The 207,329-nt window shown below is 42.6% G+C and overlaps 7 protein-coding genes and 1 long non-coding RNA gene across 13 annotated transcripts in view; 2 read left to right on the forward strand and 6 right to left on the reverse strand.

Annotated features, from left to right (window-relative positions):
• The window catches only part of LOC131466234 (insulin-like growth factor-binding protein 3), a 22,467-nt gene extending 3,515 nt beyond the window's left edge, over positions 1 to 18,952 (forward strand). Inside the window, exons 2-4 of the mRNA XM_058639436.1 lie at positions 919 to 1,160; positions 4,663 to 4,782; positions 18,785 to 18,952. Of these exons, the coding sequence (XP_058495419.1) occupies positions 919 to 1,160; positions 4,663 to 4,782; positions 18,785 to 18,910 (488 nt within the window). The 3' untranslated portion in view covers positions 18,911 to 18,952. The remainder of the gene's footprint in view (positions 1 to 918; positions 1,161 to 4,662; positions 4,783 to 18,784) is intronic.
• Positions 18,953 to 23,521: 4,569 nt separating this feature from the next.
• Positions 23,522 to 26,388, reverse strand: igfbp1a (insulin-like growth factor binding protein 1a). Its single transcript, XM_058639401.1, has 4 exons — positions 25,858 to 26,388; positions 25,567 to 25,736; positions 25,123 to 25,251; positions 23,522 to 24,805 (listed from the first exon to the last, which is right to left on the reverse strand). Exons 1-4 carry the CDS (start codon positions 26,237 to 26,239, stop codon positions 24,695 to 24,697), a joined length of 792 nt encoding a protein of 263 aa, XP_058495384.1. The 5' UTR covers positions 26,240 to 26,388; the 3' UTR covers positions 23,522 to 24,694.
• Positions 26,389 to 46,437: 20,049 nt separating this feature from the next.
• LOC131465998 (adenylate cyclase type 1-like) lies at positions 46,438 to 96,168 on the reverse strand. Its single transcript, XM_058639026.1, has 20 exons — positions 95,279 to 96,168; positions 92,027 to 92,176; positions 87,482 to 87,600; positions 79,547 to 79,658; positions 73,243 to 73,370; positions 71,045 to 71,203; positions 69,016 to 69,157; positions 67,196 to 67,351; positions 63,555 to 63,749; positions 60,472 to 60,569; positions 59,817 to 59,901; positions 59,250 to 59,339; positions 57,810 to 58,081; positions 57,533 to 57,659; positions 56,238 to 56,354; positions 53,794 to 53,940; positions 52,091 to 52,189; positions 51,705 to 51,819; positions 49,643 to 49,767; positions 46,438 to 48,946 (listed from the first exon to the last, which is right to left on the reverse strand). The coding sequence occupies exons 1-20, from the start codon at positions 95,891 to 95,893 to the stop codon at positions 48,617 to 48,619; spliced, it is 3,381 nt and encodes a 1,126-aa protein (XP_058495009.1). The 5' UTR covers positions 95,894 to 96,168; the 3' UTR covers positions 46,438 to 48,616.
• Positions 96,169 to 116,467: 20,299 nt separating this feature from the next.
• sirt5 (sirtuin 5) lies at positions 116,468 to 123,432 on the reverse strand. 2 transcript variants are annotated; one of them, XM_058639029.1, is made up of 9 exons: positions 123,245 to 123,432; positions 121,415 to 121,518; positions 120,997 to 121,130; positions 119,969 to 120,194; positions 119,664 to 119,751; positions 119,230 to 119,283; positions 118,972 to 119,095; positions 117,597 to 117,712; positions 116,468 to 117,518 (listed from the first exon to the last, which is right to left on the reverse strand). In XM_058639029.1, exons 2-9 carry the CDS (start codon positions 121,503 to 121,505, stop codon positions 117,446 to 117,448), a joined length of 906 nt encoding a protein of 301 aa, XP_058495012.1. In that variant the 5' UTR covers positions 121,506 to 121,518; positions 123,245 to 123,432; the 3' UTR covers positions 116,468 to 117,445. The 2 variants fall into 2 exon arrangements, with proteins under 2 accessions (XP_058495012.1, XP_058495013.1); XM_058639030.1 differs by having other exon boundaries at positions 123,288 to 123,429.
• Positions 123,433 to 124,036: 604 nt separating this feature from the next.
• On the forward strand, positions 124,037 to 151,694 carry phactr1 (phosphatase and actin regulator 1). Of its 2 annotated transcripts, none has more exons than XM_058639028.1 (13): positions 124,037 to 124,281; positions 139,940 to 140,104; positions 141,912 to 141,992; positions 142,788 to 142,898; positions 142,986 to 143,189; positions 143,268 to 143,529; positions 143,867 to 144,078; positions 145,626 to 145,782; positions 147,121 to 147,176; positions 147,296 to 147,357; positions 148,267 to 148,407; positions 148,908 to 148,984; positions 149,602 to 151,694. In XM_058639028.1, exons 1-13 carry the CDS (start codon positions 124,158 to 124,160, stop codon positions 149,615 to 149,617), a joined length of 1,668 nt encoding a protein of 555 aa, XP_058495011.1. In that variant the 5' UTR covers positions 124,037 to 124,157; the 3' UTR covers positions 149,618 to 151,694. The 2 variants fall into 2 exon arrangements, with proteins under 2 accessions (XP_058495011.1, XP_058495010.1); XM_058639027.1 differs by lacking the exon at positions 124,037 to 124,281 and adding an exon at positions 137,231 to 137,624.
• Positions 124,810 to 128,254, reverse strand: LOC131466003 (uncharacterized). Its single transcript, XR_009241368.1, has 3 exons — positions 127,603 to 128,254; positions 126,317 to 126,483; positions 124,810 to 125,030 (listed from the first exon to the last, which is right to left on the reverse strand). It is a non-coding gene; the product is annotated as an uncharacterized LOC131466003 (long non-coding RNA).
• On the reverse strand, positions 151,303 to 161,614 carry tbc1d7 (TBC1 domain family, member 7). Of its 3 annotated transcripts, XM_058639032.1 has the most exons (9): positions 161,345 to 161,614; positions 161,083 to 161,202; positions 160,307 to 160,387; positions 159,291 to 159,481; positions 155,916 to 156,053; positions 154,563 to 154,708; positions 152,173 to 152,302; positions 151,972 to 152,079; positions 151,303 to 151,871 (listed from the first exon to the last, which is right to left on the reverse strand). In XM_058639032.1, exons 2-8 carry the CDS (start codon positions 161,192 to 161,194, stop codon positions 151,993 to 151,995), a joined length of 885 nt encoding a protein of 294 aa, XP_058495015.1. In that variant the 5' UTR covers positions 161,195 to 161,202; positions 161,345 to 161,614; the 3' UTR covers positions 151,303 to 151,871; positions 151,972 to 151,992. The 3 variants fall into 3 exon arrangements, with proteins under 3 accessions (XP_058495015.1, XP_058495016.1, XP_058495014.1); XM_058639033.1 differs by having other exon boundaries at positions 151,303 to 152,079; positions 161,147 to 161,202; positions 161,345 to 161,613; XM_058639031.1 differs by having other exon boundaries at positions 151,303 to 152,079; positions 161,345 to 161,613.
• Positions 161,615 to 162,575: 961 nt separating this feature from the next.
• LOC131466260 (desmoplakin-A-like) lies at positions 162,576 to 189,004 on the reverse strand. 2 transcript variants are annotated; one of them, XM_058639466.1, is made up of 24 exons: positions 188,391 to 189,004; positions 185,546 to 185,642; positions 184,660 to 184,781; positions 184,389 to 184,539; positions 182,225 to 182,350; positions 181,280 to 181,339; positions 181,016 to 181,183; positions 180,231 to 180,335; positions 180,047 to 180,142; positions 178,951 to 179,076; positions 178,682 to 178,834; positions 178,403 to 178,557; positions 178,201 to 178,327; positions 177,440 to 177,626; positions 176,719 to 177,113; positions 176,444 to 176,622; positions 175,546 to 175,684; positions 175,121 to 175,314; positions 174,517 to 174,679; positions 174,348 to 174,431; positions 173,597 to 173,704; positions 173,358 to 173,456; positions 172,162 to 172,659; positions 162,576 to 169,490 (listed from the first exon to the last, which is right to left on the reverse strand). In XM_058639466.1, exons 1-24 carry the CDS (start codon positions 188,816 to 188,818, stop codon positions 163,131 to 163,133), a joined length of 10,320 nt encoding a protein of 3,439 aa, XP_058495449.1. In that variant the 5' UTR covers positions 188,819 to 189,004; the 3' UTR covers positions 162,576 to 163,130. The 2 variants fall into 2 exon arrangements, with proteins under 2 accessions (XP_058495449.1, XP_058495448.1); XM_058639465.1 differs by having other exon boundaries at positions 170,833 to 172,659.
• Between the last annotated feature and the right edge of the window lie 18,325 nt (positions 189,005 to 207,329).

Consider the following 207,329-nt stretch of genomic DNA (forward strand, 5'->3'; position numbering starts at 1 on the left):
CATGTGTGGAGGTTTCTGGAGCTCATGTTCTTGGTTGAATGTTAAGTTTGGCTCAGCAGTGAGTGATCACTTGGAAGAGTCCTGGTACCCCTCAGGTCCTTCTTTGGTTTAAGAATCATGCAGACCAATTTAGCTCTTGGGAAACTTAAAAGCTGCAGATTTTTTTTGTATCCTTCCCCCAGATCTGTGCCTCAAAACAATCCTTTCTCTGAGCTCTGCGGAAAACTCCATTGACCTCACGGATTAGTTTTCGCTCTGATGTGATTTTTGTTTTGTTTTGTGGTGGTGGGGCATCAACAACTAGATTAACAAGAAATCTCCAGAGACTGTGTAGAAAATAATGATTTCACTGCTTTTCTCTGCATCGAGGCGACATAAAACGTTTAGAAAATTGCAACAATTCGCTGCCGTCTATTTCTTTCCTGTCACTTTATATTCATGCACTGTATATCATACATACACGCTCACTGATTGCATAATATGTAAACAGGAACAATCAAAAAAACCCAAACACAATGAAACTGAACTTTAAAAGAACAAACCAACATACAAAACAGGAAAAAACACAGCAACAACAAAATAACCAGAGTTCCACAGGCATTCTGAAACATGAAAGCCCATAACCAGTATCATGAATCTCCGACTAATCATCCCCAAAAAGATCCTTCAACAATGGCTGTCATGAGTCTTGAAAAATATGTCCACGACCATATTTCCCATGAGTCAATTCTTCTAAAAGGCAATAATTCTGCTACATGAGCTAAAAACATCTTACAGTTAGGATACAATTCATTTATCCAAAGAAAAAGTTGTTGCTATATTGTGTTATCTGTGTGGCAGTGAGGTTGAAGTGGTATCAGTCTTTAAAGTGTCAACAAGCATGGCGTGTTCTAAACTCGCTTACCTTTGTCCACACAGAGAACGGTGGTGGAAATCAGGTCGACAGCAGTGCCAATGTGACCCAGACGATGACGCTGTTGCCCGGCGCGTCGACCGTGAAGGGCCGCGGGTCCATGGACACCAGACCGACGCTGCAGAACAAGCTGATCCAGAAAGATCAGAACAAGAAGTCGCAGAGCTACAAGGTGGAGTCCGTGTCGGGAGGGGCCATCATGGACATGCACAACTTCTCCCTGGAGACCAAGAGGGAGATGGAGTATGTAAGTCACATGCAGAGGTTCATTCATATAGACATTGATCCTACTATGACTGCAGAAGGTACAACACATCAAATGCTAACATTTGTATTGCCTTAGAATAAGGCAAAGGCCTTGCTTTATGGAGGTTGCTATCTTGTGACACTGTGTGTCTACAGCAGCCAGAATAGAAGCAAACAAATGTGTGTGTTTCACTTTTAGAAGTGAAAGCTTACTACGCAAATGAAGGATGACACCATAGCTCTCTATAGCAGGCTGAACAGAGGATGTCTCACCATTTAAATGTTATGTCAATTCTTACACACAGGACCTTTAACCCTTAGTGCTCATGCAACCCGGATCTGTGACGCAGGTGCACCCATGGTACTTTGCAGAGGGAATAATACACAGCTTCTTATATGGACAGTGCAGAAGTATCAAAATAGAGCGTTTTTCTTTAATTTTTGTTCATAAAAATGAGCCAAGAGAACTTTGGACTGTGTCGTATTACCAAATTTCACAAAATCAATCCAATTTTAAACAATTTGAGTACTTTTTGCTCAGGTGTGTTTATATAGTTAGTGAAAATGATTTTTTTTTTCATCATATTGCCTAGGTTGTGCTGAAAAAAAAAGGATATAAGACACATTCTTATGGCCTCTGTATATACTGTACGTTTAAACATAGTCATGGACAAAAGCAGCTAAAATGCTCTGTGTTCTAAGGGTTAAATAAAAACCTTGCCAGGTAGTTAGCTCTGCAGTCTGGGTGTTATGGCTCAAAAAAAGGTTATGTTGATAAAAATGCTCAGATTAGTCAATATCGTGTCATATAATGTTGGACTGGTTGAATTAACTATTTAATTGTGCTTTTAAACTTATTTATGGGCAGAAAACAACAACAAACCAGTGCATTAATGCAACATGTAAACAGTATAATCAACGTATTGTGATCATTATTGAAATAATGCCCAGCCGAACTAAACAGTAACATGAACTGCATTATCTTTGCCTTTAAAAAAAATATTGAACATCTTGAATATCACAAAAATGTAGAGGCTGAATCCTCGTAGTGTCATCGTGTTAGCTTTGTAACCTTTTCCTTGCTCGCTAGCTAGCTACCTTGCTAACTTGTTTGCTAATATTGTTTACAGCACTTGTTACACAGAGGTAAATACAGGAGATGAAGCTAGTGTTAGCTTACAAACAAGAGCACAAACAGGTGAGCAGTCAAACTAAGAAAACATATCCAGAAAAACACTCAGTCAAAAACACAAAATGCTGGAAAACACTTACCGATATCAGAAAAGACAGCAAAGTGAAGCAGTGAGAACACAGTCGACGAGGAAAGTAACACCAGATAACAACAGGTGTGGGAAACGAGTGAAAACACAAGAGCAGGAAGCTAAACTAAACACATATACAGGGGAAGTAATGCTTCAAAGTAAAACAGGAAGTAGCCAAGAGACAATACATAAGGGAGGAACTACAAAGTAAAACAAGTGAAATCCAGCTTTGATTAGAAAACTAACAAAACAAAGTAGAATGAAATGTGAATGACTTAAAATGTTGGAATGGTCACTGCAGCACTGTGATGTTGTACTTCAAGATTCTAGCTAATAAGGCACCATATGGAGTTTTTATTGGTTTTATATTCAGTGATTTGCACCAAAATAACATAGTATGTTTAAATGACATTTAAAAAAAAAAAGAAGGAATTATCAGGAATACAGGAAAACATGTGTTGGACCAACACACCCAGATAATGTGATTGGGAGTCACAGTTTCCACCCAGAAACAATACGAGTAGCTGGTACACAGAAGAACGAGACAACAGCTGACACAACTATGGCGAAATTCAGGCTGGTACATCTTTTGGACTAGAGTAAACAAAGTGAGTCACATGACATCCAGAGCAATAAGAGCAATAAGAGAAAACCAGAGACAGAGAAACGCAACAAAAGGGAATGTTTCCCTTTCAGGGTGAGCGCGATGAAGTTGTTGGGCACCATTTATCTTATTTATTTTTTTACTTCATCTCAAGGCCACCCACTGATTAGCACTCCTAATGGAGGTGGAGCTCATCATCTCCTGCTGAGCTAATTTGTTGGAATGAACACTGCAGACTGCTGGCTCTCCATAGTAGCTACAGTGTATGGCTGGCCACCCTGGTCCTGTGCTGTGAGCAGAAAAATGCACACTGCTGTCAACCCATGGTAGGTGGTAGGCATGTGCACATGCAGGAAAAACACAAGATACAAACAGTGTGGGGAATCTCTCCTCAAAACATTGTGCTCCAGAGCAATTTGTGGTCTAAAGCTCCACCAGGACCCTTCAGGCTATCTGCTGTCATTTAAACATCATTATTATATAAATTACATGCTCTCCTACAGTTTGTTAGAGAAGGTACCACTTGACATCTCATTTTGGGAGTTAACCTCTTCAATCTGGACCTAACAGTGGAGGCATCACTGCAGCTCTGTGCAGATTTAACAAATATAATTTGATCACGTTTAATCACAGTTTTCTACAAACACCAATTATGTCAGCCAAAGATTTTGGGTCATTTCGAATATTTCAGTTTTCGGTGTGATGTTGTGGCTGTAAAAGTTATGACCGTAGCAACGTTGACAACCTGCAGGGGGCGTTAAAAACAAGCACAGTTTGACGACACACTCACCACCAGCCACTTTTCAACTGCTTGTTACCTTGAATATCAGGTCAGCCAATCACATGGCAGCAACTGAAATAACTTTGACCTGTTGACAGATAGCATCGGAATGAAGAAGAAAGGTGATTTAAGTGACTTTGAATGTGGCTGGTCTGATTATGTCTAAAACTCACGCTGAACATCTCCAGCATTTACCGAGAATGGTCTGAAAAAGTGAAAATATCCAGTGTGAGTGGCAGTTCTCTGGGCACCAGAAGACACCAGCAGAGCTGAGATTCACCACCTGTCGTGAGGTTTCTTATCATGCTCTTCAGTAGAGTGTCACACTTTTACAAAGAGCAGATTTTGTGGTGTATAAAAAAAAAAGCTGGAACACTAAAGCAATTTAAGGAAAAAAGACCAAGAGGATCAGTCACATAATTAGAACGTGAGCCGAAGCCCGTGATCCAACGCTGGTCTTACATAGACACAGTCACGACGTTCGTGTTAGGAAAGGTTGTCTGAATATTTCAGGAATGGACTGAAAAGGATAAAATATCCAGTGAGCAGTCGTTCTCACAGGGTGAAAATACCTCGCTGATACTAGAAGTAAGAGGAAACTAAGATTTGAAGAGGACCATCTCTGGAAAGACCACACTTCATTAGGAACAGGGGACACTTAATTAAGTATACAAACATACAGGGTGGAAAAATAATTTCCCTAATTACTTAGATGCAACATTAATGGGGCACATGGTGCAGGAGGTTCATGTTTATGGTCTCTGATGTGGAGCAGCATGAACACTGTTCCGCGTCTGTGTGTAAATGTGAGAGTGTAATTGCTTCTATCGTTTTGGTGTGTTTGCCATGTTGCTAGGGGCCGTGTCGGCGGGAGATGGAGAGCATCCTGAACAGTCTGAAGATCAGCAACGTGCTCAACCCGAGAGGCTTCCGCATTCCCAACTGTGACAGAAAGGGCTTCTACAAGAAAAAACAGGTGAATGGCTCTCCCTGCTGTTTCTTTATGTCACACACCGTCTCTCTCTCTCTTCTTCTCTTCCTCACCTGAGGACATGCGGACAGAGCCGCCGCATGCCTCAACAACTTCCAAAGAATCCTCCGCGACTCATCTCACCCTCCCACACGCACACACAATCCCCCTTTTTTTGTGCAGCTCAGGTTGCCTTGACAGCCACATCAACACTATATTATCAGAATGGCTAATAACCATGTATTACCCCAGTAAATGCACTGCAGCCGTCTGACTCATGCCTCACAGGAAATGAAGTCGGTCAGGTGTGTTTGTGGGCGTGTGTGGTGTGGGAGAGTGTGGGGGGTAGGGATGTAAGAATGTGGTCTGGGAGTGTGTGTGGCACAGTAGATGTGGCAGCAGGGGAGTGTATGTATGGCGCTTGTTTGATGATGGTCGTTTTGGTGAGGGTGTGTAGGTGTGGGGGTGCTGTTGGTGAGGTAAAAAACACAAACAGGCTGTCACTGGTTTAGTTTTTCTTGTCCGTGGTGCAGCAGACTCGGGCCACCCATGGCCTGCTCATTTGCGAGACGGGCTGAAGAAAAGGGAAAAAAAAGAAGAGGAGGAAGCTGAAATTGGGGTGGGTGACATGTGTTGACAAGAGGGGAGGAAGGGCGAGGCGGGAAGGTGGTGAATGGGAGGGTGGGAGGGCTGTGGTGGTGGGCATGAGGAGGGAAGGGGGCGCTGCTGAGACGTACAGCTGTCAAATAAATGGCCAAGGTCGGAGCCTTATCAGCGCTGCTCGAGTTCTGTTCTGACAAACTCATGAGTCATCGAAAAAAATTCCCCACCGTGCAGCACCGTGACTCAGAGACCAACTCGATCCATAACTCATGAACACACACACACACACAAACACACAATAAAATCATCCCATAATCCCCCTTCCCACACTCTTTTTTTCCCAAAAATGTCCAAGTCTGGTTTCATTGTTACCGTTTCATTAAAATCAGACTCTTCCTTGTTCTGTTCCTGGATTTTATCTTCGTCTAAACCTACCAGTAAAGTGTTTAATCATGTGTGTGTGTGTGTGTGTGTGTGTGTGAGTACAGCAGTGTACCAGCCCTTGTCGCCCTTTATTTAGAGGGCCAATGGGGGGCACGGGGTGTTGTGTTAAGACCATCCAAGGGGAAGTGGCTTCATGGTGCGTTGCAGAGATTTATGACCGGAAACACGGCGAAGAGGATACCGTGTGAACCGTCTAGGGTGACAATATTGTGAAAAGAAGGCAGCGAAAGGGGGGGAGGACGGGGTGGGGAGAGATGGATGGGTGAGGGACTGAGTGCAGGGAAAAAAAGAGACTTAACCATATACATGATACACAAGGTGTCTCAGTATCTCCTACCAAAATCTGCCGGTGTCATGTATTCAGGGACTCGCTGAAATGTGGACGTTTAAGTGGCGAGTGTCATCTTTCATATGGATGTTGTATTCTGAAGAGCACCAGGAACAAAGGAACGGGAGCAAAAGAAAAGAACCGTACATGAGTCTTTTTGTGCGTGACTGTTTGGGTGTTCACTAAAGATCTAAAGAACTGTAAATATACAGACACTGTGGAGACGTACAGAGGTCAGAGAGGAAGAGTGAATGTTTGTTGTGGTTATTTCACCTGTGTTCCTGTTTGCTCGCTGACCATAGTCAGTAATCCAGATAGATTACATTGGTAACACTAAAGGTAATAATGAGTGTAACTTGCGCTTGAATGTTAAGTGATGACGAAGTCCGATATAATCTTTATCAATAGTTCCATTGTCAACCGAGAGTCTTGTTTACTGAGTGCGGTAATTTTTTGGCAGCTGGGCGACTGAAACTGGAAAGAGGTTAATCTGGTTGAAATAAAGGAAAAGGTTCAAAGTTCTTTAAAGATTTTCAGAGTTCCTGGAAAAGTCTCTGCGACTGAGAAGGGCTAATAGAGGGCTCAATGACGTGGCTGCAGGACAAACAAAGAAAAGCTGTGCTTGACCAAGCTGAGGCTAAAAATACACACAATTTCCAACAAGATTGGTGCTCTGATATATCGCCTGTTTGCACTGATCTAAAATACGAACCCTAACCCATTCCTGTGAGCTGTTGACTTCCATAAATGAAAGCAATACCAAGCACCCACATTAACAAACCTGAAAAACTTTTATCTCATGACCACTTACATGCAATTTCATGCTAAATTTGAGGAGATACTACAAATTACAAATAGCCTTGTTAAAAAAAAAAAACCCACTCGGTCACATGTACACAACTGCAGTTGAAGGGTCAGTTGAGCAGAGCATGTGCACTTGGACGCAGAAACTATGAATTGTCATGTTATAGTTTTCATTTAATAACAAGCAGAAGCATTTTCATACGTCTCCACTTTAGAGGCCTGGAAACTTCAGATGAATGTGTTGATGGGACTTTTCAAAGTGATGATCTCAAGTTTGGGAAAATCTTATTCCATGATTGCAGACAAACTGATTAGAGTGGAATGGCCAAAGGTCAACGTCACTGTGACTTTACACAGACAATAATCCAGACAGGTGAAGACGTCCGAGCAGAGTGTGACAAGGAGACGCAGGAGAGAGTCCGTCAACAAAGAAATGGCAGAGAATCCAAAATCGTGTTTTAAGTTGAAGACTTTAGGGTGAGACCGGTCACCAATTAGAGCTTTTTTATGACCAAAGAGAAAGGACAAAAATGAGCGTATAACTTGCTCGCTGCAGCATAATTTGCTTCTTCTGTGTCCAGAAATACATTGACAGAGTGTGTCAGAGTGAGGTTGTTTGTTTGTTGTGAAGGTAAAAGTGTAATTATAGCTGTGTATAGAACCATGGGGGCAAAGTGTCTGCTGTTGTAGAGAGAAAAAGACAAACCTCTCCTCCTGAAGTGCACAGGAAAGTTGAACCCTGAAAGTTACTAACCCCTCCCCCTTCCCCCGGCATATAAACCGATTCCAAGGAAATGAATGTCACCATCATAAAGCTAAGTTGGTTAACAAGTTGTGTAGCTATGCTAACCACAACAAAGCTTGTTTGCAGTCTCATACCAAAACATGTCCACTTGTATTTCCAGGCGTTGGAGACGCTGTCTGACTCGTCTCTGCTCTGCTGGAGACAATAATGACTGTTGTCCACAGTAGCGATAGAACAACAGCTTTGGTTGTTTGTCTTTGGTTTGTTTTTGGTTGTTTTTTTTTTTTGCATGATTGAAAAAACACCACATTCTTGAAGGGGTGTCCCAGCTATCCTTTGTGATTCAGTTCCAAGGAAAAAAAAAGGGCGAAAGTGGTTGGGGTAGAAATGACAGATGGATTTCATGGCTGTGCTTTTTACTGCAGGTGTTGATGATCAATGCAGTGCTGTGATGACAACTTGGTTACACTGTCTTTGAAACTGACCTGGAACTCTTTGATCCGATTCATTTCACTTAATAACACATTTTGTGTTCCCACTAGCCATGACGCAGGCTTCCGCCCTGTCTCTGTTCCTTTTCATCTTCTCTTTTATGGCTAATTGGTCCATGATGATAACGTGCAAAGCCACTCATTGCGCCACCTACTGGCAACAGGAAGTACGCCTTCAGAAACAGACATAGTTTTCATTGACATGAAACTTTCAGGGTGTGGTCTGACCGTTCTCCATGCAGTGACCAAAGTTACTGACACGAGAAAGATGCAGGGATATCGACTGCATGTGTGCACACGTGTTGCTGCTCCTGCAGGAGACGTTTAGCAGCGTTAGCTACAGAGAAGCCTATTTTTAGCAGCAGTTATATGAATTGGCTCCGTATCCCAGGTCAGGCCCAACAATGATCCACTCGTTACATCCCTCAAACTCTCTGTCCCTCTGACTCTCGTGCTCTGTCTCTTTTATTCTTCGCCCACCCATCATTACCCCCATTATGCCCTGCCTGGAGTCGTCCACCCACCTTTTGTTCTGTCTGCCCGCTCCATCATTCTGTCCATCCTGCTCTTCCGCCCACCTTGCTTTTCCTTCCTTGTTTGGCCAGGAATCACCCCGCAAACGGTTGTGAATGGGACAACAGTGTGTCTGCGCTTCTCTGTGTACTTTTTTCAGACTTTGGTGTGTGTAGAGGAGGAGTGAGAGGAAGAGGCAGTGGGTTAAGGATGTGAGCCAGGTGCCTGGGTACTCTCTTATCCCCCCCTCCCCCCCTTCACTGGGTCCTGACAGTGCCAGGCCCATAAGGACTGACTTATTGAGCGTGACTCAGAAGGATCTGTGGAAACGTACACACTGACCACAATGGCTTTATAATAACTGGCCAACCTTAGGGGACCCAGACAGCTATTTTCACTCTGTCTCTCTCCCTCGTTCTGTTCCCTCCCTGAATCTCTGTTCCACCAAATCCTCTTCATTGGAGGATGTGGAGCCGTGTCTTTGCCATGACTGCTGCACGACGCCAACGCCAGGACGCTCATTGAATTTGGGCATTTATAACAAAAACCTTTGAACTTTTTCAATACTTAAGTTTGATTATACAAAGAATCCTGTTTTGCATTTTGCTGCAGAAAGACGATCAATCCCAAATTTCCATACAATTCCATATAATTTCTTTCTAGGTTTTCTACACGATGTATAAATAATATGTCATCACGTGATGTAAAGTTGTGGTTAAATAATCCTGTATGTTGTAAGTAAAGGGGAACAGCTACTGTCTTTGTAATAACCCTTTAGCACCGAGCGTAACGCTGACGACACGTTGTCACAAGCGCACTTTGCCAAATTCCAACGGTTTTCTGAAATCTGAGAAGTTATTACGGTAATTTCACGCGTGCTGTTTCAGGAAGCCGGAGAAAGTTTTTGGAAATTGTAAATATACCGTCAGACATTGGAAACTCAGGGAAAAATGGACAAAAGCACTTAGTTACGGGACATTGTCTGGTCCTTTTATGGTTAAACAATATGAGTTTTCCTCTGACCAACGCTGATGCTGATATTTAGACTCTCAGATCTACATGAGTCACAAGTGTTATTTTAACCTCACCACTATTCAAATATACATCCTAAAGTTAAACTGGTTCCTCAGAAATGAGGTTCTGCCTCATTAGGACCAGGTTTTGGTCTCCGTGAGGACGACTGGTTCTGACAAGGTCAGTGTTTATGACAGAAAAAAAAGGTCCTAAAGAGGTAACAAATACAAGCGCACACACACACACACACAGCATTTTAAGAGCTTGTGTTTATCCTGTGGTCAGCGCAGGCTCTTTTTAATACCCGTGAAGCCCAGCCGTGCTGCTATTAGCTATAAAGACCAGCATCACAAGAGCATGCATTCATACGCACAACACACAACGCATACACACCCCATAAAGGTAGCATTATGAACGCATGGTGTGGATGAAATGTGCTTTTTCAGTGAGAGCCATGTGGACCACGCAGGCTCTCAGCTGATCCGGGTTCCAGACGCTGAATCTATTCACGCTTTTCACTTCAATTTGTGGCTCGTTCTGTCGCGGAGAATTCCGATTCCAATTTAGATTGGTAGAGAATTCCTTCTTCACGAAGTCTCAGGTCACTCTTACAGAACACACTGAGGGTCTTCATCTTCACAGCAGGTACAGAAGTTGTCATATTTCTGGTGGACTTAATACTAATGTCATGTTAAGATATATAAAGCACAGTCAAAGTATAAATCAGCGTTTAACCGCTGTACAAAATACACAACCTCAACATGTAACTCACTATCAGTGTGAGTGACAGGCGCAGTGTGTTTTTAACCTCGTTTGAACCTTGTTTTTTTTGGTTTGGTACTTTTACATTAAAATAAATTCCATATTGTGATATGTAATTAAAAAAGTTTGACATTTCCAGGAAAGATTTTCAAACACAGCACAGGTTTTTAGTTTTTTTATGGGTTTTTAGCTTTGGACGGATGTACAACAGTTCTCTTCTCCTCTGTTCAGCTGTGTATGATAAAAGTTATAATGTGAAATAGTATATTTACGTGACATCAGGAAAACAAACTTAATATTCTGTCTGTCCGGCTAAAACCAGACTTTTAAAATAAATGTAAACATGGTCGTCGGTGACTAAAATGGTGCTAAATTAAATTTTTCCAAGTTGGAATAAAACAACCGGATAATGTCCTCTTCAGTAGTTTGCTGTAGGTCACCAGAGCTGCTTGACTCCAGTATGAAACGTTTGGTCTCTAGTTTAAGAGGCTTCTTCAGCTCAGTTCAGGACAAATCCTCGGCCGAGGCTGAAGAACCTGGCAGCATCGAGCTTCTCCCTCGTCATTCATTTTCTTTTCCATGCACATGCACATGCACTCGCTCTTAGTCCTTCAACAAAAGTGCATTTTGTATCACAACTGTACTGTTTTTTTCTCTCCCCCATTATTGTTCAGCTCTGCTATTGTCACAACAGTTCAAACTCACTGATTCCTTGTGATCATTGTTACTTGAGGCCCCTAAGGCTTCATTAGGAAGTTATGAAACAAAGTGGCTGTTGCTACAATGTGTGTGTGTGTGTGTGTGTGTGTGTGTGTGTGTTTGTGGATTGAAGTAATAAAGAAAGGATTGCTTGAGATGACTGCTAATAGTTCACAGATGAAAGAGAGACTGAACGGAAATTCAAAGGTAGCCAAGCAACCGGGGGAATGCACACATGCACATTTTGCTCTTACTCTCCCTTCCGCCTCTCCTTTGGCTTTTCAACTCTCTCTCTCCCTCTCTCCCTCTCTCCCTCTCTCCCTCTCTCTCTCAGACACACACGCACTCACAGACAGAGTGCATTCCCTCGGCCCCCTGAGCCTAACCGAACACAACTAAATGAATAACCATAACCTGAACCCCTACACAGGCCTTTTGAGGTGTGACAGACCGCAAGCACCAGCCAAATTGACCTCACTTTCACAAAATGTCCTCACTTCCTGTGCTTTAAAAGTTATTTGGTCCTTGCGAGATGCAAGTTCAAATCTGAGCCCCGATCTTAAGCAGTTCCTCAAAAACAAGGTCTGTGTTTATACCAGAAAAAGGTCCTAAAAAAGTTATCATTAACTGGAGCAGGGGAACACACTTTTAAGCTTGACGGCGGAAAATAGAACCCGGCAGCAGACTCAGATCATGGCACCGTGAGAGGAATGAAGGGAGCAGAGGAGAGACAGAGAGAGAGAAAACACAGGGATACAGAAGAGGAGGAAGAGGAGGATTCATCCAAAAGAGTCCCCTGATGATGTTAGTGTGTGTGTGTGTGTGGGGGGGGGGGGGGGGGGGGGCGTGTCAGGCTCCGTACTCGCCCCCAGACGGCTGCAGTAGTTGTTGGCGAGGCATTTTAAGAGGCCGCTGTCTCTAAAGCTGCCTTTGATCATTCATGTACTCGGGCTGCGCGTGGATGTTCTCAGATTGAAGCCTGTCTGTCTGTCTGTCTGTCTGTCGTGTGTAGGCATCAACAGAGTTTTGTTTCATCTCTGCACACCTGGGCGTCGGAATTCAAATGAAACAACAATGACTTTAACATCAGAATGCTGATGTCAGCATTCACATCCACATCAGCTGTGCTTAAATGAAATTGTTCTTTTTCCAGCAATGATTTTTACACTGCTCGTTCAAGTTGAGCACCGAAGCCTCAAAATGTCAATCTGGACTTGAAAAAAGGTTAAAATAGGAAGGAAATATCCTGTGATTAAGTTACTTTTGCCCATTTTTCCAGAATAACTTTTAATATCTGGCAGTTATTAACAATTCACTGCAAGTATAAAACATTTAAAAATAACATTTGGTTGAGTTTTTGCCTCAATGTCCAAAAACAGGCAAAAAAATAGAAACTATGTACAGGTGTTTTTCCAACTCTCTCCTCTGGTGACAAAGATGCTGCAACAGTGCAGGTGAAATTACCGTAATAACCACATGTTGGCTTTGATGTGAAATTTCTCAGCTTTTCACAAACTGTTGCGTGATTACGGTGATGCAAAGGGACATGCTTGGTGTTAAAGGGTTAATGGCGCCCCGTACTGTTCCCTTTAAACTCAGGAAATGTTTTATTATGAGATGGAGGTGGAAAAGAAATCAGCATCAATATATTGGCCTAAGAGAAACAGGAAAACTCTAATCTACAATCATACAGAAAGGAATGAAAATCAGTGGATGTTCGAAGAGTTTGCAGACAATTGAGTCAAAGTGTCGTCTGTGGTTGTTGGTAAGAACACGTTATCCTGACATGTCGTTCTAAGCTTGTCTTATTATCACAGAATGGTTCTCGGCTGTTCCCTCCCCCACAGACTCCATGTACCGTATACAGTATGCTGTCCCCTATACATAGACAGGTGTTGTCTCACCTTGCCGATCTGTCTCCACTCCCCATGAAGAGAAGGATTACTGTGAGCCGGATAAAGCTCCAACAGTCTCTATGTATTGTTTCATGTGTTCCCAAACTGGTGCTCATAAAGTTGCCGTCTGATACAAGCACCAGCCTACATGCATGTGAGCACTTGTGTGTGTAAGCAGGTGGTGGTGATGGGCGGGGGGGGGCTGTGTAATGTACATACAGTACATACAGCTCATTTATGTGTGACTGCATGTGCGCGAGCAGGCCATAATCAGCTCCAGATGATTTTGAGTGTGTGCCAGCTTCCCAGAATAGCCTCCCTGGTCTCCCTGCAGCCCCCTCCAACTGGCCTTAGCAAATATTTTAGCAACTCCATGTTTACCTTCACACTCAGTACCTCTCACTCACTCAGAGCACTCCTCATTCCCTGCCCCCCCCACTCTATCAAAACTGATCTGCTTTTCCATCATTTGCCGCCCGTTGGCCAGCAGCACATGATGCTAATGTGTGAAGTCTTCACAGACCCTAACAGTGTGGACGGCTCTGATCGTGAGACAGTTAGTAATGACTCTCAGATGCAGGGATCGGGATTGATCTCCAGTTGCTGATGTCACGCAACCAAGGCCGTGTCCTCTGTCAGGCAAGAGTGACACCGTTCACCTGTTCTAACGCATAAATGAGTGGTGCAACGGATCATCATTGATCCGTGATCCGGTCGGATCGATATCTTCGGTTTGGCACACAGTGGAAACACATCAAGCATGGCCACGCATCACCCCAGGGTTTCACTGACAGGAGTGAAAACGAAGGCTGCTCCACAACTGCTTATCACCGCGGCATTTAAGCAGCCCCTTGTTGCACAATCAGACCGTTGCTAAAGCCATCACAAACACTATCGGTGTGTTTATAGGTGCAGACATGAGGCCATATTCGGTTGTGCAAAACGAGAGTTTTAAACACATGCTGAAAGTGCTTGAGCCACGTTACGACGGTGCGCCACCGCACACCCACTTCAGCGAAAAGATTGTAACAGACTTTTTTTACTGATCCGAAAATTGATCTGTTCCATGACCCTGATCCGAGAAACGATCCGATCCGTAAGTTTTTTGATCCGTTGCACCCCTAGCATAAATCAAGCAAAATGTGAGAAAACGTGTCTCTTCACTGGCTGTGTTCATCATAAACGTGAAGATGGTGATGGAAACAGGCTCACTGGAGATCATTTTACTGGATCACCCAAAAATCCCAACACGCTCAAAGCGAGCACAAAGAAGACGGTAGCCACGGGAACCCGGAAACGACAGATAAATCATGGCAATTATTGACAACAATGCTACACCATATGGACAAAAGTGTTTCAATCAGACTTTGTATGTCCAATAAAGGACAATCTTAACACTTCAGCACACCAAGACATTTTTGGACAATGCTATGCTTTCAAGGACTATAAAGACATGGTTTGACTGGAAGAACTTGACCAGTCCTACACAGAGACCTGACCTTTTACCCTATGATCCAGCACCTTTGGAATGAACTGGAACAGAGATTGTGTCAAACCTTAGACCTTCTCGTCTCTATCAGCTGTTATAGCTGCACTTTTAAAAGAAGTATTTGAATGCGTCATGACAGTCCATAGAGTTTATCTTTAACCAGCAGAAAAGGCCAGTTTGCATCCGTTAGTTTCCCTCCAGGCTCTTGTAACCTTTCAGTGACTCTGGAGTAAGATGAAGGAAAGTTAATCAGAAAGTTTCTGGAATAATATTCTCTCCGGTTCTCTCGGGGACATTATAAAGATAAGGTGGCTGGTGGGAATCCAGCACCTGCCGTGCTCTGTACTTATCAACACACGTATTGATCATTTTCTATTATTTGTTGGCGAGGACAAGTGAACGCTGAGCGTGTCAGGGAGAGTGTACTCCTGACCTCATTTACAGACTCAGCTGAAGTTAAGGGCTTTAACGCTTTTACATAAGCTTTGGCAACAGCCAAGTCAAGTCCCCTTGTTTGGACTGACGTCTTTAAACGGCTGCGTCACTGATGTTGTTCAACTCACTTTTTAGCACATGCTGTACATTTGAATTCAAGACATGACCTTGGCTAAAGCAAGTCAAACATTAGACCCTCTGTCCTTAGATCCAATCCAATCCAACTTTATTTGTTAAGCACTTTAAACAAACCACAATGGACCAAAGTGCTGTACAGAATAAATAAAAGGCATAATAAGTAAAAGGTTCAAAATTAGATAAAACAGCTTAAAATAAATTAGAATCATAAAAACACAATAAGAAATAGCAGCCATACAATAAAGAGCAATAAATTCTATTCAAATTAAAATAAGTAAAATAAATAAAAACCAAACGTCTCATGAAGTGTCAAAGGCCAAAGAGAAAAGGTGGGTTTTAAGAAGGGATTTAAAAAGGACGAGGCCTGTCTTATGTGCAGAGGCAGATCATTCCGAAGTTTTGGAGCTGCGACAGCGAAGGCACGATCCCCTCTGAGCTTCTGCTTGGTTTTAGGGGGGGTTTTGGGGGGTCCCAGTGCTGCCACCAAACACCATCACTTCTGTCTTTTTGTCATTGAAATTTAGAAAGTTCAGAGCCATCCAGGCCTTTATGTCATCAAGACACTCAAGTAGAATTTTAAAAGAGTATGCATCGTTCTTTTCAATAGGCATGTGGATTTGACTGTCATCTGCATAGCAGTGGAACGAGATGCCATACTTTCTAAGAATGGAGTCAAGTGAGAGCAGCTATAGAGAGAAAAGAAGGGGGCCCAGAACTGAGCTCTGTGGGACCCCGCAGGTGAGAGGAGCCGAGGAGGATGTCGAGTCACCGAGGCTGACACAGAAAGTTCGATCAGCCAAGTATGACCTGAACCACTCCAAAGCTGTGCCCCTGATGCCCACCTGCTCCTCCAGACGTGAGATCAGGATCTCATGGTCCACTGTATCAAATGCAGCAGTTAAAAGCACAAGAACTACACAGTCACCGGAGTCAGTAGCTAAAAAGATATCATTAAAAACTCTTAAAAGTGCTGATTCAGTGCTGTGCAGTGATTTAAAACCGGACTGGAAAACCTCAAGGATATTACTTTCCTCTAAAAAGTTATTACTTGACCATGGACTAGCTTCTCAAGGATTTTTGAGATAAAAGGCAGTTTGGAGATGGGCCTGAAATTTGCAGGGTCTAGACCAGGTTTTTTGATAAGAGGTTGCACTACTGCATGTTTAACATTTTTGGGGACCACACCTGTGGACAGACTGCTATTTAAAACCAGAATAATAGATGGCCCTATAGTGTGGAAAACCTCTTTAAATATTCGAGGAGGGACAGCATCATTTGGAGAACCTGAGTGCTTCAGCCGACCAACAACCTCCTGTAAAAAACTGGTTAAAAACAGCAGTGCAGGGAACAGAGACAGAGGGGTCATATGCAGGAGGTGAGATAAGAGCCCTAACAGAAGCCGCCAGATTTAACTGTGTTACAGGCAAGAGCAACCTCGAAGAACACAGGCATGTGATCAGAAAACACTGCATCCCAAATCTCAAGGTTAAAAACAGGCAAACCATATGACAAAACAAGATCAAGTGTGTGTCCACGTTCCTGTGTGGGTCCAGACACTGACTGCACAAGATTAAAAGAGTCGATGAGGTGCAGGAATTCCTTAGCCATTGGCTTTTCAGGACAACACACATGAACATTAAAATCTCCGACAATAAGGACATGGTCATATTTAGGCATTATTTCAGCCAAGAAATCAGCGAAGTCATTTAAAAAGTCCTTATTGTATCTGGGAGGCCGATAGACCACAGCGCACAGCACTGTGTGAAAGCGACCCAGCTCAAATAAACTCAGTTCAAAGCTGGTAAGCATGGCTGATGGTGAAATCTGGTCACTTTGCCTCCTCCTCTGCCCGACATCCACGGGGAGTTAAAATAGCCGCAATCGTGGGGTAAAAGATCCGCGAAAGCACTGGACTCACCAACACTCATCCACGCCTCAGTCACACAGAGAAAATCGAAACTTCAGGATGAGAAGAAATCCTTTAAGATAAAAGCATTTGCCAATCCTGGTAGGAACCGGCGGGTCAACGACGTCAGCTGTCCGGGGAGCCCGATACAGAGGCCGCAGGTTTGCGGAGATTCACCCCGCGCCAGCAGGGACGAGGAGCGCAGCGACCACGGAGCTGAGACACCCGATCGGGCCGATGACAGGAATCACACTGGCGTCCGTAGGCAAGTGGAGCCGGGGAGAGAGCCGGGAAAAGTTGATCCTACAAGCTGACTAAAGACGCAGACAGGCCTTCAGCCTTACCAGACGACTGCTGCGTTTTCCCCGGCGGCGAGTGCGCTTACGCCGCGGAGGTGAAGCCGGGGCGCGGCAGAGGTAAGTTGGGATCCCCGATAGGAGCGGAGGCAAGGTTTTATGACCATGATGATCGAAATTTACTAAATCTTTCGTTTGTAGTCGAACATTTAGTAGAGTTTGGCGATCGTACACCAGCAGAGAGTTGACATTCAGAGCTAAAAGTGACACAAACAGCACAAACACACACAGCATTGGGAGCGACAGACGGCAGGCCACACACACGGGCGCCATCTTTTTTTGGTTTCTGATGTCTGTCCTTACACCCTCTGTCCTTAGACCATCTGTCCTTAGACCGTCTGTCCTTAGATGTCTATCCTTAGATGTCTATCCTTACACCCTCTGTCCTTAGACCGTCTGTCCTTAGACCCTCTGTCCTTACACTCTCTGTCCTTACACCCTCTGTCCTAAGACCGTCTGTCCTTACACACTCTGTCCTTACACGTCTGTCCTTAGACCCTCTGTCCTTAGACCCTCTGTCCTTAGACCGTCTGTCCTTACACCCTCTGTCCTTAGACTGTCTGTCCTTACACCCTTTGTCCTTACACCCTCTGTCCTTAGACCGTCTGTCATTACACCCTCTGTCCTTAGACCCTCTGTCTTTAGACCCTCTGTCCTTAGACCCTCAAATCGAGTGAGGAAAAACTCAGGACGGTGTCACATGTACAGAAACAAGTTCAGCAGATTATGAACTTTTTTCATGGAGTTGCTAGTTTTACCTTGTTTACTCAAAACTACATTGATACACAAGTAGGTTTGTCTTTGATGAATTTAGAAACAAACCGGCCAACATAATGGGAGGTGGAAGATGCTAAGGAATCATCAGGTTCCCCAGAAGGCGAGCAGCTGCTTCTTCTCCAGTGTTTATTATGTGTAATCGTTGCTGCACATTAAAAACATTCCAGTCCATGATCAATGCGATGCTTGTGTTATTAGAGTTCTGCTGAGGCATGACTCGGCCTCCTGACAAGCATCAGAAATCCCCAAAGCCGGAGACGCAGAAGACTCCGTGTTATTGAAATAAACAGACGCACGTTGAAGGTGGTGTTGATAAAGCTGCGTCAGGATCATAATTCGTCGCCCCGGAGACGCTAATCTGTTTTCACAGCGTGTCTCTAAGTGATAACCTCCGTCATACACGCACAGGCATATAAACACACACACACACACACACACACACACAACTTTCCTCTCTTCTCCTCCCTGACTTTGAACCAGAGCTGGAAGTCACAGCTGAGTGATGTTGGAGCCACCGTTTGTCTGCGTCACCCTTGTTTTTCAAGGGATGCAGCAAACGACTTCCCAAAAAAACAGAAAAATAACCCTCTTTTCTTCTTCTCTTTGCAGTGCCGTCCATCCAAAGGCAGGAGGCGGGGCTACTGCTGGTGTGTGGACAAATACGGGCAGCCTCTGCCGGGCTTGGACGGCAGGGAGCGGGGCGGGACGCAGTGCTACAACCTGGAGAGCAAATGAGAGGACGGACGTCGAGTGGACGGAGAGAGAAGGACAGCAAATGAGGGGGTGGGAGTGAAGGGGAGGGTGGGGGAGAAAGAAAGAAAGAAATAGAGCCTACTTTGCTCTTGCATGTTTGTTGGATGTAAACATTTGAAGGAGCTCTGGACCCATTTCTGTCGTAGAGGGAGGGAGAGGAGAACAATGGGGGGAGGGAGAGAGGGAGGGAGAAGAGAGGAGCACGGCCTCGGCTGCGATCGTCCAAAGTCTCCTGTCCATCACAGCTACCTGTCCTTTCTTTAAAACTTGTAAAAAGCAATTAAGCTAAAAGCTGACAGAAGGGGAGGAGCGAGAGAGGGAGAGAGAGAGAGAGAATCTGATCATCTGCACTATTCTTTTAGAGAGAGAGGAAGGAGGGACTTTTCCACTCACTTTAAAGACGACTTGTTTGTGACTGTGACCCCAAGAAACCACACCACCACCACGTCTACGTGTCTGTCTGTGTGTGTCTGTCCGTGTGTCTATCTGTGTGTGTGTGTGTTTTCTTGACATGTGAGCACCTGCGTTAGCACACGACTCAGCCAGTGAGCCGGTGCTTTTTTACTTTACTTGTGTAAATAGTGTATGTTGCCCCCCCCCCCCCCCTGCTCCAGTGAACAATGCAGGAACATGAAAACAAACACACACTCTCTGGCTCAGGGTCCATTTTCAAGTGAAGGATTATGGGACGGCAGGGATCTTTATGTTGACTTATTCCTTCGCCCCTCCCCCCCCCCCCCCCCTCGAGGTGGCAGTCAAGGTGCCTTGGCAAAGCCACCTCTCTGAGCCTCCTCTCTCCTTCGCCCTCTCTCCCGCTGAAAATCCTCCCTCTGAGTATCAAATCGGAATCAACTCGAAAAGCATCTCACTGACAAACGTGTCGCCACAGCCGCTGTGGTTGGCTCAAGTTCACAGCAGGGATTTCTGTCATATTATGTACAATGAGGTGAAAGTGAAGTATGGAAGAAAGTTCTTGGACCGATCGGGAAGTTCAAGGGTCTTTTAGTTAGTTTTAGTTTAGTGTGGACAGATATTAGCCTGGTGTTGGACTTGAACTCCACTCACAGCTGATAGCTGCTCCCAACCCATCGTAACGTTGAATTAAAACATAGAAAACCAGTGGAATAGAATACCAAAACATCCATGTATCCAAACACAGAGGAGACGCTTTAAACCCTGACTGTTAGATTCACGAGAAACAAAGGTTTCATGAATCCAACATGAAGCTGTTTACATTTGAATCCAATCGAATTCAGGTGTCCAGCCTCTCTGTTCTGTGTGGTCCTGTGAGTGAGGGTCAAAGATGGCCGTCATCATGGTCTCACAATCACAATCTAACAGCCTGTGAACATAGTATCAGAAACTGCTTCTCATCTTCTACACTGACTTACTGTCATCGTACGTTTATTTATGATGATTTGTAAAGATGACACGAAAAGTCACGTTTTGTCCTTGGTGAATCAAAACTTGGGCGAGGATTTGAGACTCAAAAGACGGATCTTTGGCGGATTATTCTTCTTATTATTATTATTATTAGTATCATTATTATTATTATTATTTTACTGAGGTGCTCACATTCTGGTCTTAGGTCAGATTTGTCTGTCTTCCGTCTCTTTCCTGCCGCCATGCTCTCAAGTGTCCTCAACTCCTTCACGAAGCTCCGGTGTTGAGGTCCCGCATGTCTTTATGTCTGCCCATGTCTTATGTGCCTAATCCCGTCCTCCTGTCCTCCCGTCCACTCCAGCACCCTGCGCACAAACTCTGGTCCTCTTCCTGTCAGTGGTGCAACCCTGGTGTAGACTTGTTTAAATGGGGTGAGCCCGGTGTGACCGTCTCGCCTCGCCGCAGGTGCCAGCTGCCCTTATGCTTCAAGCACACGCACTTAAAGCACTTTAGCTGTGCCGTTACTCGTCAGTGCATGCAGTTAAAGACTATTGGACCTATCTGAATCTGCAAACCTTTCCATGGAGGTCATGTGAGATGAAACAGTGTGATACTGTAAGAAAACAATAATAACGTAGGAGGGAGAGAGAGAGGGAGAGAGAGAGAGAGGGGAGTAGAAGCTACACCAGGACTTCTGACAGCAAACTTTGCAAAAACATCCCTCAGAAAGTTTCCATTCAATGCAACTATTTTCTTTTTGTTGTTGTTGTTTTTGTTTCTTTTGACAAAAAAAAAAAAAGAATTGCTTGTATGATCGTATGCCAACAAATCTCCACAAGGTGGACACAGCACCAAATATGCATTCACACGAGTGGTAGGGGGCCGGAGGGAGGAGGCGTGGTCCTCCCCCGAGGAGCTTCCTGCCCCACGCTCTCTCACATCCTGTGTAAAGACTTGAAAAGCGGAGGGAGACGGAGACTGAGAGAGAGTGAGAGCCGACACAGAATGCTTGCCCAGTAGCTTGGTAGCATGAAATCGGCCGTACGCTTCCTTCAATAGACAGCAGCAACTTTACACACAGCCTGTTGGTGCTACATCACATCTATTCAAAGACTTGATGTACGGGGAGGAACATACATACAAATATGTTTAAGCTATTCCCTCCCTGATATTTGTAAGTGTGTCTTCATATATATATATATATATATATATATATATATATATATATATATATATATATATATATATATATATATGTATATGTATATATATATGTATATGTATATATATATATATATATATATGTATACTATTATTATTATGATGATGATTTGTCATGTTTTTTCCTGGCCAGCTCCACGTCTCTGATGAGACATCATGTACAGTACTTAAAAATAAAAAAATATTTATCTAAGAAAGAATTATAAGCTGATCCGAAACTAGGTTTTTTTTTCTTATGAACAATTTAGTGACTTTTCACCGATTGCACAGCAAAGTCTATTATTATTATTATTATTATTATTATTATTATTGTTATTGTTATTATTATTATGATTCAGTGTATTTCATTATTTTTTTGGGAATATAATCACTAATGAATGTTATATTTTTTTAAATTAACCTTTTGTTGTTTTGCGACCCCTTTTTTTTAATGTTGGGTATTTAAAAGAAAACAACTGTGTCAGCTTCACACCTGGCGTTAGAGCGAGTTTCCTGTGATCAGATAGCGCTTCACCACCTGGTATTACAATTAGGGCTGAAACAATGAATCGATTATTAATCGATGACTAAATGAATCGGTTTTGGAATTCTAACAAGTTTACTGATGTTCTGGTTTCTTTGCTCCATAAAATAAAGAAATCATTTAAACATTGATTAACATTTTATGAACCAAACGATGACTCGATTAATCTTGACAATAATCGACAGATCAATCGTTAGTCGCTAATTGACGCACGTCTCCAGCGTCCACATCAAGATCCGATTGCTATCCGATCACGGATTTTCTTCTCTCGTTGCTCGTCGTTATTGTTCGGACTCGTCTTTGGGTTCTGACGCAGGGGAAGAAGTCGCCTTCGACAAACGGAAAAACCGACCAAAGCAGAGGAGACTTTGCAGTTTTGTGGCCGTGCGTCTCTGAGGCGGCACGATCCGATCGTGATCCGATCACAGCAAATTTAATGCCAGGTGTGAAAGGCGGGGCCTCAGTTCACGGCTGCTACAGGTCAGTGAACGTCTCACCCCCAAAATTAGCTTTGTATGAAATCGGCTTCTCATCCACACCGAAATGGAAAACAACTCCTCAGAGTGAGAAGCTCGCTCCTGTGTTTGGAGTTTGTACACAGCGTGTATTTCTGTGGCAGCGGGACAGCGCCCCACACAGGTCTGGCATAGACACTGCAGCATCTGGAGACGTCATTGTCGTTAACTGATAACAGAGAGACGCTCTGTGTCTGTTCCTCTCCATGCACACCCAGCCATCCCGCCTCAGAGTCAGCGTCACTCTCCTGTTGTCACTTTTTATTTTATTACTCTTTTCTCTCTTGTTTTTTTTTGGTCATATTAAGAAGCTAAATGTGTTTTTCATTTCTCTTTGTTCCTCCTTCAGAGAGGTATTTTTAACTCACGATACTTCACTCGAAATCACACAGAGGATGGAAATGACTTTGATTCTGAATATAATTTGTATTTAATGTCTTTTTTTTTAAATAAAAATAATAATAAAAAAACCAAACAAACAGTGAACACATCCCAGGATGCCGTGTCTGAGGTTTTGTCATTAACCGCTGGTGTTTGTCATCAGCCGCTCATAATTCATCTGCAGACTTCTTTCAAAACACACACAACATTTGCTCCTGTTGAAGTCCTTGAACTCCAATCAGGCTCCCCTCAGTCTCGGAATGTGTCAACGGTGGGGACAAAGTGCAGGTTCAATATGTGAAGAATAAAAATAAATGTGGTGGTGCCAGGCAGGCTGGCAGCGGTGAATTCCTGTGCCCGACCCAAAGGCAAACAGAGAGCGGGTCAAAAGGCAGCGCGGGGCAGAACTGAGCCAAACTTAGACGAGGACGTCCACTTTGGGTCACCGTGATAACACTGCGCACAAACACGCTGCAAATAGAGAGGTGTGGTGCGGGGACTTTCACAATCGCGACCCGATGGAAGTGGGAAGGGTTTGTGCACAAAAATGAAACCACGAGAGCACACGGCTGAGGTTAACGTTTTTATTAAATATATCACCTTTCTCTCTTCTTCTTCTTCTTTTACATCTCAAATTACAAAAAAAAAGTGTACATATACACGTGTGAGTGAGCAGTTCATCACTTTGGCGCCGACTCACATTCAAACAAACAATAAAATTCTCTCTTTCCCGCCAAAACAGCAGCATGTGGATACAGAGCGGAGCGCGCCGCCGCTCACCGAGGGCGACGCGCTCTTTGTGGTCGTGTGAGTTCTTGGTCAGCGAGAAGAAGAACCACGACATGTAAAGTTAAACACAACCACGGCAAGACAACACACACACACACACAACAATCGGAGGTAGGTAAGAAATGTAGAAATACCCGTGTGAGATGCAGCGCTGGGAGGCACCTCCTGTCACGCTATCTGTAGTCCCATGGAATTATGGGAAATGTATTCTGAGACTGTTTCCTGACTGAGTTTTGCATTCGTGGACAAAAGAGTGTGTGACATCGGAAATGTTCTAAAACAAAAAGGCGACAAAACAATGACAACAATATGAAAATGAGTCATTTAGAAAATTCTTCTAAATGACATTTGGTCACTCAGTGCTTTTTCCTTCTCTTGTTTTCTTTCTTTGTTCAGTTTCACACGAACCAAACGTCGACAACTCCTTTAAGGTTTAGAGCGAGCTCAAATCAGCAGTGGAGTTTTCCTCAGGGCCAAGATACATATGTACACTTTATACAGAAAAAACAACCATAAAAAATATTATTATAATAATAATAATAACAACACATTTATATAAATATGCACCAAATAATTACAAACGATAACAAAAATGAAATGTAGTAGCATTGAAATAAATAAGGCTGAAGAGTAAATGCAACTTTAAAATCTCCTTTTTAGAAGAAACATATACATATATATATAAATATATATATACACATACATATATATTTGTTTATACACAGATATATATGTATATGTATGTACTTTTTCTCTTTGGGACGGGTGTCTGAAGAGAACGGGGACCCACAGTTCCCAAATGACAGTGTACCTGAATTAAACACCACCATGGACGAGATAAAAAATAAATAAACAACTATGAAAAAGGAAAAATCAGTGGCTTGTTTCTGCTCCTCTTCCTCCTCCTCCTCCTCCTCCTCCTCCTCCTCCTCCCTGCATCAGTGGTCAACTCCTTCAAGGACACTCGGCGTCTGCGGGCAGGTCAGTCGACCCCAAAATCCTCTTGCCGTTCCAGGAGTTCACGCACCAGCATCGACCTCTCTGTCCGTCCAGAGACGACTCGCACTGCGGAGGTGAGAAAACAACAGTTTCATTTTCACTCACTCACTCACTCACACACACACACACGTGTACGGTCATGCTGAACACTGACTGACTGACGTCTCACTCACTCACACTAAACACACGCTGTGGTTGACATAATCTCAGCTCCACACACACCTGCTTTCACACTGAGTGAATACTGACAATGTTTTCACTGTTTGTCTTTGAACTTTTCTGTCTTTACTGTCATAAACATGGATATAGAATTTAAAAAGTGGGTGTTTTTTGTCTGTTTTTCACCTGTTGGTCAAGTATTCAGTGACTGTGAGGACACTAACCTGTTTGGGTTTGTAGAGCCCGTGTTTGTCACAGTTTGGGAGGTAGAATCTGGTTAACTTGTCGCCCAGTTTCTGATGGGATTTGGCGATTTTCTCCAGCGCTCTCTGCAGCTCAATGTGACAAGGAGCCTGCACAAGGAAGGAAGGAAGGAAGGAAGGAAAGGAAAGGGTTAACATCTGCTCTGCAGCATACAAAATAATAACAACGTGGCTTTATTGTCAGCAAACAAGTGCTCTGACATCAAACTGCTTATAAAACTTGTAATGACAAGCATCTCTGTCACTGTCTTCTCCCCCTGTATGGATTTAAACAGCACACGAGCTCCCCCTTGCGGCGCACACTGGTGCCTCCCCCTCTCTCTCCATCCAAACTTTTTACAACATATTTTGCGCACATGGATTTGGTCGCTGAGTGAGTGAGTGAGTGCTGAGTCCGCGTCTCACCTGCTCCACCAGCTTCTTGCGGATACAGACGAGTTTGGCTTTCATGCTCTCCTGAGCGTCAGCAGCGGCTCTCGGGTCGTAGGGCTTCGTGTGGCCGGGGAGGTAGTGGTTGGAGCCGGGGTCAGAGACGATGGCAGCGTTGTCCATCTCGGCCTCTGGCTCTTCCTGATCTGGAGGACGGAAGGAAGGACAGTGTTGGATGACAGCTGAGGCAGAGGTGACTGAAGGTGACAGGTGACACCAGGCATGTGGAGGTGGTGGAACACATGGATAAATGTGGGCCTCACTCACCTTGCGTCTGGGGCTCGGGGCTCGCCTCGGGCTCGGTGCTCTGCGTGCACACGGCTTGTCCTCGGGTGAGGGAGTGCAGCGGCCGCGGGTCGCCGGGTCTCGGGGTGCACCTCAGTCCGGAGCCGCACGGCGCCGTGTACATCCCGCACAGCTCGCCGGTCTTCAGGGCGCAGGCGGGGCAGCATCCACAGCCGGGCTCCCGCATCACCTCGGCGCACCCGGGCGCCACCGCCGGACACTGGCTCAGCTTCTCCGGGGTGCACGGCGCGCATCGAATCGGCTCTGGCGCCACCACCGGGGAACCCAGCGTCCCTGTGGGCAGCACGGCGCACAGCACCGCCACTGCTGCCGCGGCACGCGCCAAACATAATCCGCCCAACATAGTGAGATAAATATAGAAATGGAGAAGATCAAAATATGTGGAGCAGGATTCAAGGAGAGGATGTTGGGAAAATCAAACGCCGGTTTCTCCCACGGTTCTCGCGCTGCTGTGTCCTCTCTTGGATTTTTGGGGAAATGTCTGAACTGTGGCTCGCGCGCAGCCGTATTTATAGCCGGCTCCTCAGTGAGAGTTTGACGCATGGACGTTATGAATGATTTCTGAAAAGAAGGTGTAATGAGACCACGCGCTGTGATTGGCTGTGGTCACTCGGCTCATTTGAGTACAACGAGCGCGGCGGTGTTTGTTTTGGAACAGGCAGTGCTCTGCACGTATCGCCGGAAAATGACGACACCGGCGTTTGAAGTTGCAACCAAGGGACCCCCCAACCACCCCCCAACCCCTCGTTTCTCACCCGGGTGCTACACCAAACACTTCCCCCCCTCGTCACTCACACACACACACACACACACACGGTGCAGGTTGAGCTCATTTTCTCCTCTTTAATCAAACAAGCTCCTCCTCCTGTGTCTCTGTGATCTCGCAAACTTTCATTAATTGCCCCTCACCAGAACTTCTTAAACTATTTTTTTTATTTTATTTTAATTTTTTTTGGGGGCGTGGGGGGCGAACCACGCGGGCCCTGTGGGAGCCACGCATTGATGCATCGCGGAGGAATGATGAGTCCTGCACTTACAAACCGCTAAATGAGGGTTCGGGTGGTGAGTCAGTGGAATGAGATGTGCAGTGGAATGCACATGGACCCCCCCCCCCCTCTCTCTCACTCTGTGTGTGTGTGTCTCCGTCTCCATCCGCGCGCACTGGAGCCGCGGCGCACGAGATGTCCCGCTGTAATTACCATTTTCCTGCGTGGGACAATAATAGCGCAGGCCTCTGAATGGGGGCTGCAGTGCTGACATGGCCGCAGACACGTTCCCTCTGTCTGTGGGGACTCTCGGGGTCCCACGTTATCACGGCTCGCTGCTGCAGGGCATTTTTGGCGTCCTGACACCGCACACCACCATATTAACATGCACGTGACACTGTTCTCTCCATTTCATTAGGGTGTTTTTTTTATTACATTAACTTTATTTGTTGATTTCTGTTTTCAGAACAAATAAAATGCACAAAGAGCTTCTTTTTAATCCGGTTTTTACTTTGCTTTAGTTTGAGTTCGACACATTTCTGTCAGATCCACTCTTGCACAGTGAGATGTTTACTCCAGGATGAGTTGGATGAATATGGGATGCTTTGTTTGTGGTGGAGGTGAAGATGAAGATGAAGATGATGCAATATTCTGATTTCAACGAATGAACAGTGAAATGTTTTAATTCATTCAGAAAAACTTAAATAAAAAAGAAAATCCAGGCAAAAATATCAGGAAAAAACGCCAAAATACAGATTTATAGTAAAATTATTAAAACATATGGAAAAAAAACATGTTATAAATTCAAGGAAAATTGATTTGCTATCTCAAATAAATGCTTCTGTAGTCTCTCTCTTTTCCTTAATTGCCTCCTCATCGCTGGGTTATTGCGTCAGCTCCTCGCAATTGTTTATAGTCTTGCATCATCTGTCAAGTGGCGCAAACGGTGTCACTGTCACGCGCTGGCCGGAAGTGCAGCAGCAGCAGGAGCAGGAGGAGGAGGAGGAGCAGCAGGAGCAGCCTCAGGCTAAATAAAGCTCCTGGTGTCATTAGCCCCCAAACATCACCTCACTATGACGCACTGACGTCTTCATACTCATGTCTAGGCAAATTCACCCCAATTACTCACCTCTGGTTGTGCAGGTTAACCAACTGAACAGTGGAAAAGTACCGGTCTGACCTGATATCACTTTATTGTCCTCGGGAGCGATGAGGAACAAGAAATCATTATTTTTGATGAAGAGCAACTGAAACGATGCACTCGCCACAAAAGAATATGGTGATGTTGCGGCAGAATGTGCCAAACACTGAGTACTGTAGATATGATGCATTATTCTTTGCTGTTATACCACAGTTTTTGGATTTCAAATGGAAAATGGAAATTTGGACAATCCACATTCTCCATGAAGGGTTTTGCCAAACTGAAATCAAATCAATCATAAATAAAAGTGTGAAAGAAAAGCAGAGGTATATTATGTTTATTTGAAGTTGTGTATTAGTAGTGTAGTTTTATCACACACTATTGTGCTGATTATGTTTTATATGTAGCATTTGACAATTTATATTGTGTGTGTGTTCTGTGTTTTAGTGCATGATCAGACAACACATTAGAATTTAGATGCATGCAATAACATACAATAACAGACATATAAAACTTAATCAGTACAATAAAGTAGAGCAAAACTACACTTGATTGTTCACGAAAACACAACTTACAAGTCAAATAAACCTAATGTGTTTTTCTTCACCTTCATTGTGAACACGTTCATGTGGGTCTTATGATAAATGTATATAGTAGAGCTGTGTTTGGCACATTTTTATAAAAAGATTTACTGTTTACTTCCACGTGGAACGTCACCATATTTATATTCTTTCCATATATCCTTTCGTGGTGAGTGTGATATCAGGTCAGACTGGTACTTTTCCACCTTACAGTTGGTTAACCTGCACAACCACAGGTGAGTAATTGGGGGTGAATTTGCCTCGACAAAAACAATTATTGTCAAGTGAGAAATATAAAACATAATCAGTACAATAAAGTACATTAAAACTACACTTGATAGTGCACTGAAAACAACAACTAACAGTTATTATACTGTTCATGTAAAAGGCATGAAGTTGCTCCTCAACAGTAACACAAACAGCCAGGACAGGGAACGCAAGAGCAGCCTTCTTCATCACGCTTTTGGGACCCCAGAGAGATGACACGGACAAAAACCCAGAGGCACGACAGATCCTCAAGAGGGAAATGGTCCTGGACAGGGCGCACACTTAGGAAGCTGCACCATCCAGCGTTTACACGAAAGAGAAGGAGGCCTAAAAACAGCTGCAGTTAAAAACAGCTACGAAAGAAGACCCAGACACGAGAACCACGGAGGAATGTCATCGGTGACCATGCTCCGACAGTAAGTAAGGAACACATATACTGATATTTACACATCTTAACAAGAGAGACCTTGAGATAAGAATATAGTCCTATGAACATTAAGTATATCAGCATTTGTGTTTGTTATGCATATATGTACGGATGTGTATCTGCGAGCATGAGCATGCTTCTCTGGATGAGTCCCAATAAAGTGATTGAGAAATAAGTAGAGTACATCATTGTAGCCACAGAGCTGTATACATATATATGTATATATACACATATATATATATATATGTATATATATATATATATATTATTCTTGGATTCCTGTCGTCACAGCGTAACAACAAACACAGCCCTCGGATACATTTGCTTGAATCCAAACACAATATTTCCGGCCTTAATTTTGCCAGAGCTGAAGAGTAAATCAGCTGAGGGTGGATTTAATGAAATGGTTCACGTGTATATGTATAAACACAGAGGTTATTTCTCACCACTGCTCTCTGTAATAACGCATTATGATGAGGTTTTACATCTTATCTCCAGGGTACAAGGTTATGTAAAGTGTTTCCAACCCAAACATAGACAGCATACGATCGTGACCCAAATCCCCCAAAAAAGTCTCCTGTGACCCTTCCGTGGGTCCCAACCCAGTCTTTGGTCATCACTGATTTAGAAGCATTACAGGGAAACAGGTGTGAGGAAGTGAGATAAATCTACACGTCATGAAAATGAGCAGATATCCTACTTTTTAAATGCTGATAATATACAGTTTTACTGCTTTTTCCACCATGTCAGTATTCTTAACTCTAATAGTTAAAGATGTGTTCACATCAAGGATTAGAAGCTTTAAGATGAGAGTTCAGTGTCAAACTTGACAAGAGGATATGTTAAGAATATAGGCAACTCTTTTATTTTGGCATTACACATCCTTACACATCATTACACATATCAGGTGCAAAGTGAAGTTTTGTAAACTGCTCTTCCCACAGGAGCTGCTGCTGCTGCCTCGTCTGCCAAGTTTGTGTCACTGAGTTGTTTGTGACAGCAGGAGTTCAAACACTCACAAGTCACAAAACAACACACTGGAAGTAAGTGATCGAGGCAGCAGTGGATCAGCATCTCCTGTGATCTGTGGTTTTCCACAGTCAGACTAACATCCCTAACAAAAGTCCCATTTTAGTCAGACTATTTTGTTAAAGTCACGTAAACGCGTTAGTGCAACTAAAATTGGACCAGTCTTAGTCAGACTAACATACCTGGATAATGTGGTTCATAGTCTGATTACTACTGCATGCGTACACTTAGTCGGACTGGAGTCAGACTTGTTGAGATCCAGCACCACCTACAGAGGCGGAGTCAGACACACGTGGCCAATAAATAATTTTTGTATACTCGGACTCTGCAAGTTGTCCAATTACCCGTCTTAGTCGGACTACGGCCTTTAGCCGGATTAAAGTGTGCGTGCAAACACACTGACTGACATCAGCAGTGATTGTTTTTCCCCTTTGCAGCTCTTATAAAAACCTGATAATATTACTATAAAATATTTTCCCACACATTTCAGATCGCGAGTACGATGTAAGGCAAAGGTCTGTGGGTTTGTAACGACCGCCGGTCGCCGAGAGGAACGGGGGTGCGTTCAGTTGGTGACGTGTGCTCATGTGAAGCTTGTACAGGATGTGCAGATGTTTGTTTTGCTCTCACTCTCACTGAACAGGAAGTCCCTTAATGCGCAACCAAACGACCCCATTTTAATCGTAAAAATGTTTTTTGGTTTTTTTCACTGGGGCAAAGTTTCACAATCTTGAGTGCATTTCCGAGGTAAAGTCATGTTCAGTCAAAACACTCAAGTGTACAATCCACTGCACTTACTGCACCGCAGAAACTCGTCACAACAGTTTACACGACATCATCGGTTTAAAGAATCAGCTTTACTTTACTTTAACTGGCCACTTTATTAAGTACACCCCCGATCAACTGCTGAACCCACACGTCTAATCAGTGAGTCACACGGCAGCGACTCCACACATTTAGGCACATAGACGTCGTCTAGACCAGTGTTTCCCAAACTTTACATATGGGGGGACCCACTTTTTTAAAAGACGTCAAACGATTGTGACCAAAATCCCAACATCAATATATCGGTAATTTGTTTGAGGACCCAAAAAACTCTCCTGCGACCCATTTGTGGGTCTCGAACTAGTGTTTTGGGGATTTTCGGTCTAGACGACCCACTGAAATTAAAAACTAAGTTCCCACCTTTACACCTGACTGCAATCACATGACCACCTGTAAGTACATACAAGTAAATGCACCGAAACTCACTGAAGACGGAACGTTGTTTTCAGGAGGTGGTCGGAGACGCTTTGTGACGAGTCCCTGACGCGTCGAGAGGAAAAACCTGACGGTGGCTCCAAGCAAAGCTAACATGACAGTTGGCGACTACACTGTAGTTTCAGTCTCCTCTGTTTGTCGTTTGTCTGTTTGTCTGTTTGACTTCTTCTTCCCCTGCTTCCAAAAGCAAAGAGGAGTCCGTGCAACAGCTGCTGGAAACCTTTGCAGGAGACGAGCGTGATCAGATGTGGGCGGGGTCACAAACACTCAAACAACCATTCTCTCTCACACCTACGGTCAATCTAGAGTGTCCATTTGACCTAATCCCCATGTTGGATTATTTTTGGACTGTGGGAGGAAGCCGGAGAACCCGGAGAAAAGCCACGCACACACGGGGAGAACATGTGAACTCCATGCAGAAAGACCGAGGCGCACTCCAATCACAGAAAAAATGCATTCTGATGCCAGGGCCTCACAAACTGTTGGCCGACATGAGATTTTCACACACAACCATCACAAGAGTTTTACAGAGAATGATCAGAAACAGTGAACGGTGCCAAACATCAGAGGAGAATGATGCTGCAGAGCGGTCAGAGATGATAGAAAGGCAACAGTCTCTCCAACGACCGCTCCTTAGGTTACAACCAAGACCACGTCTGAAAGACGAGGAAGTGTCGAGTGCTGAGAAAATACTTTCAATTCAAGTTCTTTTGGTCGATACACGTACATTTAGCTCAGTGTTTCCACAGGAGGATCGTGACGCGAGGATGACGCCTACAGGCTGCGTCCTTCAGAGGGGAATGTGGACGTGCTGGGAACTGATTTTGGGCTTTATTGTCATTTCACCCATTCATGTCTGCTTTTTATAGCCTACGCTCTTATCCCAGAGAATCAAGACCCACTCTGGTGTGTGTGTGAGTGTGTGTGTGTGTGTGTGTGTGTGTGTGTGTGTGTGCGTGCAGCCTGACATATTATGGTATGACCTCGCATGGCCGACTGGCTGCTGAGCTGAAGTGAAAGCAGTGGGGTCAACCCTGAAATGAGCAGGTTGATGTAAAGGCGGGGAGACATGAGGGATTAAAACATGTAAAGTCATCTCATGAGGAGCCGTGACAGGCTGAGGGATTTGTTGTTGGGGGGGTTTCTCCCCCCCCGATCAGAGACAGAGGAATGGAAGTAAGTGAGCAGAGTTATCTCAGGTCAGGGACAGACCTACTTTTTCAAAAAAACACATGTACACAGTGGGACGCATGAGAGCGCCGAGACAAGCCTGCAGCTCACCCATACACTCACTGTGGGGCTTGTGTTTGGGAGAGTGATGATAAGGGTGTGTGTGTGTGTGGGGGGGGGGGGGTTTCCCACCTCTTTCAGATGTCACATGACGGAGATCAAACGGCACTTGGCATTGAACGTCCCAAGACTGGAATGTTTACCTTTGACAAGAGAACCGGGAAAAACAGTCATGTTGTTTCAGAAGCAGTGCATGCACGCACACACACACACACGCACACACGCACGCAAGCAAGCACACACACACGCACACACACACACACACACACACACACACACACACACACATTTGCACAGTTATTCTTCATAGGACCCTTGCATTGACTTCCATTCATTTGCGCAGCAACTTAAGCATAACCAGTTAGTGCGTAACCCAAGCCTTAACCAAACCGCTGTTCAAATATTAGAAATAAACTTAACCAGCTCCTCAGAAATGAAGTTCTGCCTCATTAGGACCAGGTTTTGGTCTCCATAAGGACTACTGATCCTGACAAGTCAGTGTTTATGCCGGGAAAGGTTCTACACAGGTAACAGATACAAGTTCACACACAAACACACACGAAAACAGCTTGTTTTTATGTCTTTGTGAGGACACACCATTGACATGGCCCCTTACCCTAACCCTAAAATCAGGTCTTAACCCTGAAAAATCCCCTTGAAGCTCTGCAAATGTCCCCACAATGATAGGTTTTTAAATTTTTTTGGACCTCTCAAAAATATACATGCAAGTACACACACACACACACACACAGGCTAGTGATTTAAACCTTGCCCCTCAGAGGGCGCGTCAGGAGGAGGGGTGTGTGTGTGTGTGTGTGTGTGGGGGGGGGGCTGTATCTACGACAGATGAGCTCAGAAAAACACGGTTGTTTGAAATCACACCCACAGAAAGAATGCACACCTGCATGAATACGACACGGGCCGACACCCCGAGGTGCTCGCAGTTAAACACATGTGTATCGTCACAGGGTGGAACGTTTAATACCATGTATACGTTGCTTGTTATCGGCCTCTCAGAATACTGCACAGTTCCACACTGATGGAGCTTTTTGAACACGTTACACCATCTTCTGCTCAGTTCTCATGGGATATTTTTCTTCACAATTCTACTGTGACTTTACTTACAGTCACAACTCTGGACGCAGTGGCTTCTTATCAAGTGAGAAACTCATGACTCATACTTGTTGACTCAGAAGTGAGTCAGAAGTGTGAACACGTCGGGTGATGTGACACTTGGAGCAGAGTTCGCTGCGGGATCGTCCAGGTCGAGAGTTTGCACTCAGAGAAATTAGTGTTAAAGTGGTGAAAATAGATGGAAGCCGCTGTGTCGTGCTCCTAAATGAACTTTAACGGGGGAGAATAAAAGAGCTAGGAGTCAAATCAGATTACGCGAGCACGGTTTAACCAAGCTAAAGCCGTAGTCTGACTACGTCAGGCAATCGGACAACTTAGTAAACGTGCGAGAGAGAACTGGCCGTGTATGTCTGACTGTATCTCTCTGTGAGCTAGCGCTTCCTGTCGACTTCAGTCCAACTAAACGTACACATGCTCGAGTAATCAGACTATGAATGTTAGTCCGACTAAGACAAGCTTGATTTTAGTCAGACTAACGAGTTTACATCACATTAAGGAAATGAATCCATTGTGAATCATTTAAAGTATTCTTATTCTAGCCTTGTTTATTCAAACAAATATGCAGTACATCATCTATTGATGATTGTCAACATAATCTTGACATGAAATGTCCCACCCTCGTGTTAATGTACGTCGAATCCACTCAAATGATGCCTCCAGGTCTTTAAACTCCCTGTTTTTCTGCTATGTTGTGATTGTGGCTTTAATGTTTGTTCCTGTTGTGGACAAACATTAAAGATGTCTGAATGTCAATGTCTGTGGACTCCTGTGCTGCACATACTGTATTTATTTGCGTCTCCTGGAGGCAATAAAGATGAAGGTGAAAGCAAAGTGGACTACAAAGAGTGGCGACTGAACGCAGCGCTGCCTCACCGTATATGATCTTTCCGTCTTTATTTACTGCTGTGACATTGTTTGATCTGGATGTTGTGGACAGACCGTTCTATTGTGATTGAAAGGAAGGACCTACAGGCACAGATTTGATGGGAGGAAAGGGGAGGAGGGTGAGGAACGTCACTGTGAATTTGAATGGAAAACTCTATTGTCTTGCACGGGGACATAATAATAATCATAATAATGGTAAATCTGACCGACTTAGCTCCTCTGACCCATTCATGAGAGCGTTTCCACCTAACTTTGCCAACGACTGTCCTCTGGCTCGGACTTCCTTCTACATCTCATTAGAGCCACAGTGAGCACAGGGAAGGATTGAAGCAACAGTCACTCACAGAACGTGAGACAGAGAGAGAGAGAGAGAGAGGAGGAAACTAAAAACAATGGATGTTGGCGCATGGGAGCCATAGTTTCCTGGGTTTCCCACACATAAGTGTAAAAAATCACAATTTCACAAACTAACTCAGGAACACACACACACACACACACACACACACACACACACACACACACATGAAGCATCCCACGACATGCCAACACGAATACGTCCATTTCCCCGACTCACAGCGCAGCGAGAAGATGAGTGGACGTGAAGTTTTTCTCACAAATCTCAATCCTTAATTTGGACTGTTAATAAGACATGGTTTATCAGATTAAGGGAAACCTTGTGAGAAGAAAACAAGAACACACTTTGATGGGAGGGATTAGTGTCATCACATTCCTGGCAGCTGATTCTCAGACACCGGTCATCCGGACCACGCCACCTACAGTCTGTATGAGTCAGTGTTTACACGCCCTCCTGCACCAGCAACAGCCGCTTTAAATATTTATCATCACCATCGATAAACATACACATGTTTCTGGGAAACGTAAACACTCAAGTGTTTTCTATGTCTGACCCAAAAGAAGTGGAGCTGAAAATTCAGGTTTTCTTATGGAAGATTTGGTGCTTTTTCTTGGGGTCACCTATGGCCTAGTGGAAAGGGAACTTGGCTTGTAACTGGTGGGCTGCCAGTTCAAATCCCAATAAAACAAGGGCCCAACCCCCATTGCTCCTCCACACGATGGACATGAACAACGACACTTGAAAAAGTCGACTTGCAAACCCAGTGTACGACATATGAGTGTGTTCGTCGTGGGCCAATAATGAAACATGGAAGCAAGAAGCTTCATGTTCATACTATGGCTGAGTGAGTCGCTGAAAACTGCGTCCAAAAAAGCTTTGGACAGAGAGAAATCAACCAAAAAAGCATCTGGAGACACATCTTACGAGCTCTCTGATGCCAGCCAATAACATCACAGGTGAATATTAAATGTCCACTGCATTGAACGTGTGTAAAATTAAAAATAGCAACAACAATGTCTTGGACAAATCCACAGGACGTCCTGTTCTATTCCTCTAAACAAAGATCAAGTCTTTGTTATGGACGTCAGCAGCTTCAAGACGAAACACTCCAAAACCAGAGCAAATCAAGGCAAAGTGTCTGCACGAGGAGACCATTGGAAGAATGTGTTTTTGTAATTCTGGGATGTCCACGGTTGTGACCTAACAGAGTGATGCAGTGGTGTTTTTCCACAGTGATCCACGGTTACGTGAGGTTATTATGACATTTGCTGCGTGTTTTACGGTGTTTTTGCTCGTCGCATTCCATCTGTGTGGACATTCAGAAGAGAGCCAACACGCAGGAGAGTTAGTGTGGGTCAAAACATGGAGTTCACTGACCCTGTGTGTGTGTGTGTGTGTGTGTGTGCTGATGAGCTTCAGGAAAACATCAAGTACAAAACAGAATAACACCCAGAAACAATCCCACGGGAGGATGTTTTTCCCCTTTTCTACTAATCAGAAAAGAAGAAAACCGTCCCTGGCTCTTGTTAGAGACCTCGAGGAAATGTTTTTCTTTCACAGCCTTGCAGAAGCTCTGTTGTGAAATAACTGAAGCTAAGTTAAGTGTCTCTGAGGAACATTTTTCTTTTTTTTGTTCTCTTCAGGTTTTGTACATCGAGAGCTTTCCACAGCTCTGCTCGTGCATATGGATTTGATCAAATCCTAAACAAAAACAATCCTTTAAGATGATTCATGTGCTTCCACTCTAACGTGTGCTACAGTATGTGTCTGGCAATATGAAGAACCCTGGGAGAGATAATGTGAAGCAATGAGAGATAATGTGGCCTCAGTTGGCTTGAACTACAGTAGCCGCGATGTGTCCCAACTTGTAAAAAAACATCTACGTCCAGAGTTACAGTACATGCTGCAGCAGCAGCGGCGGCGACTTCAGAAGACAGTTGGTCCATGAAGGCCAGAAAAAGACTTTTCATTTACACATGAACGCAGCAGCAGGAACATGTCCCAGACAAGACGAGGGCATGAGCACTAAGTGGCCACCTGTCACCTGTAAGAAGCTTTGAGCTCTCCATCCATGTGCAGTCCTGCACAACTGACAAACCACCCAGATTATTATTTACAGCCATCATTCATTCATTCATTAGCGACGGAGGAGAGTCTGAAGAACGTCCTTCCATCAAACACTCTGATGTGAGGTTTCAAACAAAGAAACAGATACACACAGTTGACCAACCACCGCACCACTGATCAACCCTGTAATGGGTGACCTCCAGTTTAACACCACATTCACACCACGTTTGTTCTCATGAACCAGCTGCAGATGTGATGCCTGTTTGACGATGGACTCCGAGTTCAAGCACTTGTTTGACTTGTGACCCTCACTCACTCACTCACAGAAATCTGCTCCCTTTGAAGCACAGACACAGATCAGTGACAGACACACAAGTGCAAAGAAGACCTGTGTGTACACAAAGCTCCGGCTGCTGTTACACAACAAAACTCTGGGATGGTGCTCCCACTCTGTCCGCTGTCCAGATTCCACCAGGATTTACAGTAAGGGATGTTATGACACACGCGGTGTAGTGCAGAGGGAGGAGGGGGGAGGAGGGGGGAGGAGGGGGGAGGAGGGGGCGGCGGGCGGTGGAGCATTAACCCCGCAGATTGTTCCGGTCCTCTGCAGCACAGCTGTAACCCAGGCCTGAAACAGGCCCATTTCCACTGGCTTATCTCTGAGTGTGTGAGTGTTTGCGTTGGCACTCCTGCGCCGGGTGTATTTGATCATATCATGAGGGTCCAGCAGGTGGGAGACCCCCCCCACACACACACACACACACACACACACACACGAGATCAGTGTTTACACCAGAAACACAAGGACACACATTCACACAACTAAACACACACGTTGTTGGTTATTGACGACCTCTTTAGTGATTGCACACAATCATCATGAACCACAACGCCTCACACACACACACACAGATTTCACTGATGAATGTTTGGAAGTCAGTTCTTCCTGCTACAGCACTCGAAACATCCTTTCTCACACAAACAGACTCACAACGACACGAGGGCTCTCGTTTATTTTGCTTTTCTTTTTCCTCTCACACAAGTCACACAAGTGATTGTCCTTGGGTCAAAGTCAGTCTTTGTACATTTTCTATGGTGAGACAGATCTTGGAATCACGAGGTGGCGCCGTAACAAACAAGGGAGACACAAACGCGTAGACACACAGCTGACGTCTGTGGACACACAGCAGACGCGTGGACACACAGCAGACGTCTGTGGACACACAGCAGACGTCTGTGGACACACAGCAGACGCGTGGACACACAGCTGACGTCTGTGGACACACAGCTGACGTCTGTGGACACACAGCAGACGCGTGGACACACAGCAGACGCGTGGACACCCAGCTGACGTCTGTGGACACACAGCAGACGCGTGGACACACAGCAGACGCGTGGACACACAGCTGACGTTGGTGGACACACAGCAGACGCGTGGACACACAGCAGACGCGTGGACACACAGCTGACGTCTGTGGACACACAGCAGACGCGTGGACTCCTGAAAGCTCTGTCAGCTCATTTCTTCTCACCAAATTATCACTGGTCAAAACCACCTTGAGGGAAATGTACTGTTGCTCCCAACAGGAAGTCCTCCACTGGTCACCGACCAACACTCAACTCTAATTAAGTGAACTTCTCCGGCAGCTGCAAAGACACCATGTGAAGACGTGGAGAACTGTGCGGGGTCAGCGCAGCCTTCTCCTCTACACTGCCACACGTTTGAAGTGAAAGTTGCCGGCGGTGTTGGAGCTGTGCAAGATTAAAAAAATATTAAAATATGTCGTGGTGTTGATGCTCATGTGAAGGACACAGTGTTGTGAAGGTCGACAGAATCCAAAGCAGATCTTTGAGTTACTCTGTGTGGCAAGAAGAAAACCAGAGAGACGAAAGAGACACAACAGACTTTCAGCCCGACTTGGACCACTTTTCTGTCCTTAACCAAGAACTTAACCAAACCTGAACCAGATCAGCAACGTTTCTCACGTAGAAGACTTACTGCTCACAGTGGACAGGACGTTGTTGTTTTATTGTTTTCCATCATGGTGATTGTTGACTTTCCCATTCACACACGGCCATCAGGGTCAATCACTGTGTCGCCAAAGCAGATCTGAAGAACCAGGAATTGAACCACCCAACTTCCAATAGCGTCTGCACAAATCTAAAACAGCACTTTTTAAGAAGCAAATCAAATATGGATTTAATCATTCAAAAATATTGTATTTTATTGTTATTTTGATTTTCCCCGTCGACATCTGACAAAATAATTGTAAGTATCTAACTTTGATAATCTGACAAATGTCAGAAGTTTACTGTTATTATAAGTTCCAGACAGACAGCGACTCCAAGTCAGTCGCTCCAAAACTCAGCAGCCAATCAGCAGGCAGCTTAATGAGGCCACGCCCACACAAAAAACCATGACGCAAAGAACAAGTGTAGTTTCAAACAATAAAATACAATATTTTTGAATGAATAAATCAATATTTGATTTGCAAAACTAATTCCACAGAAATCAGCTGTCGTGTTCATGGTTTCGCATTTTAAATTCCACATTTCTTTTGTCATTTCTCAAACGGTCCAGCCAAGAAGTCGGGATATATACACGTATATTTAATACTATCATTTCGAAGATGACACATTTCTGTCTTTTCTCCTGGACCGAAAACCTTTTAACAGCTGAGCCTCAAAATATGCGTCTGCACTTTTTTTTGCTTATTTTAACCATAAAAGCCAGAAAACGTCCTTTAACGTAAGTTGCCTTTGTCCATTTTTCCAGAATAACTTTCAATATCTGGCAGTTATTGACAATTTACTGTTTGTTAAAATAGTGTATGGACTTCCGGTGGAGAGGGGAATGGAGTAGACGCATGCATCGTGCTCTCCCGCGCTGACCTGTAAAAACACACCTTTTTGCAACCCAAACCCGACTCGACTTCTAAGTAAGAAGAAGTAATATTTTACACATGCTTCATGGCCTCCGGAACCAGGTTGGCTAAGGAAAGAGAAACCGCGAGAGACGACTCGACCGCCATGGATAGCCAGATTAGCATGCCCGCTCTGACTAGCTTGCTAGAAGATCACCGTCACTCCATATCAGCGGCGCTGTCCGCCGAGCTCAGAGCGGCGTTTATCTCGCTCAAAGCTAAACTTGACACGGTGCAGGTTACTGTGACTGACTTTGGTGAACGAATTGTAAGTCTGGAGTCCAACGCCAACTTAACTGAAGAACGCATCCAAGCTCTTGAAGCATCATGCTCCATTTTATCAGAGACTTGTGCTAAGCTCAGAACCAAAAACATCGATCTAGAGGGAAGAAGCCGGCGTAACAACGTCAGGATTATTGGCCTGCCTGAGTCCATTGAAGGCCCACGACCTACGACCTTCTTCTCGGATGTCCTGAAGGAGATATTCGGGGACCAGGTGCTACAAACTTCGCCAGAGCTAGACCGGGCCCACCGATCACTAGCTGCTAAACCGCGACAGGGAGACAGACCCAGACCCGTGATCGTCTGCTTTCACCGGCACCAGACCAAGGAGCTCGTTGTCCGGGAGGCCCGCAAACGGAGGAATGACCTGAAGTACCGTGATTCGCCGGTTCGCATCTACGAGGATTTCTGCCCCGACGTGTTAGAGCAACGAGCGGCATACCGCGATGTCATGGCTAAGCTGTACAATCTGGGCCTCCGACCGGCTTTGCTCTACCCAGCTAAACTCCAAATCACCAAGAAAGATGGCAACAAGAAACGCTTCTCCTCAGTCGAGGAGGCCACTGCCTTCGTGGGCTCCTGGCCCGCTCCATGAGGCTACTTTTATTGTTTCTTCTCATCGGCGGATGTATGGGCTAATCCACTAGCGGCTAACGCTAGCAGCACTACTGGCACGGGCCTCGGGATGACTCGCTCAGCTGGTAAGAGCGCCTCGACAGGATAATGTTTAACACACATTGATTGTGAACTCTTACTAGTGTCGTATGATGCTCTTCGAACACTGGGACTCTGTTATCATTTGTAAATCTCATCTGGGCTTGTTGAACCGATGCTAAGTATGGTGTTTACCCCTGGTTGTTTTGGTTAGCTTTGCCACTTGGCTCATTTGATCATTGACCATGCCTTTAACATTTTATTAGGGGTAATATCAGTTAAATGTTTAATACGAAAATGTCCGCTGCATCACAGTGTGAGTCCGGATAAATGTGTTGACTGTTTTGCTGCAATGTTCAATTGGTTTCAGGCCATAATGTGGGAGGTGTTTAAACTTCCCTTGGTTAGCTATTGCTTGATTTTTTCCTGTACTGTATGGGTTATACTTATTCCTGCGGGAGTGTTGAAGGCATGGGGATCCGTAAGTATAAAGAAACTGGAAGCTATACAGGGGTGTTGAATGTGTTAACAGGGAATTTAGTTATAGGTTGTTTGTTCTCTGTTGTTGTGTTTTTTTTTTTTTTTTTTTTTTTTTTTTTTGTTTTGTTTTGTTTCCCCCCCCCCTCCTCCAAGGGCTTCGCCACTGTACATCTTCACTTGACAAGGGGTGAATAATGCACAGCACAGCTACACCTCAAAGTCAGGGCTGCAGGTTGGTATCATGGAACGTTAGGGGAGTCAATGGAGCAATCAAAAGGGGCAAAGTGATTTCACATTTGAGGCAACTTAAAGGGGATATTTATTTCCTTCAAGAAACTCACCTTAAGACCTCTGAGATTTCACGTATGAAAAGACCTTGGATGAGTCATGTATTTCATTCCAGATTTTCTGCAAGGGCGAGAGGGGCGGCCATCATTGTAACTAAAAACATAACATTTGAACTAACCAAATCTATTGAGGATCCCAATGGGCGTTTTGTGGCTGTTTCAGGCAAGCTGTTTGACATCCCAGTCATTTTGGTGAGTGTCTATGCCCCTGTGTGGGACGATGACAAATTCATTACTCATCTTCTCTCCTCCCTTCCAGACATAGATAACCATTACCCGATTATAGGTGGCGATTTCAACCTTATCCAGGATCCTATTCTAGATAGGTCCTCGTCTAAACCCTTTACTCTCTCAAACTCTGCCACAACACTGAGATCGTTTGTAGATCAGCTTAGTCTATGCGATCCTTGGAGATCTCTCAATCCTTCCACCAAAGCCTTTTCTTTTTTTTCTCACGTCCACCGTACATATTCTAGAATTGATTTTTTTCTAGTGGATACTAGGCTGCTGCACTGGGTCAACTCTAGCGAGTATCACAGTATAGTGATCTCAGACCATGCTCCTACATCAGTTGTCATAAATTTCCCAAACCACAGACCCACACACATACAGTGGAAACTTTCCCACTTCTTACTGAACAATCCACATTTTAAAAAATTCTTTCAGGAGGAAATAGTCAATTTCTTTCATGCAAACGACACCCCAGACGTTACTAGAAGCACTCTTTGGGAGGCATGTAAAGCATATTTGAGGGGTCAGGCGATTTCATTTGCTTCTCGGCAGAAAAAAGTGGACACGGAGAGGATGGTATGGCTCTCAGATCAAATAGTTAGTATTGACACACAATATGCCGCCGCACCTACTCTCTCTCTTTATGACCAACGTCTCAAATTGCAGGCGGAGTTTGATCTTTTGTCAACATCCAAGATTGAAACAAAATTGTTAAAAACAAAGCAACGGTTTTTTGAAATGGGAGATAAGGCTGGCAAACTCCTTGCCCATCAGGCTAGAACTGCAGCTCTCTCGAGATTAATCCCCAGGATAAAATTGCCATCGGGAACAGTGGTCACTGACCCCAAATTGGTAAATGATGCGTTTTTGAATTTTTACTCCGACTTGTACACGTCTGAGTACTCACCTGAGGTTTGGAAGAGCCATAACCCCCTGGAGATGTTCTCATATCCTAAAGTTGATAGTAGTCTGTCTGACAAATTAGGCGCGCCAATCACTACGGCTGAGGTACAGGAGGCAATTGGACAGCTACAAAATGGAAAATCCCCGGGCCCTGACGGGTTTGTGGTAGAATTCTACAAAGCATATTCAATCCTAATAACCCCACATTTGGTTAACGTCTATAATGAATCCTTTAATAGCGGCAGATTACCACCAACCCTATCGGAAGCTAACATTTCTCTTTTATTAAAAAAAGACAAAGACCCCCTTGAATGTAGCAACTATAGGCCCATTTCACTTCTAAACGTGGACCAAAAGATTCTTGCCAAGGTCCTGGCCTCTCGCTTGCAACAAGCCCTACCAGCCCTAATTTCCACAGACCAGACGGGGTTCATGGCTGGAAGGAACTCCTCATCTAATACTAGGAGACTTCTCAACATCATTGGCTCCCCCAACCCTGTCTCGCCTGAGGTAGTAATTTCTTTAGACGCTGAGAAAGCGTTCGACAGGGTTGAGTGGGAGTATTTGTACTATGTCCTGTCTAAATTTGGTTTTAGCTCTGACTTTATCACATGGATTAGACTGCTTTATGAATCTCCAACCGCCCATATCCTTACAAATGGAGCAAGGTCGCCCCCTTTTGCCCTCCGTCGGGGTACCAGACAGGGATGCCCCCTTTCCCCCCTCCTGTTTGCTCTAGTTATCGAACCACTGGCCATCTGGCTCCGGGAGGAGGGGAGAGTCGAGGGCATCACCAGGAATGAAGTCACCCACAAGCTGTCCCTGTACGCGGATGATTTGTTATTATATGTGTCAAACCCTGCGTCATCCATCCCTGTTATTACAGACATTCTAACACAATTCGGCAAATATTCTGGTTACAAATTGAATTTTAATAAAAGTGAACTTCTCCCTATCAATCCCCTGTCTAAGAAGATGCCACAGTCTTCTTTTCCATTCAGAGTTGTTACAGAGGGGTTTCGATGTTTAGGCATATTCATCACTGCTTCTTTTAATGACCTTTTCAACAAAAATTTTCGCCCTCTCATTGATAAGTGCAAGCTTGACCTGGCTCGCTGGTCTTCCCTCCCTCTCTCCCTATTTGGTAGAGTTAATCTGGTAAAGATGGTGATTCTACCTAAATTTCTCTACCTGTTCCAACATATTCCGATTTTCATCAGACGATCCTTTTTTCAGCAGCTAGATCAGACAATATCATCCTTTCTGTGGTTGAATAAGCCCCCCCGTATTAGAAAAGCTGTATTACAACTCCCCAAAAAGCTGGGCGGTCTTGCACTACCCAATCCTATCCAATACTATTGGGCATGCAATATTAACAAACTCATTAATTGGATTGACAGAGGAGCTGATACAGGCCCCTCTTGGGTTCAGTTAGAGCTACGGTCCTCAAAGTTTTCTTTACAGTCCCTCCTTACTGCGCGACTTCCCCTTAAGGTGCATAATATCTCACAGAACCCTGTTGTAACCAACTCACTAAAAATTTGGATCCAATTTCGCAAACACTATGGCTTGAATGATCCCTCAACTTTAGCACCGGTTGTTAAAAACCATTTATTCCCGCCCTCCCTGTCGGACGCCACCTTCACTATGTGGCGTAGCAAAGGGTTATTATATGTCAAGCACCTTTACAAAGATAACATATTTACTAATTTTACGGAGCTTGCAGCCAGGTTTGAATTACCTCAATCTCATTTTTTCCGGTTTCTTCAGGCCAGGCACTTTGTTAAAACCAACTACCCTCACTTCCCTAACCATCCACCCGGGTCTCGGATTGACTCCTTGCTCACCCTCGATCCTGCACAAAAGCGTTCCATTTCCGTGATCTACAATGCCATTGACTCCCTTAACCCTGACCTAATGACTCGTCTGAAACAGACCTGGGAGGAGGAGCTGGGAGTTCCAATTTCAGATATACAATGGGACCAAATCCTTAAGCTAGTTCATACATCCTCTATATGTGCCAGGCTCGGTTTATTACAATGTAAAGTTCTTTTTAGAGTGCATTACACAAATGTCCGACTGGCGAAGATTTATCCAGACACCAGTGACAGTTGTAATAGATGTAAACAGTCACCTGCTAATCACACACATATGTTTTGGTCCTGCCCGAAACTCACCGGTTTCTGGCGCCAAATTTTTGATACACTCTCAACGGTGCTCGATATGGACCTTAACCCTGATCCTTGCACGGTCCTGTTTGGCTCCCCTCCACTCGCTACACCTCAACTCCCTGCGTCAAAGCGCCGAGTACTGGCCTTTACAACGCTATTGGCCAGACGCCTTATTTTGTTTAAATGGAAGCATGTTCTTCCACCTTCACACAATAGCTGGCTTAGAGAGGTCTTAACTCATATCAAGCTTGAGAAGGTTAGATTTTCATTGGCGGGTTCTGATAATGCCTTCAACAAAACCTGGCAGCCCTTCTTGGAGTACTTAGATAGAACTATTATTCACCCAGACAGTGACTAGATGCCCCCCCCCCCCCCCAACCTCTTTTATTTTTTATTCTGAATTTTATTCATTTTAACATGTGATTTTAATATTTATTTATTTTTATTTTATCTTATTAATTTTTTTTTTTTTTTGTTCTTGTTTCGTATGTGTTCGTCTTTTTTTTTTTTTTTTTTTTTTGTTCTCTTTATCTAACAGTGGGTGGGTAGGGGAAAGGGATAATAACGGCTCATGGAGCAGTTCAGACTTTAAGTTAAGTTGTTGTTGATTTCAGCATATATTGTGTAGGACTACCAACTGCTAATTTTACTGCAAGTCTTACTGTATACACTGTATGTGTGAACTACTGTTATGTAAACGAAAAACCAAATAAAAAGATTTATAAAAAAAAAAAAAAAAAAAAAAAAATAGTGTATGAACAATTTAAAATGAAGAAAAACAAAAAGTTGTACACAAACACCAGTATAAAAGATATTTAAGATGAGTTTTTGTCTCAGTGTCTAAAAACAGGCCAAAAAACCCTATGTACAGGCGTTTTTCCAACTCTCTCCTCTGTGGCGACTCAGATTCACCAGCTTCCTGCGATGACGGGAATAACCACACGTTGGTTTAACGTGCATCTTCTCAGCTTTCACAAACCGTCGCGTAATTACAGCAACGCAAAGTGTGTTTGGTGTTAAAGGGTTAAACCATGTTTTGAAAATGTCTCTCTCTACACATGAAGATTATTAACTGTATTTCACCACATCTATCATATTTATTGATACTTTTTTATGAAAAAAAACAATTAATATCACAACATTTGACAAACTGTGGCGTCATGTTTTTCTGGCATGGTTCAGTTCCATCAAAACAACGCCGCTGGACTCCGCTGACATTGACCCTGATGTTGCTCCTGACTTCTTACATCAGCTACTCTTGTTTTTCTACAGTTACGTAACTCTGGGACCAGGTTTGACGGACGCTCTCTCTCCGTGTTTACTGTTTAAAAAAAAGAGCACAGGAAGGAGGGGCGCACTCTCCCCAGGAGACACATCATCCTCGCTGGCTTTATTTTCATAACACGTCGATATCATGGCAGTGCAAACACTTATAGTATAAAATATCGTCTTTAACAAAATGTACATTCACATAAAACATCTCCATAAATACATCTTCAACAAACAAAAAAAATCAGTGTACAATAGCTATTACATGTGACAATTCAAACCCGTATCATACAGTATGAAAATATCCAATTTACACCAAAAAAATATTGTACACAACTCGGTCCCATCCACGTTTAATTAAATGTTTAGAGTATAATATATATAAAAAACAAAAATCTTAAAGCTCCCGTAAGACTTCAAATCTATTTCAAATGACGATAAGAAGAAGAACAACATCGTTTCACTTGTCCAAAACAAATCTCTCGCCGCTGCTTTGAAATTCTTACAAAACGGTTAAAGAACACAGTAAAAACGCAGGCATTCGACAGAAACATCAGGAAATCCACACATTCAGCCGTGCTACAGCGCTTTGACACCAACACTTTGATATGTTTATGAAAATAGGTTGGCACATTTTTAATAAACTGGCTACCTGTTGGGGCAGGAGGAGGAGGAGGAGGGGCAGGAGGAGGAGGAGGAGGAGGAGGAGTCTCCAGCCTGATGTCAAACGATCCTGAAGATACCAAGCTCAAGAAGAAGAAGACAAAGTTCCATAAAGAAATAATAATAATAAAAAAGAGAAGGACCTTACATTCAAGTTGACTGCTACCTTCAGCGCATGCATTAGAACGACTATTAAGACCTGTGCTAATGTCTCATCACAGCATGCATGGAACAGCCACAGGCTCGCAGGCAGTGCATGCTACAACAGATTAGAGGAGAGTTAATGGCTGCGGTGCGAGCCACGCTGTCATCGTAGTAACATGCTATACCATAAAAGAAAATCATCGGGAGTTTAGTTCCTTCTCCTCACCAGCTGACTCTTCTCTATGAAAGCAGCTGGAAGTAAAGTTCAGAAAAATAGTGGAAACAGGATATTTCAACAATAATAATAAAATATCTCAATAAATAAAATATTCTTTTTTTAAATAGAACTCCATGAGGAAGAAATCACACTCGCACAATACAGAAAATCAGGGGTCATGCTTCCACTTCACACAGATACAGACCATAATAATAGTGTGGCGAGCTCTGCACACTCTATTGGCTACAGACACTATCAGGTCAAAAAAGGAGCCAGATGGCTACAGCATGCAGGGGAGAGGGGGCGGGGTTAGGAGAGGCTGAGATAAGAGACAAAACCGCTTTATTGCTACACTCTGACGAGGAAGAATCTGGAAGTCAAGCATCACAGGGAAACAGACGGACGGACGGACAGCAGTGGCATCGGCGAGAGCTCAGGGAGTTGTGCCATTAACAGTTGTGTGGTGGACAGCAGCGCCCCCTGGAGTCAGTGACTCTGAAATGTTGTCCAGTGAATCAATAAAGGTTTTTTAAAAAAAAGGCAACGGAAACAATGGCAAGAGAAACTCGTGCTGTGAGGAGCGGTCGCTAAGGCAACAGCTCTGATTTGGTCGGAGGAGTTTCCGCGTGTGTTTTGAGGCTTACGTGAGAATTTGTTTTTATTTTGATGCTGATCAAGATGCTGTTTTTAAGTTTTCTTTTTGGGGGGGGGGGGGCAGGTGGGGACAGTGCCTCTGAAATCCTGAAGACTTCCTTGGCCTTTGATTGATTACAGAGCAACCTGGCTAAAGAGCATCCTGTATCCTGTTCATGACAGCCCATGCTGCAAAGCCACAAACAGTGCTGGAGTGTGTGTGTGTGTGTGTGCGGGGGGGGACCTCCTGTGGTCAGTCCTAAACGTGGTCCAGACACGAGTTCAGGCCTTTGATTGGACGAGCAGAGTCTGAACATCGCCTCCGCCGCCACTGTCGTTTTTTTCCTTGTTTTCCACGGTTACCATGGAGACAGCGTCCGTCACATGATTGCCGTAGGGACAGAGGGCAGGTACCTGGTGCTGGTGCTGGTGGAGGCCGTGGGTTTGGACAGACTCGGCGTCCTGACGGTGGAGTACGCGGCGACGGTGGGGGCGGGGCTCAGCTTGGTGCACACGCTGCCGTGGCCAAACGCGCTCGCACGCCGCTCGCCGTTGCTCGGCCGCTGCTGGGCGTGAGACAGCCATCCGCCCCCCTGTCTGCGTCCCTGCAGGAAGTATGTGAGCATCTGACCTTTGCCCTTCACGCTGACCTGCCCGCGGCAGACAAAATCATAGTAGTCTGTGATGAGACGATAAACGTCTTCTGTCACCTGGATGGGAAAGAAACGATGGATCATGTTCATGACGGTGGTTTTCTTACTAACTTTAAGAAACTTTAAGACACTTTTCTGCTCATACTTCACGTTCCAGCTGTAGTCGGCGGTCAGAACTTTAGTGAACTGATTCTAATGACTCAGTTACACTGAAAACAACTGCTTTACAACTCACTCCTTTGTATGTGTGTGTGCGTGCGTGCGTGCATGCGTAAAACTAAGTCACCGCAGTTTCATGCCGTCATGCAGTGATGACTCCGCCCACACTGAGTACAGGTACTATTTTGTCGTAGAGATGCAACCTAAACTGAGGCGAGGCGAGCTAGGACCACAGAGGAAAAGAGCCATAAAGTGAGTGTGTGAGTGGATGGTTGTTTGTCTCTATGTGTGGCCCCGCCTCTCGCCCTATGTCACATGTCGCCCGGTACAGTCTGACCATTTACCGCTCTTTGACCTTACACCGCTGTTGTGCCTGCAACAGTCTGACGTAAACAAACACAACAGTGAGTCTGAGTCATGTGGAGGTGACTGCATGAATCAGCAGCATCAAGTGAACTCAGCTGACATCTGTTCATATTTAAAAGTTACTTTACCAAACTAAACGGGTCATTTTGTTTCATTTTGAAATGAAATACAAACAGAAATATAGAGTATGGTGTAATATTAGTATTGGTTGTCACTAAAGTACTGCACCTGTATCTTTCCTGGCACTCCTGTGCTGTCCATCCTGCTGGCGACGTTCACCGTGTTTCCCCAGATGTCGTACTGAGGCCTCCTGGCTCCGATCACTCCTGCGACCACCGGGCCCACATTGATACCTGTGACGTTCAAAAAACCACACCTGGATTAAATCAACTCCACAGACCTCATTTTTAGCAGGTCACAGTCGAAAAAGCACGTTATTTGAACGATGGTTTATTTAGAGTTCCGTTTAGATGCCTTGGTTTCAGGATTCATGGATTGGATTAACCCGTATTTTCATCCATACAAATTCTGCTGTATATTCTCATTAAGTCTTTTATTTGATACATGAAATATTACCAGTTAAAAGCAACTATATTATATTAACTACATTAACTATCTTTTAACTACATTAACTACATTTTAACTATATCAACTATCTTTTAACACCTGCAGTAGATTTTTCAGCTTCTATGACGTCACACTAACCTCTCACTTCGTTGGTGAAGAAATCTGACGATATATGATGATGATGAAGATGATGATGAAAATGAGGATGATGATAATGATCATGGTGATGATGAAAATGAAAATGATGAGGATGATGATGAAAATGAGGACGATGAAAATGATGATGATAATGAGGACAATGATGAAAATGAGGACGATGGTGAAAATGAGGATGATTAAAATGAGGATGATGATGAAAATGAGGACGATGATGATGAAAATGAGGACAATGATGATGAAAATGATGACGATGATGATGAAAATGATGATAGAACTTGCTTCCTCACACACAGGTTTTTACTGTCGCCTCCGTCTCTTTAAACACTAAACACTAAACGTGTTCCATGATGGTTACAGAGTGAGGTTTTTCATCTTCTTATCTATTTTTGCCCCCTCACTCACGGTCACTGCCATAAAACACTGTGACAGAACGGATCTTGGGGAAAAGCTGCTCATTGGGAAAACTTTGCCTCTGCCAAACAAAGCGAGTTTTCTCAGCCAAGATCGTTTGTCATTGTAACGTGGAACAGCTGCGTGTTTCACGCTGCTCTGATGACTGCGCTGATTCATCACTGAGCTCCTGCACACCTGCAAACCTGACACTGGCTTTTAGTTCAGCAGAAGATAAACGTCCAAGCTCGAACTTTTCCTTTGTTTAATTTACCTTGAATGTTTCCTGAGAGGCGAAATGTTTGGACACATTTACTTTATGTTACATGTTTGTTTGTTTCTTTGGTATATTTATGTCAAAAAAGGTCCCAAAGAGATAACAAATACTGAAAACAAACATACATTTTGTAATGAAAATCTGAAAAAGCAAAAAGTTCATGTAAAGTTTAATGTGAACGCAGAGCTGGTGTTCATTCATAGATTTGCCCTACGTTCATTTTGAGTTCACTCGATTAGCTCTAAAACCTCAGTATGTTTTTTTTTACTCAAATTCAGGTTCTGAGAAAGATCATCAGTGAGACAGTCGCTACGTTTGCACGTGGAAAAAATTTCTTTCTTCTCAATGGAATCTATAGTTCCATCATTTACATCAGCGTTGACCAAACTGCTGTACATCGCATAAATACATGAAGCGATGTACAGCAGTTTGGTCAACTTGGTAAACTAAAAGCAACATCAACAAAAACAATAAAACACAAAAAGTAATTATTGCTAATTATTATACTAAACACGTCTTATTCCTGCTTTTGTTATGTTGTTATTGAAGCAAGTAAAAGTTATTTCATTGATAAAAAGTTGTATTTCTGCAAACGCGGGTGCAGCTGATCACACAGAACATATAGATGCATTATTTGTCTTGCACATGGAGGCCCCCACAGTCTGAGACAGGATGGCAGTGTGTACACCAGGCTACGCTGGGATTAAACAAGGGCTCCCCACAGGATACCCAACACAATGGAACCCAGAAGTCCAGGTCTCGCTGTGACGCGCTTCCTGGAGGGGGAACGCTCTTTCTGTGATGCATTTCCTGCCAAACTTACCGGCAGTGAGCATCGACAGTGTCCAGTGCGTGTAGGTCATACGCTGTGACACCAGCGTTCATATAAACACTCACCTACTCTGAGGACAAAGTCGTTATAAGACTGGTAGTTGATGGCGTCCAGGATGTCAAACATGTCGATGGCGAAATCGGACACGGTGCATAAATGTGTGGTGATGGACTTCTTTGCCTGTAGGAAAACACAAGGATGCTTGATGACATGTGAAAAACCCTCTGCAGGAGTTTCTGCAGAAAGGACTCTTTTGTTCGTCAGCTTTGCGGGGATTTAAAGAATCTTTATGAATGTGAAATATGCTGACGCCACAGGGCCCTGCTAATCCCTCACAGAGGATTTGAGATGTGAAACGTGACAGTGCTCCGAGTGTCGACACCTAGAACACAACTATGCAGCAAACACACACACACCGTGAGGCATCTAAATATAGTGAGTGCATGGTTACCTTGGAGGCAGTCGTAGGAACCAGCCCTACTGCAGCCATGTACGTGCTGCCGATCGTCTTGATCTTCTCGATGTCCCTGTAACACTCTTTATCCATCAGCTGCAAGAGAGGAGAAGGAAACATTCCTTATTTAATGTACAATATGTGCAAATGCAATCCAACGTGGACTTTGGCACGACTGAGAGCAGTATTCTGCGTCCATGCGTGCACAGGTAGACTGTTCTCTTCTCTGTGAACGACTAAACACGAGTCAACAAAGGTGAAAAGGAAGAATAAATATTTCAGTGATGAAAGTGAAGCAGTCGTTTTGTGGACGTCCAGACTAAAATGTTTTCCAACAAAAACCTCTTTGTTGGGTCGTTGGTGCTTTTCTCAGATCAGAATGAAAACTCTCATAACTATTATATTGTATAACAACCTCCACAACATTTAGTCATGTGTGCACATCATAGTAGCGATCTCTCCTTCCACTGATGTATCAGTTGCTTTCATACAATTCTCTGCTGTTTTTAACATTATCATTTGCTTATGTCATGTCAGTCAAAATGAACTATACTTATGGATGCTGAATAGTCGTTCCCAATAAAACTAATAGTCTTCATTTCATTGCTTGAGTCATTACATGTCTCCTAAACTAAACAATTGCTCTCAGGTGAACTTCAGCTTTCACTCACGAGGAGGTGTAAATGACAAGCCACCTGTTCACAGTCACTCAGGGATGAATCCCATGAACCCTCACTGGGCAAGCATATATGAACCCAGCAGGACATAGTGTCTATCACTTCTACAGTACTGTGACACAGAAATGGAAGGTCAGCATCGTGGAAGAGGGGTGAGGATGCGGGGAGGAAGGGGAAGGGGACAAAACAGGGGAAGAGTGAGAAGAAGTGAGAGAAAAGGCCACATACATAGGCAGATTCCTCATGAAATTAGGGCTACAGTTATGGACCATGTTGTCAATCACGGCCTCACAATGGCTGAGGCTGGTCGGAGGGTGAAACCAAATGGTGGAAGAACCACTGTGAATTCAATCATTCAAACCTTTCATAGGGAGAACAGGTGTATGTATAGTAATGGACAGTAATCAAACATCTCATGTTTACTGTACATTACTGTGCACCACATCCTCACATCTGTGCACAGCTCTACCAAAAGGGTGTTTCTTATGTTTGTTGTAAATAAGTGACTGTAGTGTATTTTTCTTTTGCACAATGCTGGAGAATTGCAAAAATGCAAAAACAGTAAAAATGTGAAACGTACGTATTCAGTGTCTTGTACTCACTAACTACAGCAATGTGTAACCTTACTGTAGTTTTCAAATGGCTGTACACGTAGTGTAAAGTGCTGTCTTGAGCATTTTCAGGTAGTGTCACTGAGTTCTGACCTTTTTTTTGCATTGGAAAACACAAAAGAGAGAATAAAGTGTCATAATGAAAACTTGACAAAGCCATTTGACTATCTTGTTCAAAACGATGTCAAGACTTCTCGTTTTGATGACACTGGCAGTTTCATTGACATGAATACTTGCTTTTGTAGGGTAATAGTGATGTGAGAAAAACTTTTCCATCATTCCACAACACTTTATCCAGTCTTCCACAAGGTGGCAGTGTTCTACGCTCATGAAGTCAGGCTGTTTGTCAGGAAGATGAATGACGTCCCTGATCATTAATCACTGATTTAACGCCATGGTCTGTTTAACTCACCTCGTCAAAGTCTGCGATGATCTCATTGAGGAGCCGCAGACACTCCACGCCCATGTTGTTTCCGTCCAGCTCGATGTAGAAGTCGTTGAAGTTTGCGATGGAGGCGAACAGAACTCCCACCTGAGTGTAGGACTGGTAATACAGGTCCTGCAGGGGGAACACGTTCAGATTCAGTCTCACATTTGATCTGATCCAAGGTGTGTGAAGGACAATTTACCACAAGTTGTTAAAGAGGAACTCCAACGACCTGCAGGCTCAGTCTGGTCAGGAGGAAAAAAAGCCTCTATCACAACGTTCCATCATGTAATGTCAATAATGACAATATTACAGAAAATTCACAATTCACAATAAAAGAACTAAATTCATTTATAAATAACAAAAAAAAAAAAGGACAGATAACTGAGTGACGGGCCATGTGTGGTCCACCGGCCACAAGTTTGACACATCTGCATTAAAGGGTAATTTCACTCAAACTGCAAAACTGAGCGTGATAGTGTGGATCAAATTCCATGAAATAATAAAAAAGACTAAGAGGAAGTGAGTGAGTAAAGTCTTTTAGTTTGGATTATTTTAACATTCATTTCTTCTTCCAACTCAAAAAGGGACATATACGGGATTATTTGTACTAAAAAGCATTTGTGTTGACACAAACCTCTGCGTCTGTCACACTAACTGAGACTGAAAAGATGTTTTTTATACCTTTATCCTTTTATTATTTTAGGTGGTATTATTAGGTATTATTTAACTTTGCTCATTTGAGGCTCCACAAGTCGTGGGAAGTCGTGCTTGTATGTACAGTTTATTGTGATATTTCAAAAGGATGGATAATGTTTTGTATTTTATTATTTTATACAGAAATATGGTTTCTGTCGCGTAGCATCGTTGTGCATCAGCGCAAACGATGGAACAGCAGTAAAAACAAAAAATGGAGCGAAAAGTTGAGATAAAATCCTTGCAGGACGGAGCGGAGCGGGGCGGAGCACCTGCAGGTGAGCGGCGTGGCTGCAGATTTGTCTGAGTCGGCTTTGTGTCGTGAATTCAGTGTCAATCGGTGAACTTTGGCCCACAGGAAAGAGAGGAAGCTTTTCTATACACCGTCACTCTATGGGGTCACCAGTGTGCCGGGAACACACTTCCTGTTCCCAGTGTTTTCACGAGGTCTGGGCCTCAGCTGATCCCTGCATCGTCTGCTGCACGGACCACTGACTGTTGACGTTTATGAAACCACTTTATCTTATTATAATTATCATCAGCATTATTATTATTATTATTATTATTATTCTCACCGTGTCAGTTTGGGTCTGGGAAATATACAAAACTAACAATGAATTTAAATCTAATGACACACTCCACTGTTTTATGAAAATACTATATTTTCATAAAACATTTTTGTTCACTGTCGTGGAACATAATCTATTTACTGGTTATTGGTCATCAGGTCAGTGGAGTATATTCGTGTCCACTCACAATAAATGACACTAAAACATGGATAATATCCTCACTGTTTACAAACCCACACATCCTCATGAAGGGCTGTGCATTTCCTCATTCACAGGCCAAAGGATGTAAGTTTTCATCACTTCCTGAGGAGGAGGAGGAGAGTGGAGGGATGGGAGGAAGGAACAGAGATCGGGGGGGGAGGGGGGGGGGGCGAGTGCTCATCAATCAGCTCACACATCCATTTAAACACCACGGCACACATGTGTTCATGTGAGCAGCACCATCGTGCCCAAAAGAAGACGCAACATTTTACCACGCGGAGAAATTTCAAAACGCCGCAAACGTAAACCAAACATGAAGAAAAGCCTCGATGGTCCCAGAGTAACCAGGAGTGAGGTGAATCCTAACTGTAAAATACCTCTATCTCTATATTTGGACAATCCGGGCTCTTCATTTAAGAGCTGTTAACTCTGGAACACACACAATCGAATGAATATCAGAAGTAAAAGTCTTTAAAGTGCTGACTTAAAGAAAAACAGACATATATTAAGTTTATTTGATGTGCAAGTCGTGCTTTAGGGTACGATCAAGTGAAGTTTTATCATACTTTATTGTGCAGATTATGTTTTATATTCGTCTTTTGTTGATCAACAGTTACTGTGAGTAACGTAGTTATTACGTATGGATTTACATTTTAATGCGTTATGCAATTTTAGCGTGTCGTGTAGTTTTAACATGTAAAAGCCAAACTAGGGGCAAGAGCTGCAAACCAACAATAGCTATAAAATCCATGAACAGCACATCAGCTGCATTATTTGTATTGGAATACAGTCCAATTATTTCAACCTGAGAGTCTAGACATTCTTTGACCTGTGTGTGTGTGTGTGTCTGTGTGTGTGCGTGTGTGTGTGTCAGGAAGCTGTGGAAATGTTTAGGAGTGGAGTTTGGCGGTGTGACGATCCCTGTCGGGGGGAACGAGCCCGGACACGACTGTGGATTCTCACCATGTTCCTGGGGTTGGACATGAGGAAGTGCTGAGCCACATGAGCCGGCAGCAGGTTAAACAGGATCCTCTTATTGTCCAACTTCACCTTCTCCATGTCGTCTCTCTCCTCCTCGGCCTGTGCACGAGATGAGAGATCACACGAGGGAGGACGTGAGGAGACAGTTATTTATAGATGAAAGCACAGAGAGACAACGATGCTCTATTGTCTCGACACAATCAAGCTCAAAGCCACCGTGTAATTGCTCATTCTTAACACTAGAGGGAGGTAATGGTTTGCAAACAACACAGACAACAACTCTTAGCTGCTCTTAAAATAGAAACACATTTCATGATCCTCTGAGAGTGTGCACACAAGCCTGTGCACGTAAACACACACACACACACACACACCTCAATAGAACAAAAACAGCATCACATCGAGTTATTTCTGCCTCATAATTAATCCTCGTGTTTAAAGGAAAACAGAATCCTGTGTCAACCTCCTCCTAACATTTACTTTCATTTTTCTTTTCTATTTAAATTAACACAATCAAAATGAAAAATTTGACATAATCTGCACATAAACTAATACAATTCTCATTTATATTCACATAGAAATTCATACTGTACATATTTATTGTGACTGTGTTGATGCTGTAATGGCCAAAATATCTAAATGAATACTGACTTAATACTCACTTGGACTGATACTGTCTATGTCACGGTGAGCCAAACAAATCTGAACGAGGAGGGGGAAGAAAAAAGAAAAACACCCGAGACGAACAGGAAACCAGACCACAAGCAAACAAGAAAAGAGCAGGAAGAGACGGAACAGGATGTAAACAGTGAGGACAACAGAGACTAATCACACTGGGGAGACGCAGGTGACACTAATGAGACACCAGGTGAAACACATGAGGGCGGAGCAGACGATCAACAGGGAGGACAGGACAGGAAGTCAAGTTTGACGAGGTAGACACAAGGAAAACAAACTACAAAATAAAACAAAAAGAACTAAAAACCAAAGGTTATAGGTTATTGCGTTGCCTTCTAGCTAATGCAACATTTTCTTTGATTTTTACCTTTTCTTTATTTTCTAACAGGTTAATTCTCCTGCTCACAAATAAAAAATATGTGAACGCATGTTTGAATGAAGATTTCTGATTTCTAAAGTAGAATTAATTTCTCCTCAGTCAAATCTGAACACTGTCTGATTCTATTTGAAAATGTACAATCTCTGGTCCAGGGTAAGACGTCTCTGTCACAACAAACACACACACACACACACACACACACACACACACATGCACGCACCTGAGTTGCCCAGAGATAATCCAGCCTCAGTTTCAGGTCCAGTTGTCTGGAATGAAGCGCCAAAGCTCCAGAAAACAACAAGACGGCCAACACGGGGTCATAACCTCGCACATGGAGGAACCCACCACTGAAAGACACACACACACACACACAGTGTTAATCTGTCTCCATGGGATGTGGGAAATTATGGATATATGGATGATACTGTAAAAAAAACAAAACAATAAAAAAGCAATAATACTAATTGAATGAAGCGCCACATGCAGCTGAGTCTCACCCCACAGCCTGGCGATAGCCGCTGGACTCCATGACAACGGTGTAGGTGACAGAGAGGAGGAGGAGCAGCAGGATCTTGGGAAGCGAGGACACTCTGAGGTAGGGGACAATGGTGAGTGTGCCGGCCACACAGGACAGCAGCGCGTACGCCATGTTGGGACAAGCTCTGTCCACCATCGTGACGTTGTTAGTGTCCGCGAAGATGTCGTCGTCGTCGTCGTCTGCTGAGCAGTTAAAGTTTGTCCCCACTTTTCCCCAAGGGACGCATCCCACCTGGAGAGGGAAATAAAAGTATTTGAATCCATTTCACAAGAAGTGAAGTCTGTCCACACTTAAATAACATTATAACGAAGATGTTTAATTGTTGGTTTTTGTCATGGAAGAGCGCATGAAGTCACAGTGACCTCGTGAAAGTGAAAACTGAATCCAAGGGAACCTTTCTGACAATTGTTTTTAGAAGAGACGCTCACAAGGACGCTCATGCTGAAACAGCACATTTTGCGGGGGTCAAAAAACAAGTTTAGTTTCCTCTCAGCACGACAGTCTAATCAGTCGCATTCTGCAGTCCAAGGAAATCACTGCCAAGTTTGAAAAAAGGCCTCCCTCACAGTTTGTCCAGAGGACGTTGCTTTCATGACGCTGTGAGGGACAGACGGACGGACAGCCTGGCAACAACATAATTACAACAAGAATAATAATAATAATAACATTAATAATAATGCCTCCGCCAATGCTGCTGCTGCTGCTGCTGCTGAGGCATAAATATGTGTTTTAAGTGAAGGAGCAAGGGCAACGAGTTGAGTTCTCTCTGAGTCTGTGCACAAATGAGGAGAATTGATGACTTTTTGGACATTTTTTCCGCCTCATCTACATGTTCAGCTAAGCTACAGTAATTCATTTGTCACATTTTTAAGACAAATAATCTGTGATGGTGGTGTTGAGATATGAATGGATTTACTCTACTGGACATCGTGATTACAGCCTGAAATCTTAATCCCACTTTTTACTTTGATTTATAAGATTAAGAAAACATTTTCTAACAATCTTTTTGTTGTCTTATGTTATAATATAGTATAATATATAATGTTACTATGGACTAAATATTTAAATCTGCTATCTTTTATTCGCAGCTTGTTACTGGCAGACATACACTGTAAAATGTGCAGTGTAACAAAAGTCAGATTAGGACCAGACATTTAACTCTTTTAGTGTTAACATAACACTTGAAGAAATTGTTTTAAAATGAAGTATTTTAGTGTTAAATTCACACTTTTCCAGGGTGGATTTGGTCCTAACTGGCACTGATGTTACTTTTACACCACCCCCCCCCCCCCAACATGTCACACACTGACGTGTGTATAATACATATAATATGTACTATGTTAGTTACAGCACATTTAGTTTTACAGTTGCAGAAGTGTAATATTTGTCACACACTCACCACACAGGCCTGAGTGACAGAGTAGGTGAGCAGGACGAGGAACACACACAGAACTGTTCGGATCTGGATGGTGAGGCAGCCCGGCTGGCACTGAAACCACAGGACAGAGGTGAAGGTGGGGGGGGGATGCACACAGTGACACACACAGTGACACACACACATGTCACAACTATGTGAACAGTCACTTACAGCATTAAAGAAATAAATAAATAAAATTAAATAGTAATAATGAATATAAACAGACAGCACCAGACATTTTGAATAAAAATCTAATTGAGATTATTTTGACAGGAAATGCGACTGTGATTCACAATATCAGAGGGAATTTGGGGAGATTATTCTCATTTGAAAAACAGGTTTAAAATGATTACTGTGTGATAATTTTACTCAACTGTGATAAACAAAGATGTTAATTCATCTAAAATTATATTTTGACACATTTTGGCTTCAAAAAAAAATACTGCTCCTCATGCGATTTGAAAATTGCATTTGCGAATATTTGGATTAATATTTCACCGCTGACCAGAACTGTACACGTGTAAGTGTCGTAGTCAGTGATCGTCTTACCTGAACACTGGTGAGATGCAGGTACATGACACAGGACACGTGGAAACACACGCACAGCACCAGCAGCAGCAGCACCAGCATCCCCCTACAGCACAGGAGAAGAGGGGAGGGGAGGGGAGGGGAGGGGAGCACAGGAGAGGATAGGAAACAAAAGAAAAATAAGTAAGAGAAGAGGAGACAAGGGAAGAGGAAACGAGAGAATAAACAAGAGGAGAGAAAACGAGAGGACAGGAGACAAGGGAAGAGGAAACAAAAACAGAGTAGGAGACAAGGAGAGGTCAGAGTAAGACGGGCTTTCCCCATTTTCCACTGACTGCAGTGAAATCACCTTCCTCTCTAATTGTCTCACACACTGGCAACATCAATCCAATTATACTACACTAGTGTGTGTGTGTGTGTGTGTGTGTGTGTGTGTGCGTGCGTGCGTGTGTGTGACCTTGTCAGAACTAGTTGTCCAAAAACCTGGTCCTAATGAGGCAGAAGCTCATTTTTGAAGGAACAGGTTAAGTTTATAGGACAAAGATTTGAATTGTGGTTTTTATGTTAAGGTTGGGGTTATAAAGGCATTAACTAGTGATGGTTTAGGTATAACGCAAGGTTTATGCGTGTGTGTGTGTGCGTGCGTGAGTGAGTGTGTGTGTGCATGCACACTCACTGCGGGATCATTAGCAGGTAGATGAGACCAAACAGAGCAGCCAGGATCAGAGACAGAATGACAGCACTGATGAAATAGTCGTCGAACACCTGGTGATACTAAAAAAAGAACAAAGCAGAGAAAATGTCATCTCTAACATCCATTGTTTCACATGTTTCACATGTTTTCAGCTCTGGTTCTACACTGTATACATCCAGTTATCCACTCATCAAAAGGTCAGTGGTTCAATGGCCACCTGTCTCCTCCGTCCTCGACCCGTCCTTGGGGCCAAGCCACTGAACTCTGAACTTCAATTAGACCACAGAATCACGATGTGCAGTCATGTAGTGAAGGTTAATGTGTTTGTTCTCCCTCTCACTTTAAGATGGTACATTCTTTTGTAGGTGTTTGAACAAGTCACACACTTTTTTCTTTTCAAACCCAGCTGTCGTCAGAAGTGGGATCAAACTTCCTCGGGCCGGTGTGACGCACGTTTGGCATCACAGACCATAATACCCACCCATACCATCCTTTACTGTGCAGACCTGCCAAGACATGAATCCTGACAGTCAGATTACATTTTGATTTAAAGCAATTTCAACCTTCAAATAACGTCCAAGTTTATTTCCGATGCTTTGATACTTTAGCTGCAGCAGAGGATTACACTGTAAAAAATAACGTTTGAGTGTTTGCTCAGAAACACTTCATCCAATCAGAAGCCAGATCTCTACAAGGAGGCAGTCCTCTGTGCTTGTGAGGTCACGCTGCCTTCCATTTACAAGAACTGGGAAATCAAAACTGGGAAGTCGGAAATGGGAAGTCGGAACTGGGAAGTCAGAACTGGAAAGTCAGAACTGGGAAATCAGAACAGGGAAGTCCGAAATGGGAAGTCGGAAATAAGAAATCAGAACTTGGACATCAGAACTGGGAAATCGGAACTGGGAAGTCAGAAATAGGAAGTCAGAACTGGGAAATCAGAACAGGGAAGTCAGGATTGGGAAGTCGGAAATGGGAAGTTGGAAATAGTAACTCAGAATTGGGATGTCGGAAATGGGAGGTCAGAACTGGGAAGTCAGAACTTGGAAGTCGGAACTGGGAAGTCGGAAATGGGAACTCAGAACTCGAAAGTCAGAATTGGGAAGTTGGAACTGGGAAATCAGAACTAGCAAGTCGGAAATTGGAATCTTTGTTGATGGGATGACAGTAGAACAGTATTTCTGATTTTCCTCCAAGTACCAGAGGAAGCTCGCGTACCACTGGTGGGACACGTGCCACAGTTTCATAACCATGGGCCTAGATGATAATCCAAGTGTTGACCACAGGCTTTAAAAGATGTTCTGTACGTGTGGAGGAGTTTAAGAGATTTATGCTCATATTTTACTGCTGAAAGGTTTTTCTCCTCCTGCTTGAATAAAGATGACGTCCTGAACTCGACCACCACTGTGTAAAAGGAATCTTTCCACTGTCGTCGTGTGGGAGGAAATACACTTGTTACACAAATTTACTTTCATCTCGATGCTGATTTCTACAAGTGGAATTTCCACAAAGATCAGACCAATCTGAGATGTAAAAAAATTAGACCCAATTATTTTGACACATTTTTCTATAAAGATTTTAAATCTTCTGCTGCCAGTTTAAACATCTCGACGACACACACACACACACACACACACACATCCCTGTTCTGTGTGTCCTTTATGACTCTTCTGCCCACGCACACACAGGAGAAAGATATCACGTGTGCCACTCAGACGTTCCCGAATCATTATCTGCACCCCCTCCTGAGAGAGTGGGTGGAGTACACACACACACACACACACACACGCACACGCACACATGCACACGCACACACATCAGAGACAACAGGCGTGGGAGAGAGGGAAAAGGGGAGCAGGAGAATCAGAGGCTGTGTGGGGTGTGAGTATGTGTGATAATAAGATGGGGAAGCACGAAGCATGTTACCGTGTGTGTAATGAGGAAAGTAGCAACTGTATCTGTTGTGTTTTTATGTCCTCCTGCAAATAGAAATACAAGTTCTCTCTACAGATGTTCAGCCTGTGTGTGTGTGTGTGTGCTCCTGGTATTTCACTCATGTCGTGGGGACCTAAATCTGATAAAACAGCCATATCATGGCGACTTTTCCTCCTCAAAAAATCAAGTAATTTATATTAAGAAAATTATTGTTGCATGGTTAGGATGAGGTTAGGGCTTAGGGTTATAGTTATGGTTAAGGTTAGAGTAAATCCTAATAAGGCAGAACCTCAACTGCTCTGTTATTTGGCATGTGTAATTCTCATGACCGTAACTCCTCGACCGTTTGTGATATAAAGAAAATTCAAAAAACTACGGACTGGAGATCTGTCCAGGGTGTGACTCCGCCTTTCACCCTATGTCAGCTGAGATTGGCACCACACCCCCGTGCGACCCTCATGTGGGGGATAAAGTGGTAGAAGATGGATGGATGGAGACTGGAAAGCAGAGAAATAAGAGCTTTGTAGAACCTCAGGACTTAGGCGGAAACGACCGTGCAATCACAGACAAGACATTAAACCAGTGCATCACAAACGTCAGCCTCTCAGTACCGTAATTCCTAAACGGTTCAATAACTGTCAGATATGGAAAGTGAAAGTTATCTTGGAAAAAGAGGACATAAAATCTGAATAGATCCAGGTGGACTGATTATCATGATGGTTATGGCTCACCTCACCTTTCTCTCCCAAGTGTGCTGTTGAACCCATGTAGCCTTCAGTTATCATCAGAACTCATCAAAACAGTTAGTTTGTCCATTGTGGGCTACTGTAGAAACATAATGGTCCAAAATGGCTGCCTCAGTCGAGCTGACCCTGCTCCAAATACTGCATTAATATAAAAAGCTCATTGTGGAGCAATGGAAAACAAACCATTTACAATAATTAGGTTTATCTTCTATTTCTGCCAAAGGCAGAGGGTTAGGAATTAACTGGTTATGATTAAAGTTAGGGTTTAGTGAATAAAGGTCAGAGTAGAAATGTAGATGTGAATGCACTCTTTTAATTTTATTGAGCTCAACTTTGTTAACTCTCTCCTCTGTGAGTGAGTGAGTGTGTGTGTGTGTCCGTCCTCACCCTGCGCTCCTTGTCTCTGCTCCTGTAGAACAGGGTGATGTAGTTGAGGTCTGATGTTCCCGACTCAGTCTGCCGCGCTTCGATGAGCCGCCCGATGAAGCGGTTGACTCGCGTTCCCGGGGAAAGCTGTGGGGCGGTGGCTGAGATAGACGTCCGATTCCTCAGCTTCTCCGACGCGGTCCGCAGGGCCCTCCGCTGTCGAGACGCCCGGGAAGGAGACACACAATTAGTCTTCCTGACAGAGGTCATGTGGAAGCCACGTGGAGTACGAGTGCAGGGGCTTTGTAAGCTGAGTGTTCAAGAGTGTAGAAATTTCATATCATTGTTGTACGTGAGAAGTATGTTGCTAAATTTGAACCTGACTGAAATCTGATTGGGGACACATGGTGGAATAGTGGCTACCACTGTTGTCTCACAGGAGAGGGTCACCAGTTTGAATCCCACACTCCAAAAACATGCAGAGGTTAATTGAACAATGACCGTAGGTGTGAATGTGAGAGTTAACGGTTGTTCGTTAATTCAATTCAATTCAATTCAATTTTATTTGTTTAGCGCAGAATCACAACATACGTTATCTCAGGTCTCTATACATATGCAACATCATGGAGAGCAGAGAAACATAACGAGCTAACACTAGGCATCAGTGGAGAGAAAAAACTCTGACAGAGCCAGACTCAAAGATGTGCAGCAATGTGCCAAGACAGGTTGGGGTGAAAGGAAAAATGGTGGACAGAAAGGGGGGAGAGAAAGGACAAGAGGGAGATGAGGTAGAGACAGAAGAGAGAGAACAGGAGCAGAAATACAACAATTATATCAAGTTTAGACAAAGACAGTTCTGAGTCAGTGATGCCGTGTTTATAGAACTCCAATGTCGTCTCTGTATGTTTGCCCTGCGATGGACTGATGTACCCGTACTTTCGCCCTATGTCAGCTGGAATTGGCACCAGCAACCCTCATGTGGAGGGTAAATGCGGTAGACAATGAGGGAGTGAGGGAGTAAAAGCTCTTTTTTTTTTTTAACTCAGTGACTGTTTTAATCTTTAAGATTTGGCAAGGTGCTCACTAACACATTTTATTTAAAGATATTTTTATCACTTTACACTTTCCCACTCCTTACAAATGCTAGGTTGAAAGTGAAAATAAAGTGTTGTGATTTCCGCCTAATCAAAGAGAAAACAAAAAAATAAATAAATAAGCACAATACTAAACTAGAGACTAAAAATATATTTGAAATGACTCGAATGTCTCGAGGCAAACTGTTGCACAGTGTGGGTGCTGCCGCCCAAAAAAAAAAACTCTGGGTTAGTTAAAATCCTGGCTTGATGAGCCATTAAAATGTTGATGAGCCATAAGAAATAATGAGGTTTTGAGTTTGTTTCGACACTGCGGGCTGACAGCTGGACAGCTGCTGAGCAGCAGCAGCAGCAGCAGCATCCTGCACAGATTCTGCATGATATTCTGAAGAGGTAAACTGCTACATAGACGCTGGAGCAGCAGAGACACATTTCTGCAGCTCAAAAAAGTGATAAGATGAACTGAGCTGTGGCTAAATTTAGGAGAGAGTCTCTGGACAGGACTCTCAGGCTCAGCTCTACATGCGCTCTATTACAGACTCTTGTTTTTCACAAAAGACATTTGAGAGCCGTCTCAATGTGTAATTAATAACCTTAACGGTGGTTCTGTTGTGTTTAAGTGTCCCCGGAAAGCCAATGAGCATTCACATGACCCGACACCCGAGACTGAATGTAATGTAGTCTTGATTAATGTTTTTAATTACACCTGCGCTCATGGTTCTTTAACTGTGCTGTCAAAATGTCTGCGGTGAAAAAGGCCTGTAGCTCAGCCACAGTCAGTCACAGGCTGCTGCTGCTGCTGCTGCTGCTGCTGCCGCCGCCGACACTTCACCTCACTTTAACTTTCACAAATGATTGCTTTTTCTAAAATCTGCGCGTCACTGTGCAGGGAGTTCATGGACAGAACAGGTCGCTTAAAGGTGCGGTGTGTTGTTTCCATCAGCCTGTTTTTATGTTCTTTTAAGCTCTGTCAGGACTGGATGCAAAAGAAATCTCTCAAATCAATATCAAGTCATTTTACGTTGACGTGGTGACCCCTAGTGGGGGGAGGAGCCAAAAAAAATCTCTCCTAACAATTTTTCGGTGTCATAATTCCATTATTAAAATTCCTCTGGTGTCACAATGTGAGGATTTTGGTTGATAATCGTGTAACAATGTGGCTAATGCTATTAGAGGAGATGATACCACGCGGTGGGTGAGGAGTCGTGATGCAACCTCATCACACTCACACACACACACACACACACACACGCAAACAGAGTCGGGGGTGATTACAGCGACTACACCGTTTGTGACAGCTCAACCCTGTGATGCCAAAACAGCGACCGTGCAGCCGCGCCGCCACTGACTCACGCTCTGCTGCGTCATCGTCGTGGTGTTCCAGTGAACACGCCCCCTCAGAGGCCAGCACAAATCAGTGCTCATGTTTACTTTCAAACGTGTACACAAAAGGAAACACACACACACACACACACACAGGGAGATTAAGAGCAGCGAGTTCACATGAAAGAATCGCACATAATATCTATTCCTCTGGCTTAGTTTTCAAAATGTAGTTGTAATGCAGGCATACTGTCGTGCTTATGATGCTGCCAAATCCAGATTACTGTGTGTGTCTGTGTGTGTGTGTGTGTGTGTGTGCGTGTGGCAGCAGATTAAGAATCCAAGCAGGATTTCACTCCCGTCACAAATGAAATGACCAGGATTTTTTTCTCTCTCTTTACGACATAACCCAGAATAATTCATGTGGACTTTGTACAGACACACGGAAACATGAGCAGAGCCTGACAGAGAAGAGCCGGGGTTCAAACAGAGAACCAAGATCATCGCCAGGATCTGATCAGGCTCGGTCGACGCGGTCGTTTCAAGTCCTTATAGTGAAACAGAGCAAAATAAAGTGACTTCAAAGGGTGTGGGGGGGTTTTATTGCTTAATTGAAAATATGGTATAATTATTTAACCCAGAGTGTCTTTTATCGCTAAGTCTGAAGATGTGACCTATAAACACACTGTCATTTACCATGGCTGATCATGTGACACTGATCTGTGACGTGTGAGCACTAAGGGTTAATAAATAAATGGTACATTGAACATTGCATCAGCTCCTCAAAGTGGATGATGTCATAAAAAGGAGACAGGACTGAATCAAACTGTCTGTTACCCTCAACCGTGGAAATACGTGGAAATACGTGGAAACATTTTATACACCACATTAATCTTGTTGTTTGAAGATTATTTTAATGCAGAAATGTTTGGTGCTTTTTATGAATACATGTTAGGGACATTATTTATTTAACCATTTAACCCATCCTCTGTTAAGAATCTTCCTGGAATTAGAAGCAGTGTGCAGCGTTGGGTGTTGGGTGCATTGCTCGGGGGATTTGAACCAGCAACCATCCAGTTACAAGCCCAGCTCCCAATGCACTTGACCGGTATTAAAGATTTGAATCAATGTATTTTAAATGAGCAGTTGAGCAGGTGTATCTAATAAAGTGTCAGGTGAGTGCGCTCACAAGGGAAACACAAGTGTCATTTACACACACACACACACACACACACACACACACACCTTGTCGTCGTCCTCACAGGTCATGACGTTGGAGAAGGGGATCTCGGCCTTGAACATCTTCCTGCAGTGCATGAGCTGCACCAGCAGGTAACACACCGTCTTAAACTTCATCCTCTTCGCTGGTTTGATGTCTGACAGGATGAGACCGGGGAAAATCTGAGGACAGAAGGAAAACAGAGATAAAACAATGAGAAGGAAAGAGGAAACGAGAGGCTGCTGAGACGAGCAGAAAACTCTCAAACACCCCGTAAATGTGATAAATGATCACTTAAGTCCGTGGATCTTTTTCATTCCACACACAGATTTGATTAATGTTCCTCTCCAGTGTCTGAATCATCGTTACAATGAGTGCACTTCCCTCCTAATTAAACATGCAGATGTTTCCCAAATCCCCCTTTAAAAAATTCACACATCTTTCTCCTGATATAAACGTTGACAGAAGGAACCGAGATCCAGCGTCTTAATGGAAATGAAGTCCGTTTGCCCCTTAAATCCTCGAGTTCAGGGCTAATGAGATTAAAATTCCATGGGTCCAAAAAAAAAATGTCCTCATGCAAATGACGTCCAGAACATCGTCATGTATAAAAAGCCTCCATTAAATCTATTTTAAAATGAAAGAAATCACAATAAAATAATACCAGATATAATGTTTTAACAACATTATTAGTTAAGTTACAAATATTCTATAAATCAAGCGTTGTTCAACCTTTTCATTTTGACCGTGAAAAGTCCATGTGACCGTTTACAGCACGTGTAATTGTATTTACTGATTGATTATTGATTATTGTATTGATGTCTCTAAACCTCTGGTGCCGCAGAGATTAGAAAAGCCGCACCGCTAAAAAGACTGAGTGTCAATACCAGGCATTTATCCGTTGCTTACTTTAGTTTAAATAAGTTTAATTAAATCACCAATTAAGGTCATTTTGCTTTCATGTTCTTTTCTTAGTTTGGGTCCAGAAATCCAGAAATGATTGCTGGGCCTTATTTAAGTTATTTTAGTGAAACATAAGAGTAATGTTGTTGTTTTTTTGTTTGTTTAATTGAAAATATAGAATAAAAACTTCTGTGATGCAAAACGTATGAAAATAAATGACAACATGCAGAAACTGATAAGTGTCTGACTTAGTTTTAAATCCATCCACAGTAGATGTCCTCGTCCTCAAAATAAAATGAACAAAATGAACACAGATGAACTGTGTCTCAGCTTTGGCACAAAAAACCTTGCATATTAAAAAATATGACCTGAGTCACATTCCAGTCTGAATCTGGACCACGGAACCATCACTTGACCACCTTTTCATTGCTTATTTTAACCAGAAAGGGGCCAGAAAAATGTCCTGTGTGTAAGTTGCTTTTGCATTTGCCAAATCTTTCCAGAATAGCTTTCAATATCTGGCAATGTACTGCAACACTGGGTGTACATGAACGCCTGAGTTTGCGTGTTAAATTTGAACTTTCAATGTGAAAAAAAAAAATGGAAACCATGTACTGTACAGTCGTGGAAAACGATGTCAATCTCTGATGACAAAGACGCTGATTCGCCGACTTCCTGTAACAGCACGAGTGAAATTACCGTAATAACCAACTGGGCAACTTTCTCAGCTTTTCAGAAACCATTGGAATTTTTCCAAATAGCACAAACTGCCGTGCAATTACAGCGATGCAAAGTGTCATCTACGATACGCTCGGTGTAAAGGTTTAAGAGGAGAAGTTTGGTGAAACTCAGACGTTATCGTTGGAGAGAAAAGGTGAAGGTAATGAAGTGTTTGACAGTACTGTTAGAAAACCTCCTCCCTCTCTGCGTCAGAAAGACGTACTTTGCGTCTGTGCGACGGCACGATGAAGAAGGTCTCGATGTGATGCTTCTGCAGGAAGGCGTGTCTCTCGTGTCCGAAGCCCGGCTCCACCTCGTAGTCTCCGTTCAAACACTCCAGTGTCGTCCGTGTGATGTGCACCTTACTGAGCGCGCGACAACAGAGCAGAGGAAACAAAAGGGGGTGATTGATAAAAGTCAGGCACCGAGGTCTCAAATCATTAGGCCCCTTCATTATATCGGCCTCACAACCTCAAAAGATTCGTCACTCGTGTTTTGTGAAAAACAGGAGTCTGTAATAGAGCGCATGTAGAGCTGAGCCTGAGAGTCCTGTCCAGAGATTCTCTCCTAAATTTAGCCACAGCTCAGTTCATCTTATCACTTTTTTGAGCGTCTATGTACGGAATGAGGAAACTTCCATCCCAGCGATTCATTTAATCTCTTAACAAGCCCTAAAATCTTATCACTTCACTTGAAACAAGACCAAACTGAGCCAGCGAGGCGACCTCATTTCATTGCTTTTTAAAATGCACACCAGCTGGAGATGGAGGGTTGTTTTCTTTTAAATGCATTCATTTAATATTAGAGTCATTTTGTAGTTAAAACTCATCTAGGAGCAACTGAACATGACTTGACGTGTTAAAGTTGCAGCATCTTTTTTATTTTTACATTATTTACTCACACCTTGATAAATTTGGGACCTGTTCTTGGCATTTTTCTAAATCAATCATTGAGGGCGGAGTTAGCCTGTGAACAGGACGTTTAGTTATCCTTTAAAATCTAGATGAACAGCAGAATAAACGGTGACATTATATGATTCCATTTTCAGCTTACTGCAATGTTGGTTATTTTTAGTAACAAGAAACCAACAGGGTCAAAATGAATTAACTATTATTTAATTAGGCCCCGAGCACGCATGGCAGGGGCTGAAACGGCTCCTGTTCTTAGCCCCAGGGCTCTATAGCGCCCCCAGAAGTTTCTTTTGGTGTCTAAGTCGCACATAGTTGTTCCGATTTTAACCAAACTTGGTACACGTGTTGCTCTCATGATTCCAAACAAATTTCTCAATACTTCCATTAGCTCCGTAAGCCGTATTGGAAGAAAAAAATGGCTTGTCTATGCATTTGAACAAACGTTTAGCTAGCCGTGTCAAACTTGGTCCATGTGTTCCAGACGAGTTAATGATTAAAAGTTATCAGAGGATTTTCTCTACATCAAAAGGCGTGGCCTCAGTGCTCCGACAAAGTTGGCGTTAAAGTTCCACTTTTTGAATGCTTTAACGTTAACAGAACTCGTTATTATTATTCCATGTCATCGTGGTCATTTTTGATGAGGTTAACGTGCATAAAAACACTTGAAACTTTGCACAGAGGTCAGGTCTGGTGAAAAAGTGCTCGGACCTGTGCGTTGCACAAGGGCTCTATAGCATGGATGGAGCAAACCAAGATTAAGTTGCACCGAATTTCACGAAACTTGGTGGGAACTTGTAATCGCCCAAGACGAACAAAAAAGTCGCACTCGTCTGAGGGCGTTTATACAAGTTCAAATACAGTTTTTAAGTAATAGTAGTTCAAAATGACTTTGTCATGGAGACCAAAACCTGGTCCTAATAAGACAGAACCTAATTTCTGAGAAACTGGTTCAGTTTAAAACTTTTAATTGTTGTTAGGTTAATGTAACCACTAGTTGTGGTAAAGGTTGGGAATTCTTTTTTTCTGTCCAAATGAATGTGGTGTCCTAAGAAGAATAGATGCATGTCTGTCGTTGGCTGTGGGGGCAGATTTTGCAGAATAAACCATATTCCATTGAAGCGAACTGCAAGTGTTGGTTAATATTAGTAACAAGAAACCAGCAGGGTGAAAAATATTGACTCAAAAGTAGTAGTAGTTCAAACAAGCCTCAGGCACTCATATGAATCCTGGAGCAGTTGTTCATCATGCTGGACATTAACACATACTTTAAGTAGTTTTACTAAATCTACAGTCACAAAAAGCAACTTGAGTGTGTGTGCGACACTGACTCTCAGTACTGACCCAGGCAGCCCTCCGGCCTCCATCACATTTGCGAGTGTGACATCGTTTGACCACACGTCATACTGCCACTTCCTGAGGCCCAGCACGCCACACAGCACACGTCCTGTGTGCAGGCCCACGCGCATGTTCAGATCCACCTCCGTCGCCTCCACCACCGACCTGCAGCGACGACACAGTCACACACATGACTGACCAGTGATGATGTCACGTTTAATCTGTCGCTGAAACAGCTCAGTAACTGTGTGTGTGTGCTTTTCTGTCATAAACACTGACCTTGTCAGGACCAGTCGTCCTCTTGGAGACCAAAACCTGGTCCTCATAAGGCCAGGTACCTTATTTCTGAGGAACCAGCTCAGTTTAGGTTAGTTAAGATGTGTGGTTAGGTATTAACTAGTGTTGTACTTGTAATCTGTGCTTTTATTTGTTATTATTCATATTTCTGCACTACATTTCCTCTAACTCTCTTTGTTACTACCAAAATAAATCAGAGGAGGAAGAGTTGGTATTATGGTCTGTATTCATATAGAGCTTTTCTAGTCTTGATGAACTGCTTTACACTACAGTTTTCACACATTCACAAGCTTCAACATGGGCTTCAGTGTCTTTGCTCAAGCACACACACACACACACACACACACACACACACACACACACACACGAGCAGAGCCAGGAACTGAACCCACAATCTTCCAGTCGAAAGACAACTGGCCCTACCACTGAACCACCATGGCGCAATCCTCACTTTTACTTCTAAAACCTAAATAGATTTTATATCAGAAAATGACTTTTGATACTTAAGTATAGTAAATGTCGTATTACCTAATTACTCAATTACTTTTACAGGTAATAATATTATAAAAAAAGTGACTTCAACTTCTACCAAAGTCATTTTCTGGTGAGATACTTGTACTTTTACTCCAGTATCAGCTTTGATAAGGTACTTTATACAAAGACTGGTTGTGGTTAAGGTTTTTTTAAGGCTGTTTAGGACATTTAGCCTCATGAGGACATTTTGTCAACAACTTTAACCCTTAGTGCTCACGCCGCACAGATCACCCTTGGTAAATTACAGCGGGAATAATACACAATGATATGTATTATATCCTTATATGGAAATGTGTTTATATGTCTTTATATCTTCAGGCTTTACAATATGCATTTTTCCGTCCTCGTATGTGTTGTTGAGTCAAAGTTAGGATTATTCTAATGCCACTAAAGTTTCTTTTAAAAAGAGAAGTAGGGATAATTGTGCAGAAGTCACAAAATAGACAATTCAATCCAATAAAAAAAAAAATGTGAGTACTTTTTGCTCAGGTGTGTTTATATAATTGACAAAAATGAAAAATCGAATTTTGTTTTCCATCAGATTGCCTATAGGTTGCGCTAAAAAAGGATATAAGACACTCTATATAGCACATTCTTACAGTATAGCCTATGTATTTAATATAGTAATGTGAAAAAGCAGCCTAAATGCTCTGTGTTCTAAGGGTTAAAGTTTTTTGTTTTTTTTTAAAAGGGGTTAAGAATTGGTTTTTGAGCTAATGTTAGGAGTTAGATATGGAGTTGCCAGAAAAGAAAAGAAAATGTAGTCTGCAGGCCAAGGTATGATGCAAACACACACACAGACACACACACACACACACACATACACAATGAGTGAATATGGCAGCACCTGTCCTCTGAGATAAAGGACTCCTGCAGCGGCATCCATCCTCTCAGACAGAGCAGCAGGGAAAGAACATGACAGACAAGTGCTCACACATGCAGGGACACAACGAACGACGTGTGTGTGCGTGTGTGTGTGTGTGTAATAAGCAGTCTTTGTATAAAGTACCTTAAAGTGATACGTGAGTAAAAGTACAAGTATGTGACCAGAAAATGACTTGAAGTTGAATTCAAAAGTCTTAAAGTTTATGATGTTTACTGTACTGTGAGTTGTCTTTAAACTGGAAGACTGTGGGTTCAATTCCTGGCTCCACCACTGATCCACCATGGCTCAATCCTAACTCCTCACTTTGTTACTTTTACTTCTAAAACTTGAGTACATTTTATATCAGAAAATGACTTTTCATACTTAAGTACAGTAAATGTCATAAACTTTAAGACTTTTTACTTTAGTAATATTATTAAACATGTATATGTGACATAACGTGTATATACAGAACATAGAGGTAGTGGAACGTGTACAGTGCACTCACGCAATGGTGTCAATCATGTCCAGTCCCATCTCCACGCAGCAGTGGGCGTGGTCAGCCTTAGGTTGAGTCAGTCCTGACACACAGTAGTAACAGTCGCCCAAGATCTTGATTCTCCTGCAGTGATTCTCCTGCACACACACACACACACACACACACACACACAGACACACACCAGCTCCATATTATTGTTTATTTTTACATTTATGAACGTATGAAGCTGTTAACAACACATTTATGCCAAGTCATTTCAAAGACATCATTCTCCAAATGTGTTTTACTTTTATTTCTTAAACTTAAGTACATTTTATAACAGAAAATTGATTTTGAAACTTAAGTACAGTAAATGACATAGACTTTAAGACTTTTTCTTAAGTAATATTATATATGAGATGAGATGAGATCGTCCTTTATTAATCCCACAGTGGGGGAATTTACATCGTCACAGCAGCAAAGACAGTAAGGATAAAGACAATAAATAATAAACATGCATTTCCAAAAAAGCACGTTATAGAAAGATATTATAAGGTACTTTATACCGGACTAGTTGTGGTTAAGGTAAGAGATTGAGCTTTTATTAGAACAGCTGCATGTCTGTGGTTGTATTTTGTTTAGGACATTTTTTCTGGTCCTCACAACAACTTTAACTCTCAGTTGTAATAAACAGCCCAAACATGACTCAGCTAAAATGCTTATGCTGATTTTTATCCATTCATAATGACTTTGTAATATGTGTTATTAGGTATAAATCCAAGTGGAACTTTTGTTTCCCTATCGTGTGTGTTTTTGCGGGGCGCTCCTGTTACACACTCTGATACGCCAGGAGGAAAGAGCTGCAGCTCCTCGTGAGTCTGGCAGTCAGTTCGTTTAATGCACTTCCTGGTAGAAATCAAAGGGAGACTGTCTCTAAAAGAGCGTGTGCTTGTTTTACTCGACACAGAGAGTGTCTGACACCGAGTGATTGATAAATTGAGACTTTCTTTTATTCAACCAAAAATAATAATAATAAGGTATAATTGAAACTAAAATTGGTTACTGGTGTGACGTTCATTCAGCTGTAACCATTAGAACACAAGCTGTGGCACATGTACGTGCAGTCTCTGGGTCAGTCTGTGAAACTTCACGACAGACAGTCTGAGCCAATATTCTGTGGGTGCAACAGCTCCAACAGTGCATGTGATGTTATGACACTGTTTTAATGTCCTCATCATTCTTTAATCATTCTGTTTTTTTTCTCCCCACCGAAGACGAAGTTTCCTCTGCTGATCAAAGCAAAAACTGTTTCTGCAAGGGAAAGATTTCACTGAAAAATCCCAGCGTTCGTCTGTCGACCAACTGGGTTTAACCACAGTTCACACTTTAGAGAGAACATACGAGCTCTGTGTGTGTGTGTGTGTGTGTGTGTGTGTGTGTGCAAGTGTGTTAAATCTGTTGTGGTAAAGTGGGGAAATTTGGCTTTGAAAAAGGGCTTTTCAGGGGTTAAGACCCAGTTTTAGGGTTTTAGGGTTAGGAAAACACTTATATCAATAACTGTCTTTACTAAGAATACTGTACAAGAATGTGTGTGTGTGTGTGTGTGTGTGTGTGTGTGTGTGTGTGTGTGTGTGTGTGCGTGTGTGTGTGTGTGGGTGTGGGTATTTCTAGTTCAGGCCAACTCTAATTGCTCTGACATACTCTTGAAGTAGAATCCCACCCACACATTCCCAGACAGATTTGTCACATTGCACATTGTGCACAAACTCAACAGTGATGACACACACACACGCACACACACACACGCACACACACACACACACACACACACACACACACAGTTTCCATGACTTCAGAGGACATTGCATTGACTTACTCTTGGTTTAATCCTGACCATAGCCCTTGAAACTAACTTTAAAACTATGTCTTTACATTAAATTATAGTGATATAATTGACTGTGTTAACAGATTTAGGTCCCCACAACATAAGGAATACCAGGTACACACACACACACACACACGCACATCTTCAAAACATGGGGATACACCCTCAAATACTGACACCTGCTGCAGTTACATGCAAACATACTGTACAGGTACCTAGATGGACACACACACACACACACACACAAACACACAGACACACAAATGGGTTTCCTAGTGGCATTGTATTACACACAGTCATCAGCAAATCATAAATGTAGTCCCTACAAAGCTTCGCCTGCAGGCAGCATCTGAGTGACAAACACACACATACACACGTGCACACACGCGCACACACTGGTTTCATGACAACTGCAGGGTAAAGAGGAGGCAGAGATGAGAGGAGACGGTGTGCTCTGGTTTTCTGCTCACGGGAGCAGAAAGATTCTGTCGTGGGAGGATATGAGAATTCAGAACGTGGATGATTATCCCGGCACTGGGAACAGAAATGTGTGTGCGCGTGCGTGTGTGTGTGTGTGTGTGTGTGTGTGTCAGAGAGAGGGAGGAGAGGGAGAAATGAGAGAGAGGAGTTATCAGCTGACAGTGAGCCATGTCTCGAGAGGACGATATCACTGTTTGCTTTTCGGAGACAAATGAAAAAAGAAACCAGAAGCAGCTGACTGAGGACAATTGTCTCGCACAGTGGGTGTGTGGGTGTGGGTGTGTGCTTGTGTGTGTGTGTGTGCAGCGTTACAGTCGTGTGAGACGGCCGGGGTTAAGTCAGGTGTGTGTCTGTTATGGTTAAGTTCAGGTTGAGCCTCTGGGGAGTGCACATGTTGTGTAGCATATACAGCAGCAGTCAGACAGGCTCAGCAGCTGTGACAGAGCTATGAAAGTGAATTCTTTTTTCCTTTTCCTTTCCTCCCTCCTTGCTAACACGACAGGGTATAAATCTCAATTAGGCTGCAGCTGCAGCAGCAACACACACACACATACACACACACTATGTAGATATATATATCCTCATTGCAGGATTTCCATATAATGTCTTACTAAACACCGGAGCATTGACAACAGGTCACATGTCACCTCGTATCTCCCTCTGTCTCTCTCTCCACGTTAAGCCATGACTGATTGCTGAGATGCAGAATGAACGCATGAGGGATAATCCTGGTGATCACGTGATTGTGTGTGTGTGTGTGGGTGTGTGTGTGTGTGTGTGAAGAGATGACTGAGGCTGGGGGAGGATGAGGTCAGGCAGGTGAGTGTCGTGTAACAGACATTTTGGGCCAGATAGAACATTTTTTATCGAATGTTAAAATGTGAAGTAATTTAAAGTTTAACATGTGGAGAAGTCCTGAGGATCATATTTGCACAACCACTGCTGCTACTTTCATGTTTTTAAACATCTCATCTATCCCTGGAAAAGCCAGAACTCCATCCTCTGTGTGTGTGTGCTGAGGTGAGTTCCTTCTCCTTCTTGACCTTCAACATCATCAACTCCTCTTCCTCCTCTTCCTCCTCCTCCTCGTCCAGCCTCAGCCTCTCCACGTTTACTTTTCACTCTTGGATCAATATGTGACGTGACATAATAGATGAGTTCCAGCCAGGACTGAATAATACATTCAGTTGTCTTGGAGGCATTTTAGGTGTTTGTGCAGGAGTGACAGGCTGAAACAGGAGCTCACCAACTGTTCACCAGACTGCCTCCCTCACTGTTGGCCCGCTGTCACCACTCAATGACATTATGTCATAGCAGAAGCAGCGAGAATTTATTTTCTTTGCAAATCTTAATATGCAAGCCCTGATCAGCGCGGCCACATTTATATGGCCTTTTATAACTTTATTATATATCAGTAGCAGATATATATCAGCTCTGTTCAAAATAATATTAAATATCATGAAGTTCCCTCTTGTTTTTGCAGTTAAGCTATACACCAGGTTTAAAATGGAGCTGCAGCAAAAAATAAATGTGATTAAAGTGAAACTAAACGCCTGATTTTGAGAAATGCCACGAAGCGGACTGAGAGCTAGAGGAGGTGTGGCCTGCTAACGAAGCTGACTTCATGTGACGCCATCTTCACAAGTTTATAACAGGAAGCAAACACTCAGTGCAGGAGAGTGTTTCCATGTTCCAATATAGTAGCTTTTGAAGTATTGAACAGCATCGTCTGTCTGGAGATGAAATGTCACGTGATGCATTCTGCAATCGACTGTTACGGCGTCACAGGAGGACTTTCGGGTAAAGTCCTGGCTTCATAAACAGTCTTCTGTAGAATCTGTCTGTGCACTCGCAAAGTTATGGACGCTTTGGTTTGTCTGTAGGAACCCTGTCCTCACGACCACTGAGGTGAAGTGTTGTTTTGAGCCTTATCATTTGTTTTATGATAATAAAATACACCTAGAATGTCTGTAACTCCAGATGTTATTATTTCTCACAGGGTCTGCAGAGAAACACAAACACGCCGCACAGTCAGGTACCGGTGATAGTGATGGCGTTATTTTAGACGTTCTTCCTGGCAGAGCAAAACCGTTGTTAGAGGAAGAGGAAACTGTCACTGTGGCAAACAGGAAAAACATGGTGAACACCTAACCGAGGAGGAGGTGTAAATGCAGATGCTATGATTTTTTTACACCAAAGTTTTTTTAAATAACAACCTGTGTGATTGCTACACTGACACTATGGGAACCCTGCTCGTCCTCTCACCTCACTCACAGTGGTTTTTTGTCAGTCACAGCTGTTTTCAGAGAAAAAGTTGTGATAAAACTGTAAACTGCCAACTCAGCACCAAACAGCGCACACACACACACACACACACACACACACACACACACAGTCAAAGAGCAGCTGGTGGAGCCCAAACTCAGAGTGTGAAGACTTGAATATCAGCAGAAACACTTTAAAAGCTGCTGTTTTCCCCTGAAAAATGTGTTTGTTTGTTTTTATATTATTTTATATCAACTTCATTGGCCGCGGGACCTCTTCCCTCATCTGTTTTTAAATCTCTTTTTTAAAATTCACCACTTTTCATTGGCTTTTGACACTATTTAAGTTATTGGGGATATTTTATTTTATTTTAATGTGTTTTTGAGGCCTTCCCCATGCCCCAAAGCTCACAGATTTCTGTAACCTCATCAGACCTGGTGAAAATTGAATGTGGTTCAGGAATATGTGTCAAAAATTGGATGAGGGAGGGGCCAATAAGTGCGCCGCCCCACGTCCAAATGCACCCTGAACAACACATTTATCGTACAATCCACCATCTTGGATTGAACGGCCATTTTTTAGGGAATTTTGGCACCAATGGTATTTGAACGAACTTCATTTGATTTGTTTTTATTGTGTTTTACCGTATGGCTGCTACTTTTACTCATGTTTTATGACTTCATTTATTGTCATTTTTTGTAATTATGTGTATTTTATTGCCTGCAAAAAAAAATTATTTCCACATACACACAAATGGGGGGCCACACGGTGGTGTAGTGGTTAGCACTCTCGCCTTGCAGCGAGAAGACCCGGGTTCGAGCCCCGGTTGGGACAAGGGCCTTTCTGCATGGAGTTTGCATGTTCTCCCCGTGTGTGCGTGGGTTCTCTCCGGGTACTCCGGCTTCCTCCCACAGTCCAAAAACATGCAGTGTGGGGATAGGTAAATTGGACACTCCAAATTGACCATAGGAGTGAGTGTGAGAGTGAATGGTTGTTTGTCTCTATCTGTGTGTGGCCCTGCGATGGACTGGCGAACTGTCCAGGGTGTACCCCGCCTATCGCCCGATGCAGCTGAGATTGGCACAGCACCCCCCGCGACCCTCTGGTGGAGGATAAAGCGGTAGATGATGACTGACTGACTGACACACAAATGGAAAACGGTCTAAAAATGATCAAAACCGAGTCCACTATGGAGCCTCACAGCGTTGTTACACTTTTCTTGCCTGAATGAAAGTTTTGATACCTATTACGGTTTTTAAACAATCGCAGTTTAAGTTTTGTACTTTTCTTTGGACAATTACAGATTTTATAATAAGTGTGTATTGTGCCATTAGTGTGGCACAAAGTAATAACCACAAAAATCTCTAAACAAACTCTTCTCCTACCAACAATTTCCAACCTACACAGACAATTTTGACATTGAAACGTTGCTTTGGTTGTCGTCTAACCCTGTGTGTTGTTTTCATTTTCATATGACTTGCACACTTGCACTGCTCAAACCTCCCATTGACTCCCATGTTAAAACTCAGTTTTGGAGATTTTAAAAAAATGTCTAAGTTAAGTTAAAAAGGCTAAGTTTTAACGGTTCGCCCAAATGTTACTCCACTGATACTCCATTCTCAGCTCAAGTCCTAGCACCCAACGACATTGGTACCAAGACACAGGCAAGATGTATTTATTCTGTACAAGGGTGACTTCACTTACTGTTGCCAGTTCGTCAAACTTTCCAAAGAGTTCGTTGAGCAGTTTGACCAGTTCCTGAGCTGTGCACTGAGAGGCCAGGCTGGTGAAGCCCACGATGTCTGCAAACAGGATGCTGTCAGGGAGAGAGAGGAAAGATAATAATGATAATAATAATAATAATGATCATAATAATAATAATAATAATAATAACACATTGTATTTGTTGGCGCCTTTCTGACACTCAAGGTCACCTTACACAAAACACACAAATACAACATAAAAATAGAATAAAATACAGTAAAATGTAATAATAAAAGACAATAAAATTTGACACTGCTGTGTGGTCAGTGAGGGTATGTTTTTCTAAAAAGGTGCGTTTTTAGTTGTAATTTGAAATGTGGGAGGGAGTCTGTGTTTCGGAGGTCAGGAGGGAGGGAATTCCAGAGCTGGCGGGCAGAGTGGCTGAATGCTCTGCTCCCCATGGTGACGAGACGGGCAGGAGTGGATATTATGTGGAGGAAATCTGAGAGGTACGGAGGTGCAAGGTTGTGTATGGCTTTGAACGCATCAGTTAATAAAATAAAATGCTGTATTTTATTAACTGATGCGTTGTGTGATGGGGAGCCAGTGGAGCTGCTGTAGGACAGGTGTGATGTGATGGATGGAGGGGGTGTGCGAGATGATACGGGCAGCAGAGTTCTGAACCAGTTGCTGTTGCAGAAGATGAAGCTATTTAAAGCTCAGCTCATCATCTCGACAGCTGAGTTCCGACATTTCTCCAGAAAGGAAACACTCTGCAGTTCCCTGTTGATAAATCAACAGAAACAAACTGAGCTGTCTGACACAGAACAGCCACAGGTAAGTTTGCTAATAAATGAAGATCAAAAGCAAAGCAAAGCCGCTCGTGCCATAATTCAATCTCTGATAAGTAAACAGCATCATTTACACCGACCACTAAATCCATTACAGAGCTAAATTGCCTGCTGCTGGCTAGCTGCTGTGGTGGAGTTGATGAAGGTGTTGAAAGCTACTTAGCCCCTCGTTACTTTGCTGAGAGGCAGGCAGGCCAGCTGGCAGCAAAACAAGGTGTTATGGATCTTATTGACTCAGTCAAAAGAAGGAAAAAAAATGACTCTTCCCTGTGAAGTAAAGGCATCTGAGCTCGTTTAACAAAAAACAAATCTGTGGATTTTCCACTCCGATGCTTTTGTCTGGAGGACGACAAGCATTAAAAATTAAAAACACAACACAGTCGCTTACACGTCAACTTCTTCTCAGCAAATTGAATTCACTGGACTGTTTCAGAGAGAGCAACAGAATAGAATAGAACTTCTTTTAGCAACAGGATCTGGCATGCGTGCGTCTCATGACTGTAACTCCTTTGTGAAATCTCGAAAATCCAAAAAACTACAGACTGGTGATCTGTCCAGGGTGTGACTCCGCCTTTCACCCTTGTCAGGTGAGATTGGCACAGCAGATAAAGCGGTAGAAGATGGATAAATGGATACAGGAAAGCAGAGAAATAGAGCTTTGCACTCATATACTTGTCATTACGGTAGAACCTCAGGACTTCCTGAAGAATAAGTGTCCAATCACAGACAAAGATTCACCCGTTTGTGACGTCAGCTTCTACAGTAATTCCTAAACGGTTGAAGAAATAACTGCCAGATATGGAAATTGAACGTTATCTTGGAAAAAAGGGAGCAGAAGAACTCACTCACTGACAATTCTACAGCCATAAAATCTAAATAAATCCAGATGACCTGATTATCATGACGGTCATAAGAGGGTTAACCCACTTCCTGTCCACTGCTGCAGAACTGTAACTTTTCCACGTATGTGCAAGACTTTGTTCCACGTTCTCATGTAAAAATATGTACATATTTATTCATAGAGCAGAACTGGGTGAGGTTGTCAATGAGGGTGAACGATGTACTGCCTTAAAAAGGTTGGACAATAACATGACAATAAGATATAAGAAGCCCAAATGGAGTGAATGAAGTTATTTTACTACTCTCTGCCTCCACAGCACACAAAACTGATGGCTGTCAGGTCAGAAGTGAGTAAACGTAGCAGCAAAAACAGAGGAAAATTAGAAGAATAGGTCTAATTAAAAAAGAAAAGAAACTTATCAGTAACAGAAAGACGATTAATCCTCAGAACACAGAGCATTTAGGCTGCTTTGTTCCATTACCATGTTAAAATGTATATACAGAGGCTATAAGATAAGAATATATGACCTATAAACACACACCCATTAATCCCACAGCAGTTTACCACGGGTGTACCTGCGGCACAGACCTGTGCTGTGTGAGCACTAAAGGGTTAAAAGAATTTCAGCGCTAAAACAGGCATTTAAATGTACTTTTTCACTGGGCCGTTTGCGATGAATGTGTGAACAACTGATAAAGAACCCAAAGCTCACCAGTATAGAGAAGAGGAAACTGGACTCATGTCACTGAAGCTGAAGTTAGATTTAGCAAGTTACACAACAACATATTGACAAAGGGGCACCGGATTTGTCAGTGGACAGAGCTGTCGTCTCATGGCCTAAAGCTCCCTGCAGCTCCCTGCAGCTCCCTGCAGGGCTCAATTCCCTCTCCCCTCTCACACTATGCCGTCTTGTCCAATAAAGGCAATAAAATATCTGGTGTCAACAGAGAGCTGCCTCGGCCTCTCACTGGATGTTCTCTCTGTAAATCCTCAGAAAATCCCACCAGATCAACAGTTTCTAAAGTAACTCTCTTAAAATCACCGTTTCTCCTCAGTCTGAAGTCCATCATGGGGTCGTCTTGACTGCGTCTCCGTGCCTACATGCACTGAGCTGCTGCTGCTGCTGCTGCTGCTGCTGCTGCTGCTGCCGTGAGATTGGCTGATTACACATTTGAAGGAAACACCATGTATCTGAGCCTGTGGCAGTTAACAGTTAAGTGTCGAGTGCTGATCCTCGTTGCACGGAGGAGCAGAAGAAGAAGAAGAACCCTTCCTCTGCGTCGTGACTAAGTTGTTGTGTCTCTTTTTTGGCAGCACAGTGGAGCTATTCGGGAGCCTGATGTATGCAAAGCTGGGATCACGACTGGCGTTCAACAGAAGGGCTCTGTTGTGTGAACTGTCTTTGAACGCCGCTGCTGCGCTGCAGGTCGTGCTGATGTGTGGTGGGTGAGGAGGAGGAAGGAGGAGGAGAGGAGAGAGGGAGGCGGGGGGAGAGGGGAATAGGGTGTGTGATCAAACGTTCAATGTCCAGCATCAAAGTGAGGGGAGCAGACTGGGGAGAAGTCACGCCCCTGCTTGGCAACATGCTTTTTTAATGTCTACACCCCCGTATGTTTAAAGCTATAACCTGTCATTTGTTTCCTAAAAACTTTTGATCTTATTTGTTGGAGTTCAGAGTCTGAAACGTCACACAACAAAAGACACCGCAGAAAAGAGCAGTGAAACATTCCACACGTGTGGCCGAGTACACAACATACATACATACAAACATACATACATATTGCTGAGTTGGTCACTGTTATGTGCGGTTGCGTGCAGCCTCTCTCTCTACCTCTCCCTCCCCTCTTTTCCTCTCCACCACCTGTGTTTCATTTCAATGATTACAATCCCTGCGATGTGAGTGGAGAGGGAGAAAGCGTCATAGCGGGGAGGGACGTTCAAAAGGAGGAGGAGGAGAGAGGAAGGAGAGAGAGAGAGAGAGAGAGAGAGAATGCGCAGCCAGCAGCTGGAGGACCATCAGTTTTCCCGTCCTCCCCCTGTAGATGATTCAGACTAAGTTGCCAATGAAGTTTTATTTCGTTGGAGGTTACCGGCAGTCCTGTTTTCGGGTTTTGATTTCAAGGCATCTGTTTTTCTTTTAGGGACGCACTGGGTCCTGTGGCCCATTGCTGGGTAGTCCCAGACGCTACCTGCCTTTTATTATTTTTGCTGGGACCTCCTTCGTTCCTATTTTGTCTCAAATGACAACAGTCGTTAAATTAAATCAACATTATTTGGTGAAATGCCTCATGTTCAGTCTCCTGCGAGCCATGCTTCTTCCTTAAAAGGAGGCTGTAACAGTCACCAAGGAGAAGGCCTCCACATGCTCTCTTGACCCTATGCCCACAGCTTTGGTCAAAGCCTGCCTTCCCTCCGTCTGCTGCCACATTCGAGACATGGTTAATTAATCTCTCCAACTCAGTACTGTACCCATCAGCCTGAAAACTGCCTCTGTCACCCCCATCCTGAAAAGGGCAGGTTTGGACCCTGCCGACCTAGTTCCACTCCTACCTCTATGACAGGAAACAGTTTGTCTCCATTCATGGTTCATGCTCCCATCCTACCACAGTCAACCACTGTGTTCCACAAGGTTCTGTCCTTGGCCCTCTTCTCTTCTCCATATACATGCTCCCACTTGGACAGATTATTCGCCATCATGGTCTTAACTTCCACTTCTATGCTGATGATACTCAACTCTATCTCAGCACATCTCCATCCACTCAGCTCCCTCCACAATCACCTATCAACTGTTTACAGGAAAAAAAATGTGGTTGACCTCTAACCCATTATGGACTCTACTCTATCATTCAACACACACATCAAATCTGTCACAAAATCTGCATTTTTCCACCTCAAAAATATCTCCCGACTACGGCCATCACTCACTGACTCCATCGCTGAGACCCTCATCCATTCCTTCCTTACATCACGCCTGGACTACTGTAATGCTGTCCTGTTTGGGGTCCCGAAGAAAACTCCAACACGTCCAGAACTCTGCTGCTAGGGTTCTCACTCGGTGACAGTTGGGCTGTGAAGTCTAGACGGATTCGCTTACACTTCAGCGATCTGTCTTCCCACAAAGATTATTACAAAAACCTTTCCATAAAAAAAATGACTCTAAACGCTGAAGAATATATATGTTATTATTATGCCAAGCCTGTATGTGGCTCTGTGACGCTGCCAAAGAAATACACAAAACACAGAGAAGAAGACGTGAGGCATGAGCATGAAGCTTTGTGAACAAACTCTAAACACAAGAAGAAGAGAACGGCGATGAAGAGCGGAAATTTCACAAAAATATCATTGTCAGGCTCCTAAAACTTCAGTTCCCTGCAAATAAAAAGCTGATATGATTAAAAACTATTTCAGTTTTCACGTGTCGGACACTTATTTATTTATTCTTTTACTAACTTCGCTTTATTATCTGGAAGGTTTCAAAAAATAATTTAAGAAAGTGTTTCAGACTCTGCCTCTGATTGGCCTCCGTGATCTTTTCTTTCATCTGAAAACAGCCTCTGTCAAGCAAAACTATCAGATATGACTGAGGGAGCATTTGTGTGTATACAGCAGCATTGCAGGGGCGGAAGGTGACGATATGTAGTGATAGCTGTCAATCAAATACAAGAGGTTCCTTGTCCCAGTCTCCACCGCCAAACTGTCAAAAGTGTGGTCGACTCGCACGAGCAGATTTCAACTTCAACAGCAGATTTTGTGACGGCAGTGTGAGTAAAACAGAGTCGCAGCTTTCTGAACGGCGGCAGCAGCAGCAGCAGCGTGGTGATGTTTGGCTGATTGCCAGTGCAGCAGAGAAGCTGAAGAACAGGAGGTGATGTCCCTGAGCCGTGGGTGAGTGTGGGAGCTCATCAGACAGAGAGAGGAGAGGATGGTCTCTTGACAGGAGTGCTGTTGACACGCTTCCTCACCCTCCACTCCCACACTCAGCAGCACTGATACAGCTCTCACTTTCTCTTTACTGCCTCGTTAGAGTGAAATCCGCTCAAAGTCAGGCCAGGTTCTCACGCTCCCGCAAACGTTCCCCTCATTACGAGTGCAGCAGAAGTGGCTCCTGAATGAGCTGTTAAGCAGATCACTTATTACACTTCATCTAATCACTTAATGTCATTATTCTTTTGTTGTTTTTTTTGTTTTGAATGCCAAACTATGCCTAATTGTAGAAGTCACACACTCCAAGAAGGAGAAGATCTCCAGTTTCCATAGTTTGACGTAGTGACTAAGAGAATATCTGCTCTCCCGTGGATGGAATCCATCTCAGAGTTTTTATTAAACACTCAGCAGAGAGGCTGTAGCTACAAGTTTTATGTCTTGGGTAAAATTATTCCGCCACATATTCAATTTTCAACGAGGTAAAACCAAGGAAATGTCTCATTTGACGTAAATCTAAATTTAGATTCTCTTACTTTAATAATTATGTTGTGGTTGCACCGTCAATTCCTGAGTGTCAACAAGATATATCTTTTATACTGACACACCAGTAAGTATCCAGAAAGGCCCTTGTTCTCTGCATGGAGTTTGCATGTTCTCTCACGTGTGTGAGGGTTTTCTCAGGGTTCTCCGGCTTCCTCCCACAGTCCAAAAACATGCAATATGGGGATTAGGTAAATTGGACACTGTGAATGTGAGAGAGAATAGTTGTTTGTCTCTATGTGTGTGGCCCTGCGATGGACTGATGAACTGTCCAGGGTGTACGCCGCCTATCGCCCTATGTCAGCTGAGATTGGCACAGCACCCCCCGGAGGAGGGTAACCGGAGGAGGGTCACTGGTTCAAATCCCAGGAACAGGTCAAAGGCTGGGTTGGGATTTGCAGGGAATTATGATTATCAATCAAAATGGCACATTTTATGTGCCCACTAGATATGTAACAGTTATATTATAATATTTATCAAATAATGATAAAGTTAAAATGGTAGAATAAATAAACGTGGAGCCACTTGTGTGAGCTCGTGTATGGCAGGGGCCGAAACAGCGAGGAACCTATTGTTAATCCTTCAATTATTGTTATAATCCTTCTGATTATTGTTATTATCCTTCATATTATTGTTATTATCCTTCAGATTAATGTTGTTATCTTTCATATTATTGTTTTTATACTTCAGAATATTGTTGTTATCCTTCATATTATTGTTTTTATACTTCAGAATATTGTTATTATCCTTCATATTATTATTATTATTCTTCAGGTTGTTGTTCAGATTATTATTATTGTTATCCTTCAGATTATTGTTATTATACTTCAGATTAATATTATATCCATGACTTTGAGGTCTTTTTTAAGGAGATTAACGTGCATAAAACTAGAAACTTGGCACAGAGGTCAGGTCTGGTGAAAATGTGATATTGGCATACAGTAGCTCCCAGACCCGTGTGTTGCTCAAGGGCTCTATAGCGCCCCCTAAGGAAAGGCAAAATTGAGTTCCACCAAATTTCCCAAAACTTGGTGGGAAGATGTTATAGACCAAGACGAACAAAAAATTCAACCATAACCACGGCCTCAACTCAACAGGAAGTCGACCATTTTTAATTTTGGCGTCCATTTTGGCAATCTACGTAAATGAGCGAAACATCAAAGGCGGAAAGTTGTGGAACGGTTTTGCAGATTCAAAAGTGAGGTCAGGGAACTACTGCACTCCCTGACTTGTGAGACACTTGTTCTAAACTATAGCAGTGGTGATTGAATCACGTGGTGACGATGCCGCCTTCAAACATTATTGACGCATGATAAAAAAAAGAGCTGCTTTTTTTCCGATATTATTTCACAGTTTTGAATGTGAGGAAATGATGATGAAAAGATGGCAAACACATTAGCAGCACATTATTATTGAGCGCGCTGGTTCAGTCCCAGTATGCTTTGGAGACGCACTAAAGTTACTCCAATTTGTGGATTTGCTGCTGAGCCTCTAATAAGTCGGCATTCTCAGTGGCTTAATATTAGGAAATTGAATAAAAACAATTCAGACACAGAAACAAAAACAGCACCAAAGTGTTTGTAGCAACAGTTCTGCATCTCCTCTCCTCCCTCTAACCTTTCCATGGTTTGATTGCATCGGCGTCGTGAATGGCTAATCTTAATTGCTCCCCTTCTATTCTTGACCTTGACGTCACAGCAGGTGACACCTGGATCAAAACACACCGTGGCCCCACCACGCGGCCACTGCGGCTCCACAGTTGTCATGACACCCCCGTACCTGACATTGTCATGACGCTGGATGTAGATCTTGTGAAAGATCCTCTCAGGCGGCTTCAGAAAGTCCTCCTTCATCTCCATGGCAACATTCCTCGGCAGTAGACTCATTAGCAGACGCTCCTGAGGAGGTGGGGGGGGGAGAGGGGGTTTAAACAGAGGAGACAGCAGTGTTAGAAGTTTATTCTGGGAGGACATGGACATGAACGTGATTTTATTGCTGCAGCCACGAGGAAACCTAAGGACCTAAGAGCACAAACACAGGAACGAGACGCTGTTCAAGCTATATGCGATATGGTTTGTATTTAGCCAAAGAAACATGTTTTACTGACAACAAAGGAAAAGCCAGTTTAAATTTTAAATTAAGACTGCGGCTTGCAGCACTCTGACTCCCAGGTTGCCAGATTATTTAACCCAACATAGCTTTGAAGTGTTAGAAATGTTCATGTTCTCTTAAAGCACCCGACCAGTGCAAAATGAGCTGCACTGGAAAAATGTGTTTGCAAAACAAAGTCGTTTTTATTCCTGCAGCCACGAGGAAACAGAGGAACAAGACAATTGTTTAGCAACTAAGTTCTGGTTCACGCAGGGGAAAGATTCTCTCTGTGATCAGAATTAGACAACCACAAGCACTGTGAGCTGCTATGGTTCAATGAAAACAACCCTTTTTATTTACTTGAATTAAAAAAAAAATAAAATAAAATGTGTTAAATGAATTCAAATTAGTCAGCACGTTCTTTCTGTGCGAGCCTCAAAGTACCGCGGCCTCATCGATCAGCATTTCCAGCAGCACAGGAGTGCTCTTGAAACTCCAGCAGGAAGTCAAATGGTCTGTGAATGCACAATGAATCATCGGGCGGCTCTGCTGAATAACTGCTGAGAGGCAGCCTTCTGAAAGCTGCTGGGGCTTCTCCTGCGTCTCCCTGCAACAATCTCTGTCCACACTGAACAGCCATTCCCACAACTGCCCATAACACACACACACACACACACACACTGACGCAAGGGATGTGTGTGTGTCCAAGTGGGTGTGCTTGTATTTGCTGGCACTTTTCTGAGGAACTTGTCTGGCATAAATACTGACTTTTTCTGGTCCTCATGAGGCAGAACCTTGTTTCTGAGGAACTGGTTCAGCTTAGGGCTAAAATGTGTGTGTGTGGTTAAGGTAAGGGTTTTTGTCTATGTCCTTACTGAGGATGCTGTGCAAGAATGTGTGTGTGTGTTCCAGAAATCCTGATAACCAGAGTGTGAAGGTGTGGTTGTTGTGTTACAGATGAACTTTCCTCTCGTTACATAATCGCACATTAATGATTCCCACTGCTCTGTATGACTGCGGTTCTTCTTACGCTGCTTTATCATCACCCGCTCATTTTCCCCCACATCAACACACTGACACACACACACACAAATTCCACACCCTCCATTTTAACAAGAAAACACTTAAACTCCAACAATAACTTGTTGTTAATCTTTGCAAAAAAAAAACTATTTTAAGAGAATCGAACTTGTGGAGACTCAGTCCGAGAGAAGGAAGATGTTTTTAATTAAACACTTTAAACCAAAAAACTGTTCATTTAACATGTAACACCTTTTCTTTCTTTTTAAATCAATCCAAAAATAGAAAGAGGAGAAGACTGCATCATGACATGTAATGTGACTTCTTTCTATGGATACAATCTTCCATCTATTCCATCTGTCATGGAATAATGTGATACAGTGGCTGGTATTGTTGCCTCACAGCAAGAAGGTCACCAGTTCAGATCCCTGTTCGACCAAGGGTCTCCAGGTTCTACAGCTTTTTCCCACAGTCCAAAAACATACAGATTAGGGATTAGGTTAGTTAGACACTCTGACAGTAGGTTTGAATGTGAGAGTGAACAGTTGATTTCTTGGTAACCTTTTTCGTCCTCTTTCAGCTGGGATTAGCTCCAGTTTCCCCAAGCCTTACTTTGACTACAGTTAAATGTTGCCACATCTTCCTCCTGGATCCTGTCTTTAAATGTTGATTTAAATGATGTTCTGTAAGCTAAAAACACCAAACACTATAATGACTACAGTTTCAGTCACTCTTTGTGAGGGACAGGGACATGAAATGCCCATATTCAAGCGCAGAGATTTCCAAAATGTGGGCCACAGTCATGAAAGGTCAATAAATAACAATAAATGTGTTTTGTAATTAATTTTTTTTTACTGCTGTAAAAATATGATACGATAGATTTTAAGAAAATGCCTAGAATGGAGGAATAAAACAAAGCCATGGCATTTAAATGATGTGTTATATATTATCTGACCTAGAATAGCAGATAATATTTAACAAAACTGAGACATTTTATGTGCACGGTTCAGTGTTTGCGCTCAATGTTCATTTGTTCATTTTAATTTGTTAATTATGTACTTTGCCTCAAAATGTCCGTCTAGACTTTTTTTTGCTTATTTAAACCATAAAAGAGCCAGAACATTTTTCCAGAATAACTTTCAATATCTGGCAGTTATTTACAATTTACTGCATGTTAAAATAATGTATTAACAATTTAAAATTTAGAAAAACATAAAGTTGTAAACAAACACCAGATTGTGTTTATGAAACATATCTAAAATAAAATTTTTGTCTCAATGTCCAAAAACAGTTTTTTCCAACTCTCTCCTCTCTGGTGACAAGGACACTGATTCGTCGGCCTTCTGAAACAGTGCGAGTGAAATTACCGTAATAACCACACGGTGGCTTTGACAGCTTTCAGAAACCGTTAGCACAAATCGCTGCGTAATTATGGTAAATTGCAAAGCACACTTGCGCAAATGTGTCATCTCTGTGTTAAAAGGGTTTTAAGTTTGGGAATGGTTGATCCAGTGCATGAGAGTGAGTGAAAGTACTGCAGGGCTCATAGTTTAGAGGAGCAGCTAATGAGATGCATTCAAAGACCCACGTAAATTTCATACATTTTTGCGGGGGAAGACAGCGGGTTGCGCTTCGAGGAGCAGCTTTCTTTTAATGTCCACTGATTTCATGGTAATCAATGCACCAAAAATAAGGTTGTCACTGGAGTAATATTCAGACTCCATATTAAATTGAAAAATAATAAACGGATGTTGTCATTGTTTTTGCCTGTCGTGTTATTTACATTTGAGGACTTCCATGTCCATGTAGCCGTCACAATATTTAGTTTTAGAATTAGGAACAAAGGCTTTGCCTTTGTATCCACAAGTGGAGAGGAAACCACGCATTGGACACTGTGTGTTCTGAGATTGCTATTTAACTGCAGAGTCAATTTTCCCACCCAGACGCACAGAGCAGAGCCTGTACATGTTCAGGAATCAATACAACGTATGGATCCAGAGCTGAAAAAAAAACACTAAAGCAAACACCCGAGTGATAACCAGCGAGCTGCTTGATGTGTGAAAGTCAAATCGGAGACTTTTGCAGAAGCAGGTTTGCGTGGTCACAGATCAGAATCAGGGGGTCTGTGTGTGTGAGTGTGTGTGTGTCTGTGTGTGTGTGTTTCTCTCACCCAGATAAACTGTGACCTTTACTGGAGTGGGGAGGCCATGAAAGCAATCTGCTTGTGTAATTACCTGTCAGAAGGGAGCCTGTTACTGCTGAGGAAAACACAGCATATCACCATCTAATCTACAAAAGCACAGGTCATACAGTCTAACGTGCCCGCGTGCGCATGTGCACACGGGCACGTTAGACTGTATGACATACATACAACACATAATTAATTACACGGCAGGTGCAGGTGGGTTTCTCGACGCGGGAGCTGCGCACGACGGCGACGCCTGTTTCACGCGTGTTAAAAAACCTCCCTGAGTTACAAGGCTCCGTGTGCTGTAGGTGCGCGCGAAGGGGGTGGAACGTGAGGCGCTGGTGCATGTGCTACAGTAATTGTTCTTTCCTTAAATAGCTGCTGTCATAGTTACTCTGTGCCTGTGGGCAGGTTGTTGGAACACACTGGCACCTGAAACCTTCAAAAAAAACCACAAAATTCTCCAGAGACTGCAAGATTTTCATGAGCACAGGAAGTGGAAATGTGTCGTCATCTCACACACCCCTCTGTGTCTGTGTGTACTCCTGTATTTGTTACCTCTGTAGGACATGTCTGTGAGGGTCAATTTCGTTTCAAATGGGATATTATACTGTACATGTATATAGAGGGTTAATAGCCAGTTAGGGTTGGGTTAAGGGTTAGGCATTTAGTTGTGATGGTTAAGGTAATGTAAGGGGCAAGGGGTGTGTTTTGTGTACTTGTATTCATATGTTTGTGAGGTCCAAAAAACTTACAAAGCTATCTTTGTGGGGATATTTTAGTTGGTCCTCACAACTTTAAAGGGTTTTTTCAGGGTTAATACTTGATTTTAAAGTTAGAGAATTGGGTTTAGATTAAGGCTGGAAATCATGGAAACCAGACTCTGTGTGTGTGCATATGTTATTACTGTATATCTTTGTGGGGACCAAAGGGGGGATTTTTCAGGGTCATGACCTGGTTTGTCTATGGTGTGTCCTCACTCTGATATAAAAACAGGTTTGTGTGTGTGCACATTCACACCTCACCTGTTTCTCATTCTCGTCTTCGAGCCTCAGCCTCTCCTCGATGCAGTTGCGGGCTTGCAGGAAGACTTTCCTCTGGGCGCGCTCAGTAATAATCCTCACAAACACCCCCGACAAGTTGACACTGGTGAACAGCACGGCGTTGGCCACCAGCTGCGCACAAACAAACACACAAACACACACACAAACAAGAGCAGACATGTCAAACACAAGCCGCCAAACATCCACATATGACCGCTAATGGTTTTCTAAAGGCTCATTGAATATTCATGACAATATTAAACCTAATTTAGCAGACTGCAAAAATGACGACATTTTCAAGGTTCCTTGAACTCATCAGCAGCACTGATGGGGCTGCAGGATGTGAACAAAACAAATGTTTCAAATCAGTCGCTATAGATAATTATTGTGATAAAATATCAGATAATTAAAGATTACGTTTTTTTCCTCAGGGAAAGTTCAAGAAAACTTGAGGTTTTAATGGACAGAAACCATCAACACTCGCTCAAGAGAGGAATATTTCAAAATTCAGTTGCTAAATATTTGCTATTCAGGGGAAAAATCATGTATACACACAGCAGAAGTGGCTTTTTTAACGAGTAGCTTGTAAAATGTCTTATCAGAAACAATTAATCACTTAAAACAACCTCTACTACAAATAATGTTGTGCATAATGTAAGTCTAAAGAAACCGTTGTAATCGTATACATCCCGGCAAGATTTCACTTTCTAATCCTTGATTAGAAAGGATGGATTGAATGCTGGATTGATATTGAATAAAACTGTAGTGGACTGTGTATGTGTGTGTTTTTCCAGGAGTAATGACATTTACAAGGTTCACTGAATGCACCTCTAAGCTCAACACACTTCGGGCTCCACCTGACTGTCATTATTGGATACAGCAGCAATTCAGTCATGGAGTTTGAAGAGAAATTTACGCGATTCACTGAATGCACCTCTAAACTCAACACACTGTGGCCTCTGTATGATTGTCCCTCACTCACACACTGGATAAAGCAGTGGCCTGCGTTTCTTGGAGACTTTAAAGGCTTGTTTTTGTGATCAATCAGTGGGAGGAAATCAAGTATACGTTGTCTCCTACAAATACTGTAATGTCCAATGTGAGCCTAAATAAACACTTGAATCCATATTAAAGGAAGTGGAAGCAATCGTACATCCTGACAAGATTTCGTAATCCTGAATTCAGTTATTTAAGTATTTAAATACATTTTAATTAAAATTTTAAATATTTGTTTTTGTTATTTAGCGGTGAAAAATGTACGTATACACATAGCTGAAGTGGCTTTTTTTTATGTAAAAATGTCTCATAGGAGGCAATTAATTACCTAAAACGATTTCTAATAGCATAACAAAATAATTGTGTCCATATGTGAGGTAATCATACATGCTCGCAAGATTAGATTTTCGAATCCTTGATTAATCCACAGGATGGATGAAGAAAATGATACTGTGATTGCACTGCAGGATTAATGACATTTACAAGGTTCATTGAATGCACCTCAGAGCAAAGCTCAAAACACTGCAGGAAAAAAATCACATATACACGCAGCTAATGTGTTGTTGTTTTTTTTACTAATTGCTTGTTAAAAAAAATTATTTGTTGGAGCAAATGAATCACTTAAAAACGTCCTCTATAACAAATAGTGTAAAGTGCAACGTGAGCCTAAAGCAACACTTGTGTCCGTATATGTGCTTGTGGATGCAGTTGTACACGTTGACGGGATTAGACTCTGCAATCCTCGATTAATCCATAGGATGAATTGAGTGTCAGACATCACTGTGAGCTGATGGATTACAACATGAATGGTGGGCGGGACTTGGGCGACAAAGGCCATACAGTGAAATGACCTGCATGACAAAGTGTCTTCTATTGATTAAAGATCACAGAGAGTATCGACACTGACGAACACTTCATTTAGAGAATGAACTCTGGAGCCACTCTGGGTCGTCAATTTGCAGAAAGGCCAGAGGTGAAAGGTCAGGGAGACACAGACAGATGGACGACACTTTCTCTGTCCTCTGTCTTTACCTCGACTCATTGTGTCACTCATTCCCACTAGAGAATGTGAGAAAAGCATGTGGTTTATCACTTACATTTGTACTATTGTTGATTTATTGATTTGTTTGATCCACAAAATGTCAGAAAATGTAGAAAAATGTTGATCTGTGGTAGACAAACGCTGAAATAATGTCTAAAACACTCAGTTTTTAATGATTCTTTTGTTATTTGGAGCATTTATGAAGCTGAAAATGTGAATGCTTGTTGCAAACCAATCAAATCGATGATCAAAAAATATGATTCATTTAGTAATAGATTAATAGTCTTTGGTCACATTTGCTGACAAAGCTTGGTTTCTGGGGTTATGATACAAGATAGATCCCACAAGTTGTTTGTTTTGTTTTTTACTTTCATATTTAAGTCCTAAAACATTCCAAGTGAAACAATTAAAAAGTGACATTTGCAGACTCAAGTAGAGTAGTAGATTAGAGGTAGATTAATTCATCAGTTTGGCCGATTAATTGTGTCAATATTTGCCTTTTTTAATAATTAACATTTAATAATTAGAACTGCATTTTTTATTCTCGATAAACGTTGCTTTGGTTTAATTTATTCATCCGAAATTTTATTTCGTTTTAGCTCTTGTATTTATTATGTAGTTTGTATTTGTATATGTATGTACATATATATTTAACTACTGGAAATACTTTTGTTGGAGAGCAGAAAATGTAGATCAACAACAGAATTTTTTTGCCAGATGGAGGGAGGAAAAAAAGAAGCATGAATTATTGGCAGTAAAAAAATCCATATTAGTCTAAACCTACTGAATATTTGAAAGAAGAACCAAGGTGAAAGATGAAGATAACCTCAATGTCCTGAGAGAAGGATTAAAAATGAGGATGTTTTAGAACAAAAAGATCAAAAAAATAATGGCTCAAACTTGCACCTGCAGAGAGACTCTGACTCTGACTCCTCTGCGCTTGTTTCAGCACCTGTGGCTTGGACAGCTCCTTTATTAAAGTGCAACTTTGCGCTCGTTTCCATTTAAACTGCATTAGTGACACTGATTGAACCGCGGCTTCTCAGCCTCTCACCATCACTTTACATTCACAGCTCAGAGGAGAAGTTGCTCAACGGCTCCTCGCCTGTATTTCACGATGTAAACACTGATGGTTTAACTCGAACTGGCGGACACGTGACCTATAACACAGGTGGGTGCTTTGGTGCGGGACTTACCGGTCTCCACAGCCTCTGCTTCCTCCCCGTGACCGACGTCGCGATGACAATGAAGTGGGACGCGGCCAGCATGACCCCGAACAGCACGGCCATGAGCGTCCGCACCGGCAGCAGCACGTAAGCCACGAGGGTGACCAGCATGAGCTGCCATACGCCTTGCTCCGGTGCAGAGGCGCTCACCGGCTCCGGCGTGCCGAGCGCCAGCGGGAACGGGCAGCAGAGCAGCGCAAAGGTGAAGCTGAAGAGTAGCGCCAGCTTCGCGATCTGCTGCAGCTGCGTCACCTGCAGGTACTTGACGTTAGTGACGATGAAGAGCGACAGGAAGACCACGCAGTGCACCGGGTACGAGCCCTTGGACAAGGTGAGGCGCGGGCTGGACAGCAGCTCCACCAGGGAGAGCGACGACGCGGCCACGATGAGCACGGCCAGCGCTTTGAGCGTGGCGGTCTGCTCCAGCTTCAGGTTGTAGCTCTGAAACAGAACCTCCAGCTCGTGGCTGTTGAACTCATCCTCGCAGGCGATGGCGCCCAGAGGCGCAGCGGCCGGCCAGTGACCCTTCCGCCGCCGGGTCTTGACTCTTTCGAATGGCACCTCCTCCATGTTCCGGCCATTCATGAAGCGGGGATGGCGCACGAGCCCCTCAACTTTTCGGCTCCTCTCCGCCGCTTGGAAATCGAACCGACACCCTCTCCCCGGCAGTGCATGCGTCCTGGATGTCCGAGTGAGGGAGTGTGCCACGGCACGGCTCGGCTCGGTGTTGGAGAGGGAGAGGGTGGCAGTGGAGGAGACCGCAGAGCAGCCGCGCTCTGCTCTCTGTCCACAGGTTGACGATTGTTGGTGTCGTCAGGAAAGTGGCCCGACCAATGTGCAGCAGCACGCGTCTCTCTCTCTCTCTCTCTCTCTCTCTCTCTCTCTCCCTCCCTCCCTCCCTCCCTCCCTCTCTCTCTCGGACCACCCGCAGTGCTATAGGGCTACCAGTGATCCCGCGCTCCTACAGCAAGGATCACGCTTGCGCATGTTGATCATCAAAACACAACGCGCACGCGCCCACACATGCATGCATTCACATTCCCCTCTGTTAGTGTTCTTGTATTTGTATCTTTGTGAGGACCAAAGATCGTATAAATGGAGTGAGGACATTTTTTGGACAGTGATACTTTTTGCTGCTCCTCTCAGGGTTAAGACCTGGTCTTAGGGTCAGGGATTTAGTTGTGATAGTGCGCACACACACACACGGTTTTTTCATGATTAAAACAAGATCATTACAAACCGAATCATTTGGGTTTGTGGACAAAAACAAGACATTCAAGAACGTCATAACTTCCAGGTTTGACAAACACTGATCAAATGATGACTCGATTCATCATGAAAATAATGGACAGATTAATCATTATGAAAATAATCGTTAGTTGCAGCTCTAATCCAAACCCTTGTCCTAACCCAAACATAAACCTAATCCTAAATCAAAGTCTTAACCCATAAACCATCATTTGATAGTGAAAACCAGCCACAATGTCCTCACTTCCTGTCAATATAAGTGTTTTTGATCACAAAGTCTTATATACAAGCACACAGGATTGCACAGCTATACTTTTCACGACTCTACATTGATTTACATGCATTACATTACATGTCATTTAGCAGACGCTTTTATCCAAAGCGACTTATAACGGAATTGAGTACAATCAGCCAGGGGTGGAGTCGAACTTGCAACCATTGCGACCATGATGTCTTTCGCACACAGGGTACCGGTCATAACCATCTTACTCCATCTCCACCATGCAGGCTAAACAAAACATTATCCCTAAAGTTAACCTTAACCACAATTCAATTTTCAATTTTAGGCCTGAATTTAACCAGTTCCTCAGAAATGAGCTTCTGCCTCATTAGGACCAGGTTTTGGTCTGGTCCTGACAAGGTCATTGTTCATGACAGGAAAAAGGTCCTAAAGAGGTAACAAATACAAGTATGACAGGAAACATAGACATAATGCCTTCCCTAGATCTTTACCTAACCTTAATCAAAATCTCCTTAAATCAAGTCTTATCTCTCAAAAAGTCCATTAAAGATGTGAGGACAAGTTTGTGCAGCTTTCCTTTTTCATTTTAACAGACTTTGAAAAAAGCCTTAACCCTAATTTCAACCATAACCATGAATTAGCAGCTTAACCTGAACCTTTCACTTCAAGTCTTAGCCCTTAAATGTTCATGAAATGAAGTTTTGCCTCATTAGGACCAGGTTTTGGTCTCCATGAAGGACTACTGGTCCTGACAGAGTCAGTGTTTATGCCAGAAATGAGCGCGCACACACACACCCACACACACACATACAAACAGTGTCTGCAGTCAGAGCTTCACTGTAGTTCCCAGTTAAAAATAGAGCAGCTGCACCAGGTGGACGCTCCAATATAGCAACAATTAGGTTCGGTCTTTCCTGCATCTTTTCCTCTCGTATATTTTTACTGCAGAACCAAGAGCCGATTTCACAGTGATGAATAAAAAAAATAAGACTAAGACACAGCCTGTTGGTCTCACAGGAAGATAAAAATAGGGCACAGGTTGGAAAATGTTGGACTGATAAAGGTGCATTTGTAAAAGATGTGACGTAAACATGTGTGTGTGTGTGTGTGTGTGTGTGTGTGTGAGACTCTGATGCTGCACTTTGTTTACATGTTTTTACTTTTTTTGTTACATATTTCACTGTAAATTATGTCTTATTATTAATTATTAATATCATAAATAATAATTATTATTATTATTAAATAATTATTAATTATTTCTTCTTTTTCGGGGTCTGTTTTTCCAATCATTTTTTACGGGGTCTGTTTTTCCGAGATTTATTTTTCAGGGTCTGTTTATACGAAGAAAACATTTTGAGGTCTGTTTTTCTCTCTCTATATATGACATTTACTTCCAAACCTCTCTGCTGATGAAAGTATCAATTATCAATTTCTCTCAGTTAGGCAGAATTTGACATTTATGAATCAATATTGCTAAAAACAAAAAAAAAGTCTTAAACTTTACCTAATCAAAATGAGCCACTTTATAAAATCAAACCTCAAAGGTTGTTGTCTTTTATGCTTTCCCCTTGTTTTTGTCATCAATCAGTTTTTTTATTCTGTTCTCGTCTAACATGCTTAAATTGTTCACTTATTTGTTAATTTCCTGCACTCGGATCTTAAATAAACTTAATAAATAGGGTGAATGGGGGAACAAAGTGCGGTGTGGTCAACAAGAGGAGAAAAGTGCGATATAAATACAGAGCGTTTACCATCTACGGAAGTGCATTGCATTCATTTGAAGAAGAAAAAAAACTCATCTTTTTCTGAGAAATTAATTTTTTGGTTTGTTTTTTTTTTTAAAAATGTTTCCTTGTTTTTCTGTTTAATGTTTTTTCCAGTAATTTTTTTCTGTTTTTCCGAGTAATTCATTTTTAGTAAAGTAAAGTCATTTTTTCCTGAATTATCGAGAACTCTCGTGAGAACCTCCAACTTGCAAGTGACTCCCATATTTTCAGCAGTCTCTTGAGTCACCATGTAGCCATCCTAAATGCATTTAAAATGCATCATCTTGTATCCATGGAGAATGCCATATTTGTTCAACTGATCATGGAGAAACATTGCTATGTCTAACAGATCTGAATGAGCTTTCCTTCTAAACAACGGCAAAGTTCTCTGGTGCCTGCGTAAAGTCAACAAACTAATGGTAATACCATCTATGTGACTTAAGGACAGGACTATCTCTCAGTGTCTTAAACCCAGATCAAAGTAAACCATGTAGTTGTAATTAGAACGTTTATTGCGTTTATTGTGTCAAATGTGCTCTAAACTAGCACAAAAAACTGAAAAAATTACTCCAAAAAACCAACCATGAAATAAATTACTCAGAAAAACAGACCAAAAAATAAATTACTCAGAAAAACAGACCAAAAAATAAATTACTCAGAAAAACAGACCAAAAAAATTATTTTTTTGGTCTGTTTTGCGCTTCCGTAACCATCAGAGTGGAAATTGACTAAAAATAACAGGCTTTTAAAGTTTTAAAATAGCTTCTCTTCAATGCACACATGCTTACCGTGTGTGTGTGTGTGTGTGAGACGGGAATCAGAGCAGACGTGAGTGGAGCGGCTCATCAATGAAGAGTCATTGTGAAGCAGCAGCTCTGTGGTTGCTCTGCAGACAAAGTCTCTGCGTGCACACACTCAAACACTTCCACGGTCAATATCCTCCATCGTCAGACGTCTGTCCAATCGATGAGCAGCAGAGTCCAGATCACAGCCTTACTGAGGATAAACACAACCTTACCAACCTTTACTTTTAGTGTTAGTCAACTAATAATCCAATCCCTCTGTGCATTTTTACGACGGATTAACTGTTTTTACGAGATTTTTTTTTCGAGGTCTGTTTTTACGAGATTTTTTTTCAGGGTCTGTTTTTATGAGATTTTCTTTTACGGGGTCTGTTTTTACGAGATTTTATATCCGGTTCATTTTTTCTGGGTTCCGTTTTTACGCGATTTTTTTTTTCGGGGTCTGTTTTTACGAGATTTTATTTTTCGGGGTCTGTTTTTACGAGATTTTATTTTTCGGGGTCTGTTTTTACGAGATTTTATATCCAGTTCATTTTTTTCTGGGTTCTGTTTTTACAAGATTTTTTTTTCGGGGTCTGTTTTTACGAGATTTTATTTCTGTACGGGTTAAAAAGTCAAGTACTTAGTGTGAACTCCTTTTACACTTGACTCATATCGACCCTGGCCCTCTTAAAACTTAAGGGGGAACCAAATTTACCTGAAGTGGAACCATATTCATGTCACTGCTTTCATGTCAACAAATATCTGCTGTGAAAACGGTCCGTTATCGCAGGTTTAGGTTGAACAAACACCGTATGAGTTTACCTTTCAATCACATTGTTCCATATACCAACAATTACAGAATGTTAACTGCGATGACTTAATTTTTCACACACTCTTGACCTCTTCATTAACTCACCAGTAGTGGGCAGCACTTATCTGTGAACTGGGAAGCAATGGAGATTGGGTGCCTTGCTCGCGGGGGGGAGGGAATCCCATCCCAGGGTTTGAACTGGCGACCCTTCTGATTACAAGCCCAATTCCTTTCCACTTGGCCACGGGCTGACACATTTCCACAGTACTGTAAACACGGGTAAACACACATCCATGTCTGTCTCTCTTGCAGTAGGTGACAGCTGCAGTTTTTTTCTCTTTTTTTGGACCATCCCTCCTTCCAGGATGCCTGATAGTCCTCCGTTGCCATAGCAACAGAGGCAGTAAGGCTAGCAGTTGTGACTGATAGGCTGCTGAGGTGTTTCCCAATCTGACAACCCCCCTCCTCTTCATCTTTTGTCTCTTCTTGTGTTAGTCTCTCTCTCTCTGACTCTCTTGTCTTTCACGTGACGTGAGCTGATGAGAGCGGCTGATGTGTTTGTATCTGTCTGCGGTTGCTGGTGACGGTGACACAGCGGCCCGGCTCTGCCAGCTCATTGTGCTCACTGACATTTCTCTAAATTGAGGCTCTGAGATGAAACGCTTCAGAGGTGACCCGATCCACAACAACCTGCCCGACAGACAACACACACAGCAGTGGTGTGTGTGTGTGTATTGAGTGTGTAAGTTCATAAATATAATAATAAACTTTGAAAATGTCAGAGCAAGTCTCGCGTTGCCTTAAACCAGAGGACCCCAGGATGAAGCTTTGATTTGTTGGGTGCCCTGTTCACATAATCACAGCCAGGTGATTTCCTGGTCACGGACCTAGGAGTATGTGTATGTGTGTGTGTGTGTGTGTGTGTGTGTGTGTGTGGGAGAGAGATAAGAGCCAGCTGGCAGGGAGACACAGAGACAGATAAATGGGAAGTGAGCAGACTGGGCTCTCCAGCACATTCATGAATAGGATCTCTCTCTCTCTCTCTTTCTGGGGCTGAAGAAGCCGCCGCCGCCGCCGCCGCTGCTGCTTCAGTGTTTGCATTCATGAATAAACCTGCTGCTCACTGCCATTCACGCACACACACAAGTAGCACCATGCTTTTCCTGTGTAGGACGCAGAATAGGCCAACTCTGAAACCACCTAGTGCATAAATGGTGAGGATTTATTCAAACGCTGAAGGACCTGGTGAAAACACATTGTCCACATAATTGCTCAACTGACACTCCACTCACCCGGTGTTGAGAAAGGAGTGTGAGTCCTTCTGATCAGGGGGATCAGCCCAGTCCTCTTCGGTTCTCCCATGAGAATCTGATCCTTGAGCCTTGAGATTCAGGATATGAGGCGGTGCCATGTTGACGTTCTGCAAACTGAAGTTCACACACGGCCATCACGCTGGTGTCCACTTTTATGATCTACTTCCTTCTAAATGGGAACATAATTTACAAAATTTACATCATGTTCTGTTGAAGAAGACACAACAGTAGCAATTGAGATGATTAGTGCCTGCTGCTGCAAGGCATTCTAGTTTATGTTGTAAATCAAGTGAAAAGTGGAAGCTGCTTGTCCTACAGCCTCCCACTGTCGTGAGCTCCATTGATCCGAAAGAAGACCCGAGTTCTCCCATGAGAATCTGATCCTTGAGCCTTGAGATTCAGGATATGAGGCGGTGCCATGTTGACGTTCTGCAAACTGAAGTTCACACACGGCCATCACGCTGGTGTCCACTTTTATGATCTACTTCCTTCTAAATGGCCACCAAGACGCCCCCTGGTGGCTATTCAGTATATCCTTACTTCCTGATCGATCCCTTGCCTATAGCACATACAAAACGTTTAATTCTAAAGTGATTCTATGCCTACACAGACATCCCTGTGTGTAGTGTATTCAGTTTCCTGCCAATAAAACTATAAACTTAATGTTACAAATTGGACCTTTAAAGCACCAACACGGCGTCTGTGACACTTCTATACAGCTGCTTTAATGTCTTCTTAAAGTTCACAGCATATATACATATATATATATATATACATACATATACATATATACATATACATATACATATATATATAAATAATTATATACAAGATATATATATAAGATAAGACAGCCAGGAGAAAAAAAAGGAGTGTTCAGCAGTCGGCTGCAGCATATGAAAGGTGTGTGTGTGTGTGTCTGTGTGTGTGTGTGTGTGTGTGTGTGTGTGTGTGTGTGTGTGGGAGTGTTATTGAGAGATATTTTTAATTCTGTGTGTCAGCTCCTCTCACCTCCCTCAGCGAGAGATGTCGGAGAGAAGCTGAAAAACATTTCCAATGCAACTATCATTTAAAGACACACACCTAAACACACACTTGACACGGCACCGGCAGCGTCTTTTTTTTTTTTTGTAAAGAAAAGTTATGAATAAAAATGCATGAAGTGCTTTGAGAGGGACTTTTATATGAGGACGATTAAAAACCTGAATGTGATCCTGAGTGGATACAATTTGAGATTAATTTAAGAGATTGAGAAGGTGATAAAAGAATCAAAAGCTTTAGTTTGAAAGGAAAAAAAAAGGAGGCATTTAATTCTGCAGCGAGGAGATAATACCTCGGCGTGCGGCAGATGATGACACTGATGATTCCCTGCAGAGCAGCTGCAACAGACTTAATGACCGTCTTCCACGCGACTGCTTTTAGGAAGAAGACGTAAAAGTCACTGTGGACTGCAGAGTAGGATTATGGTCATCCTGGTGGAATACAGGTAAATTGATTTAGCTTACATGACCAAACATCTCAGTCACACACACACACACACACACAGCTGGGTCTCCACTCGGTTCAAGTGGCCAATCACAACACTGAAGAGAGGTGAAGTGAATTCACTCTCAATGTTTCCGGCCCGTGTTTGGCTGCTCAGGTGTGACGGATGTGAAGGAGACTGATGTTTTCAAACGCTCTCTCCATGCGGAGCTTCAAGGCTGTTAAAAAACACTTCCCAGAGGTGAGTCACAGGAAAAGATTAAAAACGGCTCCTCAAGTGATTCCAGCGATCTCCACGATTTAAACGGCTATAAATAAATACGTGCTTCAGGGGCGCAGATTATCATATACTGTAAGTCCTGAAATCAATCATGTGAAATGTGAGATTAAAACACAGACTGTCGTTTGTCTCTGAAACACTTGTTATCTAAGCCCCGTGGCTCTCAAACTGTGGTACGTGTCCCACCAGTGGTACGCGAGCTTCCTCTGGTGGTACTGTTTTACCGGTGGTACCTATTTTACAGCACCGTATTTTAATGTTGGTGATAATGGTGTCACTGAGAGAGCTGAAAAATCCAGAAAAACACCAGTATCTGCAGCCTCCATGACAGTGAAAGGCCGGGGCAACACCAGCGTCACGTGAGTCAAAGGACAGGGTTCAAAGGTTCCTTTCTTAACTGAACCCTAGTTCGCGTAACCAGAACTCTGATCCGCACTAAAGAAGCAAACTCTGGTTCCGCCAAAACATAGTTGGAAATGCATGAAGCAGACTTCAACGCAGGGCATTGTGGGTAAACACAACCACAACAAACATGCGCGTAGAACAATAGCCAGGAGAAATTGTGTACATACTGTAGTTGGATGGGCGATATACCAGTAGTAAGATTTATACTGGTATATTTTTGAAAGAGATATGTAGTTCAGACAATATCGCCATACCGGTATATTATATATTATTTCTATGTTGCCTTGCGAACACTAAAGCCGATCAAGCCTAGTTCAGCTGCTCAATCACGCCCCTTACATGTACGTACTACGTAGTGTTCTCCCACCAACGCGACGCATCACAACAGACATTTGAATGAAAACGTGGCGGACACGGTGCAGGTGGAGAGTGAGCAGTTGGTGGCTAAGAAAAAGAATAATGGCGCTGTTATTTTCCTAAATAAAATATGTACTTTTACTTCGCTACCTTTTTCTTAACCATCTTTGTTACTCGTTAATACAAAATAAAAGTTGAGCTGGTGACGCAATGCCTGTTTGTTATCGCTAGTTTAACAACACCAGCTATTAGCCGCTCAACTGTTAGCCGCAGATTTCATCTCAAAGTGGACTTAAAACACATTAGCCGCTCGCTCCGGGTTTCTGGTCTCCTGTCTCCGGGTTTCTGTTGTACACTCCGGACGCCAGGTTTCAGCTTTCAGCTGAGTGGCCAACCGGTGAGCTAGCAAGCTAACCCGTTTTGTTCAAAATATCGTTATATCGCATATCGCCATTCGGACAAAAAATATTGCGATATCAGTTTTGATCCATATGGCCCAGCCCTAGTATATAGCGTGTGTCGTATGTTACACATAAAACCATAGGATTTGATGCAGCTCCATGTTTCGTCTTGATGTGGAGGAAACAGAAGTTTCCCTGTGTCAAACAACAGATGAGTGAGTTTTCTCGGTTATTGTTTGTCTCCTTCAGTAATTCTTGATGCAGCGCCGCCTCAGGCGAGGAGGGGAATACGTTATTCAAAAGGTTTGGTTCGTGTCACTAAAGTGTGAAAGTGTGAAAGCAAACTGGGAGCAGTCTAGTGGAATCTTAGGTGTGAAACTCTTGGTCTACAAAGAACTGAATGGTCTCATCCTAGACTTATTATTAGTTCCTGATGAAGCATCCAGAGATTATCCTAAAATCACAGACAGGTTAACTGTGTGTTTCCCAGAAGCAGAACCAAACAAAGTGAAGCGGGACATTCAGTTACTCTGCTCCTGAACACCTGAGGTCTGCTCTGCTTTCTTGCCCTGTGTATAAATAAACTTGCCTCGTCAGGTGGGTCACTAATCTCACACAAGAAGTGCATCTACAGTATGTACTGTAGATAGTGAGTCTGCAGCAGTTTGCTTTTGTCCATGTGATGTAAATGTTGTGATTTATCCCTGTCTGTAATCGTCCACACACACTCTTGGTTAAACACCGTGTTTTTCCAAAAGCAGCCTTAAATAAAATATATAAAATGACACGTTACGTTGCTGTAAAATGCTATAAAAGCATAGCTTTCAGGCTGTGAGTGGTTCCTGCTGCGTCTGCTACACAACAAAGCTGATATGCTGTATTTATTTATATATTTTTGAAGCGGGCAACGACTCCATTACTGTGCCCATCAGCTCCCACCCATTCCTCACATGATCTGTAATTAGCCCAGACTGAATAATCAGACTGTAACGCTGAAGCTGCTGCAGAGCAGTTTTTCATTGTTTGTTTGCTGCTGCTGCTGAAGGTGGAAGTGATTGAGTAAACTCCGATACAGTGAAATTAGCAACAAAAACAAAACTTAAACAGCGGCAGTGAGAAACATTTTTATTTGAGCAGCCCTGAAAGGCAATGTTTGGAAAATGGGTTTGTTAAAATTGTCAACCTGGGCGAAAAATGATGTGATAAACACTAATGCTTCCGTCATGGTACAATTTGGTTTGATACAGTAGGGTAGGGTTTGGGGGTCACATGGTTGGTGTAGTGGTTGGCAAGAAGACAGGGTCGCCAGGTTCGCGACAAACAACAAGAGCCTTTCTGCATGGAGTTTGCATGTTTTCCCCATGTCTCATCACAAAGTCCAAAAACATGCAAAAATGGACACTGAGTGGCAAGTTGTTTGTCTCTGTGTGGCCCTGTGATGGACTGGCCACCTGTCTAGGGTGTGACCTGCCTTTCGCCCTACATCAGCTGAGATTGGCACAACGACCCTCAGTGGTAGAAGCTTGTGTTTGGTTCTTACTAGAAACTATATCATAGGCTAACAAGTTGAAGATAACTTTAAGATTAAGATTTTGAATGACGTTAATGTTTGGAAGTCAAGGTCGGAGTGACCTCCCCTGATCCGACCGTACCATTTTACCCTTGTACCAAAGAATGGAACGGTTTGGAGGGGGTATTATTTTCGTAATTTTCCTAATGGAAGCGCAAAAAAATATGTCCAAGACATGTCCCCAAATTTTGGTACAAATTCTGGTTCCTCTGACATTGGAAACCAAAGGTGCTTTTTACAGAAATGACTAAAACACAGAAGACTGTAGTTGGAATCTCCTCATGTTTCACCCGTGTTCTGAATGAGGTTCAATAGTTCCATTATTTCTCAGATGAGGGAGGAGCCAGTGGCCAGTCTGATCAATGCAGGAGCCGAGACACGGAGAAAAACCCTGAGTGACTGCGGTCACAGTGGTCAGGGATCGACTTCACAATCAACCTGAAACATCAAATATTCAGCAGCGGCTCGGTGACACTCAGAGACAGAGACAGAGACCGAGACAGAAAGCAGGGACATGATGTCCTCTCTCCTTGTCTGTGTGTGTTTACTTGACCATAACAGGACCTCATGGAGACAAAAAACCTGTTCCTAATGAAGCAGAACGTCTCTTTCTGAGGAACAGATTATGATTAGGCTGTCCAAATGGATGGAAGTCAATGCAGTGTCCTAAAAAGAATAGGTGTGTGTGTGTGCATGTGTGTGCGCGTGTGTGTGTACTTAAAACTGGCACTTATCCCCAACAGATTATTGCACCACACATCAATATTAAAGTAGAGGTGTGAATTATTGATTCCAATCAATGTTTGGAGATCAGAGTGCTCAGCTGGCAGAGGAGGAGCTAATGAGTGGAGGGTAAATTAACCACTGTGCAGAACTGAGAGCCTCATATACACTGCTGCTACTGCTGCACTGACTCTTTGACACACATAACCTTGGTGACTAATGGTCATCGAGTCGACGTACGTGATGAGGAGTGCCAGGTTTATTCTCTCTGCAGTTGTCCCTTCAGATTGCATGAATTAGTCTCACTCATTTTTAAAATTCTGCAGAAAGTTCAAACAGACTTCCACATTATTTTTTTCTGCTTCAGGACCACGAGCCAAAACCAAAACCATAACAATAACCATAACCCTACATCAACAAACTCAGCTGTAACTACACTGGAGATGAGACATTTCTCTCAGGAACAAGTTCTCTTGGAGAAAATTGGAGAAAATAAAGATGATTTGGTCTCATGTTGACCCATCTATCTACCTACCTAATATTTTTGAATTGAAGTAGTTAACAGCACTACAGTGCAGTAGGAAATACAATAATGTTACCTTTTAAAACCAATAAATGCAAACTTTGATTTGGCAAAAGTTCACTAAACTACACTGTTCAAACACCGTTTATCCAATCTGAAAAATACACCGTCAAAAAACCCTGAGAGTCGCCTCATGACCGCTATTTTATTTTAAAATCAATTGTCCTGGAAGACAGAGCAAGCATCATAGACACACACACACACACACACACACACACACACAAACTTCTTTTTGTATCCAAGCGAGGATGCATCATACATATAACTAGCCCCTTAACCATTTTTACACTTTTTGGACCACACAAAGATATAAATACACTCACAGACATTCCATTTCATTCATTTGGAGGTCAATGAAGTTAACCGGAACCTCAGGAGGATCAGGTTTTGGATTCCATGAGGACCACTGGTCAGAATTCATGCCAGAAAAGCTCCTGAAGAGGCAACAACCACACACACACATGCAGAGAGAGAGACAGAGAGACAGAGAGAGAGGGTAGAGCAGCTGTGAGCCTCACATCTGATTATGTTATTGACACTGGGCAGGAAGCACAAGTGTAAACGTGCCTCGTCGGAGTGTAAAATACACAGAGGACGACGCAGCTCCATCACATTAAATGACATAACTAGTTTACATCACCGCTGCTTTACTGCATGCAGGGAGGAGAAGTGACAGATTAGCACACAGCGGAACCGCGCGATCCATAAATCAGTTTGTTTTTGGAGCAGAGCTGCTCATGCGGCACTGCCGTGGTTCACCAGCCTCGTTGTGTCTGAATGTCTCTCAAACCCCAAGGGCCTGTGCTACAACTGATGATTAGCATTTACATAATGAGCTAAATGTTAGCTGCCACCATAAACTGCTACTCCTCAGCTGCAGGGGGCAAGATGACCTCCACAGCAGCAAACACGGAGACTCTGGGAACATGCTGGGACAAATGGAGACGTGGTGGAACGAATGGTGGTTTAACACTTCATTTAATAATATATTCCTCTGTAAATCCTGCAAAATAATGCATCTATAACTCATCTAGAGTCTAAGTGTTGTGTCCAAAGATTGGTATCTTATTCCTGTGACTGCAGTTATCGTATATCGTATGACCACAAACACATAACTCTTGTCAACACAAAACGGTTTCACGACATGAACTTTTTCTTTTCTGTTCTGAAAGTGTTTTCTGTCTTTCATATTTGATTGGAATATCCCTGCTACATTTCCCAAATACCTCCATGTATGCGGCAACCACTTCATGGAGGATTGTTACACAAACTTCGGGCAATATTAAGCAGTACACAGCACCAAACTTCACCTAAAGGAAAGAGCAGTGCCAACAATACGTATATTACTATATTTACGAACCGTAAAACTGTCTTTTTGTGCTTGTTCTGTCGTTTAGCATTAGCGATAGACAGCTACAGGCTAAGCTACACACGCGTTTGCTCGTGTTTCATATGCATGTATGTGTGTTTCTCATCTCGGTAACCACAAAACCACGAAAAAGTGAAAAATGACTTAAGGACACAAAAGAAAACTGCTTCAAGTTGGTTCATATGACATTAAAACAGGGGTTACCACACCTTGGTTGACATCAAATTCAAGAACTGTTCAAGGACTTTCCAGGACCAATTCCCTCAAATTCAAGGACCAAATGGGCTTTTCTTCTGTTTGTTGTAAACATGGCATTGTTTCAAGGAATGATTCACAAGGATGGTGTAGTACATATGCCAGGCCTGTATGAGGCGCTGTAAGAAGAAGAAGAAATAGATGATGACAAAGAAAGAAATGGAGCAATGACATCATAGTTTTCCCCAGAAGATAATTTTAAATTAGTCCCACAGCGAGGATAGTTACAGTGTTGCAGCAGTAAAGAAAGTCAAGGTTAAAGATAATAAATCTATTAACGTACAGTTTTTAAAAAATATAGAAATACTATACTCAAAATCGCAAGGGTAACGTTTTAAGATTTTTTCACTCAGGCTCCCAAAAAAAACGATGGTTCCACGAGGATAAGAAGCCGATACGATACTAAACTTCTCCCAAACTCAACCTCAGTCTTCATTAATCTTGTTCCTCACATCACACACACATCCTTTGACTCTCGTTCCTTCAAAACAGAAACACTGCCTCTCCCTCTCCTCTTCCTCCTCCTGCTCTTGGTCACAGTCTCAAACACAGACAGCCTGGAATACACACTCAGATCTGCTTGTCACTTCACATTTCCCTCGTCATTGTCTTCTTTTTCCCCATTCCTCTCTACCTCTGTCTGTCATTCTCTTCTTCATAATCTCTCCATCAGTCCATTTCATCCCCAGCCTCATGCGACCGTATACCGGTCAATAGAAATTTCCTGCTTTTAACTCCACTGCTCAGGAACCGAGGGACAACAAGAGGACGGGGGGGCTTTAAATCTGAGGAGAGGGGGCTCTAAATGTAAACAGTGGCACACAGAGCAGCTTAAGAGGGCTATAAATAGAGTGATAGAGCAAATAGAGTGAGAGAAAGCTTTGCTTACGGAATAAAAATTGCTCCCGACAGTCAGGGATTAGTGCTTCCCTGGAGGATTTTCACTCCAAAGCCCAATCTGGGGCGATTGGGATGAGCAGCAGCTTCAGTCATCTTGACTCAGTGAAGCTCTTCCCTGCCCGAGCACAGAGAGACAACACAGACGCTTGCGAGTCAACACGCAAATGCATAAATGTAAGACTGTAAATACAAACACGCACACAGACGCAGGCGGTGAAGAAGAATAGAAGTCATATACGATGGAAATTTAAACAAGGCAAGAACGATGATCCTGTACAGACGCTCACACACATTTAAACGACGGAGATAAACATTCAATTCATTCATTCATCCATCTCCACATGAGGGTTGCAATCCCAGCTGACATAGGGCAAAAGGCGGAGTCACACACTGGACAGATCACCAGTCCATTCATTATAATTGGAAAATGGGGCAAAGAAAAATCTACATTTTGGATATTTTAAAGCTGTATAAGCATATATTTTTTGGTCACTAAGGGATAAAAGGCGCTTAAACCTTTCTGTTGTCATGCGTTCTTCTCATTATCGTAACTCCAAAACCGTTTGTGACTGGGCGATCTGTCCAGGCCCTCATGTGAAGGATAAAGCGCTAGAAGATGGGATGGATGGATGGATATTGGAAAGCAGAGAATATTCGTGTCATTACGGTAGAACCTCAGGACTTCCACGGAACGACCGTCTAATCACAGATGAGATTTTGTTTGTGACGTCAGCTAAATATAGATATTGAAAGATGAAGTTATCTTGGAAAATGGAGCAGAAGAATTTACTCATTGAACATTTTTTGACAATTCTACATCCATAAAATTTAAAATAAACCCAGGCAGCCTCATTATCTTGGTCATAAGCGGGTTAAACCTGAGTTCCAGTATGTCGCTCCAGAACTCACACACACAAACACAGAATAAAACATACACAGGTACCGTGATGTCCATCAAATGACTTATGGGTTCAAGAGGAGAAGGGTGTCATTTCTGCCACTACTGCTCGGCGTATTCAAGTGGAACTCATAACTGTGACATGGGAAGTCGTGTACAGGAAACATTGGTCTCTGAGCTTTCAGGGAAATGTAGAACACGAACAACACAAGAGCAGCTAACAAAACAGATGCTCGATAACAGCACGCCTGGGAGCGTGATGTCACTTTCAGCTCAAGACACACAGAGCTCTCCTTGTTCCGTGGTGTCTCAGAGCAAAGCAAAAATGTTGCATATTGGACCTTTAAAGTGACACGTGAGCAGATCTGAGACCCGTGAAGGTCTAAAGGCTAACGACGGAAACAGGTAAGTATCACGATCTGTGCCAACACATGCAACAACATCGTGGTGGACAAAAAAATTCAATCTTCTAACACCAACGACGGCGTATGACTGTGAGAAGATTAGCTTCACGACAGTTTCAATCCATTGGTGACCGATGGACAGATTTGAAATAAGCATGACCGAGGAGGAGGATATGAAGCTAGCAAACAGGATTACACTAATCTATTTGAGCTGTGGTGGGAGGAGCCAAATCTGATCAAAATAAGAGAGGCCAGAGTTGAAGGCTTTGATGTTGAGCCGTGAAAGAGGTTGCAGACAGAGCAGAAGAATATCCTACCGCAAAAAATTGCGGGGGAACCACATATTTTGGTAACATTGTTGTTATAAAGTGGAGCCTGGTTTTTCTTTGTCTGAAACAGAAACTGCAAAGACATATGTTGGTAAAACTTGATGTGCACATGCAGATACAGAATCTACAGACACAGAACAGTCATATTTCTGTCCAACTAATGTCCAGTGTTCACTCTGTTTTGGTCTCCACCATCTGCTGAGGGGGGGAAAAAAAGAACCCTCTTTCTTCGCCAGCCTTTTTTTTCACACTACAATTAGCGTAGAGTAAACCTGAGACTCGTGAACCTGAGCGAACTCGCTGAAAAAGACAATTAACACCATTTCCACTGCAATGTAACAAATGCGTCAGAAAAAAAAAGAAATGAGTAGGAGGAACTCAAACTGGGAGAGAGTGTTACGGTGGTTACTCTTCTGGAAACTTAACTCCACTCCCTCTCTTTCAGTTCATCTAACATTGAGTGCTGTCTCAAGGTGTTAAAACTAAGGTTACTTCCAAACATTCATGACTAATGTGCGGAGGTCGAACGCATTTGCATCGCAGCTAAAAATGAACACACGTCTTTCCTTCCAAACGATGTGGACCGCAGCCAAAAAGTCATTTAATCAGGGAGTGAACGCTAATTAAACACATTCCAAATTGGTCAAAAACTGAATTTAAATCTGGCTTTTAATCTTTTTGTTTTTGACCTTGTGAGAGCTTCTTTGCTAAAACAGTCCGAAAATACTTTTGTCTTAAAGACTGATGGTTAAAAAAAAAAACATAAAACTGAGAAAATCTGATTTGAAATCTCCAGGGTCGCTACAACAAAGTGGTTTTCTTATTAGATAAATGTCCCATTTACATGAGTGTACGTGCAGAGGCCCATGCACCTCATTAAGGCTCAGTGGCGTGTGAGAAATAAGGTGGGAAGAGTCTATACAGTAGCAGAGCTGCAGGCTGAGGCGCTGCTGCACACATCTTAGTTCCCACAGCAACACATTAGCACGCCACTCTAACATGGATGAGCAAGTAAACAAAATCTGTGTGCGTGTCTGTGTGTTTATATCTCTGTGAGGTCTGGGCCCCACAACTTTAAAGACCTGGTTTTAGGGTGAGGGTCAGAATTTCGAGTTTTTTCGAGTTTTGATTATTTCATTTTTTGGTAAAATTAGAGCATGTTGCTAAATGAACACTACAAATGCCGCTTTTCCACTACAAGGAAAATGTGGCACGACTCAACTTGCCTCGGCCTAGCACGGCTCCACACGGTTTGATTGGTTTTCCATTATAATATAGCGGGGTCATCACAGCACGGCTGCATGAAATTGGCGTGACTTTGTGTGGTTATTATGGTAATTTCACTTACGCTGTTTCAGGATGCCGGTGAATCAGCGTCTCTGTCACCAGAGAGGAGACATACAGTAAGTTTCCATTTTGTGGCCTGTTTTTGGACATTGAGACAAAGACTCAAACAAATGTAATTTACAAATGTAAATACATCTTATACTGTTTAAATTTCTAATTAAACACGCAAAATCTGGGATTCATGTACAACTATGGTGTTTTCTTTTCATTTTAAATTGTTAAAAAATTAAGTAAGTTAAGTAAAATGCAAATCACTGCCAGATATTGGATGAAAAATGGGCAAAAGCAACTTACTCACGGGACATTTTCTGGCCCTTTTATGGTTAAAATAAGCAGAAAAGGTCCAGACAGACATTTTGAGGCTTAGGTTTTAAAGGGTTAAGTCTTTTTAATTGATCTACAGTTCGGCATTGTTCGGTTACATTCCTGATTCTTCCAGTGACGACACTTTCTGACCAATCAGTGACCGGCAGTCTGATGACTTCCCAAGCTCGATATAAAGCGATGTTAAAAAAATATCACAGCAGCGCCACAGACGTCATCATCAAAAGACCTGAGATGAATTTTAGTGTAGAGTGTTTTTGAACTGATTGACGGAGGCAGCAGCGGATAAAGTGTGGATTCTGTAAAATCGCTGCTTTTCTCAATGGATATTGGTGCAGGGACGTTTACAAAATAAAACAGACTTCAGTTGCCGGTCAGAAAAGATAAAATGGCAAGCATATTGTTAAAATATCATTTGTTTTCAGTCACAGCCACCACTGATGTATCTGTACCTGAGTAAACCACACTTTAAAAAACTGTATCACTGTAACCATAGGCGACAATTGACTATTTTAAATTTTTAAAATCATTTTAAAAATATTTTAACTTTCTATAAAACGAAAGAGAGTGTAGCGAAGTGCAGCATGAAGCCCACACACTGCAGATTTTTCCTCACCAGAGAGAATAAAGTACAAGTTCTCCTGAGTGTGAATGAAAAATCAATAGCTCTGAGAGTTGCGGGTGCAGGTGCGTTGGTGGTGGTTGGTGGTTTTGGGCACCAGTGAAATCACAGCTCAAAGTTAATTCACTTTTACAGTTTGCCAAAAAAAAATATGAATGAATAAAATATGAAGATGCTCCAGTTTGCAATGATGCAAAGATGGAGGGAAAAGAAATATCCTGAGTAAAGTCATTCATACAAACACTGTATGTTTAATCATGTGGGTCAGTTAGGTAAAGTCACTCTGGGATGTCGGATATTGAACATCAAACTCGAAGGAAAGTGCTCAGTGCAGTTTTATAGCCTTGAAAATTATAACTTTAAACTGCTAGTTTTCATGTTATTTTTCCTACTTTAATGAAGCGGAGAGCGACAGAAACAAATTATTTTAAAGAAACAGACAAACAGGAGCTCCTGTCCGTCAGAGGTCACACGTGGACAACACAGCTCATAAAAGCTGGTAGTGAGCGAGGGAAAAATAACCGTACTGATGTGACATTGATGGACATATTTACCAGAAAAACACAGAGATTCCTCGCTTCACTCCTACACTTCCAGTTGTAGTGCGAGCGACGACCTGCCATCGCTTTATTAAGACAGAGTACAACAGAACACAGGATAGAAAACACAGATAATTGCTAAGAAACACTGTCGCAAATTAAAAAAAGAGAAAATTTTGTAAATTTTCTTTGGTGAGACAGAGATCTTGGAATTTTCATTTCCCAGACATCACGTCATCATTTTCTCTCTCGTCTTAACTTTACTTGCTCGTTGTTCTGCACTGAATCTCACGTCAACAGCAGAGAGAGACGGTGGACATTGTCCACAACACGGCTAGTAATTATGCGTAGGCCTAGTCTACGTTCATCAAGCAACGCAGGGTATGAAACAGTAGGTGGCGCCATAACAAACAAGGTAATACATTTACCTAAATATCAACTTCATTATTTACTGCACAAAATTCAAGCACTTTCAATGACCCCATGTCTGTTTAGGGTGATTTTAAAAAACTTTTTAATGGCCGTACTTTTTTGAATTTTAATTCACAAACTTTCAAGGATTTCAAGAACCCATGGGAACCCTGTTTAAAGCTATAGTGTGTAACTTTTGACCAGCTGACATGGAAACAGTGAACCAACAACAAAATCTGAACTCTGGCTTCAGAATAGTGAGATTAAAGTAAAAAAAATTGGGAGATTAAAATCACCTCTCTGAAATCTGTCTCTTCGGTTTTCCAAACATAAATAAATAAAAATCATACATGGCACTAATGGTCTTCCACCGATGAAGACTGTGTTTACAAAATAAAGGACTTTTATTTCAGGCAAATTACACTCTGACCCACATTTTCCTTTCCTTATGTCTCTCTCTGACAGGCCGAGCTGGGCAGGGCAACTCAGATTGGTGTGAAATCGCTGCCTAACAGCCGGGAAATTGGCTCTGTTATTTGTGGAGCAGAGTCATCGGGGACTGTCGGACCATCATCCTCTCTCTAATGAGCAGGTGATGGAGGCGTAGCTTTGGGAGGAGGAGGAGGAGGATGAAGGGGTGGAGTTGGGTTGTGTGGCGTCTCAAATGCGGCACATGTTCAGCTGAGATCAGAGAGGGAGGGGAACACTGAGACAGGTGGAGGACGGAGAGCAGGCGGAGGCTAATATGAATGTTGCCATCAGATTAGGCCAATATTAATAACGTCTGCGCCGACACCCTGCACTCCTGCAAATGAGCGTTAACAGAGCCTGGCCTGAGCACAGTGTGTGATGGATGTGTGGGATAAACTGTGTCCTCAGCCAAAGCAAAAAAACATCACCTTTACAGACCAGTAATTCCCAAGCTCACACAGTGTGACACATTCTCACAAACCTTTATCCGTCATAAAAGCAGCACAACAAGCAGCCTGACGGCGGGTCAACATCACAATAAACAACACTTCCATTTCTCCCCTCTTGAAACAGATGCCTACATGGAGTCTGCTCATGTCTTCCTCTCTCCACTGTTGCCATGTGTTCGATTACTGTGGCAACTGATGAACTCAAAGCAGCACTTCTTATTCTGACTGAAACCATTCAAAATGTATCTGCTGAGTGTGATGTTACTACCTGCAACTTGAACTGGTGTTCAACTTCTTTCTTTCAGTTTCTCGGATCATCGGCCTCCATCTTGTCCTCTTCTGTAACACCAACTGTCCGCATGTCGTCCTTCACAACACCCATGAACCTTCTCTGTGGTCGCAGCTCCATCTCCTCAACCTCTGCACGTGAACCAAACCATCTTAACCTCGACTCTTCTGACATTTACCTCCAAAACCGTTGAACCTGTCCTTCCTGGTCACTCCAGCATCTTCAGCTGTGCCACCTCCTGTCGTGTAGACTGTGCCACCTTCTTCAAGCACTTGTTAGAAAACTACAAATTGCGTAATTCTACTTTCTTTTTTGGCCGATTAAAACATTTTGGATGTGAAGAGCCAGCTGACTGAACAGTAATACATAGAAACACTGCACTGGACTTAATCTCTAGTTTATGCTGAGGTGATGGACAGTTTTTTGGACAGTCGGGGCCTTGAGCAGCGAGTGTGTCACACACAATCATGTCTTTGTTAAAACATACACTCACCTTCACACTGCGTACACACACCACCTATGGCTTATTATTATTATCATTTCTGTTGCATCATATGTAGTTAATGCAGTATTTTAGACTCATGTGTTTATAGGAGCATTTATTTATTTATTTATTTCAGTGGATTGAATTTCACATCACCGAGCCCCAGTCACATGCATCCCTGGTTTGTTTACCTTGTTTAGCTGGAGTTGACTCATGGCCTCTGGAGCAACACTGACACAAACACGTCACACTCACATCCCAGGCAGAGCTCACATACAAGGAACTATTGTGGGAAATAAACTAGGAAGAAAGCTGCAGTGAGACACTGCCCCCTAGTGTCCCGCCTTCAAAGTACATGTAATGCAATAGGAGTGATAGAGTGATATATAAATATTAATTTAGTAAATTTAATTCAACAAATAAATATTTTTAATAATTATGCCAAAGTTGGCAGCAGGGGATTCGTGTGATTTGGCACCACAGTATTATTTTTTTAAGGGTCCAGTGTGTAAGAATTAATGTCATCTAATGGTGAGACCACAGATTGCAAAAAGAAAGTGAGAACTCTTCTGCTCATTCTTACTTTTACCGAGTCCTCAGAGAAGTACAGTGGCCTTCACAAACCAGACTCTTCACAACAACTCTCTCTCTCTCTGCTGTCGCTTTGTCTGTAGAAACATGTCAACGCAAGACGGCGGCCACTGTAAAGCAAGGCCTTTGCTTTAAGTACATATTATAAGGCTTATTCTAAAAGCTAGGAAAACCAATTGCTTATTTTAAAGTTATTATAAATCATCATAAATGTTACACACTGGACTTTTAAAACTAAGTTTCTTATCATATCCTTAAAAAAATCTACTTGAAAATGCCAAATTCACTCTAAATGTTAACTACTGATGCTACTAGTCATATTTATGAAGTGGAAAATATCATCTCTGTGGACAAACTGGTGGTACATCTTCTCAGTTTCACATATGTACATTTCCACATAATCCGTGATGGGTACTCATGACTGATCGTACTTGTACTAATGAAGTCCTCCAGTGTTTCACACTCCTGTCTGCAGTTTTTTGTGTGTTCAAAGTTGCTCGGACTCGTGGCGAGCGAGTGCGGGTGGTAACGTGGTCCCACAGGGGCCGTGGAAGTGGAACCTGAGACAACAGAGATGAAAAGATATAGAAACTATAACGTGGAGAAGTTACATGTGTGTGATAACAAGTGGGACGCACTTGAAGTTCATGGTGGCCGGTGTGGTTTCCATGTTAAATTCAGCCACGGGGACACGTCTGGCTGCCACCTGAGGAGCAAACATGGCTGCTGGATACACGACTGACGACGTACCAACCTGCAGAGCCACAACATTTATTAAAAGTATTGAGTCAACTTTAAATCATGATTGAAAGGCAAGAGAAAAAAAGAAAGTGACCGTGACTGATGAGCATCTTTCTGAGCAAGGTACCATCCATTTTCTATGGGTCGCGGGGGAGCTGCGCCAATGTCAGCTGACATAGGGCAGCGATATGTGGGGTCTGGACAGGTGGCCAGCCCATTGCAAGGAAACAAACAACCATCCACTCTCACACCTCTACACTACACCAACCATGTGAGTTAGGGACTATATTAAGGGAATTTCGTCCTGCGCCTATTGTAAAGTTGGTCCGCTCAGAATATACACTAAGAGTCAACCAAGAAGATGGTAACCATGGAAACTTGCTTGAGGTTATATGAGGATATCGCCAATACCCATATATGTACAAGAAAATATTATGTTAATTTCACCACAGAACAGACTATATGACCGCTGCAGTGGGGCAAAAGGAAAGACACATATGTCAGTATATGTATCGCTGTTGGCCCAAGCACTCAGGAATCGGCAAATCTCTTTCAAAATATTATATATACACATTATATTATATATATTATATATAGGGTTCCTACAGCTTAAAGCAAGACTTTTTTAAGACCAATTTTAGAGTAAACAAAAACAACAAAGCTGCCAAAAACACATTAGTGAGGACACTTAGCCCAAATGTTTATTTCAACATAAAACATGACTTTTTGGTCCAGCGCAAAAGTTAGAATATCTACTTCCCGGATGGTGTTGGTATCGCGATGTCCTGGCTGAAAACTGTTTTATTGGTTCCGCCATCTGTGATGTTACAAATATTTTCACTTACAACATTAACAATTTTAACATTTTCAAGAATTTTGAAAGGGAGATTTAAGACTTCTGAATACTAATTAAGGCCTTGTTTTTAGATTTATGAATTCAGCGCCTTTTTAAGGTTCCGCAGGAACTCTGTATAGAGCAACTTTCTTGATGACCACTCACAGCTGCTTTACACTACACTTTTCAAACAGCACATCTATGTGCACCGCATTTTCAAACCACATATCTTTCATACTCATTCACACGCTGCTGGCACAGCTGTCAGGAGACATCTACTTGCAGCGTTGTTCAAATACTCTTTCTCTGTCTTGTGCACCAGAGACGTGCAGAAATAAATCTCTGGATTACACCTTGGACTGATGTTTTTATTGTGTAGATTAAGATGGGTGTGTATTCAAAACCCCACATGTGACGTCTCACCCACTGTCACTCACCACGAGGCAGAGGTCACAGCTGTCCAGCACTTGCTCTGCACTGGTGAGGATGTCGGAGTCCAGAGTCTCTCCAAACCAAACCACAGCTGGTCTGAGAAGACCACGACAACCTGTCTGCTCACACCTGAAACACACACGCACGCACGCACACACACACACACACACACACACACACACACACACACACACACACACACACAGAAACCCACTGTCAAAACAAATCACTTAATTTGAAAAAGAGCACAGCACTAAGACTACCTGGGCAGCTGCTCGACAGGAATCTCGGCATCATGTGAGTCTGGGCTTGGAGCTCTGAGGAAGCAGATTGACAGAGAGGTTAGAGGTCACCAGAACCCCTTAATACACCCTACCTTCCTAAAACTGTGTTACCAAAGCAGAATTATGACCAATTTATGCTCAATCTAAGCTGCAGTGCATGGAATATAACAGTGAGAACAGTCAGTTATCAAAAAAATCAATTGAAAATGTCAGAGTTTTAAATGACATTTCATCACAGTTCTCCTTCTCTCTGCGTCATCGCACGTGCTTTAGCTCTGTGACAGCAGCGCAACAGCGCCGACCGCCCCGCTCTCTCTGACATTTTGTGCACAAATGAAAGCGATCTGTATCTCGACAAACACGTTTACAATTGCTGCGGAGGAAATCACAGCAAAAGAAAAAAAAGGACTTACCCTTTACCCGCCAGAGCAGCACAGATGGGTCTCCTGTGATTGGCTGCTTCATGACCACAGGTCATACAGCGGGTCTTAAACAGACTACCTGGTTTTTCAAAAATAAAAATAGAAAGAAGAGAGAGCAATTAATGGATTAAAGGAGATGGGCAGACAACACAAATGGAAGGGTTAAAATATTTAGATCAAACTGTCACTTTCATTTTCGTCATTCAAATCACCAAAAAAACCTGTAATATAATATAAAATACAATGTTCTCTACCAAAAATGCAGGATTTAGGCGTCTTCGCTCTGTTCTACTTGCCGTGAAGTTCCAGGACGTTCTTGGATCCAGCGCCTCGATGGAGCTCGTCGATGTTCTGAGTGATGACGGTGACCTTGCGCCCCTGCTTGGCGAGACGCTCCTCACACCCGGCGATCGCCAGGTGAGCCTGGTTGGGATTTTTGGTGATCATGACCTCGCGGCGGTAGTGATAGAACTCCCACACACGCGAGGGATTCCGAGAGAAGGCCTCTGGAGTGGCCAGCTCCTAGAATCACAACAGATGATTCACACAAAATTATTCGTGGTGTAAAACACTGCTCATTTATCTTCAAAAATCCTATGACATTCACCAGGAATTCTTACTAACTTTAAATGTCTCCCCGAAATTACAAGAGCTGGCTGAGGGAGCATTTGTGTGTATACAGTGGCAGCACAGGGGTAGACGGGGACAAGAGGCATTTTCTAACTTATCAAACTACTGAACTGGGTTTTCTAAGCAGTAGAATTCAAGAGCCATTTTATCGTCTCCTCCACCTGGATATAAATGACGGAATGTTGCCGGGGCGACACAAGATCTAAACGCAGCTATACTTAGAAACGCAGAGTGAGTCGTGTGGAGCTGATCGAATTTCTCAGCATTGGGTGAAGTCATTTGACAAAATGTTTGAATCAATTTAGCGTTTGTTTATATTTGAACGTGAAACACTACTGCTGTTGTAAATTTGAAAAATCGCATGTTGCATCAAAAGTTTAATTTAAATCATGAGAAACGTAAGATAAATTACAGTAAAATCAAGGTCTATTATGTGATTTTTATATCTTATTTGTCTTATTTATCTCTGATCTACAGCGCTTTGTTTCAGCTTTAAATAAAGTTGGATTGGATTGGATTGATTTTTCACCAGATGCTATCCTGCTAATTAAATCAGAAACCTTTAATTGTCATTGCACATGTACAAGGAAATTATAAAATGATGCATTACGAATATAAAGGCAAATTAAAATCAGGCAACAATTCAACATTAATGCATGTGGACAGGTGGTACAGGGCTCAGGTTTGTGTTTACCTGCGCCTGCCACTTCCTCCAGTAGCCTCCTGCTCCTCTGAAGGTGGGGACTCCGCTCTCGGCACTTACACCTGCGCCAGTGATGATAGCTATGTTCTTGGCTTTGGAGAAAATCTCCCTGAATGCTGCCAGGTCTGGACAGAAAAAACAAAATTCATAGCACAGTATGTTAATAAAGCTTATATATTTGTGCATAGTTAATAAGGCTACGTTCCAGGCTAAAGTGTCTCATATATAAAATTGTCCACTCATATTAGATATAACATATTAATTGCAACATTCAAATGCAGCAAAATGTGCTGCCTTTAGGGAGGACAGTGGCATTCAGATGCAAGACACTTGTAATTAAGAATGCCAACAATATCTATTTATCTCAATGTTTTTTATTTTCAGAATGATGATGTAAACGGGAGTTTACCTGAGCTGGGTCTGGCCATGACTTGGCAGCCCCAGGGTTTTCTCAGAAGGCCTGAGTTCAGTCTTATGACCATACAGGTGAACTGCTGCATCACACTTTGGGACCTGGAGAAGAAAAAATAGAAATGTATTCAGCATAAAACACACCAGCTGACTTCTGCTGTGGGAAGTCACACCAGTTCTTTGTATAGACCTGATTCCAGAGGGGTGAATCTGGTCTATAACCTATAAAACGAGCACTGAGTCACAAAATTCAACTCTAAAATTAAATGGAAGCCATTGTTAGTGATGCGAACATGTCATACTTCCTTTTCTAGTCAAGAGCTGTGGCAGCTGTTCTCCACAGTAACTGCTTTTTGGATAATCCTGCGAAGGAGCAAGATATATTTTATTCTTTGTCAGCTGGGGACCTCAGACCATCTTCTGCAGGTCTCCTTATTCTTCTGGCCTCTGACTAATCTGGGACCAACAGATGCCTCCATAAATGTATAAGAATCTAAACATCTCAAGAGCCTTGAATGGAGAGTTGGTGTTTAAATGAAGAAAGGGTGTAGAACAATGGACTTATGCAGAGTCAGTGTGTGTGTGTGTGTGTGAAGGTTCTCCTTCATCCAGGTCATAGCCATCATCAGAAATTAGCTGGACTTACTTGAGCTAAGTTAAAGAGTTAATAACAAACTCCTGTTGGATGAAAATCTTCAACTTAAGCCTGTCCAGTTGTCCACAGCTAACTACTGAAGGCAGAGTCAGTGTGTTACATACAGGAGACGAGGTTTAACCCTCTACACAGGGCCAAAAATAAATCACTACTCACATTTCTACTGTTTGCCGTGTGTGTGTGTATGTGTATGTGTATGTGTGTGTATATATATATATATATATATATCCTACATGCAACAGCTCAAATCTTAGTAGCTGTATTAAGTGTATGCCTGTCTTCTTTCAAGTAGTCTCCTATGTTCAGCCCTAGTGTTATGATTTGAATGTGATCTGACTGAAAGTGTTATTTGTAGTTTGCCTTTGCCAATGTTTAGACTGTTTGAAATAAAGTTTATTATAGATATAAAAATACAGTTTTCTCTGCTGTCTCCATTCACATTAAAACAGGGGTCTCAAACGCAAATGACCTCAGGGCCAATGAGCATCTAGTCTTTAAAATGTTATAAAGATATTCATATTCATGATCAACATATTTGATGTTTAGAGTTCACATTATTGGGTTCAATAAAATATAAGATGTAAATCAATGTATAAATAACAAAAACAGACAGAAATTAATTATTACAACTTGGTATTAAGTGGCGGGCCACATGTAATCGATTGGGGGAGACAATTTGAGACCTCAATGCACAAATCGTATTATGAATAAGTCTCTGTACCAAGTACCATGTATACGCCGCTTCAAAAATCCCAAACTATTCCTTTAAAACATTAGCACTATTCGGATATAGTACATATAATATTTCCCATCCGGGAGCTACCTTTGATGGGAGGAATAAATTAAGATGAGAAGTCATGAAAACTATGATTAGTTATAGTTATAAATCATTAAATGTAGAAACGCTTGTGTTAATATCAACACAGCCACTTTTAAAGAATGTCGCGAAGGTTCCAGAAGGTCACAGAGGGTGGGCGAAAGTTTAAAGGTCAACTTAATTAGCACTAAGCTAACCTGCCACTTACAGTGCGAGCTATGTACGACACGTGACAGTAGTGCGTGGAGCTAGTTTAGTGTCAGTTAGTGACAGGTAACTTCCACAGCGGTAAACACGCAGCCAGTGTTAAGTCAGGAATGCTAGCAGTGAGCTAACAAGCGAAGTAGCTCAGTTACCCCCAAGAAAGCGGTGAACACAGCGCGTCATGCCGGTAGTTACGTGATATTCCGGGGGAAGAGCCGCGTCCTTTCTCTGAAAAAGGTGTCGCTGGTTAACGTCTGTTAACAACCAAGTTAGTTTAATAAAAGCTGAGAAGGAACCAGGAAGTTCAATCTCAGTTTGGGCTTTTCTCATTGGTGAATAAGTTCAGCTGTGGATGACACGAGTCAATCAGAGTGAACAGCGAGGCAAAAAACAACACCCTGAATTAAAGGAATATTACATATGGCCAGCAGAGGGAGCACTTACACCACCTCCTGTAGCTTCTTTGCAGCATGCAAAACAAGTCAATTTTGCTCCTTTTTTTGTTTTTGGAATCAAATCATTTAAATTATTTCAAGTGCATACATTTCAAGGTCCCCAAAACGTTTATATTATTATATTATTGAATCAATCAACTTCTGTTGATTGTAAACCTATTGATCTGTTCATGAATTGATTGTGTATTAGATTCAAGATTGCTTTATTTTATCTAAATTGAAATAAAGATAGAAATAAAGGTAAATAAAATAAAAAAGTGAAGTAGATTCGAATATAAAAAACTACACAATAATAAACAATCAAACTACATATACACATATGTACACATGTATAATATTCAAACATATTATTAATAACTTTGTTTGTACATAAAGATGGGAAAAAACAGAGGAGAATGTGTAAACCCTTCATCACTACCACAATAGCGCCCCCTAGTGCCACACACACAACACACAGAGAGACACTGTCTCACACACACCCTCCCCCCTGTCCTCCACCTCCCACACCGTCTGCACGAGCGGCTCCTGCTGCTGCTGCTGCGGCTGCTCCGAGTGTCTCTGTCTCTCTCTCCGTCCCCGCCTGTGGACGCTGCTGCCCGGCTGGCCGAATATGGCGGCGGCGGCAGTGCCGGAGGAGGAGGAGGTCGATGACCGCAGACCGATCCGCAGAGTCCGGTCCAAGAGTGACACGCCTTACATCACCGAGGCGAGGATCTCTCTGCACCTGGAGACAGGTAGGGAGGACAGACACGCGCACACACACACACACTCGTCCTTAGTGGATGTGTCCACTGACAGTTTTTCCTTCCTCATCATCATCATCATCATCACCATCATGACTGTGGGTTTTCGTTGTGCGGCTGTGGTGGTTTCTATGGTGCCCTGAGAGCGCGCGCTCCTCACACATGCAGGCCGGCTTTTATTCTACATGTCCACGTGACAAACATCATCATCTTCATCTTCATCTACATCATCATCATCATGAGTAGAGTCGGTTGCTGTTGCTTCAACCAGACTCCGCCTCGGTCGTCGGTCGCAGACAAACTTGGTCATTCTGTGATTAAGAAGAAGACTGGATGGATGGACGGATGGATGGATGAATGATGGATGCTCTGGATCGAGACATGCTCATTTAATGTTGGTGGTTATTGTTTGTTTCCTTTGTTGCCATGGTAGCAGCGCGGCGCTGCAGCGAAGCCATGGATCATAAGCATCTGGATATGGGTTTATTTACACTTACACACACACACACACACACACACACACACACACACACACACACACACACACACACACACACACAGAGTATGGTCTCCATGACTTCAGAGGACATTACATTGACATACACACACACACACACACACAGGGGAGGCTCATGTAAATGCGGAGCTGTCCACTGCCTCTCGGTGCTGAAAATGTCACCGAGCAGAACTGGAGAACACGGCCTGGAGGAATCGCTCAGCATTTCTCCTCTGATGACAACCTGATGACAACCTGATGACACACACACACACACACACACACGCACACACACACACACACATACACACACACAGACACACACACAATCTTTCGATATATGGATGTTTTGCAGTTTCCCCCAAAGTTACGACCTGAACTGGGCAAGAAAGCGTTTGGATTTTCAGCACATAATACATGGAACAAATTATTATCTGAGCTTCAAATTCAAGCCCTCGTTACATTGAGTGAAGTTTTTTATTTAACTTTAATTGTATTTTTTGTTTGTTGTTTTTAATGCCATTATGCTGCTGCTGCACTGTTGTGGGACCAACCTGAACAAAGGTTAAATAAAAATAAAAACTGACATTCATTTTCTGGAGACTTACTCTAACCTTAATTTATAACTTTAAAACATATCTTCACCTTAAAATGTAGTCATTTACACTATAGGGGGGCTTGATGTCTGTCCCCATAAGGAAGACAGGTCCCCATAATATGACAGTGTTAACAGATTTAGGTCCCCACAACATAAGGAATACCAGGTTTCACACACACACACACACACAAGCCATATATTCTGCATTCCACTCTCACAGAACAACCTGATGTTTCTGTGTGTGTGTGTGCTTGTATTTGTTTCCTCTTAAGAACTTTTTTTTCTGGCATAAACATTGACCTCGTCCTCATTGGGACCAAAAACCTGGTCCTAATGAGGCAGATGCTCACGTCTGAGGAAGTGCTGAACTTGGAATTGTGGTGATGGTCATGATTAGGGTTTTTGTATTACATTATTATTAAAGTTTTTCATTTTGCATCATAAATACATTAATATTGTCAACTTCCATATCAACACAAACACTTTCATTTTGAAATATCATCATGAACGTTATTTTGATTTTGATGTCTTTTTCTAAGTTTTCTTTCACATGAACGACCTCCCACTGACCAAACTAGACACTCAGGCGGCTCCCTGGTTTTGCATGTCTAAATGGATTGACGTCAGTGCAGTGTCCTTAAAAGGATAGCTGAGCGAGCCTCTGTGTGTGTGTGTGTGTGTAGCCTGGTTGTGCAGGTTCACTACAAAAACCTAAATTCCCCCAGTGTTGTAATTGTTCTGTCCCTGATCACATTAAAACCAAGTCATTAAACCTTGAATTTACTGTAGGCCAAACATATACATGAACATGTATAGATGTGCTTTTATTGTGAAGCCTCAAGCCAAACTAAGAAATTCATATGGAGAGGGGGAGGAAGGGCAAAGAAAAAGCTGGCTTTACACTGATCTTAATGAGATCAGGAGTTACTCACATTCTTCCTCCTTTGCCTGATTTGACCTTTAGGACTTCTTCCTCTCCATTTTGTTTCCCATTAAAAAGCTGCACCTCCTCTCCGTTCACAGTCAGATTGGCAGCGTTTAGAGGATGTGCTGAGTCGCAGCAGAAACTGTTTCTTCCAGACCTTGCCATGGCTTGAATCTGGAGGAGGAGGATGAGGGAAAAGAGATGGTCTTTGCTCCTGGCTATGGGCTGGAAACAGACGAGAGCAGGCAGTGTTGGTGGTGGTGTTGGTGGTGGTGGTGGTGGTGGTGGTGGTGGTGGTGGTGGCGTGGCATCACAGAGAATCCTGCGGGCCCTGGCAGCATTATCAGCAGAGGGCGGCTTCATTTTCACCCTTTCTTCCTTTGAAGCGTGAAGAATCCCTGTTTCTCACTGCTGTCATGTTTGTGTGTTTAGCTGCTGCTACGTCAACATTCGTATGTGATAAATAACCAAGGCTATCACCACTCATTTAGATTGTGTGTGTGTGTGTGTGTGTGAGGCCGGGTGTACATGAGTTTATCACCGAGGCGTTTTTGATGTCACTGCACAGATTCTTAACCTCCGCCTGATTCATTTTGATTCAGAAGTGAATACATTTAAGCCAAATATTTAGAGAATGGAGTAAATCAATGTAGTACAATTTATTAACCTCTTGACCCTCCATTAGATTAGATCTTTTTTATGTTCCATCAGTGTCTGGCATGCACTCAGACACAGCTGTGGTTCCATTTATACTAAAATTGTTGTTGTCTGGCAATTTCAAGAGTCAAACAGGGGGAATTTAAATGGCTTTCTATTGAAACTACACTGTAAACATTTCATAAATAGATGTACTCATTAGAAACTCTGTTTAAAGCCACGGGTTTGCTAATCAAGAGAGCACACGTTGACTTCACAACTCAAAATAGTCAAATTCACAATTTAATACCAGTTCTGATTAGAACCAGACACAGTCAGGATTTGTGTTAAATGTAACTGATTAAGTTTAAACATAAGCACTAAAAGTTAAATGTAAAGAGTTAAATTGACTCTTTTAGTGTCGTTTAAAAGCTGCCAGGCTGCTTTACTGTGTTCATAAACCACATTAATACAAATGCGACACAGCAGTGTTTCGATTTCCTAATTTATAACACATTTAACAGATTAAATTTACTCTTTAGGTGTTACTTAAAAAAACATTAGATATACTGTGTGTTGTGAGACGGGAGGACACGTATATAAGAATATTTAGCCACTTTATTAACTCTTTAAAGTCAGAGGCAGATCAGTACTTACACAGCAGGAAGGTTGGACTTTGCGCTTGTGACTCTTCAGTGACGACATGCTGCGACCAATCAGTGACCGGCAGTCTGATGACGTCACATTTTAGTATCGGCTCAGCTGAACCTCATCGGAGCAGGAACTAAAAAAAGCACCAGGTACTAAAGTCCTCTAGTCCCTAGAGAACATTTATGAAAAATCATACATAACATCAATAAAAGATGGAAGTAAAACAGTAAAATAGTGACATAAAAGAATAGTTAAGTGGTAAAAACTACATAGAAGTGTCCCGGTGGACTATTTTTATCCTGAAGTGAAGGCCAAGGAGAAGAGGTGGGTCTTTAAAAGCAGATTTAAAATGTTCAATAGTGGAGGCAGATTTAATTTTCCTTAAAAGTTTAAGGACAGCTACAGGAAAGCTGAGTTTCTGTGACCTCAGAAATTCCGAGTTCCGACTACAAATGGAACACAGCTTGAGTTTCAACATCAGGTGAAAAACAACAAACTGCACGATGCTCATGTGTTGATGGACCGCCACGATCCCGTTGTCACCACCGTGGTTATCTTCTGCACCCATAATCGTTTCTACAGTAACACACAAGGACTGCAGACTGTGCCCGGGGATATTTCTGTGACATCGCTCGTCTATTTATATGCACATTCATTCAGCCAGATTCTTCCCAGACTCGCCTTTGTTTTTTTGGCGTCTCGTCTCCGCTGCGCTGAATCGTCTCAAGTCCGTCCAGATCCCAGGCAAGCACAGCTCTCTGCTCCAGCAACCGGAAATCCAGGTCAGCTTAGCTGGCGAGAGCTTAGTCTTCCTGCTCACAAAGAGCAGCGATGCAGGCATCACCCCCACGCTCTCTGTCAAACAGAGGGAGCACTGATACAGACCTGGAAGGAAGAAAGAGTGAGAAGAGGTGCAGGCTTTTCTTCTATGGAACCATGAAGACGAAAGAACACTCTTCATTCTTCATCCCGTGGCATGTGGTTTCGTCTTCTCTGCTCTGACAAGACGACTGTTGGGAGGAAAACCTGAATGAAGGTCGGCGTCTGAATCAGAGAGCAGAGTGATGTCAGGATCTACACCGAGAGATATATCCAAATGTTTTACTGTTCATAATTTAACAGGAACAATATAAGGGAAAGACGCTGTCGCACTTTGTCCTCCGGGCAAAGACAAACTACACAACAACCCGCAATCCATAACACAGCAGCACCACTGCTGTTGAGCCAAAGTAAAGAGTCCGTCTGTGTGAGTGAGTGAAGGCCAGCGATCAAAGCCAATGAGCTGCAGAGACACGGGAGACAGAGAGAGTGAGTCATGTTCCTGCACTCGGCCAAGTCTCACACATTTACAGGAACACACACACACACACACACACACCTACCTTAGTGAGGACACATCACTTAATAATGACACAATACATTTCCTTACTACGGAGCCCCAGACATGACCTGGGGAAGAAACACGGTAAAATGATGCATGGCCACGAAATAAATAATAATATTAATAATTATCATGAATTACCTGGAGAGCTGCTGTTAAAGGCACTTTGAGATGTTTGTGGGTCGTATACGACAGAAACAAATGCTAATATTGTGCACTTTTTTACCCACTCTGAGGTGTACGACGGACAGGTACGACCAAAATCATTTTATTGCTAGTTCTTCTATTATTATTTTTCAATGCACTTTTTGATTCAGTCAAGGTCAGTGTTTACATCGGAAAAGGTAGAAACAAATAATAAAAAAATAAATACCTTATCCTAAACCTCAAAAAGTCCTAAGAGTATAAGTAAAATAAAAACAATAAATACAATAAACAATAAATGATTAGTCCAAATTTTGATTTTATTCATTTGTATTTGAATGTCCGGCCCCCAACGTGTCTGTCATGGAAAATTCTGGCCCTTGGACAAACATAGAGTTGGGGACCCTTGATTAAGACCCTTTGACATTTCAATACATCGTCATCCTCACATGGATCTGTGTTACCAAGTGGAGATGATTATTCTGTCAACTTTTGTTATGATTTATCCACTGGAGGAAAACCAGAGGAAGCTACAGGAAGTGGCGGGGTGAAGCAGGAAGCTCCTACTGTGAAGCTAATGAGCTACAAACCAGTGCGATTAAAGGCTAAAATGGCACAAGTTGCCAGTGCAATTACCAACAAAAACAGTTTGCACATTTAAATAGTTTTTTAATGAAGATTGCAGGTTTCGGTCAAAGAACAAAGGTTGATGCGTATCCTTAATTATCCGTATATTTAACCCTTTAACACCCAGCGTATCTTTGCATTACCGTAGTTACGTGAAGGTTTTTGCTAAAATTGCGAAGCTTATGTGTGGTTATTACGGTAATTTCAGGAAGCCGGCGAATCAGCATCTTTGTCACCAGAGGAGAGAGTTGGAGAAACACCTGTACATAAGTATCTGGTGTTCATGTACAACTACAGTGTTTTTCTAAATAAAACTTTCTGTTTTTCTTTAATTTCTAGTAATTAATACTAATTAAACGAGCAGTACAATGCAAATCACTGCCAGATATTGAAAGTTATTCTAAAAAAATTCTGCTTTTATGGTTAAAATAAGCATGAAAAAGTCCAGACGGACATATTGAGGCTTAGGTGTTAAATGGTTAAGTGGTTTATGGTGAAAGACAACTGCTAACTCCTCCTCACCTCAAGTGCATTCAAGTGTATCAAACAAATACTTTTGATTCTTAAGTACAGTGAATGTCATAAACCTTAAGACTTTTACTGAAGTAATATTATAAAAAGGACTTCAACTTCTACCAAAGTCTAGTCACATATCTAAAGTCTGGTCACATACAGACTGATTATAAACAATAAATCTATAAAAATTAGTTTCTCAATTGATTAGTTGTTGTGTGCACAATGATGATTTCTTTTTTATATGGAGTCAAGAAACCAGAAAATATTCATAATTATTAAAAACATATTGCTATTGGCAATAGCAATATGTTTTTAAGTTCAAATGGAACACGTAAATCCCATCCTGAACTCATGAGCTCCTGCCAAACCCTGATAAGCAGAAAGTTTGAAATATACAATTATATCCACATTTCCTGATATCTGGTGATGCAGATGTTGCATCGTGGACGTTTAAAAGAGCAGGTGTGACTGAGGTTTAATAGCAGGGGTGAGTTATAAACTCTGCACCGCAGGTGTCCACCCTCACTGACACTTTCATTTTCCACATTACATCTCTGTAAGGACGACAGTCTCGGCTCAAGGACCAAATTAGCAGCAGCAGCAGCAGCAACATCAAAGGCCTCATGGATGATTAATATTTTTTTGCCTCATGGAGACAGAAGGCCAGACAATCTGTGGGTTAATGGATAGTCAAGGGTTTTTGGCTTTGGAGACAGAAGAGATGAATTATAAAGACGCTAATGATCACAACTGTCTTCATTAATAACTATTACCCAACTGAAAAAGGAGGATATGTTGTCTTTTTATAGTTTTCAAGTGCTTTACTATTTTATTACTGAGTATTCAGTCACCAGGACAACACAGTGGAGATCAAAGGAAAGGAACGCTTTAAACGGGGCCGGTGGGGGGGAAACTCCAACAAGAGTTGAGTAGCAGGTGGTCACCATGAGCTTAAAATAAAACTGATGCATAATGAATTTATCTGTCTAAATTGCTGTGTAAAGAAACTTGGCGGCCCGCATGTAAATGATGGGGGGGGGGGGGGGGCTGCATGTGGCCCGTGGGCCGCCAGTTTGCCACCTCTGGTCTAAACCCAAGCCTTGACATTACAGTAGCTTTGATAGGAAGAGCATCGTGACATCTGTGGGTCGCCCAGACTTCTGTAGTTGTTGGAGATTAACCCACGTTGGAGATTAACCCACGTTTTAGGATTGTTAAGTAGTTTTAAGTCATCTACAGTTTGGCACTGTTTGGCTTGATGTGTGTGTGGGATGTCTCTTCCTGACAGCACTCTGGCCAGTCAGTGGCCGACAGTCTGACCAATCATCGCATAGTTACCTACTCAGCACGCTTTTGGAACCTCGCCGGAACAGGTACTAAAAATAGTACCTGGCACCAGGTACTATGCTAGTGGAAACTACTACTTAAACCGTGGCGTGGTGTGGCGAGTAGAGCCGGTGGAAATGCACCCATTAGTTAAAGTTAGCAGAATTTAGCTTAAAGGCATGGTTTTAAAAGCAAGTTTGACCTGTAAATGTGGGCCAGAGTCAGTGTGGGGGAGTTAGCAAGAGTGCTCATATTGATAATTTTCATTTGGCTGTTAATGCAGTGACTGACCCTCGTGACCCCGGTTCTCCCTGATCAATAACCTGTTTAATTCATCGTAATTATTTTCACTTTGAGGCAGGTTTTTGTGGCACTTTTCAATCCCGGAGCGACAAAAGTCTTCACAAGAAGGAAGATGGAGATAAAAGACTGTTTTATTGTGCAGCTCACACAATAACAACGAACAACAATAACGTTGTACTCGTACACAAGATGGATTTTAAGAGTGCATCGACTGCAAGGTCGGCATAGATTCGGTTTCACTACGACTTGCAGGTAAAAGCCGAAAAGAGTTGGTGTTAGGTGCCACAGAGAGTCGTTCTCCAATAGCAAACGGTTTCAATGTCAAACAAATCTGAGCTCACATTTTGAAGCCTCAAATTTGGGATATGGCTGGCACCATGTTTCGCGCTTCTCCGTCTCCAAGCGGGCTCTCTGTGTCAAACGCAGCCTGGATCGAGCGCTTCTTTATCCCCACCAGCAAGTAACATCCAAGTAATGATTTTTATGACGAGGATCGAGAAGAGTCGCGATGAAGTGCAGGGGATCCGAGTAGATCTAAGTCAAACGTGTTGACAGACTCTTAAGATACAGGTCACTGATGACGTGGGGCTGAAAATTTCATCTGGATGCAGATCATATCACATCACTCATCTGTTTAATCTAAACAGATTGTTTTGGGACTTTTCTTCCACTCGACTGGCCTCCTCCTGACCAGAGTTGAAGCTCTACCAAGGTTGTTTGAGTCTGAGACCCCTGCTCTAGACAGGTGTAAAGATCTCACAAAATAATCGGACAGCTGATGATACGCTGCCACCTTGGCTGTGACGAGGACACCTGTGCTCTCGGTGGGATGGCTTCAGATGTGTGTGTGTGTGTGTGTCTGTGCGAATTCACCCGTGCGTGTCCGTCTGTTTGAGTGCACAGGAGTGGGGGCGTTACCAGAGCGCTCCGGCTGACAGACACGCTGAGGCACAAAGTCAATCGCCATCAGCAGCACATTGAGCTGTGACCTGCCCGGCCTTTGTGCCTCACTGAGCCTGGCACCGGTGTTTCTGTCTGAGTCGAAACCAAATCCACAGTTGTTCTGAGCTGCCAGTTCAGGACAACATCTTCCTGTCTACAGATTAATCTGATGGGTAGGTGATCACCCAAGAATGTTCCCGTTAAACTTAGGTAAGAACCTACACAAGAGATGGTATGAAGCAAGCTTTTTCAGGGCTGCCACATCTTGGTTGACATCAAATTCAAGGCATTTTCAATGACTTTCCAGGACCAAATCCACGATACGCAAAAGAAAAGAATGCTCAACGGAGCAATACCCTCACAAACGATGGGGGCAGTATAGAGTCAATAGTCCAATCAGTCAGAAAAACTAGAAGAATAGCCTATACGTGCCAGGTGCTCGGCTTCACTCACTGGCGCGCTGTGGGATGCGGCTTGTTTGTTTCGAGGGGCTATCCAGGGAAGCAAGTTGTCAAAAGTCATGGCTGACATACAGAAATATTAAAAATGTCGCTCATCGTCGATCTCCCTCATCGGCAACGCCAACGAGTAATTGGTGCCATTAACTTTCTTACATTCCACCGTCACAAACTCTGCTTGCGTTTCAGTCCATTTCAGATCAAGCACAATAAATTAACCATGTTTGTTGATGCCTGCAACTTGGTACTCGCCACTGCCCTCTACAGGAAGTATTGCATAAACGTCCATACCAATGCAAAAGACTCTGGAGATAAAGTTTGGGACATAAATTGAGTGTAAATGGACCTTAAGTTTTCATCTGGATCTGATCCACATCCACAGTTTAAATTTAACATGGTTCAGGCCAATTCAAAACAAAAGGTCTATACAGATCCAGGAAGTCTTCTGGATCCAGGGAATTAAAATGTAAAACTTTCAGGTGCCAGTTTAAAAAACACCAGGGACGAAGTGTTGAAACCTTGGCGGTTTAAGAAAAGGCAAAATTGTAAAAGCCTTATTATCCTGTGCTGGATAAAGAAAGTTTGAGGTCCACCAGAGTTATTGGGATTCATCCTCAATAAGCCAAGAATGTCTGCCCCAAAACTAATTAAGATTCTTGTGGTTCTCCCCAAGACTTTTTCATCTGGAATAAATCCTTAACAAGATATAAGAGGATAAAATATCTGAATACTTGCTGTAGGTGCAGCACTGAATAATAATTCACGCCTGCATCCTTCCATCTGTCTCTGAAAGCCTGATTTAAACTCCATGTCGTGACACTATTAACTGTGTTTCGGCTGAAAATAACACTTTCCTTCTCATGACGTGCACCTGGACGCAGTTTTTTTTGTGTCAATCTGATTTGTAGTCACTGTTTCCATATAAAGATGTTTTATATTCTCCTGTCAGACCTGAAAATATCTTCCTGTTGCTCCTTTAGCTTGTGCTCCCATTTTCCTCCTTGTTACATCGACAACTCAATCTAATTCAGATCAATACAAAAGAAAGAGAAGCACATTTATAGATGAAAATAAGGACGCTGACAATATTGATTAGGATGATACAGTGAAAACTGTGATTCTTACACAGAGATGAGTTAAGTGTTTTGCCAGAGCATCGCACGAGTCATTAAGCTTCATCGAGCAACATTTTCTAACATTAACTCCTGGTAATGTCCGGAGCTTTCTCCGGGGTTTGCCGTTCACACATGAAGAAAGCAGCAAATTCACAATAGCAGGACAATCTGTGTAGCATCCAGGTGAAGGGCTCGCACCTTCTTTGAACTCCCGATGGTGTGTCCTACTGTGTTCTGACATGACTTAGCTCAGTAGATCTCTGGGCGTCACGTGACTCGGTTTGTTTGCACCACGTTTCCACCGCCATGTTGGCAGGAAAAGATTCTGCCAAAATGAACGTGGCCAGTGCAGGTTTGAAGCCGTCAGAGTTAACCTGACCTTGCAATGCCTGCGGGAGATGGAGTGGACATTATTCCAGACCTGCAGTCTCCCGACATCTTCATCTTTCCGATGAACACTTCCTCGTCCTACACCGTAGAACAGTCAGGAATCTAGTTAAAATTGACTTCTGTCGCTTCATCTTCTATTTGCTCACTTTGAGCACATTTTATTGCAAGAGTCCGCCCTTTCTTTGGTCTCTTCTTTGCTTGTACCCAACTGTTTTGTCACCCTGTGACTCGCCAGCTTTCCACCATCTTCACTTTTTTAATGAATGCAGCAGAACAAAGAGATGAAAACTGCACATTGTACACTGTATAGTTTCTTCCTTCCAAAATGATGTTGTGACACCTGTTGTGACAGGTTAATGTGCTATTGCACATAAACCTGAGATTAAATGAAGGGGTCTTACAAGACTACCTCCAGAGCAACCTTTTTCAGGGGTGGCCACATCTTGGTTGCCATTAAATATGAAGACTTTTCAAGGACTTTTACAGAACCAATACCCCTCAAATTCAAATTCATGCAAGAGCTGCTTCGTCCATGATGGCGTCCACTTTTATTGATTTGCATCAGCTCTGCATCTGGACAAGTGATTGTCCCCGGGATCTTGGGTCAAAGTCAGTCTCTGTAATTTGTCTTTGGTGAGATAGAGATCTTGGAATTTTCATTTCCCTGACATCACATTGTCATTTGTTCTCTCTTTGCTTAACTTTACTCGCTCATTGTTCTACACGGAATCTCACGGTGGACACAACAGCACAAGTGATGACTCCATGTTTGTCCTGTGTAGGCCTCGTCTACGTACATCAAGCAACGCAGGGCATGAAACAGTAGGTGGCGTCGTAACAAACAAGGGAAAATCTACCTAAAATATATAACTTCATTTCTTTCTTGAGCAAAATTCAAGCACTTTCCATGACCCATCTCTATTCAAGGTGATTTCCTTTCAAGGGCCTTTTATTATTTTTCAAATTCACAAACTTTTAAAGATTTCAAGGACCCATGGGAACCCTGCTTTTTGTAATTTGGTTTTCGCACATACAGCCTCTCATCTGACATGCTCCGGAGAATCTGCGGAGTTTAGAGCGTGACTGAATGAAACTTGTGTGGTACTTCAGGAGCAAAGACAGTCCTTCCTGTTCGGTCTTCATTTTTCGATTAAACTGCGATTAAATCATTCCTCTCCATCGTGGATCAGAAATTCCTCACAGTTTTTAGAGGGCATCTTCATTGGTAACCAAAGGTCTGACTCATTTATTAAAGCACGGAGAGCTGAGTCCAGACAAAAGACTGTCCGCTGAAACTCTTCACCCCTTTTATCTTGCCACACTCAGCCTTTCACTTTGAATTTGAAAAGGCTCCATGAGTCATCATGTGCAGTGATTTCAAAAGCAGCTTGTGCTTTTGATCCAAACATCAGCACCTGCATTATTATACACGCGAGGAGAATGGAAATGAAGAAGTAACAAAGACGACAGCATGAACACCAGTTTACGTAGCTTTGGTGTTGTGATGACAGACGACTCCTCCTCAACAGTCTACAGCTTCAGTCTGTCACTGTATGACGATGATGATGATGAGTTCATTTCACCCACATCACTTGTAAGGGAGCCCCGCCTGCAGGCAGGGACATGCAACTACAGGTTTTATGACCCTTCATTTCACTCTGAGTGGCTCAATCTGTGCCGAAATTTAGGTTTTATTAAATTACTGTAGATGTACAAAATAAGTGCAGTGACAATAATTAAAAAAAAGTTCTAAAATAAGTTTTTGTTGACATGCTGTGTTTGTGTGTATTGATGTTTTAAAGACTTTCTTCATCCAGAGAAATAAAATGTAGCTATCAAAGAAAATGGTGTTATTTTGAAAAAAGAAATAGAAAGAACGAAAGAAAGAAAGAAAGAAAGAAAGAAAGAAAGATGTTAATTGTATTTTAAGTGAGCTTGTGCATTGGTTTAGTGACACGTTATAGGTATATCATTACAATATATGGGTTTTAACTACTATTATTACTTTGTTACTATTCTTATTATTGTTATTATGTGTTATCTGTTTATTTTATACCTTTAAATTGTGGGAACGTTCCCTGAAGGTTTGCCCTAGGTTCTCCTAAATTTAGCTTTTGGTTGCACGTTCGGTTCCAATAACAACCTTCAGAGAACTTTGATTTCTTTCTTTTATTAAGATTTAGAAAGTTTTACTTAGAAAATATATATTAAAAAAAAATATAGAAAATATGTACAAAAATGAAAATAAAATCAAGCTTTTACATGCTTAACAAATGTAGTAGACCACCACCCAATGAAAGGTCTACGCATACAGCTGCCCTTAATTAGTCCAAAATATTTGTATCAATATAAACTCCCGCGTTCAAAGATGCTTTTATTTTGTAAGCTGTGTGACCGGAAGTCCGTCGTCTCGTGAGACACTGTGAACCGTTTGAAAACCTCCTCCTTGCTCCGGGGCAGAGGGTGAGAAGGTCCAGGCTCAGTCCGCCAGAAACAGCCCCAACATGGCGGGCATTGGAGGCGACGTGATGTATTCACGGCCCGGGTTTTCCTCCGGGTCCGCCGCCACCGACTGCCCGGCTTTAACGGTGCCCGCGTCCGAGGAGCGTTCGCCGAAGACGGAGAGGAGGGGAAGGAGGAGAGGTTTCTGCCTGACCGGGACTAGGTCTAAGTCCCGCAATAGCTCCGCTGAGCAGCGGGAGGAGCAGGGATGTCCGCCCGCCGCCGCCAACAACAACAACAACATGCCGTTCACGATCCACTGCCAGATCAGCAAAGAGATCAAACACATCTGCAGCAACTGCCGGGGATCGCAGCCGCTGGACGGTGAGAGAGTGACTGAGGGCACGGGGAGGTTAGAGGGATGTTGATGGTCATCTGCCAGTATGAGTGACCGCTCCCTGTCTTAAAGGGAACCAGGAGAAGGAGGTCTTCAAATCTATACTCACTGTATTTACTGTGTACAGCAGTGATTCTCAAAGACTGGGTTGGAACCCACAGATGGTCCAGAAGACATTTTTTCTGGGTCCCACGCCCCTCAAAAAATAGCAGAAATTTTCCCAACGTTTTAGTCCAGATTTATGTTTTAAGATAAGATAAGATTTACTTTAAAGCAGTCATGTCCAAACACTGGGTCGGGACCCAAAGACAGGTCACAATTGATTTTTTTGGGGTCCCTCCAAAATGGTAGAATTTTCCCAATCTTATTTATGTTTTCAATAACATGCTTAGAATGACGTTGTAATTAATTTACGAAACATGCCTCAGATATTATACGTTTTTATTGATTTTATTGATCACAAAAACAACAACAAATCGAAAACATGAATTGGACTGCAGGCGTGATGAGGCACAGCTTTTGTTTTTAATTTGGATTAAAGTGGTCTTTGCAGGCAAACTACCAGTGATCTCCAGTGGGGAAACTATAAAAAAAAACTAAACACTAAAGGATCACATAATAAAATCTACACCTGCTTACACCTACGATTTCTAAAGAATACGCTTGCCACTACATAACCCTTAAGAGTTCCTTTAAAAAAACTTACTTATTTGTTCCGAGTGGCAGAAAATGGCACCTTCCAAAAAACTGCTGTAAAAATATTATATATTAATATTTACACTTAATATTGACACTTTAAATCAATCAAGTCAATCTTTTAAAGCTACTCCAGCCTGAAATACACATATAAAATATTAATAATATTTAGGAAATTTTAACCCTGTCTCTGTGAGCTTAAAACGTTGATTTTTCTTTGGTGCAGGAGAGTGATGAGGTTTACAAACTTCAGTTTCCAGTCATAGGGTGATTTGTGAACATTGTCCGATTTCTTTGCTCCATATGACAAAGAAATGATTGAAAGTGATCATTTTTGGATAAAAAAACAAGACAGTTGAGAAATTAATTATTTCCAGGAAAACACAGATCAACAGTTCTCTGGTGTTAAATCTAAACAAACACAATGTGAACTGAAGATCATTTTGTTTTTGTTCTCGACAAATGGATTGTTTGTCTTCCATGATTTTAGAACCAGGGCATGAAGCATAGCCGCTGGCTTCAGAGGGTGTTTTGCGTAATGAGAAAAAAGAAAGGAAAAAAAGTGTAATTTTCAAATGCACGGATGTGAGCAGCCTTCAGCGAGATTGCTTCCAAACAGCTCCAGAGGGAATTACACTTCAGAGACAAGACGCTGGATGGACAGAGGGGGAGGAGGGGGAGGAGGGGCGAAAAGGTTCCACTTGAAAGAAGGTGATATTGTTGTGAAATGGAAATGAGATTTTCCTTTAATAGACGTCGTCCACTCTTGTCAGACACGTGTCGTGTTCACTCGTGTTCTCTGCTGGTGGCTCCGCCTGACGCTGTGTCGTCTAAATAAGCTTCACCTGACTTGATGATGTGCTTCCTCTCTGTTGGATCTTCCTTCCTTGACATTTGAGTCACAGATCAGAGCACTTTAATCTTGAGGTATGCTCTCAGTATCTCAGGGTCTGAGGTCATTCATCCATTCATTGTCCACCTCTTTATCCTTCACATGAAGGTTGAGCTGCTGACATAGGGCAAAAGGTGGGGTACGCCCACCATGGGCCACTACCCCACCGTGTGACCCAGGTCCGAGGTCATTGTTTTCACATATGAAAAGCAGTGACTGCTGAGCTGTTTCCAGATGTGTAGTATAAGTATTTCCCCAAATTATGAAGAGATTATCCAATGATTTGCTGCTGATGGACTAACTCTGTATCCTGGTTGCTTGTTTTTCTTTAACTCTTAAGAGTTTAAAAAACTTACTAATTTGTTCCTAGCAGCAGAAAATGTTACCGTCCCAAAAACTCACAAAAACTGCTGTAAAAATATGATATATTTATATTCAATCTTTTAAAACTACTTCAGCCTGACATACATATCAACTATTCATAATATATATTTTTTAATTTTAACCCTTTAAAAGCCAGTATGTTTACACAACTTTTAAAGCGACCTGAAATATACATACCAAATATTCATATTTTTATAAAATTTAACCCTTACAGATAATGTGTCCGTACCATAATTGTCGGTAAATGCGTGAAAAACAAGCTGAAAAACACAACTGTGTCAGTGTTGTTTGTTTACCTGCAGCTTAACATTGACTCATTCTGTTTTGCAGCTGAGGAGGTGGGGAGGCTGGCAGCGATGCGCTCTGATTCGCTGGTTCCCGGCACGCACACGCCTCCCATCCGCCGGCGGAGCAAGTTTGCCACACTGGGGCGTTTGTTCAAACCCTGGAAATGGAGGAAGAAGAAGAGTGAGAAGTTCAAGCAGACGTCTGCAGGTGAGGGAAGACAACACTTTGACTTTCACAGCCCCCGGACTCCCCTGAGGCCGTCCATCTCTCATGGCAGATAAACGTCTCCCTCCTGCTGCTGCTGCTGCTGCACTGATGAATGAGTGAGCTCTGAGGTGACGCAGAGGCCACAGGAACAGCAACCAGCTGATATGTGTGATTATGGCTGTAAAAGGCTGGTGGAGCAGAGTGGTTTTTACAGCAGGAAGTCGCCCAAAAACGCACACAAATGTGTGTTCATTTTACACATAAAATGCAAGCAAATTCAGATTAAGCCTTTGACGAACTCTCGTTTAGTCCAGAAAATGTCAGAAAATCTTGAAAAATGATGATCAGCATTTTCCCCAAAACCTGGAAACGATGATATTTCTCTAATATTCACATTTAAGAGGCTGAAAAATCAGAGAAGCTTGTTTTAATTCCTTCAATATCACTCAAACCAATAAATCGATGATCAAAATAGTTGACAATTAATTCAGCAATGAATAAATAATCGATTCATCAAGTATAATAGTGATTAATCAGTTTGCGTTCAAGTTTGTCCGATTTTTCAGCTTCTTAAATGTGAATATTTCCGGGTTTCTTTGCAACGTATAAGAAATAAATCATTAAAACTGAATCACTTTGGACTTTTTTCAACATTTCTGACATTTTAACTACTCATCTGATGAAGTTTACAGATTAACAGAGAAGTGAAATGATATATGACCAAATACAACATCAATAAATAAATCAAGTCATTTTTAAATAAATGTACAAATACAAGAGCAGAATTCTGTGAATAGTTAAAAGTTAATAGAATATTTAATAGAAACTATTTCATTTTTGTGATGTGGAGCAAAGAAACCAGAGAATATTCACAATGAAGAAGTGAAAAATGTGAAAACTCACTCAAACTTATTAACCATCAAAACAGTCGGAGATTCATTTAGAATAATAATAATTGCTGTAATTGTAATTGTCAGATTAATTATATATATTCATGTATTTTTCTGATGTTTACACTCAGCTCAGCTGTTGTGGCTAAAAGCCGTTAATTACAGAAAGACAAACAGAGTCGATAATTATGTTTTCACCACGGTGAACAAATTAGTGCTAAGTGGTGATCGTCAGCGTGTCGTCGTCGTCGTCTCAGCCCGAGAATTAACTCTGTGTCTGTGTCGAGCTCAGACCGGCAATATTCACTCTGTCAGTGAAGAAACCAACGCTGCTGCTGCTGCTGCTGCTGCTGTTTCTCAGCTGGTTCAATCATCCTATTTCCTGTTCTCTGTGAGAGACGCACACACACACATGCTGTTCTCCCGGCTGTCACTGCAATGTGATTTTGTTTTTTAATATTCATTTATTTATCTGCTTCTGTTCCTACAGTAGGTTCATGCATGTTGTTCTGGTTCTTCATGATCTGACACAGTGACATAAAGCATTTACATGACCCTGAGAACTCAAATAATTTTTTTTTTAATTTTAAAACGATTTTACACTAAAATAAAAACATAATAATGGGTAGTAAATTCCAGTGGTTCCCAAACAATGGGTCAGGATGCACAAATGGGTCGCAGGAGAGTTCTGTAGCTCCCCAAACAATGGTTGAACCAACCTTTTTAATTCAGATATGGCTGTGATTTGCTCTTGTATTTTCAAATTTCTGCCTATAAATTCCCTCAGAGAAACACCTGCTGGTGAAGTGTGTGCATTACATGGTGACTGAGTGATGACACTGATGGAGGCAGCGGCTCACACACTCACCATGCTCTCACTGACCAGGTCCTCTGTCTGTCTCTCTGTTGTCTGTCAGTCCTGGAGAGGAAAATGTCCACTCGTCAGAGCAGAGAGGAGCTCATCAAGAAAGGAGTGCTGAAGGAGGTTTACGAGAAAGGTGAGTGATTTGTTAATATCACTGAAGTAACAGGTGGATTTATTTCATGACATAAACAAGGCAAATATTTCTGAATCACAGATCTTGTGTTTTTGGTCAGTGAATCAACAGCTGGCAATAAATCAATATTGTATCTCCAAATATCATCTCAGATGACTTTCCCTGGTTTTAAAGACAGTGAAATACAGCAAAATATTATATTTAGGATAAAAAATACATAGAAATGACAAAATTATGTTTTAAAAAACGTCAATAAACACTTATTGTAATATGAAGCCTAATTACAGCAGAAAATCTGACCACATTTATAGGCATTTCTAACACACGTACAGTATATATATCCTTTAAGATTAAAAAAGTAGGTATTATCTGAAATTAATTGGAATATGTGTATTTTAAGATCCTGTTATACAGATAATAAACAGTAGATGTTGTTGTACATGTGTGCAGATTGATATATCGTATTTATATCATGTATATATTTACAATATGTAACTATTGGCGATATTATTCATAGCTTTACAGAAATATTGATTTGATTTGTATCATAATTAATGTCCAACAAACATGGACAGAAGCGATGTTTCCGTCAGTTAACGACTTGTTCTCCACAAACAGTTAAAGTTCAGAGTCTGAACTACGGTGAGGAATATTATTGAAAAACTTAAGAACTGTTCTAATATCAGGGTTCTATCTGGAACTCTGCATCAGCAGATTCTCAGTAGTAGTAAAGATTGGATGGGGATCAGGGATGAGAGCATTATGATCCACACTCTTCATCATTACCGTGTGCAGATGGCTCATCCCCAGCCTTACGGGAGGAAGTCAAGATGGAGAACGGACGATCGCCGTTGCTAAGCTCCGCCCACTCAGAGAGTGAAGGTACAGAGCTGATGGAGGGAGCAGGTAAAACAGCAGAGACGTTATCTCATCCTCTCACATCTCACACTCGTTTCATTCTTTGATTGATCTGATTCTTTTTTACCTCTTCAGGTTCCCTGGAGTTTCACATGTCCACCGACAGTGCATGTCAACACGAACACGCCCAGAAATCCAGCCAGGCTCCACCCACCAAGAAACCCACTGTGTATCTGTCCGACGGCGCCGAGTCATCGCTCTCCAGACCTCCGACGCCACACAAACAACCTCCCGCGCTGCCGCCCAAACCCTTCGCCAGGCTACCTAATCACATGACAGGTGTGTGAGGCTCCGTGCTCGCGTTTCACGCCGTTTGTTTCGCGCACACGCGTGTAATCTTTTCTCCTTTGGGCGCAGACGGCGCCCCGGTGAGGCTGCCGTGTATGTCGGTGAGGATGTCTCCTCCTCTACCTCCAAAGAAGCTCGTGATCTCCGTACCCACGGGGAGCATGGAGCCTTCTTCCATCATCTTCCAGAAGTGCCACGCCCCCGCCAGCCACGCCGCGATGGGCGGGCACTCGCTACAGTACGGGACGATGCCGGTTCCTCTCCACCCGTCCAGTCGCATCATGGAGGAGCTCAACAAAACACTGGCGCTCACCATGCAGAGGTTTGAGAGGTGAGGGGCCGCAATAATGTGTCACAGCCCATAATCACATCATAATAACTGGATATTTTAGACGTTATTGATCGTAACGACCGTTTACGACAGTTTAACATCACTCAAGTGATTTCACAATACTTTATTTTAGGGATGGATCGATATGGATATTCTAACCTTGATTATTAACCAATCATCAGTTAATACCATTTTTGCTTGAAAATAGTTGGCGTACGACACACAGAGACAAACAAACACTGTGAACCTGAACCACATCAGGTTTCATATGGAGTGAGACGTCTTGCTTTCTAAAAACTATCTTTAAAAACTGTCCCACATGTCCCCCCCCCCCCAGTTCCATGATGCACGTTGTTCCCACGATGATGATCGAGTGCAACAACGACAAAGAGAACCTCCCCAACGAGGCCGACTACGAGGACATGCCGGGTATGTACAAGGACGAGGGGGAAGACGAGGAGGACGACGATGATGAGGAGGACGATGAAGATGAGGAGGACGACGAAGATGAGGAGGACGACGAAGATGAGGATGAAGCTCTTTTTACAAGTAGGTGTAGGTTTCCTTCTCCTGTGGTTGTTTCATGAGCGGTTTGATAAGTGAAACTCCAGGTGAGTTCTGGACATGGAATGGTGGTCAACCAGAAGGTCAAGAGTTTGATTCCTGAGGGCCACAGGGCAAGACACCGAATCCCCAAGACGGCTGTGGCAGTAGAAAGATGTGAGAAACTGAAGAAGAGGCTGTGTGAGCAGAAACCTGGTGGGTTAGGCTAAGGTTAGAGAGGTGGGGCTATTTGTTCTGTACTTGAAAAAGAAAATGAAAAGGAGGCATTTTGAGATTTTTTTTTTCACTCTGGGACCTGTCAGGTTCTCCCAAAAACGCTGGTTCTGTGCGGCTAAAAGGAAAGGAAATCATCTTTAAAGTCATTATACAACCGAATTATGGAGGTCAGATCTCGGAAGGTCGATCAGAGGGGCTGCCGCCGCCACAAGAGACCAACCTGACATGTTTTCATGGTGGGAGGAAACCTCGCAGACACAGGAAACAGAAAGGTCCCAGACCAGGAGTCGAACCCAGCACCTTCTCGCTGTGAGGCAACAGTGGGGGTTTTTTCTGCCTTTCAGAAACAAAAATGACAAAGTGCTCGTCGTTAATATTAAAAACTGTACATAAAATCCAGAACCAATAAAAAAAAATATAAGAAAAGATAAAACAAGGAAATAGTGAAATAAAAATGTTTCTAGTTGTTTAGTGAAAGACTGTGTGTGTGAGCAAGAGCCTCCATATGGTTACACACACACACACAGTGTCACACATGGTTGGAAACGCTCGGAGCTGCACTCTGTAATCACACATGTGAATTATTTACATGGAGAAGATTATGCATTTAGTGAATGCAGTTCATATTGTGTACTACACTGAATATGAAAGGAGGGAAATGAAAAGGATTGTTGAGTTAAAACTGAGCTGTGTTGTCATCTGACGTGGAAACAATTAAACTAAAAATAAAGGTTCAATAATTCACCAAATATGCAGCCTCCACAAGAAACAGAACAAGATCATGTCAGGAAATTTCTAAGAGCAGTGGAATCTCTTCTCTTCCAGTTTCCTCAATAACTGTAAGCTGTAAATAAATCTTTCATGTCTGTTTTCATTGATGAACGGTGAGAATAGCCACGATCGCTCACTATAATCAGTGCATCGCTGGCGACACGTTTGCACAAGCGCACTTTGTCGCCATAGTTACGCAGCGGTAATTCCAACAGTTTCTGAAAGAGAAGTTTCCCACGTCAAAGCCGACGTGTGCTTTTTACGGTAATTTCACTCACGCTGTTGCAGGAAGACAGAGAATCAGCGTCTTTGTCGCCAGAGAGGAGAGAGCGGGAAGAACAACATGCACATAGAGAGACAATTGTTATTGTACATATGTTTTAAACTTTTTTTAAACAAATTTAACACACAAGTTACAACTGCAGTGTTTTTCTATTACACCCTTTTGTTTTTCTTCATTTTAAACAGTGATACTTCCAGTATAGTAGATACTGGAAGATAGAGTTCCACAGTGATATCACTTCTTCACTGTCTGACCCCTGCAGGCACATTAGCCATGAAGGTCCTTCGAAAGGACTCGCTGGCCATCAAGCTGAGTAACCGTCCGTCAAAGAGGGAACTGGAGGAGAAAAACATTCTGCCGCTGCAGTCGGACAAGGAGAGGCTCGAGTTCCGACAACAAACGGCCACTAAACTGACCAGGTACACACACACACACACACACACGCGCACACACACACACGCGCACACACACACACACACACACACACGGAGGTTTCATGTGAGGAAAACAAGACGAGCACATGTCGGCCCAGTCACCTGCTACCTGACCCTGAACCTGACTGTTGAAATCAGGGAGGAGGCAGAGAGTACGAAACATTAAAGTTTAGATCATAAGTTACAAGTGGAGGAAAAAGTGTAAATATTGTTGCCAGATTTCCAAAATAAAAGCACCCAAACACACTGAAGTCACAGGAACGTAGAGTGTAAACGCGCAGGTGTTCCAAAACTACTTCCACCAGGAAATCTTTGTCAAACAACTTATATAGAGTTTTATCGCACATTGAGTCGTCATGACTGAAAATGTAACATTCAAAGTCATAACTGTCTGGATTATTTCCATGAGTTCAGTCAGTGACTTTTAACACCAAAACAAAACGACCTAAACAGGACGTTGTGATGAAGCATGAACTGTGGCCAGCACGCGCCTGTGTGTTCCCGCTTAGAGTCTGTCCAAGATCACTTTGGAACACCAATAACACGCTTCCAACAAGACATGAGTTCACGATGGACCAGCACCTGTTAATGCTGGAAAGTCTCTCAGAGCACAGATGGTGAACTCCCCACGACATTCACTCGAATCCCCTGCACTTGGTCGCGACTGTACTCGGATCCTCGTCATGAAGATCATTACTTGGATGTGATTCAGGCTGCGTTGGAGACGGAGAAGCGGAGAAAGCGCTCCTGCTCTGTGTCTGTCTGCTGCAGATGAGGGACATGAACCCTCACTGTCTGATATGTTCTATGAGATTCTCCTAAATTGAATTATTCTTTGAAGCACGATTATTACTCTATATATCTATAATATTATATACTATAATTGCAATGCTTTGACTTTAGTGAGGTAAGTACACACAGTCCCATTCATAACGACAAAAAACAATGGTACATAATTTACACTGGCAACTCATTTAGTTATAATTTAATCGTTGCAGAGTCAAGTGTGTACAATTTTGTTTTTTTTACATTTGAAAGAATTTGTACTGTAATTTATATCAGGAGCCATTTTGGACCACTGTGTTTTTATAATGGACAAACTAAATAAGTTTTGATGCTAAGTGAAGGCATTCAAGTTAAATTATACACACTTTACCTTTAAGCCATCACTGTAGATTTATCACATGGCCACATACTGTAAGTCATACTGCACTGCCTTTACACACAGTGCAAATTCAAAAGATACAGAATCCTGAGAATTGACGTTACTGTCACTGTGAGACCCTGAAATATCTATTCTCCCTGGTTTGTTTTATTTGTCAGGCGGTTGAGTCAAAGGCCGACAGCAGAGGAGCTGGAGCAGAGGAACATCCTCAAACGTACGTCACATGCACACACTCATTTATTATTATTATTATTAGCATTATTATTATTATCATCACTGCGACGTGTGTGTTTGTGTGTGTGTGATTACCGTCTCTTTTTCTGTTCCCTCCAGCTCGAAACGATCAGGAGGAGCAGGAGGAAAAGCGGGAGATCAAGAGACATTTGTCCAAAAAGGTAAGACAGACATGGACCTCATTTCTGAGGAACTGGTTAAGTGTGGGATTATGGTTAGTTTAGTGTCAGGGATAACACTTCACAAACCTGTGTTTTATTTTAAATAACTTAATCAGGGCCGCGACAACCTGACTGAGCTACATGTTGTAGTTTGACCTGCGTGTGACCTTCACACTGATCCCTCCCTCATGTAAACGTCCCACAACAATCGATCAATAACACCGTCTGTGAGGAGAAATCTGTGAGAAACGAGTCAGATTTACACACTTCTGTACGATTCTGGAATTCTACAGCCATAAAATCAAAATAAACCGGCCTGATTAGAGGGTCAACGCTCCTCCAATTAACTTCCGTCTCTCTGGATCTAAGTCACTGTTATTAGTTGTCGTTCCGAGTCGCGCTGCGAGTGACGCAGAAGACACTTTAAAATCCTATCTGAGTGACCCAGATGTTCAGATTCAAACATTCAAAACTACCTCCGTGTGTGGTTTGAATCAGCTTCTCATGTGTGTTTTCTTTTAGCCACAAAACAATCAAGAAGTCTAGATAGAGTAAATATAACCCCTGTAGTTGGAGACTTGAGTGGAGTACAAACCAAATGACCTTTGAATCTCAATTACTTTCCACAGACTGGACAAATAGAATCATTCTAGCACCGACTGTCCTCTCTGCTCAGGCACATCTTCCTCAGCACGCATGTTAACTAACGTCTGTCTGTCTGTTCCTCGCAGAACTGTCCAAACGCTCGCATGACTTCAGGTGACTCAGTCAGGGCACCAGTGCAGAATCTGACGTTGTTTGGATAAGAAATACAATAATAGATATTATGGTAGAAAACATCCAATTTTGAATTGGGATTAAATCTGACGAACACTGACTGGACGCCACTGCCTTCCTGTCTCCCTGTAGCTCAGTCAGAGGCCGACGGTGGAGGAGCTGAGGGAAGCAAAGATCCTCATCCGTTTCAGTGACTACGTGGAGGTGGCAGAGGCTCAGGACTACGACAGGAGAGCAGACAAACCCTGGACCCGGCTAACAGCCGCTGATAAGGTTCCCTGCTAACTCACAGTCATACTTCAGGGGTTTTTTTGTAGTGTGGTTGACGACTGTATGTTTCACTTCCTCATATAACAGTCCGAACACTCACTGAACTGACTGAAATTGAAGTTTGCACCAAACTCTATGGGGGAAAAAAGGCGTTTTTTTAGCTCATGAAGACAAAGGCGCTTTGTTAGTTTGTGCCACTGAGGTCAATCTGAACAAAAGGATTTAAAACACTGAACAAAATAACATGTATGGATTTACTGAATCGCTGATTTTCTCTATGGGCTTTGGTGTGGGAGAGTGAGTGAGTTACAGAACAACACAAGCTGCGACTCACGCAGATGTAGATACTATTCACGGAGCCTGTTTTTATGTGATTATAATCTGTTTTTCCTTGTGTCCTCGCAATGCAACCACACTTCAGAAAAATGATCTGAACTCGACTTAATCTGGATTAACAGTGGTTATGTAGTGTATGTTGACATGTCGGCGTGTTTGTCGTCCAGGCTGCGATAAGGAAGGAGTTAAACGAGTTCAAAAGCACAGAGATGGAGGTGCACGAGTCGAGCCGTCATCTGACCAGGTGAGACGACACAGCAGCAGCATTACTGCCCCCATCAGGCTGTAAAGCACATTACACATCAGCACAACTGACAACTCCTGTACAACTGAAAGGTTTTTCCAGATGTCTGTCAAAAAAAGGGAATGGGGAAAAACGGGATTTGAATTCTCCACATTTTACAAAAGAAACTTGACTTTCCACTGACTAGCCAGAGTGCCGTCACAGGAAGAGACTTCCCACACACACACATCAAGCCGAACAGCGCTGAGCTGTTCACTGCCAGGGAAATACCTATATTTAACAGAGGAAACATAACTTAGCCAAGTTATGTTTCCACTAGCATACTACCTCTGGCGAGGTTCCAGACGAGCTGAGGCGATACTATGTATGACGTCGTCAGACTGCCGGCCACTGATTGGTCAGAGTGTCGTCACAGGAAGAGACGTCCGACACAAGAATCAAGCTGAACAATGCCGAACTGTAGATCAGTTAAAAAGACTTAACAATCCTAAAAATGTGGGTTAATCTGCAACAATATAGCTGGAAAATGGCCCACTTGTCACTTGACTTGGGGGTAAATGCAGATTCAACACAGTGAAAAAAGTCATTTAAATCTGTCACGTTTTCTCTCTCTGCAGGTTTCATCGACCGTAAAAAATCGACAACAAAGTGCGACCTCTCTGGGCTCATCTTCTATCGGCCTGCTACTCGCTGCCCTTGCTCCGCTCACTGCTCCTACTCCATTTACAGGACGCCGTCGACTTCCAAAACTGACAAAGTGAAGCCGAGCTGGAGCCATCGCAGGAAACAAAAAACAAACAAAAACTTCAGATGAATTAAGTTCACAGCTGGCGTCTCCTTTCAGTGGAGATTTTACAGACTTCTTGGAATTTTAAAAGCTTTTTAATCGTCTTTTTTTTCTTTTAAGAAGAAGAAGGCGACGTGTTTACTTTGCAGCACTTTTGATTTTGATGTCAGTCGGTGCCAACGTGGAGGACGGAAACACACAGATTTTCTTCTTAATTTTCACCATGTTCTCAGATGCACTTTATTTTCCCCTCACAGAGGTTAAACTACTCCACATTTATCTCATTTATTATGGAGGCTCTTAACAGTAAGTGGGTCCAGGGGTCATTTTATGAAGATGTAAAAAAAAACACATAAATTTGCCTTCAAATCCTGTTTCCACATGGAAGATTTGCTTTTGTTCACTTCAGAGTGGGACAGTGGTGCGACAGCACCCCCTAATGGTTAAAATGAGTATTACAAAAACAAACACTGCAAAACCTCTGAAAAGGAGAACCGATCTCTTAAAAGAAATCATCCGATTAGGGCTGCAACCAACAATTATTTTCATAATTGATTAATTTGTCCTTTACTTTATCGATTAATCAAGAACTTGTTTGATCAGAAAGTGTTTCTCAAACATGGAAATGATATTCTCAAATGTTTTTGTCCACAAACCAAAATTGATTCAGTTTTGTTGATTTCTTTGTATTATGGAGCAAAGAAACCAAAGAAAATATTCACATTTAAAGGGCAGTTTCACCCATTTTTTTTCACTTGGTCAAATGAAGGATAAACTTAAAATCATTATGATGCTGCTGTGTTTGTTTATATTATATAAATAATTATAGTTACTTTTTTTTTTACTCATAAAACTTGACAGAATCTTGACAGTAAAGAGCAGTGTGCTTTTATTTTCTTTAAAGGAACTGACTTTGACCTTGACTTTGTCAATTTTATTCAGGATATTCAATCCAAACTTCCTGTATTGTGCGAATGAGACACGTGTCTCAGATCCCGTCTCATGATCAGATAACACATTTATCTCTGAGAATTAGTTAAAAAAAAAAATTATATTTTTAGGGTGAAGTGGCCTCTTAAGAAGCTGAAAAATCAGAGAAACTTCAACTGATTAATCGCTTATCAAAACCGTTAGTAGTAAACCGTTGCAGCCCTACATCCTGGAAATTATTTTTCGACTCGTCTTCGAGGCCTTCCATACGTTCACAACACGTTTAAGCCAAAATTTCCCCAAATCTTAATAAACTGCATCTTCAAAGCCGGTAAAGATAAATTCTGATCTACTACCGCAATCACATTTAATCAACTGAGCAATAATTTCAAACCTGTTAGTTCCTCGTCTGTCGATGCTGGGGCTGCATTCACGGGAAGTGGAGGGGGAGCTTGAATGCGTCCCATAGCGCTGTCCACACTGTCCAATGAACCACCGCGTCGCTGTGCCTACAGTGTCATTTACAGGGATTTTAAAAAAAGTTGCCAAATTCACTCGTTTCATCGCACACAGAATATTAACTGTAGACGCACGAGTCAAATGTCTCTGATGAACAGTGAGAAAAATCTGTTTATTTTTTTCAGTTTACATCGCACGGAGGAAGAGGGTATGAAGGGTTTTCCTCCTGATTTTCATTGTTTACAATCCATCGTCCATGATTATTGAGTGTCTGCTACGTTTGTGTGTGTGTGTGTGTGTGTGTGTGTGTGATTGAGAGGGGGGGAAGGAGTCAGTAGTGTCACTGTCTCTTGTTGAGAAACATTTTCTCAGAGTTATACAAACGTGTACATAGTAAAAGAAACTAAGCGAGACTTTTCAGATGTTTTTTTTTTGTAAAGCAGAAAAACCTGCATGTGGGAATTAATTTATTGTGAGTCTTCTATGATGTATGCAGTTTCTTAAAGAAGTGAACTTATTAAAAAGATAAGTTTATGCTTCCTTGTCAATGACTTTCCTCCAGCGTCAATCCTTGGTAACAGGAGCAGTAGTTTTCAGTGTTGATGTGTCCCCGGAGCTCAATCCCCTTCCCTGTGTGCAGTATTCTCTGGGGAAAACTGAACCAGTCAAAGATGAAAAGTGGCTCCCACTGCTTATCAAAAGCAGCCCGCTCTTCAGTTCAGTCGAGTAGAGAGAGAAGAGAAGAGTGAGTGAGTGAACGTCTCTGTGGAGTTGAGAGGAGGTCCTGGTGGATTCTGGGAAAGCATCTCACCTCTGGCACGTCACCACGTGGCTACACAGCATGCACCAGCGTGCCGCAGTATTTATGCCACAGATCGATGGCTTTAGTCACAATGGCGTCAGTGTTTTCCCGCGGTATCTGGACAGAGGACAAACAAAATCAGTGAGAGGCTTCTTTAAAAACGTTGTGTTGGTGACTCATGCTGTGAGTGTCGTGCTTTCAGTGACTCACATTACACAGAAACTTGACCATGCCTTCAGGCCGGTTGATGCCCAGCAACATGATTTTGCAGCTCAGCAAAATCTCCAGGGCAACAAATACCAGAATCTTACAGGAGCCGCTGATCACTTTGTCCCAAACCCTAAAAAATAATCCAAATTCATAGTCAGTCATCATCATCTACCGCTTTATCCTCCACCAGAGGGTTGCGGGGGGTGCTGTGCCAATCTCAGCTACATCGGGCGATAGGCAGGGTACACCCTTGACAGTTCGCCAGTCCATCGCAGGGCCACACACAGATAGAGACAAACAACCATTCACTCTCACACTCACTCCTATGGTCAATTTAGAGTGTCCAATTTACCTAATCCCCACATTGCATGTTTTTGGACTGTTGGAGGAAGCCGGAGAGAACCCACGCACGCACGGGGAGAACATGCAAACTCCATGCAGAAAGGCCCTTGTTCCAACCAGGCCTCGAACCCGGGTCTTCTCGCTGCAAGTGCTAACCACTACATCACCGTGTGGCCCCCAAATTCATAGTAATATTAGAGTTGTTCCGATTCCGATACCAGTATCGGAAATGCCTCCGATACTGCTGAAAATGTGGGCATCGGTATCGGAGTCCATGCACCGATCCGATACCACGTAATGTATTAGAGCTCCGTTAGCTCTGACGCGGTTCTTCTTCGCCGCTCTTGAAACAGTTGCGCTGTGCTGTTTTAGAGATGTGAAGAAGAACTGATCACCCGACACCTGTAGACAAGGAGCTAACGTTAGCTCATCATGTCGGCGGTTTGGCAGTATTTACCAGTTAGCTCCATTTGCGTTGTTAGCTGCGTTAGCTCCGTTAGCGCGCCTACAGTCAAACTGGAGCGCCCCTGTTTATTAAACGAAAAGAGCAGCGCTACAACTAACCAGCGTACTTGTGTCCTGCGTATGTATGCCTCTGTTTTTAAAGTTTAGCGTTACTTCAGAGACTCATTTTATCTGGAGTCATGTAAAAAAGATGTCACACGCGTCCTTTCCCGGTCAGTCGTCATGGAAACATGAAGCTCTGCCAGTGCTGCGGTGTTTGGACCAGAGTCAAACAAACGTACAAGCTGAAAAACGAAATAACATATCACTTGGAAAAATAAATGGTGTCCATTTGCTGTATTTGTTCATGTTTTACAGAGGGTTTAACCTGAGCCAAACCTTACTACCAATGATAATCATATCACAGTCATGCAGGCATAGTATGATATATTTTTTTTTATAACACACTGGTATCGGTATCGGTACTCTGTATCGGCCGATACCCACAGCACAAGTATCGGAATCGGTATCGGGAGGGAAAAAATGGTATCGGAACATCTCTAAGTAATATATATTAAATGTGTGGCATTTCTACTGATATCACTTGTGTTTCTTATCCAAACGCTCCACAAACACTGATGCCCTCAGTAAATCACCTACCAGTGAACTGCTGGGACACTTGTACGATTATGTTCCTTACGTTTATAGATAAAGCTAATGTTCACATCGTGTGAATGATTTAAAAGAAGAGTGGAGCTCTGAATTTAGTGTCAACATAAGATCAGTAGCTTCCCACCAGAATCACAATGTCATCTCGTCTTCGGAGAGTTAAAAATTATATAGTCCTATATTTTAGGTGTTAATAAAAGGTTAAATACCTTTTAAATAAGCTTTCATACACACTTATACTGAACCCAGTCTTAAACTGCGGTTTGTTTTATGTTCTGTGGAAATCAACACGTACATAACAGCCTGCTCTGAGCTCTTGTTCAAGTGCACAGTTAAGACACTTTACATTTTTGAGCCTGTGCACCTTTATCTCTTTGATGTTATTGTTCAAGGTCAGTTTTTTTTCCTCATCCACACAGACGGACTAAAACAACGGATGTTGTTCACTGCAAATTCAATTTAATCCAACATCCAGGCTCCAACTACGTCTACTGGACTCAGAAATATGTCAAATGGGAGTTTGAGGGCTTCTGATTGAAGGTTCAGTGTGTGGGATTTAGTGGCAACTCGTGGTGAAGTTAGAGATTATGACAAACTGTGTAGCACCTTCCCCTCAAAACATGTAGAATCTACTGCGGCGTCGGAGCCAAAGTTTGGAGTGTAGGTCCTCGGCTAACTTCAGAAGTACGGTTTTAAAGTTGTTAGTTTAAAGTGACTAGAAACAAATAATGAATATTAAATGTTATATTGACAGTTTGGAGTCCTCTCTAAATGCTACAAACAGAGACTATAAGTTTTGTGGGAGCCACAAAAACAAGCTGTTTTGCGTCCAAAGGTATGACGTGGAGGTAAAGCATTGATAGTAGCCTAAAACAAAAATCTCTGGGTTAAATCATTTAAAGACACTGTATGGATCGGCGTTAAAGTAATCTGACCTCTGCAGGCTGGATTCTGGGAGGCAGCCAGCGAAGCAGTATTTGAACCAGAGGTTGTACGGCAGCTGAGTTAAGGCTCCGGTGTTCTTCAGATGGCTCAGCAGACGAGGCTCCTCCAGACTCAGATAATGCTCCAGGCTCTTTGGCTGCAACACAACACAACACAACACAACAACATCCTTATTCATGATGAAGCACTGACTCTTGAAAGTTTTAGTTTCAGTATAAAGTATTTAATAGCCTTAGGAGATAAATATTGTTAACTGTATTTATTTATTAATCTATTTCATTATATCTATTTATTTTATCCCTCTTGTATTCAGGTTACACATTCATATTTTAGTCACTGATGTTTCCCTTGTGGTTGATTTTGAGATAGAGATATTATAATATTTGTTTCGATCCAAACCAATATGTGCTGGTCGGGAAGGTTGATGGGATGTTTCTTATCCTGTGAAGTAATTATGGTGTGTTTCCACCGACTCGCCTTGCCTCGCCACGGTTAAGTTTCCACTAGCATAGTAACCTGGTACCAGGTACTTTTTTTACTAGGTTCCAAGCCAGCTGAGGCGATACTATGCGTGACGTCGTCAGACTGCCAGCCACTGATTGGTCAGAGTGTGGTCACAGGAAGAGACGTCCAACACAAGAATCAAACTGAACAATGCCAAACTGTAGATCAGTTAAAAAGACTTAACAATCCTGAAAATGTGGGTTAATCTCCAACAATAACCAGCAAAATGTCTAAAATCTCAATATTTAACAGAGGAGTCTGGTGTATTTAGTGACAGCACAAAACCTGCCGCTGTATTTCAGGTCAGTGAATGTGTGAAGAACTGAACAAATAGTTTTAATGAACTGATTCTAATGATTCAGTTACACTTAAAACAACTGCTTTACAAGTCACTAGTCACTCGTTTGTGTGTGTGTGTGTAAAATTAAGTCACAGCGGTTTCATGCCGTGATGACTCTGCCCACGTTGAGTAGGTACTATTTTTTAGTGGAAAACCAAACCTAAACCGTGCCGTGGCGAGCTGGGACCACAGCTCTGACCAGATTTGAATTGCTTTGTGTATAACATGCTATATAAAAACACTTTGCGTCACAAATATTAAAAACCACTTAATTCTACAAACATCAACACTGATAATTTGACTTTTCAGGCCACATTTCCAAATCAGGGCCTGAAGCTCAAACATCATCATCTGTGTGAGAAACAACAACACGATGTTTTGCTTTCATGAGCTCTCAGCGTAACATTCTCAACGATCTGCAAACAAACAAACTTCAGTAACGGAATCCTTTTTTTTTTTTTAATTATTTTACTGATATCAAATATACTTTACACTTTACCAGATGAGGAATGGAGTCTCCAAACTTCAGGTGGAACTGACTGATGAAACACTTGATCAGCCAATAGCAGTCGACTGGATTGTCTACAATCTCCTCCATCGCTCTGCTGATGGAGAGGAAGTCCTCATTTTCTTCATCCTGGGAAAAAATAAATAAAACATTATACACTACACTTTGTCCACTTCAGCATCAGAGAATGACGGCCTCTGTTAGGGCCAGTGAGAGTGAGTGTACAAATGCTACAAAACAAAACATACAGCAGTACTGACTCAACTTTATCAATGAAGTCATGTATATATATTCATATCAGTGCTGGGCAGTACAACAGTATTTTACTACACAAGAGTGAGTGTGTGCTCGTATCAAGCAAGAGAGGGAGCCACATCTTGGTTGACATTTAAATTCAAGGACTTTCCAGACCCAATTCCCCTCAATTCAAGGACTGAATGTGCTGACACAGTTTAAGATGGGAGGACAACTTGTAAGAGCGTCTTCGTCCATGATGGCGTCCACTTTTATTGCATCTGGACAAGTGATTGTCCTTGGGATCTTGGGTCAAAGTCAGTCTTTGTAAATTGTCCATGGTGAGACAGAGATCTTGGAATTTTCACGTTGTTATTTGCTCTCTCTCTGCTTAACTTTACTCGCTCATTGTTCTGCACGGAATCTCACATCAACGGCAGAGAGAGAGAGAGAGAGAGAGAGAGAGACAATGGACAGTGTCCACAACGCCGCTAGTAATTATGACTCCACGAAGGCCTCGTCTCCGTACATCGAGCAATGCAGGGCATGAAACATTAGCTCAACTTCACTTCTTTCTTGCGTCAAATGCAAACACTTTCAATGACCTGTGTCTATTTATTTACACAAACTTTCAAGGATTTCCAAGCGTAGCAATCACAGGAACATTTCCAAAATACTGCAATTATTGACCCACAGCCAGTCACTGATGTTTCAGTGAGTGACGTTTTTGAGAACACATGATTAATAGCAGTAATATTGGCTAAGTGGTAAACAATACAATCGTTGTCCACTCAGGCTCTAGGAAAGCCTGGAGTCAACCTCAAAGATGTGAGGGATGAGACTGCTGAGCCAAAACCATAAACCACCAGCCAAACAAAACACAACTGTGGTCACACTCCCAATGTTATTAAATGAAATAATGTGGATGACTTAAGAGAAAGATTCTGACTGATGAATTTAAAGAACGAGAATCAGAAAGAGATTCAGGTTCAGGTTCTAAAGGTTCAGTGAGGGTTCATTGGAAAGAATGTAATATACTTATCCAAGAAGTCTGTTAGCATTAGAGTTGTCATGATACCAAAATGAGTAACATTCTCAAAGGAGAGCACATTCTCCAAGAGATTCAGACAGCTCCGCTGTCACAAGGACAGATTCATTAAGTCATTCCTGCCATCAGCCATCAAAACTACAATAACTCTCTGTAATAGTACAAAAAAAATACTGCTCATTTGCACAATGCACATTTTCTACAGTATGACATTGCACTCCATTATGCCACTCCTTTATTATTGCACTTTTTTCTTTTCTCACTGTTGCACATTTTACATTTTATGTTTATAATATTGTTTGTATTGCTGCTTTATTAAAACAATTTCCCCTTGGTGATGAATAAAGTATTTCTATTCCATTCTATTCTATTCTAACCACGATACTATACCAGACAAAGTATCACGGTTCCGGGTATTATCGCGATACTGCAGCCTTTTTTTTAATTATTATTTTTATGAACTGCAATGTATTTGTACAAGTTATAAATACTTATTAATTATTTAGAATGATGTTTGGTGCATGTAGGCTAACTGTCTTTTAAAAAAAATCTATATGACAATAATGCTTCTTCTGCAACATAATAAGCCATACAGGACAAAATACAATTAACAGGAACTGATTCCCTGTGAAAACTTTATTTTCATGCATTTTCTATGTGCTTTATACTTTGACATCCTTTAACTCTTCATTCCTCAGCCTGTAAAAGGAGCATATAGCCTAATATTAGCCAATACTAACCTGGTATTCGACATATAAATCTGGGTGACAACACTGCAGGTGTTTTATGAGGTTGGATGTGTTCGCTCCTTTGGCTCCTATAGCTTGGTGGCAGCGCCTGCACAGTTTAAGTGCCTTGTTTAAAGCCAAAATAGTTCCAAATGTGACTTTTGGAGTTTGTTTTTTTGAGCAAAGTTAATGGTGCCACTGACGACGACGCCGCCGTGGCGGCAGACTCGCCGCTCAGGCCCGGTGCTTCTGCCATGGTGAGTGTGTTGTCTCGTGTTTGTGACTGTAAGCCGTGCACGCGTCTGGGCGAGACAGAACTTTAGCTTGATGTTTGTTTTGAAGCGAATTTCTATCGAAGCAGAGCTGTCTTCATGGAGTTCGTTCTTGCCGGCAGAAACACACCAACAGCCAATCATTCAGCAGCTGTGTAGTTTGGTTACAGTATTGGGTTTGTTTACAAGGGAGTAGCATGCAGCGAGAAGCCGGGAGGCCGGGAGGAGAGTAGAGGCGGCCGCTATGTAGCGGAAACTGGCCCCGGAAGTATAGTAATCCATGGTAGTACCGTCGTGTAGAATTTATAGTATAGTAGTAACCGTTACGATTTGGCACCGCAGGGTACCGTGGGTACCGAGGGTATCAACTCTAGTTAGCATGAGTGAGTAATCACATTTAATAAAAATTCCTTGTGGTTTTTCATAGCTTTATGTAGGGCAGTTGCCTAGTTTGATCAATATGTAGGGCAGTTGCCTAGTTTGCTCAATAGATGGTGCTGGTACATTATTTTTGCCCTCAGGGGGGTTTAGCAATTGCAGCCATTTGTCCTTCATACACCACCGTATATGAAGCTACATGGCTGCGTGATGGCCATTTTGTTTTAATGTTTTTCCTGTACACGAAAGGTAAGCACAAGTTGAATGGCTCTCTCTAATGAAGTTTGAATATTTTGAGTATTATGGTTGTAAAGTTATTCTGATGAATGGTCTGAAGAGCTTGGAAATATGTGACTTTATTTTGATTATATTTTTTATATAGGCTGCGAGTGTGGCTAGTTTTAAGCTGTACAGTTATTTCCGGTTTCGGTCGGAGTTGTTTTTATACATAACATTCTGGGTTACATTTACAATAAGCTATTTACATGTACATAAGGGTAAAGTTTAGGGTTCTCTATAATATGATAGTGTATTTTTATTGATGGCGTAATTCCAGAGCAGCACCACTCATTTTTGTTTTACAGGGACATACAGTAACATCTGGAACGTCTGGACTGGTCACTCCCACAGTCCCCCATGTCCCATTAAACTCAACCTAACCTGGACCAAAGTCACCACACAGATCATGTCGTGTTGTTCTTCTTACCGGCGGCGTGATCTCGGAGCACCTTGGGAGCACCTGGCTCTCCAGCTGGAACATGTGCAGGTAGACGTGGGTGGAGGGTGTGGAGGAGTTGACGTATCTCATGACCTCCAGCGCCTCCAGGATGTCCTGGTACTGTTCCTTCCTGTAGCCTCCAACCAGAGCATGAGAGTCACTGTGGGGCGGCAGGATGCCTGCACAACCAAGTCAAGAAGAGTGTTCACTAAATATTATTATTTTTATTTAATTTTTTACTACTTCTTCTTCTATGGGTTTTAATGGCAGCTTGCATCCATTGCTTTACTGCCATCTTCTGGTATTAGAAATCTCTTCCTCATCTACTCATCTCAGTCCGTCCTACAATACAAAGCCAGTGGGGTGGGGGGGGGGGGGGGGGGGGGGCAGTGTTATGATCAGTTGTTGCTTCAGTTGGTCAGGTTTAGGTTCAGCAACTTTGTGTCCAAATGATTTGGGTCAATTGAATTGAACCTGAATAAACTAAATGACCAGGTTTTTCCAGGCATATTCCAAGACGACAATATATCGACTCTCCATGCTCTAATTGTGAAAGAACTGTTGAGGGAACAAGACTTAATGTTGTGGATTTAACAGCCACAGAGTACTGAACTTAACTCCACTGAGAAGACCTAACACAGTTCAGACCATCACCTCATCATAACAACAACATCCTGGAGAAAAGTTGCTGCATTTTTGCAAATTGCAACATAGAGCATTTCTCAAATTTTGATTTAAAAGAAAGCCAAAATAAAGAAAAACAAAACATATTTAACAGTAAAATTATCATTTACAAAGTTGATCAGGTCTCATTTCAGACCTGATCCAGGACAACAACCCAAGAGTTACAGTCAAACAGGACAGACTGCAAAAGCCAGACGACACAAGTGTTTGATAAATTTTAAAATCTAGTCCAGTCAAATAATAATTTTCATTCATTTAAGTATTAAAATTGTTCAGCGTGGTTGGAGGTATGTATTCTGTGGTGTTTAAATGTTTCTCACCCAGCAGCACCTTCCACACATGGACTCGATACATGGAGGGGAGAGGGAACCTCTGACTGAAGGTGCTCAGCTTCTCTAAATCTGTAAAAGAGAGGAAGAGACTTCTGTTCGTTTAACAGAATCAAATCAACCACAACTTCTTGCAAAAAAAACTACTTAATGAAGTACTTATAATGTATAAATCTTAAGTATATGGGACATGATAGAACCCCTTCTATTGTTAAGTATGGAGATGTCCCTTTAAAAAAATAATCATACCAGAGGCTCAAATCCCTCCTGCCATCCTACTCTACAAAGTACAAATCTGTTTTTACTCATGAGATTTCAGAATGTGATGAAATAACAGGTATTTCGTTCGTTTGTTAGTTCGTTCAGCTTGTGCTGAGGAGGTGGGAACTAGCTGGTTCATAGTTCACACACTATAGAGTTTTGACTTATTTTCCATTACTGTCAGTCACGTTTGGACATATGGAAGACTGAAGTTTTCAATATTGATAATAAAATATAAGACATTACTTAATTATCATATCAACAAGCTGTGTTAAATATCTATGTGAAATAATTCAGAAAATTATTCAAACCCAATTAAGCATTCATTTTCACAGATACAATTTTTATTTTATTAGTCATGTTTGTTCAAGTCCGTTTTTATTTCTGTTAAAATTGTAACAGTATTGTATTTTTTAATTAATTACTGTAAAAACTGTACTGCAGTGTAGTACTGTGTCCTCCTTTTTGGTGCCATGCAAATGACCACCCTAACCCTATATACCCACCCAGAGGATTATCCTTGAGCAGTATCTCCAGTGATTTCTTCTCCTCCACTCCTCTGAAACCCACCTTCTCATAATAAGCAGAGCGGAAGTTTCTCTGGGGGTCGTCAGCCATGGTGTGATCTAAACACAATCCTTCAATGTCAGACTTTATTTTGACTTTGTTTAGATGACGTTTTTGTCGACATTTTCATTAGTAAACATAATTTTAACGTATAATACAAACAAACGAAACAGTCACACATGTTGATATAGTCGCTCTTACCTTGTTGTTTCCCTCACCTGTGCTGTCAGGTCCAAGCTAACTGCTACATAACTGCAGCTAACGAGCTAATGTTCGTTTAGACAGACAAAGCAACGACAAAAAAGGCACATTTTCCTTTTCTACCGCCTCTAACTTTTCTCTTTAAATGCGAGGCTGTGACACAACACTTAAATAAACGCCACTGCCACAGCGTTAGTGACACATTTCCACCCCCCAAAAAATAAATAGTTTGACGTCTGGACGTGCTAGCTCCGTGTTTGTACCAAGCACTTCCGGGTGAGACCTTCAAAATAAAACCCTCCGCTTATCAGTGATGTTTATTAGTATGTGAGCCAATTTCGGCAAATAAACATTATGAGATAAAACGTTCAGAATTCGAGATAAAGAGTTATAGTTATGCGATAAAAAGTTCACTATTGTGATATAAAGTTATATTTAACGGATCGGTATTGAAAAATTATGGGATAAGTCAATACTAGAAGATAAATTAAACAAAATTATGAAATAAAAAGTCATAATTGTGAGACTAAATAGGTTGGATGATTAAAATTTGAATTTTATCAAGGTTCAGTATTGAAAATTCATACTAAACTAATCCTGGTGTGCCACTTTTGTAACAAAGTTGTTACCTTGTGTGTCCATCACCCATGACTGTGATTTTTACATTATTATAAGAATATATTGTTCTTTTTGTTTTGAGCAACTGAAAGTGATTAAACATACTGCATACTGTAAATTGGGGTTGAGATCTTACTATACACTGCATGTTATACATTTGTTGCAGCACACTTTCTTCCCTCACTTGGGATAGAAATGTTAGAAATGTATCATTGTTATTACTATTATTATTTCATTTACTGGTGCCAGGGTCACTCACCCATGACCCAAATTTATTGTGACACTCTGTTACACAAGCACACACTAAACTCAGGATACAATTTCTCGCCATTAACCAGAAGGGGATGATGCTTGAGTGACCATAAATATCAGATTTGGTGTGAGAAAAGGCCCAATTTAAACATCTAATGCAAAGAAGAAAACACCTTTAACTAGTAAGTTGAACATAATAAGTTTTTGTTGAATTATTATCAAGAACTTTGGTCCAATTGAATTCAAAGCCCCCAGTAATTATTCTGTAAAAGACTCTTCAAGCTGTGGGCTCTTACAGCAACTACCTGAACTGAGGAATAATTACATATGTTACTGTGTATGAAGAAGGACAGGACATGAATTGAAACTCAGGGGTTAGTTTTTATTGCGAAATGCGAAATGTTACAAAACTGGAATTACTAAAATGCAAGAAACCAATGATTGACATTCAAAGTAGAGTAAGTTAAGTATAGTAGCTCATATATGCAACCCAACCATGCATTACCCTCACAAAAAACAGGCTTTTTTTTAGCAAATAAATGTAAACATGCCTCCCTAACCGTATGTTACCAATACAAGGCCTTGAAAAAAAAGCAGTTACATTGAATAAAGATTCTAAAAATATATATGAAATATGTGTATGTAAGCATTTGGCCTTTAGTTTAAAGCCCATTTTAATTCAAATAACATACACTCAATTTTCCATTGTCACTAATTTGCAGTAATACTTTGTCCCTTTTCACAAAATACATTGGTAGCATCATTTGAATTAGCACTTTAAAGGCACAGCAATACCAAAACTAAAACCTAAAAATGTAAAATTTGTATTCTTCTTCTTAACACATCACACACTTTTCTTTCATTAACTCAATCATTTTCAAATAAATTGAAATTCATGCATGCATCCTGCAGAACTTTATTTGCTGGTATAGCTGGCGAAGCTAGTATGACTATAGTGAGCAGATAGCGAGGAGGAGGAGCCCAGGTCCATGCTGCTTCTGCGGGAGGTTCGCCTTGAACCGCTTCTCGAGCCTGAGGTGGATCCTGGGGCAGAGGAGACATTGTATGGACTGCTAATCCCTCTTGAAGACACAGACGATGCCTGGAGCATCTTCACCCCGCTGCTTTCCTCCACCATGCAATTATCCAGAGCCTCCTTGTAGGAGATCTTGAGTTTGCTCTTGGGGCAGGTAAGGATCTTTGAGTGGTGTCTGATGTCTTGGAGCTTCTGGAGTGATCTCATATCCAGCCAGCCCATTTTCAAAGCATCTTCAATAGATCTTCTACAGTCAGCTTCTGGGTCATACAGCCCCCCTGTCACAAACTGAAACTCCATGAACCTCTGTCCTGCCTCATATGGCAGCCACATCTCCTTCAAGGCTTCGGCAACAGACATTTTCCTCCTTGTTTTTACATCCTCAAAGCCAAAGTAGGCTTTCTGTGCAGGCTTAAGGTTAGAGGCCATGTCATCACTTATTATGCCAAGACGAGAAGCTTCTTGGATGCCCACCCTTTGACCATTTGAAGGATTGACAATACCTCCAGTGCATGCTTGGGCTTCCAACAGTCTCTGGGCTGTGATTGAATCCACCAGACCACGATTTAGAGCTTCCATGATGGAGATCTTCTCAACATTTTCTGTGTCAAAGATGGCACCCACAGGTTCCTGTTCCCCCACTGCCTCAACAGGAGACGCAAGAGTGAAAGACACACTGGATGTTTGCTTAAGGGAGTCAGGAAAGTCTTGGGTAGCACTGCTGACTGTCGCACTCCGCTCTGTGATAGTGGTGGTTCTTGTTGTGGTCATTTTGGCAAGAGTAGGGGACAAAGGTCGTTGCACAACTGATGATGATGATATTCCTGATGACTGACCTGAGGATTCTGATGTTCTTAAGGTTGATGATGACATCACTGAAGATGGACCTGAGGATTCTGATGTTCTAAAGGGTGATGATGACATCACTGAAGATGGACCTGATGATTCTGATTTTCTTGAAGTTAATGATGACATCACTGAAGATGTAACTGAAGCTGCTGATGCCCTTGATGCTAATGAACAGCCATGTCTGGTTTGGTCAGTGATGATATCTGCTAATTGAGTGAGGGTGATGTTATTGGAGCGGTACTTATCAATATCTGACTTACTAATTACTCCCTTTTCAAGGAGATCATCAATGTCATACTGTATTCCAGCCTTCTTGTCAATGATAAGAAACCGTTTCGAACCATCTGGAGCAGTGATGGTGATCTCCTCCCATTCACACTCCTGCTCGGATAGTTCCAGGAAGGTATCATGGTCAATATACCCCTTGTTATATGCTTCACGTATTGTCATCTCTTTATTTGTTTCTGGGTCCACGATTACCACCCTCCTCTTTCTCCGAGTGTTTTTCTGAGTTGACTCTAACTTTTTCTGGTCTATAATAGGCAAAAGGATCAGGCCAGTGTTCTTATCTGTGATACAGCGTTTCTTCAGCTCCAGATAAGTTAAGTTTTCCTCTGTGTTCGGGTCAAAGAAACCTTTGGAATCATCACTCTCATCTGTAAGGATCTTGTTCATGTTTTCATCAAAGTAACCTCTCTTGTAGGCAACATTCACATCGATACGATGGCTATGTTCAGGGTCAATGATACCGCCACTGGCAATCTGAGCCTCAAGTAAACGGATGCCATGGCCCTTTTCCACTAGACCTCTCTCTATAGCCCCAAACAGGGAGATAATCTTGTCTGTTCCGGGCAGTTTGTAACCAGTCACAGCCCTCTCTGCAGCTAACAAACTAGTTTTAAATTCTGGCCCAACGAGTCTTTTATTATAGGCATCACTAACAGTCAAAAACAGGTTGTTGACAGGATCGACTATAAAGCCAGAGGCAGCTTGGGCCTCAAGCAGTTCTAGAGTGGTCCCAGGTCGCAACAGTTCATCTTTCATGGCTTGATAGATAGGCATCACTTTATCGCTGGCCTCATCATAAACTCCTGCTATGCAGGTAGATCCTCTCAGGTAAGAGCGCAGGCGGTTTTCGATTTCCTGGCTTGTCAATCTGCCCTCACTTAGTTGGTCCATTACAGACACTTCCAGCAGATTTGCATCTACCAGATCTTTGACTGACACCTGGCCTCTGAGCCCCTGTACAGTTAAGGGCTTTTTAGGTTCAGGAAGAAACAAGAGACCTGTAGTTGGATCAACTTTGCATTGTTTCTTCAGAGATACATAGGTAGTTGCTTGTTGGGTGGCTGGGTCCAAATAGCATTTAGGACACTGATTTAAGGCATGGTATAGGGCCTCATCTATGAGACCCTGACCCAAAGCAATGTCTTTGGGTATAAACACACTAAGAGCGGGATCCAAAATCCCCCCTACAGATTCTTGAGCCTGAAGTATACGTAGTGTTGTGTCCTTGTCAATTAATCCAATCCTCAGGGCCTGGCCTGCTGACAAAGCCTTGGATGTATTTGGGCCTCTGTAACCTATTGCTGCAGCTTCAAATGCAAACAACCTAGATTCATCCTCTTTCGCCACAAGTCCCTTGGCACATGCTTCTTTTACTGTTAGTTTCTGATTTGTTTTTGGGTCAATGATGTGGCCAGTAGCTGCCTGGGCATCAAGTAGCATGTCAGCACAATTAGAACTCATGATTTTTTGTTTCTTTGCCTCTGACAAGGACATTTTGTTTGAAGGTCCACTTGCAACACCAGCAATTGACCCAGTCCCCTTCAAAAATAGCTTTTTATCAACAGACACCTCTTGGACAGATTTTTCCCCTTTTATTAGTTGGTGGAATGTTGACTTATCTAAGACCCCACTTTCAAGCAACTGCTCTGCTGTGACTGTCTTACGGACACCATCAAAGACTAACTTGGAGGCGTCCAAATGTTCAGAGATTTGCAGAAATTGTAAGCCAGTGTTAGACTCTTTGAAGCATCTTCCCTTCAAAACTCCATAACTGACATCATGCTCAGGTTCTGGGTCAAGGTAACAAGCAGGGTTCAGTTTTAAAGCATGACAGAGCGTTTCATCTAAAAGATTGCGTTTCATAGCAATTTCTTTTGGAAGGAAGACACTTAGGATGGGATCTAAAATTCCACCCACCGACTCCTGGGCCTGCAGGTAGCGTAGTGCAGTTTTCCTGTCGATTATTCCCTTCTTCATGGCCTCATATACTGAGAGAGGCCTGTCTGAGCTAGGATGATCGTATCCCACAGCTGCAGCCTCTGCTACCAATAACCTCTGTCTGTCTCTGATGTCCACTACTCCCTTAGCACAAGCCTCCTCTACTGTCAGCTTCTGGTTAGTCTTTGGGTCAATGATGTAGCCTGTAGCAGCCTGGGCTTCCAACAACAGATATGCACTATCGTCAGGCATAAGGTTTTGTTTCTTTGCTTCTACCAATGACATTTTACCTTGATTCCCAGCTACCACCCCAGAAATTGCTCCAGTGCCCTTCAAGTAGACCATCTTTTCACGCGAAACCATTTGAACAGTTTTCTCCCCTTTCATTAGCTGGTTAAATGTTGGCTTGTCAAGGACTCCGCAATCGAACAACTGCTTTGCTGAGACTGGCTTTCGGACTCCTTCAAACATTAGTTTAGAGGGGTCCTTCCTCTCTATGATTGGCAGAAGAATCAAGCCTGTGTGTGACTCTGTTTTGGATTTTTTCTTTAACGCCCCATAGCTAACATCACACTCAGTGTCTGGGTCAACATAATACTTAGCACTATGGTCTAGTCCATAACATAGGTCTGTATCCAAAAGTTTGCGCTTTATAGCAGTTTCTCTAGGGAGGAATACACTGAGGTTGGGATCTAGAATGCCCCCTGCAGACTCTTGGGCCTGCAGCAGGCGAAGCCCAGTCTTCTTGTCAATTAATCCCTTCTTGATCGCCTCAGACACAGAAAGAGGCTTACCTGTGGTTGGATCACGGTACCCTACAGCAGCAGCCTCAGCTACCAAGAGTCTATCTCGATCCCTATTGTCGACCACTCCTATGGCACATGCTTCCTCTACTGTCAACTTCTGATTGGTTGTGGTGTCTATTATGTGGCCTGTGGCCGCCTGAGCATCCAGGAGCAAATCTGCACTATCTGTGGGCATGAGCATCTGTTTCTTTGCCTCTGATAACAACATCTTCCCTAGAGGACCAGCTGCCACACCAGCAATCGATCCTGTCCCTTTTAGAAAGATCTTCTTATCCAAAGACACCTCTGGGACTGTTTTCTCACCCTTTATTAGCTGGTTGAATGTTCGTTTGTCCAGGACTCCACAATCAAGCAACTGTTGTGCTGTTACTGACTTGCGTACACCATCAAATATGAGTTGGGAAGGGTCGAGCTTCTCAGTGACTGGCAAAAGTAGTAAACCTGTGTGTGGTTCTGTCTTGCATATTTTTTTCAATGACCCATAGCTGACCTCTTGCTCAGTTTCTGGGTCAAGAAAACAAGTAGAATTCCTGTTTAGCGCATATTGGAGGTTTTCATCTAAAAGGTTGCGCTTAATTGCAGTGTCTTTTGGTAGGAAAACGCTAAGATTGGGATCTAAAATTCCTCCAACTGACTCCTGGGCCTGCAGGTGGCGTAGTCCAGTTTTCTTATCAATTAGCCCCTTCTTAATGGCCTCAAACACAGACAGAGGCTTGGGTTTGGTAGACTCCTTGTATCCTACAGCAGCAGCCTCTGCTGCCAATAATTTGTCTCGATCTCTAATATCAACCACCCCTCTGGTGCATGCCTCATCAACTGTCAGCTTCTGATTGTTTATGGGGTCTATGATGTGGCCTGTGGCAGCCTGTGCTTCTAGAAGCAAATCTGCACAATCAACAGGAAGAAACATTTGTTTCTTAGCTTCTGTTAATGACATTTTGCCGTAACTCCCCACTACAATCCCAGCAATGGGTCCAGTCCCCTTTAGAATGACACTTTTGTCTACTGACACCTCTTCTACAGCTTTCTTGCCATTTTGGAGATCTTTAAATGTTGGCTTGTCCAAGACACCACAATCATGCAGCTGTTTGGCTGTGACGGTTTTTCGGACACCATCAAAGACAAGTTTGGAGGGGTCTGTTGCGGCAGAAACGGGAAGAAGCAGAAGACCTGTGTTTAGCTCTACCTTACATTTCCTCTTCATTGACATATAAGTTACACCCTCCTCACTCTCTGGGTCCAGGTAGAGCTTAGGTTTTTTATTCAAAGCACGATCTATGTCATCATCAAATAGATCACGCTCCATGGCCATGTCTTTTGGAAGGAACACACTGACTATGGGATCTAGAATGCCTCCCACAGACTCCTGGGCTTGTAGCAAACGCAATGTTGTGTTCTTGTCAATCAGTCCTTTCTTCATGGCCTGAAATACTGAGAGGGGTTTGCCTGTGCCAGGACCTCTATACCCTACAGCTGCAGCTTCTGCTGCTGACAACCTCTCCCTGTCCTCTTCATCAACTACACCCTGATTACACGCCTCTTCAACAGTCAACTTTTGATTAGACCTCGGATCAATGATGTGGCCGGTAGCAGCCTGAGCATCCAGGAGCAGGCCAACACTGTCTGGCGGCAGGAGATTTTGTGCCTTCGCTTCAGTGAAAGTCATTTTGAAGCACGGTCCACTAATGGAACCTGGACCTTTTGGACCTTCAACGACCACACCAGCAATTGGGCCTGTCCCTTTAAGACTGACTTTTTTGTCCTCAGACACCTCAGGGACAGTCTTATGCCCTTTCACAAGCTGGTTAAATATTGGTTTGTCTAATACACCACAGTCAAGCAGCTGCTTTGCTGTGACTGGTTTGCGGACTCCATCAAAAGTCACAGTCGATGCATCCAAAGTTGGTGGCTCTCTAACACTTTTAAGCTCATTCTCCATGGTTTTTCTGACAGTGGTCACTTCTTGCAGTTCTTTCTGAATGGCTGCCACCCTGCTTTTATTGGTCTCCTCAAGTTCCCTGAGTTCCCTCATCAGCCTGTCAATTTCATTTTTTAAAGAGTAATTTTCTCTCTCCATACGCTCCTTGTCTGTGTCGTGTTGTCTCATCAGGCTCTGTTTGCTTTCATACTGGTCCTTCCAGTAACTTAAATCTCTCTTCACCTTTTCGTTCTCCTCCTGTAGATGTTGTTTATTGCGGATCTCAGAATCTAGGGACAGTTTAATACGAGTGAGTTCCTCCTCCAGCATTTGGGAGCTATCTTTGTCCTTTTCAGAATACTGAAATTTCAGCAACAGAGCATCCCTCTCCTTAACAATCTCACTGTACTGTGACTGAGTGGACTGCACCATGGCTGTCATCTGAAATGAAAACAGAGAAGCAGAGAAAAGTCAACAAAATGACAAAATGTTAGTCAACACAGGTTACATTGTTTCAACTGTAATTTTTGCATTGTACATAAAGGAATCAGTGATTCTGCAGGTAAATCATTTATTTAATTTGCACACACACCAATTAGTGAAATTGAATTTGACTGATTTAACCCATCCTTTTTACACACCAGTAGTGAACACACACAATGGGGAGCGACCCTCCGGTTACAAGTCCAATTCTCTTCCACTGGCCATACGACTGCCCTGGACCCTCAAATAATAAACTTATCATAATCAGAATGCTATATATATATATATATATATATAGATATATATATATTCTGGTTCTTCATTGTCGATAATACATTAAACATTTTTTTCATTATCTTGATATAATATATTCCATTGTATATTCATAGATGTTAAAATGCATTTTCTTTATTTTATTTTATTTTCCATTTGTGTAATCTAACTCCCCATTGTGGGACAAAAGTTACATCGCAAGCTTTTGCTGTAACTCTTTTTTACTTACAGTACAATGTGGTTCACAAAAAATGTAAAACTAATTTATGATCAAATGTAAATGGTGTGTGTGCATTTTTATGAAGATTTGTGCAAACTGGTAATAACCCCACCCCAAAAAACACATGAAAACAAGACAACAGCTTACAAGACTGGAAAGTAAAAGTATATAGTTAATGTTTTCTTCCCAATCCTGTAGAGTAACAAAGGACTTTGATCACAGCAACTACAAAGTAAACATATATATTTAAATGCATTGGGGTAGGGAGGAAATTAGATACAGTAAAATATAGATAGATAGATAGATAGATAGATAGATAGATAGATAGATAGATAGATAGATAGATAGATAGATAGATAGATAGATAGATAGATAGATAGATAGATAGATAGATAGATAGATAGATAGAAAGATAGATAGATAAATAGATAGATGGATAGACAGACAGACAGACAGACAGATAGTAAGTTAATCATTATACTGGGCACAAAAAAACAAAGCACATCCCTACACACTGTGGGTATGGAGGAGGACAGAGGGTTGCGGAGCTCAGTAGGCCCCAAGGTCAGAAGGTCAGAAGGTCAGTAGGCAGGGTGGCACTGATGATGTTTGCATGCAACTGATTGACATGCAAAGCACATACATATACATGTATGTGTGTAAATCAGGCATCAACACATCTACAGCATCTATCTAGCATGCAAGCACAAATTTGGCTACAGTGATTACAAGTTGATTGTTCCAAAACAGCGCTTGAGTTTGGAAAGACGGGAACACTCCAGGACTAAGCACTAAACGTCTATGTACCTCAGTGGCCTGCTTTTGAAACCTCTCTGTCTCCAGCTTGAGTTTCTCCCTCTCCGAGGAGAGCTCGGAGATCAAGTTACGGTACTCTTTGTTGCTGCGCTCACTGGCCTGAAGCTGCAGGTCCAAGGCAGTGATCTGGGAGGACAGCTCGTCATCACTTCCCTGTTTAGATCTCATGAGTTTCTCATGTTCATGTCGTGCTGTCCTGAGCTCCTCCTCCAGCCTCAGCCTATGTTTGGTCTGTATTTCTGTCTCCTCCTTAAGCCTTCGAAACTCAGCAGAGTTCACATTCAGGGCTTCAATCTTCTCTTCAATAGTTTTGTAAAGTCCTTCATTCCTGAGGTTTGCCTCTGTGACTCTGGTCTGCTCCTGCAGTAGTTGTTGCTGCAGAGCCTTCAGCTCAGCACTCAGCTGTGTCGCGTGCTCTGCGTAGGTATTGCTTTGCTTCAGGCTTCTCTCCAGCTCCTCCTGCAACATGCGTCGCTCTTCTTCACCTCTCTTTCCTGACGTGCTGGCCTGCTCTTGACTCTGGCGGAGTGCACAGATAGTGCTTGTGTACTCTGTCATTGTCATGGTCGTTTTTTCCAGCTCTGCTTCTGCGTGACTTCTTCTAGCCACTTCCTCCTGGATGGTCATCCTCAGATTCTCCACCTGGCTCTCCAGCTCATCTCTCACGGTCTGAAGGTCCTTGATACGTCCCTGTAACCTGCTCACGTTTTGTTCTACTCTGCTTCTCTCCTTCCGTTCCCTCTCCAGCTCTAAACGTGTCGTCTCAAGCTCCACCTCAAACTCCTTCACCTGCGTTGCAGTTATTGATGAATTCGTTAACTTGACCTGTAACTGAGTCAGACTCTGTTCAAGTACAACTTGCCCTTCCTCTATGGTTTTTCTCCTGCGCGTCTCCTCCTCTAGACTATGTGTGACATAGGCCAGCTGCTCGCTCTTCTCCTGCAGGGCGTTCATGACCTCAGCCAGCTCTTCTTTGTACTGGTTGCTGTCCTGGTCACTCTGCCTCATCAGCTCCTCCACCTGACTTTCCAGCTCTCTCCTCCTACGCCCTTCCTCCGTGATGACAATACGCTGACTGTGAGTTTCCTCCTCTGCCCTAAGTTTCTGCTCCTCAGCTTGGCTGAGAGACATCCTGAGCCTCCTGAGCTCCTCCTCCAAATCCCTCCTCTCGGCCTCCACCCTTTCACACTGCAGCTGGAGCTCAGCTGTATCCTCCTCCCTCTGAGTTGCAAGTTTCTGAACGTCTGTGCGACTCACATGGATCTGGGATTCGTAGCTCAGCTTTAGGTTACTGATCTCATTGCTGCATTGGCTCCTTACCTTTGACATCTCTCTCTGCAGCTCCTTATTTCTCGCTGCTTCGTCGGCCAGCTGCCGCCGCAACTGCTCAATCTCGTTATCCTTACCGACCACACTCTTCTCCATCTCCACCTTGGACCAGCTGACTGTTTCTAACTCCTTCTGCCTCTTCCTCAGCACTGATTCAAACTCCTCCTTCTGCTGGGAGTAGCGCTCCTCTGCCAGCCTCCTCTTCATCTTTTCCTCCTCAAGCAGGTAGTTGAGTCGTGCCACCTGATCGTTGAGGTCTGCCAGCTGGTTGTGAGTGGAATCAAGGCTTTCCTTGGTGGCGCTGGTCTGCAGAGCCGTGTGCCGTTTCACCTCCTCCATGGACAGCAGCTGGTTCTGGGACTGGGACAGCTCCAGCTGGTACCGGGCAACGGCATCTTCCAGTGATTTGTTCTTGCTATTGCGGTCTTGGATGTCTTCCCTCAGAAGACGAAGCTCCTCCTCCAACAAGTCAATCCTGGTGTTACGCATCTGGAAGTAAGACAAATGCAAAAGGTGACTTTAAGAAATGTACTCAGGGATATTTGAACAAACTTATGCAATTAAAACACAATACTTAAGCCATGCAAATAGATTTGAACCATTTTAACTTGTTTTCTTCATCTCTGACAACATTATAGTATTTTTTATGTCAACATACGATACATTTCTTACATACATCTCCTTTAAATAACTGATTAAAATGGAATCAACTTCATGGAATCAACCAACATCTAAAGAGTATCTTTATAGTACACTTTCTTTATTTTTAGCCACTTGGGTCAACAAACACAACACTGACTCATTATCACCTCATCAACAAACATCTGGTAACATCTACTAGATCTACTAGATCTACTTTAATTCAGGCTACTTTTATCTGTTAACTTCTGAGGAAAAACATCTGGCGACACAAAGCAGGAAAGATCCTGGTCTTAAACTCAAACACAAATATGTGAGAAGAGTTAAAATGTGATTGAGAACCGATGGAAATCGTGGCTTTGTCCCCACAAGCAATTAAAAGTCCTTTTTCATTTGCAATGCTGTTTAAAAATGGTCATTAGTTCACAAATAAAAAACAAATTTATGAGTTCATGAGTTTGAGACCTCTGCCCTGGACAGATTGCTGTTCAAATTTAAAAAGAAACCAATAAGAAGCAAATATTTGAAAGCACAACTGTCCACTGCACCTTTAGCTCCTCCATGTTTTTGAGCAAATCTCCCAGGAAGCGATAATAGTCACCGGACTGGGTCAGCAGCTCCATGTAGCGGGTCTGGAGTTGTGTCGCCTGGAAGACAAGCAGTGCAAAACTCAAAGATTCATAATTCATAAATAATCTGCATTGACTCCACCCCCTTTTAATCTCCTCTTTTAACCCCACAAGACTAAAGCAGAAACCAGTATTTCTTTTCTTTTATTCATTTTTACCTCCTGACTGAGATCCATTGTTGGGGATCTCAACATCGTCCTCTTGATGGGGATGTTGAGCAAAGTCTCTAAACCAGATGTGTAAGAGGCCAGGTACATTTCATAATCCTTAAAAAAACAAACGAACAAGAATTACCTCCAACCAGTTATACTGCAGTTTTAATCCATGTCTGTCCAGATTTATCATTTATTCCTTAATTCCTTTTAAAACACTTCTAGAACTTCCACCAACGGAAGGAATAAAACACAGATCTTAGAAATGGGACAAGATTCTGATTAATCTACACACTTTAACATAGACCTATAAGAGGAGCTATGAGACAGTAGTTTTTTATATAATCTAGAGCCAGATTTGTATGACCATGAACATATAATAAGTTCTTCCTTGGGCCATAACCTACAGTATGTCTGCAGAAAATGTAATTTTTGATTCTCACACAGACAAGCACCAGCAAAATCACAAACTCCTTGGTGGAGATGTTAAATTAAATCAAAACATTTATAAATAGTGCATGAATTCTCTAAATTATGGTTAAAATGGATCACTGTGAGGTCACTAGAGGTTGACTGATTCAAAAACATCCCAAAATCGATAGCTGGTTACATTTCCAGAGACCTGCCCCTTCACAGCGTACGATTACGAGTGAGCCACAGTCTTTGACGAGCAAAATCTGTACCAAACGAAAGCCGACGGACGTTCAGATGAACAAAACTGTCCATGAAACAACAAATCAAATCAAAGCATCCTCACCTTGACGGAGTTCACACAGGCCTCGTTGTCCTTCAGCACGCTCTCCAACACCTCCCTCCTCGCTTTAATTTCTGAGTTCAGTTCCTTCAAAAAGAAAGCAACGACACATAAAAGATGTCAGGTGATTTTTAACAGACGTGGATACAGAGCAGCAGGAAAACAAGCCAACCTTCTGGTTGGTGATGTGCTGTTTCAGTGTGTGGACGCTGTCTATCTTAGTGGACTGCAGGACGTCCTGCTTTTTGCGCGTGGCATCGATCCATTCACTGAGGGACGAGCTGCTCTTTTTGTAATGTTGAAGCTGAGGCAGATACAGCTGCAGATCCTGGAGTCTGATGAAATTCACAAGAGAACAACAACGCTTTAGTAGAGACAGAGAGGCTGTTTCATTTAAGTCCGTCTCACACTGCAGGATAATTGGCCAGATTTCGGTCCCGATCTGACCCTGACTTACTTACTTACTTACTTACTTACTGATCCACTACTCAAAGAATATCTAAACTATGAGTCACTTTATCATGACAAGATTAGTTTTGTCATGATAAAATAAATAACCACGTCTTTCCCATTCATGTGTATGTGGAAATTATTCACAGTTTTTTGCGATTGTTGTCGCCATGGTTCCTCGAAACGCTTATAAAAATCATAGCACACCATTCCTGATCAAATTGCACGTTTTGATACAGGAAGCGTGGAAGCCGATACAATTCAAATAGATGCTCTAATGAAGCCACAGGAAGTACTTAACTGTGCGACCACAATGAGGGACGTACCTGGTGTCCATCTGTCCCTGGATCCGTCTCCAGCGATCTGAGAGCAGTCCCACCTGGTCTCTGTACTTTGACATCACCATGTCACACCTGTTGAAGGCTCCGCCCACCTGGCCATTCCAGTGGCTGACGTTGGAAAGCTCCGCCTCCATGGAGGCCAGAAGATCCTTCTTCTGATCCAACTCTGCTTTAACGTTCTGTATTCATTAAAGCACACACACACACACACAAAGACATGAGTCAACAGACGCCACAGCGGTGGAATAAAGAGCAAATATCAACAGTGGGTTAAAAAAGAACAATCTATTTTCTGATTCAGATCAATTTTTATTGGGAAAATTTGATGTTGAATGAAGCGGAATTGGCCACCAGAGGGCAGTTTTCACATGTGATTTGTGTTTGTGTTGTTTAAAAATGTCACACAATACCTTCAGGGCCAGAATATAATCCTCCACCTCTCTCGGGGACAGAGACGCGGTCTCTTTCTCCGTCAGTCTCGCTTCGTGGACTTTCACGATGTCCTCGGCTCGTGCCACGCTCTCCAGCATGTCCCTGAGGGCCCGCAGCCTGAAAACGCCAGGAGATAAATGAGGAAGAGGAAAGTTATATTAGATGATCTGGTGATTCCTTCACGTTAATTTGTGGGGACGAAACTGTGTGAAAATACTTTAGCAGCAATGACAACATTTATGTTCACTGACGTTTTCTGAGTGAACACAGAGCATTTAGGCGGCGTTTTCCCATTATTATGTTATAATAATGTGTCTTATAGCCTTTTTTCCAGCACAACCTATAGGCAATTTCACCAACTAGATAAACACACCTGAGCAAAAACTGTCTGAAATATGTCACAATTCAAAGTTAGCTTGGCTCGTTTTTATTCACAAAAAGTCTATTTTGTGACGTCTGCTCAATTATTGCTACTCCCGATATAAAGTTAATCATAACTTTGACTCAACAACACACAAAAACACGTAAAAACCACATTTTGTAAAGCCTGAAGCTGCGACCTATAAACACCCCATAACTATAAACACCCCCCCCCCCCCCCAGGATGTCCATATAAGGAGTTGTGTATTATTCCCAGGGCAATATACCAAGGGTGCGCCGGCGGCACAGATCTGTACCGCATGATCACTAAGGGTTAATTTAAAGCTAGAATAGACAAATGAATGAGATTAGCATCTTCTAAAAGGCAACATTGTTTCTTTTTTTATTTAGAAAAAAAACACATTCAAATATCAAGTGATCAAAGAACTGTATTATGTGTGTGATGTGTGGTCACAGTGAGGAGATCACAATGTGAGGTTGTCTGCTTGTTGTTACCTCTGCAGGTAAGCAGAAGAGCTGCCCTCCAGGCCGCCCAGTCTTTGGTCGATGATGCTGAGCTCGCTGCGGAGGAACTGGGCTTTATCTGGATCACTCATGCCCTCCAGTTCCCTCAGGATTTGCTCCCTCAGATGTAGGAACTCCTGGCGAATTGCGTCAATGTCGCTCTGCGTCATCTAAAAAAAACCCCAAAAAAACCACATAAATAAACATGCAGAGTAATATAAGGGAATGTTTGGTGTGTTTAAATGTGACATTACGGCTATTTCTACCTCTAACTGTGTGATTCTGAGGCCGCAGTCGTGCATGCCTTCCTCTCCCAGACAGATGTGGACATGCTGACTCAGCGAACCCTCGGCGTCCTCCAGCCTCAGTCTCAGGGTGTGCAGCTCTGATAAGCTGCGGCTCGATGAGGGACTTGGCGACAGCACTTTCCTCTTCGCCGGCTCCGTCTTGTTCACGTTCGCCACCTCCTTCTTGATCACGTGCTCTTTCTTTGTGGTCACTTTCTTCTCCGCCAACCTCTTCCGCTCCGACCTGTATCTTTCTTCCTCCAGCCTCCTGGCCTCCGCGTCGGCGGCATCTTGCTGCTGCTGCTGCTGTATTATGATCAGCTGATTTTGCTGGTCGGCCGCTTGTCTTGCTTCTTCTTGCTGATATTGTACGACTGAGTGGAGACACAAGATCTGTTTTTAGGGTTATTATTACAGGGGGAAACATGAATGACCGAAACAAACTCCAAACCCCTGCTCTTCTCAGAGAGGAACAACCATTCACTCTCACATTCACCATCACATCCGGCTAACCGGAGAACCGAGAGAAAACCCACACACACACGGAGAGAACAACTCCACACAGAAAGGCCCTTGGTCAGACCGGGTCGCAAACTGGTCCCGGTCTAGAAATGAAAATGAGGCCTTTTGTCTTGACACAACACTATTACACTGAAGTTATAAGCTGCTGGAGCCTCCTCCTGTTGTCTGTGATACTCACTGTACGTCGGCAGCTGCACCACCAGCTGGTTGTAGTGGGTCTGAGCCTCAGAGAACTGGTTCTCGATGCCCCTCTTGTCGTCGTCGGCAAACATCTGCGAGCCGTGGGACGTCCGTTTGAACTCCTCGTAGTGAGACTCCAGGCTCTTGATAATTTGGTGATACTCTTCAGGACGCATCTTGATCAGCTGAACACATACACACACATCATGTTTAACAACTAACAGCCTTGTTTCACCATCAGATGTTGAGGTTTATTGATGGTGCACTGACAACAACATCACAAATATTATATTGGACTGTATGTTTTTCTTTATTCCGATGTCTAATCCAGTGATTTTTGAACAGCGTCAGACTGTTACTGATACAGAAAAGTACACTTCAGTTGTCTTGTATTTGTGTTGAATGTTGCACTGTAGATCAGTGGTTCCCAAAGACTGGGTCAGGACTCACAAATGGGTCGTGGGAGATATGTTTTTGGGTCCCCAAACACGGAGGTTAAATTATACAGGGAAGATCAAGAACCTGCACGTTTGGATACAACTGTTTGATTGTGCTTGATTCTAAACTCTCAACTATTATATTATATATAATAAATAAAATCTAATCTATATAATAAACTGTATTATTCAGTGCGGAGATAAACTAAGCCACATATTTGCTCTTGTCATGATTTATATTGTGATTTGGATGGTCATAGTTTGCCGTCTTTAAACATGTAGAAAGTTTGTAAGACGTGACACCTGATAACATCACACTGACCATGGACATGGTGAGGGACTTGATGCGACTGATATCCATGAGACAGAACTGCCAGGCGATGAGACTCTTGACGTTGATGTACAGCTGATTCCAGATGGACAGGATGGCCTCGTAGTACTGATCGTTCCTTTGGACGACACAGAGATCAAGTTTAAACCTTTACTCGTGACCAAAAATCGCTTCTCTAAAGCAGACGACATACTTGTTAGCCAGGCTGACACAGAGAGGATTGGGTGGAGGTATGATCAGACACACGGACGGCACCAACATGTCCAGTCCTCCGGGGCCAGTCACGTGCCACTTGCTGCGCTGACTGTTGTCCTTCAGAATGGCCTCGTCGCCCTTATGGATCAATTTCTGTCGAGCAAAAAAAAACACAAATATCTGCATCCGGCTCTACATGACACATCTTCATCTTCATTTCCCTGGTTTCTGTTGGAGGATGTGACACCACCATCATCACCATGATCAGGAAACTGACCTGGTCTTGTTTGAAGTCACACAGAGCCTTGACGATGAGGTGGCTGCTGCTCTTCTCCTCAGGGTTCCTGGGTTTCAGTCTCACGATGCTCTTTGACTTGTTGACCACGTGTTGAACCTGTCTCTTGTTGTCCATGATCCTCTCCCTCTCCCTCTGGTGATGGACACATGGAAATTAAATAAAGAAACGTTAAGGAAAAGCAAATACACATGGAAGACTGGAACTGACACTGATATCCCTATGACAAGTATCTACTATACATCATGTACCTCCAGTTCCTTGAGGAGGTCCAGGAGGTTCTCCAGAGACGTGTTCTTATCACAAGTGAACTTCTTACGAACATTCTCGTGCTCCTTCTGCAGAGAGCTGTACGTCTCGTTGGCCTCTCTGAAGAACTGTCAAAAAACATGTGATGTTTCCATTTAAACCTCAAAAAACACAAAACAGTTGACTATTGATCATCGATTACTGGGTTTCTATACCAGAGACAGACACTTTACCGAGAATTAACACTGATTCTGCTGAAATCAGATTTACAGGCTACTGTTAGTTGTTCAATCATCAGCTGTTATTGTCAGTATGAGTTTATTTAAGCAATTTTTATTTTCTCTATTTTCAAAGCGGTGGACCTGCTGTTGGGATTAAGTTATAAATCCACAAGAATTCCTTTTTGTAAACTTCTGTCTGTCAAAAAACTATTTGCTGCTGTCTTGACATGTCAAGAGGGGGGCGCTACAGAGTCATTGTGCCACATCAACACTGTGTGTGACTCAGTACTTTTGTTCCATGAGAATAACTTGTTCTTACTTACTGCAGAGACACACACGCTTTTCTTTATTCTTTTCTTTTTTAATGTTATTATTCTGCCTCTTTTTGGTCTTCTGTGAACAGAAATTATGAAAATGATTTGTCCTTCATCTGAGCTCTGTCAGGCAAAACTATCAGACCTGACTGAGGGAGTGTTTGTGTGTATACAGCAGCAGAGCAGCGGCTCGTTTATCCTGTCAAACTGCTGATGACCAGGGTTTTCTGAGCTTTTTGTGGGCATTTCTTTGCATTTTAAGTCAACCTGTTTGCAACCGCCTCGCTTTACTAGCACAACGTTGCTGTTGCCTCCTTCTGTCTTGATTCCTGTGTGCAGTGTGTAGAACGTAGCACAGGATCTAAACACTGCTAATCTGAGAAACACAGAGAGCGTCGTCTGAAGCTGTAAATGTACGGCGTGAAGTCATTTGACGGTGGTTTAATGTGTGTCAGAGACATTTGTTTATATTTGAACTTTATTTAAAGGTGCAAAAACGGACCTCATGAAACCCTTATATTACTGATTGAAGCAGCTTTGCAGATTGCGTTTGAACGTGTTACCTGGCTGTAAGCTGCATTCTCCTTCAGATGAGTGTCGATACATTTGGTGATCTGAAGAAGCCAACTCCACTGAGTCTGTAAGGTGTCTTGGTAAGCCTGGAAAACACAGGAAGCTTTCACATACAAGACCTCTGCAAGAACTGCATGCACATAAACAAGACACGTCATTGTGATCGGTCCACACCTCGATCTTCTCTGAGGCGGGGTGATTGTTCTTCAGGAGCGTGTCCACTCTGGATTTCAGTTTGTTCAGGTCCTTCTCTTTGGCTTCCAGGGAGCTCATCAGTTTCTGTTGAATAATAATAATAAAAAGATGTTTTCAAATCACCGGGGACACTGAGAGGGGGAAACACACACAGGAATGCAGACGATTTACTGCAGCTGTCAAAATCTAATCTGCCACCAAAAATGACTGCTCCCCTTTGAGATTAGTTTAATGTCATCAATAAAAGCCTTTTAATATTCTCACAGGATTTCACTGAGAAACTGAGACTGAAATATGGATTTCTGTGGCGTCGTTTGAACCTGGCACCATAAACAGAAGCTTTGCATCCATTTGAAAAGTCAAGTATGAATGTGTTTATACCTAAGGTGACTTCCATGATCTACAACATGGTGTAAAACTCCTGCCCTCTGTTATTTTTCAGTGGATTTTTCATAGAGATTGTGTGAAATAATTAAAACAAATACTAAACAGTGTTATTTTACAGTCAAATATAAACATGTCCAGCCATTTCAACACGGTGTGACTTTCAGTAATCTTTCCAGTCAGTAAATATGGTTTTTATTTCATTCATTTACCCTTTATTTCACATTTTCTTCTGTTTAAGTGTCATTTTTGTGGACCAGAACATACATTTTCTACTAAACCAGATCACAAAATCAAAAACTTGAGGGACAAATTGCTTCTGTGGCTTCAAAACTGATTCCTCACACTGAACACTAGGGGGCAGATGTGTTGTGACTCACCGAGTAGCTCTCCTGCTTCCTGGGGATGTACTGCTCGATGTTCTTGTCTCCCCAGTCGAACACCAGCTCCTCCTCCTCCCTGTCGTTCACCCACATGATCTCTTTGGAGATGTCCTGCAGGACCTGCAGCAGCTCCTGCAGCTGCTCCGTCCGACCGAACGACATTTGCTGGGGAAGAGATTTTTGATTGAGTTTGATTGAATACAAGAATGAAGCTGAAAATGTAATCTGCAGATACAGAAGTGAGTGTTTGCCTGCGTTCACCTGGAGACTGTCCCACTCCTGCTCCAGAGCGTGAAGGTTTCCTTTGTCTCCTTTCTTCACCTACACATCGTACACATTAGATTATAAGTAAGGAAGGAAGTAAGGAAGGAAGGTAGGTAGGCGTTAGATGAATATTAACACACAGGTGGTGTTGCTTTCACAGTAAATATGCTTCATGCAGTCACAGCAATAAACTCTGTCACGGAGGCGATGTATTTCTCAGCTTCTTAACTTGTAACAGATTCACACTGACAGTTGTGTTCGGTACCAACAGAGCCAAATAACTTCCAGATGATTTCATACCACTGCAAAACACGCGCGGTTACCTCAAAACCTCCCGCAACTGCTGACACGTGTGTCTCACGACTCTGTGTCTGCGAGCAACGTTTTTTGTTGAGGCTAAAACAAGAACAGTGTATGTACAGTCTGTGTTAAACAGATCTATATTCTGACAGCTATCACTGATCCGGAGTGTTTGAGACAGGACGGTTCTCTCTGCTCGTGAGTGTAGGATGTTTGTCTGTAAATAAATGTGTTCATGAGGTTTCGCCAAAACATGGGGGAAAAAAAGACTGCATAAGTCGTCATTTACGTTTTACCGGCCACCTGGTGGCGCCGTGTCTCTCTATAAGGTAGTGTGTGTGGAATCAGTTTCCTGTTGACCTTTACGTCACAGAGAAACAAAGAGTCTCCTTCTACTTCCGGGTCAAAGGCTGGGGAGGACAAGTCAGACTAATCGTATACATGCAGGTGTAATCAGACTATGAATCACATTGTCCAGGTATGTTAGTCCGACTAAGACTAGCTCGATTTTAGTCGGAGTTTAAGAAAAACTGGATTATCGTCTTAGTCCGACTAAAATCAGACTTGTTTTCCTAAACGTTCTGTTCTACATTGTAAGGGTTGTTTGGACTTCAGATCCACTTTGAGCCGAGCGAAACCCACCAGGTCGTCCCTGGCTCGGTCCACCTCCGTGCTCCTCTGGATGGAACTGTGGAAGTTCTGGTGGCTGTTGAGCTGCTGCTGGATGGCGGCGGGGTCGTCTCCCCACAAAGCCGTCTCGATCAGACGCTGAAACGCCAAAACTCGGCAGTGAATACAGCAGGAACATGATAACATGAAAAACCACACATTCATACCAGAGTGTAAACATTTAGCTGAAATTATTTCCTTTTGACAGAAATAGGAGTTTTTGGGAGGGGATGATGAGCTCTCAGAAGTCCCTTACATAGGATTTCAAGGACACCTTGGAGGTGAGATCACGATATAAATGAAACGTACCACAGCAGACCTCCCTATGGACTCTACACTGGGTTTCCCAAACCACCGGCTTACTGTGGATCAGGGTCATGTATTGTGTGTTTTGTGTGTTTTGTTGATGACAGCAAGAAAAATGACGACTATTAACTGGATGAAACCTAATCCTCTATAATGGAATACCTGACTGCTACAGTTGCAGCTAAATTTGCCAATTTTTTTGAGACGATGGTCTCCGGTAATTCAATATCTTCATTTAAGAATTGCATGAATGGTGATGTTGTTTATTGATTTTTGGGAGATGTGTGTGTGCTCAGACCACTGTGGCCCCCTCTCAAGAGTGTTCCTTTTTGTTGTAAGAGGTTCATTGTCTGGTATTTTGCAAATAAAACCATTAAGTTCAAGTCATGATGACGTTTCTTTTAGTCTGTCAGAGGGTTTTACGGCAGGTCTATCAAGTTCACTTGTTTTCTTTCAAACTTTAAAACCACTGGAACAAAACAAGAGCTTCTCAGAGAAGTTTCCACAGTTGCCGCCTGAGAAGACTAAAGTATGTCTGACTGTGTCCTTTCTGGGATTTTGTAACAAACACTGTTAATGTCAGAGTTTCCCCTTTTGAACTTGATGCCTGTAAAAACACATAAGAAGGGGCCTGTTTAAACTTGAAAAGAGGCTGTTTGGAATTCACCGAGCTCCCACGTTAATGTTTTCACTTTCTGTCTCTCAGCAGCAGTTTACAGTTCAAGTCGAAATAAAAGGCAATCAGTTTAAAGATTTTCATTCAAACCCAAAATGTGTCCAAGATTGAGCTTCAGTCACTCAGTGTCCTCAACTTCATATTTGTAGAGGTTTATCTTACTCTGTTTGTATATTATTCATGTTACATGACTTTACTCATTGTATTTTCATGCTGCGTCGACACCAGGTACAAAAAATCTCATTACTGGTAATAAATGCTGCATTTTTACTTTGTGCGTGACAATAAAGAACCTTTGATTATTATGGTAAAGAGAGAAATGCAGAAATACAAATGTGTGTGTTTGAAAATGGGAGGATTATCCGTGATCATATTATTGAATTCATTATAAAAAATAAAAATATATAAATTATTTTTTAAATTCTCAGATAAAATCAGTATTTGAAAGCTTATAGATACAGAGAAAAACTAACGTTACAATAATCACTGCTTACGTTACCAAAATCCGACAAAAACACCGTGATTAATCCATACTTAATCGATTACTAAATGAAACTACTATGATCATCAATGCTTTAATTAAAGTGGAGGTTTTTTTAATAATTAAAACAAACTAATTTGCTCATTTGTGGTTTGTGGACATTTGAAAGGTTTTGGAGACGCATTTGTCAACATTTTCTGACATTTTTGGACCAAACGACGAAAATAATCCAAAATTTAATGGATTATGAAAATGGAAAAAGCAGCTCTGGTGAAAAACAAGATCTTAAATTAGATCGCACTCCATTATTACTCTTGGGCTTTTGATAACGTTGGTTTTATCTTTTTTATTGTTTTATTGTGTGTTCTTAGGTCTATTAGCTCTTATGTTTTTCTACTTTATTTGGTTTATTGATCTCTGATGAAATCATGAGGTCTTGTGGCACCAATTATTGCGAGTTCTTTTACCTCGACGTGCACTCAGGCCGTGTTTTCTTTGGCCAAACATCTTCAAATAAATCAAATAAATCCCTTCTTCCCTGTTCTCCAAACCCTTCGTGGCAAAAATTAGCCCAAAATTAAGTTTAGGGCTAAGATTTTAACTGTGGTTAGGTTAAGATTATGGTTAGTCATTAACTGGTTATGGTTACTGTGAGGGATAACACTTGCACACACCTTTTGCTGCGCAATCCAGCCCAGAGCATCATGGAAGCTCCTTCCAGGCTCCTCCCAGCCGCCGCCGGAGCTTCCTCTGGTGCTCCTCCTCCTCATGGAGCCTGTGATTGCCATGTGGACGCCCTTTAGCTGGTCTTTACACAGCTCCACACTACACATTGGGAGGGAGGGAGGGAGGGAAGAAGACGACATTTAAGAAAAACTGGGAGATCAGAAAAAGAAGAGGAGGAGGAGGAAGAGGAGAGGGAGGGACTGGGGGAGTCGCCCTTACGTCCTGACCACTTTGTCGTTGGGCTGTCCCATATGTCTCAGGTCGAGTGCGCAGCTCTTCAGCTGCTCGATGGTTTCTTTGGCCATGACCATGTAGCGCTCTGCCTCACCTGAGGCGCCGCCCTGCACGACATGAACACAGAATCAGCTGAGGAAACATCTGGTTCCCAGTGGAAATGACATCTGTCTTTAAAAAAGTCAGCACTAAAAACTTAAATATACTAATTTCACAATCGTAATTTCACGTTAACAGATGTGTGGAGAGGAGGAGGAAACACTTTCTAACATGCAAGGGTAAATGAGTTGGTGCCAGACCTTCATCAGGCATGCAATACACGGCAAATAATATATATGAACCTTAAAGTAATCATCATAAAAATGATGATGTGCACAGGTTTGGTCGACATTTTCGCAGATTTTTTAAGACTTTGGAGAGAATTTCACACATTTCCCTCGACCAGAATCCCACAGTTATGAGGAAGAGTCAAAGCCAACGGGGCAAATAAATCACACGCCCACATGTTTCAGAAATATGAAGGTTTGTAAAAAAAAAAAAAACTTAATTGAGGGATAGTTGCTCAACGTGCATCTGAGGAGGCTGGTGTTGCAATGTGTGCAACGTCAGCATAAATCACTGAGTGACATGAAAACAGCTCTTGAGGTGGTTTTGGTTCCAAAAATGGATCCAGCAGAGAAACTAAACTAAACTTTTTCTTTCGCAGCCTGGTTTCTGTTACAAGTCTCACTGATCCAGCGACTCCGTTTACAACCCAGTAACATTTATGTCATTCTTTCTGCGTCTTTTTTGTTCACAGCAGAGAGGCTGCAACACAATCCTTTCTTTCTTCCTTGTGAAACAAAAAAAAAACAGATAAATCCAGACTCACAGACTGAAGGGCGTATTCAGCTTTTTTCAGGTACTCCTGGCACTGGGCCTGCAGGTTCATGGCCCTCTGGTGGATGATGCTGAGGTTGGAGCCACCACTGCAGGGGGCAGCAGAGGAAAGTCATTATCTTTATTTTAAATGATACAGAACATAAAGAGCAAGGGTCATACAACAAACCCTCATCTAGTCAATTTTACCAAGATAGCAATGGAGAAAAGGTGATGTTTAAACATATCTCTCTTCCTCTGTTATCCCTTTCATATGTTGAAATAAAACATACAAAGAATATATAGACAAGAAACCCGTATTAGCCTGCAACAATTACTAAATTAATCGTCAACCATTAACAATAACAGACTGAGAGTGTTTTCTCAAACCTATCAATTAAAACAAGCAAAAAACAAACTTTCTTAAATGTAAGTATTTTCTGCTCCATTTAACAAAGATATCATTAACCTTCAAGGAGCTCATCATTTCAATGTTTGGAGACATTTTATGCGAGAAAATAACTGAAAGATGAATCAATTATGAAAAGAATCCATCGTTGGAGCCCTAAACCCAAATAACCAAAGTGATTCCCAACACGTGGACATGTGCCCCCTCATGGGCCATCCTGGTACTGCAGGTAAGCCCTCAAAGATCTAATGTCTAACGCTCTAGACGCACGTGTACTCAATCTCACATTTCATTCCAGTCACGCCAATTTTGCCGCATTTCCATCACGATAAGATTCTGTTTGGTCCAGCGCGTTAAAGCTCAGACTCAGGCTCACGTTTCAACAAAGAAACAAGTACCTTTACTTTGGGGGCGGGGCAATGTGGGCTGTGCCCTGATGGCTACGATGTTGTACCAGCGCGACAACAACGAACATGACACAAGAGACAACAGGAGGACATCCAGCAGCTTTTGTTTGTCTTAGGAAGACGTCAAACTTTGTATAAGAAACCCTGACTCCGCTGCCTTTCAGCTGTGAGCTGCTCGAACCAGACGTGTCTGAAGGAGCTTTAACGTAGTTCTCTTCTTCTTTGGTAAGAATGGGTCCTACTCCCTGAGTCCAGACTTGTACTGCCACCTGATGGTGAAGTGGGATACTACAGGACCCTGACGCATTAGTATACCAGAGTCCGTGGCATGTGTGCAGAAGTTTACCACGGACTTTAGTCCTTACTAAAAAAAGTCATGAGTGACTTTCTCACTCGTCTTTACTCTCATCATTATATGATTTTATAATTTCATAATGATGATATGATTTATAAACAAAACTGTAGTGCGCTACTTTTGAATTTAAACAGAGTTTCTCAGTTCCATCACCACGGCTGCACACAGGGAGCGACTTGTTTCATGTCGAGGTTAGACGGACGGAGGCATCAGAAACGCTAACAGACTGTAGTTTGAGTGAAAACACAAAGACGCGTCCACGAAAAGCCTCAGGAGTGCAAAAATCTAATTTATTTTCAGTTTTTTTTGACGGGATAAAAGCTTCCTAACCCCACCCGCCCCTGTGCTGCAAGTGTATACACACAAACAGAGGCAGAATAAATAACATCAACAACAACGACAACAGAAGTTACACACTGCAGCTTTAAGGCTCTTCCTGCACAGTGACATTTTCACTCTGTGAGAGCAAAGTTCTCTGGAACAAAGAGAGAGTGTTAAACAGCACAGAGGGAACTTAGCACTTCATTGTGAGACATAAATCAAAGTGAGGGTTTCTCTCCTGGGAGGGAAGCTGAAAAAAGAAAAAGGCTTACTTACGAAGTTAATAACCAGTTTAGAGTAATCATTTACACATTAATTACACTGCAGCTTCTTCTCCATCTCTGTGTATAATCACTTGTGCAATGTAAGGTTTAGGTAAAGTGGGAACACCTTCAACAAACAAATTACAAATGCACACTGGAGCAGAGCTCTGTCAACTCTGTCACTGTAGTTTTCCTGCAAATTACACTTAAAGTTCTGTAAATCCTTGTTTGGCAAAGTGTCAGCTGCAGGGACAGTGTGGACAATTTAGTTCTCAGAAAGTGGATAAATGCTTTGGTAGGTGCAGTAAAATGTAGTTGTAGTGAGTTAATGCATTATTTTAGAACATGCAGACGGACTGCAGTCAGTGCACACAATAATTCTACAACCATACAACAAAGAAAAATCAATAGTATGTTGCATAAGGGCGGGGTGAAATATCGCGATATTTTGCGTGGCGATATATCGCTTATCGGACACCAGGTGTTAACGTACAAGCAAAACTGATCTTACAAATTAACATTCAACCTTTTTCGGATTAGCATAAAAATCAAATCAATTGACGTTTCCATCCACTAGATGGTGCCGTGCTCACTCTCACTGGAGCTGTTGTGTGAGTATATCGCAATATTGTGATAATATCGTATCGTGACTTAAATATTGTGATAATATCGCATCGTGACTTAAATATCGTGATAATATCATACCATGGTATCTCTGGTGATTCCCACCCCAGCAGCACACGATTGTTATTAAATGTTTTGTGTCAGATTTCTTTGAAACGCGTCTGTTTTTAACGTTAAGTTTTTGTTGTTTTTTCTCCATCAAAAAAGATGAAAACCAAAGTTTAAATTGTTTGTTTATTAATAATATTTTGGGTCTAATCGTGCAGAAAAATAGCCAAACATATCGACTGGGGGGGTCGATATTTGCATTGGCCTGATAGCTGCATGTCAGCATCGGCCTGAGGAAAACCTGAAATGTATGGGTCGACCTCTCGGCTTTGGTGATGAATATTTAATGTCAAGCAGCTGCTTAGAGACAACAGGCAACAGGCGGCAGCGAAGAAAACACAAGGAAAGTAACCAAAAACATGGATTCATACCTCATTCCACCTGACATCCCGCTGACCATTCCACCTGACATCCCGCTGACCATTCCGCCTGACATCCCGCTGACCATTCCACCTGACATTCCGGAGACCATTCCACCTGACATTCCGGAGACCATTCCGCCTGACATTCCGCCTGGCATGGTGCTGACCATCCCACCTGGCATCCCGACCATTCCCCCCGACATTCCGGTGACCATTCCGCCCGACATCCCGCCTGGCATGGTGCTGACCATTCCTCCTTTACTTGACCTTGAATAGGAGACGGACTTGAATCCGTCCATGTACTGGTCGTATCCATTACCGCCTCCTTGCAGGATCTCGCTCCGGGAGTAAGGGTAGGTCCCCCCGGTGGTCAAGTCGCTTTTAGAGCCGGCCCTGCGGCTCACGTTCAGCCCCTGCTGTGACCCGTAATAACTCATGGTGACTGGAAAAGGCAGCAGCAGGAGCAGCAGGAGCAGCAGGAGCAGTAGCCGGGTTCTGCAGAGAGTAGAGGAGCTGCCTCTCTCCCCTCTTCTCTCCCTCTTTCTGTCTGTCTTCCTTTCTCTCCACCTGTTGTTCCCTGGTCCTGGGCCCCCGGCCTCTCTGGTGCAGACTGCAACAAAGTGCAAGGGTGGTTCCTTTTTGGAGGCTGGAGGTGGAGGAAGCCACACCCCTCTGTCTCTCCCTACTCTACTGAGCCAAAAAGAAAAGAAAAAAAGGAGGAAACACTCCCCATGTTTTCATTCAAAGTCTGTGTGTGGGTTTTGTTTTGTTTTAACTTTGTGAACAGACTTTCAGATGAGTCCTGAAGTGTGTAATTCCACAAAAAGTATTGTTGTTTTGCCATTTCTAACTGAGACACACACACACACACACACACACACGTGACCAAGGAACCTTTGTTTTCAGTTCTTGGTTCCCCGTTGTCTGTTTCTCATGGGTGCACCTGTGCTGTGTTTACATCTGAAGTCTGAAATGTGATGCTCCGGTTGCGGGGTGAGAAAAAACCTGGACGAAAACGTATCGCGGAATAGCAAATGTTAGCAATACCAGCCGATAACAGCACTCAACGCGGGATTTTATTCGCAAAAACTGCGAATATACGCATCAACGGATAAAAATTTAACATTTACTGTGTGAACGACTGAGCTACAGTGAAACAAACATGACAGACACAGCATTTGTTGTAATTTTAGCATCACCAGAGACACCACAATTTGATATTATTGTGATATTTAAGTCACGATATTATCAAGGTATCTAAGTCATGATACAATATTATCACGATATTTAAGTCACAATACGATATTATCATGATATTTAAGTCACAATACAATATTATCACGATATTTAAGTCACTATACCATATTATCATGATATTTAAGTCATAATATGATATTACCACAATATTTAAATCATGATATGATACTATCACGATATTTAAGTTATGATACAATATTTTCACGAAACGTAAGTCATAATGATATTATCACAATATTTAAGTTACGATACAATATTATCATGATATTTAAGTCACAATACGATATTATCATGATGTTTCAGTCATAATGATATTATCACGATATTTAAGTTATCATACGATATTTTCACAATATTTAAGTCATAATGATATTATCACGATATTTAAGTTACGATATGATATTGTCACAATATTTAAGTCATGATATGAGCACAATATTTAAGTTACGATACGATATTTTCACAAAATTAAAGTTGCGATATGGTATCCCGATATTTATTTCGGCATTCCCTCTCTGCTGTGACACACCAGGGAAGAGGTACTTCTTTCAGCTTCCTCATTTATATATTTTTGTTTAATTCATTAGTTTTATTTTTTTTTTTTTATCAAAAAAACTTTACGCACTGCAGCTTTAAAGTGAAGAATCGTGTCTGTTGAGTTTAAAGTGACAGTTCAGGGTTTTACAAGGTAACGACACATATTTTGGGTTTCTGTTTTGATGCACATTTTCAATGTGAGCATGAAAACACAGATAAAAAATATCTTTAAATAGATGCAGAAAGCTTGAGGGAGGTGAAAAGATTTACCGCTCAGTGTTGGGCAGATCTGGCGTAGACTTACTTAAGCAGACCTACATGTTATTAGACGAGCTTTGTATTCAGTGCCAAAAGCTTTTTTTGTGTGAGTGTCTCCGCTGCCAGCTATACTATGCTTCATGTTTGATGCCAGCATGGCAAGATATAGATAAATGGGGTCATGAGGGAGGACATGCACAGCACAGTGAGAGGTAATTAACTCATAAAATTACATAAACAAAATGTCTCTTTAAGACAAGTTGACAAAAAGACAAAAAAAACCTATTGTAATCTATATGGGAATGTTATAAGGTGAGATTTAGTTAGACTGTGGTGAGTCAAATAATATTTTTGGAACATGAGGACATTTATTGACAGTGAGACAGTATAGAAATGTCACTTTAGCTTTTGGGAAAAGATAAACGTGGACAGTTTAAACAAATGTAGACAGTGAGGACATTTTTGGATTTCAGGTTTGAGTTTGACATTTTAGAAACGCACATGCAAAACTGGAGCACGATGACACTTTTGGAAAGTTGGAACCAAACCATCTGTTAAACTGAGGGCAGTTTGCAGACGGATGAGTCAAGCGGGTACATTTTGCAAAGAGGGGACATTTTTAAAGCATGAAATGGTTTGGAAATTGACTCTTTTATGGAAAAGTATGGACACGATTTATAGTGAGTGATATATCTCTTACATTTCTCATCCAAACACTGCCAAAGTCGGAACTGCACACATTGGTGTCCTGAGTAAGTCGCCTGCCAAGTTTGACAGTTATGTGATTAACAGACAGACAGATGTTCCTTGTATTCATTGATAGATTTTGTAAAATGGGGACATTTTAAAGATCTGACTTTGGAAGTTTAAGACGTGACGTGGCTTCGGTTTAAAATTAGAATTGGTTTAATAGAATATCAGTGTTATCGTGTAGTAGTACTTGTTTTTCATGGCTTTTATGGCTGATTCTACTTTTTCTAGGGCGGGTGGGTTTGTATTGATAGGAATATCATCAGACAGTACAGGATCCCCTGGCTCATCCGGTTCCGGTCTATTCAACAAATGTTCATATGTAAGCAGTTTACCTTGTTTGTCTTTGATTGGAACCAAGCAGACACTGTTCTGTGTACTGAGTCTTTTGGTAATCCTATATACTGTGCTTAGCTCACCTCTGGTGGCAGCCCTTTCTGCTTCAGATGCTAGCTTCTCTACAAAGGCTCTCTTATAACGTGGAGCATTCCGTTTAACCTCTTTGTCTTTGTTTTTGTATGTGTATTTTGCCCGGTGGGACTTTGTGTTCAGCAGCTTGCCTTTGGCTATTTTCCTTTCTTCAACTTTTTTCCAAGTCTCATGTGTTATCTTGTCATTCTTATTTCTATAGCCTCAGTTTCCCTGTACACTTTTTGTTATGGTATTCCATGTTGTTTCTACAATGTCTTGTTCTCTTTCATCTTCTAGGTTCTCCTGGGCTTTGAAGCGATGTCTTAGCTCAAGGGCTCAATGTCTGGTTCCTAGGGTACGCAGTTTGTATATATCAAACACCTTGCTTGGTGGGGGGTGTTGCTCTTAACTTCAGTCTAACCTTGGTCACTTTCAGGTGGTGGTCACTACCGACATCTGCTCCCCAGTAGATCTAGTAGAGATCTTTGCCACTTTTTATTTACCATGACATGGGTCAATCTGATTAATGGTATGTCCCATCTTCCCATCTGGGGAAGTCCAGATCAGCTTGTGGATGGTTTTCTATGGGAAGATTGTTCCACCTATCATAAGTCTGTTGCTTAGACAGAAATCTACAAGTCTCTCACCATTGTCGTTGATGTTTCCACATCCATGCTGGCCCAAAGCATTTTCCCTCCCACTGTTGTCACTGCCAACCTTGGCATTCAGGTCTCCCATTGCCATAATCATGTCATTTTGTGGGATTTGACTAATTTCTCCTTGTAGTTGCTCGTACCAGTCATCTTTAATGTCATCCTCTGCTTCATTCGTAGGGGCATAACATTGTAATACAGTTAGTTCGCAGAATCTTGAATCAAATCTGGCTCTTATTAGTCTGTCGCTGATGGGTTCCCATTCAAGGAGTGCTTTTGTTGCTTGTTAGTTTAATATGAGGGCTACACCATTAGCATGTTGGTTGTCTTTACCAGAGTATATGATTGTTACTTTATGTCCTGAACCAGTCCATCTGCATTCACTTACTCCAAGCACATCTAGGTTGTAGTTCAGCATTTCTCTGACTTACTTGGGCTGTCTTTGACATTTCGTTCATAGTGTGAACATTCCATGTTTCAATCCTGATGGTACTTTTAGGGCCAAGGAGACTCTGCTTCTGACTTCCTGAGGTAGGCTTTCAACAGGAGCTGTCATGGTGCCTGCTGCTGCTAGGCTGGAGTGTCCTGTCAGGCCCTGGGGTCTCATGGGTAGATAAGTCATAGTTTCAGTTTCACGGTGTGAGGTTGTTGGCCTCACACCCAACCCCCAACCTTTTTTCTGTCCTCTCGCTTGTAACCTGCCCGGCATGATTGCGCCTGCTGGGGGCCTAGGTCTAGAAACTGCAAAGGACCTAGGTCTAGGGCCCCGCTGGTATAGCTCACAGATTCCTTGAGGCACTCAAGCCTCCCCACCGCGTCAAGGTAGCAGCACAGGGGAAGCGTGTAGTAAAGCCGGAGGCTAAACCCTGCCTGATTTTGAAAAATGCCACCTGTCGAGCTGCGACGTGAGTGGAGAGCAGTGCAGGGGGGCGTGGTCCTGTAGTGAAATCCGACAATAAATGAGACGAGAGGCTCAATCTCTTACAGCACAGCTTTGGCGTTTATAAAATGAGGGTTTATAAAAAACGGGCCTCGTGCTAAATCGACAAAGAAGGTGAATCGCTTGCATCGCTTGTACCAGTGATGCAAGTGTGGAAGAAGAAAGGCAATTTGAAGTAGAGTACACTAGTTTTAACCTGAAAACAGGTTTAATCACACTTTAAATGACAGCTGTGATGGAGCTTTAGGGCAAACTGCTGTCTGTGACGCAGGCAGTGGAATCTCAGTCAGAAACAACGACCACGCTGCTTCATCTCACTGCTCTCCTCATGAACTTCTTAATCCATTTTTAGTCTTCACGCCCTTCTCTCATCCACTCACTCTTCTGTCTCACACACACACACACACACACGCACACACACACACACATGCTAGTCAAACACCTGCCTGCAGCCAATGGGTGGAACTCGCAGGAAAAACAAGTTTGACAGCTGATCATAAATGACAGTAACTTTGGTTGAATAGTATTAGCTCTCTCTACTCTACACTAATAATGATCACACCATTTGAGAATAGTTCAGAGAGAATGAATGAGCACACTAAAGCATGCATTTCAACATATTTATGCAGAAAAGGCTCTAAAACACACTGGAATTCTCTTCACAAGATAGAGGTTGTTAGATGTACAGGGCCATAAACATGTTACAAATGTGACAAAAAAGGTTTGGAGGCAGAGCTTTGACTCGATGTGCTGTTATATTAGTACGATCTTTTCTTAAAACATTTCTGCATCCCTTTTGTCATAAACAGATATCTGAATATTTTTATTTACTTTTCTGTTTCTCCATGTCTATTATCATTGAATGACAGCATCAGCGAGTGCAGTTTCATGTCACCCACTCACCACTTTACCCTCCACATGAGAGTTGCAGTGGGGCCAATTCCAGCTGGCACAGGGCGACAGGCGGGGTTCACCCTAACCCTAGTAGAAAGGGAACTTGGCTCATTACTGGAGGGTTTGCTGGTTCAAATCCCAACAGGTCAAGTGCTGGGATACCCCTAAGCAAGGTGTCCAATCCCCATTGCTTGCCATTGGAACATCCAGTGTCGTCCAAGTGCCGCTCCCAAGCTGAAACAAATGGACGGGCTGAATCTAGGGCGACCCCTAGAGAAAGGGTCAATTTAGAGTGTCCTCTAAGCTCTAGATCAGGATCACTAGTGGGTCCAATCTGGGCCCCAGGATGAATTTGTGAAAATTTCACAGTATGATTAGAATCATTTTCAGTTCCAATCAGTGGCCAAATGTTTTGTGCCTTGGTAAATGGTAAACTTAGGCATAATATTGTTGAAATTGCACTTGAAATTGCACTTTTTATGTTTTTGTAAAAAGATAATGAATTTGATGTAAAACAAAGGGAAACACTTTGAGTGCTTGTTGTTTGTAGCTTATTTTGCTATTATTGGGCTGGTCCGGCCCAGTCAAGATCAAACTGTGCTGCATGTGGCCCCTGAACTACAATGAGTTGGAAAGCCGCGAAAACGCATGTGTAGACGGGGAAAACCTGCAAACTCCACAAAAGGCCCTCATATATTGACCTGATTTGACATTGACCAGAATGTTGTCATGGAGATTCTTAGAAAATTTGAAAAAAAAGAAAAGACGAAAGTCAAATTCAAGCGACGTACGATCCTGTGCGTGTTTCGACTGTGAAATGATGAACATGCCTTGGAAGGTTTTTTTCCTCATGACTTTGGTCCACAACCATAAATCATGATAATGCTAATAAAAATTGATGACATTATGGTATGCTTGCTAAGAGCTTGAGCCTCAGAAGCTGCAGCTCATGGAGCCGCTCTGTGCACCGCCCTGCCACACAATAAACTCTGCAGCGATTGAGGAATGTAGCGTGTGTGTGTGTGTGTGTGTGTGTCTCCAAGTGTTTAGAATTGCGACTCATTTGTGTGAATTAAACTGCAAGAGGCAACTGAGAATGAGTCCATTATGGAGTGTTTGCCATTTCTGATTTATGCAAAGTGTTGTTTTCCATTAGCTGGAGTATCTCTAATTACAGACGTGGTGGAGGGTGATGGGGTTGCAGAATAGTTTTGGCTCTTCTTATTTTGGGATGTGGACGATGAAACCCAGCAGTGCTGCACTTTTACACGTCCCAGATCTCGGGTGTTCTTGCATTTCTACAAATGATTCATTCAGGTAATAAACGGCCTCAACATTTTTTCTCAGACAGCAAAAGTCCCACCTCAGCATCGTTGTCTTCCCTGTGGCAAATTACGAGAACACACCCTTACGCGCCCATAAACCTGCACAGATACTTGCACCTTTGGCCAAAACAACATTTTTTTAGGAGCTCTGAATGCTGTAGTGTCACTCACTGTGAGAAAGTGTTGAGCTCTGTGTCTGTATGCATGACTGACGTGCATAGAACTGAAGAAGTTTTTAGGGCCCACTGGTCCTGAAACCCAACCTAAGCCCATGCGCCTGAAGATATTTCAGATAAAGCACTAAACTGAGTCAAAAGACGATGATTGCCGTTGTAAGGGCACAAACTGAACAGTAACAGAAACAACTGAACCTGAATCACATTTACCCACAGTTTTTTTTTCCCTCTGGTACAGAGAGTTATATCATTTTAGGGTGTGTATCCAAGGCGTAGTCCCGGTGTTCCCACCCTCGCCCCATCTGCCTCATTCCTTATTATTAGAGGCAAGATACAGCTTGCACAATAATGGTTTCTTAAGATCGACTGATAGTAAGAGTTGTGTCTGTTAGTTTGAAGAGAAGCTTTTAATTTGTAGGGATTAAGGAGCAGGAAGTGAAAATGTGGCGGAGCAATGACATTAAAAGTGTGAACAGTGAAAACTGATCTTCCTACAATTCAGTGACGAAAGTATCATCTCCATGATCAGTTAGAGTCCTGTGTGTGTGAACGTTACTATTATCTTAAAACCTCAACTACTTTTGAAGGAATTGTTTGGTATAGCTCAGTCAGCCTTGTCGTGAGCTCCGATGAAGACTATTATGCACAGATCAATTACAACCTCCGCTAAAATATTAGCCTGCACTTACAATCGTTTACTTCCGGTGTGTTGTCGTTAAGGGGAAACTTTTCTTTTGCAGCTTTTGAAGTCCAGTACTCAACACTTGCAACTAATACCAGTACGCTATTGTGCATAGTTTACCTGCTCACCAGAGAACAAACATGTAAGATAATGTATGCACTGAGTTACTTAAAAGTCCAGGGGCAAAAGAAAATAGCTCAGAGTCATTTTCTTGCCCTTTCACGCAAATACCAGACCATAATGACCCTTGTGTCATCTTGAAGTCTGTTTTTAGCACAAAAAAAACAAGCTTTCTTTGGGAGGTAAATCCAGAGTGTCACGTTCGTCGACATTCTGCCACAAACGTGTGCCTGCAGCTAAATTTTTACATTACATTACATTACATGTCATTTAGCAGACGCTTTTATCCAAAGCGACTTACAATAAGTGCATTTAAACATTTGGGTACAAATAAGTGCTAGAAGTAAGTAAGAGCTTCAAGTAAATCAAACTATGAAGTGCTAGTCATAAGTGCGATACATTTTTTTTTTTTTTTTTTTGTCGTCGTCGTTATCGTCTTAGTCGAGGTAGAGTCGGAAGAAATGTGTTTTTAGTCGGCGGCGGAAGATGTGGAGGCTTTCCGCTGTCCGGATGTCGATGGGGAGCTCGTTCCACCATTTGGGAGCGAGGACAGTGAACAGTCTGGAGTTCTGTAAATGCCTCTGCGATCCTGTCAGTGAGGGGGCAGCGAGCCGGTTTGCCAATGCAGAGCGAAGTGGGCGGGCTGGGGTGTAGGTTTTGATCATGTCCTGGATGTAGGCTGGACCGGATCCGTTTGTAGCATGGAACGCAAGCACTAGAGTCTTGAAGCGGATGCGAGCAGCTACAGGAAGCCAGTGAAGGGAGCGGAGGAGAGGTGTAGTGTGGGAGAATTTTGGTAAGTTGAAGACCAGTCGAGCTGCTGCATTCTGGATGAGTTGCAGGGGTCGTATGGCACACGCAGGGAGACCAGCCAGGAGGGAGTTGCAGTAATCCAAGCGTGAGATGACAAGAGCCTGGACCAGAACCTGTGCCGCCTTCTGGGTTAGAAGAGGCCGTATCCTTCTGATGTTGTACAACATGTATCTGCAAGATCGAGCTGTTGCAGCAATGTTGGCAGTGAGGGAGAGATGGTCATCAAGTGTCACACCCAGGTTCCTTGCGGTATGAGACGGAGTTACCACAGAGTTGTCGAGGGTGATGGTTAGGTCTGTGGTGGGAGAGCCCTTTCCTGGGAGAAAAAGAAACTCAGTCTTGTTGAGATTGAGTTTCAGGTGATGGTCAGACATCCACTGAGAGATGTCGGTCAGACAAGCGGAGATCCGTTCTGCTACATTTGTGTCGGAGCTGGGAAAAGAGAGGATGAGTTGGGTGTCGTCGGCGTAGCTGTGATAGGAAAAACCATGAGAGAGAATAACAGAGCCAAGAGAGTTGGTGTATAGAGAGAAGAGGAGAGGGCCCAAGACAGAACCCTGAGGGACCCCAGTAGCTAGAGGACAGGGTTCCGACACAGATCCTCTCCAGGTTACTCTGTATGTTCGGTTTTGAAGATAGGACGAGAGTAGGGTAAGTGCAGATCCTGAGACACCTAGTTCTTGAAGGGAGGAAATAAGGATCTGGTGGTTAACTGTGTCAAACGCTGCAGAGAGGTCCAAGAGGATGAGCACAGAGGAGAGAGAGGCAGCCCTGGCAGTGTGGAGTTGCTCAGTGACAGCAAGGAGTGCAGTTTCGGTCGAGTGACCTGCTTTAAAACCAGACTGAAGAGGATCAAGAAGGTTGTTCCGGTGAAGGTAGGAGGAGAGTTGATTAAAGATAGCACGCTCCAGAGTTTTGGAGAGAAAAGGAAGAAGAGAGACAGGTCTGTAGTTATTTACTTCAGACGGGTCAAGGGTGGGTTTTTTAAGGAGGGGGGTCACTCTGGCCTCTTTAAGAGAGTCCGGAAAGCAACCAGATGATAGAGATGTGTTAATGAGGTGGGTGAGGAAAGGCAGAAGATCAGAGGCAATTGACTGAAGAAGGTGAGAGGGGATAGGGTCAAGGGGGCAGGAGGTGGGGCGGGCAGAGGTTATTAGGGAAAGAACTTGATCCTGAGATAGAGGGGTGAAAGAGGATAGAGAAGGAGCTGAATTAGTGGTTGGTAGAGAGGTGAGATCAGGAGGTGGGGTTGAGAAAGAAGAGCGAATGTCATCTACTTTCTTTGTGAAGTAGTTGACAAAGTGAATTGGTAGAAGGGAGGAGGGAGGAGGGGGGGTGGGGGGATCAAGGAGGTTAGAGAAGATCGAGAAAAGTTTTTTGGGGTTAGAGAAAGAGGATTGAATTTTAGTCTGATAGAAAGATTGTTTGGCTGCAGAGATAGAGGCAGTGAGGGTGGAGAGAAGAGAGTGATAGGAAAGCAGGTCGTCAGGGAGTTTTGATTTCCTCCATTTCCTTTCTGCTGCCCGTATCGTGGCTCTCTCAGTACGCACTGAGTCCGACAACCACGGGGCTGGGGAGGACTTACGAACCCGCCGTGAAGTAAGAGGACAGAGAGAGTCAAGAGAGGAGGACAGAGTACAGAGGAATGTGTCTGTGGCAGAGTTGGGATGCATGAGGGAGAAGGAGTCAGCTGAAGGAAGTGCTGATAGAACAGTTGAGGAGAGAGAGGAGGGAGAGAGAGAGCGAATGTTGCGACGGACAAGTGCAGTATCTGATGAGATGAGATCATCAGATTGGGAGAGTGGGAGAGAGTAGGAAATGAAGAAATGATCAGAGACATGAAGTGGAGTTACCGTGAGGTCGGAGGTGGAGCAGTTTCTGGTGAAGATGAGGTCAAGGTGGTTGCCAGCTTTGTGAGTTGGTGGAGAAGGAGCAAGTGAGAGAGAAAGAGACGAAAGTAGAAATAGTAGATCGGATGACTTCTCTGACTGGATGTTGAAGTCACCAAGAAGAACAAGTGGTGGGCCATTTTCTGGGACGTTTGAGAGGAGGACATCTAGTTCCTCCAAGAAGTGTCCCAATGGGCCTGGTGGACGGTAGATGACAATAATGATTAGTTTGACTGGGTGAGTTACAGTTACAGCATGAAATTCAAACGACTGTGAAGAGAAGTGTGGCAGTGGGTAAAGAGTGAAAGTCCAGTTGGGGTTGATGAGCAGACCTGTCCCACCACCTCTTCCAGTGGATCTGGGTGTGTGGGAGAAGGAGTGGGCGGAGGAGAGAGCTGCAGGGGTGGCTGTGTTGGAGGGTGTTATCCAAGTCTCAGTGAGAGCAAGGAAGTCCAGGCATTGCTCAGTAGCAAAGCCGGAGATGAACTCAGTCTTGCGGGTAGCTGACTGGCAGTTCCACAGGCCCCCTGCGACAAGGTGTTGGATGTGTGTGGAGCGGGTGGGATAGATAAGTGAGGACAGGTTACGGTGATGCTGTGAGTGATTGTGAGGTTTGTAGTATCTATGAGAAGAGACATGAACAGGAATGGAAAAAAGGCACATATGGTAAAATAAAGGTCGAAAACACTTGCAGACAGGTACTTAGCCCCGTTAGCCTCCTTGTTAGACTCCGGTTTAGACTCCTTTGTCTTTGTCTTCCTGAGTCTCCGTCTGAAGAGTCTGCCGCTGAAGCTGCCGCTTCAAAGTCAGTGCTGCTTCTTAAAAGACACCTGATTAGGTGCTGATTAGTTGCAGCTGAGTGGCCACTCCCTGATTAGGGGCTGATTAGTTGCAGCTGAGTGGCCACTCCCTGATTAGGGGCTGATTAGTTACAGCTGTGTTGGCCACTCCCCTTTGCCAGTGAAACTTCTCACCTGGTGATGGTGATGGCTCAATAGAAACTAGGTCAAAGCAGCAACAATAACAACTTTCTCTTTGACCTAGCAGACAAAATATCTTTTACAAAACTTTCACCTTAATTAAACAGACAAGTGAAAAGTCACAAAAGTCAAGCAACCAGCTACATACAATAGCAATTATTGAAATAGCAACAAAATAAGAAAGACCTACAGAAGTGATACTTAGCTTAATTCCAGTAGTCCTATGAGATACCCAGATAGTCCAAATGCACACTGACAAATGCTGGTTTGGGTCTGGTTTAAATCTTACTCAGCTGTGTTGGCCACTCCCCTTTGCCAGTGAAACTTCTCACCTGGTGATGGTGATGGCTCAATAGAAACTAGGTCAAAGCAGCAACAATAACAACTTTCTCTTTGACCTAGCAGACAAAATATCTTTTACAAAACTTTCACCTTAATTAAACAGACAAGTGAAAAGTCACAAAAGTCAAGCAACCAGCTACATACAATAGCAATTATTGAAATAGCAACAAAATAAGAAAGACCTACAGAAGTGATACTTAGCTTAATTCCAGTAGTCCTATGAGATACCCAGATAGTCCAAATGCACACTGCAAATTTAAACTCACCAACAGAACTCTGTGATCAGAATATCAAGGGCTCGTCATTTGAATGCAGCATATTTACATAAACGCAGGTTGTAGCGTTTCTGTAGAAGAGAAAAAGCAACAGACCAATAGATGTCACGAGAGGTGATATTTGCTTACCGATATCTTGTGATGCAGAATGTTGCGTACTGGTCCTTTGACGGTATGAGTCAGCATACTAGCATATTAGCAACATTAGCAGCTGCAGCACTACTCACTGTTTTTAGCAAGCAAGCTATGTAGAAAATATCTGTAGCTAGTAGTTGAAGCTGCTGAAGAGACCTACATGTTTCCCGTGTGTTGTGGGGAGAACAAACAGAGCAAAAATGATAGTGAATAACGTGTTGTGACGTTAGCGTAGCTTGAAGGCTTGTTCCCGCCGCTGTTAGCTCACTCCTAAAGGTCAATGTCCAGATAAATAATAGCCGTCCCCCAATCTTTGTGCAAACATAATCCTGGAGTGAACTGAGTAATTCAGAAAGCATCTTTGGAGTTAGCATGTTGTTGTTGGTTTGTTTCTGCTCGTGGTAACTCCATGTTGTTTCTCAGATGTTATTCAAAGACTTTTGCTTGAATGAGATTTTTGGTTGACTTTGTTGGAGCATGCAGGGGACATGTTTACCTCCTAGCCTCTTGGTGTTGAATTAATCCCGTGGCTACAAATACCATTCCAAATGAATGCCAAGGCATTGTGGTTGTGCAAATAAACCATTCAGGCAGCAGCAACTTGACAAGGCAAAGTTCTTCTTCACTGTTGTTCGTCTTCTCCCTTTAGGAGTCGCCACAGTGGATCATCTACCTCCATCTCATGTCCTCCTTTAAAACATCCATGAAGCTTCTCTGTTTTATTATTACTAAATCACCCTCAGGCTACAGGGTTAACGCTGGGGGATCATCGTAAAGTCAGGAGCATCAGTGTAACGTACGTAAGGAAGATGGTCTTCCTTACGTACGTTACACTGATGCTCCTGACTTTGCAATGATCCCTGTGGTATGATGAGGGTTTACAATAATATGGTGAGTGTGATATGAAAGAAAATGTTTTTTTTTTATCTGTTCTATAGATTTGACTTTTTTGTAATAAAATAGTAACACTAGATAATAATAATAATAATAATAATAATAATGATAATAACACTAATAATAATGATAATAATAATGATAATAATAATAATCCCTCTGTGGGGGATAATCCCTCTGTGGTTTAACTGCTCACAGCTTCAGCAAACATGTGGAGCAGATAAATAGATGTGTCTGTTAGAAGCCAGAGAAGATTTGCAGGGTCTGCTCCAGAATTCTCCAGCTGGCATTCCTGAAGCCAGGCTCAGGTCAGCGTCATCTGTGAGATCATAGAACGTTACTATGGCGACGCTGTGTCCAGTGATATCCCAGACTGTTGTTTTTCTTGTGTACGTCATACACAGTTCCATAAAAACCAAGCAGGCAGCCACGTTTTAACACGGGGAGAAACATACTCATCTATCTTTTAATGCTTAATCTCAGAACTGTCCAACAGTTCACTTGACAGGCTTGAAACCTAGAGGGTGATTGAGTGAGGACACCAGCGCGTCCAGTGCTGACTTTAACGTTATTTAGATAAGAAATGCAAACGATATATGTTTCGCTAAAACAGCCAGGGCCCCATCTCACAGAGCGACCAGTGAATCACACACACCTGACAGGGCACCAGTGTGTGTTTGCAGCACTGACTGTGACGTTGTTTAGATAAGAAATGCACGAGATACGGCTTTAACACATTCAAGCAGTATCCTCAAAATGTCACCATTGTGCTGTCTGAGCTGTTAATTAATATCATTCGCCGCCTTGTGATCACCTCCGGCTTTGGCCTTGTTCCACAGGGGAGCAGAGAGAAACTCCACACCCATGACTGGCTGGACTCAAGGGAGGAGGAATGATCTTAATTAATCCTACTATAGAGAGAAAAAGCTGCAGACAATGCAGTATCTCTTCACGCTGGCTCTGTGGCGTGTACAGACAGATCATCACCTTTCTCTCAGACACGCTCGTTAGTCAGAAAAGCATTTTAATTGTTTTGTCTTCATTTTTCTTTCCTCTGCACGGCTGTCTCATCTTTTTAAGCACCTGCCATCTTCAGTCTGCAACAATGTAGAATATGTGTCAGTCTATACATACACGTGTGTGTGTGTGTGTGTGTGTGTGTGTGTGAGAGAGTGAGTGAACGTGTGTTTGGGCGGGTCAAGAGAAAGCTCTCCAGTCATTCAGCGACAGGATTAAAAGCGGTGTTGATGGGGATCGGCTGTGGTGTTTGAGGGCGTTGGCGGCTCGTCTGGCTTTGTTGTCAACGTTCAAAGATGTTACTGGAAATTAAGAACGCGACCACACACACACACACACACACACACACACACACACACACACACACACAAACACACACACAACACAAAACAAAAATCTGTATGAATGGCTTTCAGTCTTCAGATAGAACCTGCGAAACAATGAAATGCTTTGTTTGGTGTCAGTTATCTGGAATTGTTCCTTAAAGGTTTATTGATTTATGTGTGTCGGAATTTGGAATTTCAGGGGGTCAGGGGTCAGGGGTCAGCTTACCCATGATGACCTCGGATTTCCAACTCGGAAACTTGGAGCAACCTCACAAACTCCAAGTTAGGGTTCCACGTTGGCTGCCACTTGCACAAACACTGCCAATAGCACTTTTTTAAGCGATATCAGCCCAGTTTTCATGTTGATATTCATTCATTATATATCTGCAGAACGCTGCACAGACGTGTGTCAAGTTTGAAACAAAGAGGTTTTTAGATGAGAAAGACTCGATAATTAAAGCTAAATAAACACCAAATCATCTCTGGAGCTTATTGTGACACGGTTGATGGAAGAGTTCTCATCAAGAGCAAAGAACAGAACCGGTTCTGCTCTGAGTCATGGGCGTGGCCCTCAGGTGTCTCCTCTGCTCGAGGCTAAAGGCAAGTCAAGGTTAATATTTACGCCGTAGACAAGCGACACGCACCAGTGGACTCTCATCAAGATCAGCAGTGACCTCGTCTGTCTGCAGAAAAGGTTTTTCTAAACATGCAGCACAAGTTAAGACAAAAGTAAACATAAAACAGCTCTTTTCTTCGCCTTTACATGAATGATTGAATCTTTAGTGCAGACTGGTTGTCATGTGATGTTAGAGACTTGATCAATGAATCAATGAATAAATTCTGGATCAATCGATGTTGCATCTCTTTGTATCGTTTGTTCATGTTTGAGGTTATTTTTCATTTTATCACCTGTTTAATCGTTGTTTTTTGTCTTCATCCTTAAGCTAAGTTTAGCAACTAAAGGCTGTTTCACAAAAGTGAATTTAGTGGAGTGGATTTATCCTGGATTAAGTAAGCCTCGACCTTTTCTGCAGATTCTCACCTGCTCCAAACCACGTTAACCGCCCAGGTTGAAGTCATTCATGTATTTGACGTGTTCCATTGGAACTCCAGACCCATGACCTTGGAAATTTCGAGTTCTGACTACAAATGGAACGCACCATTAGTTTGAAGGCACCGACAAGTAAGAAAGGCTTTTGAACTACTTTAGTTTTATTGACATTTACATGCACTGCATGCATTTATTCTTGTGAAAAGTGAGTTTGCTCATCATTTGGAAAATGTTTTTTGCACAGAGACAACATTAGAATATGTGCTCACACTTTGAATGTGCACACACTGAGGTTAAGGGTGGAGCTGGATACGTAACAAACACAGCGATTCAACTATTCTTGTTAGGACACTTCACCGACACAACCTTAACCTTCACTTCACCACAATTGCAAATCTAAGCCATAAACCTCAACCTTAATTCTTCAGAACTGAAGTTCTGCCTCATTAGGAGAGAGCAGGTTTTGGTCTCCTTGAGGACGACTGGTCCTGACAAAGATCAGAGTTTATACAACAAAGAGGTTACAAATACAAGTACACACACACACACAGAGTAAGAACCATACACATGGACGAGCAAACACTTTGGTAGTTTGACAGCTGTAAATATTTAATAGGGAACACTGAATAGTAGGAGTGAGTGGAACGCAAAGGGCTCGAGTCGTGCCAGGAATTTGCACCTGTGCAGGTGCGTGTGAGTGTGACAGTGAGTGAATGAATGAAAAATAAAAGTAAGTCGTTGCCCGAGGGAGTTTATATCAAAGGTGAAAGACACGGTGAGAACTGATAACTGACCCCAGCTCAGTTTCTCTGTGTTTCTATTCACATTTCCACGTCACTGATGAATTTACCATCATAGATTGAACGCTACAAAACAGTTGGAGCTCATATAAATATGAATTTGGGTGGATTTTACGGGACACAGTGATCGTCTTTCTGTCGTCTGGTTCACAGTGGTACGGCCGAAGCCGCGCCAGAGAGTGGCCATTATGCAAGCTGCTGCTGCTGCTAACTGATCATGTGACAGTGGTGTACCTGTGCAGCAGCCTGACATGGATATGCCTCCTGGGGGTTTGGAAACAGAGGCAGGGAGGAGGTAAATGCGAGGGAGGGGCCGTCAGTGAGAGAAGTCACATTACACCTCAACCAATCTGGGTCACTGGTCACACTGTGACGAACACTGCTGCTGCTGCTGCTGCTGCTGCTCATCATATACAGAGTCATTCATTCATTCATTGCAGGTCTCACAGTGGAAACAGTCTGTGAGCTACTTTAAAGACTTGAAAGGGATCACAGTGGAAAAAGTCTGTGAGCTACTTTAAAGACTTGAAAGGGATCACAGTAGTGTTTCTGCTTATTTCAGATCATTATCGTGATTAGAAGTCGAACGATGTGGGTTTTCCTATGGCCTATCATTGATGCCAGATGCTTTTGGCTCACATGTTTCGCCAAATTTTCTATTTTTCCTTCCATCAATATAACTATTTTATGATCATAAATGACTGCACTGCAGTGCAACATACAGTGTTTTCAGAAAAGTAATGTGTAAACTAAATATTAAATGCATACAACTTAAACCTTTGGATGCAAACATGAAGTTGTAGGGACTTAACAACAATAATAATTGAGTTTCTGAGAATCTAAATGCTTAAAAATTAACCCATTAATCTGTCTACCTCTACTTATAAACTCTCTGGATATGACCAGCAGGTGGCAGTGTAATATAGTCTGGACTGCATTATTTCTCTATATCTCCCTGCCCACATGCACTCTTTAATTAACATTAAACTTAACCACTTACATAACCAGGATTAACAGTGCACCTGAGTATCAATAACACATTGATATAAAACAGTGACACTGTTTTATATCAAGTTAATGTCAACTAATCAAATCTTCACCCTGAAATGTAATCATTTGGGGATTTTCTTTTCATGTTCACAAATGTACATCCCCACAACAGGAGCAACAACTGGAACACAAACGTACGTAATTCTACAGTTATTAAGACATAATGCTTCATTAATAACATCCTAAAGGTACATATTCACTGAGCCTTTTGTTACGTAGATTAAATCTGTTTTTACTTGTGTCCCAGTTGACAGCTACGTCTTCAGTGAGAGGGAACCTTCCAAACCCTCACCCTTACCTCCAAGAAACCTGAAATATCCCTTTAATCATCTTAAATAAATGCCTTATCCCAACCCTTAGCCAATTATTTACCTAAAAATGCGTATTTATCCACAACTAGCATTTTAAAGTGGTGAGGTTCTCACAGCTGCAGATACACACACAGTTCTTTAGTCTCTGGAGAGGAGGCAGAGGAGGCAGAGGAGGAGGAGGAGGAGGAGGAGGAAGAAGGTGGGGTGAGCACAGAGGTGAGAGATGAGTAAGAGCTGAGCACAAGCTGTCACCTCTTTGCCACAGTGTCAGCCGCACCCTAAATACCAGCTCCATGTCATCAGGGTACATCAGCAGTCAGGTTCTCACACACACACACACACACACACTATTCTAAAATTAAACCATATCCAGCTAATGGCTAACTGCAATCTGAACTTAACCACAATTAAAATATTAGTCCTAAACTTAACCAGTTCCTCAGAAATGAGGACCAGGTTTTGGTCGCTATGAGGTCCCTGCAGGTCCTGACGAGGTAACACACACAAGTTTGCACTTCATTCATAGTGAGGACACTCGTCCTCGTCCTGTAGACATAATGCATTCCCTAGCTCTTTACCATAACCCTAAAACCAGGTCTTAACAATCCCAAAAAACCCTTTAAAGAAGTGAAGACCAGCCCAAAATGTGCTCACTCTGTATGGTTTATGTGATTCTTTTTTTTTTGGTCCTCACAAAGCTACAAATACAAGAACACACATGCACATGAAACTGAGTAAATATCCATAGAGAGTTGACATTTGACATAAACTAAAACGTTGCTTGGAACCTCGCCTGTGCAGGTACTAAAAATAGTACCTGGTACCAGGTACTATGCTAGTGGAAACGCTACTTAAGTCAGCGTTTCCACCCCATCGTGATGATAAAGCGGTAGATAATAGTGACACTCCTTTTATTCTGCTGTGGCTGTGACGCCCCCTGCTGGTTGAACTAAAACACTAACACTAACACACACAGAGAAGAAATGTGGAGAGAGAAGGGAAACAATAAAGGACAGAAGAGAAAAAAAACCATAACAGGTCTTTAATTTGTAAGAGCTCAAA

Source organism: Solea solea, chromosome 9 (genome assembly GCF_958295425.1).
Source record: "Solea solea chromosome 9, fSolSol10.1, whole genome shotgun sequence".
Taxonomy (NCBI): domain Eukaryota; kingdom Metazoa; phylum Chordata; class Actinopteri; order Pleuronectiformes; family Soleidae; genus Solea; species Solea solea.

What these genes read in the sequence shown, in the direction of transcription:
- sirt5 (XM_058639029.1), bottom strand. Translation starts at nt 121,505, where the DNA reads ATGCAGCAGTTCACCTGTATGGTCATAAGACTGAACTCAGGCCTTCTG. An exon ending in CATGGCCAGACCCAGCTCAG is followed by an intron (nt 121,131 to 121,414) that starts GTAAACTCCCGT and finishes TTTTCTGTCCAG; the next exon opens with ACCTGGCAGCATTCAGGGAG. An exon ending in GCTGCTCTGGCGGGTAAAGG is followed by an intron (nt 119,284 to 119,663) that starts GTAAGTCCTTTT and finishes CTGCTTCCTCAG; the next exon opens with AGCTCCAAGCCCAGACTCAC.
- igfbp1a (XM_058639401.1), bottom strand. Translation starts at nt 26,239, where the DNA reads ATGTTGGGCGGATTATGTTTGGCGCGTGCCGCGGCAGCAGTGGCGGTG. An exon ending in CCCCGAGCCCCAGACGCAAG is followed by an intron (nt 25,737 to 25,857) that starts GTGAGTGAGGCC and finishes TCCGTCCTCCAG; the next exon opens with ATCAGGAAGAGCCAGAGGCC. An exon ending in GGCTCTACAAACCCAAACAG is followed by an intron (nt 24,806 to 25,122) that starts GTTAGTGTCCTC and finishes TCACCTCCGCAG; the next exon opens with TGCGAGTCGTCTCTGGACGG.
- tbc1d7 (XM_058639032.1), bottom strand. Translation starts at nt 161,194, where the DNA reads ATGGCTGACGACCCCCAGAGAAACTTCCGCTCTGCTTATTATGAGAAG. An exon ending in TGTGTGGAAGGTGCTGCTGG is followed by an intron (nt 159,482 to 160,306) that starts GTGAGAAACATT and finishes TTGGTTGTGCAG; the next exon opens with GCATCCTGCCGCCCCACAGT. An exon ending in CCAGAATCCAGCCTGCAGAG is followed by an intron (nt 152,303 to 154,562) that starts GTCAGATTACTT and finishes ATTATTTTTTAG; the next exon opens with GGTTTGGGACAAAGTGATCA.
- LOC131466260 (XM_058639465.1), bottom strand. Translation starts at nt 188,818, where the DNA reads ATGAGTTATTACGGGTCACAGCAGGGGCTGAACGTGAGCCGCAGGGCC. An exon ending in CTGAATACGCCCTTCAGTCT is followed by an intron (nt 184,782 to 185,545) that starts GTGAGTCTGGAT and finishes CATGTCGTGCAG; the next exon opens with GGCGGCGCCTCAGGTGAGGC. An exon ending in AGTCCCTCACCATGTCCATG is followed by an intron (nt 177,627 to 178,200) that starts GTCAGTGTGATG and finishes GTATGTGTTCAG; the next exon opens with CTGATCAAGATGCGTCCTGA.
- phactr1 (XM_058639027.1), top strand. Translation starts at nt 137,303, where the DNA reads ATGGCGGGCATTGGAGGCGACGTGATGTATTCACGGCCCGGGTTTTCC. An exon ending in GCTACCTAATCACATGACAG is followed by an intron (nt 143,190 to 143,267) that starts GTGTGTGAGGCT and finishes CTTTGGGCGCAG; the next exon opens with ACGGCGCCCCGGTGAGGCTG. An exon ending in ACCATGCAGAGGTTTGAGAG is followed by an intron (nt 143,530 to 143,866) that starts GTGAGGGGCCGC and finishes CCCCCCCCCCAG; the next exon opens with TTCCATGATGCACGTTGTTC.
- LOC131465998 (XM_058639026.1), bottom strand. Translation starts at nt 95,893, where the DNA reads ATGAATGGCCGGAACATGGAGGAGGTGCCATTCGAAAGAGTCAAGACC. An exon ending in TACCTGCTAATGATCCCGCA is followed by an intron (nt 59,902 to 60,471) that starts GTGAGTGTGCAT and finishes CCTGTGCTGTAG; the next exon opens with GGGGATGCTGGTGCTGCTGC. An exon ending in TCATCGCAGACTTTGACGAG is followed by an intron (nt 52,190 to 53,793) that starts GTGAGTTAAACA and finishes CCTCTCTTGCAG; the next exon opens with CTGATGGATAAAGAGTGTTA.